Source organism: Phacochoerus africanus, chromosome 15 (assembly GCF_016906955.1).
Source record: "Phacochoerus africanus isolate WHEZ1 chromosome 15, ROS_Pafr_v1, whole genome shotgun sequence".
NCBI lineage: Eukaryota > Metazoa > Chordata > Mammalia > Artiodactyla > Suidae > Phacochoerus > Phacochoerus africanus.
Window position 1 is genome coordinate 2,426,809 of NC_062558.1, and position 253,788 is coordinate 2,680,596.

The window sequence follows — 253,788 nt, forward strand, 5'->3', positions numbered from 1 at the left end:
CCATGCCCTGGGCAATGGAAAAGCAACTTTACACAGTGCATTTCTTATTCTGAAGCCTCTAAAAAATGAGGGAAAAAAAGTTCAGAGGCAAAGTACCAGCAGCCCCTCAGCAGAGAGACCACAACTTGCCTGATTACCAGAAAGAAAATAAATCTTTGTCTCTTGTATCTGTGACCTCCAATTCCAACATCAAGTGTGTAAAGACCTGCCGCATGATTTCTTTTCAAACAACACCCATAGGAGTTCCCGTTGCAGTGCAGAGGAAATGAATCCAACTAGTAACCACAAGATTGTGGGTTCAATCCCTGGCCTCACTCAGTGGGTTAAGGATCAGGCATTGCTGTGAGCTGTGGTGTAGGTCAAAGACGCAGCTCAGATCCTGCATTGCTGTGGCTGTGGCATAGGCCAGCAGCTGCCGCTCCAGCTCCAATTCAACCCCTAGACTGGGAACCTCCATATGCCGCAAGTGCAGCCCTAAAAAGGAAAAAAAAAAAAAAAATCCGTAATCTCAAGCCATCTTTCTTTTCCTGGACTGGTTTTTAACTGGGGGATGCACACTTCTAGCACTGGTAGAAAGGGATAGTTTTCTGATCCTTTTTGTGGTCCGCAGTGTTACTTTCTCCCTAACTAATGCTTATACAGACATTGCTCCTGCTAGCTCTCATTTCAGCCTAGAATTGATTCATTTTTGGAAAGCTCAAAATGATATTCATTCAGGCTTTTTTCTTCCCCCTAGTAAGGAATGAAATTGAGGAAAAAAAAAAGGCAGTTGGATGCCCTTGGATCACTCAACAGCTTTAAGAATTGAAACCATTGCTACCTGGCCTGGAAAATGTTCACTGATGAGGTGCATGATAAGCCAGAAAAGATCTAAATATACAAAACATATCCACAGAGAGGCCACAAGAGCCACATGACATATATATGAGATACTCAAAATAGACTTAAGCAAAAATAGGTACTGTGTCCAAACACAACTAGCCAATAAATATATGTGCAATCAAGCCATCACTACTTGAAACTCGAAATGAGACTGCATCCAACCAGCAGTTCAGAGGGAGCTACGAGAGCCAGGGAAGTCCCCTGGCAGTGACTTCAAAGCTGCTGGGGTTGCTTAAGAAGAATCCTCCAGGCCCGTGCCAAGGGACTTGCGCTCTCATTCAGTCCCCACCATTCAGTCCTGGGAAGCGGGCATTATGACAATTAGATTAGCATCGTGGCAGGGCTGGGATCCAGACCTGTGTCATCGAGCATTGAACACATGCTCTGATATTGAGCCTATCTCCTCAAGAGGAAAAAAACAAAACAAACAAACCAACAAACAAAAAAACACAGAGCAAATCATCTGTTCATTCATCCATTTGTTAGTTTTCTTTACAAATCCTGATGGACCACATGCTGGGAAAAAAGTTCCTATTGATCCCTGGCTACTATTTTTTAATAGTAACCGTGGAGCCATTTGTGGCTTCCTTGGAAGACAAGGTACTTGGAGGCTCCTGACATGCAGTCAACACTCCGCTTTCCTGCAGACCCTCAGAAGCCTCCAGCCTCCTGCCCATCTCTCTAGAGTTGAGGAGCTGCCTGGGTCCAGAGGAGGATTTTCCCATGTGGAGAGCAGCAGGGCCTGGTGGTCACCGAGAACAGGTTTCCGCAAAGGTCAAAGCCAACTTCTCCTGCAGAGAATGACACCAGAGCTCCAAATCGTTGAGCATGAAAGCATCAGTGGTAAAAACAGTGAGAAGGAATGACATTGGCTGAAGCTTCACTTTCTCCAGCGGTGGGCTGAGCATGGTTCATTGTCTGAATTCTACCCCCTGCATTATGCTGACAAAATTAAACAAAAAAACAAAGTCTTTCCAATCGGAGTCCACGCTCAACGTCTGCACCTGCACAGTACTCATTCCAGTTTTTTTTTTTGTCTTTTGTCTTTTGTTGTTGTTGTTGTTGTTGTTGTTGTTGTTGTTGTTGTTCCCAGGCCAGGGGTCGAATCGGAGCTGTAGCCGCTGGCCTAGACCAGAGCCACAGCAACGCAGGATCCGAGCCTCGTCTGCAACCTACACCACAGCTCACGGCAACGCCGGATCGTTAACCCACTGAGCAAGGGCAGGGACCGAACCCGCAACCTCATGGTTCCTAGTCGGATCCGTGAACCACTGCGCCACGACGGGAACTCCTCATTCCAGTTTTAACCAGAGCTGTGGGGAGGAGGTCAGAGAGGCGGACACCCTGGACAACTTGAATCTTGGAACAGCCCCATCAATTCTAACTCACAGGCACTGACCCACTTAGTTCAATGCATAGTCAATGCCTGAAATTTCACAATCCAAAAAATAAGTGCCAACTCTTTAGCACATTAAGATTTATCTTAACAACATGAATCCTAGGGTACTACCACCAAAACTCATTTCTGTTGTTTGCATAGTTAAGTACAATGTGTTTTCTCCTGCCCACAGCCTCTGCTTTCCCAAAGAGTCCTGGCACAGGGCTCTGCTGGGGGGTTGGCCCCTCAACACCCACTCCCCTTTCCAGGAAACTGAGGGGTCACTTCCCTCTGGTCCTGATTTTGAAAGAGGAGGATGGGGGAGGGGACTCAGGCTGCTTTAAGTCCTCAAGTGGCACAGAAGACACCATTTCTTTTTGGTTTGTTTGTTTCTGTTTTTTTTGTGGTTTTTTGGCGGGTTTTTTTGGTTTTTGTCTTTTTAGGGTCAGACCTGCAGCATATGGAGGTATCCAGGCTAGGGGTCAAATCAGAGCTGTAGCTGCTGGCCTACACCACAGCCACAGCAACGGCACATCCAAGCCGCATCTTTGACCTACACCACAGCTCCTGGCAATGCTGGATCTTTAATCCACTGATTAAGGCCAGGGATCGAGCCTGTGTCCTCATGGATGCTAGTCAGATTCGTTTCCACTGAGCCACGCCGGGAACTCCAGGAGAGACCATTTCAAAACGGGTGAGGTCCGTTTTGAAATGGTCTAATGGAGGTGGGACATCTTATCACTGGGCATTATCTACATGTATGAATCAAGAGGAACTTCTGCTCCTGTGATAAGACAAGGTCTATAAAGCTTTGAGGACAGAGGCGGGTGAGAAAGAAATGTGCAGTGGATATGAGCTGTGGCTACTGTCATGTTTTTAGTGCCTCATCTGGGCAGGAGGTGAGCATTTACTGACTTGCCCAGGGGGCCAAGCCTTGGGACTACCAGTGGATCTTCTGGGCACACATCAATTCCTGGAGATCCTGCTCCCCTGGGAACTTTCCCCAAGGATTTACCCTGTGGCCAGTGTCCTAGCCTGAAAGGGACCCACGCATCTCCTCCACTCAGTCCTGGGCAGCCCAGCCCTTAACCTCTTGTGCCCTTGGGGACCCCTTAGGACACCTGTGGAAGGCGTCTTTGAGGGAACCAGGGGTGGAAGGACAGCACAGGGCCCAGGATGGCCTTCTTTACTGGCAGGAGATGTGTGATTCCAGCTGAAACCCCAGAACAGAACTGAAGTCTGAATATTCTAGTAAGTTGATCTCATATGCATCCCGATTTACTCTGTCCTTTGCATCAATTGAGGATTTCTTCTCCAAAAACAGGAGGTGAGGGAGAGGGCTGCCACTTTTGCTGTGAGCTGCCCGGCCCTTCCCACGGGGTGTAAAGAAAGCAAAGCCATTGTTTGCCACGAGAACTGAAGATGAAGCGAGGGAAGCGTAACATCCTGAAGAGGCTTTTCCTAAGAGCCTGGTGGAGCTTTGAGCCCGTTGCAGCGCACAGGCACCAACCCCCACCCCACCCCACCCCGCCCCCAGTGAGAGGTGATGTCCGCCACCTCCCTGGGGGCTGGGGACCTGGGGCTGGGACATGGGTGCAGGCGATGCCAACTCCAGGGTACAAAGCATCTCTCCTGGGATTCACGTGTGCAGAGAAAGGCCAAGCTCTCAGTACGTATGACAAAGGCAAGGATGGAGACGTGTCACCTTCTAGAGGATGGAGGACACTCCATCTTTCCAAAGACAGCCCTTGCTGGGTCTCCACTCTGTCACTTGCCTCCGACACTGCATGGAAACAGAGGTGTCCATTCCCTTCCAGGGAGAAAAACGACTGTGGTGCTGCCCACCCAAAGCCTTCTTAAGGGCTCAGGTCACAGCAAAACACCCCAGACCCAAGACAAGTAGAAAAAACTTGTGAGTTCCAATCATGGCTCAGCGGAAAGGAATCTGACTAGCATCCAAGAGGACGTAGGTTCCATCCCTGGCCTCGCTCTGTAGGTTAAGGATCTGGGGTTTCCATGAGCCGTGGTGTAGGTTGCAGACATGGCTCAGATCCCACGTTGCTGTGGTGTAGACTGGCAGCTACCACTCGGATTTGACCCCTGGCCTGGGAACATCCACACGCCTTGGGTGTGGCCCTAAAAAGACAAAAGACAAAAAGAAAACAAACCACAAACTTTGGAGCAATCTCATGTCCCCCACCCGCCCCCGCCTTCCTCCTTTTACTGAAGGTAGCTTAGCCACTGAACTAACAACCTCTGAAGGACCCAAGGGTCCTTCTCCCTCCTCCAAAGGCAAAAGGATGCTCGCACCCACCTCAGCTTCCCTTCAAGAGGAAGGGAGGCTCCCACACTGCAAAACCCTGCAGGGAAACCTGGGCTCCCTGTCCCCGGTGAGGGAGGGGGATGCAAGACCCTCTCTACCCCAACTTGGCAGCCCTGCAAAGGCTGTTGCTTCTGATTTAAATTCTCGTTTCTTATTCTATTTTGAGATCCTCTCTGGGATTTTAGGAATGGCTGAGACGTGCCAGTGGTAAAGCTCTGAGTGCAGAACGGTCATGCTGGCTGGAGGCAAGCGTGTGCAAATGGAAACAAATCACTTGTCAGGACCAGCCTTCAGGCTCAGAGGGTCCAGTTGAGACCCGCCAGTCGAAGAAGATGACTAGATGCAGAGGCTGTTGAGATAAGGAGGTTTGAGGCTCCGTTGTAACTCTATAAGGCGGAGGAAAGGAAGCCTTTAAATGAGGTTAAGTTCCCAGAGAGTGATGGTAAACAGAACAGGCAGCCCCTTTAAGAGGAAATAAAGTAGGCTTGGTGTGGCCACAAAGCTGCAAAACACAGCTTAGCTCAGAGAAGTGGATTCCATTTGGGAGAGAGCAAATTAGAATGCAGGCTTCAGGGCAGCTGAAGAGGGCTTCTTTAACTAGGAAAGAGGGGGAGCAGAAGAGGAAGGGAGGGGAGAGCGTGATGGGGAGCCTGAGTGATGGAGTATGACCGGGCTGTGGAAGCTGCCAGTCATCCTGAGATTTTACGGCATCCAACCAAATGCCTCCAGCCCACCTCCCAAGCCTTGCCCGCAGCGTGACCTCTTGCAGTTCAGACCTCAATAGGAAAACACTCTAAATTTAGGGTGCTTTTACTTTGTAGGATTTTTCACACATTTAAAGATGCTTTGCATATTTCTTCCAACTCCCCCCCCCCCCCCCCCGCCTCCCGCCTCCAGGCTCTGTATAAGTTTCTGCGTTCTTTGGAACCACTTCGCTTGTGCTAAGAGCATTTCGAACCCTAGGGACCCCGTCAGGCTTTTCTTAGTTTGATCTGCGGGCAGGGGGCGGGGGAGGTGGCAAGAATCGTCAAATGAAAACTGGGTCAAGCAACACAGAAAATGCCATTTTATGTTTTCTCGGTTTAAAGACAAACAATACAGCCTGATCTGTTCTGTTGACAATGTTCCAAGTTTCCTTGGTCAAAAACCAAACCAAAGAGAGGCGTGAACCGAGGTCATTTGATCTCCTACTGCGGCCGAGAGGACGTGCGTTATCAGCCTGGTCTCTCCCTCTCTGTCTCCTCTTGCTTCTTGCGCTATAGCTCTTGACAGCCTGGAGATGAGGGCGAAACTTCCACATCCACTCGGCCCTCCTGAACGCCCTTGGGCAAGTCGAGAGCCAGTTTCTCTTGGAAAGCTTTGCACGTTGATGAGACAATGAGTCAGGAAGTAAGTGATTGGATTTAACTTGCTTGGAGATAAGGCTGCCCAGAGTTTCAAATTGGAGTCTGGCACCCTTAATGTAGAAAAAAGGCGCTGATCTGTGTCTGTTCAGAGCTATGAATTTCCCTGTTGCTAGTCCTTCTTTTTTTCTTGAGAGATAATGTGTGATATAAAGGCTAAAATGGCCAGGAAATTCAGAAACGTCATTGAAAAATAATTTCAAAAAAAAAAAACCCACCAAAACACCAAAATAATTCCACTTCCTTGCAAAATTACAAGTGGAGAAAATCAAGAGATACAACCCAAGTTGTTAAAATGAGGATTCGTGCTGGATCAAGCCATTGTTTGCTTGTTTCAAGTTCATTTTATCAACTCTTGATAAGCCCAAATGGAGGGGACTCATATTATTCCCTTCACCAGAGTTTAGGTGATGAAACCAGGTCCTGGAGGTGAGATGGCTTTCCCAGAATTCCTCTCCCAACAGGGAGAAGGGGAAGGGGGGGAGGGTCTGGGCCTCTGGGTCTCTTCCCCCATTGGAATGTAAACTGACTTTCTGGGAATGTCAATTGATAATTTCACACTTTGATTGTGGGAGAAGTATTCAGGAAATGTGCCTCAGGCACATTTAGTTTGTTGAAAAACTAAGAATGTCACATATAAGGTTTGGCCCCCTACTTGGCACCGGGCACATAGTATGGCATTGTTATTTTTCTACGGAGCCAGAATGCTAAATTTGATAGCTGAGTAGTTCTTGGATATGATTCAGAAAGAAGCATCTACATTCAACTCCCAATAGCTCTCCAAAGGAACAACAAAAGCAGAATACCTCTCATTTTCTAGAAGGTGTAGTATTTTGGCTAGGGTACTTTTAAAAAACAGCTATTAATAGATCCTCATGGGAGTTCCCCTCATGGCACAGTGGAAACGAATCCGACTAGGAACCATGGAGGTTGCGAGTTCGATCCCTGGCCTCGCTCATTGGGTTAAGGATCTGGTGTTGCTGGGACTGTGGGGTAGGCTGGCTGCGATAGCTCTGACTAGATGCCTAGCCTGGGAACCTCCATATGCTGTGGGTGAAGCCCTAAAAAGCAAAAATAAAAATAAAAAATAGATCTTCATGTCCAGGATTCAAAAACATGCTAGTGTCCTGAACAAATTTAAAAGCCGCTGCCCCTGGACCCGGTGGACAGCTGATTGCGTTGGGCTGCCGGGCTGGCGTAAGCAGATATATTGGCTTTGTCCATAATGTTCCTCTTCATGCTTTCTTCACGTCACCGTATGTCTTGGTGTTCACCGCATGTATACACGTAACTTTTTCCTTAAGTGTATGAAACACAATTCATCTCCCAATTTCTCCTGTTGATCAATATTTGCACTATTTCCAATGGCAAAAACAAGAACAAAAACCCACACATTCTCATTGGAATTTGCAATTCCCTGAGACTAGGCACTTTTACACATGTTTCTCGGTCACCTGCATTTTATTGTCTGTGAATCACCTATTTATTTTGCCCATTGTTCGGTTTCATTGTTTGCATGATTATCTTATGGTTTCATAAGCACTCTTTATATATTCTGGACATTATTTCTTGGCTTACTAAATATTTTCTTCCTATCTGTCACTTGTCTTCTCCAAATGTTTCGGTACAGCTCTTTTTTTGCACTTTCTTTTAAAACGTTAAGTTTGAGATTCAGCTTGTCAGCTTCAACTAAAAAAATATATATATATTACTGGGATTTTGATTGAAATGAAGGTATATTATTAGGGAAGAACTAAAATCTTTATAATATTAAGACGTTCTTTCAGAAGAATGGTATGCCTCACCATTTATTCAAAAATTTGTTTCTGATAGGTGACCTCAAAGGGTTAAGGAAATATTTCCTATTAAGTTAATGAGGACTGTTTACTTAACTAGGAAAGAACGTTAAATATTTTAATACATTTTTTATATCCATTGAGAGAATATGTGGTTTTCCTCCTTGTCAACTAAGGGGATAAATTACGTCAATAGATTTTCTGATATTGAAGCATCCTTATACTCCAGGTATACAACCTAATTTTTCATGATATTTAACTTATTTTTTGTTTTTCTTTTTTCTTTTTTTCTTTTTTTGGTTTGCTTGGCCTTACCTGCAGCATGTGGAAGTTTCCAGGCCAGGGACAGAACCCACAGCTCAACAGAAACCTGATCTGCTGCAGTGATAACACCAGGTCCTTAACCCACTGAGCTGCAAGGGAACTCCTCATGATATTTAACTTCTTTAACACACGCTTAGAATCAGTGAACAAATATTTTACTTAGGATCTCCACATCTAGATTCATAAGTGAAGTGTGCCTTGAGTTTTCTATTGTCTCTGTAGGTTTGGATACAGATCACACTAGCTCCCTACAATGAATTGGGATGCATGGCTCCTTCTGTATTTACTGGGAAAATATACACAAGATGGACATTATTTTTTCTTTTGAAGTTTGGTAAAACCCACATGGACCATCTCAATCTGAGTTTTTTTTCTTTTTTGGAAGGAGGGTGTCCTGGTCTATTAAGGCTACTATAACAAAATACCAGAAACCGAGTGGCTTATAAACAACAGGGGGCTCTTTCTCACAGCTCGAAGGCTGGAAGTCTGCAATCAGGGCCAGCATGTTCAGGTGAGGGTTCTCTTCTGGTTACAGACTTCTTATTTTATTTAACTACTTAGTTATTTTTTAAATTTTTTAAATTTTTTACTTCTTTTTTAGGGCCACTCCCGTGACCTATGGAAGTTCCCAGGCTAGGGGGTCACATCAGAGCTATGCTGCCAGACTACGCCATAGCAACGTGGGATCTGAGCCCCATCTGTGACCTACACCACAGCTCACAGCAAACTGGATCCCACTGAACAAGACCAGGGATCGAATCGCATCCTCGTCAGATTCACTTCTGCTAAGCCACAACAGGAACTCCCCAGACTGCTCATTTTATCCTCACATCACAGAAGAGTGAGGGGGCTCTGGGGGCCTCTTTTATAACAGCACAAATCCCACTTAGGAGGTTCCACCCTCACGACCTAATAATCATATCCCAAAGGCCTGCCTACTAAAGCCACCACTTTTGACATTATGATTACAACCTGAATTTTGGGGGCCACAAACCGTCAGACATTAGCAAGGAGTGCTTTTGAAAGGAGGTTCCCGGAGTTTCCACTGTGGCTCAGCAGCTAAGAACATGACATAGTGTCTGTGAGGATTCAGGTTCGATCCCTGGCCTTGTTCAGTGGGTTAAGGATCCGGTGTTGCTGCAAGCTGCAGTGTAGGTCACAGATGTTGCTTAGATCTGGTGTTACTGTGGCTGTATCATAGACCAAACTGCAGCTCTGATTCAACTCTTAGCCTGGGAACTTCCATATCCTGCAGGTACAGCCATAAAAAAAAAAAAAAAAGAAAGAAAGAAAGAACATTCTCATAATAAGACAGGTACTCTAGCAGACCACTTTCTTTTATACTTTCTCCCGCTTCCATGATTTAAAATGAATACTTACTAAACGTCACTTGCATTTGTTCCCAAATCTGCTAAGTGTACCTGCTGTAATAATTTTATTTAATTTAGTACAATATGAACCAATGGGAAAAGTGCAAAAAAAAAAAAAGTTTTTATCTTGAGAATTCCCATTGTGGCGCAGCAGAAATGAATCCAATTAGTATCCATGAGGATGCAGGTTTGATCCCTGGCCTCTCTCAGTGGGTCAGAGATCCAGCTTTACCTTGAGCTGTGGTGTAGGTCACAGATGTGGCTCAGATCCCACGTTGCTGTGGCTGGGGTGTAAGCAGGCAGCTGCAACTCAGATTCAACCTCTAGCCTAGGAACTTCCACATGCCATGGTGCGGCCCTTAAAAAAAAAAAAAAAAAAAGTTTTCATCTCTGTGAGGAATAAATTGCAGCTTTAGGAGAACTAGAGAGAGTTGAGTCACTTAGATAAATGGTTTAGATTTAAATGTGCTAATAAACTAGAAATGATGGGTGGGGGCAGGAATCACAAACATCTATATCCCTGCTGCTCAAAGTGTGGTCCATGAACCAGTAGCACCAGCATCACCTGGAAGCCCATTAAACATGCTGAACCTCAGGCCCATTACAGACGTACTGTGCCACTTGGCATTGTCATGAAATCCTAAAGAGATGCACAGACACATTAAAGTCTGGGAAGCTCTGCTGTCGAAGGATTCTAGAGTCAGATTACACTTACCATCTTAATGTTCTCCCTCCGTATTTTAAAAATTGAAACTGGAAATTGTTGAGGTGAATTATAGGTCCATTTTATGTGAAAAAGATGGTGTCTGTTTCCACTCAGCAGAACTTTCAAAGAAAAGGCTGTGACCCTGTATTAAAAAACAGATGAGTGAATATATGTTTCTATTTTCAGTTGAAGTAAAAGTCTATAATGGCTTTCCTTTTTTTTTTTTTTTTGCTTTTTAGGGTCATACCCGAAGCATGTGGAAGTTCCCAGGCAAGGGGAGGGGACTAATCAACTACAGCTGCCGACCTATACCACAGCCACATTAAGGCAGGATCTGAGCTGAGTCTGCGACCTATAGCTCAAGGCAATGCCGGATCCTTAACCCACTGATCGAGGCCAGGGACAGAACCCACATCCTCAATGGATCCTACTTGGATTCGTTAACTGCTGAACCACGAAGGAAACTCCTATGATGACATTTTTTAATGATCCCTCCCTTTAGCACACTTTTTTACTTAACCAAGTGGCTATAGACCTAGGCCATGTTGGATAAGTGGGATTCTACTATAATTTGCTTTCCTAGATTATCATGATTTTTACCTAGAGTCTCAAAAATGTTGGTATAGAGTTTTATTCAATTATAATCTTTTTCATAAGTGCAGTTATGGGCACTTTTCCATTTCTATTCATGTGGGTCTTATTTTTGTTGCTTTGGGGTTTTTTTTGCATTTGTTTTTTGTTTGTTTGTTTTTACTTGTTTAGAGTGCCCAGAGATATATTTAAATTATCTTTATTTTTCAAAGCACTATTTTTCAATGTCTTTTGTTTGGCTTTACTATTCTTTTTGTCTCTCCTATTTTCTAATGCCAGGATTGAAAGCTATGAATTTTCCTCTGGCTATTGCTTTGTCTGTGTCCTTCATGCTGTGATACTCTCATGGATGTTCCCTTCTAAAAACATAACCTATAGATTCAGTTTTTATTTTCTTTTTATTTTCAGGGTGTTTTTAAATCTTAAGAGAGAACCATTTTTTCAGTCTTTTGATATTAATGCCTACTTTAAAAAAAATTTTTTTTGGCAGCTTGTTCAGAGAATGTGTCCTATATAATTTCTACATTCTGTAATTTATTGAGATGTTCTTTGTGTTCTACTTTAGGAACACTTTTTGTGCATGTTCCATTTGTGGGTTTTGTTTGTTTGTTTGTTGTCTGTTTTTGCTGTTTCTTTGGGCCGCTCCCGAGGCATATGGAGGTTCCCAGGCTAGGGGTTGAATCGGAGCTGTAGCCACCGGCCTACGCCAGAGCCACAGCAACACGGGATCCGAGCCGCGTCTGTGACCTACACCACAGCTCACGGCAATGCTGGATCGTTAACCCACTGAGCAAGGGCAGGGACGGAACCCGCAACCTCATGGTTCCTAGTCGGATTCGTTAACCACTGCGCCACGACAGGAACTCCCCATTTGTGTTTTAAAAGAAGGGATGATCTCTGTTGGCATGAAAGAAATATGTCTGGGTACATAGGTGTATATACACAGCTAATCAAGCTTGTTAATTATGCTATCTAGTCTTCAATTTTTGTGTACCATGGCAAACACAGTTAACTGCTCACCCAGCCATTCCACTCCACTTGTTTGCCCACACACCCTAACTTTTTTGGGGGTAATAACAGGCCAGGCTAGGAGATGAGTCATGATTAAGTCTAAGCTAGCTTTTCTCAACAGAGACTTGGCTGACATCTTTTCTCCTGCTTTGAATACTAGTATAAGAATATAAGCTTTAGAGCCAAGGCAGGCATTTTGTGACCATTAGGCATCTTATTCATTACACAAGTTCTTTTGCTCATCACTCTTTGTGTAGTCTTCATGTTTCTCTTTTATTTCTTTCTATTATTCTTTGTTTCTTTTTTAAATAATCCCTCATAGATAGTTTATGTGTGGTCCATTGCTTGAGTCCTTTGTCCCTAACAATGTCTATTGTTTGCTCTCTGTTTCACATTATAGTGACCTTGGGCATGAGCTCCCTAGGCCCTCCTGCCCTCACATCTTCTGTATTTGTTTTACTCCAATTTGTTTTTCCTTAGAATCTGATACTGTCTGGCTGTATCTATCTTTCAGTACTATTCAAAAGCTTTTCTGCACTCAAGGCGCTCTTGTTTTCCTGCATTATTAAGAATCTCTTTTTTTTATTTTTATTTTTTTTGTCATTTTTGTGGGAACTGATGCTGAAATGAATGGAGATGTGTGAGCTCAGTCAGCCATGATAATTTGATATCAAAATTTTGTCACAGAAAAATCAATAATTCATTCTTTAGAATTTATAGTGAGATAATTGGTCTTCAAATGATACCATTTGGGCTCAGTAACATACTGATGGGCATTATATGTTTTTTCTCCCTGTGGCTATGTTTCACATCCCCTATTCTGTGGACTCCCTTCTGGTACCATTGAACATATATGCTTTCTTCTAAGCAGATCCTCATCCTAAACAAAGGAGTAAGATGCAAATACACATCACACCTGAGAATGGGCCAGGCCTGGTGCCCAGAAACTCTTCAATTTAGATTTGCACTGCAGTCCATTGGACAATCTGTCCCAATTCTGAGGCAATATTTTCTTCAAGGGAAAATTTGGCCTTACAGGTACATTTCAGGCAATGCTTTTTGAAAAGGGAGGATGTTTCAAAAGTAAGTGATAGAGCCACTGAGTAGCTTGCAAAGCTGATACCTGTTACCTGGCTTTCAGCAGAAAGCCCCAGACTTGGATCTCCCATTGTGGCTCAGTGGGTTAAGAACCCAACATAGTGGAGTTCCTGTCATGGCTCAGTGGAAATGAATCTAATATCCATGAGAACACAGGTTCGATCCCTGGCCTCGCTCAGTGGGTTAAGTATCCACCATTGCCATGAGCTGTGCTGTAGGTCACAGACTCAGCTTGGATCCCATATTGCTATGGCTGAAATCCAGCAGCTTCAGCTCTGATTTGGCTTTTTCTTGAGAACTTCTGTATGCTCTGAGTGCAGCCTTAAAAAGAGAAAAAAACAAACAAACAAAAAAAACAACTTAGTGTCCATGACGATGCAGGTTCAGTCCCTGCCCTTGCTCAGTGGCTTAAGGATCCAGCATTGCCACAAGCTGTGACCTAGGTCACAGATGTGGCTCAGATCTGGCATTGCTGTGGCTGTGGTGTAGGCCTGCAGCTGCAACTCCAATTCAACCTCTAGCATGGGAACTTCCATATGCCATAGCATATGGGAAAAAGAAAGAAAGGAAGGAAGGAAGAAAGAGAGAAACAAAGAGAAAGAAAAGAAAAGCTCCAGACTTGAAAGGTCAGGAACCCAAAAGCAGCCTCACTAAGTGGGCTCAGGGCTCAGAGCACACATTTCCCCCTCTTGGTGTGACCCAGGGCACACCGTGGAGCCTCTCCAGAACCCGTGGCTGTAACAGGGAGACGATGCAATAGCAAAGCCTACTCCATGGAGCCACTTCAATTTTTAAGTCTTAGAATGCAGCTGTCTACAGGCATACAAACTATAGGCATGCTCTCCTCAACTTACACCATGGGATGTGTGTGTCCATGTTTTACATGTACAAATGGTTATATATGTGCATTTGTGCATGTTCATGAATTTGCATGTACATGTGTATGTTTGTGCCATTCTGTGTATATGTGCTTACGTGTTTTGTGTGTGACCATGAGTGTACATGTATAAATGTTCACATCTCACTGTATGTGTGTTTACGTGTGTGTGTGTGTATGTCTGCATAGATTTATATTTATGTGTGTGTGTCAATGTATGTAAGGGCATGTGTCTGTACACGTAATCATATATGTGTGTTTATGTACGTTTGGAGGGATAGTCCATGGCATAGCGCACCTCATTTTTACAGTCCAACCTACGTCTCATCAAATTTTCTTGCTTTACAAAAATCTCTAAAACTTTGGCAAGCACAGCTTTGCTGATGCTCATCCACACAGTGTCCAAAGGGATGTTCCAGCTGTCTTGACAGGGTTTGCATTAGCATAAATATTACATTAGTGGGACTGTTTAGAATGTGCTTATCTCTCGAGAGACGCTGCAACATGGTCTTGAAACACTTAAGTCTGACATATGTGTATCACATTTAAATAAAATACCGAGACAATTCCGTTGTGTGACTGACAGCCGGGGAATGGGAGGCACAGATTATCATTTCTTCTAAAAGAAAAAAAAAATTTATTCCTAAAATATTTATGGATCAGTTTCCTAAATGGCTTCATAATTCATGGAGGAAATTGTCCTTTAAACGTCTCCCACAATATTAATGTCCTTCTAAAGCCATAATCAATTTTCTTTCCATCTATTTCATCAATTTTCCAAGTTGACGTGAGTTATAGACTCTCCCCGAAGCTCTCCTCTTTCCTCAAATTATTATAAAATTCAATCATGATCTAATATTCAGTACTTTGCGTAACTGGAGAAACTGTCCATAGAAAGTCAGACAGAAATGTGAGTATTAGGTTTAACATCTATTTAGTGACACTGGCTTTCTCAGCAAAGCAGGCATATTTGCATTGTAAGTGCAACCCAGATCATCACACGAAGCAGGCAGGCTTATGTGAGATGCCACAGTCTTGTCAGTATTTTAATGAAGGCATGTACCTGCTTTGCAGATATGCAACTTCATTCTAGTAGAAGGTACTGTCCTAGTCCATTTGAGCTACTGTAACAAAGCCCTACAGACTGGGTGCTTATAAACAAAAGAAATTTATTTCTCACAGCTCTGAAGGCTGGAAGTCTGAGATTAGGGAGATCAGGTGCAGAAGCACGTTCTCTCGTGGTTCTTGTAAGGACAAGAATCCCATTGGGGAGTGACCCCAGCTAATTCTAATTACCTCCCAAAAGTCCAATGTCCCAATATCATTACAGTACTGGTAGGGTTGCAATATATGAGTTGGGGGGACACAAACATTCAGCCCATAACAGGTTCCAAGTGCATCTGTGGTATCTGTGTTGCAAAGAGCAGAATTCACTCAAACCACCTCAAGGAGGCTTGGCTGTATGACAGGGTTGGTGGGATAGCTTCCAGAAGCAAAAGCTACCTCACCTAGCCTGGCAAGGGAGCTACTGGCCCCTCTGCAGTAAGAGTCAGAGCATGCCCTCCTATCTGAAAGCCCCGACTAAGGCCTCCAGCTCCCAGACATGCTGCGCTTGCCATTATCTACAGCAACAAGATGCACTGCCCTGTACCCATGACCCCAGGCGCCAACGCCAGACAAGATGACCTTCACCAAGACTGCCACACAAAACCAAACTCTTCCCCGATGGCCAGGAAGATGACAGCCCACTTCACTTCTGCCTGCCATGCTGTGAGAAGGCCTCTGGAACCCCAGGTGCCCCAACACCCAGGCAACGTGGGTGTTGCCCATCCAGCCTCTGCACTCCAGGGGAACACGAAGTGGGTGGAGTTCTTAGCTGAATTCTCAAAGCCACACTGAGGTGCTGCCCACCAGGAGCCCACACACTCCAATGTAGATGCCATTGTAAGTTCCAGGATGCAAGTGCTCAGTCAAGCGACTCTAGCATCACAGCATCTCCGTGGTAGCCGCTGGCTGCATGTGCTACATGCACCCGATAGGGGATGGGCTCCAGGAATACAGTACATGCTGGGCCTCAAAGACTTGGTGCAAACAAAGAATGCAAAACATGTCATCAATAACATTTACATTTCGTGTTGAAATGATCACATGTGGAGTACACGGGGTTAAATAAAATATATTATTAAAATCAATTTCACATCTACAGATGAATGATTGAATATTCTTCAAAATATAGTCCAGCCATTCAACAGAATTGTATTCAGATATAAAAAGGGAGGAGACTCTGACACCTGCTACAACGTGGATGAGCCTTGAAGACATCCTGCTAAATGAAATAAGCCAGTCAGAAAAGGAGCAATACTGTATAATCCCACTTATACGAAGCACCTAGCGGAGCCAGATTTATAGAGACAGAACAGAGGTTAATAGTTAAAAAGAGGAGGATGAACGAGGGGCAGAGTTTCAGTCTGGGAAGATGAAAAAAGTTTTACAGATATATGGTGGGCTTGGTTGTGCAACTGCATGAATGTAGTGTATGCCAAAGAGTTACACACTTAAAAACGACTAAAATGGTAAATTTTATGTTATGTTTATTTAATCCATTTTATCTGTTTCTTTTTTTTACCTGTACATTTTTTCTTCTAGAGCATTTACCTATTTAAATTTAAGTTTACATACTTACACACATATTAAAATTTTATAGATTTTTTCTACTAGAACATTTAAAATTATCTACATAGCTTGCTTATTTCTATTGGACAGCTTGGGCCAGTGAGAACCAATTCTTCGATCAACAGACATTTAGTGACCAGTTCTGAGCAAGGTCTGGTGATAAATCTCAGAAAATAAGTGTAAGGCATAATCCCACATGGCTCCAAGGGGCATAAGTTCAGATAGGAGAGGCACAGGTGCATGCATGGGTGTGTGCTTCTCTGTGTGTGTGTGTGTGTGTGAGATGAAATGTACATGGACAAACTAGAGTTAACTATACAAAGTGCCAGATGGCAGGCAGGGTGACTGAGGCCCCTTTGAGAGAAGAGACATCTCTCCTGCCCTTACATCCCTCTGCTGGCCCGGCATGGTACCCAGCACCTGTGTATGGAAAGGAAGGGGGAGCAGCACAGGGGAAGGCGCCAAGTTAACGCTGGGGGTGGGATGCGGGGGGAGATGGAATGATGCGGGCACCATCCCGAAAATGGAATTAATAGCTGCCCCTCGCCAGGTGCTTGTTACATACTAAGCGTTTTCACAGTTGTCTCACAGGTAACTAGGTTCATCCGCACTCCAAACTCCCACCACACGAGTATGGCTCTACCCCCACTTTCCAGACAGGGGCTCGCCTGACCCCAGCTCTGCAGCTCCTGGCAGTTTAGAGGGAACAAGGTTACTCTTCATAGTTTTCTATTTTTCCTGGTGCCTTTATGCTCAAGAAGAAAAGAATCCATTTGTCACTTTTGGGACTTTCTTAAGCCCTCCAGGGTCAAGCTCAGCCAAATGTTTATGTGCCTGAGACCACAAGTCAATATCTCTTAGGTTGATGGGTTAGTATGGAGTATGTGACAGCATCCCACTTTATGAGAAGGAATTTTCATAATTAAGTAGCTGTTCTTCTTTTAAAGTTCTGTTTTTTCACCATGAGGTGAATTAATATAAACCTGTAACATACCATTTATATATTTGCTCTCTCTCTCTCTCTCTCACACACACACACACACACACACAAGGGGTTGAGGAATCCCTTGCTTAAACTGATCATAAAATACCTGCATTGAATAGAATGAAATAAATATATAGGAGTCCATACCAATATAAATAAGAGAATGAATGAATGAGTGAATACATGGGAGAGAAGGAATGAGTCACCGTGACAGGAGCATAGCACAGGCAGAGTAGGACTTTCCTGGTGACCTAGTGGTTAAGGATCCAGCATTGTCACCGTTGGGGCATGCGTTCGATCCCTGGCTGGGAAGAAAGACAAGATACCACCTTTCTACCAAATCATACAGAAATGTCAGATAAATCCAAGCTGAGGGACATCCAACAAAATAACAGGTCAGTGCCTTTCAAAAGTGTCAGGGCACGAAAGATAAGGAAACGCTGAGAGACTGGGGCAGATGCGAGGGAATGAAGGAGAAAGGGCTAAATGCAGTGTGGGGAAACGGTGAGATCTGAATAGAGCCTGTCCTTGTTCACAGGGTGGTGTTGGAGTTCTTTCTAAATCTTGCTGCATATCACAGTTATGTAAGAAGTTGACATTCGGAGAAAGTAGGTGAAGAATATACAATTACCCCAACTATTTTGGCTACATTTCTGTAAGTCTAAAGTTATATCAAAATAAAAACATTAATACCAATAAAGAATATGCAATTACCCTGATCTCTTTTGACTACATTTCCTTAAGTCTAAAATTATATCAAAATAAAAACGTGAATACCAATAAAGACACCAGGGTTAGATGCACTCGGACACTCCTTTCTCATCAAAAGCTGCGTCCTCATTCTCTCCATCCCTTGCTCCCTCCCCAGGCTCCCCAGGCTCCTAGCCAATGCAGTGAACTGAGACTTTTTGTTTGTTTGAGGGGCGTGTGGAGAGGTTGTTCCCAGATTATATTCAGTGATAAAAGTGGTGTGTGCTCATTGTAACAAGTCAAAAAAAGCACATGAAAAGGGAAATAGCAACAATGATTCTTTCCCCCAACAATTCATTCCTACCTGAGAAGCAATGGGGTAGCAACTAGCTGTCAGCCTCTCCACCCATCTCTGCAGATCATCAAACACAGTCATGCACGTTTCTGTGGTTTTCTATGCTACCTTTACAAAAGAAATCACCTCATAAATGATACTCTGAAATTCTCTTTTTTCACTTAACAATTCATCCTGGGTACTTCATAGACATAGGGATATAGAAGTGGACTTTTGTTTAAAGAGCCATATAGTATTTCAGTAGGCTATACCATGATTTTACAGCCATCTTCCGATTGGTAGATTCATATCATTTCTAGTTTTGCTGTTGTTGTTGGCCATGGAAACAGTAGCTATAGCCTTATCTCTTGATACTTTTGTTTCTGAAAAATAGTCCCTAAGAGGAGGGGATGGATAAGACAAAGGACGTAAACTTTTTTCTTTCTTTTTAAATGTATTTTTTCTTGAGGGAACGTTGGTTTATAAAATACGTTTCATGTGTACCATGTTATATTCCTACTTCTGTAAACACCATACCATGCGCATCATGAAAAATTTATTTTTCATCCATCACCATACAGTTGATCTTCCCTTACGCATTTCACTCAGCACCCCACCCCTTCCCCTCCTGTAAACCAGGTTCGTTTTGATCTGGTTTGGTTTGTCATTTACTTGGTTTGCTGGTTTTTCATATTCTACATGAGTGACATCGTACAGTATTTGTCTTTCTGTCTGACTTACTTCACTTAGCATAACACTCTCAAGATCTATTGATGTTGTTGCAAAGGCCAAGATTTCAACTTTTTATGGGTGAATAATATTGCACTATATTTATATAGTGTCTATCACTTATCATCTACTTACCTATCTATCTAGTTCACATCGTCTTTATCCATTCATCCATTAATGGGCACTGAGGTTGTTTCCACATTTTGGCTGCTGTGAAAAATGCCGCAATGGGAGTTCCCGTCGTGGCTCAGCAGAAATCAATCTGACTAGCATCCATGAGGACACAGGTTTGATCCCTGGCCTTGCTCAGTGGGTTAATGACCCGGTATTGCTGTGAGCTATGGTGTAGGTCAGACGTGGCTTGGATCCCATGTGGCTGTGGCTATGGTATAGGCCAGCAGCTACAGTTCCCATTCGGCCCCTAGCCTAGGAACCTCCATATGCCCCAGGTGTGGCCCTAAAAAGACAAATAATAATAATAATAATAATGCCACAATGAAAATGGGGTGCATGTGCCTTTTCAGATTAGTGTTTTCATATTTTTAATAAATATCCAGAAGTGGGATGGGGAAACCGTAGGTAGTTCTAGTCTTAATTTTTGGAGGAAACTTCATACTGCCTTCCACAGTGGCTGCACCAATTCACATTCCCACCAACAGTGCATGAGGGTTCCCTTCACTCCACATCCTTGACAACACTTGTTATTTCTGGCTTTTTTGATACTAGCTGTTCTAATGTAGCTTTGATTTTCATTTTCCTAACAATTAATGATGTTTAATATCTTTTCATGGGCCTGTTGTTCAGCTGTATGTCTTCTCTGGAAAAATGCCTATTCAGCTCCTCTGCCCATTTTCTATTTTTTTGTCTTTTTTGTCTTTAAGGGCCACACCAGCGGCATATGGAGGTTCCCAGGCTAAGGGTCGCATAGGAGCTGGAGCCACCGGCCTACACCACAGCCATAGCAACTCGGTATCTGAGCCATGTCTGCAGCCTACACCACAGCTCACAGCAATGCCCTCTGCTCATTTTCTAATCAGGTTGTTTATTTGTGGTTGTTGCGTGAGCTTGTGTACACCCTAAACCTAGGCAAAGGACCTTCCCACCATATTTTATAGCTACAAGGAAGGCATAACTGCAGGACAAAAGAGATCCATCTGCCTTTCTGGCTTGTGTGTTTGTTTTTAAAAGGCTCAGTGTGAATGTATAAGAAAGTTTGGGGGAAATTGAAGAGCAGCATAGAATTTAAATGCTAGCTTGATCATTGGCATCTCTCTCTCTCTCTCTCTCTCTCACACACACACACACACACACACACACACACACAGGCACACACCCTACATGGAAATTACAGTCAGCAACTTGGGAACCACTTCTGAAGCTCTTCTGCCAGGCACAAAATTGCTCACCAAGCAAGAAATGAATCATTAAGCATCAGAAATGATCATTTATAGAGTTCCCATTGTGGCTCAGCTGAAACAAACCCGACTAGTATCCATGAGGACATGGGTTCAATCCCTGGCCTTCCTCAGTGGGTTAAGGATCCAGCGTTGCCGCGAGCTGGGATATAGGTCGCAGATGCAGCTCAGATCCCGAATTGCTGTGGCTGTGGCGTAAGTCGGAAATTACAGCTCTGATCCAGCCCCTGGCCTAGGAACTTCCATATGCCACAGATGTGGCCTTCAAAAGCAAAACAAAACAAAATAAATAAAAGAAAACAAAAAAAGAAAGAAAAGAAAGAAAAAGGAAATAAAATTTTCAGTTTCATTTTCTTGCATCCTGTGAAGATAAATGTGTTCTAATAAGTTCATGGGACACCCAGGATATGTTTCAGTAAAATATCTAGGATCCGCTTTTCCTTTTTTTTCCCCTTCTCTTTTTTTCTTTCTCTCCTTTGTGCTTGAGTTCTTTCAGGAAGGAGCATTTGATCCAACTAGGAGAACCAGGGCAGACTTCCCGGAGGAAAGGGCATTTAGATGGAATTTGGAGGATCATCTTCCATTGGGGGAAAGTGACTTGGGCTTGGAGTAAACACAGGAAGGCAGGAGGGTTCAGAGCTCCTTGCGGGGATACCGAGGAGTCCAGAGCAGCATCAGTATGCTCTGGGAGGATGGGCACGCTTCTATCAACAAGCTAGCCCGGGGCTGAGAACACAAGGCGAGTCCATCTGGACCCCAGGAAAATACCGTGTCAGGGCGGCTTGTTGCTGCAGCCTGTCACCTAGGGTTTCTATTGCCCGTATCCAAGTTCAAAAGGAATCAGCTAGAGGAAGGGGCAGAAAGGACAGCATCCTCACTATGAAACCAGTAGATCGAAGGTTCTTTTACTGTCTCAGGGGTGTAGCGCTTCACCGACAGTCTTCAAGCCATGGAGTTTTCATTCTAGTGACTCACAGTGACACACACCCCAGGCCTCAAAAACCTTCATTGGAAAGTTAAATTCTCTTTCTTTGTTTAACTACGAGAATTGCACCTACCATTGTCTCCTTAAAATCTGTCCCTAAGGGGCAGCCTTGCATCTCCCTGACCCTGTGAGAGTGTGCCTGCAGGGATGCCCTAGGCCCTGCCCCTGCCCTCTGCAGTCCCCCTACATTGTGGTGGAGGCAGTGCCAGAGCCTTAAGCCTAAGACAGCCCATCAGTATCTGCTTCAGTGTTCTTGGGAGCCTGCATGATGGTATGATAGAACAGGCAGCAAACTCCACCTCCCACGAAACCTGCCCTACACCTGTTCTTGTAAATAAAGTTTTATTGTAACACAGTAAATGCCCATTCCTTTATGCTTTGTTTATGGCCACTTCTTTAGTACAGGGATAGAGTTGAGTACTTGTGACAGAGAAGTTTGTCAAACCCTGATTTAAGAAGTACACCCAGCTGTGGCACAGCGGGTGGAGTCTGACTGCTGGAGCTCCCATCATGGCTTGAGTGGGTTAAGAACCCGACTAGTATCCATGAGGATGCAGGTTTGAGCCCTGGCCTCACTCAGTGGGTTAAGGATCCAGTGTTGCCGTGAGCTGTGGTTTAGGTCGTAGACATGGCTAGGATCCTGTATTGTCAGACGGCTGTGGTATAGCCCAGCAACTGCAGCTCTAATTTGACCCCTAGCCTGGGAACTTCCATATTCTGCAAGCGTGGTCCTAAAAAAAAAAAAAAAAAAGAAAAAAGAAAAAACAGGAGAGAGAGAGAATCGACGGCAGCAGCTCAGATCTCAGCAGCAGAGGTGTGGGTTCAAGCCCTGGCCTAGAGCAGTGGGTTAAAGGAACCAGCATTGCTGCAGCTGTGGCTCAGATTCAATCCCTGGCCCAGAACATTCCATATGCCACATTTGTGGCCATACAAAGGGAAAAAAAGAGTCACCTCCCCACTGGAGAGACTACATAGAGGGGCTCTAAGGCCACAAGGGGAAATAGAGGCCAGTTGTCACCTGTCCCAGTCACAGCACTAGGTAATTGGCCGTGAACTGCCAGCCCAGGGGTCCCAGGGGAGGCAGCAGGAGGACCACCCGGCTGGCCCCAGGCAACCCTCAGAGCTGGTTTAAGAGAATGGTGCCTTTAAGTCACCATCTTTTGGGTGATTCGTTACATAGCTGGGACCTGCTCCCCTTCTCCCTTCAAAAATTGGGCTGTGACCGTGAGGAAGGAATAAAAAGGCAGAGCACGACCAAGATCAGACACAAAACCACGGTTGAATTAGTTCCTGAAGCTGCCCAATAGCAAAACACAACTGATGGCAGAGCTTTTCTGGAGAAGTACTGTTAACTCATCGTGAAACCAGCTACCAAACCACGAACTTCTGTTTCCTTCACCTTGGACGTCACCTCTACTCTCAGCAACAGTTTGACCACATTTGAGTTTGTGGGTTTTTGCCTTTTAAATGAATCTTATCATTACAAAGGCAACGCAGACCAGTTGGTCTCCCAGGATTGGAACTTCTCATTCCTCCAAGGCACGTTGTCCACGCGTGCCTTCTTAGATGCAGTGGTGCCTCATGCTGGGTTCTAGTGGCTTTTTATAGAAGCAAGCTTGTCGTCTCAAAACAGCTTGAGCTTTCAAGAGCGAGGCACTCTGAATCCAGCCATGGTTTTCATGATTTGCTCATCGTAAATCCATCCATTACATTCGTTCTTTAGGGAAAGTGAAAATCAAAACACATACTGTTTGTCACATTTCCTCAACTACATCTTAAGAGATGGCTCAGCGCTATCTTCCCCCTTCCAGTAGAAGCTGCTACTTACAAAAGACAAATGGCAGAGTTGTCATGGATGTTGCAGGAAACTCCCCTGTAGAGTCCAGAGTCAGGGGCTGCCTCCCAGACAAGCTGCTTCCTTCCACTGAGGAAGTTGGGGGCAGGGGGCAGACTTCCCCGGAAAAGTACCTGCAAAAGCGTTGCATTGCATATCAAAAAGGACTCTGTAGAGGTGATTATGGTTTTAGAATTTAGAAGAGATTAGATCAGATAAGAAATTATCCTGGTCTAGTCAGGCTGACCCTATCTAATGGCATGTCCCCTTAAAAGCAGAGAAATCTCTCTGGTTGGAGGCAGGAAGAGATGTGGCTTAAGATAGCTTCAGAGAGAAGGTAAGCATGGAAGGACTTGGTTTGGAGATTTAGGAGCAACATAAAGAAGTAGACCATGGGCCTTGAAACCGTGAGAGAGGCTCCAGCCTGCAGTGGACAAGGAAGAACTGGCTGGGCCGGGTCAGGCTGGGGGCTCCCAAGAGCACTGTCCCCCAGGCAAGTCTCTGTCAACTCTTGTTCAGGGAAATGAAGTCTCACCACCCCTTCACCAAGCTGAAGAAAAGCTGCACTATTTACAATAATCTTCTCTCCTTCCAAGGAACTCCAACCTTATCACTGTGACTGCAAAAACACCATTTCTTCTGGTTCTCATGAACCTGCCTGCCTGGTTCTTAAAAAAAAAAAAAAAAAAGAGTGCCAGCCCTTCCCTTGTTGCTGTATATCCACCCACTGGAGCTTTTGCTGCTCATGTTCACCTGCTCACCAAGGTGTTCTCTATTCTAGAAGTTTCCATCCTAGTTGAGTACAAAATTTCAGCCTTGACTCAACAAGTTGTGACTGCACCATCACTTGAGGGTATCAGCCTCTTTCCACAGCCTGGGGGTGCTGTTGCCAGGGCAACCAAGAGGGACTCCAGAATGACTCGGGTCCCACCTGTGCTTCTCCAAACACATGGAGGGCCTCGAGCTCCCTCCATGACGCTTAATATGTTAGCTTTGTCTCTTCCACACCCTTGGCTGCCTTTGAACCCAGCTGCCCCTCCCTGCCCCTTCCAGCCCTGCCCTGGGGCCTCCATCCTCTCAATGCCTCTCTCTCCCTCCTCCCACCACAGTTCCAAGAGCCAATCAGAGCAGTCAGGTGTTGGAGAGAGGGTGGTGTGGGGCTCAGGGAGGCAGGCTAGGTAAGTACTCCACCTATCATGGGGGAATCTCTTCAGATGCTAGCACTCTGTCCCCCTAACCTTCAGATACAAAGAGCTTCCCTCGCAGCTCTTCCCTAGTCTTGTGTCTGCATCTAGGCCAGCCTCTGAGTGGTATGTGCATTATTTCTAATCCTACATTGGCCTGGCAAGGGGCTTCTCAGTCCCCTGGAGGACACTAGAGAGATGGAGGGGACCACTTAAGTTTTCTGCTGGAGCCAAAGAGCTGATGGATGCAGGGCTTTTGCTGTGGTGTATGTAAAAAAAAAAAAAAAAAAAGCTATTATTTTACTTAAAAGTACATGCTCATAAAAAAAAATCAATTGGTGCAATAAAGTACTGATGAGAAAGACAATTAGTCACCTAAAAAAAACCGTAGAATCTTGAAAATGCATCCAGTTAAAGAAAGTGTGTTTCACAGATGCCCCATAGAACTGTGTGCCAAGCAGTGAACCTTGGCTCTGTACCACCCCCAACATCAGGTCACCCGGTAGACCCAGCTCTTCCCACTGCAAGAGAGGCAGGCAAGGGCCACTTGAGAATACAGTAACCCCAGGAAACTGGAGGGAAGTGGCGTTCAGCAGGAACCCGGGGAGGAGGAAAGCCTGAACACCGGAAGGGCTTCCGACCCCTCTGGGTGGCAAAGTGTTGTCTGTACGAGAGCTGAGGAAGAACTGAGCCCGGGGTCCAACTTGACTTGGGGACCTCAGCCAGACAGGTGTTGAACAAGGCCAGTTATGTGAGGGCACCACTGTCCAAGCTGCATTATCATCCCATCCTGACCAGCAAGGCCCAACATCGAGTTGGGGCCATCAGGTCTGCGAGGGTACAAGTGGCCCCGCACCAGGGGCTTGCCCACCAGGGTCCCCCAGGCACAAGCCCTCACCATCTGCATCAGAGGAAAGAGAGGAGGCAGTCACCACCGACCCTGACACCTGAAGCCCAGGACGTCCCCTTCCTTCTAGCAGTGGGTGCATCAACCACATTCCTCATCACACCTTCCAGAAGCTTCACCAGAAGTGCAGAGAACCCACAGAGGAACGGACCTCCCATCCCTGGCAGGAGGAGAACCCTGTTAGTGGAGTAAGGGAGCCAACGGTGGGCTTTCAGCAGTGTGAGTCTTGAGCCCGGATTAAATCCCTTGATGACTCCACCCAGGCCATGTAGCATGAGTTCTCGGCTGTGAAATTCAGAGCAAAAAGGGTCAGTGAGGAATGACATCCTCATCCTCCGCTGCACACTCACACTGCCCAGGGACCCTAAAATTCTCCATGCGCAGACCTCGCCCCAGACCATGACGTCATGGGCTTTGGAGCAGGGAGCTGGCTTCAGCATTTTAAAATCTCCCCATGTGATTTCAAGACTCGTTGAAGCTGAAGAGCAACTTAAGAATGATGAGTTTGGAGTTCCCTTTGTGGCTCAGTGATTAATGAACCCGACTAGGATCCATGAGGATCCTGGTTTGATCCCTGGCCTCGCTCAGTGGGTTAAGGATCCAGCATTGCCGTGAGCTGTGGTGTAGGTCAAAGATGTGGCTCAGATCTGGTGTTGCTGCGGTTGTGGTGTAGGCCGGCAGCTGCAGCTTTGATTTGACCCCTACCCACGGCCCCCAAAGAGCAAAAAAAAAAAAATGATGTTTCAAATACCACATGCCTACGTCTCCCTCAGGATCTTCTTAAACAGATTCTGAAACAGAATCTGGGGGCCACTGAGCTTCTTCATTTCTTTTTATTTTTATGGCTGCATCCTTGCCATCTGAAAGTTCCTGGGCCAGGGATCACATCTGAGCTGCAACTGTGACCTTTGCCACACCTATGGCAATGTCAGATCCTTAACTCCCTAAGCCACAGTGGGAAACCTGGAGCTTCTGCATTTCTAACCAGCTCCCAGGCACAGCTGCTGCTGCTGGTCTATGAACCACAATTTAAGAAGCAGGAAAATAGATCCACTTTTCTCAGTATTCTCTTTCGCTTTTTTTTTTTCTTTTTTTAACTCTATGCCTCCCACTGATTAACATAAAAATCTCTTGTCTTCCTTTAATAAGATTGAAAAATGGCACAGGAAATAAGAATCACACCTAAACCAATTCTCAGTTTGTGGGGATAAAGCCTTGTTGGGTTTTCTCATCACACCTCAGAGGCCTGCCCCGGGGAGTCCACTCATACCCAGGATCCGGGGAAACAGCCTGGTGCACAAACAGCACCCAGGTGCCAACATCTGGGTGGCCCACAGCCCACATCCCCTCATGGACCTTGCTTCTCCCCCTACCCAACAAGGGAGCAGCCAGGTGACCTTGGAAGTTCTTTCCAATGTGACCGGGACTTTTAATCTTAAATCATCTTTTAATCTTTTCTATCATGTGGCCAAAGGAATTTTGGCCTCCTCTGTGACTTTCAGAAAAGAGTCAGGCCTCCAGCAGTGCTTTGCTCCTGGGGCACCCATGTGTCAGGGACTGTTCTAAGAGGAGCACAGACAGATACTTGGGGATTGGAGACCCATGCCATAGATTCTGGAAGCATCAGTGGCCCAGACCAGAGTTCAGAAACTCTGCTGTAAAGGGTCAGATGGTAAGTGTTCCAGGCTTCATGGGCCTTAAGAACTTTGGGGGGTTTTTTTGTTCGTTTGTTTGCTTTTTAAGGTCTCACCCGCAGCATATGGAAGTTCCCAGGCTAGGGGTTGAATCAGAGCTACAGCTGCCAGCCTACGCCACAGTCACAGCAACAACACAGGATGCAAACCTCATCTGAGACCCACACCACAGCTCATGGCAGTGCCAGATCCTTAACCCACTGAGCAAGGCCAGGAGTCGAACCCGCATCCCTTGCATAATAGTTGGGTTCGTTACCGCTGAGCCACAAAGGGAACTCCAAGCTCTTTGTGAATGGGGCATGGGACAGCCATAGACAATGTGTAACAAATCGGTATGCCTGTATCCCAATAAAGCTTATTCACAGAATTCACATGTGGCTCAGTGGGCTAAGAACCCGACATAATATCCACAAAGATGCAGGTTTGATCCCCGGCCTCGCTCAGTGGGTTAAGGATCTGGCAGTGCCACAAGCCGCAGCAGAGATTACAGATAGGTCTTGAATCCCCCATTGCTAAGGTTGTGGCATAGGCTGGCAGCTGCAGTTCCAATTTGACCCCTAGCCCAGGAACTTCCATATGCCACAGGTGTGGCTGCAAAAAGAAAAAAGAGAAAACAAAAAACTTTATTTGCAAAAACCAGCAGCAGGTTTTTGGCCCACAAAAACAGGCAGGATTTGGCCCACAAGCTGTAGTTTGCCAACCCCTGGCCTAGAGCAGTGCTTCTCAAACGTTCATGGCTGCAGATCACCCAGGGAGCTTTTGCTAAAATGAAGATCCTGCGCCAGTGGCTGCGAGTACAGTGCAAATACATCCAGCAGAAATATGATATGAGTGAAGTGTGTAACTTAAAATTTCCTGGTGAGAAAATTTTCTTTTAGTTAAGAGACATAAGTGAAATTTATACTACTAGGATTATTTCATTTATCCTAAAATGTCCCCCAAAGATGACCCTTTCCCTGTGTGGCAGAAGCCACACTTCAAGTGCCTACCAGCCAAGTGTGGCCGGTGGCTAGGGTAACAGATGGCAGAGTTCAGGGCAAGGCCTGAGATTATGCATTTATGACAATCTCCCAGGTGAAGCTGAGGCTGGTGCCCAAAGAGTACCATCTTCTACCTGGGCAGCTTTGACATAATTTTCTGCAGAAGATTCGGCAAATTGTGTACCTGTCCTAAAATGCTTGACGTCGTCTTTTAAGGACTATCGAGCTCCAAGTTCCTTGATGCTGTCATTGAGGGTTACTATCAAGTAATATTTCTCAAATGCTCTCATCTATTGGTTTTATGCAAGGCCTGGTAAACAGAGGGCCTGCCTCCTCCAAGTCACACAAAGGAGAAGATGTGTGTTGATAGAAACGCAGTACACAAAGTTTAGGATCATCAGTGTGGCTGACCCTACACCAGGCCCTTTACATAGTGTATTTGTCAGGATTCTCCTGAGAAACAGAACCTGTAGGAGACTGTAGATAGATAGGTAGGTAGCTAGGTAGGTAGGTAGGTAGGTAGATAGATAGATAGATAGATAGATAGATAGATAGATAGATAGATAGATAGATAATAGATGATAAATCAATAGATAATAGGGAAGATAGATGCTCAATAGATGATAGGTGAGTGATAGATAATAGGTAGTGATAGATAATAGATAAAATATAGGTGATAGATATAGAATAGATAATAGATGAAGGATGCATACATAATAGATAGTAGATAATAGATAGATAGATAGATAGATAGATAGATAGATAGATAGATAGGGAGATAGATAGATAGATAGATAGATAGATAGATAGATAGATAGATAGATAATAGATGATAAATCAATAGATAATAGGGAAGATAGATGCTCAATAGATGATAGGTGAGTGATAGATAATAGGTAGTGATAGATAATAGATAAAATATAGGTGATAGATATAGAATAGATAATAGATGAAGGATGCATACATAATAGATAGTAGATAATAGATAGATAGATAGATAGATAGATAGATAGATAGATAGATAGATAGATAGATAAAAGATAGGTAATGGGAGCACCCGTTGTGGCTCAGCAGAAATGAATCCGATTAGGAACCATGAGATTACGGCTCAATCCCTGGCCTCACCCAGTGGGTTAAGGATCTGGTGTTGCCGTGAGCTTTGGTGGAGGTCGCAGACGTGGCTCAGATTCTGCGTTGCTGGGGCTGTGGCGTAGGCTGGCAGCTGTAGCTCCAATCTGACCCCTAGTCTGGGAACCTCCAAATGCTGCAGGTGTGACCCTAAAAAAAAAAAGGATAGATAATAGATAGATATGATAGATAGATAAGATAGGTAATAGGTAATATACAGATGATGGATGATAGATAGCTCTATGGATAGATGATAGATAAAAGGTAGGTGATAGACAATAAATGAATGGACAGAGGATAGACAGAAGATAGATGTTGATTTGTCATGAGGGACTGACTCACGTGATTCGGGAGGCTGCGAAGTCCCACATTCTGCTGCCTACCTGCTGGAGACCCAGGAAAGCTGGAGATGTGCTTCCAAGACCTGGAGGGCCAATGGTGTACATTCCAGTGTGAAGACTGGAGATGTCACAGCTCAGACAGGCGGCCAGAGAGGGTAAATTCCCCCTTCCTCCACCTTCGGTTCTACTCAGGCCCTCAGCGCAGAGGGGCATCTGCTTCACTCAGTCCACCAATCCAGATGCTGGTCTCATTCAGAAACCACCCCATAAATATACCCAGAATCATTCTTGCCAAATATCTGGGGACCTGGTGAAGCTGATTACCTAAAATTAGCTGTCACTCCTTCACTATCTTAATGAAGTTCACAGCTCTGTGAAGGAGTGCTGGCTCCTCTTTTACAGAGAAGAAAACCAATGTTCAAGTTTAAGAAGCTACAGCTTGGAGTCCCCTGGTAGTCTTAGTGGTTAAGGATCCGGCATTGTCCCTGCTCTGGGTGGGGGTGGGGGAGGTTCCATCCTTGGCTGAGGAACTTCCACGGACAGGAGGTAAAGCTGTGCCTGGGATCCGTTTCCGTTCTGGGGTCATACCCAAAGAGTGGGGTACACGAGCTACTTTTGAGGATGAGCACACAGACACTGTTATTTTAAGAACTTTTCTAGTGTATCTCCAGTTTGGCTATCACCATCGTCTCAAACTTCAGATAGCATTGCATGGAAAAAGCCGAGATTTATTTCAAGAGTTTAAGTTACTTTTCAAGAGACTGTTGAGTGATGTAACCCTGTGGCAAAATGTGTAAAAATGATACTCAGAAGAAAGAAAGCTCCACTAGAGGCTGGTGTCCCCAGACAGCCAATGGATGAGCCTCCGTCATTTCAGCCTTTGAGAGCCTTGCTCTGAAGACCGTGGTCAGAAACCCTCCTGGTTCACGCGCCTCTGTTCACAGACAGCCCTCCCTGATTCTCACCCTGGCGTCTCAAATTTGCCCACCACAAGTAAAAGCTCTAGGAGCCTCTCTTCTCCTGGTTTCTATCTTTTCTTTTTTTCTTTCTTTTTGGACTTTTTAGGGCCACACCCATGGCATATGGAGGTTCCCAGGCTAGGGGTCAAACTGAAGCCGTAGCCACCGGCCACAGCCACAGCAACGCCAGATCTGAGCCGAGCCTGCGAACTACTCCACAGCTCACAGCAATGCCGGATCCTTAACCCACTGAGCGAGGCCAGGTATCGAACCTGCGTCCTCATGGATATTACTTGGATTTGTAACTACTGAGCCACAACGGGAACTCCTGTTCTCCTGGTTTCAAGAGACAGTCTCCTACCCACCCAGTTTCTCAAACCAGAGGCCAGTGCCATCCTGGACCTCGGTGTCCTCCAGGCACCCCACCTCTATGTCTGTTCTTGCCATCTCCTCCAGGAAGCCCCTTCTGCTTGCCTGCCCCACCCTGGCCCCCTCAGCCACTCCTGTCCTTCATCTGTGTCCTCAGAGACTTCCTTACCATGGGACCTACATCACATAATGCCTGTCCACTGCACCCAGGACAAGCGTGTGTCCTGTGTCCTGCCTCCCTCACTGATGTCACCTAGCCACGCCCCTACCCTTACTCCCTGGAGCCTCTCTCCCACACTGTTACCTGTCTGTTCACCAGCGAACCCCACTCAGCCTATTGTCCAACTTCCCTTCCTCAGGAAGCCTCCCCGCCCCCAGCTGAACTCTGCACCCCCTGTATCCCCATCACTGCTTTGCTCCTGTCCCCTAACCCTCTCACAATCTGTGCTACCTACGTATCAATGCGTGTGCTTCCTTTGTATCTCCCACTAGAATATCAGTGTCAGAGAATGCCAGTGACGCTGTGGTCCCAGGGATCAGCCCAGTCTGAAGTGTGGTGACTCCTCAATGAATGTCTAGGGACAAATCTAAGCATCAGGTAGGAGTGAGCAAAGACCCAAAGCTGAAAGCAACAGTGAAGAGTGAATCCCTCCCATTCCAACCAGCACATAAGGGCAGTGATCCTGCTTTGAGAAGCTAGCAAAACATTTGGCAAGCTCTTCTTCATGGGGATTCTGACATAAAGAAAAATACCTGGAGTTCCCGCTGTGGCTCAGTGGGTTATCCAAGGCAGTGCCCGTGAGGATGTGGGTTTGATCCCTGGCCTCACTCAGTGGGTTAAGGGTCTGTCCTTGCCGAGAGCTGTGGGTAGGTCGCAGATGCGGCTCCAATCTGGCGTTGCCTTGGCTGTGGTGTAGGCTGGTAGCTGCAGCTCTGGTTCAACCCCTAGCCTGAGAACCTCCATATGCTCCAGGTGCGGCTGTAAAAAGAAGAAGAAATAAAAAACAAAGAAGACGCTCCAAGTCCCAGGTGGCTGGCATACTGGTTTCAGGGGAGAAGGCAATGGTGGGCACATGGGGCCAGGTTCCCACCCAGAGAGAGGAGGCGCACAGTGGGCTCCCTGCAGCCTAGGAAGCCTGAAGGGGGATGTGGGCTGCGGGCACCGTAACTCCTGAGGATTGACTGAGAAAATGAACATGTTTGTACCTGAGAAAAGTGGAGGCAAGCTGATGAATGGATGGCTCCCTCCAAAAGTGACTTGGTGATCTGGAAGCCTTCACCCATCCCCCACCCACCCAGGACTTTGGGGACATCTGGAGAACGTCACCAAGCCCTGGGCTGGTCATTGCGGGCTGCAGCATTTGCTGGGACAGGCTCCTCAAGCTCCTCAGATGGCTGCCTGAGATCAGGGCCTGTGTCACACACCTTCTTCCCCTTTGGCAGGAATTGGGAAGACACCCCACTGAAAACTTTACCAGGTGGGGTTTAGGACATCCTTAACTGGATTGATAAACAGCTCTCGGAGAAAGGAAAGGAGAAAAATGCTGTGATCCCTGACATATGCTGAGTTCCTGGGGATAAACACTGACACCTTGGGTGATCTTGAGCTCACCACTGGGAAGATTTCCAAATATTCATTTGACCCTGGGCTCTCGGGAGCACAAGATGACAGTTTCGCGCGTTAGGAAAGCTCTGTGTCATGGCCGTTACTGACTCATCCACCTCTTACTCAGGACAACTGGCATTTCATGACATTTACTGGATGCTCGAGAATTCTTTGTGGTTGATTTCCTCAAATACAGGAAGCTGACTTTTCTCAGCAGTGAACCTCGCTTACCAACCTGCCCGAGGAAATCTTCTTGGCGAAGGAGACGTTAATGTCACCCCTCACCCTGCATGGCCAGCCACTCTGTCACCACTCCTAGGCAAAGAAAGGTTTCCCTTTACCCTCTCTGCCAGTTATTCATTCATCCTCCATAAGCAGTCATTCGGCATCCTAGCCATGGAGAATGCAGATCAAAGACGGCTCCGTGTCTTGGAAACCGTGTGGTTCCAGAAAGGACACTGGTGTGGGGTTTATGGACCCCCGGCCAAGAGCAGAGGTGGCCCTGGGTTTCTCCCCTCTCTGGCCCATCCAATGGACAGCACGAGGGTCGGCTCCACCTGTTCGAGTCTGTGTGCCGCTTGCGCAGACTAACCTGTTAGAGAAAAAGCTAACCCGTTAGCCATGAGGTGCCACACAGTGTACTGATGGATTTTTTTTTTCCACTGTCAAGTGGAACTAGAGGGAGATTCAGAGCTGTTTGTGAATGCTGTTGGTTACAAAAATCAAAGAATAAAAAGTTACCAACTGCTCCCGATGGAGCGCTTATTCTATGTCAGACACCACGCTTTGGGCTTTATATACAGTCTAACACAGTTAACCCTCATAACACCCCTGCAAAAGAGGTGTTAGAATCCTATTGACCGATGCCACCACAGAGGTGCTGTGAGGTGACATCTCTGGGCTAAGGTGGCTCAGGCCAGAGCGGGCTGCAGACTCCCTGCTTAGTTTTTTGCCCCAGGAGGACCCCGCATCCCTCATTGACAGAGGAGAGGGGCTGGGAGAGTGTTCTTCTCATTTGAGTCCAATATTTCATCTGCTGTAATATCTCCTGACTCTGTCCCCCTAAAAAAAAAAAAAAATCCCCTTTCCTTCAGGATTTTTGGAGGTTAGTCCCGGGGCTGCCCACACTCCCTGGTGGACCTGGCGGCCGTCTCTTGCTTCTTCAGCCCTTCCTTCCCAAACTGCATGAGGAGAAATCAACATGAGATTTGATCGTCTCCCCTTCACACTTTTGCCCATCTTGCTTCTCTGTCTCTCTCTACAGGGTGATGACAGGAGCCTCACCAACCACTTCCTGGAGCTCAGGCGCACAGCCTAGGGCAGCCTATGGCCTCGGGCCTCTGCCTCTGGAAGCTGTTGGTGGTGCCAGGGCAGGATTTTCCCTTCTGACTGAATCCCCTCCAAGTCCCTCCTGCTGTCACAGAGACCTGGCAAGTGTGAGGCTATCTTAGGTGACCCCGTAAACCATCTCAGCCTCTAAGAGAGGGAGAGACTCGGCAAACAGGCCGTGACTGGCAAGCAGTGGGCACCAGCCTGGCTGCAAGCCCTCCTCCCTGCAGCCCAGACCCTATGAGAGACCAGTCAGACGAAAGCCTGTCTCCTGCGGTCCCCGGGGCATGAGACGCCCATGCTAAGGGACAGTCCGGGCTGACATCCCACTGGCTTCGCATAATGCGTGCTGACCACAGAAGAGAGAACCGGCCACGGTCTGCCAGCGTTCAGAAGGGAGGGCAGAACCCATTCTCTCAAACCACAGCTCTGTGCTAGGAGCAGGGCGGTATATTTAGCAAAGCAGGATGTTTGTGGGTAAATCAACATTTTGCTGTAAATAAAATTCTGCAAACTAGGGAGTTTAAGCTGAGGATGGCAGAAATTTATTTTACCACATTTTCCTAAAACAAGCTCCTTCTGACCCTTGTTTCAAAGACACCCTCATGCTAAGGGCTTGAGTGACTCTGGAGTAAGGAGTACTGTCAAGGGCTTGAACTAGAAGAACTATGAAGAGCTTGGAGAAGCATCTCCCTGGGTAGACCAGCAAGCTGACCCTGTTCCTCCTCATGCCCCTATGAGGCACTCCCCACTGACCCACCTGGACCCCAGCACTCTGGCTGAAGACTGTGACAGCCTGCCCTGCCAAACAGTTCCATTCATGGGGCTCACACGTTCTTAAAATCAAGAGTCCCTGTAGACAGTCGACCCCACACTTTGGGGCTGACCAGTGAATGACACTGCATTTAGTTCAAGCCTTGTTACATACACAATAAATACATATTACATGTAAGGTGCTTCTGTGTGTCTCCAAGCATGTCTTGCCCCGCTTTGCTAAATTGTATTTTGACTCATTGCATCAGTCATAAGTAAGTGTGAGCAGGTGCCAGGCACTGTGTTTGGAGAAAGCTCTGAAAGAGATGGCCCACGAGCCAGAGGGGAGTCTCGGTGGAGACATGGCCGTGATGGGCAGGACGTATGGTCATGTGTGTGAGAGGAAATGTGACCACACATTTTCTTTTTGCTCCTACCACTGAGAGGTGGAGTCCAAGGTGGAGTCCCTTCCCCCGAAACCTTGAATCTAGGCAGTCTTGCATGATTTGTTTGACCATTAGAAATGAGATATATGTGACGGATGGCATTTCTAAACTAGGTTATGTAAAGCTTTGAGGCTTCTGCCTGTGTCTCTTAAAACACTTGTTCTCAAGACACCCCCTCTTGGAATCCAGGCACCAAGTGTAAAGAAGCCCCAGCCATGGAGAGAGGCCAGCTGTGGGTTCTCCAACCAAAGCCTGGTCTGAGCTTCAAGCCACTGGCCAGCAACATGAGGGCGCCATCCCGCATGGCCAGCTGGTAGCCCCAAATGACATCTGCTGCATCTCCATGGGACACGCCGAGTGAAAGCCCAGCTCTTCCCGCAGTCCTGACCCAAGGAATTGGGAGAAAAATGAAATGGTTGTTTAAAGCCACCTAGTTAGGAGTGGCTTTGTGCTGCCACAGATGACCAAAGTACCATGGAAACAAATCTATCGAGGCACCTCACTGGGATGCCAGGAAGGGAAATTCCAGGAAGGCTTCCTGGAAGAAGTAGTATCTCAGGTGGTGAGAAGGGAGAGGTTTTTCCAAAAGAAGTAGTATCTCAGGTGGTGAGAAGGGAGAGGTTTTTCCGAAAGAGAAAACAGCAGGGGTGAGAGGAGGTTCTACTTCCCTAGGGATGCGTAGTCTATGGAGGAGAGAAGAAAGATGGTGAAGGTATTTGCAGAGTTGGACTTATATCAGAGATTCCCAGGATCCCCCACTGGGCTGCCCGCGGCACACCGGTGAAAGAGCTGCCTGTGCCACCCTCATGCCTCTGTGAGGACACAGTCACAGTAGGACTGCTTGTCTCTGGCTGGCAGAGATGATGGGTCCCTGAAGCAGCAGGTGATGACAAGTCCCATGTGCTCCTCTGAGATGCTCCGCAGATACCCATAACTGGGAGTGGGGGCATACTGAATCCCCTGAGAAGGAAGGAAGGTGGCAGCTGGAACACACAAGTCCCACTCCCGCAGACAGATGTCATGCTTGAGACTTAGATCCTAGAGAAGGTTTGGAAGCCAAGAGGAACACTGACTAGCATGAAAGGTCTCTTGTATAAGAGCTCAGAGATTCAAAACCTGCAGCCAGAGCAGCACCACCACAGGGGAGAAGGTCTAGATTTCAGACTTGGCCAACAAAGGTGATACTTTGGGGTTTCGAGTCCGTAAGAGCCACACTAAGCAACATTAGGGCAACCGCTTCTCAGACCTAGATGAGTACCCGCTCTTCTGGGGATCGAACGGAAGAGTAGATTATGCATCCGGAAGCCTGAGATGCCGCCCTGGATTCTGAGTTCCTAACACGTTCCCAGGTGATATCCATGCTGTAGCTGGTCCAGGAGCCACTCTCTGAGCAGCAAAAATTTAGAGGCACCCTCTGAAGAAGACAGGCCATCGTCTGCCTGCATGCTAGCAAAGAACAGCTTGGAAAATGCAGGTCTGGTCCACAACCAAATAAAAAAAAAAAAAAGAAACAATAGAATCACATTCATCATTCCACAAAATAGCAATAAAACTAGGAAGCAGTTTATCTGTTAAATGGTTTATTACTGTGATTGGGTTATCACTGCTACGTTTCAGGGTGCTATTACTGCATGACAACTAACCATGAACTTACCAGCTTCAGACAACACCCTCTGATTATTTCTCGGCTCTGCAACTCAGAAGTCCAGGAGGGCTGGTGCGTATCTCTGCTTAAGGCCTCATTAGAACAAGAGCACGGTCAAGGCTCTTACCTCGGGGCACTGAAAGGAACCACTACCTGGCTCATCGATTCCTTGCAGCTGTGTGATTTATCACCCTGCTTCTTGCTGGATATCAGCGCAATTGCTCTCAGCAACTAGAAGCCACGCTCAGGTCCTTGTCCCCTCTTGGGCCATCTCAACGTCCACAGCGGGGAACCCCCCGACCCTTCGTGTCAAATGTCTTTGACCTCCCCTCCTGTGACCAGCCAGAGAAAACTCTCTGCGCTCAAAGGATCTGAGATCACTTTAGTCCCATCCCAATCACCTCTCTATTTTCAGGTCAACTGATGAGTAACCTTAACTACATCTGCCAATTCCCTTTTTGCTGTGCAAAGTAACATAGCCCCTGGAGTGACACCAGGAGGCTCAGGGTCTGGGACCACACTAGAATTCTACCCCACAAACTGGCAATGGTGCCTCTGGCAGAAACCGCCCATTGGCAATTTTGTTTGCCAAAGCAAACAAAAATGGGCAATTGTTCATCACCATGGCGATCAGAAAAGAGAAGCCTACAAAAGATAGGGTCTCTTAACTGTCCCACTCAACAAAAAGCTTACAAAAGACAGGGTCTCTTAACTTTTGCAATGCAAACTAGCATTATCCCAAGAACCTATGTTAAAAAAAAAAAGTCTGGGAACATTTTCTGCCTGCAAACCCTTTATGGTAGCAGCAACATCAAAAAATTATTAGGTCACTTACACCTCCAAAGCAAAATCTAGTAACAGGTGACACCAGCCTCCTGAGGACAAAATTGACCCTGCAAAGCTAGAAGTAGCTTCATGCCATCAATGGGACATCAATGGAACATTTTTAACTTGTACCATTCTGAGCAAAGGCAATGGAAGAAACCTAATTCAAAAGAAAATAAGTTTTCGAAGTTCCGATCGTAGCTCACTGGAAACCACCCTACGAGTATCCATGGGGATGCGGGTTCAATCCCTGGCCTCGCTCAGTGGGTTAAGGATCTGGCGTTGCCATGAGCTGTGTGTAGGTCGCAGATGTGACATGGATCCCGCATTGCTGTGGCTGTGGCGTAAGCCGGCAGTTGTAGCTCCGATTCTACCCATAGCCTGGGAACTTCCAGTGGCCCTTAAAAAAAAAAAAGAAGAAGAAGTTGTCTTTACAGGAAAAAATAAACCTCTGTCATAAACTTGTTGGAATTATCCTTGGCCTAAAACTCTACTCAGTGTAGTTCATTTCTGACAGGTAACAAGGACTTTTTCTCTCTTTAAATCCAAGGATAAAATTTACATATTAAAGTGAGGGAAAAGCACTGGTCTCAAGTCACACCTCAATGAATCGTGCATATAGATTCCCATGCCCCCAGCTTTTCCAGGATTCTTGCTCTCTGTTCCAGTCCTCAGACACTCCCCCCCCCCCCCGCCCCCCGAGGAGGGGCAGCTTTTCCAAAACTTTATTGAAGACAACGATTTCTAGCCAATAAACTGCCTCTGTTCAAAGCTCACACACCGAGCAGTGTTGATACACACCCTCTCGGAATCACGGCCCTGGTCGGGAGGGAGGACCATCCCCAGAAAAAGCTTTGGGCTCCTCTGAAGACCCTCCCTTCATGACTGGCCTCCAGCCACCGCTGATCTGAGTTTTGTCACTACAGATTAGTTTGCATTTGAACATTTTTTTTTTACCAAAGGCATCATAAAGTAGGTAGGTACTAGCTGCCTTTTCCCACTCAGCATAATGAGTTCAAGATTCATTCATGCCGCATCAATAGTTCCTTCCTTTCCTTTGCTGAGTAGTTTCCCACTAGATGTGAATATACATACACCCCATTTTATGACTCTTCGCAGACATTGCTTTTCTTAGACATCGAGGGTTTGGGCAACCCTGCCTCCAGCAAGTCTCTTGGCACCAATTTTCTGAGCATTTGCTCACTTCATGTGTCTCTGTGTCACATCTTGGTAATCCTTGTACTATTTCAAACTATTTCCCTATTTGTTGCGGTAGCTATGATCAGTGGGTTTTGATGTGACTATTTAAATTTTCTCTGTTTTAAATTATTAAATTGTTTTTTTTTTTAGACAGGCTGCTATTGCACGCATAATAGACCAGAGTACAGTGTAAACAAAACTTTTATGTGCCCTGGGAAACCAAAACATTTGTGTGACCCACTTTATTGTGGTATTTGCTTTATCAATCTGGAACCAAACCCACAGTATCTCCAAGGTTGGCCAGGACAGCAAAGCAATAACCCGCTCAGCCGTGGATAGGCTATTGTGAATGAAGATGCTAGAAGATTCATGGCCAGGTTTGGGGTTTTTTTTGTTTTGTTTTGGCCGCACCCACAGCCTGTGGAAGTTCCCAGGCCAGGGATTGAACCCACACCACTGCAGTGACAACACCAGATCCTTAAACGGCTATGCTACAAGAGAAGTCCATGATGATTTGTGCGTTTTGTGTTCTATGTAAAAATGTTTGCCTACTCCAGTTGCAAAGGTTCTCCCCCTAGGAGTTTTATGTCTAAGATCAAGTTCATGGGTGCATGAACAACATAAGGGTTGATGGGAATTTTGTCCCCACACAGATATCCAAACCGTTTAAAAAGAACGGTCTTTTCTCTATTGAATTGAGTGGGCATCTTTGTTAGAAATCAACCGACCACCTATGTGTGCATCTCTGTTATGTCCGGTTGATGATTCTATCCACCCTGGCTGTAGCACCACACCACGTGATCCCTGCAGCTTCGCAGTAAGTCCGGAACTCAAGTGCTATCTTCCAACTTTTAAAAATTGCTTTGGCTATTCTAGGTCCTCTGTATTTTCAAGCAAATTTTGGAATTATCTGCTCAATTGATACCGAAACCCTACTGCAATGTTGATGGGATTGCGTTCAAACTATAGATCAAGTGGAGGAGAACTGAGGTCTTGGTATAATTGAGGCTTCCAATCCAGGAACTCCACAGATTCAGGTCTTCTTAAATGTCCTTCTCAGCAATGTTCTGTAGTTTTCTGTGACTAGGACTTGTGGATTTTGTGTTAAATGAAGTTGAAGTATTCTATTTGGTATCATACACAGAATTTTAATTTTTTTTCTTTTTTCTCTTTTTTGCTTCTTAGGGCCACACTCTTGGCATGTGGAGGTTCCCAGGCTTGGGGTCAAATCAGAGCTACAGCTGCTGACCTACGACACAGCCACAGCAACGCAGGATCCCAGCCGCGTCTTCAACCTACACCACAGCTCATGGCAACGCTGGATGCTTAACCCTCTGAGCAAGGTCAGGGATCAAATCCAAAACCTCATGGTTACTAGTCAGATTCATTTTCACTGCACCACAACAGGAACTCCTAAAATTTTTTTTTTATTATAGTTGATTTACAATGCTCTGTCAACCTCTGCTGTACAGAAAACAATCCAGTTTTACGTATATATACATACATTCTTTTTTTTTTCACGTTATCCTCCAACATGTTTCACCACAAGTGATCAGATATAGTTCCTTGGGCTATACAGCAGAATTTCATTGCTTCTTCATTCCAAATGCAATGGTTTGCAGAATTTTTAAATAAACATAATTTCCAATTGCTTGCTTCTCAGTATGTACATATGCGATTAATTAGGAGATTAACCTGCATCCTGAGATTTTCTATGTAAACATTCATGCCATGTTCAAATAGAGATGGTTTTCCTCCTTCCCCACCAAATGTATGCCTTTCACATGTTTTCCTTGTTTTATTGACATAGGTTCTCAGTGCGGTGTTGGCCACAAATGATGAGAGAGAGCTTACCTCCTTATCTTGTTCCTGATCTTAGAGAGAAAGTACTCGGTATTTCTACAGTAAATACAGTATTGTGTTAACTCTAGGTTTTTCACAGATGCCCTTTATCAGATGAAAGTAGTCCCTTTGTTTGCTTAGTTTGCTGGAAAAAGAAACAAGTGCACAATCATATTAAGAGATTTTATCACTCCTTTCTCAGTAACTAATTGATCCACTAGAAAAGATATCAGTAGATACATAGAGGAGCTGAAAACCATCATGTACCTTAACTTAATTGCTATTTAGACAGCAATTTTTTTAGACAGAAAATTACACATCAGGCAATCTCAAAAAATTGAAAAAAATCTGAAAGTATATGAAGCAGATTCTCTGACTATAGATGCCTTAAATTAGAAATCAATAGCAATAAGCTAGCCAAGGAAACCTCCAATATTTGGAAATTAAGCTACACACTTCTAAGTCATGCGTGTTTTTTTAAAAAAAACAAATGAGATAATTGAAAAAGTATTTCTAACTGAGTGATAGTGAAAATACAACCTACCAAAATGTGGGGCGTACAGCTCAAGCAGTGGTTAGAGGGAAATTTACAGTTTTAAATGCTTACGTTAGAAAAGAGGAAATGTCCATCTCAAGAGGCTAAAAAAAAGAAAAGCCAAGTAAACTCAAAGTAAGAGAAAGGAAAGAAGTAATAAAAAGCAGAAATCAACACGATAGAAAACAAACATGGCCAAGAGACTGTAAAGCTAAATCCTAGTATTTTAAAAACAGCAAAAGAGATAAACTCTTAACTAGACAAATTAAAAAATCATAACAGGACCCACATCATCAATATCAAGAAGGAAAGACTGGTTATCACTTCAGACATTATAGATATTCAAAGGGTAAGTAACAAGCCAGTTTCGTGGAGTTTATGCTAATCACCTTGGTGACTGAATGAAACGGGCAAATGCCTTGAAAAACACAACTTGCCAAAATGTACCCAAGAAGAAGGAGAACATGGGAATAGCCCTATATTTACTAAACAAATTGAGTTCGTCCTCATAAACTTTCTCCCCAAGCAAACTCCAGACTCACATGGTTTCCTAAGGGAACCCATCAAATAGTCAAGACGTCACAACACCAACCGTGCACAAACTCTTTCAGAAGATAGAGGGGTAGGGGACACATCCAACGTGTTTTCTGAGACAAGCATAACCTCAGCACCAAACATAACAAAACACTACGCCCCAAAAGGACCATTTTTACAAAGCACTAAAGTTGACACTCTCATGCGTCTCAAAGTCAACGTCAGCTCCACTGTAATAGATATGACTAATTTAAGCCAATGAGAACCAACGCCCAAATTACAATATTAAACTTCATTCCACTGTGTCTTTCAAGAAATTGCCATATTTGGAAATTAATGATTTTTTTTTTTAAAAAAAGAAAAAAATGAACTCCGGGCAAAGAAACACATAGAACCCAATTATTGGTTTAGCAGAAATCCAAATATCGTACTTAGAACCTTAGAAAAACTACGTGTGTTGGGAACAGATTTGTAGAAGAATAATATAAAACAATGCAAGAGGAGAGGGGGCCCATGCTCCCTGTAACTAGAACATGGTGCACAACTTTACAGTGTGTAAAGGTGAAGTCTTTGAAGAAAGCATTGCAGTTTCTATTTTGATAGATGTCTTTATTGTGGTTTCCACTGTGTAGCCAAGTGACCTTCCTGCTCAGAAGATCTGTGATGAGAAATTAGAACTTCTCTAACTAGTTTTTAAGAACCAGCCTGTTATCTAGAAGATAAAACTCAGTGCAGCAAATGACTCTGACTAAGTGAACATCCTTAGGGACCATGAGCATGAGATGCCCAGGAGTCAGTTAACATGGTCAAGCATCCCTCCCCAGAATAACTTCATCAGGCGTCTGCAGAGAAGGAGACAAACTGTTGGCTGCAGAAAACCAATGGGGACCACGTTTCTAGACTGAAAACCCGGGATGCATGGTCTGACAAGAGTCTCTGCGACTGGCAGCTTGACGGTCCTGGGGGTTTCTGAGAACTGTCAAAACCTCATTCAGTTGGAAATAGGTACACAGAGTATCTGGGGTCTGCGGCCCGAAGCCCATGAGCAAACTGCTCATCCTGCCTCAGGACAAGAACATGGAAAGCAGAGAGTGAGGGTTTAGAACGTTTACAGCTGTTTGACACGTGGCAACATCATGTCATCTTTGTGCCTAGTTTTCTATTTTTAGTAATTCACACTGATTGGTGTGTCATTCCAAAAGCACTAGTCCAAGACCCAGTACAAAGATGGCTTGTGATGGATGCCCTGTTCTAGAACAGCAGCTGGAAAGTGCAATTTTATGGCTGTTGGTTCTGGAGGGAGTTGCAGGTAATTAGCTACTGAGGCGAGTCGTGCTGATGACAGGCGTGGTGTCAGATGTCCCAGCTGATGTTTAAAACAGACATGAATAAATGCAAGAGTGTCCTTCTGCTTACCTGGTCTCACCCCCTGACGTTCCCCTGTGCTTCCTGAGAGCAAAGGGAGGCTGGCATTTCAGTCTGCGTGCCCAGAAACCCCAGGTCTGGGACGTGCCTGGCAGCATGACGGCGTGTGAGATCACTCCTGGAGTAATGACAAAGTGGGAGAAGGATGCTGGGCCAAAGACGAGGAGAAGAGGCGTTCCCGCAACACCCAGGCTGGGGGATGGTTTGTCGTGGAGCTGGAAGCCCCTCCCCAGAGCTGCTCCCGGGCATTTGCTGGGCTGGCAGAGGTGTCCTCACTGGGATGCTGAGAGCACAGAGGCTCCGCTGGCCTCAGATCTTACAAGAGCACACAAAACCCCTTCATTTTTCTGAATCAGCCCCAAGCTTCACTTATATGTGGTTACTTCTAGAGGCAAACTGGAAATGACGTGGCCCTTTCTTCTTTTGCAGCCTCTAACGTGACTTCGTGCGAGCCTAGGGACCTGGGATCCCATCCCCACTAGTGATCCATTTAATTTTCCATGAGCCAGAGGTTTTATTTTACAAAGCTAACAGTCTGCAACTTGCTGATGCTGCTCTGAAACAGGCCGACCCCACTCCCCCACGCATCTTCAAGGACAGTCAAAAAAAAAAAAAAAAAAAACCAGTGAACTTCAATGTAATATTTGATTTCATGATAAAGCTGTCTTGTGGCTCATCGAGTCTGGCTGCAGAAGGTGTGTATGCCAGGAAACAAGCCCCATATGGTTTCTGTGGTTTGGCAGGGGAAATTTCTGAGCTGGATAGATTTGGGGAAACAGGAAAGAGAGCCCAGGCCATGCGAGGCTCCAGCTGAATGTGGAAGGGCACTGAACAGGGGTCCGGGGCTCAGAGAGGCAATGCCAGCAAAGGGTAAGTAGGCTGGGGCCTGGCTGGAGACTCTGGACACCCCACACACATGGCTAGGCCCCGGCTGCATGACCCTGCCCCATTCCTGTCAGCCCTGGGCTCGATGCCCCCCAGAGGAGGGGAGAGCTGAGCTCGTCAGGGCTGGAGAGGGCAGAGCAGTGGAGAAGGCCAGCTAACATTGGCCCCACCTGACACTTGGGATTTGTCGCTGCCCCTGTCTCACCCCAGTGGGCCTCTCGGACCTGTCAGAGTTCTCAGGACCACGCCTTGGGGATGTTTCAGGAGAAGCAGACAAGTTTCTGTCTCGCTGCCCTTGGCGGAGGGCCAGACGTCACGTTAGTCCATGGGGGACCTTGTTTGCGGCAAACGGGGGGTTCCTGGGCACAGCCCAAGGCTTACCGTTGTCCAGGGGCAATTAGGGATTATACCAGAGTGGCTTAAAATCGGCATTACGGATGTCAAGTTACGCAGACAAAGCGAGACGCCAAGTGGAGGACGGCCTGTCACTCGTGGTCTCTGAGGGGTCTCAGACCTCCCTGTGCCATCTGAGGACAACTGCACCGTGCATTCCCCCACACAGGGATGACTCTGCCCCTCCCCATGAGCCCCAGCAGCTGACTGGTTCACCAGGGACCTGGTGGAACAAGACTTTGGCGGTGGCGGTACAGGATTGGAGGACCGTGGGGGTGACAGAGACGTGTGTTTGTTTAGAAGCTGTCTTCAAGGAGCTCAGAAGGGGGGGGGGGGCAGTACGAAGGGCCAGACTAGAGGGCAGACCACACAGCTGGGCCCCCACGTGGTGGAGGATCCACGTGGGCCAGGTTCCCACGGTGAGTTTTATCCTCCCGATGTCAGTCCCCTTTGATCCATCTTTTCCATCACACCGCCACCCCCAAGGTCACTGTCCCTCTTTAGGTGTCCCTCTCCCATCTCCCCGACCCTGGACCACACAGCGCTCGGTGATGCTCGCCCGCCCTGCACACTCTGCACGCTTAGGTGGGGACAGTCAAGGTGGACAGGTCCCACGCTCTGTGTCCCTTATTTCAGCCACCCCGACTGTATGACGTTCCCCACGAGGACCCACACTGTCTGGAGAACGGCCCACCCTCTGGATCAAACCAGACCCAGTCGGCAGTGGGTCAGCTCGAGTGGCCAGCACAGAGCAGGCCGAGGGCGGTGTGTGCTGCCCCTCTCTGCCCAGAAGCCCCTCTCCCCTCCCCTGCCCAGAGAATCACTCTGTGTCCCTCCGAGGGATTCCCACCTGCGCTCAGCTGAACAAGCCCCCAAAGATGTCCATGCCCTAAGATCTGGGAATGTCACCTCATACGACAAAAGGGACTTTGCCAATAGGATTAAGGATTGGGGCTGGGGTGGTGGGGGGGGGGGGCAAATATCACAGGGCTCCTTACCAGGGAGGAGACAGAGACCAGAAAAGAAGATGATATGATGATGGCAACAGAGGCTAGAGTGAGGCTCTTCAAAGGAGGAGGAAGGAGCCAAGAACCCAGGAACACAGCCGGCTTCCAGACACCGAAAAAAGACCAAGGAAGTGCATTCTTCCCCCGAGCTTCCAGAAGGAAGCAGCCCGGCAGACACCTTGGCTTCAGCCCAGTGAAACTAATTTCACACTTCTGGCCTGAACAGTAAGCGGATAAATCTCTGTGGTGTTAAGCCACCAAATGAGTGGCAGCTAGTTACAGCAGCCTGGGACTCTAACATGCTGCCTGTCGCCCCCCTCGGAAGGCCTGCCGGGTCCCGCAAGCTGAGCATCACCCCCAGGACCTCCTGGCACCTGGACAGGACCCCCTTCCAGCACAGGCTCCGTGAGAGAAGGATGGGACCTCCTGTCACCCACATGTGTCAGTGGCCACAAGAGCCACTGCAGTGCTGGGCTTTGCAGACGCCTGTGTCCCTGTTCAAGGAGAGGCCCTGAGGATGGGGGGACTTGATTCCCCTCCCCAGCCACACTGTTCAGCAACATCTGCCCTCCTGTCAGCATGGCCCCACCCGTGACCCACAGGCTGGCCTGGTGACAAGTTCCAGCTGCTTGGCCAGGGCTGCTCCAATGAGGTAAGCAACAAGGACAAGCCACTAAAGTCCTTTCCTAGGGTATTTCAACTAGGAGCTGAGAGCAGAGCCCGCCCTCGCTAACTCGGGTCCGAGGCCAGCCAGCAGCCCTGGCTCAGGCCCAGGGCTGGTCCCTGGCCGTCTCCAGGTGGCCCTCCAGCCTCACCAAGGCAAAAGATACCAGCTATGTGTGCACAGATTCAAGGAAGCAGTGACGGGTAGGTGCAGCCACACTTCATGGTTATTCCCTGGAGCTCTCCCAAGAGGCCGGCAGGAAGGGCAGCCGCACCCAAGGGCAGGGCTTCATTTTCTCACCTGCATAGAGAACAACAGCTCAGGTGCCCACAGGCGCCCTTGGCCCATCATGCCCTGTGGCCTCCAGGGCCTCCGGAGTGGACACCCGTCTGTTCCCAAATGTTCCCTGCCACTTCCTGGGGATGAGGGTGGGGACATGAAGCAAGTCACGGGTCCCAACCCAAGGTGGCATGGGCTCCAGCTTGGAGCGCCCACCTCCTGCCTTGTGGCTCTTTTCTCAGCTGGCCCTGGATTTAGGATAGCCCTTAAATTCCACACTGCAAGGTTTTGTTTTGTTTTTTTTTCCAATTTGTTTACTGATGTAACCTAAAAGCCTAAAAACATTATGATCCCCACACAGAGAGGGCTCAGTCACCAGTTTTTTGTTTGGTTTTGTTTTGTTTTTTTGTCTTTTTAAGGCCACACCCGTGGCATATGGAGGTTCCCAGGCTAGGAGTTGAATGGGAGCTGCAGCTGACAGCCTGCACCACAGCCACAGCAACGCCAGACCCGAGCCACATCTGTGACCTACACCACAGCTCACGGCAGGGCCAGATCCTTAACCCACTGGGTGAGGCCAGGGATCGAACCCACGTCCTCATGGATGCTAGTCAGACTCCTTTCTGCTGAGCCACGATGGGAACACCAGTCACCAGTTTTTGAATGAATGACTTAACGCTTCATGAGCTGGAGGATGAGCACTTCAAAAAATATTATAATTGGAAACAATGCTAAGGTTTCAAATTAGGAATACTTTGCTTAAATGTGCTAATTTGGCAAATTACAGGTTTGAGACCCTTGTGGATGGTCTGGACATGTTTTTTGTTTGTTTGTTTGTAGAAAAAGGGATCAGCTAAAGTAAACTACAAAGGCCAACGAATATATCGACATTGTTCATAAAGGTGCTTGCACGTTGCAGAAGACAAATGAGAGGCCATCACACAAACAATAATTACACAAAGGCAAACTGAAACAAGAACAATGCGTTTCTCAACCCTTCTAAGGCTGGCTGAGCGCAGGGCTGGGTCCACTCCCCACAGGGAGGTGGAGAGAGAGGCTCCCCCACTGTCAGGGAGAATGCAAACTGGCAAGCAATTAAAATTATGTATCTCCAACCCAGGCCAAGCACAGGTGTGTGCAGCAAAACCTCAGAACAAAGGCACGTCCACCAGGAGAGGAGCGGCCGATTGAAAAGACAGCCCCAGAAGAAGCCAGATATTGCCAACTGGGAAAAATGCTCAAGATTCATATGGTGAGGTGACAAAAACAGCAAGCTGCAGGCCCTCACAGAGAATATGATGCTGCTGTTTGTGGGGAAAAGTGTGTGTCCACAGGTATGAGTGTGTGTGTGTGTGTGTTTGTGTGTCCGTACATGTATGTTTGAGAGTGCATCTGCGTGTGAGTATACGTGTTTATCGCAAGTGTGTGCACATCTGTTTTTTGAAAAAAAAATTATTTTGTTTTTTGAAAAAAAAATTATTTTATTTTTTGCCATGCCCATAGCATGTGGAAGCTCCCCGGTCAGGGATGGACCCCACACCATGGCAGCGACAACGCAGGATCCTTCACCCACTGAGCCACCAGGGAACTCCCAAAGGTCTGCCTTTTTTTTTTTTTTTTTTTTTTTCTTTTTACAACCACACCTGTGGCATAGGGAAGTTCCCAGTCTAGGGGTTGAATCAGAGTTATAGCTGCGGGCTTACAACCACAGCCACAGCAACATGGGTTCTGAGCCGCATTTTTGACCTATGCAACAGCTTGTAGCAATGCAGGATCCTTAACCCACTGGCGAGGCCAGAGATTGAACCTGTGCCCTTGTGGATAACATGTTGAGCTCTTAACCCACTGAGCCACAAGGGAACTCCCACAAGTCTGCTTTTTGAAGCAGAGGGAGCAGTCAAGTATAATCCCGATGGTGATCGTAGTTAGTTAAGCCAAGTTCCACGCTGGGCCAGGCACTGTTCTAAGCACTTTACACATACGCACATATTTAATCCTCATAATTTTCCTATAGGAGGGTTGCTACTGTTACCTTCACTTCGCTGATCAGAAAACTGAGGCAGGGAGCAGCCACAGGACCTGCCTGAGTTTCCCAGCCTGTAGGCAGCAAATCTGAACCCAAGTGACCGGTTCCAAAAGCCAGACCAGAGCCACAACTTTGCTCTGCTGCTGAGCCCAAAATAGGAAAGGTGGAGCAGATTATTGAACATTTTGAAGGGTAGGACTATGGATTTTTTTGGGGGGGCGGGGGAGTATTTTAAAAGTATTTTTGGATTTAAAGTTATTCCTTTAAAAAAGGAAAAGAGTGACGCATTTTTTCCTTAAGGGTGAAACAGTGCTGTGGGACTTCTCCTCCTCCTCCTGAGATGATGTAAGTGGGCTCAATGGAGAAACACAGGGAAATCTCATGCAATTATGCAATCGGGTGTATATTTCACATGAATTACAATGCACCTGGAGACACTGATGAAATCCTAGATGCCTAGAGCTGTCAAATGTGGTTGGAAAAAAAAAAAAAAAGAATCCACCGGCCCACACCCTGTCTTCACCACCTATAATTAATTAGGGAAAGAAAAAGAGCTCTGTCTGGTTCCATGACTTCAACTTTCCACCTGGGATATAAAGTTCTAAGAATATCAGTTGGCTCCGCTCCCCACTGCCTTTTCTTCTCGCTCTAACTTTCAGGCTCTTTGATTTCTATTTTCAGTGGCACTACCAAAATAAGAATGCAAATATCCTCTGCATAATTCATAAGGCGTACTACGAATGTTCAAGTGCTACTACTTGTGTCACAGCCACAAACATAAGCACAAGAGCATCCAGACAGCTGCTCTGTCTCTCGCTCCCAAGCCAGCCAACAGCTCCTGTAGTTAAACCCAGAAAGTCTTCTTGTCCGCAATTCCGGTCTCAAATTCTGCATTTACCTAATTAGCTAGAGGGAAGCTAAGCTGTTCGTCTTATGTGCCGAATAAACCACTTTTCTAGGGAGCCTCGCTCCTTTGCTGGTGGAAAACACAGGAATGCTCGTGCTGCACCTGTACCCCTGTACCCTGTACCCCTTTCTGTTCCCAGGCATCTACCACCTTTCTTGTCTGCAGTTAGGTTTTTTTTTTTTTTAAATACTCATTTATTGAAATTTTAGCACGTGTCGGTTCAGTAAATCAATGCCTCTTATTTGTGGCTATAGCACAATCATTTGCGTCCCATCCCCAGAGACCCTGGGCTAAACCGCCTGGTGAGCTCAGACATGTCAAATTTTAAAAAGTTTCCAGGAGGAGTTCCCCTTGTGGCTCCTCAGGTTAAGAATCCAACTAGTCTCCATGAGGACACAGGTTCAATCCCTGGCCTCGCTCAGTGGGTTAAGTATCGGGCGTTGCCCCGTGAATTGTGATATAGGTATCAGACATGGCTCGGATCTGGTGTTGCTATGGCTGTGCACAGCATAGGCCGGAGGCTGCAGCTCCAGTTTGACCACTAACCTAGGAATTTCCATATGCTGCAGGTGCAACCAAAAGCAAACAAACAAAACCAAAAAAGCCTCCCAGGAAAGCTTCCACATGAGAAGCTCCATGAACAAACCCCATCCCCAGAAGCTGGCTCTGCACGGACTTTTCCTCTACCCTGAGCCCCGCCCTCCTTCTGAGCATCGCCCAGCCTCTCTGGACCCAGTAGGAGAGGTAAGACGCCTTCCCCTAGTGGTTGGTCCAGGGCAACCGCTTCTTGTATTCCCAGCAGCCACCAGAAACCCTCGGGGAGGAACTGCCTCTATTCAGGGAAGCCCCTAGATGCTCCCAGAAAGACAGGGCAGTGCTGGGGAAGGAGGGATGGGTGACACATCTTCAGGCAATAAACAAAACGGACTACTGTGTCCAGTAGTCTGGGAGAAGGGGGAGCAAAGAGAATGGAGGCTCGGTCCCATGTGGAGAGCCCTGGTGGCTGCATGGCCCCAGAACCTTTAAGGACCACGAGGGCCACAGGACATCAATCGCCACTCCAGCTGCTCTGGGGCCGCGTGTTCTCTGGGCGGCACCCCCTAGTCCAGGCAGATGCAAACGAGGTGTGGGTGGTACCCACTGCAGCTGTGCAGCCAGGTAGCCCTTCTGCCGCCTCAAGGCGCACAGCTGAGCAAGTTCACAGTGCACACCAGGGGGAGCTGCAGGGGGTGTGTGTGTACACTCTGAACCACTTCAGGTGATCGAGGCCCAGGATGATGTCAGGGATTTGCCTAACCTGGGAGCTGGAGCTGGTCTTCTTCAGATTGTGGGATGGGGGCTGCAGGCCATTGTTTCTAGATTTCATATGAATGAGAGATGCCACAGGTGTCTGGCCATGCCCACCTAGCACATGCTGTCCCCACCCCACGTGCAAACTCCCTAGGACAGGGTGGTCACAAGGGGGCCACCACGAATATCAGCTGAGGACCAAAGGAGGCCACAGCGTTGAAGCGGCCACTGTGTGGCAAATACGGAACAATGCTGGCATCTGCTGCTCTTTGCCCACACGTGATCTTGTTGAATCCCTGATCGGGCCCATGAAACTGAACAGGCCTGGCTATTGCTTTGTACTCAGACTGCAGGAGAAGTTAGCTTCTCAGACTTTCACCCCCTACTCCTTAAGAGGGTTTCAGCACCTACCTTCCCCCAAGTAAATCCCGGCTACTGTGCTTCCAGGAGGTCCAGGCTGGACACGTGATTGGCCAGAGGCCCCCAAGAGAGGTTCTGGAGACGGGACCCATCCTGGATATTGCAGCCAGTGGAGCTCCCAGCTGAATGCAGCCACAGGAGCGACCCCAGCTGATGCCAGGCAGAGCAGAGCCACCCTGCTGAGCCCTGTCCAAATTCTGTCCACAGAATTGCAAGTTGAAAGGATATGTTGCTATGAACACCTAACTGGGGGGATGGCTTATAACTTGGCAAGAAGTAAACCACACTCAGCTTCCTCTGTACTACAGGGGCTCTGCTGGCCCAGAGTGCCTAGGACACAGACAAGCACATCCTTGAGGAGGCTTGCAAGGTGGGGGTGTCTTGGGTGACATTCCCGAGGGCCCTGCAGGTGGGTGGAGATGACAGCACAGAGCTGACCCTCAGAGGGACTGGCTGTCTTGCCTTCAAGATTAAATGATAGAGGAGTTCCTGCCCTAGTGCAATGGGTTAAGAATTTGACTGCAGCAGCTTGCGCTCAGGTCGAGACAAAGGTGCAGGTTTGATCCCCTGGCCCAGCACAGTGGGTTAAGGATCCAGCATTGCCCCAGACATGGCATAGGTCACAGCTGTGGTTTGGGTTCAGTCCCTTGCCAGGGAACGTCCATATGCTGCAAGTGCAGCCATAGAAAAAATAAAAAATTTAGAAAAAAAAAAGACAAAATGATGTGAAACAAACTTTGACTCTTAATAGGACTGGTTGAATTTTTTTAAAGTAAATAAATAAATAAAAACATTGCTAAACTCAAACTCTGGGGTGGGAAGAGAAAAACTCAAGGGTTTTATTTTAGGTATACCATTTTGGAGTTCCCATTGTGGTTCAGCAAGTTAAGAACCCAACATAGTGTCCAAGAGGATGAGGGTTCGATCCCTGCCCTCACTCAGTGGGTTAAGGATCGGGTGTTGCCGCAAGTTACAGCATAGGTCACAGATGCGGCTCAGATCCCGCATTGCTGAGGCTGTGGTATAGGCCTGCATCTCCGATTGGACCCCTAGCCCAGGAACTTCCATATGCCACAGGTGCGGCCCTCAAAGAAAAATAGTAAAATACAATTTTAAAAAATAGATAAGCCATTTAAAAAATCCTGCTACAAAAGGCAAGCCCCCCCCCCCCACCAAGTGATTCATAAAACCATTTAAAATATGGAATTATCTGCTCTCTTAAATGTTTATGGTGGCCTGGTTTCTATAAAGGCAGCCTAGGCCACAACAAAGGGCCTCATCCCGTGATCTCAGGATGGTTCACTGCTCACCAGGGCCCAGAGCTCACTTTTTATCTTCCAGGTAATCTGGACACTCTCAAAGCCGCTTTCTCATCACAGTCCCCCGAGGAGCTGAAAAGTTAGGCACTGATGCCGTCAGTGGCCTTCAGACAGGAGGCCACCTCGGGCCACATTGCAGGTGGGCTTCTCCACTGACAAAAGGAAATGGCCATGAACTCAGCAAAGCCAGGCTTCAATCCTCCGCCTGGCCCAGCAGCTTCGTATGTGTTCATTTCACATCGCAAAGCACGAGTGTCTCCAAAGAAAAGTCATTTCTTCCCTTCAGAGACAGGGCTTTCTGTCCATAAGAGTTTGAACTTACAATCCCTGTCCACAGAAAAAAAAATCAAACTTTAAGGACGAGAGTTCCATCAGTGAAGCGGGAAAAGAGAAACCCCTGCTTCTCTGGGTGAGAAGATGACCTGGGGTCCATGGTCAGTGTTCCATCTTGGAAGGGCTAGGTCCACCCAGATGCTGGGATTTTAGTCACTGAATGATCTTTTTAGGTCCGTACCTGCAGCATATGGAAATTCCCAGGCTGGGGGTCGAATCAGAGCTGCAGCTGCAGGCCTACACCTCAGGAACAGCAACACGGAATCCGAGCCACGTCTGTGACCTACAGCACAGCTCATAGCAACACTGGATCCCTGACCCACTGAGCAAGGCCAGGGATCGAACCTATGTCCTCATGGATACCAGTCAGGTTCTTTACTGCTGAGCCACAACGGGAACTCCACTGAATGATCTTTGGATGAAATGTCATTTGGATGAATGACCAGGCGCAGACAGGGACGCACTAGGGGAAGAAGCTGTCACCCATGCTGGATGTGCAGCTGTTCTCTGATTACCTGGGCCCAAGACTCGTTTTCTGTCCAGGACTGATCCCGTGGGACTCCCTTGCCCTCTGCCCCCAGGCAGGGTGGGTCAGTCAGTGAGTGGCACTAGCAGGAGCTTGGATGATGTAGCCTCGGGCATGCATGACTTGCTCTGGTGCCACCATCAGGAAAGGCTGGGGCATCTGGGATGCGGTGGTGCCGCTTCCTTCTTCTGGTCCATGCCATGGGATGCCGCCCAGATCCCCTTTGGGACAGCAGGCTTTATTCCCCTGTGTGGGGAGGTCCCTGTCCCTAAACCATGTCCCACCTGGCAGCTGACAGGAAATGACTGGTCAGCGTGTGGTGAGAAGACTTGAGCCTCAGCGCAAACTCAAGGGCCTTCTGAAGGACCATCTGGCTGCAGGGCACCCTGGGGGGTCTGCCAAGGTCACTGGTGTGACTGCATTGCTGCTCAGTCCTCCCTTCGTCTTATGCTGCTCCCCTCCCCCACCGCCTCCAGACCCCATCCCCTCCTCCCCTCCCCTCCCCTCCCTATCCCCTCCTCCCCTCCCCTCCCCCTCCTCCCCTCCCCTCTCCCTCCTCCCCTCCCCTCTCCCTACCCATCCCCTCCTCCCCTCCCCTCCCCTCCCCATCCCCTCCCAGGTGCTGGCCGGATCCACCTTGGGTGCAAGGCAGTTCCCGAATGTTACAAGGCGTTATCCCCACAGCATGAAGTTGCAGTATGATCACAGCCCCTCTTAAAAGGAAAGGAGGCAGGAGAAGGAGAGGGAAGGACACAAGGAAGGAGGAAAGAAACTTGAGAATCAGAGAGACAAGAAACTGATGAGCCATCCATGAGAATATGTGGCGGTTTTAATTCCCATCCAGCTGGTTCCGAAGTCCAGGTTTACCATGGCATTTATTTGTAAAAAGAATGGCTTTTCTTCGCCTGTCAACTAGGGAACAGAGTTGTATCTCTCCGATCCGAACTTCACTTCTAAAAGCAGAGGAAGAGGAAAACACTTTTTAAATCTTCCTTTCAATTTTTGAGAAATATGGCTTCTCTCACGTGAGTGGAAACAAGGGGACAGAGGTCTGTGCTGGAGGGTGGCGTTCGGGAGAAAGTCACCGAGAGAGAAGTGAAACCCTGGGAGAAGTGTGTCACCCGGGTCCTGACATCACCTCTCCGGGATCAGAGCCACCTCCAGCCTTGGACACCAGCCAGCCCTGCTTAGTAAACGAGCCCCCCAGGGAAGATGGATGTCAGCAAAACCTCCTCCCCCCAGATACCCGAGTCAACTTCTTCAGAAGAACAACCACCGAAAATCAGATACCAGCCACACTGAAAGGAAGAAAGGAGCCGCCGCACAGGGTTAATGTGGAGACAGGAGATCCAGGAGTCAGTGCATGGCTCCTTCCCCTGCACACACAGCACACATAATGCATACAACACACACACAAGACACAAAACAGAGAAATAACTCACACGACATACACACCACACCACACACACAACACACGCAGCATACAACACACACGGCACACAATGCACATGGCACAAAACACACACAAAACATGAAACAGAAATAACACACGACATACACAACACACACAGCACACATGGCACAAAACACACACAATGCATACAATACACACACAAAATATAAAACAGAGAACTAACACACAGCATACACAACACACATAGCACACATCACACACCCCACAACACACACAACACATATAGTACATACAACGCCCACATAACAAGACAAAACAGAGAAACAACACGCACGACACACACAGCACGCAACACAACACACCCCACAGCACAGACAGCACAACACACACAACACACAGTGCATACAACATATGCATAACACAAAAAAGAGAACCAACTCACACCATACATAACACACAACATTCACAACACACACATAGCACACAACATAGTGCATACAACACACACATAACAACACAAAACAGAGAAACAACACACACAACATACACAAGACATATCCTATAATACACACACTCCACCATACATAATACACATAATACAACACACACAGCACACAACACACATAGCCCACATAAACAACATAAAACAGAAACAGAACGCACAAACAAACAACACAACGCAGAAAACACATACAACACACAATACACGCACTTGGGAGCACTCCAGTGAGAAGAAGTGAGGCAGAGGTGCCCTGACCGCCAGGGACAGGGAGATGCTGGTGGAGTGAAGGCACTTCCCAAGGCGCAGACACAGCGGCCAGGATTCACGCTGGGTGGTCTTTGGTGGCAGGTGACAGCCCCCAGCTCCTTCCATCCCATCTGGCCACGCGGGGGATGATGATGAAAGAAAACATGGCCAGAGCCCCAGATGGCCCAGGAACTAGGCTGAGCCAGACACCTCGTTCTCAGGGGCCCTTTGACCACGTAGGAGTCATGGCTGTGCTGAACCGCCAGGGTCCTCTACCCTTCCCTCCTTGGGCTGGGAAGGGAGTGGGAGTGGTGGGTGCAGCCCAGAACCTGCCGCCTCCCCCCTACCCCGGGGGTGGGGGGGACGGGGAGCTGCTCTGGCCCTGAAATGGGTGCACACGTTGAATTCCTAACCCCAGCTGGGGATCTGGCTGGGTGGAGACAGAGGGGGTCTCTCACTATTGACTCTATTCTAGCGCAATGTTCTTTTAGGAGCTAATGGTGTCATCTCTACACAACGCTTGCGGCGAGTGGCAGTGGGGGTCTTAGATGTCTTATCAGCAGTGTTTACTGCCACTAATGGGAGAAAGTCTCCTAGAGGGGCCAAGAGGGAAACAGGTGTGCCCAAGAATCGTAGACCCAGTTAAGTCATCTCTGTAGTCCACGGCAGTAGACACATATTTCAGCCTTGCCAGGGTTCAAGAAATATGGAACCACTTAGGAAAACAAAAATAAAATAAAACTGCTGACCCATTGAGACTATAGAAACAAAAAAAACCATGATATGAAATGAGTGAGGATGAGGTGGAATTAGTGTCCATTTAGAACTAAAGCTGAGGACCATAGGATTTATGGTTACGGAAAAGACAGTGTATCTTTAAAGCTGGAAGGAAAATGAGTACGAAGTACCCAGAGCCTTCTGCTTTTCCAGGCTCTTCTTGGCTCGTTACAATAAAGTACACATATTCCCTTGTGCTAAGCAGAACACTGGCCCCCTCAAAGATGTCTGTGTTCTAGTCTCCGGAATTCATAAATATGTAAGGTTACATGACAGAGGGGGACTAAGATAGCAGGTGCAATGAAGGAAATGAAGATGAAGGATGCTAATCAGCTGACCTCGAGATTATCCTGGATGGCCTGAGTGCATCCAGCGTGGTCACGGGTCCCAGCTGTGGGTGAGAACCAGAGGAGACAGAAAAGAACTTGACCTGCTGCTGCTACTCTGAGAGTGGACTGAGGACATGGGCCCAGGGACTGCCAGCAGCTGGAAAGGCCATGAGCGGATCCTGTCCTGCATCCGACGGGAACTCCTGACACCTTGATCTTGGCCCCAGGAGACCACAGAACTGTTACTCTAACAAACGTGTTGTCCGAAGCCACCAAGTCGGTGATGGTTTGTTACAGCCACAATAGAAAGCAAATACCGGAGTTCCCGTCGTGGCGCAGTAGTGAACGAATCCAACTAGAAACCATGAGGTTGCGGGTTCGATCCCTGCCCTTGCTCAGTGGGTTAACGATCTGGCGTTGCCGTGAGCTATGGTGTAGGTTGCAGACGCAGCTCGGATCCCGCGTTGCTGTGGCTCTGGTGTAGGCTGGTGGCTACAGCTCCGATTCGATCCCTAGCCTGGGAACCTCCATATGCTGCGGGAGCGGCCCAAGAAATAGCAAAAAGACAAAAAGAAAAAAAAAAAAGAAAAGAAAGCGAATACAATTTTAGACAGAGTAGAAAAGGTATGTATGTTATGTGTATATCACGTGAAAATTGGATTATCAGGGGCTGCCTGAATGGTAACTTGTTTTTGTAGCACAACAGCACACAGTAAGCATGTTTCTGTGACAGTCATACACACACATCTGCGACACAGTGTTCGGTTCGTGGAGTTCACGGTCTAGAACTTATTGGTCCCATCTTCCTATGGCAGCAGGTTGTTTGTTTCAGAGGTTACACTGTGTGTGCATTTCCTCGATTGGCTTCTCAGGACAAACCCTCAGCATTTCCATTGCTTTGGCCATGAACAGGAACTTCTTTTTATTTATTTTATTTTATTTTATTTTTTGGTCCCTTTGAACCGTCATTTCCATTAAAGACAATGCATTGGGGACCTGGACTTTCATTGGCACCTTTCAAATTATTTTGAAATATTCAAAACCCTTTGATTCCTCGATGTGCTTCTGACCAGCAGAAAGGGCTGTAAGAACTGTCACACAGGGTCAGAAAAACACATGGAAGTTCACCAGGGTCTTTTTTTTTTTTTTTTTTTTGCCTGTGGAAGTTTCCAGGCCAGGGGTCAACGAAGCTGCAGCTGGAACCTGTGCCACAGTCACAGCAACATCGGGTCTGAGCCATATCTGTGATCTACGCTGCATCTTACAGCAATGCAGAATCCTTAACCCACTGAGCAAGGCCAAGGATTGAACCCTCATCCTCACAGAGACAACATCAGGTTCTTAACCCACTGAGCCACAATGGGAACTCCCACCATGGTCTTTTTTCAGTGTCTCCCGCTAGAAGCCAGGAGTGCACAGAGCACCTTTGACTTTCCTCCAGAACCCAGAGCCTTAGGTTGGCAAATGGACGGATGCCCCCTTTGAAAAACTGCCCGCACAGTGAAGAGGTGGGGCAGGCGTGCTGGCTTCCATCCTGGCTCAGCCTTTGCGAAGAAAAAGGCTAGTGGTGAGCCCCACCTCCCTGCTCAGCACACATAGGCTCAATTAATTCATGGGTTAATGAGATCATTTCATCAATAAGTCTCATCCAACAGAAACCAGCAGGAAAGTTTCCCAGCACCTCCAACACTGCCCAGGCTTGACCATCACCTGGGCCTCTCGGATGGCCTGATGGAGCCAGGCTGGAGGTTCTTAAAGCCCAAGCACCCCTCTGTCACTGACCTGGCCCAGCCTGGCCATCTCCATGCCCTCCTACCCCCAGGCATTTCCCAAGTCTTCTTTTTATCTTCTGATAGCTCACATACTTATCCCTGGAGAAGTCACTCTTCTTGGTACAGTGTGTGTGTGTTATGTGTAAAAGAGAGAGTGATTTGTGTGTGTGTGTCCCATGTACGGGGAGGTGTGTTGGATGTGTGTTACTTGTGTGTGTAGCGTGTATATTGTGTTGTGCATGTGTGTGTGTGGTATTGTGCGTCCATGTACATGCCTGCATGTCAGACGTGTGTGCGGCAGGAACTGGGAATTGTTTCCTCATTTTGAAAAAGCATGTGCAGGTTAAAATACAGTGAAGACTGAGTAGAGAAAGTTTCCAAGCAGCAGAATCCCAAACCCTATGGGGGAACAGTCTGGATTTGGGGGCAAATAGTTTAAAAAGCTGCTTGGCCTTGAGAAAGTGTGTGCTGAGCGAGCAGAGGCCGGGAGGGCTTCCTGGAGGCAGGGCTACGGGACTTGCAGGTGTCCCTCCCCTTCCTGCATGGCAGGGCCTACTCCCGAGCTGGGTGCCACACCCTGGGGACCACAGTGAGTGCTCAGCAGAGATGCACAGCCCTGGGGAGCCTAGACAGTCATGGTTACATTTGGAATCTTCAAGGGTTCCAGGGAGCCAAGTCTGGGGACTGCCAGCACAGGTCTCCACCAGGAGAAGTACGCTCTCTGGTTTTGTTTTATTTCTCTGATTCAAGCCAGTCCCTCCCAGGAGGAGCAGGGGCTCCTGCTGTCCCTGATTTCTCTAGGTCTTACATCACCCTGATAGCCTGGGAGTCATTTCACAGATAACGGTGCAGCATCTGGGCATGGAGAGCCTCTCCATGCCTGGCACACATCACCCACCGGGCAGGCCAGCACCAGGTACCTTGTGAGGGTGGCTGAACGTCGGACCCACCTCCTCAAAGCCAGCACTCTGGCCAATGCGACCCAAGTCATGACAAGTGTCAGTCCGTGCCAGTGTGGCCACATCACCACCCCATCTCCAATTCTTGAGTCTTCAACTAAGGCGGGGACCGCTCCCAGCATCAGCTTCAAGGGGTCTGGCTTGACCCTGAGATTCTGCAAGCAGCCCCTTCAGGGGCGCGGCACTGGTCCCCCTCCTTGAGCCCCGTTTTCCAGGGAGGGGAATACCTGCCCCCGGGGCTTCAAGTGGGAGCGGGACTCAGCTTGAGCGTCTACAGAACAACAGATGGTAATTTGTTGACACTGAGAGATTTAAGGGGACTCAATTACAGTCCTACTGAAAAAGCTTACTCTAAAATAAGAAAGCACACAGATTCCTCAACTCACAGAAATTGCTGACAGCTTTGTTTTCCACCCAGTAGGAGTAAAAAGAAGCTGACAACTTATTTTTGCAGGTTATGCGCATTCAAGTCTATTTTTAGATCTTTTTCCTAAGTAAGTGCACCAGAATAGCGCTCAGTTTGAAAAATCACCATCTGTTCCCAGCAATAAGCCCTGTCTCTCGGGGTCTGGGGTGGGCATGCCTGGCTGATCACGGCCGTCCCTGTGGACCAGAACAAAGGGCATTTTGTGTCCCTGTAGTGCTGCGGGGAGAGCACCCCAGCAAGAGTCACTTGCAGTCGGCTTGTAAATGTCCATCAAACAACCCCCGATCTATTTTATTCATAAATCAAGCACCACAGAAAAAGTCCTCGGCTTTTAAAAAAGAAGTTCAAATAATCCCTTGTGTTTAAATAGATTTCTTATAAAAAGACCTTCCAACCTTATCTCGGTTGTTGAGATAAAAATTAACCTATGGGAAAAAAGCTAGCGCAGAAGGCTATAAAAGGTCCCTTCCCCGCCTAGTCTTCCGGCTGATGGGAGCCGCTCCCTCTCTCTCAAGCCCGGTTCTTTCTCGAAGTTCACAGGGAGAGGCCCCGCTCCAGAGTGACTCATGCTCTTCTATGGAAATGCAGTTGGTGCATGAAATAACACCATGACAGTGAGAATCTGACATATGAGTAACGGGCTGAGCACACCTCCTGGAGCCGGTATTGGCCTGTGGCGCCCGGGGAGGGCCAGGCAGATGGCAGGGGGTCCCCAAGGCCCACGGGACTGATGAGGCAGGCTGGGCTTCAGCTATTTTTAGCCTCTTAGCTCACTCTACCCTCTGGAATAACCTAGATCGGAAGACCATATTTCTCCTACAAGTCCAAAGAACTCTGCAAGGAAGACTGTCCCTTCAGGCATGGAAGGTGTTACAATGATGGTAAACCCACCCCAGGGAGCCCAGGGAAGGATTCAGTAGGATTCAGGGAACCTGTGGCCATCACGCGGTGGCTCTTGCTTCTTCTCATTAGGACTGCCTATGTGCCCAGCCCTGGCGTCTATGCACACAGAGACCCCCACATGCTCCCAAACCACAGCCAGGAAGCCCCCCTGCTGGCCATTATTTTTGGCCTCTCTGAACGTTTTCCAAAATGACTACAGAAATGAAATCAGGCTTGCTTTACACACACTCCCTCTCTCGCTCTCTCCCAATACAGAGTGTCCCTCTTGGGGAAACAAATACGCCAAAATCCTAGAGCAGTTATGACATAGGATTTTGTAACCTGCAGCAGAGTTCAACTGAAACTCAAGCACAGGCCTCTTATCGGCGCCCCGTTCCAGGAAGCAGCCCTGTACTTGTCACCGCCCTCTTCAGAGCCGCCCCGCACGTAGGCAGCATCAGGCAGCCGGGGACCTGCTTCCTGCACCTTTGCACCAGCTTGGGGATGACTCCTAAGTCAATGTTTACCCATCCTCTTGGCTTTTGGTGAAGCCAAAGTATGGGGCCGTCTCTGGACAGGAACGTCTCCCAAGCGCTACTGGTGGGCAAACACTTGGTCTTAGCAATGCAACGTGCCAGGCTCTCTGGCTGAAGTGGAAAGAAAGGAGCATCGGAGTAGGGCTGTAGTCTGAATTTCACACAGCGCAAGTCCCAGCTCCATTAAGACTCCTGCCTGCCGCCGCCGACCCATGAAGCCAAGAGACCAAGGTTACTGTTCTTCGCAGAGGATGGAACCAGGGTTTTGGAGGAGAGTGTAGAGGGAGTGGGAAGGTTGCTAGATTCCTGCGTCACCTCCTCTATTCTCATTTTTCTCATGAGAACATGTGCCGGCACTGTAGGCTAACTAATAATAACATCACTTCCAAGTGGCTCATCAAACATGCAGGCATTGTGTAAATTTTAAAGAAAACCAAACATCCTCTTCTTTAGAAGTTGTATTTAGGGAACAGTACGTGTTACTCGGAATAAACCCACTGGTTGCGCCTAGTCATTCTTACAGCGAAAAGTTGGAGAATGGCTCTAGGTGCAATAGGAAACTGGGGCTCTCGTGTTTCTGCATGCGAACATCAATATATTTTGAGGACCCCCATGTGAAGGTGACTGGACATTTATCTTCCTCTTGGAAAACAAGTAATATGACAAATAACAAACATGGATTACATGGTGGCTTAAGAGGGAACCAGAGCTTTATTCCGCACAACTCTTTTTTTTTTTTTTTTTTTTTCATTTTTGGCCACCCCATAGCATATGGAGCTCCTGGGCCAGCGATCAGATCTGAGCCGCAGTCGTGCCCTAAGCTGCAGCTACACTGGATCCCTAACCCACTCTGTCGTGCCAGGGATCAAACACATGTCCCAGGGGTCCCAAGACGTTGCCTATCCCAATTGCACCACAGTGGGAGCTCCAAAACAACAACTCTTAAAACACTGGGAAAGCACTGGCATATCTGTGCTAAGCATATTTACGCAGTTGGTGGCCATGTGGATTTGAAGACCCTGGCAATGACAAGTGGTCTCCCGGGTGTTCTACCATACCCCAAGTGCAAAGTGAACAAGAAAATGCATTCGCCCCTGGAGACACGGGCACCGGGATCTGCCCAGTGGTACTCCAGGAGGCTGTCTGCTGCCATTACAAACCACATGCGGGATGGGGTCTCCTGCACTGTCTCCCAGACTCCAAGCTTGGGGTCCTAATGAGGGCCGCCAATGACAGCAGCTCACCCCTGCCCCAGGGCCCAAGTCCTTCCCCACATGTCTTCCAGAAATACGGAGGTAAGATCACCCTCCACTTTGGTAGAAACCCTGGGAAGATGCAAGCTGGGCATTGCGAGGGGCATGTTTCTCCCTCGTGGAGGACCAGTTGGCAGGGGAGCGGGAGAGACTGGAGAAGATGGGGACCACAGGTTTATTTGTCCCCGAAGCTGGCTGGTCAGGGAATTCTCTTTTCCTGTCTCGTTTAGTTCAGGTTGGGTTCGTGTGACTGGCTGCCACAAGAATCCCAACGCAGGTCTTATCCCAATCATGTCCCCCTGTCCCTTGACCCTCTTCCTTGACAGTGGGTTGTGTTCCTTAGCTATCTAGCTCATTTAGGTCCTTGCTGGTAGGGCCACGTGCTGGAGTGCATCGGCAGCCTCAGCACCCTCTCCCAAGCCCTCGATGTGCTATTATCTAAAGCAGACGATGTTGAACTGTGGGCTAGAGAGAGCAGAATCCCTAAGCACACTGCTGAGGAGGCAAAGCCCTTAAATTTCAGCCAATCCAGGTTCAAAACGAGCCATTTGATCAGTTACTAGCGAATGGCCTGCACCCCTCCGCACTGCGCCTTCAATCTGCGAGAGCCAGGGGTCTGTGCTCAGCCCGTGACTATCTCGAGGACCCTCCACGAGGGCACTACCGAAAGTGAACCAAGGAAGGGTAAAGCCCCCCACGAAGATGTTTTCTCCAGGGAGCCTTCAGGGGAAAAGCCTATCAGCAGCAACCTGAAGGGCAGATGGGCCAAGGGGCTTAACCTGCAGTCAGGGAAGGGGGCCAAAAAAAATGAGTGTCTAAGAACGGCTGGTCCTGCCGGGTCCCTTCAATTGTTACTGACCTGGGTTCTTATCCTCCTTAATCAGTAGAAATTGATATGCGGCCAGAAGGAAACCCAGGCAAGGCTTTACTGGGGCTCCTGCTGTAGCAGGAAGTTAGTGGGGGCGTGAAAACGGGTAACTCCTTTGTTCAGTCCCTGAAGCAGGGGGCAGGGGGCGGGGGACGGGGAGTACAAGCTAGTTCCTTTATAAGGGTTGAGGGTAGGGGTGGGTCCTGGGGTCCGTCTGGAGGGGTGGCTTAGGTGGTCTGCCCACCCCCTTGGTGCAGGCTCTGTGCAGGGTGCAGGCACAGTCTCCTGTGTTTGCCCCCAGCTCCTCCGAAGTGACAGTGGAATTTCTGGGCTTTTGGTACTCACTTGTTCACAGTTTTCCCCCGGCTGCGACTGCGCACGCATGCAGTTGTTTTTAGTCCCTTACACTTTGTATTTTGTTGCCAGAAGGGGTGTTTGTCCAGTACTAACACGGAAGCGAAGGGTCCCAGGTCCCAAATCCTGGCCTGTGGCCCTATGACACGGAAAGTGTGTGGATAAAGAGCATCTGTGCTTTGTCCCTATTTGTAAACAGATTTCCTCCCTCCCTGGGTACAGTGTCCTGAGGTGGCTGAATAGCATGGAAGTCACAGGCTACCTGTTGCTTTGGAGCCAAACCTGGGCTCGAGAGCAATGGAAGTGACCTGGAGGTAGGGGTGAGAGCTGGGTGCACTTGCTGGGCAGGACCTGGGGTAGCTCTCAGCAAGACATCTGTTTGCAGATGGACCAGGAGGAAATGCTTGAAGGTGATTTGGGGGCTTCTTGGGGAGAGGATGACTGGTTGAGCTGAGGTTGGCCCTCCGTAGCCACTGTGATTTTTTTGGGCTAGAACAGCAGGCCTTCTGTCTATTGGAGAGGTGCCCCTCCTCCACTCATAATGCCCACTTCTGAGGCCACAAGGAGGACATGTGATCCAGCAAGGCTGAGCAGAGACCTCTCCTGGGAGGTTTTTTGGTTTTGTTTTGTTTTTGCTTTTTAGGGCCTCATCTGCGGCATATGGAGGTTCCCAGGCAAGGGGTTGAATCAGAGCTGTAGCTGCCGGCCTACACCACAGCCACAGCAACGCCAGATCCAAGCCCCATCTCAGCTCATGGCACAGCTGGATCCTTAACCCACTGAGCAAGGCCAGGGATTGAACCCCCAACCTCATGGTTCCTAGTTGGATTGTTTCCACTGCGCCATGATGGGAACTCATTTCTTTTTCTTTCTTTCTATCTTTCTTTCTTCCTTTCTTTCTTCCTTTCTTTCTTTCTTTCTTTCTTTCTTTCTTTCTTTCTTTCTTTCTTTCTTTCTTTCTTTCTTTCTTTCTTCTTTCTTTCTTCTTTCTTCCTTCCTTCCTTCCTTCCTTCCTTTCTTTCTTTCGACTTAGAACTGAGTGAAGTTTCCTATCCTTCCTGGTGTGCTGAGGCAGGCAGCTGGGATCTGCCATCAAATGAAGCCAGGCCCTAGGATCAGGCTCAGAAGATGAAGCCACATGCCAGAGAACATGTTATGAGAAATGGAGTGTTGTCCCTACAGCCCTGGGCCCCTGGCTCCTGGGGGCCTTGTGAATGCTGCTCCCCTGTCCTGTCAGAGTTCCACACTGAGAGTCACGAAGCTCCCTTGTGCCCAAACCACTTCGGTTGATTTCCTGCCACCCACCCCGAAGAGCCCTAACACACCAAGCATCTCAGACCATCCTCAACTAAGATTTGAAAATCTTGAATAAAATGCAAACCTTTTCAGTTGCAGGCAATCAATAACAACCATCATGGGAACTCTCTAACATGCTTGGGGATGTGAGAGGCAGAGCTCTTTGACCCAAAAATGTTTAATAAAAGTAACATATGTTCAATCTTTAGCTCACAAGATGGGTCATCGCAAAATAGATCTGAGATGTTTCACATCAAATTAGAATATGCAAAGGTAGGAGTTCCCGTCGTGGCGCAGTGGTTAACGAATCCGACTAGGAACCATGAGGTTGCGGGTTCGGTCCCTGCCCTTGCTCAGTGGGTTAACGATCCGGCGTTGCCGTGAGCTGTGGTGTAGGTTGCAGACGCGGCTCGGATCCTGCGTTGCTGTGGCTCTGGCATAGGCTGGCAGCTACAGCTCCGATTCGACCCCTAGGCTGGGAACTTCCATATGCCGCGGGAGCGGCCCAAGAAATAGCAACAACAACAACAACAACAACAAAAAGACAAAAGACAAAAAAAAAAAAAGAATATGCAAAGGTAAAATTAAAATGCAATAGCAGAGTGTTCATGCATGAGCCCATCTCATGAAATTCCCGCTCTGAACAAAAATCCCAAGTAGGTTTCTCTATTTTACCCAGTGGCAATAAAAAAGCTGTTAATCATGTACCCATTAAGAAGCTAAAATGCATTTGGTTATTTCTGAAGCACATTATCTTGAAGCTCTGTTTCAATCTTCCATAGTTGTGTGATGAGAGTTATGTCACAAAGTTAATCATTCCCAGGATGCTTGCATTTGGGGAAATGAAAAACCTCTTACGCAAGCAGCCATTAATCAGTCCTATTGCATAATGTGTTTTGAAGCACGTGTCAGGGGATCAGAGCCCACGGGCTGCATGGTGCAGGGCAGGGTTCTTGCCTCCTATTGCCCTTTTCTGAAGCAGAACTGGAACCACGTGATGTGTACTTCCTGCCAACAGTCCCTTTTTGCCAACAATTAAGTTGGACGATATGGAGAAACAGAAATTTCAGTTCCTTTGGAGTTCTACAAAGAAGACTCTTTGAAGTCCCTGGTTTCTGGCACAGCGTTGTGGCTGGCTGGGACGTGTTACGCTTGATCATCGTCAAAACTACCCATTAAAAGTGAAATCAAAAAGTTTGCTCACGTGGTTCCTGGCCTTTGTGTTAGAAACAATAGGCAGAGCCCCACCATCGGATTATTTGATACATAAAAAAAGGAAAAGGTCAAAGACGCCCGAAGCCAAAGACAGACGCATCACACACGAAAACTCAATGCATCATGTTTGATGTTCTTGAGCAATAATGTTAGCAAGAAACTATTACTTAAGCTTGCCAGTGTTATCCAACAAGAACAGTTGCGAAATACCCAAGACAAATAGGCTGTAATTGTTACATGAATAAAGAGTCTGTGTAGCATAAACTGTTTTTGGTAATATCAACACAGACTCCAGTGGAGCGTATCGGTGATTAGCCATGTTCGCAACAATGGCCACTGTGTTTGGGCTCTGAGCGTTGCCATTGCCAGTGGAGGGGGGAGGACTCTGGAATATCTGCCCATTGTTCTCAACAACACCCTCCCTGAAAACTTCCTCGGAAATGTAACAGGGCCAATGAGACGTTCTGGTAACCAACTAGAATCTATCTGGTCCCTTAAACCATATTGGAAATAATCAATCATCAAACTTCATTCTGATTATTTTCATTTTACTTTTTTCTCTTTTTTCATCTTCCATCACGAGCTGACTCTTACTATATTTGAAATCCTGCCCAAGATCTGACAAGTTCAATTTAATAAACTGTTTTGTCATCATAGTCTTCATGTCCAACAATGGGACATGAATTTAACACCAGGGAAGAAAACTTCGTACTTCTTCTGCAACATAAAAACATTTATAAAGGCTAGGATTTTGATAATTAACTTTTGACTTTTACTTTGGGAACTCAGCATTTATGGATTGATTTGCTTTGAACTATATGGCTATGGCGCTCAGTTTAACCCCTGAAATTCTCCACAGACCAAGCCAATCTCATGACCACGCAGGTGCAGCCTCAGCTGGAGCAGGAAATTTCTGTTCCCGGGGTTCCTCTTCAGGGCAATATTTGAAAGATAACACAGCAGTAAACCCTATCTTTTTGACTGCAAATACATTTTACATTTTGATTGCAATTATTTTGTCCTATAATAATAATAATATATTAATAATATTAATATCAATACTTAATGATTAATATATTATACTGTTCTCTTACTGTGATTCAGTTAACATCAGTTTATTTAATAGACATCAGTTCTGACGTACCCAAAGTCAGAAATCTACTCTGAATACCTTATTTATCAATAACGTAAGTGATAGGCATAGCTGCATTAAAATCAGCTAGGTGAGTGAAACCAGTGGGAATGATGAGGTGAAAAAGCTCCAAAAATCTGCTCCTTTGTATAAGCAATAATGGTCAAAATCAGGATATACACAACCCTGGAATGCAGCCAAAAGCTTGCAATACTCCAAGGAGCACTTATTCAAGAACAATGACTGAATCTCAATAAGAACATCAAGCTCCGTGGCTTTTTTAATGGCCATATAGTCAGCCTCCTTTCCAAACTCCTGTACAGCTTGAAAGCCAACAACCTCAAAGCCAAGGTAGTCATGACCCGACTACCACCATGTCTGTGGCCTCCCTGTGGCCCTATTCCTAGAAATTTGTCATTATCAGACCTGTCTGGTAGTTCCTTAGAGAATCAATTAGCGGGAAAAACCCCATTCACAGGGCTTGCCTTTATCTGACCTGACTTAGAACGCCGTCATCATGAGCATATTTTTCCACAGGGTATTTGCAGGAAAAAAAAAAAACAGTTGACAATTGCCTAGCATCCAAATTTCCTGAGGCAATGATTCCAGTTGGTGTAAACAAGAAGCTGACCAAAACACTGAAAAGGAGAAAATTGGGAATGAGATGTCCACAGGGGATTGTGAGAAGCTCTGACATCCTCTAGGAATTTAGAAGGCAATGTGCATTCGCAGGGTTATGTGCACACTCAGGAAAGACCTGAGAAAGACCCAATTATCACCACTTGTTGACCTTGAGTCTCTGCACAAACAGGAAGTACAGACTAAAGAAAGGTTGCCAATTGCCTGACAAAGCATTGATGATATGTCCCAACATGCACGCAGAGCCATTTGGCAAGAGCTAGGGACTTATTGGTACAAAGAATTTAAATACCAGTACAACTATTAGATGACCACTTAACTAACCAAGTAGAGGTTTCAGTGCCACATGTGACAGCAAATACAGAGGAGTTCCCACTGTGGCTCAGTGGGTTAAGGAACCGATATAGTCTCAGCGAGGATGCAGGTTCGAGCCCTGGCCTGGCTCAGGGGGGTAAGGATCTGGGGTTGCTGCAAACTGTGGTGTAGGTTGCAGATGCAGCTCCGATTCAACCCCTAGCCTGGGAACTTCCATATGCCATGGGTGCAGCTGTAAAAAAAAAGAAGACAGGGAAAAATACATAATTATTTCAGGCAAGTCAATAAATAAAGAACAACTATCCTGGGGAGGGGATGCAGGGATATGATTTTCAAAGTTGTATATTTATTATTTTAAAGGTCTAGTATTCAACAAAATATTATAACATGCAAAGAAACAAGAAAGTGTGACCAATAAAAGGAAAAGAAACAACCAGCAGGAACTGTCTCTGAAAAAGCAAGACTTGGAACTTATTAGAAAAGATTTTAGGTGAGCTATTTTCAAATATGCACAAAGAATGAAAGAAAAATATGAGAAAATGTCTCATCAAAGAAAATTAATAAAGAGAAATCATAAAAAAAGAACTAAAGTATCATTCTAAAGTCAATAAAATAATAACAAACAAAAAAATTCATGATAGGATCTCAAGAGCATGTTTGGCATGGCAGAAGAATCAGTAAGCTTGAAAACATGTCAACAGAAATCATCAGATTTGAAAAGCAAAGAGAAAAAAGATCAAAGGAAAATAAACAGAGCCTCAAAGACCTGTGGTATATCATCAAATGTATGAATATACGCATAGTGGGAGTTCCAGAGAGGAGAGAAAGGGGTAGAAAGAATATTTAAAGAGATAACGACCAAAAACTTCCCAGATTTGACAAAAGACTTGAATCTACACATCCAAAAATCTCAATGAAATCCAATCCGAATCACATCAAAGAGAACCACACCAAGACATAATAATCAGATTGCCAAAAGCCAAAGCCAGGTAACCTTGAAAGTAGCAAGAGAGAAACAACTTGTCATTTACAAGGAGTTAATAACATTTATAACCAATTTCTCATCAGAGACCATATAGGCCAGAGGGCAGTGGGATGACATACTCAAAGTGCTGGGGAAAAAAAAAAAAGCAAGCGCGCGCACGAGAGACCACAGCCAAGAACCCTACGTCTGACAAAATTATACCTCAAAAATAAGGGAAAAATTAAGATAGTCCAAGAAAAACACTGAGAATTCGTCAATAGCAGAAATTTCTTGTAATAAATATTATAAAGGAAGTCCTTCAGGTTGAAATGAAAGTATACCAGAGAGTAATTCAAATCCACATGAAAAAAATTAGGTGTACTGGTAAAGGTAATACGTAAGACAGTGGAAATGTATTTTGCATTGGTAACTTTTCCCCTCCAACTGGGATTAAAAGACAACTGCATAAATCATTCTAAAGCGATTCTCATGGACTTATACTGCACACAGGCTTAATTTATATGATAATAATAGCACGGAGGAAGGGAGCGGTACAAGGCTACATTAGAGCAAATTATACCAATTCTCTACAATCTTTTCCAGAAAATACAAGTAGAAGGGATACTTCCTCATTCCATGAGGATGCACATGTACACACATGGTCACTGACACACACGTGCTCACAGCAGCATTAGTTATAACAGACAAAAAGTGGGAACAACCCAAATGCTCATCCCTTGATGAATGGATAAACAAAATACAGTGGAATATTTTCAGCCACCAGAAGAAAGTACTGACACATGCTAACACCATGGATACACCTTGAAAACATTCTGCGTGAAAAAAAAGCCAGGCATGAAAGGTTATATAATGTAAACTTCTATTTATATGAAATGTTTAAAGTAGGCAAATCTGGGGAATTCCCTTCGTAGCTCAGCGGTGAACGAACCCAACTAGGATCCATGAGGATGAGGGTTCAATCCCTGGCGTTGCTCAGTGGGTTAAGAATCCGTTGTTGCCGTGAGCTGTGGTGTAGGTCGCAGACTCGGCTCAGATTCCGAGTTGCTGTGGCTGTGGTGTAGGCCGGCAGCTGTAGCTCCGATTCGACCCCTAGCCTGGGAACCTCCATGTGCTGCAGGTGCAGCCTAAAAACGAATTAAAAAAAAAAAAAGTAGACAAATCTGGAGACAGAAAGTAATTAAAGATTAGTGGTTGCCAAGGGCTGGGGCAGGGGCCAGGCAGGAGTGACTGGTAATGGGCACAGGGCATTTTTTTGAGGTGATGAAATTATCTAGAATTAGACAGTGGTCATGGTTGCACAGCTCTGTGAATAAACTAAAACCACTGACTCATAAGCTTTGAAGGGTGACTTTACGGGATGCGAATTTTAGCTCAAAATTTTTTTTCACAGAGTGGCTTTTATCTCAATATCGATTTTAGGACTCCAAACACAGAATCCATTCAGAAGTTATGGAACAGAGCCCAAATGTGCATCCTGAAGATATTTTCCAGGTGCCAGTGGCTTTGGGAATCCCTGTCCTCAGGTTTAATGAATGGACAAGACGAGATCTTTTTTTTTTTTCTTTTTTAACTTAGAAATGTGGCCTCCATTCTGCATCTGCTAAAGGTCATGGAGCAGGAGAGGCAGGCCTGGCCCAGGCCAGCACTGGGCTGGCTCCTTTTCCCGGTTCTCTTACAGCACTCCTCCTCGTGTTCACTTTCTAAGACTAGTTTATCCCCAGGGGAAATTTAAAATGTCAGGTCTGTCTGTTTTTTTAGGAAATTCAACATACATTTTCAGATCTGTACATGCAAATATTCTTTAATTTGCACATACAGCAAATGAGATATCACACATGCTACCTGAATTCAGGAGCACGGGTGCCGTGGATAGGCCCAGATATACACCTTGTTAGTCTTTTTAGAAGAGTGGCTTGCCAATCACAGGTCACATAGAAATTCCCACAAAGACCAGAGCAAGAGAAAGTACCTTTAGGGAGTTCCCGTTGTGGCTCAGCAGTGACAAACCCCACCAGGATCCATGAGGTTGCGGGTTTGATCCCTGGCCTTGCTCACTGAATTAAGGATCCAGGTTTGCTGTGGTTGTGGTGTAGGCCGGCAGCTACAGCTCCAATTCTACCCCTAGCCTGGAAACTTCCATGTGCCACCGGTGTGGCCATAAAAAGACCAAAAAAAAAAAAAAGGAAAGTAACTTTAAGGTTATGTGGAGACCATCTAATAGGCTTTAATAGATAGGTAATAAGAATAAATAAATCAATAAGAATAAATAAATCAATAAATCACACCACTGCTATAATTAGAATTTCTTTCCATGAAGTTAGGCGTGGGCTGTCATTTCCTGTCTTTTATGGCATGTCACATATTTCTTGTACTTTTTTCTTTTTTTTGGCCACACCTGCCGCATGTGGAAATTGTGGGGCCAAGGATCAAACCTACATTACAGCAGCAACATAAGCCACAACAGTGACAACACTGGATCCTCAACCCACTTCATCACCAGGAAACGCCTTTTCTTTTTTTTTTTTTTTTTTTTCACTTCTTGTATTTTTAAAGCACTCAAATTACGGCCACTCATGAACAAGTTCTAGACTTCATGAAACGTGCGTTTCAGAACCGTGTTAATAGACAATGCGAAAGAAGTGTTACTCAATGTAGGAGAGGCGATGAGGTGTTTGAACTTTTCTCGGCTGCCAAACCACTTTTCACTTTCTGTAAACTGCACAAAGGATTCATTCAGCACAGTCCCGAGGCTGAAAGTGAAAGTGACTCAGACTATTTTCGAAAAGGTCAGGAAGGGCCTTTGCCCATCTTCGAATTCCTCTGAAACCTTTGCCTGAGACTAAAGACGTCACGACTAAAGGAATACAGCTCCAGAGCTGCTGCGCGGAGCCACAGTGGTTTATTTTACCATAGTGAATTCGGGTCTTGCTCTGTGAAATGGATTCATGAGAGGTTGCGTCTGGAGAATATTTGGGTGGGCAGTCTTTGGAAAAGGGTTAGGACTGAACCGTGGAGGTGAGATGTGGGGAACGGCTGATCCAGGCAGTCCGCCTTGCTCCCAGCCTAGTCCCAGCCTGCCCCCCTGCAGGGGCTACGTCCTCCAGCATCTCTTCTGTACCATGGAGGCCACCAGGCAGCCACGTGAGAACCAACAGGCTTAGGAGAAAATGGGCAATTCTCCCTCCCCAGCCCTAGCACTTAGGCCTCCAGATAATTTTCTTTCTTTTCTCTTTTCAAATTTTTCAAATTTATTTATTTATTTGGCCCAGTACGCAGCAGGTAGAAGTTCCCAGGCCAGGGACTGAACTCTTTGCACCACAGCAGCAACCAGAGCCACAGCAGTGACAATGCCAGCTCCTTAACCCACTGAGCCACCAGGGAACTCTGGATAATTTTTCTTCAAGTTTTAAAAAAACTACTGCTTCAACACATGGATTATCCCAAGAAACAGAGTAGTGATGAAGTCCCGGCCCAGGTTAGACTGACTTCTGCTTTCTGTGCCTCTTCAGGACCTGACCAGTGAGCTGCCTTTGCAGCCACGCACTTCCCAACTATTCAGCCTGTGCTGGAGCTACAGGGGTGCCATCTGGATGACCTCAAGGACAGAGCTGAGTCAGAGGAACTGTCCTCTGCCTGCACCCCACTCCCACCCCCACCCCCGAGCTTGCCCACACTCTGCTTCAACCTCGGCAGCAGGGAGCAGCTTATGGGCCCGGGAGAGTGGACGCAGCTTCCCCTAGGGACCCGGTCCTTGCCTCTGTGTGGACAAATGCAGAGCGGAACAGAAGAGTGTTGTGGGGATGGGGGCCTGTGTGGCTTCCTCCAGCCCCTGGCAGCCATGAGGGTTCCAGTTTGGCACCATGGTTCTAAAAGACAGCCACCTGTCCCCCCTGAGCCCTCTTTCCCCAGGTGAACCCCCAGGTTCCTGAACGTGCCCCGAACTGGACCAGTTGTGAGCCCCACCTTCCTTATGCAACAGGTCTCTTCTAAAACATGAAGCAAAGAAGGCATCGCCTGTCATCTGAAGGAGGCGACTTTACTGATCCCCAAGCCCCATTGCACAGAAACATTCATTCCCTCTGCAGTGATCACAGAAAAACGACTGGATTCTTTTATGGATAAAGAAACAGGTTCAAGGGTTCAGGCTTTACCCGCCCTCATCATTGATTTCAGGAGTTGAAACTTAGCCAACAGACTCCTGTGTGCTTTCCAGAAAAGCACAGAGTGAACCTCTAACCACCTGAAACTGTGATGTTGAGAAGTGAATACAAGACCCTAGGTGAACCTGAGCCGTGCAGCACAGAGTGAGACGCCCAGTACACTTCCGCTGAAGCAGCACGGGGTGCCCTTGCCCCACACGCACTGCCTTTTTGACCCTACCATGCAGGAGTCCTCAGACTCACTGCTCACAGCTGCCCAGATTGGGTCTCTACCCTCCAGGTGTGGTGACCAACGTCACTGGGTTTCCAGGTTCGGAATGCCTGCCCCGAATGCAGCCCTGGCCTCTGGTTCTTAAACCATAAAATGACAAACCCATCGCCTAAGGGGTCTGAGTACTGGACCTGGACACGCAGGTGAAGTGCTTGGCTTAGAGGAGGTGCTGAGCCAGTATCGCCTGACACCAGGGCCTTCGACATGCACACTTAGTCTCTCTCCAAGTCATGAGAAACCTGGAACCAATCAGAGCAAAGGGTGACACATGTATGTATCAGCAGCCCTTGGCTACGTTGTTCAGCTGGTTGTAAGCCCAACAGTCATGACAAGTCAACAGCCCCAGGTTCAATTCCCGACTCCATCACCCACTTGTAACCATGCTATGCTCCCAGCCTTCTGTTTTGGAATAACCAGTGCCTCTCCTTTCCTGGCTGATAGGAAGAGTACATACAAAAGTGGATGGAAACCCTGGGAGGTAGAGAGCTTCGTAAATGGTAATCATTATCCTCGTAACTGTACCCAGCCCAAATCCCCTCCTCACACTCACACTAGTATCTTCAGTGATATTGTCAGAATGCTCCCTTGAATCAAAACCTATCATTTTTCTTTCTCCTTTTTTGTCTTTCCTTCCTTCCTTCCTTCCTTCCTCCCTTTCTTCTTTCTTTGCTTTTTAGGGCTGCACCTGTGGCTTATGGAAGTTCCCAGGCTAGGGGTCGAATTAGAGCTGGAGCCACAGCAAAGTGGGATCCGAACTGCACCTGTGACCTACACCACAGCTCATGACAACGCAGGATCCCCAACCCACAGGGCAAGGCCAGGTATCAAATCCGTGTCCTTATGGATACTGACTAATAGAGTTCGTTACCACTGAGCCTCGATGGGAACTCCCCCATACTGTGTTTTCTGTATGTTAAAATGGGGTTGACAAGCTGGTGGTAATGAGCTTGCTTTGCTGATCCCAGGGGACCACGGGCTCACTGAGGAAGGGCCCTCCTCCACCCTGCCCCCTTTAAGTTGGTGCTGTGTGGACGAGGGCCAGCCCTGATGTGCCTGTCTCAGCTGGTCCTTAGAGTCCTTCACCCTCCTCATCAGGTGCCCAGCTCCCTCACGCTGCCCTGCGGATAGGTCTGAAAAACCAATACCATGAGCCAAACAGAGGAGAAGCTGTCCTTCTGAGGGGGAGCTGAATTTTGGGACTTTCCCAAAGAGAAGACGTTTGAAACTGGGTTTTTAGAGCTTGAGACCCACAAATATTTTGAGCAGAGTGTTTGATCCCCCTACCTGCCCAAATACCCCCAAACCACAATCTGTAGCCTATTTCATCTATGCAGAAGAGTGGCTCTCATGTTACCAAAATATTAGCAAGTAACTGTATTTTTTGCTTTTAAGGGCCATACCCTCAGCATATGGAAGTTCCCAGGCTAGGGGTCAAATTGGAACTGCCACTGCCGGCCTACACCACAGCCACAGCAATGAGGGATCTGTGACCTACACCACAGCTCACGGAAACACCAGATCCTTAACCCATGGATCGAGGCCAGGAATCAAACCCACAACCTCATGGATACTAGTCGGATTTGTTTCTGCTTTGCCACAATGGGAACTCCACCAAGTAACTTTCAAAGGCTGTCTTTTATCTTTGGTGACACAGGTACACGTTCTTTTTAAGTGTAAGAAAATAACTTCCATTGTCTTCTGATAAAGCCCAATACATGCTAACATACACATTGGTTAATCTTTAAAGAGGTGAATAAATAGATAATAATAATAGCATGATCAGAAAGTATTTAGAATGTCCACCCCTGCCTGCTAAGGTTTTGGATCCCGAATCAGAGCCAATGTAGGCCTCCCCTAACCAAAAGAGGGAGTTAAGATCAAACGAGAAAAAGGGTCAATGGCCAGTCAGCTGAGTCCATAGGAAAAATACGCATTTTCTGTAAGTAAGCACTGTCAGAAAAGTAACACTTGGTGAGGAGCCAATTTTCTGACAGGCAAAAGAGCAAAAAGAACAGGAAAATTGAGTCTTTTTTTTATTATTATTAAAAACACCACAAACTTGAAATGACCCTTGAATCACAGAAAGTGAGTCACAGGAAATCTGAGTCTTGTTTCGGCCATGACTCCAACTCCTCTCTTGACTCCAACCCTCTGTAACTTAAGAGACCTCTCGTTCAGAGATAAGTTATAAATTAACCAGCACTACATCACTTCAAGACCAGCAGGTCTCCTGGCTCTGAAGATAACGGGAGATGTTTTCCCCCTGAATTATAAGCAGGCCCGGTTAATCATCCTCCCTCCTGGTCCTCTTTCATTCAAACTGAACATATGGATACATCCACCGTGGCTCCGGTTTGCGTCAGCTTGACGTGGTTTCAGTGTAAAGACCCAGAAACACTCCAAGCTCTGGGGGAAAATAAAAGCAGCAGCTGGTCCATGTGCCAGTGCAGGGGCTGGCAGGGGGTGTGTGTGGGGGGGGTTCTTTCTCCAGGAATAACAGAGCCCCCCAGCATCCAGCTGGGACCCAGGGGGAGGGGGAGGACACCCCCCCGCCCCGCCCCAGAACGATGGCTCTGCTGAAGAGCAAGCCAAACTACAGACAGCTGGGCGGATGTGTTGAAGTTGACGACAGGATGACGTCCTGGCTTTCAGATACACGCTGGTGACTTAATCAGAGCTTGTTAGGAAACTAAATGGTGTTCCATCAGCAGCTGGCTGCGAATCCAAGTTAAGAGCGACAAGTCACTCAGCACCCTCCGTGTTTTTCCCCATTAACATAATTATTTCCTACTCAGTTAAAATGGAAGTGGCATCCCTACCTGTCACAGAGCAACATAGTCCTGGAACCTTTAAAGGACCCCGGAAACCAGGGCTAGCACTTTATTTGCAAATTATCCTGCCTGAAATGAACGGTGCAGGTCTTATCAACACAGGATACACACCACCAGATACAGTCACCGCAGAGCCGAATGTGGATTTCAAAAAGCCCCTTTCCTATGAGGCTGAGCAGCTGAGCAAACGTCCTAAGTCTGCACATGCCAGCCGTGCAGGTGACAAGGAGCACAGAACTCACCTGAGCCTGAGGACACACGTGGTGAAGTGGCTTGTCCCCCAGCAGGGTGACCATCAGCTAAGGGTTGGCCCATGCTTGCCTCTTCCAAGGTTTTTAGAATTGAGATGGAGAGTTCAAGTTCCCAAATTAAAGAGTAAAAGTCCCGGTGATGTAAAAAAAACTCCACGACTCTATGATTTCCAAGAGCAGGGAGACAGCGGTGCTGGGCGGGGGAACACACGCAATAGGCAACCACCCATGTGCGGCACTTGACTCCACTGCACTGAAGCACAGCTGCAGCGTTTGGGGACAGTGGCACACCCCTGGAGTCAGACAGCAATAGGTGCGGGTCCCAGAAAAGGGGGGCTTCTCCAGTGCTGCCCGTCTCAGTCCAGGACAAAGCCTCAGAAAGCAGATGTTTTGATCAAATGAATACATGATAAAGGAGCTCAACTTGATTCAGGGAGCAAGTACTGTTCCCCTCTCTTCTGCACACCGAAAAGGTGGTTTCTTCTAAGATCCAACATGCGGTGATGTATTCAATGCACAAAATCCTGCAGTTTACTCTTGCCTACACACTTCCTAGCTGGCCCCCACCCTGCCAGGCAAGGCTATATAAACTCACAGGCCCTCCCTGGGGCACCTGTTTCTAGTTGCTTACCTGGCCAGGGGCAGGAAGGGATGATGTTTCTTAGAAGGGAGAGAAAGGGTAGCTGTGTTCATCTCCTAATTAGGAGTAAAGAGCTGGGGGCGGGGAGGAGGAGGAAGCAGAGAGCAGGTGCCACTTCGCTCTTAATCCAGGACGAAGCCACTTCGACAGGCCAACCCTGGCTGCACCATTTTATTTCTAGGTTAGGCCAGGGGGCCAGACCACACCCACTAGGAGAGCTTAGTGGTACAACAGTTCTAGGCCTCCAGCCACCTCACGAGGTCTTTGGCCCCAGTCTCTGGCTCAATTAATTCTCTAGTCCACACTGTCTTCTAAAACATGACTATGTAACAAGGTCACATGACAGACTCAGCAATGGAAAGGGGGTTTCTTCTAAAATCCAACCTGCAATGATTTATATAATAAAACAGTATTATTACTATATAATACAAAAAGAACGGGGTAAGAGAGAAATTTCCAAGTTTTTCACTAATTTTATTTATATTTGGTCATTTTCACTCAGAATTCGATCAACTCCTTCTTCAGTATGAGATGTATGTGTGAGGGTACATGTGTGAATAATCCCTTAGAAATTTTATTTGGTATAACGTCACATTTTTGGTATATATAAATAATTTTATTTTCATACTGCAGCACAGGAGACATACAATCAGTATTATTTCCTAGAGTGTGCAATATATAAATTATTCACATTAAAAAGATTAGGAACAGAAAGCCTCCTATGCAGGAGGTATTTAAAAACGTACACCTAATTTTGAGTTGGTGTTTCTGACAGGATACACTACTAGCTTTATAAACCTGAATGAATATGACGATACACACTGGAACAAAGTACACATACAGGCCCACTCCAGGTACTTAATTCGGTATACAGACAACTTGCTCTTTACTTTGGTCGCTGGGGTTCCAGGCGCTGAGGCATTCATGGATCTGGAAGACACTTCCAGAAGTACATTTATTACACTGGCATTTTAAAGATTTCTGCTGCTTCTATTCTCCTTTATAGCGAGGGGTCCTTTTCTCTTTAAAAGCAAGAAGACCTTCAAGTCTGTCTTTCGTTGGAACAGTCTAAGAGAAACAAAACGTGATGTTATCAATGCCAAAAAAACCCCCAGCTGCAATAGTTTCACGAGCTTTATCTAAGGGAACCAATTAAAAGACAATCTAAAATTTTGACATCCTTTAGTCCCTTGAACAATTTTATTTATGTGACTGAATTTATCATTCTAACTCCAAATTCCCCATTTCAAGTACACTTTAATACAATTAAGACCTTATTTTTTAGACAATTTTAGGTCTACAAAAAAGCTGAGCACAAAGTTCAGAGTTCCCATATACTCCCTGAAGCCCCCACTGTTTCCACTATTATTAATATCCTGCATTAATGTGGTAATTTGTTACAACCAATGAACCAATACTGACACATTATTACTAATGTACTACTAAAGTCCAGTTTACACCAGGCTCAATGTGCTGTGTGTTTCATGGATTTTGACAAATGCATGATGTTACGCATCCACCATTTCCACATCAGAGAGAACAGTACCCCCGTCCTAAACATCCCTAATAGTTCACCTAGTCAACCCCCCACCATCGTCATCTTTCCCAGAATGTCATACAGCTGGAATCATACAGGGCAGCCTTTTAAGAGTGAAGTCCTTCACTTGGCAATATGCACTTAAGGTTCCTGCATGTCTTTCCATGGCAGGAGAGCTCATTTCCTTTTATTGCTGAATAATACTCCCTTGTATGGATATACCGCAATTAGTCAATTCACCTCCTGAAGGAATCCCTGGTTGCTTCCCAGTTTGGCAATAATAAATAAAGCTGCTATAAACACCAGTGTCACCAGTGTGCAGGTTTTTGTGTGTGGACATAAGTTTCAACTCATTTGGGTAAATATGTAATGGCATGATCGCTAGATCATGTGGTAAGATGATGTTTAGCTTTGTAAGAAATGGCCAAATCGTGATACACTGTTTTTATTTGCATTTCTTAGTGACATGTGCTGTAGAGCATGCTTTTCTATGTATTTGCCAACTGTACACCTACACCGGTGAGGTTTCTGTTCAGACCTTATACCCACTTTTTAATGGGTGTTGAGTTTGAAAAGTTGAAGTCCTTTTTAAGATATGTATTTTTGCAAAGATTTTTTCCCCCAGTCTGTGGCTTGTCTTTTCATTCTTTTCATAGTGTCTTTTGCAGAGTAGAATTTATTACTTTTAATAAAGTCAAGCATCAATTTTTTCTTTCATGAATTATGCTTTTGTTGTTATATCTAAAAAGCCATTGCCAAACTCAAAGTCACCAAGAATTTCTATGTTATCTTCATTTTACATTAGGTCTATGACCCATTTTGAGTTAATTTTTGTGAAGGGTATAAGGTCAGTGCCTACATGTCATTTTTTTTTTCTCTGTAGTTGAATGTCCAGATGCTTCAGTACTATTTGTTTTCAAAACTATCTTTCCTCCTTTGAATTCCCTTTGCTCTTCTGTCAAAGATCAGTTGATTATATTTGTATGAACTTATTTCTGGCCTCTGTATCCTGTTCCACTGACCTATTTGCCTTTTCTCTTGCCAGTACTACACTTTTTTGATTACTGTAGCTTTGCAGTAAGTCTTAAAGTCAAGCAGTGTCATTCCTTCAACTTTGTTCTTCTTCAATGTTGCATTGATTAATCTGGGTCTTTGGACTTTCCATATAAATTTTAGAACTGGTTTGCCAATATTAAAAAGTAACTTGCTGGAATTTTTATTGGGATTGGACTGAAACTGTGATCAGGTTGGGGAGAGGTGACATCTTAGTACTCCTGAGTCTTACTATTCATGAATATGGCACATTTATTTAAATTGTGACCTTTTTTTTCACCAGAGTTCGGCAATTTTCCTCCTATAGATCTTGTACATATTTTGTTTGATTGATACTTAAGCATTTTTTTGTGTGCTCATGTAAATTATGTTGTGCTTTTAATTTCAAATTCCAATTCTTCATTGGAAGAATTAGGGATAATTCTAATAGGGAAACAACTGACTTTTGTATATTAATTTTGCATCATGTAATCTTGCTCCAATTGCTTATTAGCTACAGTGAGTTTTTTTGTTGTTGTTGATACTTTGGGATATTCTACATTGATAATCATGTCATTTACAGTTTCATTTATTCTTCCCCAATCAATATGACTTTTATTCCTTTTTCTTATTTTATTGCATTAGCCAGGACTTCTAGTAGATGTTGAAAAGGAGTGGTGAGGGGCAACAATCTTGCCATCTTGTTCCTGATCATTAAGTATAACAGCTATAGGTTTTCTGAGGAAATTCTTACCAAGCTGAGGAAGTTCCTGTCTAATTATAGTTTGTTGAGTTTTTAAAATGAATGGGTATTGAATTTTGTCAAATGCTTTTTCTGCTTCTGTTGATACAATCATATGATGTTTCCTGTTTAGCCTACTGAGGTGACGAATTACATTAATTAATTTTTGAGTACTGAACCAGCCTTGGATATCTGGGAAAAAATCTCACTTGGTTGTGACATATGACTCCTTTCATACACTGTTGGATTTGTTTGGCTAACATTTTTTTTTTTTTTTGTATTTCTGCCATTTCTTGGGCCGCTTCTGCTGCATATGGAGGTTCCCAGGCTAGGGGTCGAATCGGAGCTGTAGCCGCCGGCCTACACCACAGCCACAGCAACGCGGGATCCGAGCCAAGTCTGCGACCTACACCACAGCTCACAGCAAACCGGATCTTTAACCTGCTGAGCAAGGGCAGGGATCGAACCCGCAACCTCCTGGTTCTTAGTCGGATTTGTTAACCACTGAGCCACGATGGGAACTCCTGTTTGGCTAACATTTTATTGAAGATTTCTACTTCTATTTTCATGAGAGGTAACGGCCCACAGTTTTTCCTTCTTCTAACGTCTTTAGTTTTGTTATCTCGGTAATACTGTCCTCAGGGAATGAGTTAGGAAGTACTCCTTCTGGTTATATTTTCTGGAAAAGACTGTGGAGAACTGGTATAATTTTTTCCTTAAATGATTACTGTAATTCACTAGTGAAACTATCTGGGCCTGGTGCTTCCTATTTTAGAAGTTTATCAATAATTGATTTAATTTCTGTAACAAACATAGGACTATTCAGATTATTTATTTCTCCTGGGGTGAATTCTGGTATATCCTATCTTTCAAGGAATTGGTCCATTTCATCTAGGTGATCAAATCTGTGGACATACAGCTGCTCATAGTATTCTTTTATTTCTTCAATGTCCATGGGATCAGTAGTAATAACCATTGTTGCATTTCTGATTCAATTTTTATCTTTTATTTTTTTTTCCCTTGGTTAGCCTGACTAGAGGGCTGTCAATTTTATAGGTCGTTATAAAGAATCAACTTTGGTTTTGTTTTTTATACTGTTTTCAATTTTATTGAATTGGTTTTGCCTTTTACACTATTTTCAATTTTATTAATTTCTTTTTTTTTTTTCCTTCGATTTTTAGGGCCGAAGCCACAGCATATGGAGGTTCCCAGGCTAGGGGACTAATTGGAGCTACAGCTGCTGGCCGATGCCACAGCCACAGCCACACCAGATCTGAGCCATGTCTGCAGTCTACACCACAGCTCACGGCAATGTTGGATCCCCAACCCACTGAGTGAAGCCAGGGATCAAACCCAAATCTTCACACTAGTTGGATTCATTTCTGCTGCACTACAACAGAAACTCCCAATTTTATTGATTTCTGCTCTAAAGTATTACTAATACTCTTCTGGTAACCTTGGATTTAAGTTGCTCTTCTCTTTCCACTTTTGTAAGGTGGAAAGTTATTACTGATTTTAGATCATTCTGCTTTTCTAATACACACATTCAGTGCTATAAAATTTTCTTGAATCATTGTTTTGATGCATTCTCACAAATTTTAATGTTATATTTTCACGCTGATTTAGTTCAAAATATATCTTAATTCCTCTTGAGACCTTCTCTTTGAAACATGCTATTTCGAAGTAAGCTGTTTAACCTTATTAAAAAGATTACATCTCATCATCAACAGGTGGGATTTTCCACCTATTTCTCCTATTGACTTCTGGTTTAATTCCACTGTGGTCTGAAAGAATACTTAATTTGATTCCTGGTCTTTTATATTTGATAAGGCGTGGCCAAATATGCTTTTAAAATTTTTCTTCAGATCTGTAAGAGGTCTGTAATTTAGTCCATTCATGGCATGTGCTCATCAATGACAGGTGGTAATTTATATAAACAGACCAGGCACAGAGGAACACTGCAGCTATTGCTCCTAATTCATGATCCTGCCATGCTTAAATATAAGCTGACACAATTTCTAATTCTCAGGAAAGGGAGAACAAAATTCCTTTGCTACTTTAGATGCCCTAAGACAACATTATTTCTTTCATTAAAAATAGGACAGGAAGAACAGAGGTAGGAAGAAAGATCTGTTCCTCTATAAAAAACCCTGTCATGTTGTGTACAAAAAAAGAAACCTATACATGGAATTGAATTAGTGAACTTTCAGTAGGTAGAAAGAAAAGCTCAGAATGTCCGGAAAAGCCAGTGAGTCTCAAACACTGGTGTTTCCTGGAGGCACACGCTCAGTGCTGCCTTCTTCCCACCTCTCTACACTGGACTGAGGGTTTCAGACCATACCCACAAAATACAACATGAGCTAGAGAGACAGCTAAAGCACAAATGGTACTAACTTAACTATTCTCGGAGTTTTCTAAATTACATAGAGAAGAGTCATTAGATTGGGGAACAGAATCAGTTGTATGAGCGGGTAACGGTCAAATAGCAGAAACAAATAATTTCATTTGTCTGATTCCGTAACTGGCATGAGTCTCATCTGCTCAGTGACATAGAAATTACTTCACTTGTACAGAAGGTAAGGGGTATCCTCAATGAATCCATGATTGTATTACATACCTGAGCATAACAAGCTTCTTCTATGGCTAATCCTGTTACTAAATCAACCTGAGGATAAAAATATAATTCTTTTTAGCAAGAACATGGTATAGGTAATATACCTATAAAATATGGTATAGGTAATAGAAATATAAACCGAAATTTAATAACCTTATTCCAAAAGAACAGAATGCTTTGATGTAATACGGCAAGTCAGACGTATGACCAGCTTGAGAAGCTCTAGAACCAGGCTGCCTGGGTTCAAATTCTGATGCTACCACGTGGGAGCTGTGTAACCTGGTTACCCAGGTTATTTAACCTCTCTTGCCTCAGAGAGGTATACCCAAACAAGGGGCTCATTATAGTAGCTACCAAATTGGGTTACTAGGAGGCTCAAATGACTTAATGTAGGTGAAGTCTTTACAAAGTACATAAGATATATAGATATAGATATACACACACACATAAGATATATATATATATATACACCCTCATGTAAGGTTTTTGCTATTAGCAAGGTATTTACTGCTAACAAATTCAATCACTTTCAACTGCTCTCAAGACAAGGAAGATATAGTGGCCTCTGGGTCTGCAAGGAAGAGGTAGTTTTCTTCAAAATTCCCATAATGTATCCAACAAACAACTGCTGTAATGAAAAGCCCAATGTAAACAGCTACCTGCACTGCTCCCTGGCCCTGCCTACTTCTCCCCTGGCCTGGGGCCTCCACTTTCTTTGGAGCCACCTCTCCAGGGTGACCCCACAGCCCCTTGCAGGGTTTATGTGTGTCTATTTTTCTTATAATCAGATACTGGTGCTGAGAATACACAGAATGCCCTTTTCTTTTGGTTTTCTATGAACTACTAGCCAGTAAATCTGTCTATTAACTCAATGGCAAAAACAACAAGCATACACTGCAGGGCATCAGTGAAACTACTGAATTCTGTGATTATGATACCGAATCAACAAAAGCTAGAAGCAGAATGAAATCACTGTTGTAGCTAAAAAGAACCTCAGTAGCTTTCAGTAATAGTAGCTGTGAAAGAGCTATCATTTAGAACATTAAAAAATAATGGTTCATTTAAGTTAAAACTATACTACCTACTCCAAAAAAGAACTCAAGCTTAAGGTACTCACCTCCATCCCTTGATTAATTGCTAATTTTGCCACTCTTATTGCAACAGGTCCCTAAAATTCAAATTAAAGAAACATATTTTAGTTATTATTTATGCAAACCATGTTGCATATCTCAGTAAAATTCAGAAACTCCCTTTGCTGGATTCATGGCATAGAAGTGACAATGGTTTTAAGACAGTGGATGGAAAACATAGTTTAGGGCTCTTACAAGGTCTTAAGTAAACAGCAACTCTAACAACCTATTGCATCAGCAGCAGGCTATGCAAATTCCATAGCACAGTGTATTATATACTTGGGGCGCAGCAGGGGGTGTGTGTCCAGCAGAGGGCTTTGTGTTGTTCAGCAAACCTCCCTGCAAGTTACGTAGGAAAAACAAAAGGAGCTAGAGTGTTTGACACAAGAACACACCCACCAGTGGTGTGATGGAAACTTGGGCTGGAAATGAGGCTGACACTGTCGATTAACATGGGGTTCAGGACAGACAACAGGTCCTACTGCACAGCACGGGGAACTATATATCCACTTTCCTGGGATAAACCATAATGGAAAGGAATTATTTAAAAAAGAGTGTATGTATATATGTGTAGAACTAAGTCATTTTGCTGTATGGCAGAAATTAGTATAACACTGTAAATCAACTATACTTTAATAAAAAAAAAAAAAAAACCCACAAAACGACACAACACAACACACACGAAAACCAACAAAATAAACAGAAAAACCCCAGGGAGGACAGATATCTGTTCCAGGCGGTGGATCTGTATCTTTCTTCCATGAGCGCTGCTAACTAACCACGATAATGATATATTAGTAAAGAAGTGTCCTCCAGGCAGTGCTTCCGTATCACACACAAGCTAGAAGTCCGCATACCTCCTTCAGGATATGTGAGGGCACAGAGGAAAGGACTGGGAGCCCTCCGTGAGAAAGAAAACATTACAGAAAACCACAATCCCTCAGATGGAATGTGGTTACTTGATCACATCTTAAATTCCTAAATATTGTTTATGAGTGTGAATTACAATTGAATGGCATATTTTAAAGCATCTTTTGGGAGTTCCCTGGTGGTTCAGTGGGTTAAGGATCTGGTATTGTCACTGCCATGGCTCTGGTTACTGCTCTGGAGTGGGTTTGATCCCTGGCCTGGGGGATTTCCACGTGCCGAGAGCTCGGCCAAAAAAAAAAAAAAAAAAAGGCGCATTTTTAAAAAATTAAAATACAAGAGGCTCTAAATAAAAGGCAAAACAAAGGACTCTAATAAGTGAATGCAAAGTGCACTTGGACATGAAAAATGCCATTTTCCCCTATCTAGGGGTTTTCAGTTACCTGAGATATTTAGGCAAGTATCTCAACTAGAATTCTTCCAAATGAGATCTGTATATATGGTACACATACTAGTCTTTTATTTTTAAGATTATTAATTTTTTTTTTGTTTTTGTTTTTTTAACAGAGTGCTCCTCTCAATAAGAATCTTAGCCATTCATTTTTATCAGACAAGGAAGGTGCTGGTCAAACTTTCCTATGCACACACAAATCCCCAAACCCGTTGTTAAAATGGAGATGCAGGTTCAGGGATCTGGAATGGCCTGGGGACTCCGCACGTCTAACCTGCTCTCAGGGGCTGCCTGAACTGCTAGTCCACAGATTACACTTTGGGCGACAAGGCTTAGAACACTGAAGAAACAGGAAAATACAAATACTACTATGCATAATGCTTAGTTAATTAGCTTCCCTTTCAAAATATAAAGCCAGTGCCTTTTCCATACATACAAACCTTTTTTTCTCAGACGGAAAAATGGAAGTAACGAATAATTCAGAAGTCACCTAGAAACAGTGATTTTATAGAAGCTTCCTAAGTATTTGGAAGAGTCATCATTCAGTCACAAAGTCTGGAAAAACAGACCATCCCACCGTCACCAATTCTGTTTTGTAATTTTTGCATGTACTTTCACAGTTACACATTTTCCGAAGTCATCTGACATCTCCAGTCACCTGGGGAAAAATTATTTTTAGCAATTACTGTTCTCAGAGGCGTGTCCTTCAGACGACAGGGACGACGACGTCAGCCTGCTTTGCACCGTGGCAGGGTGCAGCTGGATGTCCGATGGGAGGGGAGGAGGGAGCTCTCAGGCGGGGTGAGCTGTGGGCAGGGCTGGCACTGATGGCACCGTGCTCACAGGGGAAAGAACCAGTTTGCAGGACTGAGATAAGGAATCTGAACCACAAAGATGACAGCGGGCAAATGAGCCTCCAGGGTGGGGCTCTGGGACAGGGAGCTGAACACTCTTGTTCAAAGAACACAAAAGGTGGAGAATCTCAGAACTGGAATGGTGCCGCAATCCTTCCAAAACACACCTCTTTATTTCAGTCGAGACATGCGTTGGTCATAAAGTTTTAAGCTGAAGGAAGTCACTAAACCTGCATGTAGTTAAACTAGTACCTCTCCTGACGTATATTTAATCTCTCTCGAGGTAGATATGTCCTTAATATTCTGAAAAAATAGTAACACCAAAGTTCCCATGAAAGCTTTTTTTTCTCTTCTTAAAAGTAGTAAAAGTCTTTTTTATTTGCGCTCTCTCTCCATCAATTCAGCATTAAGGCTCTGTGTCACCACATATGGGGGATAAATTACATAAGGACCCTTACAGCTCGTACTTTAACTGAGAAGAACTGAAGTAGCATCAACACCGGGAAGTGTGGTTTTAGAAACCAACTCCAATGTGAGGATCCATCTGACTGCTCTCAGGGGACAGGTATGTCACAGCAGAGCGGAGCCTCTGTCTGACAACAAAGAACTCCAAAGACACCTTCAGAAAACTAGATGCAAAGCTCTGAGCAAATGTGAAGGGTGTATGCGTTTTTCTAGAGAGAGATTTCACAGGATTCCCAAAAGGACCCATGGCCCCAAAACAGATCGTGAATACTGTATGAGTTAGAGAAGTAATTTTGACTCTAGAAATGGTTAGGGGATTATCAAACTTTACACTCCATTAGGAATAAAGACACATCACTAATTGTTTACACAGCAAAATCCTATAATCCATGAATTCAGAAGAAAGGAATATTTGAAAAATACTCCTGAAAGAGAGAAGCAGGAAACCCTTAAAATAAGACCCTCAATGCACTGTTATTAATATTACTCATGGGATTAAGATCTGTGAGTAAATGCGTATGTCCTATGTTTGAAAGTGTAACTGTCGTGGCTCAGTGGAAACGAATCTGACTAGCATCCATGAGGAAGCAGGTTCAATCCCTGGCCTTGTTCAGTGGGTTAAGGATCCGGCGCTGTCCTGAGTTGTGGTGTAGGTAACAGATGTGGCTCGGATCTGATGGTGCTGTGGCTGTGGAGTAGGCCAGCAGCTGTAGCTCTGATTTTTTTTTTTTTTTTTTGGTCTTTTTGCTATTTCTTTGGACCACTCCCACGGCATATGGAGGTTCCCAGGCTAGGGGTCGAATCGGAGCTGTAGCCACTGGCCTACGCCAGTGTAGCTCTGATTTGACCCTTAGCCTGGGAACCTCCATATACTGCCAGTGCAGCCCTAAAAAGCAAAGAAAAAAAAAAAAAAAGTGTGACTCTGAGGAAGTATACTGGGCACAAAGAAGTTAAAACAATGCCTACATCACATAAAACCCAACACAATCAGACAAACAACTGGAGCTGTTCAAGCAGGCTACCCCAGGTTAAGTATGATCTCAATGAAAGCTCATTTGGCATAAGTGATTGGGCTCCTTACTTATTTGTGTTTCAACGTGTGTCAGCTTGGGGCAGAGTCGGTGTAACGGCTCTTCCATCACTGTTTCGCTTCATTGTAGAGCTTGGATCAGAGGGGCTAGTTGACAAACAACTTAAGTTGCTAGGAAGTTCTGTCACATGTGCTAAAGGCGCACGTACTATATTATCCATGTGCAGCTACGGTGGATTATCTTTAAATCTTAATTTTAATTCTAAGGGCTCTTAAAATTAATCCAGTATATGATTTTTAGTCTTACAGCTACTATGTACTTCTCTACTTGGAAAGCAAACCAAGGATATCATATGTATGTGAGATGACTGTTGGTTGTGCCAATTTGCTATAAAGTTATTTAAAAAGAGAAAAAAAATGAAATGTAATTAAAATACCTGAGGTAGATGAATGGCTAAAGAAGACGTGGTACATATAAATACTAGAATATTACGTGCCATAAAAAAGAATGAAATAATGCCATTTGCAGCAACATGGATGGACCTAGAGATCATCATACTAAGTAAAGTCAGATAGAGAAAGACAAGTTATCGTGAACATATTTACGAAACAGAAACAGGAGTTCCTGTCATGGCTCAGAGGAAACAAATCCAACCAGGAACCATGGGCTTGTGGATTCGATCTCTGGCCTCACTGTGTGGATTGAGGATGTGGCGCTGCTGTGAGCTGTGTGTAGGTTGCGGTTGGGGCTCGGATCTGGCGTTGCTGTGGCTGTGGTGTAGGCTGGTGGCTACAGCTCCGATTGGCCCCCTAGCCTGGGAACCTCCATATGCTGCGGGTGCAGCTCCCCCCCCCCGCCAAAAAAAAATAAGTGACTTACCTTTGAAAAAAATTGTATTAAGGAAATAACAATAAAAAAAATTAAAAAAAAAAAAAAACAGAACAGAAACAGACACATAAAACAAACTTACGGTTACCAAAGAGGAAGGGGGGGAGGGGAGGGACAAATTAGGGGGTTGGGATTAACATATAAATACTCCTCTATATAAAGATAACCAAGACCTCCTGTATAGCATGGGGAACTATACTCAATATTTTATAATAACCTATAAGGGGAAAGAATCTTAAAAAGGTGTGCATGTGTGTGTGTATACACACATGCATATATTTATATATATAACTGAATCACCTGAAACTAATATGACATTACAAATCAAGTATACTTCAATTAAAAAATTTGTTTAAATGTGAAAAAAAATACCTGAGGTAAAAACTCTCTTGCTAGGTCCAAGGCCTTTCTGTAGGCAGCGTCCCCCTCCTGGTTCTGTTCTAGAACGTGGCTGATCAAGCCCACTGCTTTGGCTTCTTGGCCATCGAGCACACGTGCAGAGAAAATGAGCTCTTTGGCCAGGGACATCCCGATGGCACGTGGCAGTCGCTGCGTCCCCCCTGCAGAGTGGACAGGAGAGAAAAGGCAGGCCGTGACCTGATGCTCTTTTGTTTTAACATTTCAATGTTTCATTCTTCTTTTATAAAAAAAATAAAATAAACTAGGGCCAGAAGTTTATGGGTCAAAATCAGTTAACTGGAAAACTACTTCAAAACAGAAGCCGATGTCAGAGTTCCCGTCATGGCACAGCAGAAACAAATCTGACTAGGAACCCTGAGGTTGTGGGTTCGATCCCTGGCCTTGCTCAGTGGGTTAAGGATCCGGCATTGCCATGACCTGTGGTATACGTCGCAGACACAGCTTGGATCCTGCGTTGCTATGGCTGTGGCATAGGCCAGTGGCTATAGCTCCGATTCGAACCCTAGCCTGGGAACCTCCATATGCTGGGGGTATGGCCCTAAAAAGACAAAAAAAAAAAGCTGATTTCTTAATTAGTTTATGAAATTATCAATACCCCCAAAGCATTTAAGAACCTTAGATCATTGTGAAGTGATCCTGACCCTGACTGTTCCTTGCAACACAGCTGGTATGTTCCTGACTCCAATCCACAGGCGTTCCCATGTCAGGAGCCAAAAGATGCACAGCAACAGGTGCGCAAGCTCTCCCTCCCGCGGCCCATTCACCACAGGAATGACAGGTCCGTCAAGCTTGGTCTTTCTCTTTCGGTCTCAATAAAACATCAAATTCTGAGACATTCGACTCATGTGCTTTTAAAGACTCACTTATGGTAAATAAACTGTAAACTGATTTTAATTTAATGAATATAAAAACAGATAATTACTCATGAAAGAAGGCTCTGCCCCGGGGTTTTAATTCTTAGGGCAAGTACTACGTACTATTCCCCCCTGATGCACTGCTCCATTCGATCCATCTATCTTTTGGCTCCAGTATCTCTGAGTGATGAGACTGGAATCTCATTAAACAGAAAGCTGGACAAACCAGGTCATATTCTCATTGGTAGCTTCACCTTCTACCAATACAAATACGAAAACAGCTGCAAATCTTAAATTTTATCTTTAAAGTGACAACTAGGCCGCCCAGGAGGCCAAAGAAAGGCTGAATGCTAAGGTTCTGAGGAGAAAAAGCAAACTGGTGCCCTGACATTTAAATGAGCTCACTGTGTTCCTCTGACCCATAACATATAAACTTTGTTTTTCTGGAATTTCCCTTGTGGCTCAGCAGGTTAAGAACCTGACACAGTCTCTGTGAGGTTGCGGGTTCGATCCCTGGCCTCACTCAGTGGGTTAAGGATCCAGTATTGCCATGAGCTGTGATGTAGGTCGCAGATGAGGCTCAGAACCCACGTTGCTGTGGCTGTGGTGTAGGCCAGCAGCTGCAGCTCCGATTCCACCCCTAGCCTGGGAACTTCCATATGCTGCAGGTGTGGCCATAAAACTTTGTTTTTTTGCATTCGTTACCAACATTTAAAAACTGAGTGGGTGATTTCATGTAAAAATTGATTTTTAGAGAGTTCCCGTTGTGGCTCAGTGGTTAACAAATCTGATTAGGAACCATGAGGTTGCAGGTTTGATCCCTGGCCTTGCTCAGTGGGTTAAGGATCCGGTGTTGCCATGAGCTGTGGTGTAGGCTGAAGATACAGCTCAGATCCAGCATTGCTGTGGCTATGGTGTAGGCCGGCAGCTACAGCTCTGATTAGACCCCTAGCCTGGGAACCTCCATATGCCGTAAGTGTGGCCCTGGAAAAGACAGAAAGACAAAAAAAGACAAAAAAAATTGCTTTTTAGCTGGAAGTCAGCTGTAGCCACAGCTTTTAGATGCAACATACTCTACTTTGCCATGGCTTCACTACTCCCTATTACTCTAATACTTTAGATTTAGAAGTTCTGATCCCCTTTAAGCAGTTTTAAAAGGGAGGCAAAATCTTTATTCACATCTCAATCAAAAGTGGGTTGGAGCGGTAATGAACCCAACTAGCATCCACGAAGATATGGGTTCAATCCCCAGCCTTACTCAATGGGTTAAGGATCTGGTGTTGCCATGAGCTGTGCTGTAGGTTACAGATGCAGCTCAGATCCAGCATTGCTGTGGCTAAGGCTGGCAGCTGTAGCTCCGATTGGATCCCTAGTCTGGGAACTTCCACATGTCCCAGGTGTAGCCCTAAAAAGCAAAAAAAAAAAAAAAAAAAAAAAAGTCGTGGAAAAAAAGACAAGATTCTAGAAAGCATATTTCCCCTTAGTAATTAGTATACTCCTCCACATTTAGCAAAGCATGTCAAGATTGGAAGAACAGAGCTTATGATACTATTATTAAGCAACCACGTTGAGAACCATGACCATGTTTAGAAAATATAGGCGTTTAAAAAAAAAAAAAAAAAAGGAAAACAAACCTCAAAAGGTCTGACATTTTCAGCAAGGATTATTTTTTAACCTAAATGAGTACTGCTTCTGTAAACTGCAGTTACCTATTAAGTGTTTACACTGCCCAAGTAGTTAAAGATAAGTTTATAGGTTATTTTACATGACGTGGCAAAAAATGAATCACTGACAAAGTTAAATCCAACTGTAAACAATGACGCAGTTCAGTGTAGTAAAGATAGGTCTGAGAACTGATGGGACATGTTACATAGAAAAGACAAGTTATTTATGGTGTTTACAATGACAGCTGATTAGAATAGAGATATAAATAATACAACCCAGATAACTATATTTACTCATGGAGTGATGAGAATTTTAATGAGACTAAAGAATGTATGGATAAAGTAGTCATGATAAGGACAACATTAAAAAATGATTCTTTTTAGTGTTCTGAGAAAAGTTTAATGTAGATTGGTCAAAACTAACAAATGTGATCCTCAATGGTCATAGTAGTGTTATATCTTTTTTTTTTTTTTTTGTCTTTCTGTCTTTTTAGGGCCGCACCCGCAGCACATGGAGGTTCCCAGGCTAGGGGTTGAATCAGAGCTGCAGCTGCTGGCCTACCCCACAGCCACAGCAACACCAGATCCAAGTCCGAGTCTGTGACCTACACCACAGCTCATGGCAATGTGGGATCCTTAACCCACTGAGCGAGGGGGATCAAACCCACATCCCTATGGATGCTAGCTGGGTTCATTAGCCACTAAGCCACGATGGGAACTCGTGTCGCACTTTTTTATTCAACCAAAACTCAGTATTTTACAAATTCACATTAGCTTAAGCCCATTCATATATTTTGTTTATAGTATGATTCTCTAAAAATGGCGATTTTGTAAATTTAGCAAAGGAAATTAACACCATGAAACAGAGCCGGATGGCACAGCTGAATGGCACAGCTTTGCTAGATGAAGTAGATGCATAACTTAAATGCCTGCTGGAGGACAAGACGTGAGGGTGACCGTCATTCTGCTGAAGAGACCTTTCTGTTCTGCTGAAAACAGTGTATCATGGATCCAAGGAGAAACCCTCAACTTGGTTCACCAACCAACACTGCACCCACGACTGGGCTCTTCTGGCTGCCATCACAGGCTGTCTGCTCTAGGAATCCCGAGTAAGTACAGTTATACAGTATTTGTCTTCTTGTGGCTGGCTTCTTCTGCTTAGCATAATGTCTTCCATGTTCCTGCATATTGTACCATGTGCTAGAGTTTCACTCCCTTACAAAGCTGAATAATATTCCATTGTATGAACAGGCTGTTTTCATTCATCTGTTGATGGGCACTTGGGTTGCTTCCACTTTTTGGCTATGAATACACGTGTATAAATATCTCTTCAAGACCCTGCTTTCAATTCTTTTAAGCTGACACCCTGATGTGGCATTGCAGGAACATTTAGTGAATCTATGTTCCATTTGGGAGGGAATAGCCACACTGTTTTCCACAGCAGCTTCACCAGTTTGTATTCCCACCAACAGGGACGAGCATTCCAATTTCTCCCCATTCTTACCAATACGTGTTACTTTCTGGTTTTGTCTTTTGATGGCAGCCATTCTAATAGGTATGAAATGGTATCTCATTGTGGTTTTTGATTTCCATTTCCCTAACAATTGGTGATGCTGAACATCTTTTCATGTGTTTATTGTCCATTTGCATTGTCTTCTTGGAGAAAAGGGGTCCTCTACCCATTTTTAAATTGGGTTGTTTTTGTTGTTGAGGGGGTGTAGGAGTTTTGTTTTATGTATTCTGGATAGCAAAACCTTATCAGATACATGATTTGCAGTCATTTTCTCCAAGTCCATGGGTAGCTTTTGCACTGTGGATGGTATTCTTTGATGCATGCAAGTTTTAAATTTTGATGAAATACTATTTATTTCTTTTGCTGCTTTGACTTTTGCTGTCATGGCTAATAAATAATTGCCAAATCCAATGCATTAAGTTTCTCCACTGTTTTCTTCTAAGAGTTTTGTACTTTCAACTCTTAAAGTATTTACCCATTTTTGAGGTAATTTTTGTATATGGTGTAAGATAAAGGTCCAACTTCATTCTTTTCTGGGTGGAAATCTAGTTTTCTCAACTCTACTCATGAAAAGAAGCATTCTTAAATAGTCACACAAATACGTGATTTAATTTGATCACTGTTACCAAAACTTTATCTTCAGGGAACCTGTTTAGTAAGAAATTATCTGGTGCACTTTCAAATGCTGCAATCAGTTTGCAGAAATCAAAGACAGAGAGCCTGAACTGTATTTTTACTTTATAGAATTGAAGGGAACTGACCCTCTACTATCCCCAGGTGTATAAAATTTGTGATTTAAACCTGTATAAAAATGGTATGAATGACCCATGCAGTTTGCCTTTGTCATTTAATATTGATAGTGTGAGCAAAGAGCCATACAAAGGGAAGTTACTGAGCCACAGTGCAACACAACATAGAAAAACTAAATGTGATTGAGATGGAAGCTCAGATTTCCACAAATATCTCAGGAATAGTGACTCCAAATAGAAAATCTTTTTAGGCTAACATTCTAGTCCAATTTGGAAGTACTTCTATTTATGAAGAGCTATTTTCTATCCCAAAATAAAGCAAAACCTAACACTACCGCTCATCAGGGAAGCAGGGGTACAGTGTAGCATCGCACCCTGCAACCTTAGAGACAAGATGTGTCCCTGAGACCTGGTGTGGGGAAAAAAGGCCATCAGATACTTAAGTGCCAGATCAAAAAGGAGGACTAGAGAGAATTTGTTTCAATTCATCTTTTATTACTTCTGAACATTAAATTCCAGTATTATCTTGGAGTCAGGTAAAAGTGAAACCACTGTGTTGTGTTTCTGTCAATTGATTTTCTTATACCAGGCTCACTTCACTAGATCACACAACCTGCTCCATCTCCATAGGGATCTGAGCTCAGGATCACTCAGGTGCCATCTCTAAATACAACCTTAGGGGCTGGTGAAGTCAAACAAAAGAATTAAAACCAGGGTTGTCTCCAGCGGTATTAAAACGATTCCACTCTGACAGCAGCCCTAAAGTATGCAAAAATCACACAGGTCCAAGATTCTATTCAAACTTACACCACTGTCCATTCCAACTGCTTCCAACATGGAGCCCTGACTCCTGGTCAGGCCCTGCTCTGAGACTCACTGAGTTTTAGCAACTTGCCCAAAGTCACCAAGTTAGTTGTAGGAACAGGATCCACAGCTACCTCTGCCTGATTCTTATCTACTATGTGATAAGAAAATAAAAGAGCAACTCATGAAACAAATTCATGGCTTGCATTTATTTTATACAATAAAAGCTATGTGTGTGGTATGTATAAGTAGGTACATAACATAAGCAGGCATATCCATATGTCAAATGTATCCAGAAAGTTGTCTCTGTGGGGTCAGGTGATAGATAATAACCATTTTGTATTCATTTTGTCTCGCTGTATTTCAAAAATGTTCAGCAGTATCTAGATAATATGACACTGTAACAGGAATAAAGTGCCACATCCTTTTTGAAGAACACAGCGCATGCAGGGAGGTAAAGCTGGGCACTAGGTAGAAGGCTCCCAAGACACTTCCTGCTTGTATTTCCAGGAAGCTCTCCAGGCTTCAGGAAGCCGTAGCCCTCCTGGGCAGCAGTGTTAATACTAAGGGATCACGGAATCAGTAGTAATACACCCACGTGACCCTACTGCGGGTACACTGCCCCATCTCCCCCACCCCACTCCCCTGCCCCCCGGGGGTACACCAAATACAAGGAGAAATAGGAAAGCCAGCTGGAAACTTCCACAACAGCTCACAAGGCTCCTGTTAAAAGGCAAGTAATTTAACCCCTCCCAGGAGCAGTATATTCACAGCATGTTTTGCTTCCATGAAAAACTCCTCCTCCCGGTTCCTTCGTCACAAGGGCAGTCTGTGGTGTCCCATGGACCTGCATGAATCCGACATCAGCAGAACAGGCAAAAACTGTGGGCCAAAGCCAAGCTACTGTGTTTGGAAGAAGAGGAAGCATCTTGGACACTACTCCCTCCTTTCTAATGTGGGGATGCTCAGAAAATGCTGGCTGTTTGCTCCGGCTCTGTCAACAAGGAGATTCTGACTCAGAGGGATCTGTTGACCCACTGCTGTAAAACATGAGGTGGAAGATGATTCATTTTTAATAAAGCAACAGAATTTACATAACCAACGGGTACGCACCCCTTCAGAAGAGTCACCTCAAATGTGTACTTGTCATCCGGAACCATTTTAGAATCCCTCTTTGGGAACTAATTTCCAAGATGACACATTTGTTCATTCATTCAGTAAGTACTTCCTGCAGCTTCCTATTCTAGGCAGGTGAATGCGGCTGTGACCTAAACAAATCCCTGCTTCCAGCAGCTTACACTCCCGTGGGGAAGCCCACAATAAGCAAATAAATACACACTGTTAATTGGAAAGTAGAGTGTGTCGGGGTGTGGTGTGTATACAGTTTAGACAGGTGGCCAGGGAGGGGCTCTGAGGAGGTGACACTGGAGCCAAGAACAGAAGGAACCAAGTGCACAGTGCGCAGGTTGTGTGGGGACCGTGTCCGACTCACAGAGGAGCCCAGGGAGACCAGAATGGCTGGAGTGGAGCCCAGGAGAAGCAAGCCCAGATCTCATGGGTCCCCTGGACCTGGAAGGACCTACAGGTTATTCTGGGGGTGACAGAAAGCCAAGGAACATCTGAGAAATCTTCTAAAAATGGTGGTGTAGGGTCATCGATCACTGGTGAACACTTGGGCTTGAGGACAAGCTATGATCCTTATGAGCCAGGAAGATGGAGGAGGTGGGTGGAGGCTTACACTACATGTGGCAGGGCTCCAGCAGGCTCAGAGATAAATCCCAAAACAACTTCCCAAATGCTTTCAGAGTCTGTCATGGTTTGGTTGCCCAACATCCACTCTCCCCACTGAAATCCTGGTCCTGCTTTTGGAGAACCTCTTTAGTTTTATGCAGCCCAGGACAAGTAGAAAATCCTGCCAATGGAGGCCAAGGGAGCCAGATCCTCCTTCTCTCTGTCCTGGAACAGCAGGGCAAGTATCCGAGTAGTCAGGTCTGGTCTACTGGATGTTACTTCTCAGGACTAGGAGTCCTGAATGGGTGATCCTGCAACACGGAGACTTTCTGAGCTTAAAAGCAATGCAGGGGCAGTGAGGTGCTGACCTGATGATACTTGTATTATGACTCCGGCCGTGGTGTAGACTATGTGGTTCCAGGGCTCCTAGGGTTCAGTCCAGGTGGTGCTCTTTTTCTCTAGCCATCTACTGATTCTGAGAACATTACAATAAATTCTCTTCTCGTTTAAGGTAGCCCAACTTAATTTCTATGGTGGGTTTTCCAACATCATGAAAGATATGACGACATACTAGTAGTTTTGTTTTCCTTTTTCAAAAACAGTTACATGACGCTGGATGGGAGTTTATCTGTTGTACTTTTCCCAAATAAAATCCAGTTGTTCAATCTCTAATTTATTGGTCAAGGGACCTAATATGTGCCTGACGCTGTCCCAGGTGCTGAACAGACAGGAGTAAATGAAATAGGCCACCCCAGATCTCACAAAGCTTGTATCTTAGAGAAAGAAAGGGAAGAAAAGGGGCAATCAACAAGCACACGGATGAGAGAGAACTGAGGCTGTGATAAGTGCTACCGAGAAAATTTAAGGCAGGGGAAAAGGTTCTGAGATAACCAGCAGATGGTTAATTCAGATTGGGTGGCTGCTGGATAAAGATGAGGCCCATGTCTGAATGCCAACAGGGCAACGGCATGAACATCAAAGAGAACATCCAGTGATGAGATCAGCCACACAAAGGCCCTCAGGTGAAGCCAGGCTTAGTATGTGTGAGGAGTCCACGGCAGCTTGGGTGAGAAGGCCATGAGGGAAGTGGCAAGAGTGAAGTTGAAGAGGCAGGGTTCAAACCACACAGCTGTAAGAGTAGGTTTACATCTTACTCTATGTATGATGGAAAGACTGCTGGAGGGTTCTGAGTGGAAAGCGACATGATTTGTGTTTAAAACATCCTTTGTAAGCTTGGTAGAGAAAGATTATAGCGCAAGAGCAAAGTGGGGGCCCCACCCAGAGGCTCCTGCTCTCCTCCCAGTGAGATATGATTTGGTTTTGCTTGTTTGCTTTAGCGGGCCGCACCTGCGGGATATGGAAGTTCCCAGGCTAGGGGTCAAACTGGAGCTGTAGCCGCTGGCCTACGCCACAGCCACAGCAATGCCAGCTCTGAGCCTTGTCTGAGACCTAAACTACAGCTCGAGGCAATGTTGGATCCTTAACCCACTGAGCGAGGCCAGGGATGGAACCCACATCCTCTCGGATACTAGTCAGGTTCATTTCCACTGATACACAACGGGAACTCCCAGTGAGATGTGATGACAGCTTGGACTGAACTAGGACAGCTTGGACTGAACTAGGACAGCGGAGGGGGAAGGATTTGGGGTGAATGTCCAAGACTGCTAGTAAAGTGGACGTACAGAGAAAGGGAAATCAATCCAATGCCTAGATTTCTGACCTGAGTGAGATTATACGCCAGTGCTGTTTACTGACCCTGGGCAAAAGAAGGCAGAGGGGTGCACTCTGCTATGTTCAAGTGGGAGATGTCTTTTACAGACATAAACGGAGCAGTCAAGCATATGACTGGATATTCAGTCTCATGTTTACTAATAATCACTATCATACAGATGGCATTCAAAGCCAGGGGCCTGTATGTGATCACTTAGGGAGACTGTTTAAATAGAAAGGGGCAGAGAAGGAGTGCGCAAGACTTGGAGAGGTGCCCCCTGGAGTGAGGGAGCAGAAGTGCAGGAGGAAGGCGGTACTCAGCTGGGCAACTACCCCCGCCACTCAACCCAGACTTCTTCCAGTAAAGTCAAATCTGCAGGGATCTCCTAGGAAAGCTTTTCCTCACTGAAATAAAGACATCCAGGAATAAGCAAGCCTTTTCTCAGGATGTTGGCATGTCTACATGTGACACCTGGAGTGACGACAGCCACTCTGTGACCATGAGAGAAACTAGTAAGAGCAGAATCTTCAAAGTAAAGATGGCACAGCAGAAACACTGGTTGTCTATTTTTTTCCCCCCAGCAACTCCTAGCCATTTGGGGGCAGGTACAGAGTAGGCAGATAAGCTGGTAATTCACTGGACAAGTGCAAGAAGTGCAATAACAATAGTTGACAAGTATTGGGCAGGTACTTTATAAACACGGCGAGCCTGTTTTTGTCTGAGAAGACAAGAAATGAAAACTTTCAACCTGGTGAACTCCGCCCCCCCACACCCATGTCCCAGCAATTAGTACTGCCGCCCTCCCAAACCAAAGTCCTCAACCGATTAAACCAAGTACAGATGCTACTTTTTTCTTCTTGCATGTATTTAAACAATTTAAATCAAGCTTTACTTGACATTTCACAACCAATTATAATATGTAAATAACTGAACGTAACTTACAGTTTTGAACTATAAATAGTTTCAGTAATATGTACAAGGAAGAAAATTCCAGGGTTTGCTTCCTTTTTGTATTTGGGGCTTCTTTGTAGCCTTTATCTTTCCCTCCTCTTAGGACCTCACAAAAAAAGAAGCCACGCTAACAAAGGGGGGACACTTATGACAAATACTTTAAGTTGAAAGTTATGCAGATACTTGCATTAAGGGCATTCTGTTGATATAATTAGAAGTGATCTCTGACCCTTAAGTGAATACCACTTTTGAATTAGTTCTTAATTCAAAAATTAATTTCTTAATTTCACAAATAGAAAGTTCCACTTAAGGTTATACTTTCCTTGAATTGTGGAGGAAACAGAATAAAATGTTAACTTTGCATTAAAATGTCTGTTGCACCTGATGACCGTGGGCTCTATCAGAGGGCTTTAGGCAAGAGCTTTTTTGACAGATCTGGGCTAGATGCTTACAAACCTGTCTTCCTCTCACTTTTACACTGAAAGAGAAGTGTGCTATGTGAACAAACATGGCTGTTTACTCATCTCATAATAGATCATGTCACAATCATACAAAAACCATAAAAATATCTATACTTCAATGTGTGGGTGATGCATAAAGTGTTGTAATACTTTGTATTTCCTGAAGCTTTTACTTTATAATAAGTTGTAAAGTAATGAGAGAAGGCACACACATATAGAGACACATAGAAACAAACAAGACAGTAGATTTAGAATGGATAAACAAGGCCCTGCTGTATATAGCACAGGAAACTATATCCAATCTCCTGGGACAAACTTGATGGAAAACAGTATTAACAAAAAGAGTGTGTGTGTGTGTGTGTGTGTGTGTGTGTGTGACTGAGTCACTTTGTTGTACAGCAGAAATTGGCACAACATTGCAAATCAACTATACTTTAAAAATATATTAAAAAACAAATAAATGACAGACAAAAATGAGAAGGAAAACCTAACTGGCTAAACCCCAGCAGATTCTACCTCAAACACATCAGTTTGAGCTCTGCTTGGCTTATACTAATGGAGCACCTAGAAAAACTTTAAAACTTTCTAAGAATTGGGGCACAGAAATAAAGTTGGACATCTGAAACTTTTTCCAGAGCAAATTAAGCTGACTGGCAACAAATTAAAACCTTTGGGATACAGCTTTCATTGTTTATTATAGAAAGTTCTCTTGACTATCATCCCATCCACTGTTAGAGAACCAGGTTATGAATAAAACTGTATTTTTAAATGTTTACATACATTTTTATAACATACATTTGAAAGGTTATCTTTTTTTAAACTTCTGAAAAATATCTTATTATATACTTTTTTTCTTATTATCTTACTTTTATAAATGATTTTAAAGACTGCTGTGCCCCATGCACATCTGTCCAGTTCAGGCCATCCAAGGTCTACCACTAGCACCGCATGCTTCGCTGTCACTCTCGGCAGCGGTGGAGGCTCCAAACTCAGCTCCAAGGGCTTGCTGGAGGCTTCCTTTGCAGGAACCTCTCTCCCACTCCAGCACAGCCAACAGGTAAGGGCAAATGACTTAAGTCAGACCAATCAAATGATCTCTGGCAAGCTGGATCACGAATGGAGCAATGGCAGAATGGAGGAAACGGTTGGGCTCATCAATTCAAACAATGGCTTCCAGGCAAGCCTGAAGTTGTGCTGCCAGATAGAACCTTCTGTGATGATGGGAACGGCCTGCGGCTGGGCTGTAAGATACGGCAGGCACTAGCCACGTGTGGCTACTGAGCACTTGAAATGCGACCGGCTTCAATTTTAAGTTTTAATTTTAGTTTGTTTTATTCAATTGAAATTTAAATAGCATGTGTGGTCAACAGCCACAGCACCAGAGAGCCCAAGTCTAGAGTTTCCTGCCCTTCAGCTTCCCGTGAGCTCATTTTTGGTTACAATATTTGTTTCTGTTGTGAAACCAAAGAAACTCTGATATGATCTACAGTTCCCTGCAACACGTACAGAGTCTTAGACAGTAAGACAGGTCTGCAGACTTTCCCACTGCCCATCTGTCTGGCAGGAGACAAGGGAGCACATGCCTAGTGAAAGACCTGTGTTCCACCATGTAGGTAACCTCTGTCATGCCCAAAGGAGCCAGAAACCAAACGGTTCATCCGTTCTTACGATGAAGCCCCACCACATGCAAGAAAAACGGGTGTCAGCCATGAGATCAAAATGGAGATCCTGCTCACAGCCTTCAACATAAACCTATCTCAGATGTGATTAAAGCTGTGGACAGTAACTGCTCAGAGAAAATAAAACTAAAAGGAAGAAGCAATCCAATGCCTGCTTTTGTATTCTTATTTCCACCTACAGTGTCCATTTATTGGACAAATTACTACTGCTTTAGGAACAGAAATTTCCTACCTATAGTAAAAATTTTGTGCCATAATATGGCCATTTATGTGCCACTTATGCATAACTGTTTTATATGTTATATATTTTCCATTTTTAGCCCTAGTTATTTATATCAATGTTTTGTATATTATATACTATAAATATATATTTTGTTTAGTCATAATAGTATCTGTAAGTATATCACACAGATTATGATTAGGCTGAATATCTCCTCCCTTTTGAGATTACTTATGAATATATATATATATGTATATATAATTGTGTCAAATGAATATAAATACATAAATGTATATACATGACAGCCTTAAAGAAAATCTTTTTTTTTTTTTTTTTTGCCTTTTAGGGCTGCACCCGCAGTACATGGAGGTTTGCAGGCTGGGGGTTGATTCAGAGCTAAAGCTGCCAGCCAAAGCCACAACCACAGCAACATCAGAACCGAGCCGTGTCTGCAACCTACACCACAGCTTGTGGCAATGACGATCCTTAACCCACTGAATGAGGCCAAGGATCGAACCACAACTTCATGGTTCCTAGTCAGATTCGTTTCCACTGCTCCATGATGAGAACTCCCAAGAAAATTCTTGATTCTATTTTCTTTAATACAGTGACATTTACTAACAATACAATGTCTCATGTTTACCTCAGTGAATAACGCATATTAGTTAAATCATATTTAACAGCTTGATATCTCTTAAACATTGAAAAAAAACCCCTACCCCAAAGAGATGGTAAAGCATAAACCAGGTAGTCTGTGCTTTAGGAAGAAAAAGTGTCATCATTTCTAATGACTGAATAAGCATGCTATTAGTAATATAATGTGCATTGCAAGTCACCTAAAAACTCAGTGGCTTAAAACAACCAACACTCCTTTTTGTGGGTCAGTTACCGCTCCGGGTCCCTGGGGAGGCCCCAGTCCTCTGCTTCCAGGCTCATTCACGTGGCGGCTGTTGGCAGATATTCCCGGACCCCTGTCCCCCATGAGCTAATCCACAGGGCAGGCGGCTCCCCTCAAAGTGAGTAAGTCAAGAGAAAGAACGCACAAGATGGAAGCCAGAGACATTTAACAACCCACCCAAGGGGTGATTTCCCCTCCTTTCTGCCATATTTTATCAGACAAAAGTGAATCGGTACGCCCATGCTTCACGAGAAGAAGAATCACACGTGGCGTGACCATTCAGAGGCTGCCTACCACAAAGTGTAACACTGATTAAGCCACATGCACTCTAAAGGTCATCTTTCCTTTACCAAAAAGCATTTTTTTCCCCAGAGCTGCTTCTATTTCCCAAAACGTTAGAAACGTCTTTCATTCTCTCAAAATCAAGGAGGAGGTGAACAGAACATGTTAACCTCTATCTTCAAAAATAATAGAGAGGGAAAATTGGGAGACTGTCAAACAGAACATGTGCTTTCTGGAAAGCTCAGCCCATGAGAAACGCAGGGCTCGCCAACTATAGTCAGCAGAGAAAGGGACCCCCACCTATCAAGGTAGTTCTAGCCTTTCTAAAATGTACTGACTTAACTGATCAGCAAAAAGTGGGTACATTAATTGTACACATAAAAACTGGACCCTGGCATTTTCATTAAATGGCGGGGGGGGGGGGGGGTGTCCTAATAAAAGGTTTCAGATACAAGTGGAAAATCCTCAAGAGCCAAATGTTTTCTCTCTGGATAACGCAAAACCTCTGGACAAGTGCAAAGACAGTACATACAGCCACAGCAACGTGAGATCCTTAACCCACTGAACGGGGCCAGGGATCGAACCTGCATCCTCATGGATACTAGTCAAGTCTGTTACCACTGAGCCACAACAGGAACTCCCTATTTCTTATAATTTTTGCAAGAATCTTATGAGGTCACTACTATTACTATCCTTATTTGACACATCAGAGGCTCAGAGAGGTAAAGCAACCAGCTAGCTCATGCCCACTAGTAAGCCAGGGAGTGTGGGTGAATTAGGTATATCTGCTTCTGTAGCCCACTTGCTTTTCCTGATGGCAAGCTACTTACTTCCTCCTAGAAGAGATCAGAGGCAGAGCTCCTCAGAGAGTTACCTCTGATGGGGCAAAGCCTTGGTGAGAGTGAGTTTGCATAACAACATAACGGGATAACTGGAACAAAAGGGACTATTACCCTCTGGGTCTGCCATCATAGGCAATGGATGAGGGCAGAAAGCTTCAAATCTCTGGCACTAGATCGTGGTCCATTCCCACTGGGAAAATACTACTGGAGAGAAACGAATTACAAGGGGGGGCCCACAAGATGGAAAGCCCGCTCCTGCCAACCTTCCGTTCTGGTGGCATACCGTCCTCCCCATCCCTCTGCTCCCTGACTGTGGCCCACCTCTACCTTACCCTCCGGTTTGCAGGGCTAGCGTTACAGGAAAAGACCCGAGGCATAAAAGATATGCAACTGATGGACTGGGAGCTTGGGGTTAATGGATGCAAACTATTGCTTTTGGAGTGGACTAGCAATGAGATCCTGCTGTTCAGCATTGAGAACTATGTCTAGTCACTTATGACGGAGCATGATAATGAGAGAAAAAACAATGTAAGCATGTATGTGTAACTGGGTCACTCTGCTATACAGTAGGGGAAAAAAATTCTATCGGGGAAATAACAATAATTAAATAAATAAAATTTGCAAAAACCTAGAAAAAGATAAAAGATACGCAACTGACCACAAAGCACAAACCTTGAGCCACTATGGCCATCCCAGCCCCTTCTGAGGTCTCCTGTGTGGAACAGTCCACTTTTTTTTTCCCCCTTTAAACTTTGAGCCGGGAAAAAAAAAAAAATAGCATATTGAGCAAAACAATTTTTTAAAACATGCTATTTCACAGTGGCTAAAACTATAAAGATGAACTAACTAGCATTACTACAGGGAGAATCATGAAACATTTTATGAAATAACAGTAAAAGAAGATTTTATTATTTAGAGAACTCGTCAACAACTGTTTCATATTAAGAAAGTATTCTTCAGAGCACATCCAGGCATGATGAAGCAACTCTAACTTACTGGAAACAAATTATTTTTATAAAATATATCCAACATCTAGCCAGTTTTTCATAACTCCTAAGTCACGAGGCAAGAAAAATAGAAAACGTATAAAAACCAAATAACCTTCTCTTCATAGCCAAAACAAAATAAAACAAACACATGCCATAAAACAACCAAAATCCTTTCCTAAACAGTGAGGAGAAACTACAGCATAGTATAGCATACATGTATTCACTCTTACCTATTATTTTTTTCATGTCCAGTTGCCTAATCTATAATAGTCATCTAATATATACTTTTATTTGGTCCGATATGTTCTTTTTAAATGTTCACTGTATAGTATCCATAGAATATCAATTAAAATAACCAGTCTGTCATAATAAAATACTGGGAAAACCCCCAAATACCGGCCACCTGTACATCTCTTGGTTACTCATTTTGCTCGTAGTCACTCTGTTGAAAAATGAACAGAAACTTCAGCTGAAGTTTTAATGACAATGTTTTTAGGAGTTCCGTTGTGGCTCAGAGGATTAAGGACCTGATATTGTCTCTTTGAGGATGCAGGTTCAATCCCTGGCCTTGCTCAGTCAGTTAAGGATCCGGCGTGCAAGCTGCATCGTAGGTTGCAGATGTGGCTTGGATCCAGTGTTGCCGTGGCTGTGGTGTAAGCCACAGCTATAGCTCCAGTTCAACCCCTGGCCCAGGAACTTCCATATGCCACAGATGCCGCTGTAAAAAGGAAGAAAAAAATGCTTTTTATATATTGGGAGTTTCATATTTCAAATTCTATTAAGGCATGCAGTTTGAAATATATGTGTAAAATTTATATGAAATTAACATGTCTCAAGGCCAATACCCTCTTGCTTTCCATGTCTCCCAACTAACTTCTCATGTGCACTGTTGCATATGTGGGCCAATGACCAGGATGAGACAGGCTGGCCACTCTCCTTTACTCCTTCTCACGCATCCTGACGACACGCCCACACATAGGAGGCTCCACAGAGACAACCCCTGCCCTCTCCCTGTTCCAGGAGAACATTTTTCAGACAAAACAGGTGTTGACTATTGCCATCCCAGCAAGAAAAATGAAAAGTTCTCTTACCACCACTCTATAATATGTGCTGAGTCAACAATGGATTGACAGAGGTGTTCCTCAGAAAATGTCAGTTTGGGATACAAATATTAAATCTAAGCCATACTGCCAGTATTTTAAATGACCAACTCTTTAAACATTGGCAACACAATATGCATTGATTACAAAATGTGCATGGCAGGTTTTTCTAGGGCAGACGTTTAGCTAGATCGCAGCTTATTCCTGGACTCTCTCTTTAAAATAAAGCAACAAAAATTCATTGAAAAACTAATATGGGGTGGGGGGTGGGGGAATGAGAGGTGAGGATGGAAAGAGCAACAAGAGAGAGGAAGTGGCCCAACCTTAAGGCATAAGCATTGAGAAGCAGAGGCCAGGGAATGCCCACGACAGATTTCAAGTATGGCCACGGCACGGCCATACTCTCAACACGTCTCAACCCCAAAGCCACACAGGGCAAAGATGGCAACAGACAAAACCTTGTGTCAATACTACCACAAACCCCCTGCCTATTTGAAGAAAAAGGGGTGCGAAGACAGCTCCATGAAAAATTTTCAAATCTAAGCACTTTCTGAGAGACAGGGTGCCCTCCGCCCCCCCCCCCCACCCCGCTTCTTATCAGGCTGTCCTACAGGATGGGGAGATCGCCATGTGGGGTTTTATCTGATAAGAGGAAAGCTGGAGAATGAAGGCTGAAATTATCATGCTCATCTAACCACTGATCATCTTCAACAATTATCAAGGGTTTAGTAAAAGGGAAAGTAAAAGTGAAAAGAAAGAAAATCAGAGAGACCAGGATAACTGAGTAGGAAAAGTGCCAAGGTGAGACATCTATGAGGTAACAATTTCAGGTTTACTTGCCATCCGGAAGCAGAGCGTGCCTTTCATAAGCTGAAACGGCTGCAGAGAGCAAAGAGGCAGTTAACTTAGGACATACTTTGCTAACGGATGCACAAAATCATTCCAGATAAAGCACAGATGCTCAGAGATACAGCTCAAAGCCATGGCAGCTTGATGCTGAGGTGCTGAGTGTGGTTCCTGGGGAAGGAGCCTGGTAGGGCCGCTGCCGCTGCTCTGCAATGGGCACTCTGTAATTTGCAGGGAAGCCTGGTGCAAGCTGCTGCAGAACAAGTCCTGAACGCTACTTTCATCCTTAGCCTTTTCTCATTAAAGTGAAAACCCCTTTTGGATTTCTTTGGGTTAACAAAAACAGGTACCAAAGCAGGTCTTTCACAAAAGTGAGGTGGCATAAATCAAAGTATCTAAAAGCGGGGGATACCTGTCCTTGGAGTTGACACCTGTGGAGAGAGGCGAACTCCGGTGTTGGGCGGCTTACAGGCACTGCCTCATTGAATCCTTCCAACCGTATGAAGTAGGACTATCATTATCCCCCACACAGAGAGAGTAACTACAGAGGCCCCACGTCAGGCTAGTAAGGCACAGAGACAGACTGCAAACCTGGGCAGCTGAGCTGCTCTACCTCCCACCCTCTCACTCCAGGTTATCTCAGGAGTCACCCTGGCTCTCCATCCCTGCTCCCAAATACACACACGCGCACATGCGTGGTTCTTACCCATCCTTTCTACCTCAAGCTGGCAACAGAGTGCCTACAGGGGCTGGAGGTGGGGCCTGGGGACAAAAGCAGAGCCCATACAGCAGGATCTGCTGTGTTAGGATTCCAGACCCGTCTCTAGTGAGGGACAAAGGGTGTAGCTCATGGGAAACTGTATGGCCCTGCCTCAGTGGAGGGAGCCCTGGGAAAGGATTTTTATAAAGCTGCGTAACAGACTGCCTCCAGCTGCCGGTGGGCGATTCCTGCCACCCCTCATCTCCCCTTCTCATCCTCAGGGATGATAGGGAAAAAAAACAAGCAATACTCAGCACTCAACCCAAAGTCCACGCACTGTGTAACAGTTCAACAATCCTGATAGAAGCTCATGATAAACAACAACAACAACAAACACGTGGGAGAGGAAAAAAGCCTGGCATTCTAACAATACAAAAGTTCACCAGCATCCTCACTGCTCAAGGCAAACCAAACAAGTCAACCTGCTGAAGAAAGCAAAAGCACACAGCCTGCTAAAGATGGGAGTCCTTTACGCAAGCCCAATGCACGAAAGTTTAGATAATTAGGAGAAGACATGAAATCAACATGGGAGACTCAGAGAGTGATGATAAATCAAGAGACTGAAATGAAAAGTGGGAACGCAGAGCTAAGAAAAATACTGAGGAACAAAATCAACATAATTAAAGAACTAATAAATGAATTAGCATTAGTATTATTTAAAGAAGGCTCAAGACATATTGCTAAAGGCAAAATACTTGCAAAAAAAGGTCGTTTATGCACATGAAGAGATAGAAGCTAAGCAAATAAACACAGGACAGACACGATGTAACAAAGAAAAATGCTGTTCTTTACAGAACTTAAGACAACTGCTGTGGACCAAAAGTAACATGATAAGAATGGCAAACAGAATGCCGGAAAAAGTCTGGGAACCTCAAAGTTATTCCTAAGCAGGCGAACCAAGCCAACAGCTGCCTTCCCCTGACTTCTTACATGGACACCCAAGCCCTCCTTTAACCAGGTTCTCTGTTACCTGAGTCCTCAGGTCCGGCCCTCCCCAATCCTTCAGCTCCTCACAGGTCTTCCCTTCTGTGCAGCCCCCTCTTTCCAGAACCCTCCAGCCACCTTCTTTCCGAGATCCTCAATCTTAAATCGCCTTCATCCTGCCATTCCCTTCATCTTTCACCCAACTGGCAGCTCTCAACTGTGCACGCAACTGCCCTTTAACCTTCGGATTCTGCACCTCGGCAGTTAACGCGGCAGCAGGAAATCACGAGATCTATAGGAGGGTACTTAGGGTTCAGGCCCACAACCCTGGGCAAAGGCAGCCCTGGAAGGCAGCTAACACTCTGGCTCCCACACAGATGGACCCACATGGCGTGGTTCTCGTATCCCATGTCAGCACAGGTGAGTGTCTCCCAGCCCTCTCTGGTCACACACACACACACACACGCACTCTGCAGGATGCTTCCCGATCCCCTCCCTCCCCCTTGGCCAGGTGGTCTCACCCTCACCCACGCACGCATGGAATCCCTCCTCTCCAGCCTCTCCTTCTCCTGCCCCTTTCCTCATCCACTGACACCACTGGTCTTTTCCTCCAGGTTAAAAGGAGTCCCTCTGTTTCCCCCGGGATTGGAAACCCGGGGTCACCATACTGTAATGATGCTCTCTGCATTATCAGCCCTGCTTGCTTGCTGTGTCTTCTTCCTCTGACGGTAAGCATGCTCCCTTCATCTCCACAGATAATTCACTAAAACACTATCCTCCAGTTACAGGAACCCTCGTGAACACTTGAAACATAACAGCACCAATCAGCATTTTAAAAATGATTTTTGCTTGTCTACCTGATGGCAATACCACACGTTTTCCTTTGAGTAAGCTGATTTACTAAAAACTAAATTCATGTGTTTTATTATTTTGAGTTTAATAAATGATTTGTCATGGTAACAAGACACACGAGATACTTCAGGCTGAAAAAAGCTTCTATTTCTGGGAAAGGAAAATGTTGGCTGTAAAAGAGCTGGTTGCTTTGGTTTTTTTAATCAAGATTTCTCAAATAATTCTGAAAAAGGTTTTCCCTCAAAACAAGTAAGTACGACAACAATCAATTTTGGATTAAAACCAAGAATGGTGCAACAGCAGTTTCTGAAACAGGGCGTTCAAGTAAAAGCAGTAACGTAAGAGAACTTCGGCTGCTGTCCTGAGGGTCCAAGTCCAAGAGCCATGCCTTCCCCCACCTCCATCCCCCACCCCCTGGGGCAGGGGCAGGGGCAGGGGCAGTCCTGTGACCAGACACTGGCCAGTGGTGCAGAAAGCAGGGGCTTCACCAGCACCTGCAGGTCCCCGCCTACACTCAGAACATGCTGGAACCAGCCAGCCTGCAGAGAAGATAGAAGGATGGAGGGGAAAGACTGAGTCACCCTAGTCATCTCAGGGGGTCCATCCTGGACCAAGTAAATGGGCCATCTACCAGGCAAGCCAAGAGTGCCCAGCAGGACCAGACCTGCCTGAAGCTCCCAGCCTCAATCACTCACACATAGAGAGGCACATGAGCTAAATAAATCGCTGTTGTTTAGAGCCACTTACTTTCGGAATGGACTGCTAGACAGCATTAATTGCGGCAACAGATAGCTGGAACACAGATGAAATCTCTTGGGGGAACAATCACTAGACATAAAGAGAAGCATGCGTGTATTTGATTTTTCTGAAACGTGTACTGAGAATACAGAGAGTAAATCTGCAAGTAAGCAAGGGAAGTTGTGATCCATCCTATCAGTAGCCCATAGATGAAGCAGACAAAACACTGATAAAGATACAGACAGAGGCCCAATCTTCGCTGCCACCTGCCTTGAACACTAAGTCTTACTGGGACCAGCCACCATTAGCGGATGGGACAGAGACCACATGGCCTGCAAGGCCTGACAAATTTACCATCTGGTCCTCTACAGAAAAAGTCCCCCCACCTCTGATATACATTGTTGGGGAAAAAAAATACAAATAACAAGTTTGATCTAAAGAACCCTGCGCCCCATCTATTACTTTCCAATATATAGGCAACATCTATGAAAGCGAACTGTATACTAGGTCACAGAGAAAATCTTAACAAAGACAAAGCAATTCATATAGACAGTCTGTCTACAAAGTAACAAAGATCAGACATCAAACCAAAAATAGTCTCCACAGCCACATATGTTTCAACATTAAAAACATACCGATACATTAAATGACAGGTAAACACACTAAAGTAAATTAAAAGCCAGAAAAAACCTCTGAGCAAAACTGACTTAACATATGAGAATGTATTAATACGGTAATACCTCAAACCCTCTGAAATTATCTATAAATTTAATGAACAACAAATTTAAGAAGTCTAACAAGTTGGCTATAGCTCCGAAATAGAAACTAGGTGATATGAATCAATTTCCCCAATGAAAACAAACACGAAAACGTCAGGTTTTAGGTTTAAAAAAAAAAAAAAGTTAGGAGTTCCCATTGTAACGCAGTGGTTAACAAATCCAACTAGGAACCATGAGGCTACGGGTTCCATCCCTGGCCTTGCTCAGTGGGTTAAGGATCCGGTGTTGCCGTGAGCTGGGGTGTGGGTCGCAGACGCGGCTCGGCTCCCGTGTTGATGTAGGCCGGCAGCTACAGCTCTGATTCGACCCCTAGCCTGGGAAGCTCCATATGCCAAGGGAGCGGCTCAAGAAAAGGAAAAAAGATCAAAAAAAAAAAAAAAGTTATCAAGTTAAAAGCAATGATGAACCAGAAGAACAGTAAGTAACTCCCAAGCCATTTTATGGATGAAAACCAGGAATCACAGAAGGGAGCAGAATGAGGGAGCCCCCTAGTCAGTTATGTCCTTGTTCCAAGGTTCCAGGGCCACAGGGATGTGGGACCAGAAAAGTCAGGGTGCAGAATCTGATCAGGGAGACAGAAAAGACCCACCCACTAAGCAGGTGGAACTTCAGAGGGCACTGTTCCAAGGGGAAGGTAAACCAGATCTCCATCCTCATAGCCACAAAGGACTGCATGCACTTCTACCCTGGTGCTGCACAGGGCAAGAGATGAGAGGAAAAAGAGAGGGAGAGAGAAATCCCCTGCCACTGTGTAGTTCTGCATACCAGTGTCACAGAACCTGGACACTCGTGGCCCCTGACAAACCGAATGTAAGGACCTAACTGGCACTGCCTTGGGGCAAAAGGTAGAACAGATGCAAACCTCTCTTGAGGAGGACACATTTAGCCCCCATTCAGGGAGCCTAGGAGTCATTTTTCATGGGGAACAGCCAGCAAACAGTCAAAAATATTCGCACACAAAAAGAAGAACAAGAAGCAACAGAAACAATAAAGGGAGTTAAAAAAAAAACAACAAAAAACCCGCACATGAGTATCTAGACATAGTTCTCAATGCTACTCAGCAGGATCTCCTTGTAAATCTATTCTAAATTGTGTCTGATAATCCCAAACTCCCAATCCCTCCCACTCGCTCCCTCTATGTCTAGATACTCATGTTGCAACAGAACAAAGGGTGGGGAAAAAAAATGCAATGTATACATGTAAGGATAACTTGATCCCCTTGTTGCACAGTGGGAAAATAAAAAAAAATAATTAAAAAAAAGTAACAACTTAAAAAAATAAGTATGACAGTATATATTAAAAAAAAAACCGCACACATTTCAGAAACTGAATAATCAGATACATATTTTAAAGCAACTAGATTTACCATATATAAATAAATGACAAGTCTGAATATACTCTCAGCAAACGGAAAACTAGAAAAAATGACATAGCAGATTTTAAAATGAAGCAAACACAATTTCTGGAAAGGGAAAACACAGTAACCCAAGTGAAAAACTTGACAGATATATTTGGCAGCCGACTGAGCACAGTAAAACAAAGCATTAAGTAAACTGGAAAATGGATCTGAAGAATTATCCAAAAGGCAGCAAAAAGGAAAAAAAACAACCAATGTCTAGGTCTAACATAAATCAGATCAGAGTATAAGAAAGGAAAGAAGGAATAAGCAGCGACACTATTTCAAGAGATGATAGCTAGATATTTCTAAAACACTGAAGGACACCAGTTCAGGTATTAAGAGTACCAGTGAATTAGAAGCAAGGTAAACAAAATGAAAATCCACACCTTAACAAATAAAATGGAACTCCAGGAAGCCAGACATGAGGGGAAAAACTGTTAAACAACTAAGGAAAAAAAAAAGGATTGTTTTCGAAGGAATAAAAGCTAGAGCAGAGCCAACTTCTCAGGCATGGCAGAAGGCAGAAGAGTGGGACAGCTTCACGGTGCTGAAAGAAAATAAATGCCAACCTAGAAGCCTACATCCCATGAAAATACTCTTTAAGAATGGATCATGGCTCAGCGGTTAACGAACCCGACTAGCATCCATGAGGATGCAGGTTCGATCTCTGGCCTCGCTCAGTGGGTTAAGGATCTGGCTTTGCTGTGAGCTGTGGCGTAGGTTGCAGATGCGGCTCGGATCCTGCATTGCTGTGGCTGTGGCAGAGGCCGACGGCTACTGCCTGGATTGGACCCCTACCCTGGGAACCTCCATATGTCACAGGTGTGGCCCTAAAAAGACAAAAAGACAGGAAAAAAAAAATGAAAGCAAAAACATGAGAGAAAAGATAAAACTGCATTTATTTCTCTGAACACATTATTGGGTTAAATTCCAAATAGACTGAGATCTAGAAGTAAAAAATGAAGTCACCTAAGGACTTAAAAAAAAAATACCATGCGTTATTAATAACCTGGGGCTGTATCTCAAAATCCATAGATTACAACAAAGATTAATGCATTAAAAAAATCATAAAGGAAAACAAGAAAAGAGAAAAATCCTAAGGAAATTTAGGAGACAAATGGTCAACAAGAAAAAAAAAAAATGGAATTGGAAAAAAAAACCCCACAGCTAAAGAACTGAGTCTTAATACATAACAAGCTACTAAAAATGGAGACATAGCTTAATAAGACAAAAAGGCAAAAGTTAGACAATTAAAAATTCAAATGGCCTGAAGGGGAGCAGAATATGCTATTCAAAAATATGTATCTTTGGCATAAGGATGATTTTGAACTGAAGGCAGATGAGGAAAAGCAGACATAGGAAAACACCTAAAAATAAAGCACACATTTTTCTTTTTTGTGAAGGAAAAGTACATTTATAAAGGAAATTTCCATTTGTGAAGGTGTTTCCCTCTCTGGTACCAGGAAGGAAAGAACAACTTTTAACAACTCTTATCGGTGGGGAAGGAACAGACCCAAATTTGTAACATGAACCTTAGTAAACAACCCTGGTTTACCATACATCTCCCACCAGAAACCCCAAACCCCTTTTCCTTTGTTAGCTTATGACAGCATATATGTCCCCAAATTCTCACCACCTCCCTGAGTTACTCATCACTGAGTCTCTCCCACACGTATGCGTGTTGCACATGATAATAAACTGGTTTCTTTTATTCATCTGTCTTGCGTCAGTTTAACTTCCAGGGCCCCAGCCAGAGAATGGAGAGGGTAGAAGAAAAGCGTTTTTCTTCCCCCACAGGCCCTTAAACATGTGAAAACTACCAACTTTGCTTATAAAGACAAATGCAAATTATACAGCCTCAAAATGCCCTTCCTCATCTGTCTGGCAAATTATCCCAAAGATCGACAGTTCTGTCAGGGAGGCTGGTGGCCTGCAAACTGCTACAAACCCTGCGGCAGGAAGGCTTGGCAATACCTATGAATAGCTACCCTTACCCCAGCTACCTCAATTCGAGGATTCTACTCAAAGAGAGCCTAGTAAAAACTGTCAAATGGCATGATATACGTGTAAGGTTTTTCACTGTGACATTATCTGTAACTATAAAAGAACAAAAACAAGCCAACTGTCTATCAATAAGGCACAGGCTGAATGGATTACAGCACATATACACAATGGAGTAAAGAAAAGGAAGACATCAATGCAGCTGTAAAAATAACTGTTATATATATATATATATATATATATATATATGTGTGTGTGTGTGTGTATATATATGCTTATATACAGAGAAACTGCTGTCATGTCTTACCATATGGGTTATATGGTAGGTGTATACTTAACTTTTTAAGAAAATTCCAAACTGTTTTCTAAACTGACTGTACCATTTTATATTCCTATGTGTGGTGTATGAGAATTCCAGAAGGTCCATATCCTTGCCAACACTTGGTAGAGTCGGTCTTTTTAATTTTAGCCAGTCTAATAGGTATTTAATGGTGTCTCACTGTGGTTTTAATTTGCATTTCTCTGAACATTTATAAACATCTTTTCATGTGCTTATTTGCCATTCATATATCTTTTTTTGGTGAAGTGTCTTCTCAAATCCTGACTACTTTTTAATTAGGGTGTTTTGTTTTCTCACTATTGAGTTTCAAGAGTTTTTGTAACATATTTTAGATACTGGTCCTTTATCAGATATATGATTTATACATATTTTCTCCCAGTCTGGGACTCGGCTATCTATTCTTTATTCTTAATTTTGATGAAGTTTAATATTTTCATTTTTCTCTCACAGGGATTGTGCTTTTTCTGTCCTACCTAAACAATCTTAGATTTCTAACCTAAGAGCAAAAGGCCTATTTTGTCTAAGTTTGTTGTTGAACTTTTACATTTTTAGGTCTCATATCTTGGTCTACAATCCATTTTGAGTTCATTTTTACATATGGCAAGAGATATGGATTGAAGTTAATTTTTTGCATATGGACAACCAAGAGTTGAAAAAGACCATTTCCCCCCCAGTGAACTGTCTTTACACCAAGCTTTATTTTTAAAGGTTTAAATTTGTATTATTTCTATTTTTTGTCTTTAAGGAGCCTATTCAGACTGTCTCAAAATAAAATACATACCTCCGTCCTAAAAATGTGTAAAAGTATAATAATATAAGAAAGAAAAACTAAAAACAGAAATTCTTATCAATATCGGATGTTTGACAAAGGACAACCTCAGCCAAAAGCTACAATACAAAGGATACCTGTAGAACTGGGAAGAGCTCCCAGAAGTAGTGGACACATAGCCCAAGACCCTGTCAGGACTATAAGTAATGCAGACAGGAGTTTCAAAGAGCTGCTAGGTTAAGTCTTTTGTTCTAACTACCTCTCACTTACACAATACTAGTTTCCGTCCTCACTGTTTCACATTAAAATGTAGTTATGAACTTGTACGCACTTGCTATAAATGGCAGGCTAGCATGGCATTTTTTTCTCATGGTCAATGGCATAAGAGAGTCCGTGTCTTCAGTGGATAGTTCCACGTAAATGACGAAGGACGGAAAAACAGAAATAAGTAAAAAATGCAATATCTCAGAATACGGGCCTGGAGTTCAGTGAGCGCTCTGGTGGCTCTGGGAGGACTAAAGCCACAGTGTCTCTGTGACACAACTGAGGAAACAGTATCTCACAAACCCCCTTTTTCCTGTTACCTCACCCCTGCGGCTGTTCTTTCAGCTGATTACACAAAAGTTGTTTGTTCAGTAGATTTTTTTTTTTCCTCTTAGCAGTAACAAAAAATCAGCAATGCAACAGATACATTAATATGTACTTAACGCTCAAATATCTTTTATCTTTGCTCATGATTACAAACATGGCATATAAAAGTATAAAGACCATGTTCAAACTATATTTAGAGTTAAAAACAGTAGTTAGTAAACAAGAAAGTTATTTACATTTTTTAAAAAAATCAGTGGTTCCTTCGAAATTGTAGTCGTCACTAACCGCTTCTTTCAGGAAGAAAAAATGGGGAAATAAAAATGTTTCCGTGCCGAGTGTGGAAGGGCAGAGCAGCTCTAACAGGACTGGCCTTGACCTGAGAAGGTAGGCGATACGTGGCCACCTTACCACATGGTGACGCAGGGCTCCCACTCACCTTCCCAGGACTCGCCCACCCATCTGGTCGTGGTGCGCAGGTTTTTCTCACTCCTCTGAAAAATCTTTTCAATACTACAATCACGTCCAGTCATGTCCTTTGTTCTACAAAGGGCCATAAAGGCTACTGCATCACTTAGCAAACATGTACTATGTTTTTTAAAGTTCTCATTCTCTGCCAGGTCTAGTGGAAGGACCAGGAATAACAGGAGAACTTTCTCCTGTTTCCACACATAGATCCAGTTCCATCTCCTGATCACTCTCCTCCCACCCCCCATCTCAGAGCTGCAAGAGGCCTGACCCATGCATAAAGTCACATGTTTTAGGAGTATATGATTCTAAATCACTAACTAAAAACTTTAAAAACTGTTAACAGCATATTCATTATGTAGTTTTTTTTTTCTCTGAAAAGCAGTATCCATAACTTTAATCTCATTAAATAGGAGAAAATTTCAAGTTTCCACTATCTACTGCATCACTGATTTTCTTCTTAATGCAGATTGGCAGTCACCCCGAGACAAGCCTATTTAGACTGCGGGCTAAGATGTGCTGATGCGCCACCCAAACAGAAAAGGATAAGATTTCAGTTCTAGAGGACTCCTAATACACATCAATATGCCCCTCTGGGTGAAAGCAAACAGTGCCTGAGAAGGAGAAGAAACCACTAGTAAACAAGCTGGTGATTTTCCTCAGTACACAGAGAAGCTGTGAGCCCATCAGTGTGTTGGCCATGGCCTAAGAGCAAGGGCACTGTCCTGGGGTCTGGGGACCGAGGGTTGCTGGGCCCCAGAAGGGATGACATTTCACTTTCCTGAATCTCAGGATCATCATCTCTTAGGGGAGGGAAGATGGATGACCTTGCTGATGGAAATACTCTGTAAGATCAACCACGTTGGCCCCTGGTCAGTCTCCCTAAGTGTTATCGGTGGTGTTCCAAGGCCCCAAAGCAACAGGAGGGGCTTCAAAAAGTTTGGGGGTGCACCAACACACATCTAAGTGCTGGGCTCTCGGCAAAAACAGGGAAATGAGCTCTTCTCTTCTAATTCCATCTCCAGTACAGGACTTTCTCCTCCTCTCATAGGTCCTTCTACAAAGCAGAGCCTGCCGAAGTGCTGTGTTTTTTGGAGTGTGAGGGTCTTTACTACTTACAAAGTAGCTGGGTTTCTGAGAGGAGTCACTGGAGAATGGGAAATAGAAGTCAGTCACTGGCTGATCGTATATTCATTATAAAAGCCAAAAGCTGTGGTTTCCACTGATATAAGCTCCCAATGACCCTGTAAAAGAAAAAGGAAAAGGGAGCCAAGTGTCGACTGCAGGCCAGGATAGTGTCAACTCTCCCTGTACTCCTGGCTCCTCCTCAACATTCTATTTCATCCCCTGTTAATCCTATGGACCACATACATTCCATTCAGCAAATCTTTTGATAAATTCTTATGCTGATCAAGCAAAGAAAAATTCACACTGCCCCGGTAAGGGCTGTGACTATGTAACTGCAACTGGTAAGGGGTTCTATAAATATTTTCATTATTCCACTTCCTTCAAAGTCCTCTCTGCCCTTAAATGGTTCTCCAAGTCTAGTGGGCCACAAAAGCTGTTAAGGAATCTGTCAATCCACTAATCAATTTTTTTTTGCTATTTCTTGGGCCGCTGCCGTGGCATATGGAGGTTCCCAGGCTAGGGGTCGAATCGGAGCTGTAGCCACCAGCCTACACCACAGCCACAGCAACGCAGGATCCGAGCCGCGTCTGCGACCTACACCACAGCTCACAGCAATGCTGGATCCTTAACCCACTGAGCGAGGTCAGGGATCGAACCTGCAACCTCATGGTTCCTAGTCGGATTCGTTTCTGCTGCACCACAATGGGAACGCCTTCTCTTCTTTATTTTTTTGGGTGGGGGAGGGAGTTATTTAAAAAAAAAAAAACCCTACGTATGATCAAGGAAAAGCTACAAGCTATATGGCAATAGTGCCTCGGAAAAAAGTATAAACCAGCACAGAGAAGCGGTTATCTAGTGCTTATTATGTGCCAGGTCCTGTACTAAGTACTTTACCAATTCATTTAACTCCCTCATCAACTCTCTTTGGGTGGTGCTATAAGCCCTGCTTCAGGCCCCAGAGGCAAGTGTTGGCAGAGCTGAGTGTTTAGACACCAGCTTGTGTCACTACTTCCCTATCTGTTTATTCTCTCTGAGGGCCACAAACACTGAGTGGCTGTCCTTGGGGAATCCCAGCTCTGCCTGGCTACAGGAGCACAAAGGATAGAGGATACTTGGGTTACCAAGGAGGTCACATACTGGAAATAAGCCAAAGAATACTTGAAGTCAACTCTATTAAGAGTAAGATACCACTAGATGTGGATACAAAACATGTTTTAACTAAATTGGGACAAAGGTATTATAAAACCCTAAAGGCAAAGAAATAAACACATTAAAATTGACCTTTTAATACAGAGGTAGGAAAACAACTTTTAATTTTCTCATTTTTACTATAGAACTATACCTTAATCAAATACGTATAGATGAATTAGTAATGAGAACAGTCAATCTTTTTGTTCCTATACCAGTTCTTACTACTAGTGGTTTTTTGTTTTTCATTTATCTTTTCCTTTAACTCTACTGTATGATTTATAATTTTTGAAAGTACACCAGGGTCTATTACTCTTTAGAAAATAATTTATCATACAATTCCCTAAACGAGGTCCTTTTCACTGCCTGAAATTATTAAGTTTACAAGGACTCTACAACAGACCTTTGGAAATACACAGTGAAAATCAAGCCTGTACTGAATAACTATTTCCACCTCAGGTGAATATATGTAAGTGATTTCTTCTCCAAGAGAAATTTGGAAAAAATGAGTTTGGTAGGTGTCATTCTCATGTTTCAAAGAATGCACAGGTGAGGGCTCCCCACATAGTATTACGTGAAGTGAGCAAACCACAACTCTCAGGATTAATCAGATATTCTGATTTCAGATATTCAAACGTATCAATAAATCATGGCTTTTCATATCTCCCAAAAACTAAGTCCATGAATAATATCTTCTTCTGTATGGTGTTAACTTTGTAAACACATTCCACAGAACGTCTGTCAGAGCAGAAAATAAATTACGGACTATGATCATAGAGGCAAGAAAATGGGAGATTATTAACAGGATGGAGGTAGCCCTGTGTGCCTCATTGCAGCGCCTCCTCTCCCAGAGCAGTCATCTCTCTGCTTCAACTGAATCAAAGTCTTGTCAAGTATGTGGAGGAGTTGGCTTTCATGGGGTTGTGGCTCTTCTGTGGTGCTGGAGAGCCAAGGAGGACAAAAGACAACAGGCTGCTCACTGAAGCTGTTCCTTAGCCCCATGTGGGTTGCATGTGAATTAACACTCAGAACCCCTTCTGACCAGGCCATCAGCGTTCTCTAAATAGATCACTATGCACTGGATAATCCTGGCATTCCTTAAAGTAACGCAAGTAATTCTCCTGCATATAAATCACATTTTAATGGTAATAAAGCAAGCATAATTCAAAGAAACCATAAATATGGTTTAAAAAAAAACCATAAAAAAGTTAGCATAAGAAAGTCAAGAAAAACAATTTAAAGAATTACATTTCAAACTAATTAAAATGGAAGTCAGGAGTTCCTGTTGTGGCTCAGGGGTAAAAAACCCAACTAGTATCCATGAGGTTGCGGGTTCAATCCCTGGACCTATTCAGTGGGTTAAGGATCTGGCATTGCCGTGAGCTGTGGTGTAGGTCGCAGATGTACCTTGGATGCTGCATTGCTGTGGCTGTGGTGTAGGCCACCAGCTGCAGCTCTGATTCAACCCCTGCCTGGGAACTTTCATATGCCATGGATGTGGCCCTAAAAATACTTTAAAAAAGAGAAAAAAGAATTCAAATTAATATCCTTTTTGGTATTCTTAAAGGTCCATATCCACAGAAATTAGTGGAAAGAATTTAACAAAAGAATTGTGGTCTGCCTTGAGTGCCCAGGCCTGTATCAGAAATCAGGAGTGAAAAAAGTACCAAAGTGTGAAAAAGGTAATCTCTGAATGGCGTCTACAAATTTATTCTGTTTACCTTGATCGCCTAGATTGTGATTTGGAGCTAAAACCCTTAGGCTCACTAAAGCATAAACCAATTGCTGTGTCAGGGAGCAGGGAAAATCTCCCTGGAGAAGGGGGCAAAGGGGCTGTGACGAGATGGGGAAAAAAGAGGGAGGTCATCCACCCACAGCTCAACTCAAGGCCCTCCCAGCAACCAGCAAAGTCGCAAGTGGCGGAGATGGGGCCCAGATATGGGATGGGAAGGGCGAAACTGGGGAGCAAAATTCAAGTCTCCAATGCCAGGGTGCGTTTATGCTTCCTTTGGTCAGTGATGGGAGGTACTAAAGGTTTTAGAGTAAAATTAATCTGCCAAACACAATAGGGACATACACGGGCCAAAGAGGAGACAGAACCCCAGAGACTAATGACAAAATGCTGGTGGCAGGTAATGGAAATCTGAATTAACAGACTGGCAGTGAAACAAAAATGAATTAAAAGACAGCTAGTTAAAACAGCAAAATGTTCAAGTTATCTCTTAGGTTAATACAGAAAGTAAGTAAAGAACTATGTATATTGGAGACCGTTTATGTGCTGTCAATGCAATATGTCAATGCACTTCTATTAACTAACAACAATCCTGAATGGCAAAGTGAGGTATCAATACATCTACCGAGATCAAATATCCTTAATTAGCTATGTGACCCTGGAGAAGGTTCTAAGGTTCAGTTTCCACATCTGTGATATAGGAGTAACATACCTCTTAGGCAATAATGAAATAGGAGATAGTGGGGTAACTTCTATCCCATCTGTGGATGCAACAAATGGACCTGGAATCTAGCACAAACTCTAAGGTCAACTAAACCTGATGTTTATAGCCCACAGCTGAAATGTTTCAAACTTGTCACACAAAAGTTGCAGTGAGATTTTAAGTTCAGGCTTATAAAGAGTTTATATATTCCAGAAGTTCCCATTAGACTTCTGTTAGTCTTATAAATTGTATACACTAATATGTATACATTTCTCAGAATCAGAGCAGATTAATTAAATGTTGGCGTGCTATCAACCCTCAGAATAGTAAATATAGTCATAGTTAAACCCAGCATAAGAAGTTTCATAGTTGAAAACACCTAGGAGTGATAATAATAAAAAAAAAAAATCCTGAGTATATCTTTTGTATGATTTTTTTTAAAATTTTCAATACTTTCAATTTAAACTGTCCTGAAAGAGTAGTTTTTCCACAAAGGTATGAATTATAGTTACATCATGTGTTTCATTTAGTTCTACAGTTTACTTGCTTTTAATTTGCTGCTCAAATGTGTAATATGTGAGTGATGGCAGCACTACAAAAGAATGTGGTTTTTAAAAGAAAAAGCTTTGCACAGCTGCTTGTAATAAAATAACCAAACCTCACAGCAAGGGCTGATTAGATAAAGATAAATATAGTAACACATGCGTAAGTCTGAAATAGATCTGAGAAAAACTGCTACAGAAGACATTTCCATGACTATCCTGACAAGCAATTTTTAATGATTAAATGTGCCTATGCATATATACGTACGTTTTGTACCTAAAAGCTACTTATAATGCTCCCTTACAGAATCATAAAGTTTATTTTTTCAAAAAAATTTTTAACTATCAAATGCTAACTTGGTACACAGCAAAGCTATCATTTAGAAATGATGTTCATTATTTAAAATAAAAGTATAATGAGGATTAACTTAGAAAACGTCTATTTTTAATTTCTAAAAACAAGATAATTGCTCATGAGTTGAGGCAATATAAATTATGCAGCTCTATTTAAAAAATAAATGAAGGACAAGTTCTAAGTTATGGCATTTTATCTCCTATTTTATAGGAATTAAACATAATTAAATTTAAATAATGTCATACAAGCATTTTATTTCACTTTCATCTTATTTTGGAAACAATAGGGATTGATCATTTGTAATATATGGAAGTATTTGAAATTGCTTTTGGTTAGTCTATTAAATAAGTTAGTGAAGCTTAAACTGTTAAAAAAAAATTACATCTACCCAATTGCAGCAATTAAGCTTACGGTTTATTTACTGGCTTAAAATAAACACTTCATAAAATCTATCCTAAAATAATATTTGCTAATAAAACTATGACCAAGATTATTCTGAAATTTTATACTTCTTACAAAGAGACAAGTGGGACTTCCACTGCCACCCCTCCCTACTTCTGTTCCCTAACTATGTATATATGTGATTCTATTTCAGGAATTTCTATTCTGTACGTCTGTTCTCACACCAGTATCATGCTGTCTTGATTTCTCTAAAGTAAGTCTTGAACTCAGGCAGTATAATTCAGCCAACTTTGTTCTTTGCATTTTCATAAAAATTTTACAATCAGCTTCCTACTGTATACAAATAAAAAGGCTAAGACTGCACTAAACCTATAAAGAAGTGACATTACAACAATATAGCATTTTCTGATACATGAAGATATAATGTCTCTCCATTTATTTCAGTCTTCTTCGATTTCTCCCCCCCCATGTTTGACAACAGATCTTACACATATTTTGTTAAACGTATTCCTAAATATTTCATGTTCTTTGATGCTACTGAAAATTGGAGTGATTTTTAAATTTCACTTTGCAATTGTTCATAGCTAGTATACAGAGGTACATACAACTGACCTTTATATATTGACCTTGTATTCAGAGACACTGCTTGATTTGATTACAAGTTCTAATAATGTTTTTGGTAAATTTAAGATTCTCTCTGAACATAAACATACGGCCCTTGTGAATAGAGAGTTCTTTCCAATCTTTATGCCTTTTATCTCCTCTTCTCGCCTTACTGTCCTGATTAGAACCTACAATATTGAATAGAATTGATGGGAATGGATATTCTTGCCTTGATTCTATTATTTGTGGGAAGGGGTTCAATTCTTCATCCCACCCCTGAATATGTTAGGTGTACATATCTGATAAAAGCCTTTGGTTAAATAGAGGAAGTAACCTGCTATTCTGATTTACTAAGAGTGTTTTTTTTTTTTTTTTTAAATCATGAATCAATAGTGAATTCCGTCAAATTCTTTTTCTACAAATACTGAGACGACCACTGAAGTCTTCTTTTACTGTAGTATGATGAATTACATTGGGGTTTTTTTTTGAAATGATTTTTATTTTTCCATCACAGCGAGTTTACAATGTTCTATCAATTTTCTTCTCTACAGCAAGGTGACCCACTCATCCATACATATATACATTCTTTTTTTATAAATCAGATTAAATCCCACTTAGTTACATTATCATTTGTAAATTTTTTTTTTTGAAAAATTAGTGACTATTTATCCACTACTGACTGAGGGACTGGATCCACGGTGCATGGAATGGCCTTTGTCACTTAATTCCATACAGCATTATGCAATTCAATCAGGGTGGGTAAATGATGGCGCTACAGTCCATACAAAGAGGAAGTGGCAAGGCAGGGCAGATAGGAGGTCTTCAAGCTCCTATAATATTCCATCAGAGTTGCTCACGTCACCCCCAGCCTCCTGGCATTTCAGACACAAGAAAGTTCAAGGGAAGAAATACAGCCACAGAGTCCTGACTCAGAGAAGCAAAAGTCAACTCTCTGAACGTTACAGTTCCTCTTCCCAGCATTCAGAGCAACATTCTTGAATGGAACCTCCATCAAGGGCTTGTGTAACAGTTTACCTCTCTCATCCAACTTCACGCCTTATATATTATTTAGCACATTGGGTTTAATGTGCTAAAACTTGGTTAAGAATTTTTGTGTCTGTTTTTATGAGGGATACTAGTCTGTTGATTCCTTTCCTTGTAATACCTTTGTTTGCTTTGGCAGGAAAGTAATGAGGGCCTCATAAAATGAGATCTTTTCTCTCCTTCTCCATTTTCTGAAATAACTTAGGTGGAATTGGTTAGTAGTTCCTCCATAAATGGTTGATAGGTTTCACCAATGAAGACACTATGCCCGGCATCTTCTTTCTGGAAAAAAACTTTAATTACAAATTCAATTTCGTGTAAAAGTATAGGTGTTCATATTTTCTATTTCTTCCAATGTCAGTTTTAGTGAATTTCCTGGTACAGTTGTTTTTTAATATTCTCTTGTAATCCTTTAATATCTGCAGAATTTGAGACATAACCATCTTTTAAATCCTGACATTAATAATGCGTTTGAGTTCCTTTTCTGGTTTATTTCTTGATTATCAGGTTAGCGAGCAGTGTTACCCCCACCACACCCCATTTTTGAAGAATTGGCTCTTGCTTTTATTTATTTTTCTCTATGGTTTGTACATTTTTTTCACTATTTTCCTCTTTATTAAAAGTAGTGGTTCGGTTCAGTGATTCTAGAGCTTTTTGTTTTCTAATATAAGCTTTTAAAACTATAACGTCTCTCTAAGCATTGCTTTTAGCTATGTCCCACAAAATTTAATGTTTTCATTTTCTTTAAGTTCAAAATATTTTCTAATTTCTTTTGTAATTTCTTCTTTGACCCTTAGATGCACTTAATATTCTTTTAATTTCCAAGTATCTAGAAGCTTTTGATATATTTTTTCAGTTACTGATTTCTAATTTAACTTTGTTGAGGCCAGAGAATATAGCCTATTATTTCATCCTTAAAATGTATCTTATGGCCCATTTTTCTATTTTGATGAATATTCCATGTATAACCTAAAAAAAAAAAAAAGTGAATTCTATAGCTGCTGGGTGGAGTACTCTGAAAAGAGCAGTTAGGCCAAGCTGTTTCATAGTGTAGTTCAAGATTTCTATATCTTCACTGATTTCTTTCCATTTGCTCAATGAATTATGAAATTTCCAGCAAGAGTAGTGGATTTTTTATGTTTCTTCTTTTCATCTTGAGAACTTTTGCTTCGAGTATTTTGAAGTTCTGTTATTATAACAGAATACACACTTGGAATTGTTATGTCTTCCTGGTGAATTCATTCTTCTGTTATAAAATGTCCCTCTTTAACACTAGCAAGATTCCTTATTTTTGAAACCTAGTTTTCTGTTATAGATATGCCAGCTTTCTTATTTATCGTTAGCAGGCATATCTTCTTCCATCCTTTTAGTTTTAATCTATCTGTATCTTTATAATTAAGAAGCACAGCTCTTAGAAACAGTATATAATTGAATCTTACTTTTTTAACCAATCTTTTATAAAAGGGTTTATAAATTATGTTGTATATAAAATTTTATGTTTAATATAATTATGATTGTGGTTTAAATTTACCATCTTGATGTCTGCTTTGTTTTTCTCATCTGATCATTATTACTTGTTCTTTTCATACCTTTGGGATTGAGCACTTTTAGTATACCATTCTATCTTCACTAACGGTTTACTAACATTTAATTTTTCTTAAATGGCTGGTAGACTTTCTCAAACAAGGTTTTGTGAGACAATAAAGCCAACAGGAAGTGATACGAATGAGTATTTTTACATGTCCCAATGACAGTACATTGTTCTTAGGTGCACAGAAGTTAATTCATTATGTACAGCAAATGTCCTGAAGCATTAGGGCTTAGTTTAGTTTTTACAAAGTTCAGAAAAGTTTTGGTCATTATTTCTTTCAAGTATTTCTTTTTCCACCTCCACTGTGAGCACTGAAACTCCAGGTACTGCCCCATAAGTCACTTGGGCTCTGTTCTTTTTTTGTTTTGTTTTTTTCAAGTTTACGTTTTCTTTGTACTTTGGTTTTGGCAGTTTCTACCTCTGGGTCTTCCAATAACTCTTCTCCTGCAATATCTCGTCTGCTATTAATTCCACCCATCAGTTTTTTCATTTCAGAAGTTCCAAATGATTCTGTTTTACATCTTCTATTTCTCTGCTCATTATGTACATTTTATTTTAAATCCTTGGGCACAAATACAAACAGCTGTTTTGAAGTCTTTGTCTGCAAATTCCATTACCTCTGTCGTATCTATTTCCATTCACTGGTTTTTCTCCTTTGTCACATGTTTCTGCTTCATCTTGTCTGCTAATTTAGGACTGGAGGCTGGACATGAACTATGGCATACACTGTATTCAGCTGTTTTCCTTTAAAGCACACCGGACTTTGTACCACAAGCAGTTAAGTTCTTTGTAGTGCAGGGGAATCCTTACAAGGCTTGTTTTTTTAAGCTCTGCTGGTGCATGTTTTGAGAACTCATTTTAAGGTGAGTTGGCCCTACTAGAGCATAATCCTTTTGGATATGTACTTAATTCACACTGTGTCCTACAAAGCCTCACTTCTCTGCTGTTCAAAATTTGATTTCTTTCCCCAGTCTCTCTTGTGCGAAGTCTGGGAATTTGGTCTGCTTATAGTTATCTGGTCATTCTTCACCTGGCCTTGTAGAGTTTTATTCTATGTAACCATATCTTAAAACCAGCAAGAAGTCAAGGTCACCCCTGTGCAAGTTTCTTGAACTACTGTACTGTATATATCCACATCCTCTCCTAGGCTGCAGCTCACGCATTTACTCCATTTCAGCCTTCCAAGACAGACCATCTCAGAATGCTTGGGTTCCTCTTTTATCACTTCGTCATCTAGAAAATGCCTCTAAGCAGAAAGCTGTAATTCAAGGATATTCCTTGTTTGGTTCTTCTCTCTCAGGGTCATAGGCCTATACTATCTGCATGCAGTTTCGGAAAAAAATTTGTTTCATATACACACCCAATTTTCTAGTTATTTAAGTTAGAAGGGCAAATCTGATTTCTGTTACTCCAACACAGCTAGAAACAGGTAAGGGTGCCCCTCTATAGATTAGAAATTAAGTTGAAGCTCTAAATTGGGCTAACTTGAGAGGGGGGTGGTTCTCATAAATACCCAAAAGTGATTAGGACGTTACTAGATCAATCAAGAATTCAATCCATGAATGAAAAAGGACATTTTAAAAAGCTCAGTTAAAGGCAGTAATAGGAGAAAGACAAAATCATTTCATGTTTATAGTTCACTTAGTTCATACCGTTCAACACAGTTTGTTCTGTAAACATATTTTTGCATAATGTCATCAAAATACATTACAGTTTTCGAAACATCTTTAAAGGGTGGTTTGTATATTTAGTACTTGACAACCTTACATTTATACAGTTACGTTTCTATAAATTTAGTGTAAACTTAAGACATTTTACCTTGAATCTATTTTCTAGTGGAAACATTTTTGTGTAGTGTTATATTCCTAATAATGGAGAGGTTACCTGAGGATAGTAGGATCATTTATAAGAAGTAGCAAAACCCTGGCTCAGCTGCCATGGACTTCCTGTCTCCTCGAGCACAGTGAACATAAACATGGCCTCCAATACTCTCTCCATGACTAGAAGGCTCATGAAAATAAATTTAACAGCCACTTGTACCCTATGTCAATAGCTGAACTTACAGAGCAACCGACTGGGCCAAGTGCTACTCTCAGAAACTTCACATACTTTACCTCACAAAACACTTTGGCTTCGGTACTTCCATAATCTTCACAATAAAAACAAGAAAACTAAGTCCCACAATTAGTGGGGAGGCTGAGATTCCTATCTAGGTAGCCTAGTTTCAGAATCTATGTTCCTAATTATTGCATCAGGGGTTGGCAAATTGGCCTGCGGGCCAGCTGCCTGTTTGTAAATAAGAAGTTGTTTCTGCCTGGCCAAGGGAGAATAGAACTTTTGGAAACAGTCACATAGAAAGGCCCCAGTGAGAAGGTTGCTTGAGGAGCGTAACAGGAACTGTCAATTCCAGTGAAAAGGAACAAAAGCAGTGACGAGTCATAGCAACAACATCTTTCTTGAGTGTTAGAGACCCAGGGTTGTGTTGAAGTTACTGCACAGTGTTTCTGTGTTCCAAGGTAAGCCACATGTTCTTCCTAGTTCACTCTGCCATAGATTTACCTTCAGAATATAAAATGCACAGCAGAGGATCGCATACAGAGTTTCACTTTTGAGTCAAGTTCAAAGGACCAATTAAATGTCTATTTGATGCGTGGAATGCAGTGTTAGAAAAAATTCTGCAGCCCATCCTCACTCCAATACCATGCCTTACCACAAGAAGATAATATTTGTGTCACTAATGTACTTAATCTACCAGATTCAGAGTTGAATTTCAAATCTACTGAAATGAAAGTGAGCTGGATTCACTTATAATCCATCTACACAAGCAACAGTAGAGAAACACATATGTTTTCATCAGGAAAAAAAGGACTGGGTTTAACAATGGAAAAAACAGTTGCTCAACCAATTCTGTTACCATTGTTGTCCAAAGGGATGACTCAGTTGAAAAAGCCAAGAGGAGAGCAAAAGTATTCATACTACTCTATTTCCTAAGGTCATTATCACAGTAAATCAGACTATTATTTATTTATTTATTTATTACTTTCAAATTTATTTTAGGGCCGCACAATTGGCACATAAAAGTTCCCAGGATAGGGGTCGAATCAGACTTGCAGCTGCTGGCAACAGAGGATTCAAGCTGTGTCTGAGAACTACACCACAGCTCACGGCACGGCTGGACACCTAACCCACTGAGCAAGAGCAGGGATCAAACCACATCCTCACGGATACCAGTCGGGTTCATTACCGTGGAGCTACAACGTGAACTTCCCCAGACCACTATTTCTATTGTTAATTCTCTTCACCAGTTCTTCATTATGGATCTGGATTAGTGAAACATTAGATTAGCAAGTAATTCTAAATGTTTTGTTTTCTCAAAATACGTACACACAGAACTATAATAATATAGAAGAATTTAGATGTTTCCATCCTTCCTGCATGCCCTGAGTCCTAGTTTCCAGGATGGAATTTCTGATTACTCTCGTTTTTCGCTCCTCTGATGGTTCTATACCTCTAAATAATAAACTTAATTTAGATTTTTAGATTTAATAACTTTATGTAACATCCATTGACTTTCCTAGATTCAAAAATTAGAATTTAGTTCATCTTCACCCATCTTCATCTTTATCTTTCTTTAACCCTTTTATTCATTATCATTTTAAGTATAGAGAATATAATTAAATTCCTTGTTCCACTAAGCTGACTCTGTATCTCAATTCCTCACTGATCCTGGAGCCAGAACATACTTTTTCTCTGTCCTTCCGCAACGCACCTCGGGTCAGAGACACTTTTAACATCAAGAATGTAATCACTTATATCTTGAATTAACAGCAGTCAAACCTTCTTTATCAGATTGATTCTAAAAGTTGAAAATTAACAACTAGCCATCTACATTATGATGTGTAAATATTATTTAACGCCAGGCCAAGAGGTGTGCTAAAATTACATTTCAAATTCTTTACAAATCCAATGTCAAGATCTCCTCAGCACTCCAAGCAATAAAAAAAAAGGGGTCTAGTTTTAAAATTAAATGGACCCGTTTTCCTTACTGATTGCTTAAAAGCAGAGCCTTTCTTCCCATATTTAGGCCACAACAGGAGTTTTTCCTCGGGTTTCTAAGTGCTTCCTTTCTGGGAGGGGGTGGGTGACAGATGTTATCCCCAAGCCGTCAATCCTTTTTCCCTCAGGTGTCTTACACTCCTGCTCCAATTTGGAATGGTTGTTGTCTGGACCTATTTTATTGCTGTTATTCCTGGATTGTTTTGATGTCCAATTAGGTTAATTCCTGTATTTCCTGAAAGCCAAGTTATTTCTTTCTCTTTTTTTTTTTTTCGGCCACACGCACCTGCAGCATATGGAAGGTCCTGGGCCAGGGACTGAATCCAAGCTGCAGCTGAGACCTACGCCACAGCTGTGGCAACAATGGATCCCTAAACCACTGTACCAGGTTGCAGATCAAACCCGTGCCTCAGCAGTGACCCGAACCACTGCAGAGACACTGCTAGATCCTTAACCCACTGAACCCACTGTACCACAGTGGGAAGTCCCAGGTTATTTCTTAACAAGGGTCCTTGAGAAGCTAATTTGTCTAGCCCTTGTATATCCGAAAGTGTCTTTATTTTGCTATTACAACTCAATAGTAGTTTGTCAGGTAGAAAATTCTCGGTAAAAATAATGTGTTTATTTTTAGATTTTGTTCGCAATACTTATAAGCATCCAGTGTTGAAACAGATAAAACACTGCTAAATGAGTTTGATACTTCTTCATACACAAACAATTTTTTTTCCTTCTCTGAAAATTTTTACAATCCTTTCTTTATCCTTGAAGCACTTACAAATACGTACATACCCACGGGTGACTTGTCTGCATTAATTGTGCGGGCTCTCAGTGGGTCCACTTAATACAAAGATGTGCCTTTTCTGCACCTGGGAATTATCTTCCCTTCCTCTTTTGATACGTTCCTCCTTCGTTTTCCCTTTCTCTCACTTCTACGAAGTCAAATGTCAAACTTCAGAGATTAATTTCCCATGAACCTCTTCTTGCACTTCTTTGGTCTTTGCTCTACATTTTGAACGATTACTTCAACTTTATTTTAAACTAAATAAATAAATCTAATGGCCCTTTCTTATAATATAATTGCTTCTGCATTAGCTGTTGCCTTCAGGTCTTTTTCCTTTCAAGCTGTCAATTCTCCTCATTTATGATAGCTAAGTGACCCCTTGGTTATCTGTTCATTTAGGATGGAAATACTGGAAAATGGAATTGCTCTCCCCTGCTCTGTTAGTTGGCCTATAGCAAGGCTTCTTCCTTAGTTGGAGCTTCTGAACTCCGTGTCTGACCAGGATAGGAAGGTTTTACCTGATGTGAACAGAAAAGAACCTAACTTTTGAGCAGGAAACCTCCCCCCAAAAGAAGGGCTTTACAGTGGTACCAAAACTCCTTATCAGAAGTCTTTACTTTTTGAGTTTGGTTTCATATCTAAAGCGGAATCAGTTTTCGCCTATTTTGTACATGCTAGCTGCCTCTGCTTTAAGTGTGTGTGCACGCTTGTGAGTGTGAGCACAGGGCACTGGGAGAGTGGGGTTGGGGGACTGAACTGTACTACGATTCAATAAATAGCCTTTAACTGTACCCTGTTTTTTGGAAAACTTGTATCTAAGTTGTAACCTCTGCCACAGCTGCTGGGGCTGAGTCCCTCTCCAGGATTCCCTTAGAAAGACTGCTTTCTACTTCTCTGAAGGGCCCTTGCAGTACACCTAGGTGAGATCTTTCCCGCCTGTCTCATCTCCAACATTCCCAAAAAGTTGTTGAGAAAGCTCTCTTGCAGCGCTGTGGCTTAAGGATCTGGTGTTGCTGGAGCTGCGGCACAGGCTGCATCCGCTGCACAGGTTCAATCCCTGGCCTTCCACGTTGTGGCCAAATAAAATAAAACAAAATTATTGAAATTTCTTGTTTGTTAATGACTCCTCTCTCTTTGCTTTGCTATTTACTGGTTAGTGACTAAACTTTTTTCCCCTCCTTTACAGTCTGTGCTTTTTTTTTTTTTCCTTTATAATGATTTTTATTTTTTCCATTATAGCTGGTTTACAGCGTTCTGTCAATTTTCTACTGTACAGCACGATGACCCACTTACACATACATTTATACATTCTTTTTTCTCACATTATCACGCTCCATCATAAGCGACTAGACATAGTTCCCAGTGCTATACAGCAGGACCTCATTGCTTATCCACTCCAAAGGCAATAGTTTGTATCTATTACCCCCAAATTCCCAATCCGTCCCACTCCCTCCCCCTCCCCACTGGCAACCACAAGTCTGTTCTCCAAGTCTATGCTTTTCTTTTCTGTGGAAAGGTTCATTTGTGCCATATATTAGATTTCAGATATAAGTGATATTATATGGTATTTGTCTTTTTTTTTTTTCTGACTTACTTCACTTGGTATGAGGGTCTACAACAGATACTAACAGACAGAAAAGGAGAAATTGATGGGAATACGACGACAGTAGGAGACTTTAACGCCCTACTCACACCAATGGACAGATCCTCTAAGAGAGAAAATCAATAAGGCAACAAAAGATCCTAAATGTGCTTTCATTTTGATGAGGTTTTAAAATGGGCAGTTGGCAAATGACAGTGCTGTGCCTAGTCCACCTTCTTGACTGGAAGGCTTAAAGATTTTTAAGCCTAGAGTGAAAAGTCATACTCACACCCCAAAGTAGAGAGAACAGCATAAAGAATGTCATGCACTGATGACTAGTTTTCAAAGATATTTTAAGCAAACAAAATTTGATCATTGGCAGACTCTGCATTAATAAGCCCTGCTGAGTGAAGTCCTCTGTGACTAGCCTTTGGGTAAGAATTACACAATACTGGAAAATCATTTTGTAAGAATCTGTCATATAGTTTGATTTTGTAATCAGGGCAAGAGTTCCTTACACCATCTATTGCATGGGATTTCACAGAATAACTGTCCAGAAGGAGACATAGGCCCCAGAGAGGCAATCTTCTTCTTTGAACAGGTAAGAGGAGCTCACGAGTTGGGTCGGTGTTCTGGGGGCACACGCAGTCACAGGCTGGGGCGATCCCATCTTGCCCATCAATTAATGGAACAGGCAGGACCCTCACCCTCTTTTAACATCTTCTTCATTGGGGACTTAAAAGGTTATATATAGTTTAATATAAATAGTGTGAAGGCTAGACTGTTAACTTTACATAAAATTGTAAAATAAAATGAGATTTTCAAGAAACCACGAGCATGTGACATGTGTTCCCTTTTACGTCTGCTTTGGTGGGAAGTTTTGGAAGCACAAAGGAGTAAAACCAGACCTTCGGCACATGGCGCAGGTCTCTTTATTGTCAGGCCAGATAGCAGCAAAGGAAGTGTCAGCTTAACCCACTGATACATCGCTAAGACTCAGAGTTAGCAATGCGCGTGCTAGAGAGAGACCCCAGCTTCCAAATGTAAAATTCCATGGACAACCAGCACTTGTAGGGGACCCTGCAGTATACAGCACAGTCTCTAAAAGGTAACAAATAGAATAAACCTGACCACAGCTTTGTAAGAGAGATTTGCTATTACTCATTTTACAAAGAAAAGCTCAGAGACCTCAGTAGCCACCACACAATTAGTAAATGACGTAAATTCAGTCACCTTTAACGCCAAATCTTCACAGCGTAGAGCATGCCTGTCTTTCCCTTTGACTGTTCACCTGTTCCCTTTTCGTGGTGTCTGGTTCTTCTTCAATGGCTGTAACAGCCAATAGAATAATCCAAGGTTTTCGGATGTATGTCTTCAGTTGCCTGCATTTTTTTCTGGCCCTCATCTACTTACCCCATGAAGCCCTCTACAAGTGGAAGCAGGTGTAAAGCTACTGCTAGGAGAACACACCCCATGAAGCCCTCGATAAGTGGAGGAAGCCTTCTACAAGTGGAAGCAGGCGTGAAGCTATTGTTAGAAGAACACACCATCTCCTTGGGTTGTGTCTTCAACTAAAACGATCAGCACATTCCACTCCCATGTCCCATTCTTGCTGGCAGTGGTTCAAGGACACTCAAGTCTCACACGGGTGACGTGTGGTTGCCTCTTCTCAGGTGCAATGGGTACCCCCAGGCAACAGGGAAGAAATCCTAGTCTCTTTTCCTTCCTCTGTGAATGCTGCCTTCCCTAAGGCTACAGCCACCTTTTTACACTAGTTCTTAGGAGGAGAATAAGAGTGAGGTTTGGCTGGTTCTGGCCCCTCTCCGCAAATATCACATTCCCACCCAGAACCCCTTCTCTTGGACTCACAGATCTGTCCCACTAACTCTTGGCTTTGGATACACACTGGTCATCAAACATCAACTCCAGATGACTCTCAGGATGCCCTCTAGGAAGGTAAATGTAGACTAAATGTAAAACTAAAAACCAAGCATATATTTAACAAACAAGAACATAAAACAAGACACAAGTCAACTTCCTGTCGATAACATTACCGTTAAAAGTTTACTCAAAAAACATTGTTTTCTTCTATACTTGAAAGCAGAAAGCACTTCATCCAAACTTTGGATTAAATTAGGCTTTAGCATTATCGCACAGCCCTCCTCATCCGATGGGACATTCCTATGGCAAGAACATCCTCTAGGTTAAGCTCATTCCAACATAACTCACTCCTGTGTCAGGAAGGAGACAATATTTAAAGTGTCTGCAAAACCCATGACTATGCAGAGAACACACATGCATACTTAGGCTGAGAAAAATACGATAGTCCATATACATATTTTTTTAAAACCCCAAATTTCTATTTATGCTATTATACCAGTTGCAACTACTTCATAGTCTTCCTTTGAAAGCTGGGGTACCTCTCTAGCATACACATTGTTCAATCTAGGTCTTCTGAGGTAAATCCATATGTACGCAATTGTGATGAGTCTATATTCACACCTGTTGTGCATAAGTCATCTAAACATAGAGAACAGAAGAGAAGCATATATTTAATAAATAAGAATATAAAACAAGACACCAGCCTGACCTTAAATATAAAGGTCATATACATATGCTTCAGAAGAGAAGCATACATTTAATAAGCAAGAACATAAAATAAGACACTAGTCCGATTTTTCACCAGGTTTATCCTACTAAGGGAATATCATTCAGATAATTAACCCCTTAAATGCTGAGAAACTTCCCTTGTAAGAAATGGATTAGCTACAGAAATGTTTAACCGTCTAGAAGGTGGAATGCAAAAAGATGTGACGGTCAGAAAGTGATCTAATATAAAAACCAAGTAGTGACAGATCTAAATATAAATGGTCAAATTTTCCATTTCACTAGTTCATAATGACTGAAAAAAAAATCCAATTTCTTCGCAACACGTAATTCTTCCAGCAATATTTTAATTGTTATGGAAAACAGATATCTTCAACGATAAAAGTATACTTTATTCTATATGGGTGAATTTTAAAATGGAATGCTTCTAGTTTAGTCATCTTCTAACCCTAGAATGGTTGCTTTAAAATTACAAGAGGGAAAATGAAGCACTTATTTTTTTTTTTTTCAAACCTACACATGATACGAAAATTCAGTTGAAGAAACGTTTTATTGTGGCTGCCCTTTTACGACACACACCATCTGGTAACTAACTGGCTTTAAACACGAGGGCACTGGGAAGCATTCTACAACTCGGCAAACAAAAGATGCTGCCAAATACCTCTATAGCCTGCTATCCAGACATCTGCAAATCATGTCTTCAAATACTAAACTCAAAAGAAACACAAAGTCATTGCCTGGCAGGGTCTACAAGGCAAGTGTAAAGCGACTGTCTCTAGCAATGGAGTCGGCAACTGCCACCGCCTGTGTATTAGACAGCAGATACTTTTACTAACATTAAAATATCCCTTTAGGTTTGAAAGGGATGTGCTTCTTTAGCCAATTAAAACTCTAGTGAAGGTGATAAGCAACTAAAATCGACTCTGACTCGTGTAAAGAAAAGGGGATTTCTGGAAGGCTCGTCAAGAATCAAGGGAGGCTCTGAAAAATGACAGGCAGACACCCATCCAGACAACCTGGCAATGCCACTGTCAAGGTCATGCTGTGGAAGCTCTACAGCCACCTAAGTGTCCCATGTGAGAGCACCCACACTGGAGGAGCTCAAGGTGCCATGCCCAAGGGCTCCCTCCCTTGTGGGAACAGGCCCAGAGTTCTCTTCATAGAAACTGGAGTGTGTTCAGAAAGGAGAATGGAACGAAGCAGGCAAAACACTTCGAATGTCTACTTACTAGAGATCACCAACAGCCTAGCAATGCTGAACTATTTCTCAGTGTAATTTCATGAATTTAAGCCATAGTCACATGGTCTGGCTCTCAAAGGACTCAAACCAGATGTTCCCTACAGGGCAATAAAGGCATAAACGCCTTCTGTTTGGGCTCTACACAGAATTTTTGTTCAATTCAGATTGTGATCATTATGAACAAAGAATCAATCTGTGACAGACTGTAGTGCAGCTTATCTGGTGCCATGTGTGGTACCTCTCAAATCAAACACTGCAGTTATTCACTCAAGAAAATATACTTGTACACAATCCAAATGAATTTGCAAATGAGTTCTCATCACTTTGATACAGAAAATACGTCTGCCTCAACACTTTTCAAAATACCTATGCTTTACCAAGATATTAGTATTTATAGCAAACTCAAAATAAACCAATGGGACCTAATCAAACTCACCAGCTTTTGCACAGCAAAGGAAACCATTAAAAAAAAACAAAAAGACAACCTATAGAATGGGAGAAAACAGTTTCAAATGATGCAACTGACAAGGGCTTAATCTCTAAAATATATAAAAAACTTATACAACTCAACAGCAAAAAAAACCAATAACCTAATTGAAAAATGAGCAAAAGACCTGAGTAGACAGTTCTCCAAAGAAGATAATACAGATGGCCAACAGGCACAAGAAAAAAATGCTCAACATCACTGATTATTAGAGAAATGCAAATCAAAACTACTATGAGGTACCACCTCACACCAGTCAGAATGGCCATCATTAACAACTCAACAAATGCTGAAGAGGGTGTGGAGAAAAGAGAACCCTCCTACACTGTTGTTGGGAAATGTAAATTGGTACAAGCACTATGGAAAACAGTATGGAGGTACCTCAGAAAACTAAATACAGAACTACCATATGACCCAGCAATCCCACTCTTGGGCATATGTCTGGACAAAACTTTCCTTGAAAAACATACATGCACCCATATGTTCATCGCTGTACTATTCACAACAGCCAAGACATGGAAACAATCTAAATGTCCATTACAGATGAATGGATTAAGAAGATGTGGTACATATACACAATGGAATACTACTCAGCCATAAAAAAGAACAAAATCATGCCATTTGCAGCAACATGGATGGAACTAGAGACTCTCGTACTAAGTGAAGTAAGTCAGAAAGAGAAAGAAAAATACCATATGATATTACTTATATTTGAAATCTAATACAAGGCACAAATGAACCTCTCCACAGAAAAGAAACTCATGGACATGGAGAACAGACTTGTGGTTGCCAAGGGGGAGGGAGTGGGATGGACTGGGTATTTGGGGTTAATAGATGCAAACTATTGCCTTTGGAGCAGATAAGCAATGAGATCCTGCTGTGTAGCAGAGGGAACCATATCTAGTCACTTATGATGGAACATGATGGAGGATAATGTGAGAAAAAGAATGTGTATATGTATGTGTGCCTGGGTCAACTTGCTGTACGGTAGAAACTGACAGAACAGTGTAAACCAGCAGTAACAGAAAAAATAAAAATCGTTAATTAAAAAAAAGAAAACTCAACTGAAGCTTGCTACCTTCCAACTAATAAGTATTGAAAAGAAAGCAAAACATTCTAATATGATCAAACTACCTTATTAGCAAAAAAAAATTACTAATGTATTAAGTTGGATTTCATGTATCTAGAAAAAATTAAACATTCATAGTTCAAACAGGATAGGTATGCAAATCTTTATTAGAACAATACTCTAAAACCTTTCTTTAAGACAGTATTTACAAGTTCCCCTTCTCAAATACTCAGCATTATGAAGTTTGGAAACACCACGTACATGGAGTCCTGAGGAGTTAACTGAAAGGACTTTGTTTGTTTGTTGGAAATGATGCCAAAAATAAATCGGAAGTTACAGCAGCATTCATCCAAACCCAATCATAAAATACTTTACAACAAATTAAACACAAAAAAGCATGCTTCCAAATGGTGGCTTTGGTATGTGCATTTGCTCACAGAGACAATTAATGCAGGCAGCTGGTGCTAACCTTCAGTAAGTTTCAATCAAAGCTTGACAGCTACCAGTTATATTTCACACAGGGTAATTATAGCAAATGGCATTTAGGCTTAATGTTCTGCCATTTCTTTTTCTTCTGGAATGTAATCAACAAGATATTAAGATTGCTTCTGGTTAGCTTTTCTTTAATCTTCACACTGACAAAAATAAATATTCAATCATAAGGCATTTAGCAAAAAGTCTAGGTGGAGAAAAAAAGACCTGACGTTCAGTAGAATTTTTCCTATGACAATAACTTCAACAATTGATATATTTATAGCTTTTTTGCATAAAATATATTAGTCCTTTCATAACGAATTACACAATCTTCACTATGCTTCTCATTTTCTACAATGCCTAGACTTTTCGACATATATTGTGCTAGCATATAAGCATCAGCTGAAATGTTTTTTTGGATGTTCAGTAAGGAAAAACTACAGCAGCTCCCCCAGAGGTTATGTTACTCTAAAACCCAGTGCTCCTACACATTCTTTGTGTATGGTAAGATAACTAATACAAACACTAGACGATGACCATACGGTCTAGATTTAACAGATAAGGTGCTTAAATTTTTATAGTAAAGTATTTAAAATGCTAACTCATACTGAATGTACTTTTTAAACTATATTCCACAAACGGCTGCACATATTTATACACACACACACACACACACACACACACTTAATCTCATTACACCTATACTTGCTGAAATGAATTCAGGCTGCTCTTTGAAAATTCTGCCTATCTATCTGTGTATCTGTGCCATCACCGTCCTGCACCAATCAGCACATCTCCAGAATCAAAGTGGTCCAGAAGCTCTGCGAGCACCTTGCTCCTTCCTGGACCTCCCAACTGTTCCTCCAGAGACGGAGCGAGGGTTCCAGCACTCTCCCTTCCTCTGCTGGTGAGACCATAGGGACTTCTCATTGTACCCTCCCACATCGCCCCTTACTCTCATTCTCATGGCCTTTTGGTTTTGCACTCCTTCTCTCGTCTCTTGCTTAATTTTGTCATCACCACGTTTATTACCACCTAACATGACTAGATATTTTATTTATCAGTCTGCCTCCTCAAATATAAACTCCATGAAGGCAAGGGTTTGGTCTCTTATTTAATGCTATATTTTTCCAGCCACTACAAGTATCAGGTACCTAATAAGAACGCAATAAAATACTAAAAAGATAAACAAATGAATATATCTCACAGACCTGTAAGATCTATAAGCCAGGCTGCCAGCCCCACCCTACAGCAGAGAGGCTTACTTCTAAGAAAGGACACTGCCTCCCAGGATTTGGACAAAGCCCCCACACCACTGCCAGAAGGAAGCTTGCACTGTCCTACCCTCTGAAAGTCAAGCTTCAAACTCGAAACCCTAGGCAGAAACCTCTGCTAGCACATACCCACCAAAAGCTATTCGGCAGCGACCCACAGATTTAGAAGGAGGGATTCAGATGCTGGGAAGGCAAAAAAAAAAAAAAAAGATCAAAAGGTGCCTTACAATAGTGATGCAAAACAAACTTCACTTGGTATAAATGCCAGGGAAAAGCTCTTCTGTGGAATGCATTGTTTCTCCTAATATCCGCATTACAAAGGATTCTGCTAACTGGACTAGGAAGAAAGTGTCAGTGAGGTTCATTACCACTGTATGTGAGAACAGTTTAAAATGAATATGCTAAATTTCACATATTTGAACAACTTAGATTTCTGCACTATCAACTGGCATTAGAAATGTTACACTTATTTCAAGTCACACAAAATAAAGGCACCAAACTAAGTATTTTAAATCCTCTACGTCTCTATAGCTCAACTGAAATGTTTTTCAAGGCATCAAAAATAACATGCGTGTGTGTACATTCATGAGGCAAATCAGCAAAAAATAATTGCACAGTGACCCAAATACCAGATTGGGAGGGGCTGACTGCTCTAGTTACAGAGCAACCACTGACTCATGAAAATTCAGTTCTTGCATTTTAAAAGGGTCTGAGCTCTTTAACACTTCTTTTTTTTTTCTGCAGCTTTAATTTTGTGCAGCCAACAAAATACAAAAAAAAAAAAAAACCCCTTGAATCTTAACCTACTTTCTTTTCTCTCTTCTCAGAGGTGTGAAAGGGCTGGCCAGGTATGCTTGAGTTTTAGAAACACAATCTGTTCCTTTCTTCTTCAGCCTTCTTAAGTTCAAATGATAGGCCTATGAAGCCCCTCTCAAGATCTGCCATTCAAAGCAGGGAAACAGTTTTTACATGTTTTTGGAATCTGAAGAATTTGTCCCCAAAGGGCACTGAAGCATGTCTAGTTAAAAACAAACTACAATAAGGAAAGCAACAGAAGCAGAAAACAAATGTACTAAATACACAGGTAACCAGTAGAAACTCATTAAAAAGTGTGTGTGTGTGTGTGTGTGTGTGTGTGTGTGTGTGTATAAAATTTCTGGGTATACCTCCTAAAAATCCTAGAAAATGAAACATTCAAAGAAAGCCAATTTATTTCATTCAAGGAATATTTATTAAGCAGCTATCACTTTATCACTTGACAAACACTGGGCTAGATGTTGCTGTCACAGGGATCAACAAAATTGCCCAGTTCCTTTCCTGCTAGCGCTCAGTTCTACCGAGGACGAATGGAGGACAAAATCAAACCAGCAAAGAGATAGAACTTGTTGAACTAGGTAAACAAGGAGGCCGTTAGGCTGGGTGGCTCTAAATACCTTGGTGGCCTGTGTAAGCAAACCAAAGTAAATGCCTCAAAGTTACAAAATCAAAACACTAAGAACAACCAATCACAAACAGCCAAACAGACTTTCAGTTATACAGCCAATCAATAATTTCCTTACTTTGCCTCTACTTTTTCTCTATAAAAGTCTTTCCCTAAAGCTCTTGCTGGCATAGTGCTAACCACTTTTAGCCTGTGACAACCCAGTTCAAATCGATTTTTTGCTCTGACAAAGTTCTTAAAATTTTACTATGCCTCAGTTTATCCTTTAACAACGAATTTCTTGAAAGAGGACAGGATATTATAAAGTTCTTATTTCAGTACCTAATGATGTGATCTTAACATGCGCTAAATAAAAACATCCAAATCTTCTCAGATCCTACAATATGGATTTTTCACGGAATTCTCAAAGTTGTCAAACTGATGAATAAACGCTAAAATTTTATAATTGCAAAGTCAGGTATATGAAAACAAAGGTAGAACAAAGTAAATATGAGACTGGCAGCTCAACATAATTTAAGTTTCGGAAAAATAAAGAACTTAGGAGTTTCCATTTGTGGCTCAGCAGTAACGAATCCAACTAGTATTCATGAGGACGCGGGTTCAATCCCTGGCTTTGCTCAGTGGGTTAAGGCTCCGTCAGCTGTGGCGTAGGTCAGGCGCAGCTCGGATCTGGCACTGCTATGGATGTGGTCGACAGCTGCAGTTCCTATTTGACCCCTAGCCTGGGAACTTCCATATGCCATAGGTGTGGGCCTAAGGAAAAAAAAAAAAGTGAAATAAATAAATAACTTAAATCCATACTAAATAAACCTATGTAAATTAACACTAATGATAAGATGAAAATGAACTTTATATAATGCAGAGAAGAAAAACATCTAGTAAACAGACAAATATATGAAACTGAAGCACCGAAAATACGCCCAAATCCACAAAACTGCCTTACCAAGCTTTACGCTTTAATTCTACAGTTTGGAAAAGCTGCTGTGCAATTAAGCTAGGCTATGTGGAAAACCCCATTGGAATACACTTCCTGAGCAAGGCAAATGACGCTATGCCCAAGACTTGCCCTTCTGGCAGAATTGAAGAGGAGCAGGTACCCCTAACCACACAGAATAGAGGGACAATCTACTAAGCAAGGAAGGGGCAAAAGGAGCGAGAGAAAAAAAGACCTTTCTTTATAAACACAAACAGCTTAGGCAGGATACTGACGACGAGAAACTAAACCACTACACATATTGAGTCCTCATTACCTACCAGAATACCTTTAAAGTGCATGTCCGTTTATTCCTTTCACCCCATAATACCATTATAAAATACTCATGACGACTATCACACTTTATGGATTAGGAGATGAAAGCACAGAGAGGCAAGTCACTTTCCCAAGGCCCCTGAGTGAGGATTCAGTCCATTCCGGGGTCCACATGCAATGAGGTTACCAGTTTTATGATAGTTCACATATTTTATCTATGTCTTTCTAAAACACTGAACTGATGCATAACTGATTTCAAAGTAGCTCATTTAAAATATCAGGTCTTTTAGGACCTACAGACAATTAGGTGCTACAGATAATTACAGAAGTCCTATGGTTACTCCCCATTTTTCAAGTATTTGCTTCTGGCTAATGAATGGAGCAGGGAACTTCCCCAATCAAGTTTAAAGTTGGCCACAGAAAAACAGAATTCAAAAATACATGTATTAGGTGAGTTTTCTCAACCACATGAGCCAGATGCCAGGCCAGGATGCAAATTGCACCATGGCGTCAGGTAAAAAGTCTGCTTAATAAAATATCCCCTTGCTTTTCATAAGATATCAACAACGTCAACAAGTCAAATCTTCAAGCTGAACAGAAACCTCATAATTTATCATCTAACAGGGTGACTATGACCATTTCCAGACGCTTCCTCTTCCTCTGAAAGGCTCATGACCAAGTGTAACCACTAACAGGTCAAGAAATAAATTAATTCCAGGGCACTGGAAATTATGTTCATGAAATGAAAAGTGGCCTTGCTGACATTGCATCACTATTTCTAGACAGTGCACTTGAACATCAAATAAATCTCACATCACGGAGACATGCCAAAAGCCAGCGACCTACTTTCATTAGGGTGGGAAAGGAATAGCAATCTGTCCTTTGAGACGAGGACCAAAATAGCTTCCCTAAAGCACTCCTTCATGCTTTTTAAAAGTTTTAAATAATCTTTTATGCAAAGGAAAAATAATAGCTAGAACCAGTATCAAATGTGAATTTTCTTTATGTATCCTAGTAAGTTAATTGTAGCTCTCATAATGCTATCAATATTTTCAAAGCTTGGAAAAAAATAAGAATCAGTAAAATTAAATAAGAAATTGTTTTCAATACCTAATAATTTCCTAATATAGGCAATCATACCACACCAGCAGACCAAGATTATTTCTGAGAAACTCCATAAAGATAACTGGCTGACTTCGCCAATGTCACATCCAAAAAAAAAAATTGCAAGTAATAAAACACAAAACTTTTTAAAAAGAAGCATCTTATAAATATACATAAAAATATAGGGAAATATTGAACCTACACACAGTACCATAGAAACAAAATCTGGCACAATATATAGTGGCAAAAAGCAAAAACAATTCACTTCAAGAAGAGCTGAGCAAGAAATAAGTCTAAAAGACACTGGGCCTATTAAACTTATTCATATGGGATTTCTTACTGAAATAAATAATGTGAAAAATAGAATAAAATTATCTCTTAGAAAAGTTCCTACAAACCATACATGTCTACAAGATACATAAACACGTATAACAAACCAACTCAAAGGCAGAAAATAAAAGGCTGGGTAAGACACACCAGGCAAACGATGTTCAAATGAATTAGGGTTCAACATATCACAATAAGGGCAAAGAGAATTCATGGCAAAAACATTTCATGGGAAAATAGGAGTATGTGCTATGTCACACTGATGAAATGGTATAAACCGTAATGAGACACGTGACATCTCCAGGCACCAAAAAAACATGGAATTGAAATGTATATACAGTTAACCCTTGAACAACAGAGGTTGAACTGTGTAAGCCCACTTACATGAGGATTTTCTTCAGTAAATGTGTACTACAGTATTACATGATCCTTGGTTGGCTGAATCTGCAGATATGGAACCGGCATATAACTATAAAGCTACACACACATTTCCCACTGCCTGGGGGGTTGGCACCACTAACCCCTGGTAGTTCAAGGGCCAGGTATACAAGAAAACTTGAGAGTAAAACAAGAAATTGACAGGAAATACAGTCTCAATGGGTACTTTAACCTACCTCTCTTCACTTTGACAGCTCAAATACACAAAAACTGGAAAAGAACATAATAAATAAAATGTATTTTGTACAACTGTATCTAAACCCTACAAACGAAATGGGTGCTTTCTTTTCAAAGGCTGTGGAATACATATAAAAACACCGGCCAATACAACTGTTATATAAAATGAAGCTGCAATCACTTCCCAAAAAAGTAGTGCTATAGAAAACATTATCTGAACATGTAGTAATGCAGCTAGAAATCACACTAAAAATAACTTGGAAACTTAAAAAACCAAGCAAACAGAAATACACCCTAAAACCCTACTCTTAGATTAAAATTAAATAAAAATAAAACGCAAAGCTAGAAAATATCTAAGTGTTACATTAAAATGAACGGTAGACAGCCAAAGTTAGCTTTAAAATACAAACGTTTTCATCATTAAGAATGAAGACAGGAGTTCCTGTCATGGCTCAGTGGTTAACAAATCTGACTACGAACCATGAGGTTGCAGGTTTGATCCCTGGCCCCGCTCAGTGGGTTAAGGATCCGGTGTTGCTGTGAGCTGTGGCTTAGGTTCACAGACCTGGCTTGGATCCCACGTTGCTGTGGCTCTGGCGTACGCTGGCGGCTACAGCTCCAATTAGACCCCTAGCCTGGGAACCTCCATATGCCACGGGTTTGGCCCTATAAAAGACAATAAGAAAAAAAAAAAAAAAAGAATGACAACAAACCAAGTAAATATCTGAATTTTTTAAAAAGAACAATGAAAACACTGAGACAAAGAAAAAGTAGAATTAATTATCACAAGAGCAATTAGGACAAAAATTTGAAAAGAGAAAAATAGTTAAGGGGGAAAAAACAAAACAAAACCACCATAAACCTAAGAGCTGGTTCTGTGGAAAAGCAAGTCGGGAGAAAGAGAAGAAAACAAAAATATGAATTAAGGTTTTAATAAAGAGAAACACCCAAGAATGAAAAGAAATCAAAAGAATTATAAGAAAACATGATATACAGGTCTATATCCATACATTTGAAAATCTAGGTAACTATAGTGCCCAAGAATTGTCAATTATTAAAAGCGAATTTTAAAATGTCAAAATGCATCAGGACACAAAAGTAAAATTAATACAAAATTTCAAGGGTGTTATTTAACCCCAGTATTATTTCAAGTATCCCAGACAGCAGATAATAAAGCTTCCAGGTCATTTTTAAGATGCTTCTATCTAACTGCTACCAAAATCTTACAAGACAACATATGAAGGAAAACTTCAAACTAATCTCTTCTATAAAATTGGATGCAAAATACCATTCCAATATAGATATATAGAATCCAGAAATATCACTAAGCATGAAAGGTTACTATATTATTACCAGAGTAGTTCATTCCAAGAAAGCTAGAATCTTTCAATAATAGAAAATCTAATTCAAGTATCAAAAAATTCAACACTATCAATATGTCAAAATACTTCTTTTATAGAATTCTGGATATAGGATAGGATTCAGAGGAAAGGCCAAGAAAACACTTTATGGTGAAATACCACAGGGTTTTTTTGTTTGTTTGTTTGTTTTTTACACTAAAGTTGTAAGACAAGAAGGAGAGATATCTAAAATGTACCATTAAATCAAAAAATTCCAAGTCTGAGAACAGAATGTATAATATAATCGTGTTTTTAGGAAAAAAAATATACATAAGTCTGTATTAATGTATTGGTAGACGCACTTTAAAATTTCTGAAATGACAGGCACCAAACCATTAACAACAGTTACTTATTTGGAATAATAATTTCCCTATTGTTTTAAGCAAAACTAAGGGACAGCAAAAGCAAATGCTTTGAAGAAATCTGTCAGGAGTTCCCATCATGGCTCAGTGGTTAACACATCTGACTAGGAACCATGAGGTTGCAGGTTCGATCCCTGCCCTTGCTCAGTGGGTTAAGGATCTGGTGTTGCTGTGAGCTGTGGTGTAGGTTGCAGACGCAGCTTGGATGCCGCATTGCTGTGGCTCTGGTGTAGACTGGCGGCTGCAGCTCCAAGTAGACCCCTAGCCTGGGAACCTCCATATGCCACAGGAGCGGCCCCAGAAAAGGCAAAAAAAGACAAAAAAAAATCTGTCAACAGCTGAAAGATTAATTCAATTCTGAACTGCTCCAAACTGCCTGCCATTATTATTTTTATCTCATTAAATTACATTAATAGTGATTATATGTTTTCCCTTTAACATTACATTAATGGTGAGGTATCAGGAAAGAGGCAGCAGAAGGTAGAAGACAAGGGAAAGAAAGTGTAAGAGCAAAACTGGCTGCTGGCAACCGGCCACACACAATAGCATCAACAACAGGGCTGACACTACAGACTATAATAACTAGTGATCGAAAAGGTCAAAAAGTGGACTTCCTGTTGTGGCTCAGCGGGTTATGAACCTGACTAGTATCCATGAGGATGGGGGTTCAATCCCTGGCCTCACTCAGTGGGTTAAGAAGCCAGCGTTGCCATGAGCTGTGGTGTAGGTCAGATCCCGTGCTGCTGTGGCTGTGGTGTAGGCCAGCAGCTGCAGCTCTGATTCAACCCCTAGCCTGAGAACTTGCATATGCCATAGATGAGGCCCTAAAAGGCAAAAAGGTCAAAAAGTATATTCACAAATTGCCACGATAAAATGACAATAATAAGAGAGGAAGGTGAGACATGTGACCATAAAAACACATCTTAGTTGAGCAGTGCAATCCTATAGGCAGCAAAAAGCTTATTTAATAACAGCCAATTTTACACACAAAGATGAGAACTCTGAATGTTAACAGGATGGTTTCCAGCTCCGCCACAACCAGAACAGATGGGGCACATCTCCAGGTAACAAACGGCTATAAACAGTGGTGAATCGGTTTCAAAGTTAAGGTGGTCCTTTCAAATTCCCAGGCCAAATGCCTTTTAAGATCGGTACTCTTAAGTTTGATCTCACTTTTGCGGGTAATCTAGATCCTGGAAGTAGTTTGGTGAGATTACAGTAAATGGAAAAATAGCAATAATGAGTCTAGGTGTATGGAAGTTTTCTGATGAAGCTTTCAGTCATTTGACAAAAATAATGCAAATGAGTTCTAGTTCAAGATGACGACACAGAAGGATTGTGAACTCACTTCTTTCCACAGACACATCAAATCTACTGCTAAATAAGGAACAGTTTCCTTTAAAAGAAACCCCAGAACTACCTGAGCAATTCCTTCACATTGGACAAAATAGAAAAAACCCACACTCAGGTAGGAGAGGCTGAAGCACCAGTGACCCCACTCCCAGGGTAGCGAATTCATAATTCCAAGCTTCTCCCTGAGGAACGAAGGATTTAAATCCCACACCAGGCATGCCAACTTTTAAGCCCAGCACCTAAGAGATGAAATCCCAAAATGTCTAGCTTTGAAAGTCAACAGCTTCATGTCAATGAGAGCGACAGCTATAATAAACTGAGAAACAGTTCCGGGCTCACACAGACTCACCTGGCAACCCCTACAGAACCCAGTGCAGGAGCAGCTGACTGAAAAGTGCCCAGTCTTTGTGTAAAAGAGGCCTATTTGCTTATGTTGAGGCTTTGGTCTGAAAGTCATCTAGATGCTGTAATACTATCCAAAGACCACTGGGATCAGTGGGTTCCATCTTTGCACTCTCTCTGCCTCACACCAAGTCACCAGAATCTCCCAGAAATGAGCCTGGACACACATCTGGCAGATTTTTGCAGATGCCGCCCAGGAAATACCCCCTGATCGTCAGGCTCTGGAGACCAACAGAGCTTATATTCATGGGTCCCACAAGACTAACAAATAAAAAGTTCTTAACCAGCTATACACCCCATGGCACAATGGCGAAGAAGCCAAATGAAAGGGCTGGTATTTCAGAGAAAGAGGCCAATAAGCTTACCTTCATAGCTGTGGCCTGAAGGGCAGCTTCTAATTAAAGACGCATCAAAGGGCTATAATCTTGACTACTACAATCCCCTCCAGAGAAAAGGAGGCAGGGAGGTGCCATCTTCCCACCTTCCATCTGCCCTGCCCCAGGTCTCTGTTGTCTCTGAGAAAGAACCCTGTGCACACATCTGTCACCCCAGCCTTGGTAGCTGCCACCTAGAAGACTATCACTTGGCAGCCTGGATCTGTTGACCAGGTGGCCTTGCGTTAATGGTTCAAAGGGACAACGGCAAACAAAGAAACCGTTCTGAACCGGTTATCACCCAAAGGCACAGTGTAGAAGGAGCAAACAGAAATGCCCTTCTCCAAGTCTTCCCCTGAAAGAAGTATGTTTGCATATCTTAAAAGCTACTGCCTGAGGGTCTGGCTTCTAATCAGCTAGAATCCAGAGAATATCCCCTCTGAAACACTGACAGGTCCTGGCACACCCTCAGCCACTAAGAATGAAGCAGGATGCTTGAGCAAAACCACCAAAGATTTGAGAGACAATAAAGAGCTAGGGCAGGGCTGAACAATAAAGTTTGTCTCCAAGACTAGGAGAGGTGGCTGTTTTATCTAATGCACAAGAACCAACATCAGTCAAGGAAGTTAAAGAAACACAGAAATGTATTTCAAGGAAAAGGACAATGTAAAATCTCAGAGAAAGACCTTAATAAAACAAAGACAAGTGATTTCCTGAAAAAGGAGTTCAAAACAGGTTTTAAAAATGCTCACAAGAACAGGAAAAGAAAGAACTCCCACAAGTGACAGAAAATTTAAGACAGTACAAGTAGAAGTGATAAAGCTGAAGAATACAATAGCTGAACTGAAAAATACCATAGACGGATTCAACAAAAGGCTAGATGAAGTACCAAAAAAAAAAAAAAAAAAGGATCAGTGAACTCAAAGACAAGGTTGTGGAACTCATCCAATCAAAGCAACAAAAAAGAAACAAGAATGGAAAAGAGTCAAGAAAGCTTAGGAGACTTATGAGACAACATGAAGCATACTAATATTCATATTACAGGGGTCCCAGAAAAAGAAGAGAACGCAAAGGAGGCAGAAACCTTGCTTGAAAAAATAATGGCTACAAACAACCCTACCTAAAGGATAGAAAAAGACATCAAGAACCAGGAAACCCAGAGAGTTCTATAAGAGATAAACCAAGAAAGACTCACACCAAGACACATTATAATTAAGGTCTCAAAAGTTAAAGCAAAGAGAGCATTTCAAAAGCAGCAAAAGAAAAACAACCTGCTACATACAAGGGAACCCCCATAAGCAGATTTTGTAGCAAAAACTTTGCAGGCCAGAAGGGATGAGCACGATGTATTCAAAAAACTTCTACTCAAGAATACTACACATAGCAAAGCTGTCCTTCAGAAATGAAGGAGAAATAAAGTGTTTTCCGGACAAGTAAAAGCTAAAGGAGCACATCACAACTAGACTGGCCAAGAAGAAAAAAAAAAAAAAAAGTGTTAAAGAAACTATTTAGTAACAGGAAAACATATGAAAGGATAAACCTTAATGGTAAATGCCAATATAAAATTTAGGATAAACTAAAGTTGCAAAGGTACTAAGTTAATGGCTCATAAAGCTAACATGAAGATTAAAAGACAAAAACAGTAAAAGCATTTATAACTACAATAACTTGTTAATGCATACACAAGATTAAAAAATGAAAAACGTGACATCAAAAACATAAAATGTGGAGTTCCCGTCATGGCTCAGCAAGTTAAGAACCCGACTGGTATCCATGAGCACGCATGTTTGATCTCTGGCCTTGCTCAGTGGGTTAAAGATGTGGCACTGCTGTGAGCTGTGCTGCAGGTCAAAGACATGGCCTGGAGCTGGTGCTGCTGTGGCTGTGGCACGTACAGTTCTAATTCTGCCCCTAGCTGGGGATCTTCCATGTGCTGCAGGTGCAGCCCTGAAAAAAGAAAACAAGAAAATAAAACATGTGAGATGAATAAAAATACAGAGATTTAGAATGTACTCAGACATGGAATTTCCACCGTGGCGCAGTGGTTAACGAATCCGACTAGGAACCATAAGGTTGCAGGTTCGATCCCTGGCCTCACTCAGTGAGTTAAGGATCTGGCATTACCATGAGCTGTGGTGTAGGTTGCAGACTCGGCTCAGATCCCGCATTCCTGTGGCTCCGGCATAGGCCAGAGGCTGTAGCTCTGACTAGACCCCTAAGCCTGGGAACCTCCATATGGCGCAGGTGTGGCCCTAGAAAAGACAAAAAGACTAAAATAAAATAAAATGTACTCAAACTTAAGTTATTATCAACTTAAAACAACAACCCACAATAAGATGCAACCTCGCACCTGTTAGACTGGCTATCATTTTAAAAATTTAAAAATAGCAAGTGTTGGTGAGGATATGGAGAAAAGGGAACATCTGAGCACTGTTGGTGGAAATATAATTTGGCACAGTCAGTATGGAAAACAGTATGGAGGGTCATCAAAAACTTAAACAGAACTAATATATGATTCAGCAATTCCACTCATGGGAATTTATCTGAAGGAAATGAACACACTAACTCAAAAAGAGAGTTAGATGCTCACTAGCTCAAAAAGACATTAGGGAAATGAAAATTATAAACACAATGAGATACCAGACACCCATGAGGACTAAAATCATACTAAGCATTGGTGAGCATACCAGGCATTGGTGAGGATGCAAAAGAAACTGGAATTTGCATTACTGCTGGTGGGAAATCTCACAGCCTTCTGGTCCAACCAAGCTGGAAGCCAGTTTGACAGTTTATTTAAAATGCAAACATACATTTATCAGACGAAGCCATTCCAGTCCTAGTCATTTACTCAAGATAACTGAAAGCATATGTCCACGCAAAGGCTTGTGTACAAATGTTCACGGCAGCTTTACTCATATATCCCCAAACTGGAAATAAGCCAAGTGTCTATCCACATGTGAACAGACAATCAAACTGTGGTACATCCATACGATGCCATACCATTCAGCAATAAAAAGGAATTAACTACTGAAACTCACATAAATGAATACCAAAATAATTATGCTAAGTGAAAGAAGCCAGGCAAAGAAATGATTATATAATGATTATTAAATGATTTTACATTTATGTAAAATTCTAGAAAATGAAAACTAATTTAGGTGACAGAAAGTGGGTTGTTCCGTGGTTGCATGAAAGAAACTTTTAGGGGTGATGGAAATTTTCATTATCTCGACTGTGGTTATGATTTCATAGGTGTATCTAGGTCAAAACTTAACAAACCGTATGCTAAAAACATATACAGTTTATTGTACATCCATAATAACTTGGTAGAGCTGGTGTACTTCATTTTATTGTATTTTTTGTCTTTTGTCTTTTTAGGGCAGCTCCTGAGGCATACAGAGGTTCCCAGGCTAGGGGTCGAATCAGAGCTACAGCTGCCGGCCTACACCAGAGCCACAGCAATGGAGGATCCAAGCTGCATCTGTGACCTACACCACAGCTCACAGCAACGCCGGATCCTTAACTCACTGAACAAGGCCAGGGATCAAACCCGCAACCTCATGGATCCTGGTCAGATTCGTTTCCGCTGTGCCACAACAGGAAGTCCTGTTGTATTTTAAAAACAAGAAAAATTTCAGCAAGCAAGCACACAGTAACAACACAAATAACAATGAAGTGTCATTTCTGACAACGTGCCAGGTGATGTTATCAGCACACGTACTGCCCTTGCTGATTCTCACCCTGGCTCTGTGGGTACAGACATTATTATTACCGTCACTTTACAAAAGAGAGTGAGACATAAAGCGCAGAAAGAACTTGTCTAATGAAAGACAGATTAGGGAGGGAGATGGGATGCAAGTCCTGAGAGGCTCAGCCGAGAGCTCCTCCCATGAGCCAGGCCTCTGCCCACAGGTGGAGATGGCTGCTCACCAGCCATTCAATCACAAATATCACTGCTGAGTGAGTAAATTCACCGTGTGTAAGTGAAAAGAATGCACTTTTAATGCTACTGCTCCAAACAAGCTTTCCTGTTATCATTGGACTGAGATGTGTACTTTATCAAATGCTCAGGGGCATGAACTGAGGGCAAGTCTGAACGGTTCACACTCTATTTTGCATGTTACAGGAACTAGAGACTCAAAAACCCGTCACCAAAATGGGTGATTTGTGAAATGAAAACTCAGTTTTATTTTTAAAAGATGGGAGAAATGAACTGTCATTGGTCGGACTTTATATATGCAATATTAATTTGCCTGCCTTTATGAACTTTTTACATATTTCTTTTCACTGTTCTCAGCACCTGCTGTCCACTCTGCTTCAGGTGATTCTTAAAACTTAAATTTTAACTTGATACATACGAAAATACTCCCATAATAATAAATCTCCAATTTACTTCGTGTAAGCTGTCTTTGAAGTTAACTTCATTCTGTTTCCTCCAGTAGCAGTACAGTTGGCCCTCTGAATCTACAGATTCAATGAATTTCCTCCAACCAAAAGCATTCAGAGAAAAAAAAAAAATTCCAGAAAGTGTCAAAAAGTAAATCTTGAATTTATCTCATGCTGGTAACTAGTCAACCCTTTTTTTCTTTTTTTTTTTTTTAGTGTATTCATTTTTTAATTTGCTTGATTCCTTTCCTAACTGCTGCTATAATAAGTGACCACAAACTTGATGGTTTTTTTTTTTTTACTCTTTATTTTCTTTGCCGATTTTCTATCGGGTTTCTTGTCCTATGTTACTGATTCATAAAGGCTGATGTTAATATATTAACATCATTCACATTTAACTATAGGTTGCAAATACTTTTTCTGTCTCCTAAGAAATGTGATTCCGCCCAACCCCAAACAAACTAATGATCCTTCATTAAAAGTGTAGTTCACAGTCCCGTGCTAGGTGCTCCCAGGCATGGGGGATGTTAAAGGCATGTCACCTGTCCTCAAGAAGCTTGCAGTCTTGTTAATCTAGTGAAGACGATTAGTCGCAAGCACATCCATGAAGTGTTAACACGGATGGAGAAGTGTCGTATCTTCGTTGTCATTTGCTTCTAGGTATTTTTTAATTTCCTGTTTGATTTCTTCAGTGATCCTAGAGTCAACCCTTGGTGTGAGGGGGCACTGGTTCCAGGAGCACTTACATGTACCAAAACCTGCAAATGCTCAAGCTCCTTCTCTAAAACAGCACAGTAATGAATACAGTTGGCCCTGTGTATCCATGGCTTATAGACCCTCGATTCAATCAACCTCAGACAGAAATTTCCATACACAGTTGGTTGAATCTATGGATACGAAACCTATGAATACACAGGGCTGATTATATATTTACTGAAAAACATCTATATAGAAGCTGGACCCAAGCAATTCAAATCCATGTTGTTCAACGGTCAACTGTTCTTTCCATAGCATTTACATTGTATTTACAACCACTTCCATAACATTTACATAGTGTTGGGTATTATAATCTAGAGAGGATTTAAAATATACAGGAGAGGAGTTCCCGTAGTAGCACAGTGGTTAATGAATCCGACTAGAAACCATGAGGTTGCAGGTTCAATCCCTGGCCTCGCTCAGTGGGTTAAGGATCCAGCATTGCCATGAGCTGTGGTGTAGGTCGCAGCATCTTATAAATATACATTATATTGTTGCTGTGACTGTGGTGTAGGCCCTCGGCTACAGCTCCAATTAGACCCCTAGCCTGGGAACCTCCATATGCCGTGGGTGCAGCCCTAGAAAAGACAAAAAGACAAAAAATATGTATATACATATACAGGTGGATGTGCATAGGTTATAAGCAAATACTACACCATTTTATATAAAGGACTTGAGCATCCATGGATCTTGGTATCCACAAGAGGTTCTAGAACCAATTTGACCACAATTGACATGTTTAATAGTTCCCGCTGAATGACCACTGGCCCCGTGGTCTCCAGTGATGAGAATGAGAGAGGTGGTTTCTGGCTTCATAAAGCTTCAGAGTACAGTTTTATATTTCATATTTATTTATTTGTTTGTTTGTCTTTTTAGGGCCATACCCACAGCATACGGATGTTCCCAGGCTAGGGATCAAATCTAAGCTGTAGCCACCCCTGGCCTAGGCCACAGCCACAGCAACGCCAGATCTGGGCCGCAACTGTGACCTATACCACAGCTCAGGGCAATGCCAGATCCTTAACCCCCTGAGCGAGGCCAGGGATAGAACCCACATCCTCATGGATGCTAGTCGGGTTCATTAACTGCTGAACCACGATGGGAACTCCTGCATTTTATATTTAAACTTATGATTTTGAGTTCATTTTGTACAAATTGTGAGATTTAGGTTGAGGGTTCTCTTTTTATTTTTGGGGGGGGGCACATAGATGTCCAACTTTTCTAACACTTTCTGAATTGCCTGTGGGAACTGTCCAATATCGATCAGCCCTATTTGCATGAGTCTGTTTCCTGGATTCTGTTGTGTTCCACAGCTCAGCGTGTCTGTCCTTTCAACAACATCACACCAGGTCCTCTGCAATTAGCCTTACTCTGAGAATAGCCTCATTTCACCTTCATTCCTAAAGGACATTTTCCTTTGATACAGGATTCCGGGTTGGCAGTTCTTTCCTTTCAGCACTTTAGACATGTCATTCCACTTAACTCTGGAACCCACTGTTTCTGATGAGGAATCTAGTCATTCAAATCACTGTACCTATAAGCAACGTGCTATTTTCCTCTGACTTTCAAGATCATTATTGTTCTCTTGGTCTTTGGTTTTAAGCATTTTGATTATGCATCTGGTCAAGGATTTCTTTGGGCTTATCTTGTGTAGGTTCACTCAGCACCTTAAATCCTTAGTTTAAGTCTTCCACTAAATTTGCGAAATCTCCAGCCATTGTTTCTTCAACGGTTTCTTTCTGAGCCGGTCTTTCTCCTTTCTTTCTGAGATTCTCATGCTACAAATGTTAACCATTTCACTACTGTCTTACAGGTCCCTAAGGTTCTGTTCATTTATTCTGTTTTTTTTGTTTGGTTTTCTGTTTCTTAGACTGGGAGAACTGAAAGTTCACTCGTTCTTCCGTTATCTCTGTTCTGAAACCTTCCGCATTTCCATTTGTTCATGTGCGTGAGGCCTAAAATTAAGGCTCCATACCATGTGCTGCCTAACACCGAGGGAAACCAGGCGACCCACAAATGGCCTGACCACAAGTTCTCCTCCCAACTTTGTTCCAATGGACTAAGTCCCCTTGACAGACAACCCACCTCATCAAGAAGATTGGGCATCGTTCCTAATGAGCCCTGGGGACAGGGTTCCAAGTTCCTGCCAAACTGTGAAATTATTCAAACAAAACCAATCACATCCTCCCTAAGGAACCAGGAAGCACACCACCCTCTTATCACTATAGAGCCTGCCTCCATCTTTTCCCTCTGTTCCCAAGCACAACCCCCGTGTAGTCCTGCATGCCATGTGGTGCCCTCCCCAGGGCTCTAAGTTTATGTGACTAAGAAGCTGCTAATCAATCACATCTGCCTAGTGTCACGCAGGCATCACATGTTTGGCCATCCCCAGAAACCTAGGAAAGGAAGTTCTCCCTCACCAACACCGTGAAGAGAAGGCAACAGAAACAGCTCACCCTTATTTCTGGAAGTACTAACTGCTTCAAAAATCTTGGATAATTCCAACATCCGTCATTCTAAATGACATCTGTTAATCATCTTCTCCCATACCAGAAGAGATTTTTTTGGGTTCTTCATATGCTAAGTAATTTTGGCCTGGACATTTTTGTTTTAGCTTTCGACCAACTTGGCTATATCCAGGTTGCACATTCCAACCAGCCTTCTGTGGATTGTGGTTTCAGCATTAGCTATGTTTTCAGGGCCTTTGGCCAGTCTCAGATCTGGGCAATAGTCCACCTCTTGGTTCAAATTCTCAAGTGTTTGGTCTGCTGTTTAGCACCGGAAACACACACGCCCACCACAGCAGTGAGTCCAGGAGTTAAAAAAAAACTTTTGGGGTCCCCTACCTGAGATCCTCACTTTTCGCAATCTCCTTGGTACTTTCTGGTTCCCAGGGCTCCCCCTTTTTGGTGCTCCAGCCAAAACTCTTGAACTACAGCAACATGCTCCTAGCAGGAACGAGCTCTTGCCTCTAACCTGGCCTTACTGATGTCTACTCTTGGCGTGGTGACCAGGAAAATCTTAAAAATCTTTTAAATCTTTAAAAGAGATGCTAAGATCACACGGCATCTCTGGTAATAACCCGGTGGGTCCTTCTCCACTCAGGTTACCAGCTGTAGTGCCTCTATGCTCTTATTCCTCTGCCGCTTCCCTGACGGTATCTCCAACCACTCTCATGCTCCTGTCTGCCATGGGTACAGTGATTAAGGGAATGTTCCAGGCATGCCTTCATCTTAGCCCTTTATCCTGGATGTTCCTTTGCCTAAAATGCTCTTCTTCCTGTCTGACAATTTCCTCAATTCCTCTCAGTCTTAACACAAATGTTATCTTCCCAATGAGGCTTCCTCTGACCCTTTATTTTATTTTATTATTTTATTATTATTATTATTATATATTTTGTTTTTTAGGGCTATATATGGAAGTTCCCAGGCCAGGGGTCAAATTGGAACTGCAGCTGCCGGCCTATGCCAGAGCCAAAGCAACTTGGGATCTAAGCCGTGTCTGTGACCTACACCACAGCTCACAGCAACATCGGATCCTGAACCCACTGAGCAAGGCCAGGGATCCAAGTTGTTAGATAAAAAGGAGAGCATTTCAGACAAAGGAACAAATCCTCATGGATACCAGTCGGGTTCACAACCCACTGAGCCACAACAGGAACTCCCGACCCTTTATGTTAAAATGCAAACTCCCACCTCTCCTCAAACCCCTTCCCCTTTTTCTACAGCATTTTGCACTTCTGCCATAATTCACAACTTATTATTTGCACATCTACTGTCGCTGTGCTAGAACATCAGCTGCACAGCACCAGTGATCGTTCCTTGTTTGTTTCCAGCTATATAACCGGTGTCTACACCAGTGCATGGCTCAATGAGTACTTGTTAAGAGAATAAATATGCCTGGAACACGGTGTGTGAGCAAAGGGAGCATCAATAGGAGAGAAGGTTAGAGAAGTGCTGGGGACCCACACTGCAGGTCTTATAAACTGAGGATTATAGCCAACAGAATCCATAGCATCTTCTCAAACTCACGATTCCCAGTTCAAGCTGCCTTATTCCTGTTTGATTTCAACAACTTTGTAACAGCAGTTAGGATACTCGTACACATGTTTAACTCTCCTACCAGATTTTAGATGGACACTCCAAGGGGACTCTGCTGAGTCATCTATGTCTATATTTTTATCTATTTCCTCTAGAGCAGCTAACATATGGCCTGTGAACAAGTAACTTCCAAAACACCCTAATTAGTCAAAATGAAGTAAAGGGTCACTGAATACATTTTAAAGTACAAAGAAATGAGACTGCAGTGCATGAGGTGTGTTCATGAATGTACTAGACCTGAAAGCAGAATGAGTGCTGGCCTTTAGAGGTCACTTAGGAGTCAGCCCACGAAAGCCAGCAGTGCTGTCTACAGCTCCTAACACTGGCAAATGTTTGACATTATACAAGCCTCTCAAGAAAAGCAGTCTTATTTTTGTTGTTATACTTCTCTTCTGCCTAAAATAGTATGACCTTATTAATCAGATTTGGCACAGAAAGGTCCTTTGCTATTTATGAGAATCAAATTCACCCTCACAGGATAAAGATGAGTCACGGCTGAAGATATGCAAAAGAATAAGCTCAGATTCTGATATAAATTCTAAGAAGATTTCAACAAAGGTTATAAACAAAACTTTCCAAAATGACTACTGTGTTCAGGACAACACAAACACACAGGATTTAAAAATCTGTCATTACTTCATAGACACACCTTAAAATAGAGTTCCTGGACACCATGCCAAGAGACTGCCTGATTGCTAAACACAGCCCACAGCGAGACAGGCAGCGATGTCCCAAACCCCTCACCCTGTGGAGGAGAAAGAGACAAAAAGGGGACTCTTGCTCTGGCCCCTCGAAACCTGAGCGCTCTTATTTCTTTCTCCCTCCCCCCCGCCCCCTTCTTCCTTCCTTTCTTTTTTTCTAATAGAAAATAAAACAAAAACTCATCTTCTTTCTTTCTGTTTTAATTTGGGTAAGAGTCAATAGCAATAATTATTATTAAAGATTCTTTTCCTGAAAACTTTCCAAGAGAATACTAAAAGTATACCCACAGTTTAGTCCCCACCTTAACCAAGTAATCAAAGTTATCACCCAAAGTAGGACAACCTAACATTAAGTGTCACCAAATGAAATGAAAATGAAATACAGGGCATGTGGCCCATTTTGTACTTTTGGATAATTTTTTTAACCTAAACCTAAACATGAGGAAATATTTCAGTCAAATCTGGAATGTGCAAACCTCAATAAGATAATCTGCCTGAATTATTTTTTAAAAGATTAGTTTTATTTAAAGAGAGAAAGAGATGGAGAACCTACCTAGATTAAAAAAAAAAAATACTACAGATAAGCAAATGCAATGGGTGACATTTAACTGAATCCTGAATTGGCAAAACAAAATAAACAAACAAACCAAAAAAACAACTACAAACAACACTTTGAACCTGGGGTAATCAGAATATTAATACTAATGTTAATACTGTCAGGTGTTATAATAGTGTTGTTATGTAAGAGTCCTTTGTTTTTCTCCTGAAAAGCATGCTAAACTATTTAAAGGTTCACCTTGTTCTTTTGAAATGGTTCAGCAAGAAAAAGTGGATGTGCATATGAGAGAGGGAGACACAGAGTGGAAGGAGAGGGGCATGGGGAGGGTCAGATCTTGGCAGAGGGTATAAAGAGGCTTATTTTACTGCCTTTCACATTTCCTGAAGTTTGAATACTCCAAAATAAAAAGCAGGGGAATAAAAGAGAGCCAAAGACCGGTGGAAATACTAGACATCTTGTCCACAGTGATGTATGCCCAAGCCTTAACTGTTATCTTAGTTAAAATAAGGTTTCTTGACACACACCCCAAGTCCTTAAGTAGTAGATACAAGAAACAGAGGTCAGGAATGAGACTGCCACCACTCTCTGTGCAAACTTGAAGTTTCCTAAATTGTCAAATAAAAGCATCCTAATTCACTGAATTTGTTTTATTCAGTTCTTATAAATATGTTAAAGGGTGACAACTGTTTGGGGAGCTATTTCCAAAAAAATTTTAGTATCTAAACTGGAGCATTCTCCCAAGTGGGAAGAAGACAGGAAGTTTAGCTGCCTTCTTAAAGGTAAAAATACTAGAGAACAGAGTAGGGCGCTTTGTGTATAAAAATCCCCCAAATAATTCAGAATGTTGTAGGAAGATCTTAGGATAATAATATTAATTATTTTTAAATAGGCTAATGAGTTAAATCATTAACACTGTATTTCTTACTTTATAATGTCTGTCTATAATCAAATAAGAGTCCTGGTTTAAGTATATGCCAGTCAATTCCAATTTAAATTATATTTGATATAATACAATTTAAAGAATCTCACTTTGGAGCATGTTTCCACCTTCATACCCTTCTTTTCATTAATTAAGCATTTTCAGGTCAAGTAAATACTGAAATTTGCAACACTAATCCAAAAAGTGCGTTATATTAATGGTCCATTAATATTCACGCTCACTAGGAATATTACTATTTCTTCAAAACAGTCATTTTATAATTTAATTGGTTTTAAGAAAATTTACAAAATATACCTTTAAAATAATCACATTGTTATTCAGACTTAAGTTCAAGTAAAAAAATAAAAATTTTTTTTAAAAAGCACAAAAAGAGAAAGAAAACTAAATGCCAGGTTTGGGGTTTGGGGCAGTTGTTTCCCAGTAAACTGGTATCCCAAAAGGGCAGACGTGATAATCACGTGACAACTCAGAGCATCAGGTTAGCTCTTTTGGGGCTGTAAACCTCAATGGGCAATGGGGAGGCACAGATTCATTGGGATTAACTTTCAAATGCTGTCCAGTATGGAACCAGGAGCCTGTAGTAACTTAGAAGATCATTATCGGTCAGACTTATAAGACATACATCTTCTAGACTGGGATGCAATTCATTCATTTTACCACATGTTATTTCATCCATAATACTAAAAAGGAGAGAAAAGCATTAACTTTTTCCACAGTACGCTCCCCGTCTGTATCTGAATTCCCCTCACTCATTCTCTACCCATTTCTGGCGGTCCACAGCCACCTCTGTCTGAAATAGAGGAAGGGCTGAGACCAGACACAGTGAAAAAAGGCTCAATGATGAGGACCCGGAGCACCTGGCTGCTCAACGGCACCTACGGGAGGAAGCAAGCTAAGCGCCACCGAGAAGGGAGGAAAAAAGTTGAGTGTGGTCTACTGTTTCCATTATAGAAAGCTCTTTGTAACAGGTAACAGAAATGTTTACAGTCAGAAAAAGAGAAGACGTCTCAGAGATCATTTTAGACAGAGCAAATCTGTCAATTTAAAACCAGCTTCAGGAAAAAATTTAAAAAGTAGTATCTTCATATGAGGACACCTTTAAGAAAGGGAAAGAGAGAAATGAATGAAGGTAGAGAAAATACCTGCGGATTAAAAAAAAATGTATGCAAAGGACAGAAGAGGATTTTCTCCATAGAAATTTCAGGAATAGCTCCTTTAGATAATAGATGTAAAAAAAAAAAAAACTTACGTAAACTGTTCTACTATTTTACAAACAAAAAACAAAAATAGGCTTTACTTAGGTACTTTAATAGCCATTAATACTAATGTAAAAGTGAACCAAAAATTCCACATGCATCTTTTTTACCTAATTGTGGGTATGTGGCCTTATACAAAATTAGACTCATTTTCACAAAAAATACAACACTAAATAATTACACATGCTATGAACTTGAAAACTTCATTATATTAAGGGAGCAACTGACATATATTCCTTCAGACTCATTTAGGAAGAAAAGAAAAAGAAAACTCTCCTTTATAAATAAGTGACAAAATGTTAAAGCATACCGAATTTTATAACAAATAAATTTCTTAATAAAAGTTTTAAAAATAACTGTATTTATGAGAATCCAATTTCAATCAAATATACAAAAAGTGGGTTGTGATTAATGGACCCACAACCACTGAGGACACTCCGGAGCTTAAGTACACTGGGAAGAAACCGCTAATTTCAAGACCTCATATGACACGGGCAGCTCCCAAGGGAAGATGGAAGGAGCTACAGCTGCTGCCCTCATTTCTGTGGTGTCATCAGTTAAGCTTTTTGCATTTAATCAAACCCAACCTATTCTCACGCAACAGTTCTATCTTCCAGTGGTTTCAATACAAAACATTCCATATTCAGGAACATGGTAAATATTCAAATTGAATATTGCCATTGAATTCCAAGTTCATTACGATAATCCAGGACGATCTCATCTCAAGATGATCTGCCAAGACCCTTTTTCCAAATAAGGTCACATTCATAGGTTCTAGATTGAAATATCTCTTGGGAGGGCCCACCATTCAACTACAGTCACCATCTTTCTCGGATTAGTTAAATCCTACTCATCAAGTAATGCTTACTTCTTTAGAAGCATTTCACAAACACATCATATTATCCCATTTATAAACCTTGTTTTATTTTACCTGTTTCTATCTGATAATTCTTTTCAAAAGGCTCTATTTTCTTATAAATCTTCTCGGTGTTTTCATGAGTCACTGTATTAAAAAAAGCTTGCTAAAGTCGAACAGGTAGATATTAAATACTTTTATCTAAAAGAACAGTATTTCTATGAATTCCCAAAGTAGGAAACTTAGTGAATCCTATATATTGATCTGAGTAGTCTTCAATTTCACTGAATTATAATTTCTACCTATATATCTAATCAGGATAAATATTCCTATAATGATAAGGCCAAACATATAATTTTAACTTATTCAGGTACGACATGCCCAAAGCATTCAAACACTACCTTTAATTTTTAAATTATTACCGTTATTTCATTCACACCCTAAGTTATCAATGTGTTCATTCTCAAATGAAGTCTACTTTTTCAAAAAACAACTTCACAGAATGTGAATGTTTCCAAATTCCTTGCATTAGACAAAAGACAAAATTTCAGATTTATAGGGTGATGCAAGATTTCACTATCAATATTAGAAAAGGGCTTTCTTTTTTTTCTTTTTTTTTTTTGTCTTTTTGCCATTTCTTGGGCCGCTCCTGCGGCATATGGAGGTTCCCAGACTAGGGGTCGATTCGGAGCTGTAGCCACCAGCCTACGCCAGAGCCACAGCAACGTGGGATCCGAGCCGCGTTTGCAACCTACACCACAGCTCAAGGCAACGCCAGATCCTTTAACCCACTGGGCAAGGCCAGGGACCAAACCCGCAACCTCATGGTTCTTAGTCAGATTCGTTAACCTCTGCCCACAATGGGAACTCCAGAAAAGGGCTTTCTTAACTGAGTCTTCCAGAAGACACAGCTCACCTTTTTTTTTTTTTTTTTTTTCTCTTTGGTCTTTTTAGGGCCGTACCTGCGGCCTATGGAGGTTCCCAGGCTAGGGGTCCACTCAAAGATGTAGCTGCCCCCCTACACCACAGCCACAGCAATGCCAGATCTGAGCCACGTCTGCAAACTACACCACAGCTCATAGCAATGCTGAACCCTTAACCCACTGAGCGAGGCCAGGAACTGAACCCGCACCCTCATGGTTGCTAGTCAGGTTCACTACCCGCTGAGCCACGATGGGAACTCATCTATCTTTTTCATAGTGACAGAAGTATCACTTGTACAGAAGTATCCAAATTCAGGCTACCCACTAACACCAACTTTTGTCCAGCTGCACAGAAACACAAGTAAGCTGGCGCGAAGCCAGGGAAGCACTGCCCTTCCTCCACCGGGGTCTGAGTGTGTACATAAAGCTCTCTGAGGGTGCACACATCCACACAAAAGTGTAAAAATATCAGTGCAATCCTTGAAGAGTAATGTGACTGGTACAATAATTTAGTTAAGAAACCATACAGAAAAGCCCAGGACATAGCACAAAAAGAGAGCAATAGGCAATACCTGCAATCTTCACATCTGTAGAAGCTAAAAGAATGCATTTTGAATAAGGACTTTGCTACAGAAGCAAACAATACAGCATTAGTCTCTTTACCTCAAATGTTGCCTTTTCAGCTAACACCTTTTTACCTTATGCTCTATCTTGAGGAACAAAAATCAAGATGGGCATGAACAATGCATACCTCCACCAGGAATAATTGCCAACTTTGTTTCAACCAGGCCCATTTTGGCGGAGGAAGCTACAACGGAAAGAAGAAAATTAACTAGCTTTCACATCATCAAATTCAAATACCATCACTTGAAAAGTTAGTAAAATAAGCTGCAAATATTCTGTTTACTAATTAAATTTGTGTCACAAATCTTTTTTTTAGAAAAAAAAATAACTTCAGAAGGCATTTAGTTGTGAAAATAAACACTCTAAAAGATACATATTAAGAGATTCACACAACATTTTCTGTTAAAAATTGCTTGGCGGCGAATTAATTTTTGATGCAGAAAGACCAGGGTTGTAATTTGACCTGATACTGCCAAGTCATTTCTGAAGGCTTACATCTCATTAATTATTCAGGGTGAGAGGGAGGTTGTATCTGACAAGTATGAATTCTTTAGCTGCCTGAACAGTCCTCCAGATCAAACAGCTTAATATATCATATCAGATATGGCAACTCTTCAAGACCAAATCTCTAGTTACTTCTGACAAATGGTTTTACAGTTCTGACAGCTGGACAGGATTCCTCTTTCCATGTTTGTTTTCACGGCTACTTGAAAACATCTTAATTAGTTCTTTATTTGCATACCCAAATGTACTTGGCCTAGCTCCCATACCCTAATTCCCTCAACTTGGATTCTTTCAGAAACGGATTACACAGAACTTGGTTTTTCAATTTAAAACCCAATGATCTCAGTCAAGAACACGAAAGAGATCTAAAACGAGGTCTCAAACAAAGTGAAAAGGGAGGAAAAGGACACATGGACTAGCAGCTACATATCCCAAGAACCATGGCCATAAACGAGGCAAAAAACATAATTATATTGATTTTAACAGGCAGCTTTGATAGAAGTGACAGCGGGAACCAGGGAAAGATTAGCGACAAGTATGTGCTGCCTGCTTCACCCAATCTTTGGTCCCAGAGCCCCTGTCACTCCGATGAGGGACAAAGATGCAAACAGCACAGTGACCATTCAGAAGACAGTGTCGAGGACAGCAGGGGCAATACGCGGTGCTCTGACGGGACAAGAACAGCGAGTGCTGTGATGCCAGACTGCTGGGCTCAAATCTCAGCTCAGTCACTGATTTGGGGCCTGGTTCTTCCTCTCTCTGCCCTTGTTTCCCCAAGCACCACAGTGTGTGCCTATCTCACAGGGCTGTTGGGTGGACTACATGAATTAATGCGCGTCAAGTTCTTAGAAAAGCGCTGAGCACCTGGTCAGTCCTTCGCACGTGGTTAGCATGGTCTTCAGTATTATTTCCATCATCACCTCAACCAATGCTCAGAAAACTTATAAGAAGAACGTGAACCACAAAGAGATTATTATTACTGTAGCTAACAACAGTTATGGACTTAGACTAGGCACATGCCACAGATTAACGCATTTAATCTTCTAACAGCAGCTGTCAGTTCCCCCATTTGGGAGGAGAAAACTGATCTAAAAAGGGTAGGACCTAAGACCCAAATTCAGTTCCGTCTGATGCTATTCTTCTCTCCTCCTGCTATGACCGAACAAGACACTATAAAAGACTGTTTTCTTAACCGGAAATTTTAAATACTTCATTAAGCCCAATAGGTGACTGTTTCTACATGTTTTATTGAACAGGAGGGGGGGAAAAAGTATTTGGAATTATCCGAAGAATAAGCACAATCTTCATTTTTAAAAAGTTACCTTTTTAATAGGATTAATTCTCACCTGCTACTCTTATATCACATGCTAAAGCCAGTTCAAGTCCACCACCTAAAGCGAGTCCATCTATTGCTGCAATGGTTGGCACTGGAAGATTAGCTGAAACAGAAAGATTTCATGCTTCTTCAGTCAGAGTGTTACCTTACTATGTAATTTATTTTAGATACACTTCTGTGAATACATTTTTAAATAGAATATTGTCTAGAGAATTTTAAAAAAACTAAGCATTTCATGCATCATTTGTCTATAAAATGTGATAATCATACAGTGTTTCATCACATAAATGTGCTGTAATATCTCTAAATCTTACCATATTATTGAAATATATTCATAAATATTTTCTGTTGAATTAACAAAAGCACAGTTCTGGCTTCTCAATCACAGAGCCCAAAGTCTCTTTCAAGCTGTTCTGGTTCACGCAAATTTCAAATTGAAATGACTTAGGGATAATGCAAAACTCATGATCTTTTCATGGGTTGCCCCTGGTGCTTAGAAGGATAGAGCCTCATTCAAAAAAGTAATATGGGAGTTCCTGCCATGGCTCAGTGGAAACGAATCTGACTAGCATCCATGAGGACACAGGTTTGATCCCTGGTCTCGCTCAGCGGGTTAAGGACCCAACGTTGCCGTGAGCTGTGGTGAAGATCACAGGCACAGCTTAGACCTGGCGTTGCTATGGCTGTGGCACAGGCTGGCAGCTATAGCTCTGATTGGACCCCTAGCCTGGGAACCTCCATATGCCATGGGTGCAGCCCAAAAATTTAAAAAAGGGAAAAAAATTAATACATCTACTCGAAAAAGGACAGAAGCTGTCCAAGCAGTTGCTAGGGCATCAACCCACTAGTAGTTTTATTATTTGGTGATGAGTATGATGAACAGCAGCCCTATCAAATACCACACACTTCAGATGGAAGAGACTCTGAGAAGGCTTTGAGAACCTGTATGGCTTAGCTGATCATAAAAATCAAAACCAGGAGTTCCCGTTGTGGCGCAGTGGTTAACGAATCCGACTAGGAACCATGAGGTTGCAGGTTCGGTCCCTGCCCTTGCTCAGTGGGTTAACGATCTGGCGTTGCCGTGAGCTGTGGTGTAGGTTGCAGACGCGGCTCGGATCCCGCGTTGCTATGGCTCTGGTGTAGGCTGGCAGCTACAGCTCCGATTCGACCCCTAGCCTGGGAACCTCCATATGCCGCGGGTGCGGCCCAAGAAATAGCAACAACAACAACAACAACAACAAAAGACAAAAAAAAAAAATCAAAACCAGACTTCCCTCAGTCCAGAAACAGATTATTATTTTAATGAGACTTTTATAAATTATAATATACAGATTTCATTTTCTATCTCTGGTTCAAAAATTGGTTAACTATCCTATGAAGGAGAATCATTTCTATTAATTTTATTTCTGACTTTGGAAATGTGAAGTTAGGTGGCCATCCTTAATATATATATAGAATGTAGACATTAAAAAGGTACCATCTTACCACAAAAAAGAAATAATAATTGTGTGACATGATGGAGGTATTTGCTAATGCTACAGTGCTAGTTATATTATGATATGTAAACAAATCAATACATACAACTTAAACTTACACAAGTTATGTCAATTATATATCAATTTAAAATAAATACATAAAGTAAAAATGAATAAATAAAAATAAAATAAAAAGAAATCTCTTCTCTCTCTTCCATAGGTATTCCGATAACATGAAATTCCTCAGAGGTCTATTCATATCTGTTGAAATGCACTGAGTTTTATTCATACATGAAGGAATTTATCAAACTCGTCCTAATTTTCCCTAAAAGATGTTTTTCTTAGTAAGTTTTTTTCAAGAAAATATGAGTCATCTCAAAGTACATGCTAGTTTCATAGTTACCTAATGTGCTTGTTTTTACATATGGTATTTCTTCTACCTGAGAGCATTTAATAATCTTAGAGGAAACGCAATAAAGCACTCCTTTAGAAAAGCAGAGTATCAGTTTCAGAGAACTGAGAACTATCAAAACGGCAGGTACATCAGAGTGTGACTGAATGAACAGAAACCGCCAGGAGCAATGGCTATTCCCAACAGCAGCAGGAAGAAATTATGACTCAACGTGTTACGCAACCAACAGGATCAGATACTATTTTGAGTTTAGTACCAGGAAATGAGCCAGGTATGACAAAGAAGATAATAATCCTTTGAATGCTCCTAAAAATATAATAAAAGCAAACAATTAAAGTTTCGCTATTTTAGGAGAAAAATAAATGATCTGCAAGGGAAGGTCCAGTCTCCTCCAGAGGCTGCAGGACACCCTCTGCAAGCATAACTGGAGTCAGAAGGCCGAGAAGGTGGGGGAAAACAAGTGAGGGGCTCCTTTCAGCTCTGAGATAAATACAATGCACGATGTGGGTTTTCAGATGTTTCTAGAAAAACAGCTACAATGCGAATATTAAGGGAAAATGCTCGTGTGAGTCATGGAGTTTTAAATTTGATTTTGCTGCAAAGTAGTGTTCTTATAGAAAACAGAGAAATCACATCTTTCAAGAGAAATGCCCATCTAGTAATATCAGAAGTCTGACTTTACCGAAATCATTTAAGGAGAACAGAAATAAAATCGAAGTTTAACAGGAAGTAATAATAAATTCCAAATTATCCCTATTTCAGCTCAAACTTTACCTTCAGGTTAATGTATTCTCTCCCACGGCCATCATCGAGTTTCAAAGGAAGCACCAAAAAAAAAATAAAATAAAATCAACCACTCCTCCCCAAAGCCTCCATGCTTGCCATGCCTTGGCTCTCTGGAGGCCCAGCCAGGGCCGCTGAGAAAGGAGCAGGCCTGGACACAAACAGACACATTCACCTTAGGGGAGAGGGGACGGAGGGAGCCCTGTAAATGGGAGCTACCTTTCCCAGGAGTCAGAAGAGTGACCACTGTGCAATCTGAGAAAAGCTGCTTGACTTTTCTAAGCCTACCACTTAGCCACCTGCGCCTTATTTTTTTTTTTTCTTAATAGCTGCACCCATGGCATACGTAAATTCCCAGGCCAGGGGTTGAATCTGAGCTGCAGCTGCTACCTAAGCCACAGGTGCAGCCATGCTGAACCCTTTAATCCACTGTACCACGCTGGGGATCGAACCTACACCTCTGCAGCAACCTGAGCCACACTGCAGTCAGATTCTTAACCCACTGTGTCACAGCAGGAACTCCCCACCTTCCTTCTTATCCTTCTATATACTACCTATGCATCTAGCAAAATATGAGAGAGTTTGCTTATTACATGTGGCCACTGTCCTAAGCACCTTCAAAATGTTATTCAAATCTCCTACCAGCTTTATGACATTAGAACTCTTACTGGGTCAAGGAGTTGCTGTTACTTGCCCAGTACAGCCACAATTCAAGCACAGGTGGTCTGGAGCCAGGCTCGCTCGTACCCATTATTACTCATCATCAGTTCTCACAGCCCAGACCGAGAGGCCCTGAGAAGGGACTGAGAACTGTAAGCCATCCTTCCTAAAGGACCTGCAACCATGTATCTAGGAAAAGGAAATGCTGAGACTCCTACAGAACTCTTAAGAGCACACTGGCTCTGTGCTCTGCTAATTCTTAGAAGCCTAGAGCAGCACCACAGCTTAGTGGGTCCAACTGGGGGGACCTCGGGAACCAGAAGCCAGGCGCCAGCCAGAGTTCTGACCTGAGTTTTCCCTGGGAACCCCCAACCCAGACTGTCCCCAGTACCTGCCTATATGGGTTATTAAAGTAGGAAGAGTCAACACCAGAGCATCCTCTTCCTATCAAAATTCCAAATCAAAAAAAGCCTCTGTAGGGGACATGCAGAGAGGGGATGCTGGTGAGGTTAAATCCCCATACACTCTCACTTCACAGCCTTGTCTGGAAGATTATGATAAATGTAATGACTCCTGCTGTGTAGCATTGAGAATTATGCCTAGATACTTACATTGCAACACAACAATGGGAGGAAAAAGTATGTATACACGTATGTGTAACTTGGTCCCCATGCTGTATAGCAATAAAAATAAATTTAAAAAAATGTAATGGCTGAGTAATGATTTCCACTGTCAACCGCTACTTCAGATGTAACAAGGCTCTTGGTACTTCAAATGCTGCTCAACAGGGCAAATGTAGTTACTTCTGTTTCTGATAAAAGTAGTTTACTTTTTTACCTGGAGCAAAAAAATACATCATTACTGCCTCTTTTCATTACTCTCAGGCTCTATATCCTTGCTCTTCAAAATGCAGTTGTGGACCAGCAGAATTAGCATCACCTGGAAGCTTGTTAAAAATGCACAATCCAGGAGTTCCCATTGTGGCTCAGTAATGACTGCTGTTATCCATGAGGATGCAGGTTCAATCCCTGGCCTCACTCAGTAGGTTAATAATCCAGCACTGCCATGAGCTGTGGTGTAAGTTGCAGATGTGGCTCAGATCCCAAGTTGCTGTGGCTGTGGCTTAGGCCACCAGCTTTGGCTCCAATTCAACCCCTAGCCCGGGAACTTCCATATGCCACAAGTGCGGCCCTAAGAAAAAAAAAGAAAAGAAAAAAAAAAAACAATCCCTGGTTACACCCAGACCTGCATTTTAACAAGATCCCAGGCAAAGCTCTGGATATCTCACCTAGTCCACAGGAATAATCATATATACTATGGTATATCTATAGAAAATAATACTAGAAAATCATTTTTTAAACTGCAGTGATAAAAATCGACATTGGAGAAAACTAAACCCCAAATTATTCCCAGAAATAATTTTCAAATACAAAGCTACAGCCAAAGAATAACCAAGAAAACAAGATATAGTAAAAAGAAAAAAATAGAAAAATAGAAAAAAACAATTGAAAAAAAAGATGCATACAAAATTGAGATCCATAATCATCCAACACTGACTCTCAAAGACATGAAGCCTAGCAGGAAACTGCAAACTATGAAAAGGGACACAACAGATTTTTAAAGGAACCAAAACTATCTTGAAATTTAAAGAAGCACAATGTGTATAACAAAACAGATGAAGCTTACAAGAAAATTAGCAAACAGGTAGATGAGTGACAAGAAAGTATCTGTGGAGAGGCAAGGAAAAACATACAAATGGAAAATACAGACATAAAGGATACAGTGAAGGTCTAATATATGTCTAACTGGCATGAAATAAACATCTATCTGAATGAGTTTAAAACAAAGCAGCAGTTTGTATCACTTAACCCCAAACTCCAACTTTATCCCTCCTCTACCCCGTCCCCTTTGGTAACCATAAGTAGTTTGTTTTCTACGTCTGCGAGAATACAAAAAGATAGATATTACTACTGAATTGCTTTGCTGTATACCAGAAACTAACACAACACTGTAAATCATCTCTACATCCATTAAATAAATAAGCTAAAAAATGCAGCAAATTAAACTTGAATAAAAAAAGGAATTAATTAAAAACAGAATAGGGATTAATAAACAAAAACAATAGAGAGGATTAACAAAGCCCAAACAGATTTTTTAACGTATAATAAAACAGAAAAGCCTCTGGAGAGACTGATGGGGGAGAGGGACAGCAGAGGATACAAATTATCAATGTCAGCGTGTATTCCAATGTCAGGAATGAAAAGAGACGTCATTTTATTGGTCTTCTGACATTAAACAGATAAAAGAACATAGATGACTTTCAACCAATGCATTTGAAAATTACATGAAATGGATCAATTCCTAGAAAACTATATATTTCCAAAATTAAAAAATAAAGGAGTTCCTGCTTGGCACAGAGGATTAAGAATCTGACTGCAGTGGCTAGGGTCACTGCAGAAGTGAAGGTGTGATCCCTGGCCTGGTGCAGTGGGTTAAAGGATCCAGCGTAGGTCACAGCTGCAGCTCAGATTCAATCCCTGACACACAAACTTCCATATGCCACAGGTGCGGCCATTTAAAAAATTTTTTTTAAATATAAAAACTTATTTATGTGGTTCTTTTCATATACATATAAATATATTTGTACATTATAGATAAATGTAAGTATACAAATATATATTCAAGTAAAAACCAAGAAAAGGCCTAAAAATATACATATTAAATTAACACATTAGCAATAATTACTTATGCGGAGACAAAAAGAATGGGAGAAAGTGCGGAAAAATTTTATATTTTTACATTAGAAACATATTCAGATACTCTTTATGAAATTAAAAGCTAACAACCATGAAAAAGTCAAAAGAATTAAAATGGTCTTTTCTTAGTCTTGTCATTTTCTAGAACATTTTAGAATAATACTTTAAAGTAAGTGACAGCTTGGTTCATAAGCCCATTACTCCTGCTTTATTTACCAAAACATTATAATTTTCACAAAACTGTCCAAAGTCATAACATGATTAACACCCACTGAAAGTCAGCAAAGGCAATAAAATTCCAAAATGAGACTATAAGCTGCCAACTGTGATATGTAACCACTCTATGCTAGACTATGATTCAATATATAGGGATGTTAACAACTCATAAGGGAAAACAACTGACTCCCACATACTTGTGTCAGTTTTCCATCACTCTTGGCAAGACGACAAAGAAAACTAAAATGAAGATCTGGAAGTTACTACTTGGAAAACTAATTAAGACAGTTAACTAGAGTGTTTCATTAATCAATTTTTCACATACCATAATTCAGTACTTCCAATTTTTAGTTATTACAACAAACTGGAGGTGGGGAGAGTAAAATACATGCTAGATTGCATTCAATTTGACTAAACGAGCTACATTTTAAGCTGGTCAACTTGAAAACTTTGGAAATGTTCTTTCCTAATCAATTCGTAATACAACACATCTAAAATAAAAGTTATTTAGATAATAGCAAAAAAAATGTAACAAGTGCATAATCTCTCCAAATGTATTATAACAGTCACCAGAGTTAACAGTTAAGTATGCTCAGAATAAGCTTTATTTCAGATAAAGTGAAACAAAAATGAAATATCTGAAAAAGCTTTGAATTGTATAATGGTGATAAACTGCAAAAAAATAAAAACGAAAACAACCCCACTCTGAATACATATCAGATGCTTCTAAAGCAAATGAAAAGCTTTTTAAAAAGGATATACCTATAGAATTTATGCAAGCTCTTTTGTAGTCATTACTCAAGAATCTCTAAATTCTAAAATGCGATACTAGAGTTCTAGGTGGATTTATACATACAAGCACATTTCCTAATTTAATAGCTTATATAATTAAAAAGAATATAATGGCTAAACCCATGAAGTAACAAATAGAACACTTAAACTTGGTAAAACATTATCTGTATTTTATTCATATTCTGTTCATATTCAAAAACTATGAATGTACATCAGAGACTATTATTAAGCCATGATAAATCAGCATCAGAGACTAATATTAAGTGATGATAAATCAGATGTTATGCTTTATAAAAAGGTATATATATTTTTTGAGGAAAACATTTCCAAATACTCCCATTTGTAGTTTATTTACAAGAAATCAAATTATGGAACGTATTTCCCATAACCAGGATACGTTTCCGATACCTAGTTTTTCCCAAATGGACTTACAACCAAAAAGCCAACAGACTAGGGTGCTCCCAAAACTTATCTAAGGGATGGAGCGTTCCCTCGTTTGTCAGCCAAATAAGCAGCTGACCAGAGCAGTCCCAACACTTCTCTCCAAAAAGGTACTTGTTAAATTCACCAGTATTGACCATGCTGCAAAATCCAGTAATCAATTCCTCAGCACTCATCTTACTTGACCTGTCAGCAGCTTTCCTTCGTGAAAGACTTTCTTTCCTTGGGTTTTCAGAATACTCTTTTCTTCCTAACCCCCTACCCTGGCTGACGTTTCTCTGGCTCCTTTCTGTTTCTTTTTCATCCCCGCCTTGAAACATTCCAGTACCTCAGGGCACACAAACATCTTTTCTCTCCACAGTAACTTCTGGGTGCCTCACCCAATATCCAATCTTCAGAGAGCATTCACATTCTAATGACTCCCAGATTTACATCTCAGCCTGGACTACTTGCCTAAACTCCAAACTCCTATCTTGCTGCCTTCTCGACATCTCCACTTGGACATCTGAGAAACATCAACTACCTTCACATTTCAAACTTGAACTCCTAAGCTACACCTCCCACTCCGACCCAGCAAATGGGCAGCCATTCTAATTTACTAAAACACAGTAAGTGATCAAACTGTTCCATCCAGATCTCCTGTTGTGGCTCAGTGGTAACAAACCCCACTAGGATCCATGAGCACGTGGATTCGATCCCTGGCCTAGCTCTGTGGGTTAAGAATCCAGCATTTCCAGGAGCTGTGGTGTAGGTCACAGATGCAGCTCGGATCCAGAGTTGTTGTGGCTTTGGCACAGACTAGCAGCTACAGCTCCAACTCGACCCCTAGCCTGCGAACCTCCATATGCTGCGGGTGCGGCCCTCAAAAAGCCAAACAAATTTAAAAACAAAAACAAAAACAAAACCCTGCTCTATTCATGTTTGGTCTATCATCCTCAGTCACATCCTGGAAACAATATGAAGTGGGATGGAAGAGAAAGAATCAAACTCACTCCCAAGGCAACAGAAATAAGAGCAAAAATAAACCAATGGGACCTAATCAAACTGACAAGCTTTTGCACAGCAAAGGAAACCAAAAAGAAAACAAAAAGACAACTTATAGAATGGGAGAAAATAGTTTCAAACGATGCAACGGACAAGGGCTTAATCTCTAGAATATACAAACAACTTATACAACACAACAGCAAAAAAGCCAACAACCCAAGGGAAAAAGGGGCAAAAGACCTGAAGAGACATTTTTCCAAGGAAAATGTACAGATGGCCAACAAGCACATGAAAAAATGCTCAACATCCCTGATTATTAGACAAATGCAAATCAAAACTACCATGAGACACCACCTCACACCAGTCAGAATGGCCATTTAATAAGTTCACAAATAACAAATGCTGGAGGGAGTGTGGAGAAAAGGGAACCCTCCTGCGCCGTTGGTGGGAATGTAAGCTGGTACAGCCACGATGGAGAACAGTATGGAGTTACCTTAGAAATCTATACATAGAACTACCATCTGACCCAGCAATCCCACTCTGGGGCACATATCCGGACAAAACTTTCCTTAAAAAAGACACATGCACCTGCATTGTTCATTGCAGCTCTATTCACAATAGCCAAGACATGGAAACAACCCAAATGTCCATCGACAGACAACTGGATTAGGAAGATGTGATATATATACACCATGGAATAGTACTCAGCCATAAAAAAGAACAAAATAACGCCATTTGCAGCAACATGGATGGAACTAGAGACTCTCATACCAAGGGAAGTAAGTCAGAAAGAGAAAGACAAATACCATATGATATCACTATAGCTGGAATCTAATATAAGGCACAAATGAACGTTTCCACAGAAAAGAAAATCATAGACTTGGAAAACAGACTTAAGGCTGCCCGGAGAGGAGAGGGAGGGAGGGAGTGGGAGGGATTGAGAGCTTGGGGTTAATGGATGCAAACTATTGCTCTTGGAGTGGATTTACAATGAGATCCTGCTGTGTAGCATTGAGAACTATGTCTAGATACTTACATCGCAACACAACAATGGGAAGAAAAAGTATGTATACATGTATGTGTAACATGGTCCCCATGCTGTACAGCAGAAAAAAAATAAAAATAAATAAAAATAAAATATTAGGATAAAAATCCAAAAAGAAAAAAAAAGAATCAAACTTGGACCAATGCAGGCAATTCTTTGAATTTTAGGTACAGGCAGACAAAAAAGGATTCAGGAGAAGCTAATCTGAAGATGAGAGCAAAGCAGGACACCTTGGCTCACCTGTCTACACCAAGAGGATCCCAGTCAATGTTCTCTTTCAATGGCAGATCTACCATGTGCCAGTTATTATGTTAGACACCAGGTACAGGAGGAGGAAAAACCCACTATGTTCTCATAGGAGGAAGGGGATAGGAAAAGTAACACATGATAGGAGAGGACTAGAATCCATATAAGAGATTTACACATGATAGGGCTCAACAGACATATATCAAAACAATTCATAGACGCCACTACATTTGGGGAATGTACAAAATGTAACTTTTCTACAATAAAATAAATGTCTATGGCAATGTCTGAGAAAACGTTAAGCTGAGCTGATATTCTGACGTAAGAGCGACTTTATCTTATTAAATAGAATGTAACTTTCAGCTTAAGACAAAAAATGACAGAAAGACAGATCCTGTAGTTACCCAAAGATTAAAGACTACTCTCATACAAAGTCAGCTAGCCTGGGGCAGGCAAAGAGTTTGAATCCAATGACAAAGTCTTGCAGAAAGGTGGCCAAGATAAAGGTCTGATGGAAATGTGCTTCTATTGTGGTAGGTTTTTCTTTACTTTTAATTATGAGTGACTTGTTTTGTATTGCTTTGAGCCTTTCAACTCCAAAATTCAAGTAAAGTGGAGTTCCCGTTGTGCCGCGGCAGAAACGAATCTGACTGAACCATGAGGTTGCAGGATCAATTCCTGGCCTTGCTCAGTGGATTCAGCATTGCCGTGAACTGTGGTGTAGGTCACAGACGTGGCTCCATCATGGCATGGCATGGCTGTGGTTGTGATGTAGGCTGGCATCTCATTAGACCCCCTAGCCTGGGAACCTCCATATGCCACGAGTGCAGCCCTAAAAAGAAAAAAAAAAAATTCAAGTGAAGTGTGTCTCAATTCTAAAATTCAAAATCTTGCCAAGGAAAGTAAAGTAAATGAGAGGCACTACTTGAGAACAAGTTTATCCCAAAATATTTACATAAGGGCTTTTCAAACAGAATTCTTCTATTGTATTGTTTAAAAATATTTTCTATGTATTTGACCAGAGACACAGTTTTATTTAATAGAAAAAAGTGCATAAGAACAGATTTTTTTTCAATCACATAAAGAAAAGCTAATCAGAGAATTTGAAAACTTCCAAAATTAAATTATTTCCTTTCATTAAGACTTCACAGTATTAAAAAACTTAAGAAAAAAGTGTTCGTTAAATAGATGAATTTTGTAATCTGTCCTTTTAACATAATTACCTGCATTTCAATGCAAATTCAGCTCTCTATTTACATAGCTAAATTAAGCTTTTGCCATTTTATTTCATCAGAAATAAAGGGAAAAGGAAGCCAAAAATGCCTAGCATTTTAAAGGATTACTGTAGAAGATCATCTATAAAAATATCATCCACATTACATTAGATTCGACAATTTATAATTCTGGTGAAAACCTATTTTAAATATTTCTTTATCATCAGATAGGAACTCCTTGAAGTCTCAATTTGAGAGAACAGGCCTGTTCCCTGGGAGACTCTACTTCAGAGAGAATTTCAAAAACACATTTTTCTCCCTCTTCATGAAATACCATCTCATTAGACAAAGACTGGCTATAAGTAGGTAATTAAACAGCACTGTTCTAGGATAGCACATTCTTCATTGGTAATTTGCATAACGGTGGTCCCAGTAGTGAGGTGCCCATATCGCCCAACTGGAGGAGTGGGGACCTCAGGAACCGCAGACATCAGATTGGGATAAAAAGCATGTTTGTGTACCCATGCTGACTTGCTAATGCCTGACATTTCAAAATACTCAGTTACTGCTTTCAACCTACACATCCCATATTCGAAGGGGGAGTGGGGACTTGTAACAACGGTTAATCTTTCAGAAATCTGAGAATTTCTTATAAAGCATCTCAAAAAGATAAGAGTTTGGGGTATTTTGGTTTTCTTCTTTGAAAAGAACAAAAGAACTACATTTTGTTCAAGGATTTTGGAGTTACTTTTTAAGAAGAGGCTTTCTAGGGAGCTAGGAACAATAAAGAGAAGAATTTCATGACTCAAAATATGGAACTTCATTCTCATCTCTATTTTAAAAGAGCAGCTTTCAAATGAGTCCAGTACCTTACAGACTCTCATTAAAAACTAGCAGAGCAAGAGGGGAAAGGGGGATAAAACAGGGAGGGTATATTGTGATTTGTACTGTTACTGATATTGCTACAATGACCGATTCCAACATATGCGTGGTTGTTGAAAATCAGCTCACAAAATTCCTGAAAATGTACTAGTCCCCCCGAACAGCCACCAGCGCACATGAATACCATAACAGTCCCAAAAGCACAGTGCAGACTCCTCCTCCACCAGCCTCCATTAGCATCCGCCAGACAAGCCACAGCCTCCAAGCCATGGGAAATGTAGCCCCAGGAAGCCCTTCTCTACAGAAAAGGAACTAGAACTACAGGATAAGGGCCAAGAAGAAAGCAGGTGGTTTGCGTGCAAAATCTGGCGCATAAGCCAATTTTGCTTGACATTCAAAAGGGTTTTTTTTCCCTCTCTCAATGAAAGTCTTCAAACGGGGAGATATAGCCTAAAAATCTAGAATTCTGGCTTTTCTCGAAAATAAAAAAATATATAAGAAAAAATGCAGAAAATTATTCAAGAAAGAATGTAAATGTTCACAGAACTCAAGATACATGAATCTATGAAAAATGTTGATCTAATTTGGCAAATATAAAGAACACAGGTAGCATGTACATATAATGAAGCATAATAATAAAAAACTCCCTTAAAATCACCCCACAGAGGAGGGGGTCAGAAGTAATATCCTACTTGTCTAGGTGTTCTCCCATCTGTTCTTCCATCTGCCTTCCTAAAGCCAGAGGTAATCATCAAAGTCTGTGTTCATCATGCCCATTTATTTCTTCTGTGTATGTGATTTCACTACATCTCTAAACTACATCCTGTTTTGCATGCTTTTAGTTTTATAAAAATTATGTTTTAATTCAACATTTTTCAAAGAGTTATCCTTGTCACATAGGTAAGTTATTCATTTTTTACTACAGTCTTTTTCTTATATCCTGGTATAAGTCTCCCTAGGACACCTGTGCAAAATGCCTGCAAGAAGTGTGCAGTTTCAAACTCCAAGCAGCAATCCATGCATTAGAAGGTGAAAATCAGGAAGTTTTAAAAATAAAATAGGATAGTATCCAAATGCAAGCACAAAGACGGGCAATTATTTCATGAATCTTTGATACCCACCCACCCCAAGGTGTTTACTGGGCCAAACTGTAAATTTATTTGTTCCTATGGTCTAGTGAGAGTCTTACAATCACTTTTCTTGGTTAATACCCCATTTAAAAAAGTGAACTACTGGGCCTTTTTGGATGTGGATGATCAAGTCTGTAAGGTAACACCGAACTTTCCCTAACCACTTAATGCAATTTATACTCCCACTGGAAGCTTATAAACTTCCTCACTATCTCTTGGTAATATCAGGCAAAAAGAACTTTGGGCTCATCTGGTAGATATAAAATAGCATCCCCCTGTGGTATTAATTTGCATTTCTAGGATTACCAATGAAGTTGGTCATCTTTTCACAGGCTCTCTTCCCATTTCCCCTTCCTCTTGTGTGAAATATTTTTGCTTTACTGACTTCCAGGCTGTATGTATGTATGCATGTGCTGATTCATGTATGCATGTATATACACACAAATTCTTTAGTGGCTATGTAGTTCAAGTATTTTCTCCTCTCCTGTGGCTTTTCTCTCTACTTTCCTTACAGTATCTTTTAATGAACAGAAGTTTGTAAGTTTAATTTAGTAAAACTTATCAACCTTTCCTTTTGTGTTGCATGTTAAGACAATTTTCACTCCATCAAGATCATATAAGTTTGTTTTATTTTATAAAGTCTTTACCATCCCCCAGTGACCTACAATGTCTCCTCTCTCCTTCTCATTTCCCCTACTTTTATGCAACTGTTTGGGGGCCTATATTCCACTCCATTGGTCAACTTGTCTATCCCAAAGCCAATAATATACCATCTTAATTTCCATATCTTTAATATAGGTCTTGAATACTAATAAGACAAGGACCCTCATTTTCTTCTTAAAGAGCATTTGGCTATTTGGGGGGGGGGGCCTCTTTTTTTTTTTTTTTTTTGGCTTTTGTCTTTAGAGGGCCACACCCACGGCATATAGAGGTTCCCAGGCTAGGGATTGAATCGGATCTGAAGTTGCCAGCCTACGCCACAGCCACAGCAATGCAGGATCCAAGCCATGTCTGCGACCTACACCACAAATCACAGCAACACCGGATCCTTAATCCACTGAGCAAGGCCAGGGATTAAACCTACGTCCTCACGTATACTAGTCACGTTCATTAACCAGTAAGCCACGAAGGCAACTCCTATCTGTGGGCCTGTTTATGCTCATCAAGTTTCTCACAAAATTAATACACTTATATTTGTACATTGAATCATCTGTGAGAATCATCTTTTTGATACTGAATCTTCCAATTCAAGAAGATAATGTATCTACATTTAATTTTCTTAATGTCTTGCAATGAGGTTTCGCAGTTTTTCCATACAGCTTGCATTTATTCATTTTTGTTCTACTGTCAATGCTATCTATCTTTCTGTGATCGACATCTTTTGTCTCTTGCTGGTAGGAAGAAAGGCAACTGATTACTTTTTAATATGAATCTTACACTCGGCTATCTCAGCAACACTCATTATTTCTAATAATTTGTTGATCCTTTTACATTTTCAGTGGAGAAAATCACCACTTGCAAAAAAAAAAAAGAAGTGTTGTATTTCTCTTTTAGTCATTATTTTATTTCTATTTCCTGCCTTTCCACACATGCCAGGATTTTCAGAGCAATGTTGAACAGAGATGGTGATTGTGAGCCTCCTGTCTTTTTCCTGATTTTAGAAAAGCTAAAAATTCCTAGTTTGCCCTGAGCTTTATCTATGATAAATTTGACATCTCTCTACTTCTGTCAATCTATTGAGAAAAATATATGATTATGGTTAATATCATGAATTAAATTTAATATTTTCAAGTAGAAACCTCTTTCTCCTCCCTGAATTCCTGGGAAAATTCAACTTGGTCTTTAAAAACTTACTGATCTCATCTATGTTCACAGGTAAGAATGGCTCCTCTCAACCCTTTCTTCCATTGGTTTTTGTCATATTTATGAACAAAGGTTCTACTAGTCGGAAACAATGAATTTAAAGGAGTTCCCTGGTGGCCCCTCAGTTAAGGATCCACCACTGTCACTGTTGTGGCGTGGGTTCAATCCCTGGCCAGAGAACTTCTGCATGCTGCAAGTGCAGCCAAAAAAGAAAGAAAGAAAAGAAACACATACACACTTTAAAAAAAAAACAAAAAAAACAGTAAGTTTAGGAATGAACTCTCATGCCACTGTTCTGTGGAAGAGGCTGTACAAAATTGAAATGATCTATACCTCATAGGCAAGATAGAGAACCTGAAATGTAAACCACTTAATATGTAAAAACTGGGCTTCATGCTTTCTCTGTGAAAAAACTTTTAACTGCTTATTCAATTTCTTCAGTGCATAGATGACTAGTCTACATTATGATTTCTTCAGACAAAAATTTCATATTTATTGGCATAAAGACTTCCACAATTTTTTCTTGGAACTTCTATAATCTCTGCTATTATCTACAGTCATGTCCCTCTTTTCATCTGTAACATCTGCTGTTAAAAACCTTTACTCCTTGGTTCAGAGTCTTTGCCTTGAGTGGATCCATCCGTCTCCATTCCATCCCCAGCTTCTATCTCACTAATTTTTGATCCTTGTATTATTGCCTACCTTCAACTTTCTTTAAACTCTGACTTCATTAAACAACTTTGGTGGCTATTTATTGTCAGTGAGTTTCCCTAACATATTCATTTTAAGGTTATGAATTCTCCTCAAACTACAAGTTTAACCCAATCACAAAAATTTGGATATTCCAAAATCTTTTCCTATCAGTGAACTAATGCATTGGTTATGTAAAAATGTATACATTTGTTCTTTTTAAGATTTCTCACATTTTTCCTTCCAGTTTGCAGATATAATCGACAAAAAAATCACCATGTAAGTTTAAGGTGTACAGCATGATGATGTGACTTACATACATCATGAAATGACTATCACACTAAGTTTACTAAACATTCATTATCTCACACAGATACAAAATTATAGAAATAGTTTTCCTTGTGATGAAAACTTGTAAGATTTACTCTAACAACTTTCATGTAAAACATATAGCAGGGTTACTTATATTTACAACATTAGACATTATGTCCTTAGTACTTATTTATTTTATAACTGGGAATGTGTACCTTTTAACTACCTTCGCTCATTTCCCCCTTTCACCCTCTCCCCACCCCTGGTAGCCTGGGCAAATCCTGATCGGTTTTGCAGTTAGTTTCTTTGTTTGTAGGTTGGTTGGTTTTCGAAGTATTATCTCCATGCTGGTTTCCATTGCGGCTACATCAATTCTGTTCCCACCGGCAGTGCACAAAGGTTCCCTTTTCTTCACATCCTCGCCACCACTTGTTTGTTGTCTTTTTGATAATAGCCATTCTGAAAGGTGTGAGATAATACCTCATTGTGGTTTTGATTTATATTTCCCTGATGATGAGTGATGCTGAGCATCTTTTCAAGTGCCTGCTGGCCATTTGTAAGTCATCTTTGGAAAAACATCTATTTGGAATCTCTCCTCATTTTTTAAGATTGTTTTTCTGATGTTAAGTTGCGTAAGTCCACTATATATTTTGAATATTAACCTCTACTGGATATACTGTTTGCAAATATCTTCTCCCATTCAGCAGGCAAACTTTTTATGTATTGACAGCTTCCCCCCACTGTGCAAAAAGCTTTTAAATTTGATGTAGTCCCATTTATTTATTTTCATACTGGTTCCCTTGCCTGAGGAGACATATCCAAAAAATTATTACTAAGACCAATGTTAAAAAGCATACTGCCTATATTTTCTTCTAGAAGTTTTATGGTTTCAGATCTTACATTTAAGTCTTCAATCTATTTTGAATATGTCTGTACATAGTGTGAAAGACTAGTCCAATACAATTCCTTTACACATAGCTGTCCAGTTTTTCAAACACTATTTACTGAAGAGGCCGTCTTTCTCCCAGTGTATGTTAACTCCTTCATCACAGATTAAGTGATCATATAAATATGGATTCATTTCTGGCCTCTCTATTCTGTTCCACTGATCTATGTGACTGTTCTTTTGACAGTACCGTACATACCATAGCTTTGTAGTATAGCCTGAAATCAGGGAGCATTATACCTATAGCTTAGTTCGTCTTAAGGTTGTTTTGGCTATTTGGGGTCGTTTGTGTGTCCATACAAACTTTAGAATTATTTGTTCTAGCTCCGAGGAAAATGTCTTTGGTATTTTGATAGTGATAGCACTGAATTTTTAGGTTGCCCTGGGTAGTACAGACATTTCAACAATATTTCTTCTTCCAATTCATGAATACAATCTTTCCAACTGATTACATCATCTTCAATTTCTTTCATAAGTGTCTTACAGTTTTCCAAGTACACGTCTTTTATCTCCTTAGTTAATTTATTCCTTGGTATTTATTTCTGATGCAATTGTGAACAGAATTGTTTCCTGAATTTCTCTGATAGTTCATTGTTAGCATATGGAAATGTAACAGACTTCTATATATTAATCTTGTATCCTGTAATTTTGCTAAATTCACTGATGAGCTTTAGCAGTTTTTTGGTGGCACCCTCGTGATTTTCTATGTATAGTACTGTGTCATCTGCAAACAGTGGCAGTTTTACTTCTTCCTTTCCAACTTGAATTCCTTTTATTTCTTTTTCTTGTCTGATTGCTGTGGCTAAGACTCCCAATACTGTGTTGAATAAAAATGGTGAAAGTGGGCATCCTAGTCTTATTCCTGATCTTAGAGAAAATGCGTTAGCTTGTCATTGTTAGTACTCACTATTTTGAGACTTTTTATCACAAGTAGATGCTAAGTGTTGACAAAAGCTTCTTCAGTATCAATGGAGGTGATCATATTTTTATTCTTCGATTTGTTAATGTGGTGTATCACACTGACTGATTTACAGATACTAACCTATCCTTGGGTCCCTGCAATAAGTCATAGTTGATTATGGAAACTGATCCTTTTCTATGACTCTAGTTGAATTCAGTTTACTAATATTTTGTAGAGGACTTTTGAATCTATGTTAATCAGAGATTTGGGGCTAGAATTTTCCTTTTTTGTGCTATATGTCTGCTTTTGGTATCAGGATGATGTTGGCTTTGCAGGATGAGTTTAGGAATATTCCTTCCTTTGCACATATTTTGGAATAGTTCAAGAAATATAGGTGTTAGTTCTTTTCTAAATATCTGAGAGAATTCACCTATGAAGCCATCTAGTCCTGAACTATAGTTTGTTGGGATTTTTTTTATTACAGATTCAATTTCATTACTGGTAACTAGTGTTCATATCTCCTATTTCTTTCTGGTTCAATGTTGAAAGATTTTACACTTCTAGGAATTTGTCTCTTTCTTTCAGCTTGTCCATTTCATTGGTGAATAACTATTCATAGTGATTTCTAATGACCCTTTGTATTTCTGTGGTGTTGGTTATAACTTCTCCTTTTCTATTTCTGATTTTATTGATTTGGCACCTCTTTTTTCTTGATAAGTCTGGCTATATTCTCAAAGAAACAGCTTATAGTTTCATTGGTTTTTTTCTTTTTCTTTTTTTAGTCCCTATTTCATTTATTTCTACCCTGATCTTTATGACTTATTTCCTTCTAGTCATGTTGGGTGGGTTTAGTTTGCTCTTCTTTTTCTACCATTTAGGTGTAAGGCTAGATCATTCGAGACTTTTCTTATTTCCTGAGGTAGGCTTGTATCACTATAAACTTCCCCCTCTTAGAACTGTTTTTGTTGGATTCCATAGATTTTGAATCATTGTATTTTCCTTTTCCTCTGTCTCCAGGTTTTTTTTTTTTTTTTTAATTCCTTCTTTAAGTTCTTCAGTGATCCACTGGTTGTTTAGGAGCATACTGTTTAACCTCCATGTGTTTGTCTTTCTTGGGGTTTTTTGAAGTTTTTGTTTTTTTGTGGGGTTTTGTAGCTGATGTCTAGCCCCACAGTTATGGTTGTGGTTGGGAAAGATGCCTGATATGATTTTAATTTTCTTATATTTACTGAGGCTAGTTTTGTGGCCTACTCTGTGATTTATCTTGGAGAATGTTCCACTTTCACTTAAAAAGAATGTGTAATTTGCTGCTTTTGGATAGAATATTCTATATATATCTATTAAGTCTATTTTGTCTAATGTGTCATTTAAGGCCAGTGTTTCTTATTGATTTTCTGTATGGTTTTTCTGTCCACTGATGTAAATGGGGCGATTAAATCCCCTACTATTATTGAGCTGTCAATAGGTTGTCTCCATGTCTTGGCTATTGCAAATAGTGCTGCAATGAACATCGGAGTACATGTGTCTTTGAGAGTCGTGGTTTTCTCTGGATAGATGCCCAGGAGTGGGATTGCTGGATCAAGTGGTAGTTCTATGTTTAGTTTTCTGAGGAATCTCCATACTGCTTTCCACAGTGGTTGCACCAATTGACAATCCCACCAACAGTGCAATAAGGTTCCTTTTTCTCCACACCATCTCCAGCACTTATTGTTTGTAGACTTTTGGATGATGGCCATTCTGGCTGGTGGAAGGTGGTACCTCATCATGGTTTTGATTTGCATTTCTCAATAATGAGTGACGCTGAACATCTTTTCATGTGTTTCTCGGCCATCTGTATGTCTTTTTTGGAGAACTGTCTGTTTAGGTCTTCTGCCCATTTTTGGATGGGGTTGTTTGTTTTTTTGGTATGGAGCTGCAGAAGTTGTTTGTAAATTTTGGAGATGAATCCCTTGTCAGCGGCTGGCTGAGGGGTGGGGCCAGATTTTCCCAAAATGGCCACCTCCAGAGAAAAGCACTGCTACTGAATATTCCCGAGAGCTTTGCTTTCAATGTCCTTCCCTCACAACAAGCCACATTCACCCCTGTTTTCCCAGGATGTCCTCCAAGAACTGCAGTCAGGTTTGACCCAGATTCCCTTGGAGACCTTGCTTTGCCCTGGGACTCAGTGCACGTGAAAGTCTGTGTGCGCCTTTTAAGAATGGGGTCTCCGTTTCCCCCAGTCCCGTGGAGCTCTTGCGCACAAGCCCCACTGGCCTTCAATGCCAGATGCTCCGGGACTCTTTCTCCCTGTGCCAGATCCCCACACATGAGAGAACTCTCACTCCTGTACGTGAGTCCCTGTGAACCAGTTAGTTTTCAGTCTGTGGAGCTCCCTACCCAGGAGGTATGGGGTTGTTTATATCGTGAAATCGCCCCTCCTACCTCTTGATGTGGCCTCCTCTTTTTCTTCTGGAGTAGGGTATCTTTTTTAAGGTTTCCGGTCCATTTTGGTGAAGTGTGCTCAGTCTTTAGTTGTGAATTTCGTTGTTTTTAGGAGAGAAGTTGAGCTCCAGTCCTTCTATTCCGCCATCTTAATCCCGTCTCCCCATTTACTGTTTCTGATATCATGTTTTACATCATTTTGTCTGTTTGTTTGTTTTTGGCCATTCCAGTGACATGTGGAAGTTTCTGGACCAGGGATCAAACCCAAACCACAGTCACAACAGGGGCCACTGCCACGACAATGCCAGTTCTCACAAGGGAACTCCTACATCTTTTTGTTTTGTGTATCCCTTTACTACTTATTGTGGATATAATAATTTTACTACTTTGACCTGCTAACTTTCCTACCAGCTTATACATGGTTGATTTACTACCTTTATTATATTTTCACTTTCACCAATGATATTTTTTCTTTCATAATTTTCATATTTCTAGTTGTAGCCTTTTCTTTTTCACTTAGAGAACTCCCTTTAACATTTCTTGTAAAGTTGGTTTGGTGGCACTTAAAAGCTTTTGTTTGCCTGTAAAACTTTTGACCTCTCCATTGAATCTGAATGAAAGATTTAGAGGTAAAATATTTTAGGTTGTAGATTTTTTTCCTTACATCATTTTGACTATATCATGCCGCTATCTTTTGCTCAGTAGGATTTCTGCTGAAAAGTCAGCTGATATCCTTCTAGGAGTTCCCTTTTAGGTAACTTGTTAATCTTCCTTGCTACTTTTAGTATTTTTTCTTTACCATTAGTTTTTTCCACTTTAAATGCATCAAAAACTTTAAATGTGTCTTGGTGTAGCCCGTTAGGGGTTGACTCTGTTTAGGGCTCTCTGTGCTTCCTGGACCTGGATGTCTATTTCTTTCCTAGATTAGGGAAGATTTCATCTATTATGTCTTCAAATATGTTCTCTGCCCCCTTCTCTCTTCTTCTTCTGGGTCCTCTATAACGCCAAGGTTAGTATGCTTGATGTTATCATACACATCTCTTAAACTGTCATTTCTTTTTATTCTTTATTCTTTTTTCTGTTTAGCTTCATTGATTTCCACTACTCTGTCTTCCACCTCACTAATCTGTTCCTCTGTATCATCTAATCTACCATTGGTTCCTTCTAGTTTATTTTTTTATTATCAGCCAATTCTTCTGAATTTAATCTATGCAATGGAATTCTCAATCAAATGCACAAGTTATTTTGTGGATATTTAGAAACTTATTCTAAAATTAATATGGAGAGTCAAAAGAGTGAGAATAACCAACACAATATTGAAAAAAAGAAAAAGGACAAAGTTAGAGGACTGGCACCACCCAATGTCACAGTTACTATAAAGCTACAGTGATCTACACAGTGTGCTTATCGGCAAAAGAATACACAAAGAGATCAAGGAACAGAACACAGAGCCCAGGAACAGACCCCATAAATACAGTCAACTGATCTCTGACAAAGAACTAGAACACTGACATTGTTTTCAACAGGGCTGAAACAACTGGACATCCAAAGGTAAAATCATGAATCTAGACAGAGACCAACATCTCACAACAATCAACTTAAAATGAATAACAGATCTAATTGCAAAGCACAAAACTGTAAGATAACATAGGAGAAAACCTGGAAACCTCAGGTATGACAATGACTCTTTAAACACAATACCAAAGGCACAATCCATGAAAGAAGTAATGGATGAGTGTGACCCTATAATGATATAAAACTTCTGCACTATGAAATATAATGTCAAGAGAATGAGAAGACAAGCTACAGATTGAGAGAAAGTATTTGCAAAGGACACATGTGATAAAAGAATGCCATCTAAAATACACAAAGAACTCTTAGAATTCAACAATAAGAAAAATAATAATTAAAAAATGAGCCAGGAGAGGCGGACCAAAATGGTGGAGGAGTAAGAGGTCACACACACCTTCTCCCACAAACACATCAAAAAAACACAGCTACAGGTAAAACTACTCGCACAGAACATCAACTGAATGCTAGCAGAAGAACTTAAACCTCCAAAAAGGGCAAGAAACTCTTGACATAACGGGGTAGAACAAAAGAAAAAAAGAGAGAGAAAAGGAATCAGGATGGGACTAGCATTCCCAAGAGGGAGCTGTGAAGGAGAAAAGGAACCCACCTCCTGAGCAGCCACCTAACTGATGAAAGATCAGCTGAGTCGGCAGGAAAAGCGAAGCAGCTGGACTGACAACAGCAAAGCAGATTGAGAGCATGGGACCTCAAAGTCGCCGAGAGTAACATGGCAGCTGGACCAAGAACAGCAAATTAGAGTGAGAGCTGCACAGATCATCTGAACCACCAGCCCAGACACCAAGATGCTTGGGCGGGGGCTGGGTGCTAAGACTCAGGCTCAGGAAGTCAGTCCTGGGGAGAGAACTGGGGATGGCATGAGAGGCTAAGGAGCAGTGCGCCACAGGCTAATGAGGGGAACACCATGGCAGAGGGAACCTGGGAGAAGACCCGGACCCGCAGGAGAGGCAAGGAGCCATTGTTGGGGAGGGAAGAGGAGGGGGGCAGGCCGCCATAGGAAACTCCCTGCTCCAGAGCAAGTGCATGCCCGCAGGCTTAGAAGGTGGGGCGGCTCTGCAGAGGCTAGGGGTGGCGAGAAGCCTTTAGCTCGTTTAAGGGAGATTAGGCGCTTCTTGTGCAAGCTACCAGTGGCCAGGCACCTACTATGTGGGCTAAGGGCATAAGGGGTCCAAGTGCAACGTGGTGCCTCTTGTATGATCCACAGGTGGCAGGGGGAGACTGCAGCAGTCGTCTCAGAGGCCAGAGGGAGGCATGGCTTGCCACCACTGGGTGGGGCCTGTGAGTGGGCTCCACCAGTGACCCCAGTCACCTCAGGGGTTGCCAAAAGAGAAAAAAAGAGAGCACTGCAACCAAGCACCATACGTTGTTGCTCTCACTCCCCTGGGAACATGCCCACCCTGCAGCTGCCACTGCCAAATGCTCTGGGTGACCCACAGACACTTGGTCACTGTCCTTTCCCAAGACCCTACAACCAGGAGCAACTTGTGTAGCACCTCCTGCCTGGGCTAAGTAGGACACGGTGCTTCTTGTGTGGTCTGCAGGAGGTAGGGGCAAACCGCTGCAGTTATCCTGATTCCAGAGGTGGGTGTGGCCCACCGCCATTGGAGATATCTGAAAATCACTTGCAGCCCCATTCACCTAAAGGGCACCACAGAGGAGGGCACTGTGACCGAACACCACCCGTTAGTGCTCTTGGACCCCCAGGAACACACCCACCCTGCTGTTGCCACCGCCAAACATTCCGGGCAGTACCCACACACCTGATCTCTGTCACGTCCCAGGATCCTGCAACTAGGAGCACCCTTTACAACACCCCATGTGGGCTAAGTGAGATGGGTTTCTTCATGCATGGTCTACAGGTGGAGGGGGAAAACCACCGCAGTTATCACTGACTCTAGAGATGGTCATGGCCTGCTCCCAATAAGGGTCCCTGAACAGGCACCACCTGCAATTCCAATTACCTCAGAGGAGGTCACTACAATCAAACACAAGCTGTTGTTACTCTCACTTCCTGGGAACTCACACACCCTGCTGCTGCTACTGCCAAATGCTCTGGACACCTTGAAGACCTGCCTAGAGCGTATTACCGCCTCCCAGGGCCCTGCAACTAGGAGTAGCCTGTGCCACCTTCCTGCAGATCCCTGCTGCTATTGAGAGCCCAGCAACCAGGCACCGACTGATGGCCCTACCCATTGCCCCCTTCTCCCTAAAAACACACTGAGCATCCTGAGAACAACAGCCGGCTCACACGGAAGCAAGAGACAGCAAATATTAAAACTCCCACACCAAAAATAAATAGTAACCCCCCCAAAAATACAAAGGGGTATTCTTGCACAGAAGTAGCCTTACAAGACTACAGTTTGGCTTCAGTGAACTCACAGAAAAAGAAAAACACAAGCAAGATGAAGAAGCACAGAAACCATTCCCACTTTAAAGGAACAGGAGAATTCACCTAAAGCAGACAACAATGAAAGAGACCTCTGCAGTCTGACAGACAGTGCGTTCAAAAAGGAGACAGTGAAAATACTGAAGGAATCAAGAGAGGATGTGAACAGTAACGCAGATTGCTTTAGAAAGGAACTAGAAAATACAAGGAGGAGCCACGAAAAACTAGAAAATTCATTCACAGAGATGCAAACTGAGCTGAAGGCGATAAAGAGCAGAATGAATAGTGCAAAGGAACGAATTGGTGATGTGGAAGATGAAATAATGGAAATCACCCAATCAGGACAGCAGACAGAAAACCAAATGAACAATCATGACAGCAATGTAAAGACCTATGGGATAATATAAAGCAGGCCAATCTATGCATAATAGGAATTCCAAAAGGAAGGGAAAAAGAAAAGAGGATTGAAAATATATTTCAAGAAATTATGGCTGAAAACTTTCCAAATCTAAAGGATACTGATATCAAGATACAGGAGGCACAGAGGGCCCCAAAGAAGCTGAATCCAAACAGGCCCACATCAAGACATATTATAATAAAAATGGCAAAAGTTCAAGACAAAGAGAGGATTCTAAAGGCAGCAAGAGAAAAGCAAAGCATTAATTATAAGGGAAACCCCATAAGGCTATCAGCTGATTTCTCTACAGAAACACTACAGGCCAGAAGGGAGGGGCGAGATACATTTAAAGTCCTAAAAGGAAAAAATCTGCAACCTAGAATACTCTATCCAGCAAGAATATCATTTAAATTAGAAGGGGAAATAAAGAATTTCTCTAACAAACAAAAGCTAAAACAGTACAGCAATACTAAACCCATTCTAAAATAAATACAGAAAGGGGTCCTCTCAAGTAAAAAAAGAGAGAGAAAAAAGAGAAAAGAAGAATTAGGATGGAGGAAACCACAACTGGAAAGCAATCACTTAAATAAGCCATCATACAGATCTAAACATGAAGAAGTTTAAAAAAAAAAAAAAAGACATCAAAATCACACAATGTGGGGAAGGAAAGTAAGAAAATATAGATTCTTTTTTTTTATTTTAAGATATGTCTGAGCCTATATGACCATCAGGCAAAAGCAAGCAGATATAGGAAAGACTTAACATGCTTAAAAAACAGGGCAACCACAAATCAAAACCAAACATTACATTCACAAAAACTGAAAAGTACTCAAGCATAAAATAAATGGAAACCATCCAAGCCAAAAAAAATTAAAAAAAAAACAAGGAGAGAAACATAGAATCCAGTGGAAAACAAGGTTTAAAGTGGCAATAAATATATATCTGTCAATAATCACCTTAAAAGTCCATGGACTAAATGCTCCAATCAAAAGACACAGAGTGGCAGAGTGGATAAAACAGCAAAAACCTTCAATCTGCTGCCTGCAAGAAACTCACCTTAGAGCATAGGACACATATAGATTGAAAGTGAGGGAACAGGAAAAGATATTTCATGCCAATGGACAAGACAGGAAAGCAGGAGTGGCAATACTCATATCAGACAAAATAGACATAAAAAGGAAGGTCATAAAGAAAGACAAAGGGAGTTCCCGTCGTGGCGCAGTGGTTAACGAATCCGACTAGGAACCATGAGGTTGCGGGTTCGATCCCTGGCCTTGCTCAGTGGGTTAACGATCTGGCGTTGCCGTGAGCTGTGGTGTAGGTTGCAGACGCGGCTCGGATCCCGCATTGCTGTGGCTCTGGCGTAGGCCAGTGGCTACAGCTCCGATTCAACCCCTAGCCTGGGAACCTCCATATGCCGCAGGAGCGGCCCAAGAAATAGCAAAAAGACAAAAAAAAAAAAAAGAAAGACAAAGAAGGACACTATTTTATGGTTAAAGGATCCATTCAACAAGAGGATATTACAATTGTCAATATATATGGCTCTAATATAGGAGCACCCAGATACCTACAACAAATACTAACAGACATAAAAGGAGAAATCGATGGGAATACAATCATAGTAGGAGACATTAACACCCCACTCACAACGATGGACAGATCCTCTAGACAAAAAATCAATGAGGCAACAGAGATCCTAAAGGACACAATAGAAAAGTTAGACTTAATTGACATTTTCAGGACATTACATCCAAAAAAATCAGAATATACATTCTTTTCAAGTGCACATGGAACATTCTCAAGAATTGATCACATACTGGGGCACAAAGCTAACCTCAACAAATTTAAGAATATAGAAATTATTTCAAGTATCTTCTCTGACGACAATGGCATGAAACCAGAAATCAACCACAGGAAAAGAAATGAGAAAAAACTTACTACATGGAGACTAAACAACATGCTTTTAAAAAACCAATGGGTTGGAGTTCCTGTCGTGGCTCAGTGGTTAACGAATCTGACTAGGAACCATGAGGTTGTGGGTTCGATCCCTGGCCTTGCTCTGTGGGTTAAGGATCCGGCATTGCCATGAGCTGTGGTGTAGGTTGCAGACGCGGCTCAGATCCTGCGTTGCTGTGGCTCTGGCGTAGGCCAGCAGCTACAGCTCTGATTCAACCCCTAGCCTGGGAACCTCCATATGCCATGGGAGTGGACCCAGAAAAGGCAAAAAGACAAAGCAAACAAACAAACAAACAAAAAACCCAATCGGTCAATGAGGAAATCAAGAAAGAAATTAAAAAATAGCTCGAGGGAGTTCCCGTCGTGGCGCAGTGGTTAACGAATCCGACTAGGAACCATGAGGTTGCGGGTTCGGTCCCTGCCCTTGCTCAGTGGGTTAACGATCCAGCGTTGCCATGAGCTGTGGTGTAGGTCGCAGACGCGGCTCGGATCCCGCATTGCTGTGGCTCTGGCGCAGGCCGGTGGCTACAGCTCCGATTCAACCCCTAGCCTGGGAACCCCCATATGCCGCAGGAGCGGCCCAAGAAATAGCAACAACAACAACAACAACAACAAAAGACAAAAGACAAAAAAAAAATAGCTCGAGACAAATGATAATGAAGACATCCACTCAAAATCTATGGGATGCCGCAAAAGCAGTGCTCAGAGGGAATTTTATAGCAATACAGGCCTTCCTCAAAAAAGAAGAAAAATCTCAAATTGACAACTTATCCCAACACCTAAATAAATTAGAAAAAGAAAAACAAACAAAACCTAAAGTCAGCAGGAGGAAGGAAATCATAAAGATCAAAGAGGAAGTCAATAAAATAGAGATTCAAAAAACAAGTGAAGAAATCAGTAAAACCAAGAGCTTGTTCTTTGAAAAGGTAAACAAAATTGACAAACCTCTGGCTAGACTCACCAAGAAGAGGAGAGAAAAAACCCAAATAAACAAAATCAGAAATGAAAAAGGAGAAGTCACAACAGATAACTACAGAAATACAAGAAACTATGAGAGAATACTATAAACAATTGTAGGCCAACAAATTTGACAACCTGGAAGAAATGGACAACTTGCTAGAGACTTACAGCCTGCCAAAACTGAATCAAGAAGAAACAGATCAACTGAACAGACCGATCACTAAAAATGAAATTGGATATGTCATAAAAATACTCCCTACAAATAAAAGTCCAGGGCCAGATGGCGTCACAGGAGAATTCTACCAAACAAATGAAGAGGAACTTATACCATCCTCCTTAAGCTTTTTCAAAAGGTTGAAGAAGAAGGAACACTCCCAAAGACATTCTATGATGCCACCATCACCCTAATTCCAAAACCAGACAAAGATACCACCAAAAAAGAAAACTATCGGCCAATATCTTTCATGAATATAAACGCAAAAATTCTCAACAAAATTTTAGCCTTCTGAATCCAGCAACATATAAAAAAGATCATACACCACAACCAGGTGGGATTCATCCCAGGTGCACAAGGATGGTTCAACGTATGCAAATCAATCAACGTCATACAGCATATTAACAAAAGAAAAGTCAAAAACCACATGATCATCTCAATAGATGCAGAAAAAGCATTTGACAAAGTCCAACATCCACTCATGATAAAAACTCTTACCAAAGTGGGTATAGAGGGAACACACCTTAACATAATCAAAGCCATTTATGACAAACCCACAGCAAACATAGTCCTCATTCGAGAAAAGCTGAAAGCCTTCCCACTAAAATCTGGAACAAGTCAAGAATGTCCACTCTCACCACTGTTACTCAACATAGTACTGGAAGTCCTGGCCACAGCAATCAGACAAAGAAAAGAAATAAGAGGCATCTAAACAGGAAGAGAAGAGGTAAAACTGTCGCTGTATGCAGACGATGTGATACCGTATATAGAAAACCCCAAGGACTCAACCCCAGAACTACTTGAACTGATCAACACATTCATCAAAGTAGCAGGAGATAAGATTAACATTCAGAAATCAGTCACATTTCTGTATACTAACAATGAAACATCAGAAAAGGAAGACAAAAATACAATACCTTTTAAAACTGCACCCCAAAAAATCAAATACCTGGGATTACACCTAAGCAAGGAGGTGAAAGACTTATATGCCGAGTACTAGCAAACATTAATCAAGGAAACTAAAGAAGACGTAAAGAAATTGAAAGATATTCCATGCTCCTGGGTTGGAAAAATTAATATTGTAAAAATGGCTATACTACCCAAAGAAATCTACCTAAAGTCAGCAGAAGGAAGGAAATCATTAAGATCAAAGCAATCCCAATCCAATTACCCATGACATTTTTCACAGAACTAGAACAAACTATCCAAAAATATATATGAAACCACAAAAAAATCAGAATTGCCGAAGCAATTCTTAAGAACAAAAACCAAGCAGGAGGCATAACTCTCCCAGACTTCAAGCAATATGACAAAGCCATAGTCATCAAGACAGTGTGGTACTGGTAACAAAACAGACAGACCAATGGAACAGAATAGACGACCCAGAAATAAACCCAGATACCTATAGTCAATTAATCTTTGACAAAGGAGGCAAGAACATAAAATGGGAAAAAGACAGTCTTTTCAACAAGCATTGCTGGGAAAACTGGACAGCTGCATGTAAATCAATGAAACCGGAACACACCCTCACACCATGCACAAAAATAAACTCAAAATGGCTGAAAGACTTAAATATAAGACAAGACACCATCAAACTCCTGGAAGAGAACACAGGCAAAACACTCTCTGACATCAACCACATGAATATTTTCTCAGGTCAGTCTCCCAAAGCAACAGAAGTAAGAGCAAAAATAAACCAATGGGACCTAATCAAACTGAAAAGCTTTTGCACAGCAAAGGAAACCAAAAAGAAAACAAAAAGACAATTTACAGGAGTTCCCACCGTGGCACAGTGGTTAACGAATCCGACTAGGAACCATGAGGTTGCGGGTTCGATCCCTGGCCTTGCTCAGTGGGTTAAGGATCCGGCATTGCCATGAGCTGTGGTGTAGGTTGCAGACGTGGCTCGGATCCCACATTGCTGTGGCTCTGGCATAGGCCGGCGGCTACAGCTCCGATTTGACCCCTAGCCTGGGAACCTCCATATGCCGCGGGAGCAGCCCAAACAAATAGCAAAAAAAGACAAAAAAAAGACAACTTACAGAATGGGAGAAAATAGTTTCAAATGATGCAACGGACAAGGGCTTAATCGCTAGAATATACAAACAACTTATACAACACAACAGCAAAAAAGCCAACAACCCAAGGGAAATAGGGGCAAAAGACCTAAAGAGACATTTTTCCAAGGAAGATGTACAGACGGCCAACAAGCACATGAAAAAATGCTCAACATCCCTGATTATTAGACAAATGCAAATCAAAACTACCATGAGACACCACCTCACACCAGTCAAAATGGCCATCATTAATAAATCCACAAATAACAAGTGCTGGAGGGAGTGTGGAGAAAAGGGAACCCTCCTGCGCTGTTGGTGGGAATGTAAACTGGTACAGCCCCGATGGAGAACAGTATGGAGATACCTTAGAAATCTATACATAGAACTTCCATATGACCCCACAATCCCACTCTTGGGCATCTATCCAGACAAAACTCTACTTAAAAGAGACACGTGCACCTGCATGTTCATTGCAGCTCTATTCACAATAGCCAAGACATGGAAACCACCCAAATGTCCATCGACAGACAACTGGATTAGGAAGATGTGGTATATACACACAATGGAATCGTACTCGGCCATAAAAAAGAACCAAATCATGCCATTTGCAGCAACATGGATGGAACTAGAGACTTTCATCCTGAGTGAAGTAAGTCAGAAAGAGAAGTACAAATACCATGTGATATCACTTATAACTGGAATCTAATATAAGGCACAAATGAACCTTTCCACAGAAAAGAAAATCATGGACTTGGAGAACAGACTTGTGGTTGCCATGGGGGGGGAGGGGGAGGGAGTGGGGTGGTTGGGGAGCTTGGGGTTAATAGATGCAAACTATTGCCTTTGTAATGGATTAGCAATGAGATCCTGCTGTGTAGCACTCGGAACTCTGTCTAGTCACTTATGATGGTGCATGATAATGTGCAAAAATAGAATGTGTACATGTATATATAACTGGATCACCATGCTATACAGTAGAAAAAAAATTTGTATTGGGGAAATAGCTATTTAAAAAAATAATTTAAAAAAATTAAATTAAAAAAATTAAAAATGAGCCAAAGGCTAATAAATACCTCACCAAAGAAGATAGATGCCAAAAAAGCACATGAAAAGATGTTCTACATCATATGTCACCACAGAAATTCAAATTAAAACAACAAAAATGGGAAAATATATGAGAAACGTTCAGATTAAAATGTTAGAAAAAGAAGAGATAAAAATTTCATTGTTTATATATAATGAACATTTTGTTTTCTGGAAAACACAAGAAAATTAATTGAGAAATGACAATAATTACTACAAGTTCTTAGTAAGTTAGCATGATAGAAAATAAGCACATAAAATTTAACAAATTTCCTACAGACCTACAATAATCACCAGACGTCAACAGAAATATGCAGAAAAGATCCCATTCAAAAGAATAAATGCTATACAATAGCTAAGGATAAATATGAAGGGGAAAAATAATACAAGACCAAAGCCAATGTGAAGAAAAGTTTCTTGAAGAACACTAAAACATGAAACGCTCCCCCACAAAATAAGAGCCATGCACATCATGAACAGAAAGATTCGGTACCATAAAAATGTCAATTCTTCATTAAAGAAGATTTATAGAAATTCTGTTTATAGTCTCAGAAGGGTATTTTCCTTCCTCACTTTAATAATTCTAAATTCATTTGGAAGAGCTGATGTATGAGAATCAGCAAAGACGATCTTCAAGGAAAAAGGAAAAGTAATGAAGGGAACTTAGTACCCCCTAGATAATTAAAGCTCCTAGAATTGAATTACGGTGACACCAAGAGATAGCATATGCAATGCAAACAAAAGATTAAAGCAAAACTGGCTTTTAAGTAAATAGCTGTTAAATAATGTTATAGAAAAGAGAATGAAGAATGTGAATGGGCAATTTACAGAAGGAAAAAGATAACTCTAATTTGAAAGATATAACATTACACTAGCATCTGGGAGAATACAAATTAAAATAATAAGATGTATTTTCTTCTTTAACTGCGGCAAACCTAAAAAATAGCAACACTAAATGCTGACAAGAATATAAGCAAACAGACACTGTCACGTATTTGATGGTAATATAAAATAGTGTAATCTTTTTGCAATATAATCTGGTAGGATATATTAAAATGTAAAATGGACACGCAATACTTAGAACTGCAATACCATGTTTAGGAATCTATCCCGTAAATGTACATACTAATATTCTAAAAGACTTTGTATAAAGATAATCAATGCTTTATCATAAATAGCAAAATAGGAAAAAAACTGCAAAAACAAAAAACCAAAACAACAAAAAAACTTAAATATTCATTAACAAAAAAATAATTTAAAATTTTAGATAAGACTATGCTATGGATAACTATGCAACAGTATATTAAAAAGTTAATAAATTAAGTTGATATATACTGAAATATAAACATTACAGAAAGGTCTAATTCTCAGGAAACAGTATAATCCCATATAAATCTATAAATGTTTGTGTACTCAATTATTTAAAAAATACAAAAACTTTATGTCAAAGGCTTATGCCAAATTATTCTCTGTTGTCTAATAACTACTTGTTATTCCATGTCAGCATAAATAGGAGGCATCTTTAATTATAAAATATTTTTCACAATTTTTCAAATTAAATACATCACATGCTATTTTGCAACCAACCAGAGATCATGATTATCCAATTACAGAAACACTTTAGCCAAAGCTTATATATAAAGACTGGGTGCAACTTTTTAAATCTAACATATAAGGTGATTTTCAGCATGCTAAAAGGAGAATTTAATTGTGCTTACCGACTTCATTAATCACTGCTCTTAATTTGGAGACAAAAGGACCAACTTCACTGGAATGCATTTTGACTCTTTCCTTAAGGTCAGCACCTGCAAATATTGTATTTACAAATATAATAATCTAGTCATAAACAAAATTTTAAGGCAACAAACTGAAATTTTATGTAAGATTCATATAGCCTTAAATATAGACTGAATTTACCTGTCAAAGGAATTATATTGCCCAAGTTTTCCTTCCCAAAGACCAGCATCAGAAAGAAAAAAAATAATTGTTTGTTCATACATCTACCATGAGCTTAAAGTGGTAGTTCTCAAACTTTGTGGTCTCAGGACCCCTTTATAATCTTAGGCGTTATAGGAAGAGGCACTGTTAAGATTATATAGATCTGGAGTTCCTGTCATGGCTCAGAGGTTAACGAATCCAACTAGGAATCATGAGGTTGCAGGTTCGATCCCTGGCCTCGCTCAGTGTGTTAAGGATCCAGCGTTGCCATGAGCTGTGGTGTAGATCACAGACATGGCTCGGACCTGGCGTTGCTATGGCTCTGACGTCGGCTGGTGGCTACAGCTCCGATTAGACCCCTAGCCTGAGAACCTCCATATCCCAAGGGTGCGGCCCTAGAAAAGACAGAGAGACAAAAATAAATGAATAAATAAATAAAAGATTGTATAGATCTATCAATACTTACTCTATTAGAAACTGAAATGACAGAATTTTTAAAGCATTTATTTATTCATTGAATAATACAAATAAGCCATTCACATTAACATAAATGACTATAGACTGAGGCCAATTTTTGATGCTTGCAATTTTACCCACCACTGCTTCTGCCTCATAAGTGCAAATGCCAACCCACTGAAAAGTGCAAATCACACCTTCCTGCTAGGAAAATCACTGTGACTTCATGGACGCCCATCTTGGTGACTACAGATCACATTTGAGAATCACTGGCTTGAGAGTATATACAAACCGACAATTTCCTAACTATGAGTTTATCATAGAATCACAACTCTGGAACTGATAAAAATAAACACATAAGGGAGTTTCCATCGTGGCTCAGTGGTAATGACCCTGACTAGTATCCATGAGGATGCGGGTTCAATCTCTGGCCCCACTCAGTGAGTTAAGGATCCAGCGTTGCCATGAGCTGAAGCATAGTTCATAGACATGGCTCAGATCTCACATTGCTGTGGCTGTAGTATATGCTAGCAGCTGCAGCTCTGATTCAACCCCTAGCCTGGGGACTTCCATATGCCACAGGTGCAGTCCTAAAAAGCAAAAAAAAAAAACAAAAAACCCACAATGAAACTGGCTATTATTAAATAGATAGATAGACAGGTAGGTAGAGAGAGAGAGAGATAACAAGTGTCGGTGAAAATGTGGAGAAAAGGGAACCCTTGTGCACTGCTAGAAGGAATGTAAATTCATGCAGCCACTATGGAAAACTGTGGACAGTCCTCAAAAAACTAAAACCAGAACTACCATAGGATCCAGCGATTTCACTCCTTAGTATCCTTCTAAAGAAAAAAAAAAAAATTAATTCAAAAAAAATATATGCACCTCCTATGTTCATTGCAGCATTATTTACAATAGCCAAGATATAGAAACAACCCTGTGTCCACTCTTAGGTGAACAGATAAAGAAGATGTGATAGGTAGAATATTACTCAGCCATAAAAAAGAGTGAAATCTTGTCGTCTGCAAGAACATGGATGGACCAAGAGGTCATTATGCTGTGTGAAAAAAAAAAAAAAAAAAGACAAATACTGTATGATTCCTCATATGTAGAATCTATAACACAAAACAAGCAAATATAACCAAACAAAAACGGAGTCACAGATAGAGAACAAACAAGTGGCTGCCAGAGGGGGACAGGGGTAGGAGGATGAGTGAAATAAGTGAGGGAGACATGGGGTACAGACTTCCAATCACAAAATAAATGGCTCACAGGGATGAGATAAATGCACAAATGGGGAATATAGTCAATAATATTTAACAGCTGTTTCATGACAGATGGTAACTAGACTAATCACGGTGATCATTTCATAATCCACAGAAAGAATGAGCCACCAGGTTGTGCACCTGGACCTGACATGGTGTTATAAGGTAACTATACTCCAATTAAAAAAGAAAAGAGAAAGTTTTTTAAATGATAAGCATGTTCTACATCCCAACTGTCGTCATGGTTTAAACATCTGCCAAAAATAATCAATTACATATATACTTCAAATTGGTACATTTTATTACAAATAATCCAGATCTCTATAACATGTCTTTTTATGTCCAAGAAAAGAACCACATGCTAAACTAATACAAATTTGTAGATATTTACCCTTTCACTTTACTTCTCAAACTCTCTAAGGGACTGGCATTCACAAGTAAACAAATATAACCTAACCTGAGATTCCGAAACAACACTGAATAGATAACTTCATTAGTCAGAGGCCTCCACCTAACAAACCTTATCGTGATACCCACATCCATTTGAACAATACTCACAACATTCAATAAAGCATGTTGACATTTTAGTGAGAAGTTTTTAGTCAGAACATAATTTACTAGAACTCAAAAGCAGAAGCAAAAGTACCTTTGCTTTAAAAAAAAAAAAACCCACACTAGTATAATTCAGTGAAACACTCAATTTAGAGTTCTACACAGAGGAATCAATTACCAAGAATTGTTTATAATCTATTTCAGGAATTTCAAGAGAAAAAAATCCTCAGTCTCAGTAATTTCTCATAGGATTTCATGTCAAAAATTTCATGGTAAACACGATACATATGTGCTTTGCTACTACTTAGGGTTAGAACACTAAAAAACCAAAAATTAACAGATGACTAGGATCAAAGGTTTACATCTGTTACAGCAGCCTAGTCAAAAGGACTTTTTCATAATTTCATTAGAGATAATACATTAATTTTTTTTATTCCTAAACATTTTGAAAGAGCAAAATCACTTCACAGTTTTCTATCTGTGTATGTGTTTGTGTGTATGTAAGAAACAAGATAAAGGGAGTTCCCGTCATGGTGCAGTGGTTAACGAATCCAACTAGGAACCATGAGGTTGCAGGTTCGATCCCTGTCCTTGCTCAGTGGGTTAAGGACCCAGCGTTGCCGTGAGCTGTGGTGTAGGTTGCAGATGCGGCTCGGGTCCCGCGCTGCTGTGGCTCTGGCGTAGGCTGGTGGCTACAGCTCCGATTCGACCCCTAGCCTGGGAACCTCCATATGCCTCGGGAGGGGCAAAAAGACAAAAAAAAAAAGAAAGAAAGAAACAAGATAAAATGTTTAAATAAAAAGATAAATAATTTCTAGAATAGGCAGGGGAGCGAGCACACATTCAGGCCAATCTCTAACACCATCTGTGTAGCCAGTGCTCCACAATGAGCTCTGATCATCAAAATTCTCGGTATTCTAAGAGAAGAACAGGCGAGACATGAACCCAGAAGCAATGTTCTAACCCCCAAAAAAGAGTACAAAACACTGATTCCCAGCCTGGAGTTATGGCCAGGGTATTGGCACAGTATCTGAAAACATATATGTATAGAAAATACTGTCTACGGCCATGATAACTGTGATATATATTTCTTCTGTGTCTTGATAGCGTTGTGGTTAATAACGGAAAATTCATTTGAATAACTTTACTGTAACCAGAGTGGCATTTTGACATAACATGTATTCTCAAACAACATAAGATCACTACAGTGTGTAAGCACATGAAATTTTAAAAACTTAAAAAGGAGACCTCCTACTTACTCCAAGATTAAAAATTACTGATATAGTAAACAAAAACCTGCCCTAGATGTCAGCGGTAGTTCCAGCTAAGCCACCTCTTTGACCAGGCACTTACCCTAAGAGTCTGTAACATGAAAGCATCTGAATCACTGTAGAAGGCCTTTATATTTTGAAATTTTTCTCTCTCAAATGTTCCAACATTAAGAAACTCCGTAATTTTGGTGTCCAAAACCAGATACACTTGTTTTAAAATTATCTACTTGTATGTATCTGCTTAATATAATTCTTCACTATACTTATTACAGAAAGTTTGAAGATGGAGAAAAGAAAGTATCTCTCCTAATCTATAACTTTTATTTGAAGATATAGTTTTTACACAGGTGCAATCAAAATGGGAATAACATTTTACAAGCAGCTCTCTCTTATAACCTGTATTTTTCACATTATAACATAGTCTTCATACTAGCACTTTAAGTAATCCCTTAACATTTTACCAAGTACATGTATTTATTTGTGTATTTATGTATTTATGTATATTTGGATGTATCTGTATAATGAAATACTATGATGAAAAAATAAAATAATAAAAATTGCTTTTTTTTTATTAGGGAAAGAAATGAGTAGAGGGAGTGGGCAAGAGTAGGATTCTGTATACTTTTTCATACACTTGAAAAATGTATACATTTCATATATTTTAACATACTACCTATTTATTATTTTAACTAAAATTTTATTTTTAAAATGTAAAGGTAATTAAAATACAACTGTTGGAGTTCCCATTGTGGTGCAGTAGAAATGAATCCAACTACTATCCATGAGGATGCGGGTTGATCCCTGGCCTCACTCAATGGGTGGGGGATCTGGTGTTGCGGGGAGCTGTGGTGTAGGTCGCAAACATGGCTCAGATCCCACGTGGCTGTGGCTGTGGTGTAGGCTAGTAGCTGCAGCTCCGATTCAACCCCAAGTCTGAGAACTTCCTTATGCCACATGTGAAGCCCTAAAAAGCCAAATAAATAAATACAATTGTTGACTCTAAATAGTAGATTTAAATAAGAAGTCAGAAATCACTCAGTCCACCTTCCAGTGCATGCAGGGATCACTTTAATTGTGCTTAATTATCTGCTCATCTACCACATTAGGAAAAAGGACAGAAAGGTTAAACAAAATCAGGAGCCAGAAATACTATGAATGAATTCCTCACAGAGTGGTCTAAGACAATTTCAGAGAAACTGCTCACATCCCAAGAGCCCCCCTCAAAAATCAGTGAATCACAGCACATTTTAGAGGCTTTTTAAATTCAGTAAATACATGTTGAGTCCCTATTATGTGCCGTGTTAACGAGAATACATAAAATGATTTTCAAAGAAGAAAAAGAGAAGTTCACATCCTCAAGAAGTTTGAGGCAAGACCATTTTGTAAGCTTCATATTTTTTTTTGGAAATTAACAAGGTACAACTAGAACACAGAGGTACAGAGAAGAGAAACCTTCATGGGGCAGAAAAGGGAAGAGGGAAAATGAGTAACTTTAAAGGGCTGGAGGGCTAAGAGAATAATCAATAAATGAGTACACTATTTTTGAGAATTTGGGATTTGAATATGACTACTTCAGAACAGAAATTAAAGCTCTAATTATGTGAAAGACTGTTTTTCAACAACAACTAATAAATGAGGCCTAATTGAGATTTTATACTATTACAAACTATGAGAAGTTCAAATATTCTAAGTATGTAAAGAGATTTTGTTTACCTAGACTTACAATACATTTAATGTATACATATTAATAAATACAGATCTACCAACTGCCTGTTTCAAATATACGTAAGAAAAGAAAACCTTTCAGAGAAATTCAAAAGAACAGTTTTACTACACACTCTGAGTTACTAAAAACTATTTGCCCCAATTTTTCTAACATGCAAACGTGTTTTTGGACAAAATATGCTAAAATAGAGGAGAAAATTATCCTTATGAAAAAGCATATGGAACAAAGAAAATAGACTTGATAAGCCCTTGGAAAAAAGTACTTAAGGCTAACTTGTTAACCTGGTAAAGTATTTGGTATATTACTTAAAATATCCCCAGAAAGGCAACCTATAACAGATAGTTAGTTGTAAACTATACTAAAGCATTAAAGCCTTGTCCAAAGAATACTGATAATGTGGAGGCACAAAACAAATAGGCAGCAAAGGAACCAATTTAAAAAAAAAAAAAAAGAATTCTACCAGTAATTATAGCATTATAATTACAAAACCAATTACCAATAGAAAGACAATAATGCTAGTTATGATAGACACTTATTTCTGAAGCATCATTCTACCTTCACTATATCACCATCACTCCTGAAAGATTCATATAATTGAGCCTTGCTTAAAAGCCTCCAAACGGCCCTATGTCTTCCCAATAAGCCCCTTGGCAGCCCTCAGAGGATCTGAGTGCAGTGACCTCAGAGCCATCAGTCATGGCATTAGATTCAGTCACGTGGAAATACAGTCACCTGGTCCTAAGATCACAGACACAAGAATTCTAATACTCTCAGTGTAAGTTTTTCATATTGTTTAAGAAAAATACTTTAATAATATTTTTATAAAATTATTAACAGCTGGAGTTCCCGTCGTGGCACAGTGGTTAACAAATTCGATTAGGAACCATGAGGTTGAGGGTATGATCCCTGGCCTTGTTCAGTGGGTTAAGGATCTGGTGTTGCTGTGAGCTGTGGTGTAAGTCACAGATGCAGCTCAGATCCCATGTTGCTGTGGCTCTGGTGTAGGCCAGCGGCTACAGTTCCAATTAGATCCCTAGCCTGGGAACCTCCATATGCCGCAGGAGCAGCCCTAGAAAAGACAAAAAGACAAAAAAAAATATTAACAGCTATAACTCACTCACTACTGTAGTATGCTTTGCATACACCGTCAGATCTAGGCTCTGACAACCGTACAAGGAGGAGAGTATTACGTTGGAAAATGTGAAAGCAGAAGCCAGTACTGCAAACCATTATCACCCAGGCAACTGAGCATACTAATCCTACTCTCTTCAATTACCAAACTCAAGTTAAAACTAATCCTTTTGGAGAGACAGGATTAAGATGGGGAATAGAAGGACTGGAACCCACTTCTCTCCTAAAAATAACAAAATTCACAACTCAAAGCTGAGCAATCTCCACCCAAATGGACCGGAAAACTTAAAAAAGACACCCTACTCCAGAAGAAAAAGAGGAGGCCACATCAAGAAGCAGGAGGGGCGATTTCACAAAATAAACAACCCCATACCTCCTGGGTGGGAAGCTCCACAGACTGGAAACTAACTGGTTCACAGAGACGCACCTACAGGAGAGTGAGTTCTGAGCCCCACATCAAACCCTCACGTGCGGGGATCCGGCACTGGGAGAAAGAGCCCCGGAGCATCTGGCATTGAAGGCCAGTGGGGCTTGTGCACAGGAGCTCCAAAGGACTGGGGGAAACGGAGATCCCGTTCTTAAAAGGCGCACACGGACTTTCACGTGTACTGGGTCCCAGGGCAGAGCAAGGTCTCCATAGGAATCTGGGTCAAACCTGACTGCAGTTCTTGGAGGACATCCTGGGAAAACAGGGGTGAATGTGGCTTGTTGTGAGGGAAGGACATTGAAAGCAAAGCTCTCGGGAATATTCAGCAGCTGCCTTTCTCTGGAGCTGGCCATTTTGGGAAAATCTGGCCTCACTTTTCAGTCAGTGCTGAGAAGCCCCAGGGCAAACAACAACCCAGGTGGGATCACAGCGGTGCCCTTCAGTGAACAGGCTACCTAAAGACCCCTCAGGCACACAGCTGCCTCTCATCCCATCCAGAGGCTAAGCCCCACCCACCAGTGGGCAGGCATCAGTCCCTCTCATCAGCAAGCCTGCAGCAAGCCCCCATACCCACTTCAGCCACAAGGGGGGCACACACCAGAAGTAAGAGAGGCTACAACCCTATTATCTGTAAAAAGGTCACCACACCAAAAACCTGTAAAAGTGAAAAGACAGAGAACTATAACTCAGATGAGGGAGAAAGGAATAACCCCAGAAAAACAGCTAAGTGATGAGGAGATTCTCAGTTTCCAGGAAAAAGACTTTAGATTGTTGATGCTGAAGATGATGCAAGACATTGGAAATAAACTGGAGGCAAAGATGGATAACTTACAGGACACCCTGAGCAAAGAGATACAAGATATACAACTTAAACAAGAAGAAATGCAAAATACAATAACTGAAATAAAAAATTCACTAGAGGCAGCTAACAGCAGAATACAGGAGACAGAAGAACGAATAAGCGAGGTGGAGGACAGATTAGTGGACATTACGGGTGCACAACAGAAAAGAGAAAAAAGATTGAAAACAAATGAAGAGGGTCTCAGAGAAATCTGGGACAACGTGAAACGCACACATCCATATTATAGGGGTGCCAGAAGGAGAACAGAGAGAGAAGGGGACAGAAAAAATAGTCCAAGAGATAATAGCCAAAAACTTCCCTCACATGGGAAAGGAACCACTCAAATCCAGCAAGCACAACGAATACCATATAAAATAAACCCAAGGAGGAATACACCAAGACACATATTAATCAAACTGACCAAAATTAAAGACAAAGAGAAAATATTGAAAGCAGCTAGGGAAAAGAAACAAGTAACATACAAGGGAACCCCGATAAGGTTACCGGCAGATTTTTCAGCAGAAACTCTGCAGGCCAGATGGGAGTGGCATGATATACTCAATGTGATGAAAGGAAAAAACCTCCAACCAAGAAGACTACTCTACCCAGCAAGGGTCTCATTCAGATTTGAAGGAGAAATCAAAACCTTCACAGATAAGCAAAAGCTGAGAGAACTCAGCAACACTAAACAGCCTTACAACAAATACTAAAGGACCTTCTCTAGGCAGAAGAGAAAAGACAGCAACAGGAAACAAAAATTCCACAAATGACAAGGCTCACCAGTAAAGGTATATATACAGTAAAGATACAAAATCATCCATGCACAATTATACCACCAAAATCAGAAATCATGAGAAGAGGTGGGTACAAATGCAGGACACTGGAGATGAACTTGCAATTAAGAGAACAACAACTTAAAACAATCTCATATACATATAGACTCTTATATCAAAACTTCAGAATAACTGCAAACCAAAAATCTACAATTGATACACAAACAAGGAATCTCTGGAGAAGAAATACATCTCCTAGTAAATAAGTGCATAATCCACCATGAAGGGGGTCATTTGACATCATTCTTGGAATGCTGAAGTCTTCTTACATCTGATTCTGATTTCCTCTCCATCAAAGAATTTATGATAATTATAATTAAATAATGCAACTGTACAATTCAATAATACAGCTCTACAACTGTATTATTAATAACCATCTCTCTCCATGGTACAAGGTAAGGTCTATAATGTCTTGTTTATCACATCACCTAGAATGGTGTAATGCCTATATTGAAGAATCAATAAGATGTAACAAATTGTGAGGACATATTTATATAGTTACACCGTTTTTAACCAATTTATGCATTTTATATTTTACTTATTTTCAGAGGGTATATTATTTTTGTTATTCTTACCAGTTAAGTTATTCTTTTTATTATGCTATATAAAATATTGAATGGTATATAAGGCTTTCTTCTTTATAAGTTTTAGTTGCATAATATAACAATTTTAATATAATGCTAATTTTTAAAGAAAAATTGAATGTAACAGATAATACTAAATAGTAAAGATGAAAGCCATACAAAATGGGATAAAGTATAGAATAGATTTCCTCTTTGTCTCAGCATATTTTCCATTCCACTTCTCCAGACGGAGTCACTTAATCTGTTTCTTAAGATCCATGATATAATAATCTGTATGAATGTAACTGTGTTTAAATATATGCATTTTATTATGTAAAAAAATAAAAATTAAATTAAAAAAAACTATTCCTTTTATGTACAGTACACTCTATCAAAAGCTAAAATGTAACTCATGAAACTGAATGTTCCTAAATATTTTAAGGAACATTTTAAGGGGGAAGCTGCAAAGTTTGAAGCTTGAAAAACTGAGGACTCTTAACAACGAAACTGAAGAACAGCAGCCACAGCTAAGATACCTCTAAAAACCTTGTCTAGACATACTCTCCACTTCTCCAGAATTACTCTAGCTATAGTGTAAATGTTAAAAAACACTCATTGAACCTCAAGTGTCCGATTATCTCCAGTGGATTATTCCGTTTATACTTTAACTGAAAAAAAAAAAAGTTTATACCTCAGTCAACATCTACCTTTACCTACTTATTAGTAAATTACTATGATACTGTATATTATCAGCATTTTTTTATCTGAATCATCTACAATTTTTACTAGTTGAAACAGATCCATTCAATCCCATGACTTTTTTTAGAAATATTTAGAAATATGGAAAATGCAAAGCAATTTAATCCTTGACTTTTTGGTAACGTAGTACAAATGGAAAAAACATATTCTGCTGCTGTAGATACCAATTTAAAAACACAGAAGGAGTTCCACTGTGGTGCAGCAGAAACAAATCCAACTAGTATCCATAAGGATTCGGGTTCGATCCCTGGCCCTGCTCAGTGGGTTAAGGATCCGGCATTGCCATGAGCCGTGGTGCAATTCACAGAACAAGGCTCAGATCCTGTGTTGCTGTGGCTGTGGTGTAGGCTGGCAGCTGTAGCTCCCATTCAACCCCTACACTGGGAACCTCTATATGCCATGGGTGTGGCCCTAAAAGGTAAAAATAAATAAATACATAAATAAATAAAAATATGATTTGTGGACACACCTACAAACACCAGCCGCCAAAGCAAAGGTCTATACTTAACATTTTCTACTGAGGCAACTACAGCTCCTCAATTAAACTATTTTTTAAGCAACTCTCAAATGCAGAGCACAGTGTTATGAAAAAGAGACATGATTTTTCCTTCCCAGTTCATCTTTTCTAAATATTATTCATGTACCACAAATAAACAAAAAAAAATTAATGGCTCAATTTATTTTTTCAACTTCCAAAACAACTTTTCCACATGCTGTAAAAGTTTCCTTCTAATACTAACAAAGCATTCAAACCATTCTTTCTTGTAAAACAGTAAAAAAAAAAAAAAAAGGAATTGTTACTACTAGAATTCAAACCACGAACACTTCATAACAGAAAATAGGCTACTATTGAGGAAAGACTAGACTACAGTTTGAAAAATGTAATCTATGTATTTACATACCAGCACAGAATATCCCTGGGACATCGCTTCTGACTATTATGGTCCGTACTTTCTTATCAGATTTTAAAGCATCCACAGCTTTTGACAACTAAACAGAAATAGGGAGGGTAAAGGGAAAAATCATTTTCAGATTAATGTCAATACTGTTTATCTTCATATTAGAAGCAAATAGATTAACCTTTACACTTACCATTTTTACAAGATTTTTACTCAGTGAATTTTTGGCATAAGCTCTGTTTATTCCAAGCACCACAATTCCTAGTTAAGGAAACAAACAAACAAACATTTGAGTTAGTGAGGTATTTAGGGTACAGACTCCCACATACACAGCTAGTTAACTTGGGACTGAGGAATCTACCTTCTCCTTGAGATTCACTTCAAGAGCTTTATTCTAACTTTCCTATTTGCCTTCCTCTTTGAGCATATTTTTAAAGAATGTGCTATATGTAACATATTTACAAAATCAATCTAATGCTTCATATTCACCACTTTTCTTCAGCCTTTAAGAGAAGAATTTTATAACAGCATGCCCCTTCACTTCTCTCTCCTTAAGCCCCACCAAGGTAATCTGTCACATTCTACTAAATTTTACACAGCTAAATCAGATTAACTAGTGGAAAGGCCATGCTTATTGGTGAAAATTCTAAATTACAGAATACTGTTTCATCACTTCCAAGTATACACAGAAGTACACAACAGCTAACAATTCTTTTTCACAGGCAAGCATTATAGGATCAGTTTTTTGGCTGGTAAACCAGATGACAACGTTGCAATTACTCTTTCTGTCACACTACATAGTTCTCAATATTTCCATCCCAGGTTTCTCTCCTGACTCTGTCCCATGTGCTTATTAACCTGAATCCACTTCCCTTTAGACATCCAATAAGCAATCAACCTGAATCTATAGAAGGTTTATTCTCCCCCAAAGCCCAGCTACCTCCTAACTTCCCTAATTTTATCAGAAAGCATCATCTAAATCCAGTCTCCCATTCCAACTGCTGTAGTCAGATCAATTTTCTGAAAACAATTACATGCTCAAATTTTAAACTCTCCTCTGCATAATATCCTTTAATTATTCGAGTTCCAAGACCTTAATGATATGCAAAGTCTTCTAAAACCTGCACCCCACCTTATGTTCCCTGAGTAAGCAAAAATTTTCCATGTATAATATGCATTTCCACCTGGTTGAGGGGGTGAGGGCAGACAAGGGGGGGGTGATCGTTATTGGTAACTGAGTTGAAGACAACAAAATGTGCACATGCTTCTCCATGCAAGAAACTGTGCAAACCCACTTTTCAAAAAAAGTACAAAGATGAAATTAGGCCTATAGCAGGATTAATTCGCAAAATCTCCAAATGATCTCAGTATGGAGAAAATCATGAAGGAGAACTGGCATCTAGGGCTGGCTCTGTATTAAACAGCCGAAGGACCTTGGTTAGGTCCCAATACTAATGACAGCAGCTACCACTAATGGAGTTCTTGAGCACGTGTGGGCCACGGTTCTCAGTGCTTCACGTTTATTGTCATCCCCCAAACAACGTAAAAGGCAGGTATTATTTTTATCCTTGTGGAACAGACAAAATAACGGACTTGGAGAAGTCACTACCTTCAGCTAGTAAGTGGCAACTACACTTGAAGGAAGAATGACTATGCTACACTGTTCAAGCTTCAGTTTCCTCAGAAGAAAACCAAGTAGATAAGATTAGATATATTCATTCATTGAAATGCACTGCATACACACTATGGTGCTCGGCTCTCAGGGAACTACGGTCTAGGAAGGAAAGACAAACATTTGTCAAATCATCACAAAAATATACAATTCAAAATGCTGTACTTGCTCTAAAGGGTGCTACAGTAATTTGTAACCAGAAGTGACATGGTCTGAGGGCAAAAGAGGATACTCAGGGAAAGCTTCTCCAAGACAGGGCTATGTGAACCGAGATGGGAAAGATGAGTAAGAGTTGGGGGGTGGGAGGTGCTGAATTTCAGGCAGGGCAACACAGGAGAAGTCATAAAACAGTCATGCCAGAAGGAGGAGGAGTACCAGTGAGAGGACAGGTCAGCACAAGCCAGATATTGTTGCTACAGGCCCTGTTAAAAAGAAAAGGAGTAACCACTGAGAGAGTTTTAAGTTCCATAAACACACATATGAAAGGGGCACGGGGATGGGGAGGGGTGGTTTCTATATTTGGAGACCATACCTAGGTGTACAAGGCTAGACACTTTGAGGCACAAGCTGTAGTCCAATCAAGAGATAGAAGGTCTGACTGAGGTTAGCAGAGTTAGAAGGAAGTGAAAGAATTCAAAAGCTACTCAAGTGGTAAAATTTTAAATGAGTTGTGATTGCCTGGATTGGGGACTGGCTGCATTGAAAGGAGGTATTTAGGAGTGTTTAAGTACTTCACCACTCAGTATAATGACTGCTATGCATTTCTAACAGCTTTTTATCAAGTTGGGGAAATTTATTTCTATATTCAAAATTGCAGGAGTTCCCCATTGTGGCGCAGTGGTTAACGAATCTGACTAGGAACCATGAGGTTGCGGGTTTGGTCCCTGCCCTTGCTCAGTGGGTTAACGATCCGGCGTTGCCGTGAGCTGTGGTGTAGGTTGCAGACGCGGCTCGGATCCCGCATTGCTGTGGCTCTGGTGTAGGCTGGTGGCTACAGCTCCGATTAGACCCCTAGCCTGGGAACCTCCATATGCCGTGGGAGCAGCCCAAGAAATGGCAAAAAGACAAAAAAAAAAAATTGCACCTTAGAAAGGTCACAGTATAGGAGTTCCCATCGTGGCACAGTGTAAATGAATCCAACTAGGAACCATGAGGTTGCAGGTTTGATCCCTGGCTTTGCTCAGTGGGTTAAGGATCTGGTGTTGCCATGAGCTGTGGTGTAGGCTGGAAGCTGCAGCTCTGATTAGACTTCTAGACTAGGAACCTCCATGTGCCAAGGGTGTGGCCCTCAAAGGACAAAAAAAAAAAAAAAAAGTCACAGCATAGAAAATAGATTAGAAGGAAGAATTAAACTAGGAGACCACAGACCAATAACCGTTATGAATACTGATACCCTCAAAAAAATAAAAGTCCTCAAAAAAAAATACTAACAAGCCAAATCTAGCAGCATATTCAAAGGTTTATACACCATAACCAAGAGGGATTTATACCAGGAATGCAAGAGTGATTCAGCATAAAAATCAAAGTAATACACTACACTAACAGAATAAAGGAAAAAATTTAAAAGCCACATGAACATCTCAACTAATCCTTAAGAAACATTTGACAAAACCCAACATACTTTAAATGATTTTTTTAAATAATAATTTTAAAACTTCAAAAAACTAGAAATGGAAAAGAACTTCCTCAAATTAATAAAGGGCATTTATAGAAAACCCAGAACTAATATCATACTTAATGTCAAAAGACTGAAAGTTGTCCCCCGAGATAAAAATATATATATATATATATTTATATATTTTGTCTATAAAATATATAGACATCTGTTTTCACCACTTCTACTGAGTACTGTATTGGAAATTCTAGCCAGAGTAGCTAGATAAGAAAAAGAAATAAAAACATCCAGATAGGAAATAAGGAAATAAAACTATTTCTATTCACAAATGACATGATCTTATATACAGAAAATCTCAAAGAAGCCACAAAAACTATTAGACCAATAAATCAAATCAGTAAAGTTATATAATGTAACTTCAATATACAAAAATTAGTTATACATCTACACACTATCAATAAACACTGCAAATGAGATTAGGAAAACAATTTGTAATAGCACCAAAAATAATAGAATACTTAGGAATAAACTTAATCAAGAAAGTTCAACTATACACTGACAACTATAAAACATCACTGAAAGAAATTAAGAAAGTAAATAGAAATATATCAATTGGTTTTTGACAAAGATACCATGACCATTTAATGGTACAAAAGTTTTCAACAAATAGTGGTGGATAGTCAGATATTCATTCACAAAAGAATGGAACTGAGCCCTTTCCTCACACCATATACAAAAATTGTCTCAAAATGGATCTAAGATATAACTGAAAGAACTAGAACTCTTAACACTTTTAAAAGGAAACATAGAAACCTTCATGACCCCGATTAGGCAACAGTGTCCTGAATATAACAACAAAAGCACAACCAACAAAAGAAAAACAGATAACACATACTATATCAAAATTACCGAGGAAGTGAAAAAACAACCCGTAGAACAGAAAATATTGTCAAATCATACATCTGAAACGGGGTTAATATCCAGATTATACGAAAAGTTCTTAGTACTCACAGCAAAAAGACAACCAAACTGAAAAACAGGCAACGGATCTGAACAGAAATTTCTCCAAAGAAATACAAATAATATGAGGCTCAACACCATTTGTTATTAGAAAAATGCAAATCAAAACCACAAGGAGGTATCACTTCATGCCCAGTCAGATGGTTTTAATTTTTTAAAAAGAAATAAGCATTGAAGAGGATGTGGAGAAAGAATGCTCATACGTTGCTGACGAAAATGTAAAATGGTGGAGCCCGTGTGCAAAACAGTTATAGGCAAACCCATAAAGACAGAAAGGAGATGAGTCGGTTTTGGAAACTGGGGGAAGATGGGGAACAGGAGGAACTGCTTCTATAGGTTTGTTTTGAAGGTAATGAAAGTGGTCTGGACTTAGACAGTGGATGGTTGTATAACACGGGGAATAACCTAAAAACCACTGAATGTACACTTTTAAAAGTTATCATGGTCAACTTTGTATTATGTGGATTTTATCTCGATTCACCAAAAAAATAAAAAAAAGCTACTGGGGATATCAAACAAGAGGCTACCGGAGAGATCCAGATAAGAGACAACAGCACACAAGCTTCAGGCTATGGGTGGAGAGGGAAAGGAGAATGCTCCTAGAGATATACTGAAGGTAGTACCAACAGAACTATTATCAACAATATTACAAGCCCTATGTAGATAAACCACTAAAAATTGAGAACAAAATGTAACTATCAAAAACTCTGATGATATAAAGTTACAAATATCAGAAATCGGATGATTAGAAGATGAAAGAAAGAGCAAATATTTTATGACCATATGTAAAAATGCCTAGATATTGTTCAAAAAAATAACTTATAAGTAACACAAATCAGAGAGTGAATAAAGTTATCATTCACAGCAAGGACTCAAAATAGAAGTTTAACAGCAAAGACTCAAAATAGAAGTTTAAAGTCTTTACTTTGACAAAAGGATCTGAAAGTAAAGAGGTGGCACTGTTCAGCAGTGCTTTTCAAAAAAGATTTACCATGAGCATATTTCCTTTAAAGAATTTTGTAGACCTCAATAATTTAACTTATTATCATTAACAAATCACATGTAGTACACAAAGCACTGAAATCCACCGATGGAATACTTAAAATAAACCACATATATAATTCAGATTCCTTAAGCTACTACAAAAGTAGTAGAACCTATCCTTAAAATACTACAATAGTGAGAACCTACACTTAAAATATACTGAACTATTTCAGAACTCCTTCACATGAACACAAGGAGATATGTACAAGGACCACATCAATTTTTAAAATACCCAAATTTTAGAAACAACTTGGAAAATAATTAACAGACGATTATAATGCCAAAAACCCAAAATAATCAAATAAAAAACTACTGCAATCAAAAGAGCATTAATTATGTAAAAGACATGAAATTAATATATCCAGAAACAAAAGCCTTCAGCTAAAAAGAGAGAGAGAGGAGAGGAGAAAGGAAGGAAGAGAGAAGGAAGAAAAACTACCTGGACAATACACTGAGAGAAAACATCTCATTTTTATGAATATCCAGAAAGGAAAGCAGGGAGGATGACTGGGGGTACACTTAACATAAACATGCAAATCCTACCGGCAAGCCCTTTTAAAAGTCTCTTTAAAATAACCAAAAAAAGTAGAATTGAACAAGTGGAAACACAAATCGTGCTTTCAGACAGAAAAAAACAAAACAAAACAAAACGGTATCATAAATATTTCCCTACTTTTAAATCCAACACAATGCCAATAGAAACACCAACGGGTCTTTTTCTGAAACCAGACATGAAGATTCTAAAACTCAAGTGGAAAAATAACTATACAGAAAAAGCTAAGAAAACAAAGAAAAAGGAAGAGCAAAGGTGGAAGAGGGAGGACCTAGCCTTACCATACATTAAAACATAACACAGCTTTAATCATAAAATAATAGAGAAGTGCAATATCTACATGGATCATAAAGCAGAACAAAAAGTCCAGATGGAATTTTTGCTTATGATAAAAATGGTACTTCAAATCAGTGGGGTAAAGATGAATAAATGGGGTTGGAACAACTAGATACCCATCTGGAAAAAGATAAAAGACCCGTATCTCACATTGCCATGATAATTCCTTTATTTTTACACTGGTGGTTTCAAAATGGTGATTTTCTTCTATCATTCCTACCATTCTTTTATAAAAAGGTTTTCTTCCCTACCCCACTATTTTGAATAATCACTATGGCTTTGTGGATTCCTTATTCAGCATGCTATAATCCATTATCACTGTACTTTTTTTTTTTGGACTTTTGCCTTTTTAGGGCCACACCAGCAGCAATATGGAGGCTTCCAGGCTAGGGGTTGAATCCAAATTGAGCTCTAGCTGCTGGACCACACCACAGCCACAGCAACACAGGATCCATGCTGCTTCTGCAACCTACGCCACAGCCACCAGCAATGCCAGATCCTTACCCACTGAGTGAGGCCAGGGATCAAACCCACATCCTCATGTACACTAGCCGGGTTCATTAACGACTGAGCCACCACGGGAATTCCCATCACTGTACTCTTTAATGTTCAAATTATCCTACGTGGGGCCAGTGAGAGAACACTTCCTTGCTTTTTGACCCACAAAGATATTCCAGGCTCACCTTAAACTGTCCCTGCTCCAGACCTACAATCATACATTTCTCCAAAAAGCCCTGGCTTCTTTCAGTGGGAGAATAGTTTAGAAACCAAAATCTGGACATAAGATATGTTCACTGCTACTGTGGTATGTATTATTGCTTTTAGACTGTCTCAGCAGTCAGAATAAGAAATAAATGTAAACATATGCAAACACAATATACTCATGGTTTTTGGATTTATTAGAAATCGTAAGTTTGTCCTGTTACCTCTAATTCAAATCCAACATAAGGGGTTTCTTCCTCACCTTCCCCCATTACATATCTGTACTTTCTTCTACCACAACACAAAAAGTCCGGTTACCAAGAACATTTTTCATTTGTCTATCCCACAATAAAAAGAAAATATATTCAGAATTATTAAGCCTAATTACAGCTAACAATGGACTACTAAATTTCAAGATTCTTTTAACTCATAACTAATTGACCTAAATGATAACAATTTATTCAAAACGATAATGCCAACAATGTACAGGCATTATTGCTTTGTATAAATGGTGACTCTAGCTTACAAAAAAAGGGAAATGAATGACAGCAATGCTATAAGGAATGGCAGGAAAGAAATGGAATACACATTTATACATTTACCACCATGAAGTGGTATAATGTTATTAAAAAATGAATGTGGGAGTTCCTGTTGTGGCTCAGTGGTAACGAATCTGACTAGTATCCATGAGGACCCAAGTTTGATCCCTGGCCTTGCTCAGTGGATTAAGGACCCAGCATTGCCATGAGCTGTGGTGTAGGTCACAGAGGTGGCTCTGATCCTGCACTGCTGTGGCTGTGATATAAGCCAGCAGCTATAGCTCCAATTAGACCCCACCCTCCATATGCCACAGGTGTGGCTCTAAAAAAAAAAGAAAAAAAAAATGAACATAGATTACTTGCAAATATATATTGCAAATACCAGGGCAACCAATAAAAATAAAATCTCTTAAGAAGTATAAATGACATGCTAAGAGAAGTAAGAAAATTGGCAGAAAAAAGTGGAAGACAAAAATGAAAAACAAAAAACAAGGGCAATGAATAGAAAACAGTTATGAATATAATACATAGTAATCCAACTACTTCAGTAATCACTGTTAAGTATGAATCATCTAAAATACATTAATTAAAAGACAGATACTGTCAGAGCTGATTAAAAATAAGAACAAACTATATATTGTTGAAGAAATCCACTTTAAATAGAAAAACACATTTAAAGTTTGTTTGGAAGCACAAAAGACCCAGAATAGCCAAAGACATCCTGAAAAAGAAAAATGGAGCTAGAGGAAACAGGCTCCCGGACTTCAGACTATACTACAAAGCAACAGTCATCAAAACTGCATGGTACTGGCACAAAGACAGAAATATAGATCAGTGGAACAGGATAGAAAGCCCAGAATTCAACCCAAGCACCTACAACCAACTCATCTATGACAAAGGAGGCAAGAATAGACAATGGAGAAAGGACAGCTTGTTCAATAAGTGGTGCTGGGAAAACTGGACAGCCACATGGAAAAGAATGAAATTAGAACACTCCCTAACACCAGACACAAAAATAAACTCCAAATGGATGAAAGACCTAGATATAAGACTTTAGACACTACAAAACTCTTAGAGGAAAACATAGGCCAAACACTCTCTGACATAAACGACAGCAACATCTTCTCAGATCCACCTATCAGAGTATTGACAATAAAAAGAAAAATAAACAAATGGGACCTACTTAAACTTAAGTTTCTGCACAGCAAAGGAAACCCTAAACAACACAAAAAGACAACCCACAGAATGGGAGAACATCTTTGCAAGTGAATCGACTGACAAGGGATTCATCTCCAAAATTTATAAACACCTTCTGCAGCTCCATACCAAAAAAACAAACAACCCCATCCAAAAGTGGGCAGAAGACCTAAACAGACAGTTCTCCAAAGAAGACATACGGATGGCCAAAAAACACATGAAAAGATGTTCAGCATCACTCATTATTAGAGAAATGCAAATCAAAACCATGATGAGGTACCACCTTCCACCAGCCAGAATGGCCATCATCCAAAAGTCTACAAACAATAAGTGCTAGAGACGGTGTGGAGAAAAAGGAACCCTAGTACACTGTTGGTGGGATTGTACATGGGTGCAACCACTCTGGAAAACAGGATGGAGATTCCTCAGAAAACTAAACATAGAACTACCACTTGATCCAGCAACCCCACTCCTGGGCATCTATCCAGAGAAAACCACGGATCACAAAGACACATGTACTCCGATGTTCATTGCAGCACTATTTGCAATAGCCAAGACATGGAGACAACCTAAATGTCCATCGACAGAGGAGTGGATCAAGAAGATGTGGTACATATACACAATGGAATATTACTCAGCCATTAAAAGGAACGAAATACCAGCATTTTTAGCAACGTGGATGGACCTAGAAATTATCATGCTAAGTGAAGTCAGCCATACAATGAGACACCAACATCCAATGCTTTCACTGACATGTGGAATCTGAAAAAAGGACAGACGGAACTTCTTCGCAGAACAGATGCTGACTCACAGACATTGAAAAACTTATGGTCTCCAGAGGAGACAGTTTGGGGGGTGGAGGGATGTGCTTGGGTTATGGGATGGAAATCCTGTGAATGATCATTATACAACTACAGATGGGATAAATTCATTTGAGTGATAAAAAAAATTTTTTAAGGTGAAAAAATAAATAAATATAAAAATACAAACTGAATAAAAATAATGAGATGGAGAAATATAAACCATGCTAATACTAATAAAGAAGACCTGGAGTAGTTATATTAATTTCAGAGAAACATCACAAAACAAGGAATAGTTCAGAGATAGAAAGGGGACATTACATAGTGCTGGAAGGGTCATTTCTCCAACAAAACATGATGACTAACAGTAAAGCATCAAATTGCATGATTTAAAAACTGACAGAATTATAAGGAGAAATAAATAAATCTATCATACATGCAGATTTCAACTCACCTCCATCAGTAATAGATCCAGCAGATAGAAAATCAATTAAGGGTACAGCTGAACTGAACACCACCAAAAATCAACTAAATCTGACTGAATGCTAGATCTAATTGAATACAGAGTACTACATCCAACAACAGCAGAACACACATTCTTCCCAAGCTCATATGGATATTCACCAAGACAGACCATGTTCTGGGCCAAAAATACACCGTAACAAATTTAAAATAGAAATCATACTCAAGTATGCTCCTAGACTACAAGTGGAAATAAACTGAGAAGTCAGTAACAGAAAGACAGCTGGAAAATCTCAAAATACCTAGAGATTAAATAAGCTACTTCTAAGTAACATTAGGTAATAAAAGAAATCTAAAGGAAATTGAAAATACAGCTTATCAAATTTGTTTTTGATGCAGCAAAAGCAGTGCTTAGGGGAAATTTACAACACTGAGTGTACATATTAAGAACCATATTAAGAACTGATAATCTTAGCTTCTAACTTAAGAAACCCAGAAAACAACTAACAAATAGAATCTAAAATAAGTGGGGGAAAAGGTAAAAATCAGCAGAAATCAATCAAATTGAAAAACAGGAAATCAGTAGAGAAAAAACAAATGAAAAGTTGGCTCTTTAAAGAGATCAGTAAGTCGATAAGCCTCTAGGCAAGCTAACTATGAAAAAAAGAGAGAGAGAATACAAATTACTACTATCAGAAATGAAAGAGAATACAAATCACTAACATCAGAAAAGCATCACTACTGAACCCCACTGATACCATAAGCATAATAAAGGAACATTATAAACAATTACATGCCAACAAATTTGCTAACTTAAATGAAATGGACCAATTCCTTGAAAGCCACAATCTACCAGAGTAAGAAACAGATAAACTGAATAGGCTTATATCTATTTAAAAAACTGAATCAGTAATTAATAAACTTTTAAGATAGAAAGCATCAGATGGAGACGGTTTCACTGGTGAATGCTACCAAAACATTTAAAAAATGATGTTTCGCCACAATCTCTTCCAGAAAGCAGAAGCAGAAGCGCTTCTTAGTTCATTCTATGAAACCAGCATTACCCTTCTACCAAAAACAAAGACATCACAAGAATGGAAAACTAAAGATCACTATCTCTCATGAACACAAATGCAAAAATCCTCAAAAAAATACTCACAAATTAAATCCAGCAATGTATAAAAATAATTACACCCCACAATCAAGCAGGATTTATTCCAGGTGTGCAAGACTGGTTCAATATTTGAAAATCGATTAATGTAATTCATCACATCGATAGACTAAACAAGAAAATTCATACAATCATCCCAATAGATGCAAAAAAAAAAAGAATTTGACAAAATTCAACCAGATAAAAACTCTTAAACTATGACTAGACGGAGGCTTCTTCAACCTGATAAAGGACATCTACAAAAGACCCATGGTTAGCATCATATTTAGGATGCGAAAACTGAATTCTTTCCCCTCAGATCAGGAAAAAGACTCCGATGTCTTATTTTTATTCTACACTGTAATGGAGGCTCCAGTGAGATTAGGCAAGAGAAAAAAATAAAAGGCATCCAGATTGGAAAAGAGTAAGTAAAATTCCTTCTATGTGAAAAGTACACGGATCCTTTATATAGGAACTATTAAGAAACCCACTAAAGGAACTTTGAGAACAAATAAGCAAGTTCCACAAAGCTACATGATTCAAGATCAATATACACAAACAACTGCATTACTATATGGTAGCAATGAAAAATCTGAAAACATAACTAAGAAAACAATTCTATTTAGAACAGCATCCAAAAAGAATGAAATAGGAATAAATTTAATAACAGTAGTACAAGACTTGTACACTGAAAACTATAAAACACTGCTGAATGAAAGCATATTCCATGTTCATGGAATGGAAACTTTAACATTGTTACGAAGGCAATAATATTCCACAGAATGATCCACCTGTTCAACGCAATTCCTATCAAAATCCCAGATGACTTGACTATCTTGAGAAAATTGAGAATTCTTCAGAAATTCTAGTATAAATTCTTCAGAAATGGTACTGGCATAAAGATAGACATGTGAATAAATGAAACAGAACTGAAAGTCTAGAAATAAACTCTGTGTTTACGGTCAATTAATTTTCAACAAGGGTGCCAACACAATTCCTCGGGGAAAGAACAGCTTTTCCAATAGTGCTAGGACACTGGATGGCCAAAGCAAAAGAATGAAGCTAACGTGTTACCTCACAGCATATACCAAAGCTAACTCACAATCAGTCACAAATTTGAAGAGCTAAAACCTTAAAACTGTTGAACAAAAACAGTTACAGGAGTTCCCGCAGTGGCTCAGTGGTTAACGAACCCGACTAGCACCCATGAGGACTTGGGTTTCAATCCCTGGCCTCGCTCAGTGGGTTAAGGATCTGGCGTTACCAGGAGCTGTGGTGTAGGTCGCAGATGTGGCTCGGATCTGGCGTTGCTGTGGCGGTGGTGTAGGCCGGCCGCCGATTAGACACCTAACCTGGGAACCTCCATAGGCCACAGATGCGGCCCTTAAAAGACAAATGACGAAAAATAAAATAAAAATAAATTAAAAAAGAAAACAGTTACAAATCTTTGTGACCTTGGGTTAGGCAACAGTTCCTTAGATATGATCCAAAAGCTCAGCAACAAAAGAAAGAAAGAAATTGGACTACATCATAATTAAAAACAGAGGCTCTTTGAAATGAACAGTGAAAAAACTCACAGAATGGGAGAAAATATATGCAAATCCTGATTAGGAACTTATATCCAGAGTATATATAGAACTCTTACAATTCAACAACAAAAAAACAAAACAACCCAAATAAAATGGATGTGAAAGACATTTCTCTAAAGAAGATATACACACGGCCAATAAGCACATGAAAAGATTCAACCATTAGGGAAATCCAAACCAAAGCCACCATGAGATATCACTTCACATACACCAGACGGCTATAATCAAAAATCCAAACAGGTACTGGTCATGATGTGAAAAAATTTAGAGCCTTTATACTTTGCTGGTGGGAATATAAAATGCTGTAGCCACTTTGGAAAATCTCTGTAGTTACTCAAAAATGTTAATCATAGAATTATAATTACCATAGGACCCAGGAAGTCCACTCCTAAGTGGAAATAAAAAAGGATATCCATAAAAATGTACATGACGTGAATGTTCTCAGCAGCACTGTTTATGAGATTCAGAACATGGAAATAACCTAAATGTACATCAATGATGAGCAGAAAAAAAAAATCCAAACAATGGGAGTTCCCGTTCTGGTTCAGCAGGTTAAGGACCCAAAGCAGGTTAAGGACCCAACGTTGTCTCTGTGAGATGAGGGCTCCATCCCTGGCCTTGCTAAGTGGGTTAAGGGTCCAGTGTTGCCACAAGCTGAGGCATAGAGCATAGATACGGCTCAGATCTGGTGTTGCTGTGGCTGTAGCCGAGGCCACAGCTGCATCTCCGATTTGACCCCTGGTCCAGGACTTTCCAAACGCTTCAAGTGCAGCCCTAAAAAGAAAAAAAAGAAAGGAGTATCATTCAGCCATAAAGAGAAATGAAGTCCTGATACACACCACACATAATAGAAACTGGGAAGCACAATGCTAAGTGAAAGAAGCCATATGATCACTTTATGTGAAATGTCCAAAGTAGAAAAATCTGAGAAAGTAAATGATAAATGGGTCTTATTGGGGGGGGGGGGGGAGTATGAGATTGGGAAGTCACTGCTAAAGAACACAGAGTTTCATTCTGGATTGATAAAAATGTTCTAAAACTGGACTGTGGTGATGGTGGCACAATTCTGTAAACATACTTAAAACAGTTGTACATTTTTAGTTTTACATGTGAATCTCAATAAAGATTTTTAAGATGTTCCCATGATGGCTCAGCAGTAACAAATCCGATTAGTCCATGAGGACACAGGTTCAATGCCTGGCCTTGCTCAGTGGGTTGAGGATCTGGCATTGCCATGAGCTGTGGTATAGGTCAAAAACACAGCTCAGATCTGGCGTTGCTGTGGCTGTGGCGTAAGCCGTGGCCTATGGCTCTAATTCGACCCCTAGCCTGCAGAACTTTCGTATGCTACAAGTACGGCCCCAAAAACACCAAAAAAAAAAAAAGAATTCACATGCCATAAAATATGTGAAGATAGATATTTTTTAAACATGAGAAAAATATGAATCAATCTGTTTTAAAAAAAAAAAAAAAAAGGCAAGTAGAAGGAAGACAACCTAGCTGACCTCTGCAACAGCCCACTTGAGAGATGATACAGGCTTGGACAAGGGTGGTTCTGGTAAAGAGGAACATGGAGAAAAGTGGAAAGACTACAAAGACATTTGGGAAGAGCTGATGATAACATAGATGTGAAGGATGAGGAATGAGCAGGTATCAAGAATAACCTGCATTAGGCATTTGCTTGTTTGCTCTATTTCTGCCAAAAGTTGGAACAGAGTTCACAGAAATGATCTTTAAAATGGGTTACAATTCTTGCCAGACTGGGAGAAGGCAAAGACACATAAAGAAGGAGAAAAAGGTAAAGCTTAGACACAGCAGAAGGGAGACAGGTGATCTGCAAAGGCCTGCAGCTGTGAGGGCTTGAAGGCATTAGAAATCACTAGAGTTTTTAACTGAAAAGAGATGTGATTCTTGGCCTTGAAAAAATAGCTCCTGCCCCAGGACAAAGAACAAACCCAGAAGGAGAATGATCGAAGACCAGGTGACCTATAAAGGAGGCCACTGCAGAAAACCAGAAGAGACCTTTGCAAACCATGACCAGGACTGCTGCTGAGGTGGGACAATGCAAGAAATACCAACCAAAGAAGGCTAGCAGTGTAACTGTGCTTCCGCAACAAATTACAAGAACTCAGAAAACACACAGGGCTGATGCATTCTGCACCTACCCATATCCATCAGCGTAAAGAAGCCTACAGGGCAGAGAGCAGCACAGTTCTCATATTTCCTGCAGGCTGCTAAGAGCACCAAATTTTGGACTCACCTCTAATGAGAGGCAAAAGCACCAAGGAGACTCCTTCCCCAGCAGTAGCCTCAACCTCTTGTTTTCTTTGCACTGCTTACCGCTGACTTGGCAGTAAAGTAAAGCATATATACTATCAGACAAAACTGAGTTGTCACCTTGCCAATCCTGAAAGGAAACTGGAGGCCAATTTTCTTAAGAAACCATATTTCCTAATAGCTGACTTTTACATTTTAAGTAGTTGAAAACATCCTGAATTTATTGTCTTATATTCTGATTTCTTCTCTTTAAGCCATCTGAATTCTAACTGAAGGACCTTCCAAAGATTTTATGAAAATTTACTTTCAATTTGCACTCCTTTAAGTCATAAGGACAAAAAAATACAGTATATGGTGCACATTACAAGCTGTACCTGCAATGCCTTTGTAGCTAAGGTACTGCTGGTACAACTAATGTAAACAAAATTCAAGCAAGACTAAGCTTACCCCAAAGATGGTAGCATTCACGGCTCTAATCACTCCAGGGCCAATCTACTTTCCAGCTGCATGTCTCAATATTCTGCCAAATCATGCCATAATAATACAGCCACGCTTGCTTTAAGCCATTTCCCCAAAAACACTACACATTTTCACAAGCCATGCCTTTGACCATGCTCCTGTCTCTGTCTGGAATAATAAATAAACACATGAAATAACTCATTATACTCCAGAGCACCCACTATGACCTAGATACTTAGTGGGCAATTTATATTAACACTCTTATCTAAACTTCACAGCAGCCATACAAAGTTGGTATTATTTCTCCTATTTTACACCTAAGATAGTGGAAACAGAGCAAGTTTGCCTAGAAACCCTCATTAACGTCAAATTCCACTGCAAGAAATCCTAATGACTCCCCATGGACTCCACCTATCTCCCCAAATACAGCTGGGCGTATTACCGCCCTTTGCTCTCAACAAGGCTTTAAGTTAGCATAGCCTTTTAACCACCAGCATCTTCCTCGCTCAACTGGTAGCTGCTTAAAGACAGCAAACATGACAACTCCTTTTGCACTTTCGCTTAACAGATTATAGGTGCTCAATAACTGCGTGTTAGAATCAAATAACTGCTCTTCTGGTAAACTGCTATTTCCACCTTTCATGATCCATTTAGCTTTTCCCAACGAGGCAAGCCAAAGATAGTGAGCTTCTACAGTAATTCCACCGAAAGGCACACACCCACAATCTCCCTCCCACCCGCATTGTATTGCTAATGAGTCTGTCTCCTCCCACTGAAGGTAGCTCAAGGGCAAGATCAATACGATACAATTGTGTTCCCTTAGCAAGTCGCATGGAAGAACATGACGAGGCTCAAAACTGTTTAACTAAAGTGAAACAGACCACAAAACTAACCAGATAAAATGGACAAAGGGAAGAACTGCTCCAGATGAACAGCTTTAAACTTAAATATGTTCAGCATAATAAAGTGCACTCTCACCGCAGCTTCTAAAACTATCCCTCTGATATCTGAGTTGACAGAAAGCCATTACAGAGCAAGAACAAAATCTGGAAGCAAATATCACACACCCGGTTTATTGACCTTGGCTCGTCTAGAGTTGAGGCCGTAAACTGCGTGTCTGTCTTCGGCGCTGAGTAGGGCCGCTTTTACGGGTTAGCTGCTCCGTAGGACACCTTTAAGCGTGGAGAGCACTAAATAGCTGCAATGCTCCGATGGGGGGAGGGGAAGGCCCCCCAGGCCTCTCGGCGGACAAGGACGTCAGCCCGGACACTCGACCTCGCGACCCCTTCCTAGGACCGGCGTCAGCCCGCGTCGCGCCCCTCACCTCGGTTCTCCTCCTCCAGATATCGCACCCGCAGCTCGTCCTCCGTCTTCACCTCAGAGCTGTAGCCCCTTCGCCAGGCCGCGCCCCCGGCCGCGGGCGTCCAGCCCCGAGCCCAGATGGCCGGCCCTACCGGCAGGCCGGTCCAGGAGCCAGGGAGCCTCCACCCGGGGCCGATCCCCGCACAGTAAGCAGCCACCAAGCGGGCGCGGCCCGCCCGCAGGGTACCTAAGGCCCCAGGTACCCCCGCGGCTGCCGCCATGTTCTCTGTTTACGGCGTGGGCCTGCGGTCGCTGCACGCCGCAGGGCACGCCCAGGCCCCGCCCCCGCGTCGCCCCTCCCTGGTCCCGCCCCCGAGGGCTCGCCCCGCCCAACACCAAGGACCTCGTTCCAGATCCTCCTTGCACGGGCCTCCCTTGCTTGACACAGTGTAATGGTTTGTCCAGCAAAGGCAGGGTGAAGTAATTCTTCAAGACTGCGGAATATTTTAGGGTAGAACACATTCTATAAGAACGCCCCGAAGAGAGTCGCCTCCCTACATTCCCTGGGCTATGCCCTCGGGTCATGTGTTTCCTGCAAAAGTGAACTAAGGTTTGGCTGACAGGATGGCAGCTCTGCGAGGGGATCCTGTTTATAACCGGTGTACTCGGTAAGTATACTTACTCATGCACGTAAGAGCCGTGAATTATCAGTTAAAGGTGCCTGTAAACATATGGGATCCTCACCATATGGAGTTCAGGAATGGCTGGAAAACAGTCAAAGAACACAGGGGTCCTTCGCCCGCCATCTCAGGCAGGTGGCACGGCCTTTCCTGAACAGTCTTAAAACTCTGAAGGTCATCAAAAGCAAGTCTGAGAAACTGTCACAGCCAAGAGAAACCTAAATGGCAGCTAAATGTAATGTGCGATCATGGCTTGGATCCTGCAACAGAAAGTGGAACTTAGGCAAAAATGAAGGGAATCCAAATATAGACTTTAGTTCATAACATGTCATTACAGGTTCATAGATTGTAGCAAAGGTACCATATTAATGTAGGAGAGGCTAGGGGTGAGGTTCTACTGGACCCCTGTACTGTGTTCTCACATCTTCTGTAAGTCTAAAAACGGTCATAAGAAATGTTTAGTTATTAGCGCAAAATAAATGATAGATGCCCCAGTTCACGTGGACCCTAATTCAAATCCAGTGAGTCTGTGCTGCCCTGGACTGAGCTGGAAGCCTGCCCTGGACAACTAGTTATTGACACTTCTGGAAGACCTCCAAGCCTCTCACTCAGCCTTCTCCTCTAAGCCACCTGTTTGCCTTCCTCTGCCCCTCATATCCTTTGATGTTCCCTTCCCAGACCCAGGGAAAGCTTGAATGGTGCCTTCCCCACGAGGCCCCAAATCTCTGCTATGAGCACACCTAGAATGAGAATTGGCCATGAAATTCTACAATTTGAAGGCCAACTGCATCGCTCTTTACCTCTCTTAGGCTTCCAAGTTATAGTGTCTCCCTTTTACCTCTCAGACAGAAGAAAAGAGTTCCTGCTTTGTCAGAGCGTCACTGGAAAGCTGTCATTCTAGCCCCCCCTCCTCTTCAGGTCGTGGGGGTGCCTGTTCCTTATACATTTTTTCCAGTCAGTAGGAATTTTATTCTGTCCTCTGCAACAGTAAAGGAGTCTAAAAAGAGTTTATTAGCCAGCTGGGGCTGCTATAGCAGATACCACAGACTGGTCTGAAAATTCAAGATCAAGGTATAAACAGGTTTAGTCTCTCCTGAGGCCTCTCTCCTTGGCTTGCAGACAGCCACCTTCTAGCTATGTCCTCGGACAGCCTCTCCTCTGTGTGTGTGCATCTTTGCTGTCTTTGCCTCTTCTTCTAAGGACACCAGTCCTATTGAATTAGGGCCCTACCTGTATGATGTTGTTAATATTAATTACCTCTTTAAAGGGCATATATCCAGATACAGTTTCATTAGCAGTCAGGGTGTCAACATATACATTTGAGGAGACACAACTGAGGCTGTGACAGAGACTCTTCTTCGTCAGCTCCCTGTAACCAGCTCTGCCAACCTGCATCCCCCAACCCCAGGTGTACATCAGCCTCCCTGTGGGATTATCGTGCTGTGGGGAATTGATATGAAGAATATTTTAAGCTGAAGATGTTTGAGATTCAAAGACGCTTTCTCAGAGCTTCCTTTCACTGACTAAGCAGGAGAAATGAGAGTGTCACAAATCCCCTCTTTGAGGTGGGTTTACTCCCATGGGGGAGACCAAGATAAACCTACCACAAATCCCTTCTCGGGAAAGTTTCCCGTCCATGAAGAAGAAGGAAAGACTGAACCTCTGCTTAAACAAACATGACCACAAACTTCCTTCTCTTCAGTTTGTTCTGCTTAAAACACACTTGTCTTTCCTAATGAAACCTTTTTGTTCTTCTCATAGAAGTCCCCTCCCTTTCCCCTTCTAAGATAGGTCTACAGGCTCTAGCTTTAACCATTTAGGGAGCTAGCTCCTTCTTTTGTTAGCTCTTGTATGCACACACAGAGAAATAGACCTTTATTCTCCTACTGATCTGTCTTTTGCCAGTTTAATTTGCAGGCCCCGGTCAGTAAAGTTAAGAGGATAGGGGGCAAATGTTTCCTCTCACAGAATACCAACATATCTCTTCTTTCATCCTCAAAGCAAGCACATAGGAAGACACTGACCCTCTCAGAGGAGGAATCTGGCTTCTAAACCAATTTGCCAAAGGTCAAGAAAAAAAGAATAAGCTGCAGAGTCCGGTGCAAATCAGCGCAGGTAATCTTGTTATAATTTCCCACCTCTCTACTCCAGTTCTCTTCCTCCTCCAGGATACCTAGTTATTCTCATCAAGGTCTTTGTCATATTGAGGCGGTGGTGCTGAGAATGGAGGCACCAATAGCTAAACATGTTTCAAAGAACAGACATTAGCGAAGCCGTGGTCATTAGTGCTTTCAACAACTTCAGAGAAAAACAAGAGATGACAGGGCAGTTCACCAATCCTTTTGATTAGTGACTGTCTAGATTATTATCATTATTATGATGATGATGATTATTATTATTGTCATTTTAGGGCCACACCCATGGCTTATGGAAGTTCCCAGGCTAGGGGTTGAATTGGAGCTGTAGCCACCGGTCTATGCCAGGGCCACAGCAACGTGGGATCCAAGCTATGTCTGTGACCTACACCACAGCTCACAGCAACACCAGATCCTTAACCCACTGAGGGAGGACAGGGATCGAACCCATGTCCTCATGGATACTAGTTGGGTTTGTTAACCACTGAACCACGACGGGAACTACTAGAAATTTAGAAAGAAAAAAACTAAAGCAACAAAATTGATTCTACTTCTCAAGATTTTGTGGTGGTCTTTTTGTACTGTTGTATCAGGGTTATAATTGTTTCTTTATGGAGCGAGAGGCTGAAGGCAAATGATATTCAGAGCACTGTGTAGTGACTCTGGGTCTCCCAAGATTTGGGACGTATGGGGGTAGTAGCCATCAAGCTTTTCAGAAGCCAAGACTCCAGTATTTTATAACTTTTGAAGCATTCATAGCTTCTCATCTGCGATGTGGAGATAAAAAGATCCCACCTTCAGGTTGTAAAGCATAAGTGAAATAACTTACATAAAGGAGCTGCATCATAGGTGATCAAAGTGCCTTTTTACTTCCCCCATAAAGATGCTGGTTACATGGTCAATATATAGATAAGGGGTCAGGGGCTACTTCAATATCTTTAAGGAGGACAAAAAGGCTACTTTGCTACCCTGTCTCTTCTCTCAAACTTGTCATTCTGCCATAACTATTCCTTAGATTTAAGGGACTGGATATTAGACTCTGATACACTGAGTTTAAATCCTGTTTTGTGTTTTTTTGTAACACTTAACCGTAAACATGTAACTGTGTGTCTTTGTGGCAGGGCAGACCCACTTCTCCACATCTCAGTTTTACTGATTAGGAGATGTTAACATTACAACATCTGCCTTATAAAGTTCTTGTGGCAGGGGGACTAAATGGGATGGCACCCATGAGGTGCTTAGCACTGAGCATGGTCCTTCTTTAATTACTCAATAAATATTAGTTCTTATGCCAGAGTGGTTAAGGATTCAACACTGTCACTGCAGTGGCACAGGTGCGATCCCTGGCCTGGGGAACTTCCACATGCCTTGGGCACAACCAAAAAAAAAAAAAAAATTAGTTATTCCACACCATGGGGCCCATGAATTAAATGATGTTATTTCAAGTTAAAGGACTTTTCTGAGTCTCATTTAAATAAACTGAAAAACACCATTTCAAGCAAGCAAGCATGGACAAATGTCCTATTTCAAGGTATTTCAAGTTAAAAAATTTTTTAGTTTTAATATCATAGATTTTGGTAACTATAAGTACATCTGAAAAATTCTATGGTCAGTATATTCTTCTGAAAGTCATTTAATAATGTGATCTTTCATAATTTTCCAAATTGCTCAACAACTTCGGCTAAAACTGTTGCTAGAAAATGCAGCAACTAACCATCTCAGCATTATATATGCAAGCATATCACAGGGATCCAGTATCCACATTCAAGAGCCCCAAGCAGATCAGAACACCATTTATGTCATTAATATTAAGAATGGTTTTCTATGCTCGATATTAGGTCAGCTTGCAAAACTGATGGACAATTCATACCTTCTGTCAATAGTTCTCAGCCCTAGTTGAGTGTAAGAATTACCTAGGAAGCTTTTTTTAAAAAGCGTAAGACACAAATCATCTCTCTCTAGGTAGAAATTCTAATTTTGTCCCTTGGGAAGTCTGGTATCTGGTACCATTTTTAATTGAGACTTTTTTTTTTTTTTTGGCCACTTCTGGAAAACTCATTTTCTGATCTGTAGTTTATGAAACCACCTGTGGGTGATAATACCAAATAGCTCTAATTAGTTATTGGTATTTTATCAGAATGGAGATGAGTGGAAGCCCCAATTTGGGTATATTTAGCCAATAATGATCCGAAAAGAAGAAATTTATAATGAACAACAATATTGATAAATGTCCAAGGCCTTTGATTTCTTTCAGAAAGTATGCGTTATAGTTGCCACCAAATTACAGGTATTTTCTATCTAAAGATAAACACCAACTTTTGAACAATTTTGCCTCAACCACTATATGTGAATACAAGTACATTCTTTTCAACCTGAAAAGTAAACAATTATTGAAACATATTGATGACGTTTTATCACCACACAATTAATTGGGTTACTCTTGTTGGTCTTGCCAATTTTGTTTTAACTGTGGACCTAGATTAGGGAAAGGAAATATCAAAAGTGAGTTGTCAAATATTTAATCACACCAGGATATGAACATGTGTCATATTTATTTAAAGGCAGCCGGAAAAGCAAGGTTTAAATTAAGCAGAGTAATAAGTACATTTAACTTCTTAGAAATGAGAGATCTTTGTTTTAAATGATTCAAGAAATGTAGTGCAAAGCTACCAGTAGAGAAGACCCTCACAGAAGGTTGACTTTTTGGGAGATAAGAGTTAGCTGTGGAGTTATCTCCTTCACAGAAGACCAAGAACAAAATTGTTTCCTTTTTCTTTTAAAGGGTTAACTGTATATTCAGTGGTCAAAATAATTTTTATCTGAACTATTTGCTCTGCTTTTTATTAGCCATTAGTATTTTAAGTTTAAAACACTTTATATGCATTTTGTTTACATACAAATATATATGTGCAGTTAGACAAAAATTTTTTTTTATTTTATTTTTGGCTTTTTTTAGGGCCATACCCATGGCATATGGAGGTTCCGAGGCTAGGGGTCTAATCAGAGCTACAGCTGCCAGCCTACACCACAGCTACAGCAATGCCAGATCTGAAGCCACGTCTTCAACCTACACCACAGCTCATGGTAATGCTGGATCCTTATCCCACTGAGCGAGACCAGGGATTGAACTTGCAACTTCATGGTTCTTAGTCAGATTCATTTCTGCTGTGCCATGATGGGAACTCCCTAGACAAAATTTTTAAATTTTAATCTCAGTTTTAAAAATAAACTAACCTTGTAAATATAGTGCGAAAGGCAATGTGTCACACACAAATTTACCTTCTTAATTGGAGACTTGCAAAAAGCAAATATGCATTATAGAATAATTAATCACTTTTGTAACCCATATACATTTATGCATTTTAATCATCAAAAATTTTGAGTGACAATGTTATAACTTAATTGAATATTAGACATCTTTTTTTTTTTTTAGGGCTGCACCCACAGCATATGGAGGTTCCCAGGCTAGAGGTCTAATTGGAGCTACAGCTGTTGGCCTATGCCACAGTCACAGCAATGCCAGATCTGAGTCATATGTGCGACCTACACCACAGCTCACAGGAACACCATCTCCTTAACTCATTGAATGAGGCCAGAAATCAAACCTGCAGCACTTCTGAAGTGCCACAACAGGAACTCCCTAAATATTAGACATCTTAAAGTCAGTTAAAGATTTCAAAAATTGGGAGAGTTCCCAAGATGGCAGAGTAGAAAGACTCTGAGCTCACCATCACTCATGGGCACAACAAAATTACAACTATTTACAGAATCTTTCAATGAGAAAATTGCAACCTACCAGAAAAAATTATCTACAACTAAAGTTATAAAGAAAGAACCACCACCAGACAGGTAGGAGGGTCAGAGGATAAAAAGAAATTAAGAACGTTTCCGAGATCACTGGGACAACATCAAGTGTACTAACATTCTCATTATAGAGATCCAAAAAGGAGAAGAGAGGAAAGAGCAAAGAACATATTTGAATACATAATAGCTGAAATTTTTCCAAAACTGGGAAAGGAAACAAACCTACAGGTCCATGAAGCATAGAGTCCCAAACAGGATGAACCTGAAGAGGACCATACCAAGACACACTGTAGTGAAAATGGCAAAAATTAAAGATAAAAAGAATATTAAAAGCACTAATGGAAAGCAGCAAATTATATACTAAGGCTATCAGCTGAGTTTTCAGCAGAAACGCTAAAGGCCAGAAGGGAGTGGCATGATATATTTTAAATATTAAAAGGGAAAAACCTAAAACCAAGACTACTCTACCCAACAAGGCTCTCATTCACCTTTGATGGAAGTGTCAAAAGTTTTACAAACAAGCAGAAACTAAAAGATTTCAGTACCACCAAACCAGCTTTCAAGAAATATTGAAAGGACTCCCCTGCGCAAAAAAGAAAAACCACAGAAACGTGAAGGTTAGGAAAGGAAAAAGCTCATCAATAAAAGCATATATACAGTAATGGTAATAAATCAACCACATGCAAAGCTAATAGGCAGGTTAAATGACAAAAGTAGTAAAATCATCTATATCTACAACAAGCTGTTAAGGGATACACAAAACAAATCAATGTAAAACATGATGTCAAAACCAGTAATCATGAGGAAAGGAGAGTATTTATTAATCCAGCGTTGTTAAAAATTAAGGTTGTTTGAAATTAAGGTATTAGCAACTGAAAGTAATTAGTATATGTAAAACTTGATATACATAAAAACACAAATACGTGGATGCTAAGCAATACACTACTAAACAACCAATGGGTCACTGAAGAAATCAGAGAAGAAAAAAATACCTGGCAACAGATAAAAATTAAAGCACAATGATCCAAAATCTGTGGGATGCAGCAAAAGCAATTCTAAGTGGGTCATTTACAGTAATATAAGCTTACCTCAGAAAAGAAAAAAAAAACTCTAGCAACCTAACTTTACATGTAAGTGAACTAGAAAAAGAACAAACAAAATCTAAAGTTAGTAGAAGGAAAAAATTATAGAGACCAGAGCAGAAATAAATGAAATAGAGACTAAAAAAAGCAATAAAAAACTTCAGTGATATAGAGCTGACTCTTTGAAAAGATAAACAAAATTGGTAAACCTTTAGCAGACTCACCATAAAAAGAAAAGAGAAGTGGAATCAATAAAATCAGAAATTAAAAGAAGTTGCAGCCAACACCACAGAAATACAAAGAATCATAAGAGATTACTAAAAACAAGTATATGTCCATAAAATGGAAAGTTTAGAAGAAGTGGATAAAATTCTAATAATGTACCATCTCCCAAGACTGAACCAAGATAACATAGAAAATATTAACAAACCAATTACCAGTAATGAAATTGTATCAGACATGTAAAAAAAATTCCCAGCAAACAAAAGTCCAAGACCAGATAGCACAGGTAACCTACTCAATATTTTGTAATATTCTATCAAAATACCAATGTTATTTTTTACAAAACTAGAACAAATAATTCTAAAATTTATATGGAACCACAAAAGACTCCAATTTGACAAAGCATTCTTGAGTAAAAAGAACAATGTTGGAGGCATCATGCTCTCTGATTTCAGACTATACTATAAAACTATAGTAACCAAACAGCATGGAACTGGCTTAAAAATAGACACAGAGCTCAATGGAGCAGAATAAACAGCCCAGAAATTAACCCATCTGTTAATTAATTAATCTTGGATCAATTAATCTTGACAAAGGAGGCAAGAATATACAATGGAGAAAAGACATTCTTCAATAATTGGTGCTGGGAAAACTGGACAGCCAAATGTAAATGAATGAAATTAGAATAATTTTCTCACACCAAATACAAAAATAAACTCAAAATGGATTAAAGACCTGTATATATAAGATCTGAAACCATAAAACTCCTAGACAGAAACATAGGCAGAATGCTTTTCTTAGACACAAACTGTAGTGTGTGTGTGTGTGTGTGTGTGTGTGTGTATGTGTGTGTGTGTGTGGATTTGTCTCCGAAGGCAAAAGAAACAAAAGCAAAAATAAACAATTGGGACCTAATTAAACTTAAAACCTTTTGCAAAGCAAAGGAAACTGTTGATAAAATGAAAAGATAACCTGGAGTTGTGGCGCAGTGGTTAACAAATCTGACTTGGAGCCATGAGGGTGCGGGTTCGATCCCTGGCCTTGCTCAGTGGGTTAAGGATCCGGCATTGCCGTGAGCTGTGGTGTAGTCTGCAGACGCGGCTCGGATCCCACCTTGCTCTGGCTCTGGCATAGGCTGGCGGCTACAGCTCCAGTTGGACCCCTAGCCTGGGAACCTCCATATGACATGGGAGCAGCCCTAGAAAAGGCAAAGACAAAAAAAAAAAAAAAAAAGGAAAAGATAACCTAATAAATTAGAGAAAATATTTACAAATGATATGATTGATAAGGAGTTATTATCCAAAGTATATTAACAGCTCATACAACTCAATATCAGAAAAAACAAACCCAATTTAAAAATGGGCAGAAGACCTGCATGGACATTTCTCTAAAGAAGATACACATATGGCCAATAGACATATGAAAAGATGCTCAGCATTGCTAATCTCAGAGAAATGCAAATCAAAACCACAGTGAGATACCACTTCACACCTGTCAGAATGGCTGCCATCAAAAAACCCACAAGTAACAATGTTAGCGAGAATGTGGGGGAAATTCCCTTGTACACAATTGGTGGGAATGTAAACTGGTACAACCACTTTGGAAAACAGTATAGAGTTTCCTCAAAAAAACCCTAAAAGTAGAACTACTATATGATCTAGCAATTCCACTGGATTAGTATATAACTGAAAAAAATGAAAATAGTAATTCAAAATGACACATGGACCCCAGTGTTCATAGCAACATTATTTACAATAGCAAAAGCATCCTTAGTGTCCATCAACAGATGAATGGATAAAGAAGGTGTGGTGTGTATATACACATACACCTACATACATACACGATGGAATACTACTCAGCCATAAAAAAATGAAATTTTGCCATTTGCAACAACAAGAATGGACCTGAAGGGTACTATGCTTAGTAAAATAAGTCAGGCAAAGAAAGACAAATTCCATATGTTATCACTTATATGTGATATCAGAAAAAAAATAAGGAACATCTGGCTCACAGATATAGAGAACAAACCTGTGGTTACCAGCAGTGAGAGGGAAGAGGGCAAAGGCAAGGTAGCGGTGAGGGCTCAAGAGGTACAAACGTCTACATATAAAATAAATAAGCTATAAGGATATGTCATACAGCATAGAGAATATAGTCAGTATTATATAATAACTCCATGTATAACATATAAATGGAGTATAATCTGTACAATTTTGCATCACTATGCTGTACACCTGAAACTAATATGATATTGTATAAATCAACAATATTTCAATTTTAAAAAGATCTTAAAAATTATATTTACAGTGTAACATAATCATTGTTGATTTTATTTTTTAAATTTTATTTTATCGTTTATTTTTTTTAATTTTTTTATTTTTATTTTTTGTCTTTTTGCCATTTCTAGGGCAACTCCTGCGGCATATGGAGGTTCCCAGGCCAGGGGTTGAATCAGAGCTGCAGCCGCCAGCCTACGCCAGAGCCACAGCAACTTAGGATACAAGCCTTGTCTATAACCTACACCACAGTTCACGGCAACGCCGGATCCTTAACCCACTGAGCAAGGCCAGGGATCGAACCTGCAACCCCATGATTCCTAGTCAGATTCGTTAACCACTGAGCCACGACAGGAACTCCTTATTTATTTATTTTAAATCAAAGGAATGACATTTTAAAAATCCTGTACAGATAGTGTGTTAAAGTGCAGGCCTGAGATCACTCTGAAAGGCGTTTTGCTGTGTGAAAGTAGCCTGGTCAAGAGATTAATATGATGTGATGTCATGTATAGGACATTCTAAAAAAGACAAAAACTATAGTGATGAATTGACTTGGAGTAGAATTTTTTTCTTTTCATTCCGCTAATTCATTATGTTTCTTAAGATTTGATTAAATTTTTTATTCATTAATTTTGATCTGCTATAAGTTCCTCATTTTTGTGATGAGTGATGGACCATGAGTAGCATTTTTGAGGTTTGCAGAAGTTATTTTGCTTGGTCATAATGTTCCTTTTTATGTGCTCTGGGCGGAGTTGGGAGGTGGGTGGCAGGGTCCTCCAGGGTCAGCTCCCAGGGATGAGCAGTGGCAGCTTCAGCATGATTTCTGCCACACGCATCTGCTCCTCCGCATTCAGTCAAGCCTCCCACTAACTCTGAAGCCATCTTCTCCGATTTGGGATTTGGGGGTGTGTTTTTTTTCCTATAGATTTGATCAGGCCTCCATTAAGTTTTGACCTGATTTATCTCTGATCTCGTTTAATGCCTTTTCCACACTAGACCATGAGTCAGTTCCTCATAGTCCTCTTAGGCTGGAGATTTGCCTTTGAAATCTTGCTTTAATTTCCGAGAGCATTTCTCCAGCGTGACCTGGTTTCCCTGTGAACTTAGTTGAGATTCATCCCATGTTCATCGCCAACTGGACACCACCAGCCAAGCGGTCCCAGAGGCCACAGCACAGGAGGTGACAAATGAAACTGCTCCAAGCACTTAGTTTATTAAGTCAGTTTAAAACACACAGGGAGAAGCAAGGGGAAAGATATAGGGTTAGTTAATGAACTCAAGGTAAGATGCAAGCTGGGTGGGAGAGCCATGCTCTGAATCCTGCTTACAGAGTGTTCATGTTTCCTGTCTGTCTCTGCTTCATCACTGCTGTGATGTTACAAAGACTGGAATCAAGGTTTGAGCAAGAGGCTGCAATCAGAGAAGGTACCGCTGGCCAGTGGGACGAGGATGTCTGGCCCCAGTACCGATCGCCACTTAGCCTGCTGAACAGCTCCAGGTTTTTGTTTTGTTGTTGTTGTTGTTTTGTTTTGTTTTTTGTTTGTTTTTTAGGGCCACACCTAAGGCATATGGAAGTTACCATGGTTGGGGGGCGAATCAGAGCTACAGCTGCCAGCCTACACCACAGCCACAACATAGGATCCCAGCTGTGTCTTCGAACTACACCACAGCTCACGGCAACGCCGGGTCCTTAACCCACTGAGCAAGGCCAGGGATCAAACTTGCAACCTCATGGTTCCTGGTCGGATTCATTTCCGCTGCGCTGCAACTGGAACTCCATCTCCAGGTTTTAGTTGCATCTCTTAGACTGAGGACACACAGAGCTTGAAAGAGTGGTCGAATTAAAACCTCATGAATACTTAGTGCCTCGGTGCCTCGTGTATATATATAGTCATGAATTTTAGGTTTCTCGGAGTCTTTCCCTTGCTTCTCTATCTGTATTTAGCACACACAGGCTTTGCTGGTGAACTTATCTTTATCTCATATCCTAGGAACTGGGCCAAAGTCTTCCACTCTACCTGCTTACTAATGACTTATCTATACTTGGATCTCACCTCTATACTTACTTCTCTATCTTACGTCTTTCCTATTTGTTTTCTTGTTTTCTCTAGCATCCTGGAATATTAGCAAACAATGCAAAAATGCACATGGCACTGTGTTACCCCCATCCCAAGCTGTTGAGAAATGGGCAGAGGTTGGGGAGTCAGTGTTCATATTTGTGCTCTCTGCAGTTTTCCTGTATTACTCTGATCACTCTTAGGGCTGTTAGCAAATGTGGCTTTCTGTTTGCAGCCCAGTGGGCTGGCCAGGGCTGGGCTCCGGAACCAGACCTTTCTCCTCAGTCATGTCAGTACTGGACCAATGATTGGCTGTGATAACTATTTGCCTCTCCATCTTTGGAGGGGACATGATTTCCTAACCCTCAAGGCACGGAGAAGCAGAGAAGCACACTTCTCAGATAGGCGGATCCTAAAGAGAGACAGAAAAAGAAGGGGCTAAGCTGCAAATCCTCAGTTTCTTCTCCCCAGATGCTTAGTCAGATGCATCCCTTCTCTCCCCTGGGGCAAGGGAAAGAATGGGGAGGAGAGAGAGGTCAAGAGTGTCACCCCGGGAGCTTCCCAGTGATGATGGGAAGTGTTTGCTTCCAACATCTGGCCCCGAGTCACCATAAAGTCTTATTAAATTGTATTATTCCAGTGAGGTGTTTTATTGACTACTATTTCTGTTCAGGTGTTTCACTTAACTGCCTTAAAATAGCACTAAAGTCCTTATGTTGACATTTGAAATAGCTCTAGCTTTCTTCTTAAGAATAGGAGTTTTACACAGGGAGCTATACTCAATATTTTGTAATAACCTATAAGGGAAAAGAATCTGAAAAAGAATAGATATATGTGTATAACGGAATCACTGTGCCGTCTACCTGATACTAGCATAACCTTATAAATCAATTACACTTCAATAATTAAAAAATCAAAAACACTTTTTAAAGTGTTCTTAAGCAAAAAAAAAAAAAAAGAGTAAGAGCTTTAAACAGCCTTATAACAACCTTATCTCTGTAAGTGTACCACGTACTGAGTTCTCTCTTTGGCGTAGTGCCTCTTCAAGGTAATTTGTGGGCACTTATTTCTCATATGGTCCATTATTTCTGGCCAATGTCTTGAGATGAATATTCTTGCTTTCCACCCCCAAAATTCCTTAAAAATGTATTCCTTAGGCAGTGTATCTACCCAAGGAACCAAGTTAATGTGATCAAGAGTGGAATTTAAGTTCAAAGTAAAGGAAATAGATTTAAAATCAACTGTGAAAGATACATATATATTTATAGCCACATAAATATAATTGGTATTCTGTACCTAAATTGCTTAGTCATTACGTTTTGTAAATGGAAAGCACCTTAGGGGCTGTCTTGTCTAAACTCTTCATTTTACAAGGAAGAAAACTGAAATCCAAAGAATCTGATTCTTGCCAATCAGAATTAATTTAATTTTATTTATTTATTTATTTTGTCCTCTGTCTTTTTAGGGTCACACCTGTGGCATACGGAGGTTCCCAGGCTTGGGGTCTAATTGGAGCTGTAACCCCTGGCCTACACCACAGCCGCAGCAACATGAGATCCGGGCTGCGTCTGCCACCTACACCACAGCTCATGGCAATGCCAGATCCTTAACCCACTGAGCAAGGCCAGGGATTGAACCTGCAACCTCATGCTTACTAGTCAGATTGATTTCCACTGAGTCATGAAGGGAACTCCCAGAATAAATTTTAGAAGCAGTACATGGTCCTGTTTCTTTCCAATATATCAAAATATTTACTCTGAGAATATGGAGTTGGCACTAGCATCACAAAAGAAGGTGTTAATAAGCAAAAATCTCAATGAACTAATGCCAGCAATATAGACACATTTCAAAGAAAATCATTATTTAGACTTTTTGCTGTAAAAAATTTCAGAAAAGAAAAGAGAGTAATAAAAAAGTTTTAATACTTGTTAACTGTAACAGTCAGGAAAGACTCCCTTATACTTCAGTAACACACAACCCCAGTGGCTTTACAGTGGCCTATAAAACAATAAAATGTTCTGCTGTATGTTCAGCATAAGTTGGTGGGAAGATCATGGGCTGTACTTCATTTAGGCATCACATAGACGCCCAGGTTGACAGAGACTCCATAATATTATGATGACAGCAACAAAATAAGAGGCTTCTGGGTTTGCTGTGGCACAGGCTAAGAGCAGTGTGGAGAACCAATACAGATGATTAAAGGTTTGTCCCTGAGGTCCCTCACTTTCATCTTTCTTCTACTTACTTTCCACCTTCCAGGTTTAATAACCCAGCTGCTACTGTACTAACTTCAAGAATGTGGGCTAGTGGAGTTCCCATTGCGGCACAGCAGAAATGAATCTGACTAGGATCCATGAGGACACAGGTTTGATCCCTGGTCTTGCTCAGTGGGTTAAGGATCCAGTGTTGCCATGAGCTACAGCTCCAAATCGACCCCTAGCCTGGGAAACTCCATATGCCAAGGGTGCGGCCCTAAAAAAGCAACAACAACAACAACAGAAAAAGTGGGAGAGTGTAATTCTCTAAGCATTGGAATGTAGGGGCCACCAGATCCTGGCAGACATTAGTGATGTCTGATTCTGCTCTATTTGCTTTATTAATTTATCGAGAGCAGGTTGAAAATTTTTAATGTAAGCTATAGACATAGCATTTTCCCCTAAATATTCTGTTGTGTATCTCTATAAAATAAGGACAGTTCCCCCACTTTTCTGCATTATTGCAATGAATTTAGACATTGTGATGATTCACCTCTAAATACTTTATTATGCATTGCTTAAAATTAAGCTTTTATTGGAGTTCCCATTGTGGCACAGAGGAAATGAATCCGACTAGTATCCATGAGGATGCAAGTTCGATCCCTGGCCTTGCTCAGTGGGTCGAGGATCCCGCGCTGCCATGAGCTGTGGTATAGGTCACAGACATGGCTTGCATCTTCAATTGCTGTGGCTGTGATGTAGGCCAGCAGTTGTAGCTCCAATTCAACCCCTAGCCTGAGAGCTTCCATATGCCACAGATGCGGTCCTTAAAAAGCAAAAAAAAAAAAAAAAAAAAAATTAAGCCTATACTTTATAATTACATGGCCATTATCCTATCTAACAAAATTAATAACTCCCCAGTATCTCCAGTATCAATTCATAGTTAAGCTTTGCAATTATCTCAAACCCTGCCTTTTTGTGTGCACACCAGGATGCAAGTGAGGACTATATTATGTCTGGTATAATCTCTCTTAATAAAACATAGTCCCCTCCTGCGCCCCCCCCAACTCCTTTACCTGGGATCTTAACGTCTGGAAGGCACAGTTACACTGTGTTCTATATACTGAGTACAGTTGTCCTGTAGAATGTCCCACCTCCTAATTTCATCTGTTTGTTTCCCACTCCACTTTCTCCTTTACCCTACATTTATCCATAAACTGGAAGGCAAACAGAAAGGCTCAGGCTGACCATTTTGGACAAGGACACTTCCTAAGCCACAGCACAAGGTTCATATTGTTCCACCAAAGGAGGAGCCACGGTCTGGTTGCCTACTCTCGGCGATGCTACACTGGTCATGGCCAAGTCCTCCCATGGAGTGTTGCATGGCCCCCCTTTCCAACAACAGGTCATTGTACAGAGATGTTCTGGCACCACGTTAGTGGCTCCCCTCCCCCTGCCGCCCCAACACAGCCTCACAGGAAGACATTTTCAGAAGCGATATTCGTTTTCCATTTGCAACTCTCCCAGACAGTGACATTTCAAATAAATACACAGAAGCTATGAAAATTAATCAAGTCAATGTAGAGAACCCGTTGATTGAATGTCTCAAGTCAGCAAGGGGAAAAGTCAAATTCTAATGTACCCTCTTGAAGAGAATATCCACGTTCGTGGCTTTAGCTGCAGCCTGTGTGCTGATAAGTCACACATTTCGGTGTATTTGTCAGGATTCTCTGGAGAAACAGGAACAGAACCAACACACGCGTGCGCATGCACACACACATGGAGGGAGAAAGAGAGATTTATTATAAAAATTGACCCATGCAATTAGGTGAGCTGAGAAGTACCAAGATCTGCTGTCTGTGAGTTGGAGGTCCAGGAAAGCCAGGGATGTAAATTCCAGTCTGAGTCTAAAGGCCTTAGAATCAGAAGAGCCAATGGTATAATTCCCATTCTGAGGAAGAACACCCCACCCCAGCTCAGGTAGTTAGGCAGAGAGCAAATTCTCCCTTCTTCCTCCTTTTTGTTCTATTCAGGCCTTCAGTGGGTTGGCTGAGGCCCCCATGCATGGGGGAGGGCAATCTTCTTTACTCAGTCTTCTCATTCAGATATTAACCTCGTCCAATAGCCAAGATGTGGAAGCAACCTAAATACCCATCAACAGAGGAATGGATGAAAAAGATGTTGTACATATATACAATGGAATATTACTCAGCCATAAAAAAGAATGAAATCATGCCATTTGTAGCAGCATGGATGGACCTAGATATTATTATACAGTGAGGTAAGTCAGACAAATACAAATATCATATGATATCACTTATGTGTGGTATCTAGTAAAAATGATAGAGTTTTACTTATTTATAAGATAGAAGCAAAATAACTTATTTATAAAATAGAAGCAAACTCACAGATTTCAAAAGCAATCTTGTGGTTTCCATAGGGAAAACCACGGGGGGGGGGGAATAACATATACATACTACTGTATAAAATAGATGATTAATAAGAACCTACTGTACAGCTCAGGAAAATCTACTCAATAGTTTGCAATAACCTATATGAGAAAAAGGACTACACATAGAGTACACACAGAGAACTGACTCACTTTGCTATACATCTGAAACTAATGCAACATTGTAAGTCGACTATATTCCAACAAAATTTACTAAATAAATACAATATTTTAAATTATTAAAAAAACAAATATTAATCTCATCAAGAAACACCCCCACAGATACTAGAAATAATGTTTAGCCAAATAATTGGGTGCCCTTGTGATTCAGTCAAGTTGACATAAAAATAAGCACCACTCAACATACCTGACCACTAGGCTAGTACCAAGTCCTCTCTACCTTCCACATGTTGAAAACAATGTAGCAGCATTGCAAAACCTAACTTACTCTGCAACTCAGATCTTTCCAAGAATAGCTCCTTCAAATTGTGTGTAACTACTCAGGTGTTTCTCTCAAACTTCATTCTACTTATTAGCAGGAAAAAAAAAAAAGCAATCAAGTATTTACTCCATGTTATATTTAGCCTGATCCATAAAACTATGGAGGCAGTAAATAGATCAGTGCTTTTCAGGGGCGAGGGAGTAGGGGGAAATGAACTGACAGAGCATAGAGGATTTTTAAGGCAGTGAAACTATTTTGTATGATACTAAAGTGGTAGATACATGTCATTATGTATCAGTTCAAACCCATAGAGTGTACAACACCAAAAATGAACCCTAACATCAACTAAGGACTTTAGGTCATAATAATGTGTCCCTGTAGGTTCAGCTATGGTAACAAACATACCACTCCGATTGGAAATATTGATAATATGGGCAGCTGTGGTGTGTTGGATTAGGAGTATATGAGAAAACTCTACTCTCTGCTAAATTTTGCTGTGATGTAGGTATTCTGAAACAACTGCTCCTTATAGCAAAAATTATCACAACCTTGTGAACTAACTCTACTTCAATAAAACTTAAAAAAAAAGAAATGAGAAAAAAAAATTCTTCACACACACACACACACACACACACACACAAAACACCTGCTCTAAAAAATCTAAAACAGAAACAAAAACACGGAGTTCCCTTGTGATGCAGTGGGTTAAGGATTTGGTGTTGTCACTGCATGTGGCATGGGTTCAATCCCTGTCCCAGGAACTTCCACATGCCATGGGGGCAGCCAAAAATTAATACATCAATACAATCTACTCTTGAAAACTAAAAATGAAAATAGGCTGGATCCAAAAACTCGAACAGCCTTTCTCACACTCTTGAGGTACCATCTCCTCCATCCAGCAAGGTGGCGCCAGAGTTGGGGAGAGGTCTCTGGAAGACAGGACACGGGACAGCGGTGTGGTTGGCCGCTGTCGTCCTCAGTCTCTTCTGCTGCCTGGAGTGTGTTCTGCCCGGGCACCAAACGGCCTCCTCTACTGTGCTCCGTCTGGGTGACCTCCTTGGAAAAAAAAGAAGGCATTGGAGGTGAGATAGCACCTCATCGCGCCATGGACCAGCCATACCCGCGTGACTGTATGTTACCCCACGACATCTAAAATATAACTGACGAGAAGGCAGAACAAAACACATCAAAACAAAAACCCCGAACACTGACGAGAAAGCTGATCGGGATGTCAAAGGGATGTGGTAACGTGCTGATGCATTTTCTTATCTCCTGGACATCTTTCCTGTCTAAAATCTAATGGAGAGCTGGGCAGTTTTTGTTTTACATAAAACATTTTGAGACAGAGGTCAGCTACCTCATCTACGCCTTTTCTTCCACAAACATCTTTTCTACTTACGTATGAAGATAAACATTCTTATTGAAGTTGGTGCCATAAATCTTTTTTTAAACAACGGTGACATCATGAAGAATGTTTTACGTATAACTGCTCGGGTTTTAATTTTAAAAAACGGTACAGTTTATTCAGTACGCTCTTTGTTTTTAGGGATGCACCTGAGGCATATGGAAATTCCCAGGCTAGGGGTTGAATCAGAGCTACAGCAACACCAGATCCGAGCTACACCACAGCTCACGGCAATGCCGGATCCTTAACCCACTGACTGAGGCCAGGAATCAAACCTGCATCCTCACAGATCCTAGTTGGGTTCATTAACTGCTGAGCCACGCAGGGAATTCCTATTCAGTACATTCATTATTTTAACTTCTTAGGCACCCTACAAGGAAACTTGGAAGGATGAAATAAATTTCCAAAGACACATAAGTAAAAAGTGGTGGAGCTAGAATTACATTCCAGAACTGTTCTAGTACCAAGGTTGTACTTTCCTCGAATACCCCCTTTCAATTACCATGTCTCCAGACTGCCAGTCCCACCAGGCAGGCTATCACCCTCCTTTGATAGAGCTTGCATGGCGGTGTAACTCCCGGAAACCCGTTTCTGCTCTACTTTGTAAAACATGTCTCTGATGATTACAGCAGTGATTGTTAAGCACTTAATGGTGTGGGTACTTTGCTAAGTTTTTGACATAACTCTCTCTGCAATATTGAATATTTGCAAATATTTGTGTTTCAGTTCTCATTTTTTTTTTTTTACACGGCAGCCACAGCTATGCCAGATCCAAGTGGCATCTGCGACCTACACCACAGCCCACGGCAATGCCGGATCTTTAACCCACTGAGTGAGGCCAGGGATCGAACCGGCACCCTCATGGACACAAGTCAGATTTTTTCTGCTGAGCCATGATGGGAACTCCCTCAGTTCTCATTTTTGATAAAGAAATGAAAACTGGGAAGATGAAAAGGAAAATCTGGGCAACGGCTCTATAGCTAGTGGGGGCCAGAGCTGGTGTCTGAGCTCCTGACCTCTGCTCTTTCTGATGGCTAAACATCTTCAGTGGCAGTTTTGCTGAGGAAGGTGCTGTCTCCTGGCTTAGCGTGAGAGCCCTGTGTGGGATCCGTTCTCTCTTTCTCTCCTCCACCTTTATCCATGTACTTGCCCTCTCATTCCTTCTCTGATCTTTGCAGTTTTATATCCTATTTCTCTATGTTTAGCTTCACTAACTCACCAGACTGTAGAACTCAGTCATATATATATATATATATATATATATTGTTTTGTTTTGTTTTGTTTTGCTCTTTTTGCCATTTCTAGGGCCGCTCCTGTGGCATATGGAGATTCCCAGGCTAGGGGTCAAATTGGAGCTGTAGCCGCCGGCCTATGCCAGAGCCACAGCCACACAGGATCCGAGCCGCATCTGCAACCTACACCACAGCTCACGGCAACACCGGATCCTTAACCCACTGAGCAAGGCCAGGGATCGAACCCACAACCTCATGGTTCCTAGTTGGATTTGTTAACCACTGAGCCACGACGGGAACTCCCTCAGTCACATATTTTGCCCTATGAAATATTGCTAGGATAGGATGTGATGGCCCTCTCTTGTTTCTAAATCTTTTTTTTTTTTTTTCTTTTTCAGCTGCATCAGCAGCATATGGAGGTTCCTGGGCCAGGGATAAAATCTGAGCCACAGCTGTGACCTATGCCACAGCAGGGGAGACACCAGATCCTTAATCTGCTGCACCACAGCAGGAACTCCCAAATTAATTTTTAAAGCTACACTTGATTTTTAATTGCATGGTACTTAGGAATTCTTCTTCCTAATTTTCTTTTGAAAAATTTAAAATCTACAGAAAGCTTGAAAGAAGAGCACAGCCAACACCTGTGTAATACCGTTGCCAGTCTGTTAACTGGTAAAAGGTATATCCACTGATTGTTCATATTTGTTTTTCTCAGTAAATTACAGATATCATGACACTTCACCGCTAAGCATCTAAACATGTCTTCCTTAAGAATGAGGAAATTCTCCTGCCTGTATATATGTATCCATCATCACATCTCAAACCTATAACTATTCCAAAATATCATACATACGTAGAATTTCCAAGCAAGTCATCCACAGCTTGTACCTCTTTACAATTCAGACACTGCACTTGGTGATGCCTCTTTAGTCTCTTTTAATCTTCGAGTGCTGACTTTAAAAAAGTACACTGGAGCGTTCCCATTGGATCTCAGCAGGAATGAACTCAACTACTATCCACAAGGATGTGGCTTCCATCCCCTGGCCCCACTCAGTGGGTTAAGAATCCGGCTTTGCCACGAGCTGTGGAGTAGGTCAGAGACACTGCTCAGATCTGGCATTGCTCTGGCTATGATGTAGGCTGGCAGCTATAGCTCTGATTTGACCCCCTGCCTGGGAACTTCCATATGCCGTAACTGTGGCCCTGTAAACAAACAAACAAACAAACAAACAAATAAATAAATAAATAAGTAGTCCAGGGAGCCAGTTGTCCTACAGAATGTTTGGATTTCAGGTTTTTTGGGTCATTTCCCAGAGGGTGAAGCTCTGGCTGCGTATTTAGGCAAGAACACTACATAGGTGTTTTCATGTCGTATTAGGTGCCTCATGATTTCAGTCAGCCCCACTCAGTGCTGCTGTTTGATCACTTGATTGTGGGAGTTTTATGTTTGCTTTTTTGTTGTGATGCTAGGCTGGCATTCTTTTTTTGAAGTATAGTTGGCTTAGAGTGTTGTGCCAATTTCTTCTGTACAGCAAAGTAACCCATTCATGCATATATATATATATATGCATATATATATATATATATATATATAACCCATTCATGCATATATATATATATATATATATATATATTCTTTTTCTCATAGTATCTTCCATCATGTTCTATCACAAGAGATTGGATGTCATTCCCTGTGCTGTACAGTAAGACTTTATTGCTTATCCATTCTAAATGTAATAGTTTGCATCGCCTAACCCCAAACTGTCAGTCCATCTCACTCCCTCCCTCCTCTCCCTTGGCAACCACCCCTGTTCTCTATGTTTGTGAGTCTATTTCTGTTCCGTAGATAGGTTAGTTTGTGCCATATTTCAGATTCCACATGTAAGTGATATCCTATGGTATTTGTCTTTCTTTTTCTGACTTCTTTCACTTAGTATGAGACGCTCTAGTTGCGTCTATGTTGCTGCAAATGGCATTATTTCATTCTCTTTAATGCCTGGGTAGTATTCTATTGTATATATGTACGATATCTTAATCCACTCATCTGTCAGTGGACATTTAGATTGTTTCCATGACTTGACTAGTGCTGCTATGAATATACTGGTACATATTAGACTGGCATTCTTTCCATAGAAATGTAAGCACTTCTGGTTGTTAAAACACTGGGACATAAAGAGAACAAGAGAGTGTAACTGTCAAGGGACAGAGACAGCAAATCCAGTTTAATCCAGAGGTTGTGTTTGCTGCCCCTGCCAGGCTCGGGGGTGGGGGCTGTAAGTGGGGAGCTAAGGAAAGGAGACTGTGAGGATGTGCGGGTTGCTGCTCCTGCCCATAGCTTTGTCACCTCCAAGACACAAGTTTTGAGTGATAGTGATTTGGAGTCATGGTAACATATGCTCCAGGTTGACTTTTCTTCCTCTGGACTTCATCTTGTGTCATGGCATATAACTGGTCCATGGTGGTCCAGCAGGCTCTCACCTTCATTCTCTGGTATGATGCTCCAGTTCTCACTGCTGTGCCCTGAGGGCCCAGCACCCCCTTTCTCTTTCTCTAAGATGTTGCTGCACCACCTCCTCATGGCTTTCCCTACCAATCTCTTCCCCTTCAGCACTGCTCCAGTTTTTCTTATGGTCTCTTATGATTGAATCCCATCACTCTCCTGCTTAAAAATCGTTGCCAGCTCCTCATTTCTTATAGGGAAAACTCAAATATTTTCTTGGAACACAAAATTCCCCTCCTTTATTCTACAGGGTCATATCTTTATCAACAAATTTGAAGTAAAACTTGTGTTACTTGAAGTACAACACGTGTATAGAAAATTGAGAAGTAATAAACCACAGCTCAATCAGTCCTCACAAAGTGACCCTACCCAGGTTGGGAAACAGCTTTGCCAGCATCTCAGAAGCTCTCTTCATTTCCTCTCCCAGTTGCTACCTCCTGTCTTGCCCAAATTTTACCGCCACTCTCCTGACTTCTAACACCATAGTTTTGCCCCTTTCAAAGAAACTTTATGTAAATTGAATTACACAGTATGTGTTCTTTTAAGTGTGGCTTCTTTTGTGCAATATTATGTTTGTAAGTACGTTTCACCTGGGCTATTCCAATATCTTCATTGTATGTGGATTAACTGAATAGGATTAATTGATCTGTTCTACCATTGATGGGTTATTTTCAGTTTTTAAGTATGATGAGTAATGTTGCTATGAACATTCATGTACATGTTTTTTGGGTAGATGATGTCTTCATTGCCATTTACGATGACTCTAGGAGCACAATTGCTGGTCATAAGCTATGCATATGTCCATCTTCAGCAGAGACTGACAAGTCATTTCCAAAGTGTACCAATTTGCAGTCCTACCAACCAGGTATGAAACTTTCACTTGCTCCGTATCTTTGTCCATACTTGGTATTTCCGTCCATAAAATTTAAACCATTCTGATGAGTGTATAGTGTGTCTCCATATGGTTGAAATTTGCACCTCTCAGGTAACTAAGAGTATGAATCAGTTGGATGTCCTCTTTTGCGAAGTCTGTCTTTCTTATAGAAATTTTTACTTTTTTTCATTTTAAAAATTTTAAGGAAGTACAGTTGATTTACAAGGTTGTGATAATTTCTGCTGTACGACCAAGTGATTAATTATTCATATACACACATCCATTCTCTTTCAGATTCTTTTCCCACATAGATTATCACAGAATCCTGGGTAGAGTTCTCTATGCTCTACAGCAGGTTAGACGTTTTTAAACATATTCTATGCCTCTCTTGTTGGGTCTCTGTGCTGATAGGAGATCTCCCCCAAGTCTGTGGATTAAGGATACATTTACCTAGTGTATTTCGATGAACAGACGTTCCTAATTTCAGCATAGTACAGTGCCTGGGGAACTCTCTTTTTTTGGATGTCATAGCATGCATGCAGGGTTTTTTGGCCCTCTTTCTAGGCATGATAGCCTCGTAAGATGCTATCTAATGACGACGAAGAGCATTTGCAGGCTGCTTCCCTTTTATTAGAAGGAGAAAGAGATCACTCTTAAGTGGTTACAGTGATGTCCTGTGCATTTCACTGACAAATTGGGTCCCATCTCCACCCCTAGCTGCAAGGGAGTCTAGGAAAGTGAGTATCTCTCTTGTTCCTGCCTCTATATTCTGAGGATAGCAAGAGGGAAGGGAACTGGAAATAATTGTTAGGAGTCCAATGGGCAAAGCCTGCACAAGAAAGGAATCATGTGCAGGAGCTTCCTGCTCTTACCAGCAAGTGGAAGGCACATTATTTGCCCCTCCCCTCCATTAAAAAATGTTGACTATATGTAACAATGAGCTGTTAATGTCATTCCACTGAAATTACATCTTGAAACTGAGCTATTATGAAGGGTTACTGATAAATGTGAAATGGGTGTTGAAATACCTCCATATGGAATCTCCAGATGTACATCTGTTTTAGTGCAAATCTTCATATAGACCATTTTGAATATGAAAAATAAAATCATAACATTGGTCATCTTAAGAGGATTTGTTAGAAGAGGGAAGCCTTAAAATTTTATTTTTATACTTCTATACTATGTCTCATATTTTTATAACTTGGAAAATACTGTGAAAATCCATACATTTGAGTCATGATAGAATCGAATCCCACTTAGCAAGTATGGACTGCCTTGGTTCACCATTGTTAATTTAACATCGCCTGCATTCCTGAAATGACCTATAGTTGCTAAAAATTGGCTGGATTTGTGGAGTGGATAAACCACACAGGAGGTACCTTAGTGTTATTAAGTACTTACTACAGAAAGTTAAATGTCACGTATGGGCTGAATGGTGTTCCCTCAAGATGCATAAGTTGATGTTCTAAACCCCATTACTTCAGAATGCGACTGTGTTTAGAGATAGGGTCTTTATAGAGGTAATAAAGTCAGAATGAGTTTATTCGGGTGGGCCCTAATCCAATACACTTGGTATCCCTGTATGAAAATGAAATTAGGGAGTTCCCACTTGTGGCTCAGTGGAAATGAATCTGACTAGTATCCATGAGGATGCAGGTTCAATCCCTGGCCTTGCTCAGTGGGTTAAGGATCCAGCATTGCCATGAGCTGTGGTGTAGGTTGCAGATGCAGCTTGGATCCCGCATGGTTGTGGCTGCAGCATAGGCCAGTGGCTACAGTTCCTATTCAACCCCTAGCCTGGGAACCTCCATATGCTGTGGGTGCAGCCCTAAAAAAAAAAAGATAAAAAAAAAAGAAGAAAGAAAAGGAAATTAGGACACAGGTAGGTAAAGACCATGAGAAGACAGGGAATTGACACCATCCACAAGCCAAGCAGAAGGGCCTCAGAAGAAGCCAACCTCATCTACACCTTGATTCCAGCCCCCAAAGCTGTGAGCGAATAAATTTCTGTTGTTTAGGACACTCAGTCTCTGATACTTTGTTATGTGGCCGGCCCTAGAAACCAGTACAGATACCTCATACCCACATGTGGTATATCTTCATTCTTCTTCTGTCCAGGTTTATTGAGGTATAATTGACAAATAAGATGGTATTTTATGTGAAGTCTACAGTGTGACTGATTTGATATTCATAACATTGTGCAAGGATTCCCACCATTGGCATCACCTCTCATATTTCCCCCTTTTTTGGGGGGGGGGGGGCGGCACCGTGAGAACACATCTACTCTATTAGCAAACTTTAATTATACAACACAGTATTCTTTTTCTTTCTTGCCTTCTTTCTCTCTTTTTTTTTTGTCTTTTGTCCTTTTTAGGGCTGCACCTGCTGCATAAGGAGGTCCCCAGGCTAGAGGTCTAATAGGAGCTGTAGCCGCCAGCCTATGCCAGAGACGAGCCGCATCTGCAACCTACACCACAGGTCATAGCAATGCCGGATCTTTAACCCACAGAGCAAGGCCAGGGATCGAACCTGCAACCTTTTGGTTCCTAATCGGATTCGTTTCTGCTGCGCCACGACAGGAACTCCCAATGTTCTTAACTAGAGTTTCCATGTTACTCATCAGATTCTCAGACCTTATTCATCTTATAACTGAAAATGCATACCCCTTTACCAGTCTTTCCCTATTTCTTCCAACCCTCAGGCCTAGGCATCCATATTTCTACTCTCTGTTTCTGTGAGTTCATCTTTGGGATGTCTTCATCCTAGCGGGATGTCGAAAGAGTACTGCCTCCTACTTATATATGACCATTTGTTTAATGTTTCAGCTTTTAGCTTTTGAAAGTCCTTCCATAATTCTTTTCTTTTCACTGTCAAGATTATTCAGTGAAGCGAGGTACTCTTGCCTTATCTATAAGGAAACTGAGGCACAAAGGGATTAAGTGACTCTATCAAAGTCATGTAACAAGTGAGGAGCAAGACCAGATTTGGAGACTTGGTCTCCTGGACCAGTAGTAACTGTCTCAAATGGTGCTTATTTCCAGGTGTATCCGAGCCACCCAGCAAATGCGTATTGAGTGTACGTGTGTGTCCATCTTTCTCTGAAGCTAAGAGGGACAGTGATGGTGAGAACATGGTGTCTGCTTTTGAGGAGCATACAGTCTAGATGTGTTGACAGACACCTAGACAAGCAATAGCTTATGCAATATGAAAAGCACTATAATAACCGCATGAACAAAGCATTGTAGAAGCATCACAGGGGAGGACGTCGCAGGTGTGGTGGCATTGGTGCTGGGCTTGAACAAAGTGAAAGAGGTTGTCAGAGGTTGGGGTTTCCAAGCAGAACTTCACCTGCAGAGTCCATAGTTGTGTGAGGTGGAGACCACAACAGACAGGCTGGAGTATAGACTGGAGGACAAGGGAGAGGGGTGCAGGGAGATGGGGGGAGGCTCAACAATTCCAAAGAGCCTTCTATGCATGTGAGCAAATTTTCCCTTCACCCCATACATCAGAAGTTTTCAGATTATTGCATTTCTTTTATCAGGTTAAAAAAAAAGTTAATAGAAAGCTATCGTAAGATTGTTGAATTTTTATTTTTCTGGGTAAAAACCAAATTACTATCATCTGAAATTCAGTATCATTTTTTGTTTTGTTTTGTTTTGTTTTGTCTTTTTAGGGCTGTACCCATGGCACATGGAATTTCCCAGGGTAGATGTTGATTTGGGGCTGCAGCTGCCGGCCTATATCACAGCCACTGCAACATGGGATCCAAGCCACATTTGTAACTTACACCATAGCTCATGGCAACACCGGATCTTTAACCCACTGAGTGAGGCCAGGGCTCGAACTCATGTCCTCATGAATACTAGTTGGGTTCGTTACCACTGAGCCACAATGGGAACTCCTCAGCATCATTTTATACAAGGAACAACACCAAGAACTTAGGGGAGTCATATTTCTGCTAAAAAAATTGAATACATTTGCTTTATGAAGAACTTACTGTGTTCTCTATTTTTCACTAATTTCACCAAGACAGAGTTTTGGGGGCCACCTTATAGATCAGGCTTATCAATTTTTAACGAGGAGGGGATATGTGAATCGCCTTGAGGATCTTCTTAGAATGCAGATTCCAATTCCAGGTGGGGCCTGAGAGTCTGTGATTCTAGAAGCTTCTATGTCAGATCTTCACTGCTGGAGCCTAAACCACACTGACTAGCAAAGCTTAGTCTGGACAGCAAGAAACCAGAAGATTGGCTTGATTGAATTTGTATTTTATTTTATTCTTCTTTCACTTTTTAGGGCTGCACCCATGGCATATGGAGGTTCCCAGGCTAGGGGTTGAATTGGAGCTGTAGCCGCCGGCCTACACCATAGCTCACAGCAACACCGGATCCTTAACCCACTGAGCGAGGCCAAGGATCGAACCCACAACCTCATGGTTCCTAGTTGGTTTCATTTCCGCTGAGCCAGGACGGGAACTCCTGCATTTGCATTTTAAAAACAAACCAGAAAACCATGTGTGAAGTTGGTTGTAAATGAATTGCTACCACAGTTAATCACACAAAGCAGATAATTTGCCCTGTGGGTTATGAAAGATTTCCTTACCTTTCTGGTCTGCTGATTCTTTGCAGGAATTCCTTAAATGGCAAGAACACCTCAAAGATGCACACACAAAAAATCATTCTTTGAATTTACTATCTGTGTCTCCTCTGATTTAATAGTTTAGTCTTGCCATAGAAATGGAATTTTTGTGGAATTCTTATAAGCAAGTGGTGTGTCTCAAGAAGAGACTATCTACAGCCAAAAATAAAATGACTTAAAAATAGTATAAAGCAAAGCAGCAGTAGTTGATTTGGTGCCATCTTTTCTCAGGGACTCGAGCAATGATTGAGTCCCATACATGGAGAACAGATTGTTCCATGTGAGGCCTATTAGAAGTTAACTCCAAAGCAGATGTTCCTGAAGATTCTGTTACCATTATCGACAATCTGTTCTCGTTTTATAGAAAAACAAATATGTAATAATAAATTATCATACTTACCTTAATGGCTTAATAAGGACTCATTAGTAAACATTCACAAAAGGGGATAGGAAGTTTAAAATGTACCATTGAAAAGAATTAATACTTTTCTTACATCAGAAGCCTAAGACGTAGTGAGCAGTGGCAGATGGTGAATCTTACAAATATCTTACCATTATTGGGAAGGCTGCTGGAACCCAAGGCAGAAAATAGCAAACTAGAATGACTGCGGGGGTCAGTTGTAATTTTAAAGAAGCTCTGAGTTCAGAGACCAGATGGTATTCTCTAAAAGATTGATTCAGAGATGCTGCCCACAAAATCTTTCCTAGGTGTTTGTTTTCCTAAAGCCTATTTGAACAGTGATTCTCAGAGGACTTACAACTTTTAAAGGGGTCTTATATTCTTTGGCTTTGTGTTCTATAAAGGGGTATTCAGTAGCTTGAATGAACACAACTCCTGATGGACTCAAAGCTCAATTTTATGTAGTTCCCACTGCCTCATTAAACCTCACTCAGTGATAAAGTCTTTCGCGGACCGCTGGGAAACATGCAGACAGGAACATGACTTCCTGCTCATTTGAGAAGCAGACATGCCTTAGGCACCTTGTGAAACAAACGCAGCCTCGATTCCAAAATATAGTATAGGCATCCAAAATA

General features: G+C 41.8%; 1 protein-coding gene across 7 annotated transcripts; it reads right to left on the reverse strand.

Moving 5' to 3' along the window:
- Positions 1-77,662: 77,662 nt before the first annotated feature.
- AUH (AU RNA binding methylglutaconyl-CoA hydratase) lies at positions 77,663-225,087 on the reverse strand. 7 transcript variants are annotated; one of them, XM_047762340.1, is made up of 10 exons: positions 224,785-225,086; positions 208,239-208,306; positions 208,049-208,136; positions 197,106-197,192; positions 164,586-164,678; positions 162,863-162,919; positions 89,193-89,380; positions 84,252-84,302; positions 83,138-83,185; positions 77,663-78,277 (listed from the first exon to the last, which is right to left on the reverse strand). In XM_047762340.1, exons 1-10 carry the CDS (start codon positions 225,041-225,043, stop codon positions 78,200-78,202), a joined length of 1,017 nt encoding a protein of 338 aa, XP_047618296.1. In that variant the 5' UTR covers positions 225,044-225,086; the 3' UTR covers positions 77,663-78,199. The 7 variants fall into 7 exon arrangements, with proteins under 7 accessions (XP_047618296.1, XP_047618302.1, XP_047618300.1 ...); XM_047762346.1 differs by lacking the exon at positions 224,785-225,086 and adding an exon at positions 224,541-224,764; XM_047762344.1 differs by lacking the exon at positions 224,785-225,086 and adding an exon at positions 224,528-224,764.
- Between the last annotated feature and the right edge of the window lie 28,701 nt (positions 225,088-253,788).

Bases quoted from the DNA above. Each gene is read 5' to 3' on its own strand.
- AUH (XM_047762340.1), bottom strand. From the start codon at position 225,043: ATGGCGGCAGCCGCGGGGGTACCTGGGGCCTTAGGTACCCTGCGGGCG. The intron at 89,381-162,862 runs GTATGCATTGTT...TCCACTCTGCAG, and splicing joins GGCAATTATTCCTGGTGGAG to GGGGGACGCAGCGACTGCCA. The intron at 83,186-84,251 runs GTGAGTACCTTA...TTTTATCCTCAG, and splicing joins CAATTAATCAAGGGATGGAG to GTTGATTTAGTAACAGGATT.